Below are 275,680 nucleotides of genomic sequence, written 5' to 3'. Positions count from 1 at the left end.
ACAGGAATGTCCCTGCAATTTATTTTTATCGTATATCTTTTTGTATCCACTAGTATAAAGCATAATTATATAACCAGATTTTTTGGCAATGACTGTTTGTTTCGTAAGTAATTCGAAATCCGTTACTTGTATATTATGTTTCTATAACATTTTGTGTGTTTCACATGCTCAAAAATTAAGGTTATTTTGAATGAACTTAATATTATTAAAATGATTTAATGCAACTTGGAGGAAGTCTCTTGCTAAGGACAGCATAACAATAATTTGAATTAATTTTTTACTAAGAAAATTTAGAGAAAATTTAAGTTTGATATTGCCATGTCCACGAAAAGTCAAAATGTGATTACATTTTATTTTTTGTCAAAGAAAAATGTAATAACTTATTTTTAATTATCCAATTAAAATAATCCTTACAGTTTAAAGCAACTTGTTCATCTGATGTTAAGAATTTTAAACTCAGATTCAAAATGGCCTCTTGATTTACAATATGAGAATCCCTATTCAAACCAATGTTCGAAACCTTTGCACTTAACCACAAACCGTCTCTGCCTATCTGATGACACAATTTAGCGATATCTAATACAAATTTATGTGAAACATTTATTACAATACAATATTTATCTGCTTTTTGCATGACTGACTAAATTTTGTATGCAATTAGAATTCCCTATTTCGTTATATAACCTTTCTTTAGCCAGCTTTTTGTGTGACTGAATCAAAGTTGAAGTCCATAATTATGTTGAGCAAAATAACCTTATTATAACCAGCGTTTTGTATGAATGACTGTTTCGGAAGTAATTCCGTATCTTGTTTAGCAATATTATCTTATAATAACCAGCTTTTTGTGTAGGTGACTGCTAGTTCTGACAGTAATTCGAATTCCATAATTATCGTAATCGTATTTGTAATTGGATGAATAGCTTTTTTTTCCTTTCTAGTAAAGTGTAAAGCTAATAAAGACCATCATTTTGATAGTTTGTACAGCGAACCAAATTTCTTCAAAGCATCGGTCTATGTAAAGTTTATGATGACAGGTGATATTAAGAGTTATCATTTTTCATTCTTATTATAATATTGTTTTCAAACTTGTTTGCCCTGTAATACTATTGATTTTATGTATTGGATTGAAAAATGATAACACAACAATAACAACGATATCGATTTGTTTGAGTTGAGGTTTAGAATCTGCTTGATAATGTAAATACATTTGAAATGAAGTCGTACTAAAACGTTAATCTATTTTTAGATCCAAACACATTTAAAAATTATACTATGTGTTCCTCTCTAACAAAAATAAAAGAACAATTGTAGAAAAAAAGGTTTTATGCTGAGTCAGCCTTGACCTAGTATGACATAATATGTTGTGCTGTAGAAACTCTGGTAGTGAAGACAACAGCCTAGGCAGATATTTACATGTGTATTGATGCTCTAAACGAAATTTTGATTGGTTTGTTACAGTCAATATTTATGCAAAAAGCTAAATTAAGTTAAATTAAGATCATTTGATGAACTTTCTATTAGATTCTCTCTTACATGATCAAATGTATAACCTTGTTTAAAATTCACGCAGCTGCAGTCAATTGTCTAAGAAGTATGTTTGTGCATGGAATGTTTGTTTAATAAAAGGATAAAATGTATGTTTCGTTAAAATGCCTTGTATCGTAAAATGTCCTGTAAAGATCATCTTCTTGCAGTTGACTTCCATAGTCCGTCAGTTTTTCATTACATCAGTGAATTTGAAATGCTTTGCATCCGAACAATGTCTCTACGGATTATTTTCTGTGAGCTGTCGTTCAACGTCAGTCTGTATTCGTGCCCAGTTACGGGATGTTTGGCCCGCAAACACATTTTGGGTGAATATAAGATATTAGTTTTTACTATCCCTTTATTCTTGAAAAAAATCATGATTTTTTTTTTTAAAAATTCGCGTAAATTGGCAAATAAAATGAAACGAAAGCAGTTTAGTTAAGGCAAACTACTAAGCATGTAAGAGTCATTTATATATACTTTCAAAATGTACACAAGTGGCGGCATAGAACCTGAATCGAAGAATCAAAATTGCTAGAAAAGATTTCATAGATCAGAACTTCAAGTTCTTCCATCCGATTTATTAAAACTATAGATTGATAAATTAATCATATAGATTGATTTGGAGATCTCTTAGATATATTTGAGGAGCTGTATTATTCATTTAGTGTGTGCAGAATATCAATTGATGATAGCAATAATAATATAATGATAGCAACAATTAATCAGAAACCCCCTCAATCGATTTGCAGCGCTCTTCAAATCAGATCTCTAATTATTTTAAGAGGTTTTCAATTATTTGAAATTGTGTCGACTCGGCGTTCCATAGAGCGGGAATTGGTCCATACTGTATAATTGTCTAGTTAAGAGTAATGTTCAGTCGGTCACCTGAGAGCCAAACTGAGCTTGTTAGCAGAGCTTAAAGAAAGTGGAAACTGAGCATATTGTTATAGCTGGTGTCCATATATACATTTGTGTCAACTAAATTGTACTAGTGCGAAACTAGGGGAGCCCTCTACATTTTGATGTCAGAAATGGGATTAATTAGTCTATATCAATGAAGTGATACGAGTCTACGCATAACATGGAAAGCCATCAACGTCTTCACCAGAACTAGAAGCCGAACAAGAGAGGAAGCGCGAGAGCAATCCGGCGGACGATAGGAGGTTTGTGACTGTAGTCAATACAGCGACCCAAATCATGATGAACGACAGACGCATCCTCTCGCTCGCGTACCAGTCCTGGCACAAATGACAGTAATGATGATAGACACGGCTTATGATTTGAAGGAGTTCATCGAACTGCGGTTATTTACATAGGCCAAATTAACCGACTAATTTTGGGACTGAAACCGGAAGTAGCTGCGCATGAAGTAAGATTGGGAGATTAAGCAAATAACTAGTATAACAACTGGCGGGTGAGGTTGCATATCCAGAGCATATGAGAGCCCGCCACATAGACGTGGATGATGTTGACAGGCCCGCCCAGATGGTGTTTAAAAGACAGGCAAGGCATTAACCTGCCACAATCTACGGGAAAAGAGAACTGGAACGTCTGGTTAAAAAAGTTTGAGGCGTTTGTTGACTGACATGGTTGGGACTTTGAAAACGCCTAGATAATTCGTTGCCGAAGATTAAGGAGCAGGAAAGTGATATTGTATTTTCGCAAGTAACAGCGGACGTGCTGGGTGCTAACGATGTCTTAGTCGCGGAAATAACAGGCAAGTGCCGCATAATAGAAACAGAATAGCTTTTTGGCGTTTAGTTTAGCAGGCGGTACCAAAATTATGGCGAAACGGCTGAAGACTTCACGCCCGAATATCAGCGTCTGTACGACTATACCCTATGACATAGAGACATGCGTACACTGGACGAGGATCTCTTCAGCGGCCTGCAAGCTGAGGGAGAGAGGTTTGCTGTAGAGTTCAATAAAGAGCCGAGCAACATAGTTGGGGCCGTGTTCCATGTGGTGAACAGGATATAGATGAAGGCAGGAGTGAAGGGTGATAGGGGCGAAATGCAGCCATGTGCACTTTTTACGTTGACGCAGAAGAACCGGAAGTTAATGCGAAGAGCATCTACGAGGAGCATCGGACGCTAAGACATCGCGACCCAAAGCTAGACACCATAGCGGAATGTAAAGAGCAAACCCACAACAACCGATGACCAATGGCAGCTTCTAGAACGATTGTTGCAGTTTCTTGAAAGTTAAGAAGAGGCTTTAATGCAAAATCTGTCACAGAGGAGAAGCACGATGATGAGTGTTTCAACTGTCATGCTATTACGCGAGGTAATGCCTGAACAAAGGTGTGATGAAGCAGGAAAAGAGGGATTTGGACATACACTTGGAAACAAGAAAGCAGGGCTTTAAACAAACAGGGACCATCTCTAGCGGCCAGATGGCGGTCCAATTTAGTGAGTAAGATTTAGTCAAAGGCCATACTTAATTTGAAAATAGCAATTAGTTACGTTTATTGCAGACACGTGCGACGGGAACAATCACATCGCATTTGGTGTACAGACAGACATGTGTCCAACAGCGGCCTGTGTAATGCGGGTGGCGCTCCTATTCGAGAGTGGTGTTAAGGTGTAGGTACGGAGAATTATGGAGAAAGAATTAACGATGGTGGAGATAAAAGACGATACGCTACTTGGTTATGACGTTGTTTTTTTGCGTTGCCGGCGCAACGACCAACCTACTTCTTAGCAATATCCTAATTTTTCTTGATGGGTTTGAGATACCGTGCTTGAAGAGAGATTATTTTCAAAAGGTGAGAAAAGTGGTAAAAAAGTTGCCGAGTAAGTTTATTTGCCGGCACAGTTGGAAGCCTCGTAGTTGATGTTTTTGACATCAGCGGCTCCACGACAATAAAGGTGAGAAACCCGTTCCTTACTTCGACAACCTTAAAACAGGATGCAGAGGTAGTGGTAGCTGAGAGGGTGGAACGCGTGGTAATCCTTCTGACTCCAAAAAGAAATGCAGAACGAGAAAAGTATGCTGATCGGGCCAAAAGAATGCAGACAAGCAGAGCGACCGCTGCGCAGCCGACGATATCCGGGGTATGTTACCAAGGTTCCTGAACATTTGAAGTCTCTTTTAAAGCGGTCGTCGTCATAAGCCAGCGCGAGCAAGATCTTTTGTCGGTACATGTATTTTGGCGAAGTATTTTGCCTCGCTTATGACAGTTTAACATGATTGGTACCTTTAACTAACTGATCTAGAAGAGCACCCAATTAACAAAGGTGGGGCCATGCGAGTAAAACGAGTTCCGAGTGCGAAAGAAAAAGCGGTAGAGGACTAAAACGCAAGAGTACCCTCTTGGGACTCACAAGTGTGCTTGTTCAGAAAAATTCGGGTGCCATACGGCAAAGTGTAGATTACAGCAAGGTTAATTAGCTGGTGAAACCAGACAGTTTCTTTTGCCTAGAATACAAGACTGTCATGACGCAGTGGTTCCACCATATTTAGTAGTTTTATCTTAAATGCGGCTGTTTCCGGATACCAGTTAAGAAGGAGTACATCCCGGAAATACGGACACTATGAAATAGTAGGTATGCCATTCGGGGTTAACAAAACTAGCGGGACATTCCATCGAGCTATTGAGCTGTCGCTGCAAGGCCTCCAGTCGGTCACATGTCTTGTATACATAGATGACATCGTCGTCTTTGGTCAAAGTTTTCAGAAGAATATAACCAGAGCAGCAGAAGTTTAAGACCGCATTGTAGCTGTCGGTGTCAAGTTGAAACATGAGAAAGTGCTAGCTATTGCTGAACGAAGAAATGCTGCTCGGAAACGTGGTCTCTGCCCAGGGTGTCCATCCTGACCTGACAAAAGTGGCCAAAATTGTGGCTTGTCCGCGGCCCTGCAAAGCTAAACAATTTAAAAAATTTGAAGCCACTGGGTCGTATTACCACCGTTTTTTGAAGAATATCGCGAAGATTGCCCATCCAGTGAACTAGCTGACAAAAATCGAAGAGGTCTTAGCTTAACTGAAAAACGGTCGTGACCAAGTGCTTTGGCAAGTCGTGGTTTTAAACAGATCGAGCGCTATTTTCATCTTTTTGTACAGTAGTTTTGCGAATACCTGATAGACCGGAAGTTCCTAATTCGAACAGTATACCAGGCCCTCGTTTGGTTATTCAGGCTGAATGAATCTAACGGTAATGTGGCTCGGTAGTTAGAAAGCTTGGCTTCCTTTAAATTCTAGATTGAGTACAGGCATGGTCGTCTTGCAAGGTCATTGCGACGCCTTGTCCTGACGCTCCGTGCACGTGCGACGCAGTGCTAAATGCCGTCAATGCTGAAACTCCAGCAACATTATCCGCTGAGTCATCCTTTTTGGTCAACTTCCGGTTACGCCAAGGGTAACTGCTACGTACTGGTCGCAACCCAATACGTTGAGGTTTGGCCAGTCTCTCAAACCAAACAGCAGAAGTGTGTGCGGATAAGGTAGTTAACGATATAGTTTAACGATGGGGCTTAGTAACCACATCCACCAGTGGCGTTGAGATTAGGCTGTTTAAAGAGCTATACGAGCGACTTGGAGTGAAGAAGACAAGGACCAGTAGTCCACGGAATCCGCAGTGCAACAGCCAGATTAAATATTTAGCCATACGCTGGTAAAAGTGTTAAAATATTATCTAAACGATTCCATCAAGGACACGATGCTGCATGCTCATAGCGAGGCGATCATCTTGCTTGCTCGTCATGAGTGAATCAATTTTTTACCTAGAAAAGACATACAGCTGTCCATGTATTACCAGTATCAAGAAAAGGCCGTTGAGGGTAAAATTTATTGTCCAGCTAGACAAAAGAGGAAACTTATTTCATCAAGACAAACTGATGGTTGTACCAGGGGAGGTCGACCCCTAAGTGGGCGATATACAACGAAGGAAGCGTTAAATGTTGTGCCCGGACTTTTTTTGCAGTTCATGAAATAGGTTTTCTGGTTAATATTGCTTGAAACATCGAATAGACCTTAATTTTAAGTTAAAATTGTTATAAACATTAGATCTAGTATTCACTTGAGCATTATAGATAGTGACATCATATGTTGAAAGAGATTCAATTCTGTTTAGAGTATGTTGACATTCGGAGGGGTCAAAATATCATAACTGGCTCCAGATTTGCATTTTTCGCAAGTGTTATTCAGATGAACTTTACCCCACCCGGTAATAACGCGCATATAGTGAACCTTTATTAAACTTAAACATGCTTTAAAATATTAAGCGATGCATAAAAGCTTTCGTCGAAATGTTGGTTTTAAAACGGATTTGTGTTTCCCGCAACTGGTGCGACGTTATAATTATCTTTATACATTTGCTTGCATTTATTTATCGTAAGTTTTCTGTTCTCGCACAATGTCAGCCAATTTTATTCCGCACTCAACTTCCGTATTGTAAGGTCAAACTCAGTCATGTATAAGGTGACTCAGCCTTTTGAAGTTTTTATGTATATATTCCAAAACTTAAAGCTATGTTTTAAGCCATTCTTTGCATCAGTAGCGTACTTTTTAAAGTTGGCTGTCATAAAGTTATTAGACCGTTCATTTTTGTGATGGTCACATGACTGCCATTCAATTCGTTGTCACTGTTATCATTTTGATTGTCACCGTCAACGTTAAAGGTGGCATTGCCATCATTTTTCATGTCAGTGGCGTTCCGCCAACCTATGGTTGCCAAGCGAGTATAAAAGGGTCACGATTTTCGTTGGCAGTCACTTCCAGGGTTACATACTGTCTTTACACTATGCTGCAAAAACCTAAAAAGACTAACAATCTTAACGGAGCATTCGCCGAATGGGCAAGGCTCGAGTGCGAGTATAAATAAGCTTACACACCCTTGGAAGTCAGTCTGAGTATAGCATGTATTAAGCGCAGAAGTACGTGATGTTTGATAAAGAAATAAAGCTGAGTTTATACTGATATAATAAGGATAGTTACATTATAAAACGGCTTGACATAATAAATACTGAGAAAGCTTATAAATTGAACTTGAATAAATGATTAATTGATTCGTTTTCTTAGAACGTTCAATGTTGATAAAATTAATGTAAGCTGATTTGTGTTCGATATCTCGCTTAGATTGTTCATACCAGAACAATATCAAAATCGCGTTGTAGTGTATGAAATAACAGCGCGAGTTTCATGATCAACAGACTTAATACATTATATTATATATATTACACGATATTTATGGAACGTGTGCACCAGCAAATGATATAGTTTTAGTGACTTTTAATACATATTAAGATTTAAATGGATATTATTACTGTATAAATAATCCTTTTCAGTTCGAGTATTGTTTTGCCTAACATAATAAAACTGTAAACCTTACAAGCTGTTTTCAATACGGATAATGGTACAGACTACATAATTGTCTAGTTAAGATCAGAGTTGAGTCGGTCGCCTGAAGCCCAAACTTAACTTGTAAACAGAGCATACTCGAAGTGGCAACTGAGCTTATTGTTATAGCTGGTGTTCAAATATGTACTTTTGCCACTGTTCATTGTACTACTGGGAAACTAGGGTAAGCCCCCTACAGTAGTTTTGGATATGGCCATTGTGTTTCCTAGGTGGTGTACGAAGGTTTTGTTCGGACTTGAGCAACTGAGGTTACGCTCGTAGTCTTGAATATGACCACTTTGTTTCCTAGGTGTTGTACGAAGGTCTAGTTCGGACTTGAGCAACTGAGGTTACGCTCGTAGTCTTGAATATGACCACTTTGTTTCCTAGGTGTTGTACGAAGGTCTTGTTCGGACTTGAGCAACTGAGGTTATGCTCGTAGTCTTGAATATGACCACTTTGTTTCCCAGATGAGGTACGAAGGTCTTGTTCGGACTTGAGCAACTGATGTAACGATCGTAGTCTTAAATATGACCACTTTGTTTCCTATGTGTTGTAAGAAGGTCTTGTTCGGACTTGAGCAACTAAGGTTACGCTCTCAGTCTTCGACATGACCATTGTGTTTCCTAGGTGTTGTACGAAGGTCTTGTTCGGACTTGAGCAACTAAGGCTTACGCTCGTAGTCTTCCACATAACCATTGTGTTTCCTAGGTGGTGTACGAAGGTCTTGTTCGGACTTGAGCAACTGAGGTTACGCTCGTAGTCTTGAATATGGCCACTGTGTTTCCTGTGTGTTGTACGAAGGTCTTGTTCGGACTTGAGCAACTAAAATTACGCTCGTAGTTTTCAATATGGCCATTGTGTTTTCTAGGTGGTGTACGAAGGTCTTGTTCGGACTTGAGCAACCGAGGTTACGCTCGTAGTCTTGAATATGACCACTGTGTTTCCTAGGTGGTGTACGAAGGCCTTGTTCGGAATTGAGCAACTAAAATTACGCTCGTAGTCTTGAATATGGCCACTGTGTGTCCTAGGTGTTGTACGAAGGTCTTGTTCGGACTTGAGCAACTAAAATTACGCTCGAAGTCTTCAATATGGTCATTGTGTTTCCTAGGTGGTGTACGAAGGTCTTGTTCGGACTTGAGCAACTGAGGTTACGCTCGTAGTCTTGAATATGACCACTGAGTTTCCTAGGTGGTGTACGAAGGTCTTGTTCGGACTTGTGCAACTGAGGTTACGCTCGTAGTCTTGAATATGACCATTGTGTTTCCTAGGTTTTGAAAAAAGGTTTTGTTCGGACTTGAGCAACTAAAATTACGCTCGTAATCTTCTACATGGCCATTGTGTTTCCTAGGTGGTGTACGAAGTCTTGTTCGGACTTGAGCAACCGAGGTTACGCTCGTAGTCTTGAATATGACCACTGAGTTTCCTAGGTGGTGTACGAAGGTCTTGTTCGGACTTGAGCAACTGAGGTTACGCTGGTAGTCTTGAATATGACCACTTTGTTTCCTAGGTGAGGTACGAAGGTCTTGTTCGGACTTGAGCAACTGAGGTTACGCTCGTAGTCTTGAATATGGCCATTGTGTTTCCTAGGTGTTGTACGAAGGTCTTGTTCGGACTTGAGCAACTGAGGTTACGCTCGTAGTCTTGAATATGACCACTGAGTTTCCTAGGTGGTGTACGAAGGTCTTGTTCGGACTTGAGCAACTGAGGTTACGCTGGTAGTCTTGAATATGACCACTTTGTTTCCTTGGTGAGGTACGAAGGTCTTGTTCGGACTTGAGCAACTGAGGTTACGCTCGTAGTCTTGAATATGGCCATTGTGTTTCCTAGGTGTTGTACGAAGGTCTTGTTCGGACTTGAGCAACTGAGGTTACGCTCGTAGTCTTGAATATGGCCATTGTGTTTCCTAGGTGTTGTACGAAGGTCTTGTTCGGACTTGAGCAACTGAGGTTACGCTGGTAGTCTTGAATATGGCCATTGTGTTTCCTAGGTGTTGTACGAAGGTCTTGTTCGGACTTGAGCAACTGAGGTTACGCTCGTAGTCTTGAATATGACCACTGAGTTTCCTAGGTGGTGTACGAAGGTCTTGTTCGGACTTGAGCAACTGAGGTTACGCTGGTAGTCTTGAATATGACCACTTTGTTTCCTAGGTGAGGTACGAAGGTCTTGTTCGGACTTGAGCAATTGAGGTTACGCTCGTAGTCTTGAATATGGCCATTGTGTTTCCTAGGTGTTGTACGAAGGTCTTGTTCGGACTTGAGCAACTGAGGTTACGCTCGTAGTCTTGAATATGGCCATTGTGTTTCCTAGGTGTTGTACGAAGGTCTTGTTCGGACTTGAGCAACTGAGGTTACGCTGGTAGTCTTGAATATGGCCATTGTGTTTCCTAGGTGTTGTACGAAGGTCTTGTTCGGACTTGAGCAACTGAGGTTACGCTCGTAGTCTTGAATATGGCCATTGTGTTTCCTAGGTGTTGTACGAAGGTCTTGTTCGGACTTGAGCAACTGAGGTTACGCTGGTAGTCTTGAATATGGCCATTGTGTTTCCTAGGTGTTGTACGAAGGTCTTGTTCGGACTTGAGCAACTGAGGTTACGCTCGTAGTCTTGAATATGGCCATTGTGTTTCCTAGGTGTTGTACGAAGGTCTTGTTCGGACTTGAGCAACTGAGGTTACGCTCGTAGTCTTGAATATGGCCATTGTGTTTCCTAGGTGTTGTACGAAGGTCTTGTTCGGACTTGAGCAACTGAGGTTACGCTCGTAGTCTTGAATATGACCACTGAGTTTCCTAGGTGTTGTACGAAGGTCTTGTTCGGACTTGAGCAACTGAGGTTACGCTCGTAGTCTTGAATATGACCACTGAGTTTCCTAGGTGTTGTACGAAGGTCTTGTTCGGACTTGAGCAACTGAGGTTACGCTCGTAGTCTTGAATATGGCCATTGTGTTTCCTAGGTGTTGTACGAAGGTCTTGTTCGGACTTGAGCAACTGAGGTTACGCTCGTAGTCTTGAATATGGCCATTGTGTTTCCTAGGTGTTGTACGAAGGTCTTGTTCGGACTTGAGCAACTGAGGTTACGCTCGTAGTCTTGAATATGGCCATTGTGTTTCCTAGGTGTTGTACGAAGGTCTTGTTCGGACTTGAGCAACTGAGGTTACGCTCGTAGTCTTGAATATGGCCATTGTGTTTCCTAGGTGTTGTACGAAGGTCTTGTTCGGACTTGAGCAACTAAAATTACGCTGGTAGTCTTCTATATGGCCATTGTGTTTCCTAGGTGGTGTACGAAGTTCTTGTTCGGAATTGAGCAACTGAGGTTACGCTCGTAGTCTTGAATATGGCCACTGTGTTTTTATTGACATCATTTTTTTTCTAGTAAGGTACTCAGTTCTGATCAAAGGGAAGTAGCTACAATTAAACCTAGGAATATTCGAGAGAGCATTTATAAAGTCAATAAAACAATAAGCGTTTCTGTGCAAATGAAGATATATGTTATATGTGAGCATTTGTGTTCTTTCCCCTGTGTTATTAACGTTTCTTTTCTGTTTGGTAATGTGTTATGCTAACAACGTACGAGTTTTTTTTTGTTCAGGGCCATATAAGTGACATTAATTTCGATAGAACAATACTGCTGAATCAATGAATCTACTATTTAGAAATAATAATATGGAGCCACCTGTCTTCTATGGCTACCAATTTGGAGGAATCAGTGTGATCGTTTTTTTAATTGTGATATCTGTATTATAGAATACCCCGCTTTTGGGCACACAAGTCAAGTCAATAATATACTTGAACATTTATACATGAGATTAAATCGTGTACAAAAAGTATAATTATTCTTATTCCTTGGTGCAATATGAGATCAAATATGTACACTGCTAATTTTATTATTGTGTTTAAGTCGTTTGTGGATAATTGCGCATAAACACTATTCAGATCATCACCAGATTCATACCAATATATCAAATATGATTCCTTATATGTGTTTATTTTGACAACGAAGAAAAGCATGATATTCACAATCAATTTAAGATATATTATAGTTCAGTAGACAGAAATTACATAAACGATCATGCAGTGCAATGCTTAAATTTGTGCCTTCCAAGTTCAATATGCACACAATATATCATAATTAGAACATCTAAATTTAGCATAGTAATGCAGTTTTATGTTTTAGTGGCATCTCTATAAACAAATATCGTTCGATGTTAAGTAAACTCTTAAAGTGGCTGTAGTGGTAACATCGGCTGGCATTACTCACATTATCGTGCCATGTTTGTGTAAAACAGTCAATTATCTTGTCTCTCAACATTTTAACAAATAAATTACAACCACCAATATCTTGTGAGATTTGTTCAATTGATACGGCATGGATAGTGGGAAAACACTATTTCTTTAGTTTCTTGGCCGATGTATTAATTAATTAATTCTTACTATTAAGCGTTTTAAATGCATTTCGTTTAACTCAGTTCTCCTATTCAATTCATAATTTAGAAAAAAATAATCATTTGATAAGTAGTTCAAGTAAGTATCATCTCAAAAGTCTCATGTTTTGTCGGCACCATTTTCAAATAATGCCCAGATAAAGGACAAGACCCACGGATTTATTTCTGTTCTCAAACTGAGAGTAAACGTGGATTGAGTTACAAAACTGGCCTTCGGTTGTACACAAAAGGCGTTGAATGTAGACATAAAAACCTTTACATGCAAACATTAGACTATTTCATAATTGCGCTTAAAATCGGAATGGAATTCAGTATATTCAGTCACATTTGTTGATTACATGTAATTGAATTGTCTTTATAATAAACAAAACGCAGCAAGTGCTAAATTATACACCAATACTCGAAATGAAACATGACTTAATTTTAAAACGATTTTAGGCATGCGTTTTGATTGTGGTTCAGAGAATCCAGGAGCAAGATATTACTAACTAGTAATGTTGGAATGTTTGAAAACGGATTTAAAAATTCGTTGAACAGGAAATTAACGAACTCGGCAAGGTGTTAAGCGGCTGGGCAAGTTATTTATTGCACTTCAGTTAAAAGCTCTAGTTTGGCATAGTTGTGGCAATTTTTAAGCATTGCCTGTTCATACCATAATGGTTTCATGGTTACAATTGATTATTAGGGAAATACGCTAAATACCCAAATAATATACAGGGGCGTAGCTAGCCCTTTATTCATGTGGATTCATATTTATGCTAGAGGGGTTCGTGGGCATGCCCTCTCGGTTAAATTTTCAAAACAATTGCAATATGTTGTCATATTTTTGTTGATGTTCACACTATCTAATGACGGTTGCAAAATGTCATCATTTTGATACATTTGGCGTCATTCGTCTGCCATTTGTTATAATAAAATAATAAAATATGTCATTGAAGACGCCTTAAAAACAATTATTTTACTTCAAATTATCTGACTGAAATAATGCGTGATTTTTTGCGAATTTACACGTGATTGTGTACCAGTATGTTTTCTCATCTCTCAATTCACTGACAACATTAACATCAGTCTCTAAAACAATTTAAAAAAAATCCGCCAGCTTAAATTGGTTGTAAGCTATTAAAGTACTAATCTATTATAAATAAAAATACATGTAAACTGTGAAATACATGTGCATTTCAGTGGCGGATCCAGATTTCTCAGTTAGGGGGGGGGGGCGTAACTTCTGAAATTGACTTCTGTTGGCCGCTAAGGCCCCCATGTATTTTTCATGGTAAGCTCTTAAACTATTTCATGTGTTTACTATGGAACGCCGGGGCTCAATGCTTCTTGCGAAATGCGTTATGCAAATGCTATATATAGAACAATAGTTTCATTTTCGACCAATCGAATGGCCGGGTACGGAATTACGGAAGCTCGTGCTATGTGAAATCTAAATATAGTAACACCTCCTGAATAACGGATTACCTTCGCATCTTGCATTTCGCATGAATCATTTTAAAAGCATTTAGCATCTCGCATTTTGCACAAAGCTCGCAAGGTAATTCATTTTAGCAATTTCTCCGTACGGTCGATTGAGTTTTTAACGATGCTACCTCTCACAAAGTAAGTCTGGGCGGTGGCAGTCGGTAAATAAGAAAACACACATGTTATTAAATCATTTAGAAATCTTATATTCATTTAAATAATTATAAAAGGTTGTAGATCCAGATCTACGCTATATTTATAAAGTTTAAAATTTAAAAGTCCTGTTTTGTAAAGTTTTAGACGCTCGGCAAATATGTTAAGGGTAGTTTGAAACTCTCCTCATGTCAAGTTTCATTTAATGCATTAATTCAAGCAATCCACATAGATTTGCATAAACTGTCGTGGAGGCTTTTATTTATGTCTTATGATCTAAAGACACCTCTGACTTTTGCACTCGGTAAAATTGATATCTTACTTGGCGATTAATGAGGATGACGATGATGATGTTAGCATTGTACTACAGTAGGACAATGTTTTTGTCCGATTAAGTATTCTACGTTACGTGTCGTCTGATCTGAGCAGGGTCTTAACTTATCAATGTAGACGGCATGTGGTTATTTTGAGTTGTTAACAGTGCAGTGTCAGATCATATGCCGTACATCCAAAGCAGCGTCTGATCTTATTCTAAATTTACTGCCATTCATTTCTAGTTTATTGTTTTAAGTCGCTTTATACTGACTTCTGCGAATATATTCAGAGAAGGTGAAATATTAACTCCTTTCCGGCTGATGATATAATTAATATGGAAACAGCTTGAATCCATATAAGATGACAAGCTACTCGGCGTCTGATATGATTCAAAGCTGTTTGACACTCCCGCCATATTAATCTTTCGAACAGATTTGTTTAGCATAAGACAGTCGCTTATAGTAATAAACTTTAAAATACTTCCAAAGTCATAGAAATGTGAAGACAAATAAAAAAAACTGTTTGCACAGAACATACTAATGCCCTCTGCGTGTGTGCCCCAAGACTAATGAGATGTTCATTTTACAGCTGAAAATGGCGTCGATTGAACCTGATGAAAGTACAATTGGCGACGAGCTAGATATGCCATTCTGCGAGCCTTGCAAAGAATCTAAAAGACATGTTAAAGCTTCCAGGTATTGCAATCTATGTAATGAATACCTTTGCGATGAATGCACTGATAGGCATAAACAACAGAAGGTGACCAAGAGACACGATACTATCGATGTTATTGAAAAGATTAAGTGTGACATAATGTATTGTGAACCATGTAAAGAAAGAAACCCTAAAACGATTGTCCAGAGGTTTTGTCTGGCTTGTGACGAGTACATTTGCGACGATTGTGTTAAAACTCACAAAACATTGAAGATGACAAAATCGCACGAGCCGATTGCGATAGAACTCGTTAAAGAGCAATCGAACATGGCCGACGAAGTATTTATAGAGTGCGAACCTTGTAAACTAGGAAATAAACAGAAACATGCCAGTAATTTTTGCCATGAATGTAACGAATATCTCTGCGCAAAGTGTGTCATTCAGCATAAGGTCACAAAAATGACTATACATCACGCACCAGTACCCATTAAAAATCTTCCAAAAGGGCCATCTTCAAACAAGCACTTTTGTAATCCTTGCTCTGGCGAGAGTCAAGAGGAGGCATCAATGTATTGTGAAATATGCACAGAATATCTATGTGAGCACTGCGTTGATTACCACAAAAGGCAAAAAGCAACAAAAGCCCACATTCTGACTACCGTTTTAAACAGAGATATAGATGTTATTCCGTGCGACGTTTGCAAGATTACAAAAACCTTTTCTCCCTCTCAAAACTTTTGCGTAGACTGCGAGGAGCGTCATTGTAAACCATGCACAGAAGTTCACCTGAGAAGGAAAATCACCAAAAATCACCAGATATCAAAGATCGGAGATTCCAAGCTATCCAATGCAGTGCACTGCACTGTCTGCGTAGATGCCGTCTGTAAGTCCAAAGCGGTTAAATACTGTGAAGACTGTATTGAATATATGTGCGAAACATGCACGGAGATGCACCAGAGAAATAAATTGATGAAAGTACACAATTTGCTCGCCATAGATAAAATAAAAGAAACGAAGTGTTGGACTTGTGAAAAGATAGGGTCTGTGGCTTATTGCATGGAATGTGATAAAATGATTTGCTGGCAGTGCAGGGCGACGCATGTTATTACGAAAAAATACAACGGCCACAAGCTGGTTTCAGTTACCAAAGGCTATTGCGATGAAACGAGATTGTATTGCGAACCATGTGAAGGTAGGGACTTACAACAATTGGCCAGCGCCTTCTGCCTTGACTGCGACAGAGAACTTCTTTGCTCGAAATGTGCAAAGAAACATAAAGCTAGAAAGAAAACACAGAGCCATATTGTGGTTATGGACATTGCTAAATTCGAAATACATAAAGAAAAGAAAGGTGAAACACAAAGGTAATGCTTAATGCACGTCGTTTGCCTTATATGGCTGTTGATTAAATTTTGTATTAGAATACTTTCACATATAGAAAGGTGTATTTGGACATTTGGAAACTCTTTGACTAGTTTGTATAAATTAAATGTCTTTTCAGCGACAAGGACGAACCTGAAAAAAAAAATTATAGTCGACCACAAGCGTTGTGGAAAGAAAAGAAAGACGTAATGCATCTTTTATTGACATACAATTTATGCATTTCCATGAATTGTGTATTATTGTTGTACTGGATATAAAGTAATTTTTTTCAACAGTTTCTGGGAAAAAAAACATCAGTTCACCTACACACTTATATTAAAACTAGTTTTTGCTTCAGTATAACCGGCCGGGAAAGCCTATATCATCGGAGGCAGGATCAGATTTCATCGATTTATCGTGGGGCGAGCCACTGAACTTTCAGGATGGCAGTTATTTCCAAGTGTTAATGAAAGATGTAGATCCAAACAGCAAATGGAAGTTTTATAACAAAGAGTTCACTACCGCAAGTGGTAAAATAGAAGACATTAACTCCAACACGAAGTTTGTATTTAGAGTCAGAGTTGTCCATGAGCATGGAGAAGGACCATACAGTCCGGAAAGCGATGTTATTATAACATTTCCATCCCCCGCGTCTCGAATAGTTTATTTCTCTACCAAAGTTGAGGGCGAAAACCCCACAACTTATGCTTTACCGTTGACTGAACATAGAGCAGCCCGAGATGTAATTGCAAAATCAAGACAGTTTATTCTTGGTAAGAATGTACTGATTATTGCCTTATAACAAATTTTCACTTTGCAGATCGAGTTGCAATTGATATATTCTTCATCGAAACAGAGTATTTAAATCAATATGTAACTTATATATCATTTATTGTGATGCCTGGCGAATTCGTTCAAGATCTATGACATTGCGCAGCCGTTTTGTTTTAAGTTGTTATCCTTTGTCACTTAATGAGGCCATAATTGTACAGCGGGACAGAGATTTGTTAGAAGACGATTGATTCTTTTATATTAATACATTTGACACGGGTATGTGTTGAACAAATTCAAATATTTTTAAATCAATTCTATATTTGAAAATATCTATTTTTAACACGTCCGAGTATTATTGTCAATGCACAATGCTACTCCCAACTCATATAAAAAATATCCATATGGCGCACGTACACTACTGCCATGGATACAAATTTTATCTGGCATTCCCTTTTCCGGCTTTCGGAGTGCCTGATAGCAGGATAAATGATTATAGTGTGAAGCGTGACAACCAGAAATGTCTACGCTAGCTGGTTTATGGCATCATATCAAATTCAAATGCTTTATCAAAAGTAACTTACGACATATTTAAGTTGAGTTATTTTGTTGCTTTTCGTATTTCGTTTATTGAATGTTTTGTTTACTATATATAGGATCACCGCCAATACTTGCGCCAAAGGAGAAAACAATAATACTCATAGGAGAAACAGGAACTGGAAAAAGCACGCTGGTTGACGGTTTAGTGAACTACATACTTGACGTTAAATGGGGTGACGCTTTCCGATACACAATCAAAGACTTGGAAGAAGAAGAAACACAAAGGTGCACTAACCAGGTAATAGCTTTGAGATTTTAAACACAAAGTTTGACCAACCATGTAAAATACATAATTAGCTAGGTATAAATATTTCATTAACAAATATAAGAGAAAATGAGGGACAATTATAAACATTTATCAATGCGGGAAATATCATCTAAAAGAATGTTTAGAATACAAACATACTACATCAGTATTTTCCAAACGTTTTGTTTCATATATATAACAGGCACTTTCGCAAACAGAATGGATAACTCAGTATACCATTTTCCCGGAGAAGGGTGGCAGGGTACCCTACTGCTTGAATATAATTGATACCCCCGGGTTTGGCGACACAAGAGGGCTTCAAAGAAATCAGGAGATAGTGGAACAAATCCGAAAACTTTTTTCTGCAAAGCATTCAAAACAAGTCTGTGTTATCGATGCGATCTGCTTTCTGTTGAGGGCGCCTGATGCTCGCTTAACGGCTATCCAGAGCTATATTTTTCAGTCGATCATGTCGCTTTTCGGAAAAGACATTAAAAGCAACATATGCTCGCTGATAACTTTTGCTGACGGCATCGACCCACCAGTTCTCGCAGCTATGAAAGAATCCAAGCTTCCGTTTGGAATGTATTTTACTTTCAATAACTCTTGCCTGTTTGCACGTAATGTCGGTCACACAAGCTTTGCACCAATGCTTTGGAAAATGGGAATCAAAAGTTTTCAGCAATTCTTTTCACATCTTGAACAAGGTAAATCTAAAAGTCTTCAACTTTCAAAAGATGTCCTTGACGAACGGCTCAGGCTTGATCAAACCGTAACTAATCTACAGCCAAAGATTGAGGCTGGCCTTATGAAATTTAACCAAATGAAAAAAGAAATTGCTTTATCGAAAGAGCAAAGACAACTATAAAAGACAAAGCGAATTTCACGTTTGAAGTTGATGAGACTCGACAAAAGAAAAGAGATCTTCCTGCAGGTCAACATGTAACCAATTGCACACTTTGTCATTTTACTTGCCACGAAAATTGTGACATTTTAGATAACGACAGGAAGAAAGGTTGCAGTGCAATGGACGGTAATGGCTTCTGCACTGTTTGTCCAAACAAATGCAAATGGGACAAGCATGCTAACACACCGTACATATTTAAGTTCGTCACTGAAAAAGTAAAGAAACGTTCTGGTGACATGCTAAAGAAGTATCAAGAAGCTGAAGAAGTTTTGCTCACTCACGAGATAGCTTTCGAGAAAATAGTTAAAGAGTTTGATTACATGATCGATGACATTGAGTATCTTATGACTACAGTAAAGGAGTGTAATGAAAGACTTACCTCAATTGCATTGTGGCCGAACCCTTTGTCAACGAATGAATACATTGACTTGATGATTGAAAACGAAAAGCTTCTAAAGAAGGATGGTTTCATTGAAAGGATCCACACATTGAACGAATTTAGAAAGAAAGAACTAATTATGTCAGATGCCTCGAAGTTTACGAATGAGGCTCAAACAGCCATGCGCATTGGAGAGTTGAGAAGATACGCGAGGGACGGGAACAGAATCAATACCTGGTTTAAACCAATCCTGTTTTAAGGTGAGTATTCAATACATTACATGCAATTGTGTCACAATTTTCACTAAGGCAATTAGTGACACTAGTATAGCTCAAAACTATGCGACGAATAATACACGCCGTTGAGCTAACTGTTTTAAAGGATTTCCCTTCTGCTTTGTGCAATTATTTATTACCCGACTAAAGTATAGCATATATAGTCCTGCGGCTGAACAGGGTGAGCTATGTGTGATGGATGTTTATGCATGATTGCACCAAACCTTGGGGAGCAAGGCACCGTAAAGGATGTGTGAAGGATCTGTAGAGATAGAAATAAAATAATTTATATGGATACGTAACAATAACTATGATGCATTCATTAAACATATTCTATGTGAATATACCTTAATCCATTATCAAAACCAAATGTAACTACTGCCTGCTTGCAAATTAAATTAGCAACGCATACTCGGCAATCAGCGATTTAAGGACGATCATAATGCCTTTTGCAACTAAGAGATTGAAAATTTGTACCGCCCTAAAAGCGTTTTCGATTAATATGGTTTCCACACTTCAATGAGTGCAACAAGGCTACAATTTAATTAGTCGGTTAATATGCAACTAGTGCAAAATTAACATGTATTGATCCTTTACGGGTGTATATGAGCCTTCCCCCTTTTAGATGGTTTCATGTTGAAAAGTAAACAAATACGCCCGTGATAAGTGGTTTTCTATGATGTGTGAAGTCGATTGACAGGCTATTGATGTTGCAAGGCTTGACTCGGAATTACCTTCGTATATAGGAACGGAGTAAATGACACAATCATTCATTGCTCGAGAACATTCATAAGCTCGGTTCATTTGCAAACGATAGTATACATCATAAAATCAGCTTGAGCTTCAAATACATGTCACTGACCATTGAGAAATGTAGTTTAATACGCCATTTACGCTCATTTCAGAATTGTGCTCAGCCAAAGACAACAATATATAGATGGTGATAAGAGCAGCAAAGGAATTCAGAGAGAAAGTTAGTGTTATTAGTATACTTAGGTGAAAGTAAGTAAAGAAACTCTGAGAGTTGGTTATGTTTACTCCTGAATGGTTACATTTAAAACTTAATTATGCATATAATATCATAGTTTTTTTTTTACTTTTCATTTCTATATAGGACTTAAATTTTAAACAGATGATTTAACCATTTTTAAGAATAGTGTACTATCGATTTTCTATCCTATTAATATATCTTTTTTATTTTTGTTCTACGCTTTAACTACATTTATTCAGAATCAAATAACGGTTTATTTCGCAAAGATGGTAGTGGGTTAAATACAAACAAACAAAAATAATAGAATATCAGAAACATGAAAAATTATTATATTATGAGTGTGGGATGTTGACAAATACTGTTAATTTGTTATTGAAGGCATTATGTGTGTCATTGCAGTGTTTGTTGGTTAAAATGGACAAAAAGCCAATGTTGCGTGATTTTTTTACCGTCTTCAAGTCAATCTTTGTACATATTTGAGTAATATATAAAGCAAATAGATAATTAGGCAGTAGAATGCATGCCTTTTTATTTTAGCCGGAATTAGGAATATGTACTTTGCCAACTATTACGGTAGTTGTGAATGTTCTAGGTATAACTTTTGAAAGTCTATTTATTATGTTTTATTATGCATTTGTTTACAGATAATTCAACTATTATGGTGTTTTTGAATTCGCGCAACATCGTTGAACTATCCTAACATCACTTATTGAATTGTTTTATACACGTTCTACATATTAATTCACAGTCAGGTTGTTTTATTTCATTCGTCGTGTGCTAGGTTGAATACAAATAGACAAAAAGAAAAATAATTAATAAATATTATATAATGGGTTAGGGTTGTTAAATATTGATAATTTGTTCTAATGTTGGCTATAATGGTCAAACATCCAATTAATAAGTGCTTTTTATATTGCAATTAATACATTTAAAACGTATGTGCTTTCGATAAATATTTCAATAAAGTATTTACAATTATTGTTTTAGAATGAGTTTTGTGTATCAAAAAATAAATAACCAAGGATTTCAACGACGTTTCCATGTATATCTTTGTTTATATTTGAGGAACGGAATAACAGATATAAAACTAAGCAGCAGCGACCTATTTGAACATTCCTAAGACACATATTATGTTTCATTTTCAATTATATAACTTGTTTTGTGCTCATTTTCATATGGTCATTCATAGATATTCTGGTGAAGATTTGTATGATGTATTTAAGTACAATAATGGCTTATTGACCATGTCTGTTTTATAGTGTCTGGCCTCATCCTCACAAGACTCTTTAGTTTAAAAATTGTTTTGCCTGTTTAGATAATAAACCAAATCTCTTGAACAAAGCAATCTTTCTCACCAGAATGTTACTGCAATTTATTTTTATCGTGTAACATATATCTAGCATATAGCATAATTATATAACCTGATATGTTTTGGTATGAAATGATTGTTTGTTTCGTTAGTTAATTGAAATCAGTAGAGTGTATTATGTTTTAGCTATTGAACCTATTGTTTGTTTAACATACTTGATAATCAAGGTCTTTCTGGGTGTATTTTTATTGTTAAAAATGTTCAATGATATTTCGAAGAATAATATAATCAAATTATAACCAGATATTTGTGCTGCTAGATTCGTTAGTAATTCTATTTTCACTTCATATTGATCTTCTTTGTGTTTTTGAATAATGTACGGTCACTTATTTTTATTCATATATTTTCAAAAATATGAAAGAATATCATTCAAATAGACGGAGTTTGCAGTTAACCACACAAATAATTATTTCCAAGCATCCGATATGTTCAATATATGTAAGTAGTTAATATTTAAAGCAAACGCTGTTATCACATAAATAAGGATCGTTAATTGGTCTCAATCGCCATATAATAGTTTAAAATCGCTTTATAATATAAGAGTGAGGTTGTGCACACAAACTGGTATAACCCCCAGTAAATTAACATTTTACTGACCGTTCCAAGGCGTTATCTAACAATCCTTAATAAACATACCTAGTTTTTTTATGTATAATATGTATGCACTGTGCTGCTTGTGGAGTTTTGTACATATTGTATGTGAGTTTATGTGCTATGTCTTTGGCGTTTACCCAGTGCTATTAAACCGGGTTTATGTTTAAACTGTTTGCTACTGAGCTTGTTTCTGTAGCTTTTCACATAAATATTGTTCAAAATGGCTTGTCATATTTTATACATCTTATTGAAAAATTATGAATAGCAACAACAGAGTCATTTCCTGGAAAGATAAATCTGATGATGAAAAATATGATACATTTACATTGACAAGTAACAATTAGCTTAGAATATAACACATTTAAATATTATATTGTTCATTTCCCCCTTACAATAAAGAAAAGAATCAATGTAGAAAAATATTTGTTGTCAACATCCTTTACCTTATATGACATCATAGTTTATATTACAAACATATGGAGTAGTAGTTAAATAAACATATTATGAAGATTTGTAATGATGCATAAAAAGTTTTTTAGTTAATTTCAGAACATTTGATTAGCTTACTTTTGTCAGAACTTGTGTTGGTCTTAATGTTTTGTTTTTTTTTACAATGAATGTACGTTATTGTCACATACTCAAGCAGTTTATGGCGTTCGTCCAAGAAGTTTGTATGAGCATGGGATGTTTGTTTAATAAAGGAACAATAATATATCGCTGTTGCTTCTTTTATACACGACGTAAAATACATCATTTATAAAGGAATATTTCCTGTCAGTTGACGTCCCTTGTCCGTCGCTTCTGAATAATATCAGTGAAAGTCATTGTCTTGCATCTTGAAAAGGTCAATAAAGATAATTTTATGTCAGATGTCGTCCACCATCCGTCAGTTTTAAATTGCACCAGTGCATTTGAAATACTTTGCATGACTTGCGCAATTAAAGTTATGCTCTTAGTCTCGTATAACGTTACTGTGTCTGCTATTTGTTGTACGAAGGACTTGAGCAACCGAAGAAACACTCACACTTCTGTATATGATCACTGCCTCTTCTAACTGTTCTACAAATGAATTGAACAACTGAAGTTACGCTCGTAGTCTTGTATTTGGTCACTCTGCCCTCTACTAAAGTTATGCTAGCAGTTTTGTTAGAGTTGACTGGGTCTTCTAAATGTTATACAAGTATTAAGTACTTGACTAACTGAAGTTACGCTCATAGTATTGCATGAGGTTAACGTGTTGAACGAAGGACTAATTTGGACTAGAGAAATTGAAGTTGCGCTCATATCTTGTTCAAGGTCATTGTCGTTACGGTTGTGGCGGATCCGTGGACTAGTGGTAATATACTTAACGCTATAAACTTGGGTGTCGCATATTCGATCCCACGCCCCACCACATCAAAGTGCTAACTGTTTTTCGGAAGTGACGTTAAATTGAGGCCCTGAGTGCCATTGTATTACGCTGGCGCACGTGTGTAGCAAGTGTAGCTCTAATCAGGGTTGCATTCTGTCTGTGCATTTAAGTCCACAACCTTGCACGACAAAAACTCTTGCCGGGGCTGACGTTAAATAAAAGTTCATCTCTTTAACTATGTTCAGTAAAGATTTGGTCAGACATGTTCAAGTTAGGCTGCAGCGTAACTTTGATAAAATTTTACATTTCAAGAGCCATCATTCAAGAGTGAATAGTGTAATCCGGCTGCCAGTCGAATTATATGGAGATATTATGCACATAAACTCTTATAACTTGCATCATGTTTTGTGATTTTACAGATACTGAATGCTCAAGTTAGAGAGCGGACAAATCTAGGCAAATTTGACAATTCGATGCTCATACCATTTCTTAGGCCAATTATCTCAGCCTAGAGACCTGATCTTATAACTTGCATCATGTTTTGTGATTTTACAGATACTGAATGCTCAAGTTAGAGAGCGGACAAATCTAGGCAAATTTGAGAATTCGATGCTCATACCACCAGAGTGAACAATGTGATCTGGTGGTATATCAAATCTAGGCGAGAAATCATATCCATACACATTGTAACAAAATATGATATTAAATAATTATACTATATCTAGAGACCGGAAATGAAATTGTGACGGAGAATGCTGACGACGAGGCCGGACAACATGAATCTTATATATCTGTCGTGCTGCGAAGGCGGCATGAAATGATTCTTGCAGTATCAAGGAAACATTAAAGCAAGTATAAAGTTTAAGCAAGCCGTCTTTGTTTACTCCTTTGGAAAAGAAAACAAAACTACAATGTTTTATAGAAAACTGTCTGCCAGTATGAAGTCACGGCGGCGTACTAACTGACAACATGAGTTATGAGTCATTATATTTCATTAATCGAATTCCATGCGGCCATATTATTCATAATATTAGTGCTTTACTAATTGATAATTGTCTAACTTCAAAGAGATGAAGTACCGTTTCTTAGTAATCAATTGCGTTTGAAGCCCATCAGGACAATTATGTGCGCTTCCATTTGTCGAAAGGTCCCCGTCTCTTTTCGTTTTTTAGTCATTTATGTTTCAGATTAAACACCTGACCAAAACGTGCAAAGGCCAATTATCTCAGCCTAGAGACCTGATCGTCAATGACAGCGATCAGTGGCCAGCAACCAATAAAAAGGCCACACCTTGCTTTTAAATATAATTTCCCTGGAATAATGGCTCACGATTTTCCGAACCCTGTTGGTAGAGCAGCCCCCCCCCCCCCCAATATCGTCTGAAATATTTTTCTTTTCTCGCGTGTATATTAGAAAATAGATGTGTTAGTTCATTTCCAATTGTCTCCAAGGACGCGGACGCCATAATACAATTTGCGTCGACGAAACTTGCTACATTAGGAATGTAATCAAACTAAGGTCATTCCGCCTGCCTATAAGTATGCAAATTATAAAGGTCAACTTGATATTTACATGTACTTCACCCAAACCAGAAGCTGAATATACGTGTTTAGATAAGAAGCACTCAATCTACAACATGATCAATTGCACAGCCAAGGTGTAAATAGGTGGACGGCATTTCGCTAAAATGATTTGTAGAGATCCTTAACACATGCGCGAGCACTGAAACAAAACTATATCGTTGTTTCTTCGATCGTTTGCGACATAAGGAACATGATAATTAGTTGATTTCAGGTGGGTTGTAGTCTTATCGTCCGCCATTATTGAATGAAATCAGTGACTTTAGAAATTATTCTTAACATATCTCTCGGCCTAAAGGGTTTGTTATGTGAGTTGTCGTTCTTCGTGCGCCAGTATTGAATTAATTCAGTGACTTTAGAAATGCTTCTTGGCGTGTCTCTAATGGTTATTTTCAGTGAGCCGTCGTTCTTCGTCCGCCACTATTGAATTGCAAAAGTAAGAAGGAGTTTTATAAAGGTCTAATAAATCCAAAGCTATTGCATAAATCATATACGAATGCGCATTAACAATGATAGAATGTATACTAGCGTAAAGCTTATTACATAATCGCGGCACGAAGTATTATAAAATATCTTGGAACCGCACCGATTTTAATCAAGATAAGTGTCTACGTCAGCTAGTGTTGCGACCCACCGTGCTGTTTTAAAACACAGACTTGAATGCGGAAAGCGCTTTGTATTCACTATTGAACATTTCATTTGAAGCCGGAGCACAAGAATGCATACAAGAACCACAAACTAACCCAGTTGACTTTCTAAACTAACTAAAACCTTATGTTTTACCTGCAGCCAATCGTATAAAAGCGGTTAATTCTCTGGTTCGATATGTTTATTGATTGGTCAGTATAAAACCAATTCTGACTGTTGACCAATAAAATTGTTCCCATGCGCAAACAAAATATAATCTACGGATAATTATCCAGTTGTTTTCAATTGGTCTCTGCTCGCTCATCCTCATTTTCTTTTATTGTCAAGAGCTTTAAGATCACATGCATAATATATGAGAACAAAAATTGAGATTTCGGTAGAATTTACATGCTGTAACTTTCTGCCTTTTACATGTCCTAGTTCAGTTAATTTCGACGTATTTACACATATACTATATCAGTATAACAAAGTGATGAATAAAATAACACGTCGAGAAATTAAAAAACTTTGGGTAAAAAAGTGAAATAGAAGCGAACGGGAGTCTAAGATGCTTGGACTATCAGACTGTGTTCGTTAATGCATACGGAGAAGTGAAATACATGCGAACGGGAGCCTTAGATGCTTGGACAATCAGACTGTGGTCGTTAATGCATACAGATAAGTGAAATAGAAGCGAATAGGAGTCTAATGTGCTATCAGACTTAGGAAGTTAATGCATACGGAGAAGTGAAATAGAAGCGAACGTTAGTCTAAGGTACTTGGACTATCAGACTGTGGTCGTTAATGCATATGGAGAAGTGGAATAGAACGTTAGTCTAAGGTACTTGGACTATCAGACTGTGGTCGTTAATGCATATGGAGAAGTGGAATAGAACGTTAGTCTAAGGTACTTGGACTATCAGACTGTGGTCGTTAATGCATATGGAGAAGTGGAATAGAACGTTAGTCTAAGGTACTTGGACTATCAGACTGTGGTCGTTAATGCATATGGAGAAGTGGAATAGAACGTTAGTCTAAGGTACTTGGACTAACAGACTGTGGTCGTTAATGCATATGGAGAAGTGGAATAGAACGTTAGTCTAAGGTACTTGGACTAACAGACTGTGGTCGTTAATGCATATGGAGAAGTGGAATAGAACGTTAGTCTAAGGTGCTTGGACTATCAGACTGTGGTCGTTAATGCATATGGAGAAGTGGAATAGAACGTTAGTCTAAGGTACTTGGACTAACAGACTGTGGTCGTTAATGCATATGGAGAAGTGGAATAGAACGTTAGTCTAAGGTGCTTGGACTAACAGACTGTGTTCGTTAATGCGCACTGAGAAGTGAAATAGAAGCGAATGGGTGTCTAAGGTGCTTGAACTGTCATACTTAGATCCTAAATGCATACCGAGGAGTGAAAAAGAAGCGAATGGGGGCCTAAAGTGCTTGGACTATCAGACTGTGGTCATTTCTGCATATCGAGGAGTGAAATAGAAGCGAACGGGGTATAATGGGCGTAGACAAGCAGACTGAGGGCGATAGTTCATTTTAACTCCGTATATTACGGCAAACCCACCACGTTTTATGGACACAATAGTTGACTTAAACACCTAAGCAAACAACTAAAATACAACGCTAAATAATATATTAACAGACAAACACATGTTGAAAAACACATATCATAACTTTTCTACTTTCGTTATAAATGTTGTAAAGATTTTTTTTTTCGATTTTATTGTCGATATCACCAGTAAAAACATATTTTGGGAACAATGAAAACTATTTAAAACAAGTCAGCAAATCGATTACGTCATTTGCCAACATTTACGGAGACGTCGACTTGGTTTGCGGCCGTTAACGACAGATGGCCCCACTCCGTCAGGAACTCGCTGATGTCGACAAAACTATTGTCTATAAAATGAGCAACAATAATAATAATGATATGACAGTTTTGTTGTTACTGAAGTTAATTCATTGTCTAATTCTACAATGTGTGTATACCACGTGATAAATTGCGTCATAAATGCTACGTCGGAGGGCAATATTTTGCTTCTTATGGAGACTTTAAGCAAAGATAACTTTACTATTTCTTCACCATTTTAAATGAAACATAGCGCAGTCTACGCCGCTTATGGAGCCCCGCCTTCGGCCTTTTACCAGAGTTTGATTGAAAGTTTAGTTTCTTAAAACACTTCGACAAACCTTTTCACAATACGGCCGTCTGACGGAGCACTGTCAAAACACTATTTTGGAAACAGGTTTGTCGAAGTGTTTGATAAAATTAATCACCTTATCAAACTCCGGTAATATAACGAAGGCAGGACCCTTAAAGAAGCATACACTGCCCTTTGTTTCATTTAAAATGGTGTACTAAAAGAAAAGTTATCTTTGTTTTAACTGTTAATTTTAAGCAAAATGTTGCCTTCCGACGTAGCATATATGACGTAATTTATCACGTCGTATACACACACTGTTCTAGTTCCCTGAATTTATCCAATGAAAGACATTTACCTTCAGAATTATTGCTTATAAAGTATCATTGAAATTTGGAGTGTGAATTATAATCGCGATAGGAATAATAAGGTACATTCGGAGCTCGTCGGCCATTTTTCTCGAAAACAACCTCTGTGTCAGATGTATATGGACGGTTTACATACTCAGAAATGTGTACGTTTAGGTCCGCTGGAAGTAGATCGCGTAGTAATTTAATTAAGCAGTTAAACTTAATGACTTAACTCTTGGGAAACTTAATTATGTTTGCAATAATACACTTCACTGGCAATCAATTTAAACTTAGACCAATAAATACAAGCTAAAACACTACATTTAATTAATGATGTAATTCAAAAAAATACGAACTGCTTCTACTGATGTACCGACATATATCCGAGGTTGTTTTCGAGAAAAATGGCCGAGGAGCTCGAAATGAATAAGGTAGTGTAGATAACCGCATGAAATACACTCACTAACATATTTTTCAACCAGCAGCGAATTCCTCTGTACGAGCATGTGTGATAGTAAAAAGTTTTTAACTGGTGATAGGCAAAATTAACATCACATATTTAGTATTCTCCACTGTAAGTTAAGTGTATCTAGTTAACGAATTTTAAAACATGACCGAAACATTATGAAAAGTATGCTTTGATTTGTGGAGTGCCAGTAATTTCATTTCGGCAATGAAAATAATAGCTGCATGAGGAGTATGTGACAATACCAGCCTACTTACTGTTTTCATCAAAGTACGCAAAGATTGCGGGAATGTCTTTTGCGTCGATGACACCGTCATCATTCGTGTCTGCGCGTGTGAAGAGCGTATCGGCTTCCTGAGGACCGCCGATATCGAACTGGTGTACCCAATCCTCTTTGAACTCCTCAGGCGTCACCTCGCCATCAGCTGAGCAAATTGTAAGTTATTTATGATAGGACGTAAGAATTAAAACAAGACGAATTTTGATGCAAGACACCAAAGGCGCGACTGAATAGGTTTAAATGTAAATATATAAAAACATAATTTGAATGAAGGTTAATATAAATCTAAACGTTCTTGTAAGTGATTGAAATAAGCGACAATTAAAGTGGCACTCGTATTTAAAATCAATACATACACATGTAAAACAAACATAACGTTTGAGTGATAAACCTTTAACTAGTCACTAAATATTGCATTTATGGAAAATATTAATTACTGATAACAACTTGTACTTGTAACCGTATATTTCATTGCCAAAAATACACAGATATTAAAAGACTAGTGAGTCCTAAAAAAATACAGAAGGGAAAAAACTCCCTGATATACTCGTACAGATAAACATTCTACTACATAAGGAACACACTGTCGTTGTCGAAGAGAAGGAAGACTTGATCCAGCTCTGCCCTGGTCAGCTGGTAATCGTGGTTCGTGTCAACTTTGTTAAACAGCGCCACCTCCCGCTGACCCTCGTCACACCTGGAAACAGACATACATGCTATAATACTGTATACGCCCACTACTTGCGTAAACACATCTAAAAGACGCCAGTGACCCGTTTTAACAGACATTATAATACAAGTTTGTGTGTGTGTTGGTATCAACTTGTCGATTTCTTTCGTTCGAGATGATTTTTGATTCGTTGCAAGCGGTTATAAGGCCAAACCAAATTGATTCCCAGATTTACATTAGGTTTAACTCTCAAAACCTTCCTCCAATGCATGAAAAACAATCAAGCACGTTATCCGAAGGTTAACTTTTTTGAGTGTCCCGATTAAGCTATATATCCTGTATATGTTATATGCTTGAAATGTCATAAATTTCTAAAGAAGTTCAGTAGAATGGTTAGTGAAATATTTCTAATAAACCTATAAGATAATAGTAGCTTTAAAAGTACTGTTATCCTAGCTTTATTTTTATTTTGGAAAAATAATAATTTGGAATTGGAAAGCCCACAACATACCAGTCAGGTGACGTTACACATATTATCAGTTTGCCTAGGCCTAAATTTAATCATCTGTTGTGAATAAATACTCGAAGAAGACCCCTGTGGCGCATTCAACATATCAATCGAGCGCTGCAAGGATTAATTGTGTTACTGAACGCGTTGGTGCTCTTTTTAAGTCCTCATATCGACCATGCATACGAAAGAATAAAGCATTTTTAAATGTTTAATCTACTCTATCCCTAATTGACACGGACACGTAAAACGTTTACTGCTATTCTGTGTTGGTATCATTTACAGACATCGCGACCAACTTTAGGGACACAATAATGGCAGCCATCTCGGAATCTTCATAGAAACATATATCGAGTTGAATAGCGAGCGCTCCCACATCTTTGCGGGCGCGATTCTCCTACGCAGAGATTACCCTTAGAGGGCAGAGAAGATCTCTGCAATCACATACTAATTATTTTGTTTAACTTTTTTTCTACACGTATTGATTTGAAATTGCATTAAAGGTCCATTAATTCTAAACACAAAATAAATTCGAACGAAGTACAGTGATTTGTTAACCGTCTTGTGAATTGTGTCATGGAAACAATGACTGCACAACAAAGTGAAGTATTAAACCGCTGTGTGGTTTTATTTCTCGCGATAGCTCCAAACGATCGGATCTTTAAACACACCTTGGGTACAAGAAAGTTATCGGATGGTTTGCAAACTGTAGTGGTTTGCCGATCTGGGTTATATTTTTAGACTGTCGGCTGCAAGCCGACAGTCTTTAAAGAGCGGTATTTCAGAAACGCGACTAGTCGCCTGACACGACATATTGAACATGAATATATTAATACACACCGCATGCGTAGCAACAAAACTACTTACGTGAATGTTGGGCGTCAAGTACTTGCTTATGTGTATTTAACGCGTTATTGCCTTTTTTTATGACAAACATTGCGTGTTACTCTTAGTACAGTATAGATGTACTTGCAATTTGGAGAGTTTTATTGAACACAATAATGAAAAATAATTAAAGTATACCATTTACATACGAAGTCATTTTACCCCACAACCAATAGTAAGCTACACCACATGTTTGCTCCCCGTGTGACGTCACACATATCCCGGCATTCAAGACTGACCCGGCAAACACCGGAAAAGAACATATTTTATGAATGAAAGCTATTAAGAAATAAATCATACGCGGTTAAAGAGTTCATGTCATGTAATATTTTGTTAAATAGCTTTTATGTTTCAAATGATTTTTTCAGCAGCAATCGAACTATTGTATTTGTTTGAGTAAGTTATTTGGATTATACCTATCACAGTGTGTCAACGTTATGCCTATTGTTATTTTGGACTATAGGGTGTAGTTTTTAAAGTCAACACAATATGGCGGCGATTATGCAGAAATGAAATTGAATGTTACTTCGAACACGTTCCTCTACAAAATAACCGACCTGTATTTAGTGTTATTGCTTCAACATCAGTCGAAGCAAAAATGGCATCAATGAATGCGTCTAAAAATGTTAAATTTAGATGGAGACAATCCAGAAATGAACTGCCAGGAAGTGATCGATTTCGGACACGAAGGTACATGTACATTAGTCTGAAATAATAGACGTGTTATATGGGATTCTTCCAATCCCTAACGTCTAAACGGGTTTATGCAAAAAGCGGGGGTGTTTGAAAAATATTGAAATTGTATTAAGTGAAGTATTTTATGGTTGAAATGGATAATAAAGGTTTATATTCATATTTTACCATGGAAGTGCAAAGCTATTTTGCAAAAAAAAACAAGCATTAAATGCATTAAAACACATTATTTACCTTTCCATTTAAAGGAAAGTTGACTGACACAGATAGCAATTATGCCAACGGAACAAATTAACCCAATCGTAATAATTCGGCCACCTCTGACAAGCTTCGAGATAATACAATCGTAACAACTCGGCCTTGGCCAAACAATCTGAACACCTCGGCCAGTATCCAACAGGAATTGACTATCTCGAAGCTTACTGAAGATGGCGAGTTGTTTCAATTGATGGCCGAAATGTTCCGATTGTTGTAAAATTGTGAACTGCAGCCTTGCAGGTGCCCTTCATGTATATATTGTTATGTTTTGACAGAATGAAATGAAGAAAAAACCATCAAACTCATAATTGTTTGCTGGATATTACTTTTTGGTTACAGAATTTATATAAAATAACATTATCTGGTAATATGTTTTTGTTTTTATGATATGTTATAGACGCAATATGCTTTAACCCAGAATCCCAATCGGAATAACTACCCACTTTTCGTACAAAACAATTTGTACATGAAGGATTTGCTGTATCAAAAATCGTAAAAAAATCTGTCAACGTACAATTATTTGGATTAGAAGGTACATCTAGTTGATCTTCATCTCTTAGTCTAAATATTTGTTCGTTGACGGACTCTTTTTACGATTAAAAAAATAAATAGATATTGAAATCGTAGTTAGATAAGTATTATATGTTTGAATAGATATTTAAGGTTTATATTCGTATTTTAGTTATTACCATGTAAGTGCAAAGATATTTTTCACAAAACAAGCATTTAATGCATTTAAACACAACCATTTTACCTAGCATAACAACTCGACAATCTCATGTTAACTTCGAGATAGACCAATCACCATTTGTATATATAATCGTAACAACTCGGCAATGGCCAAATGGCTCCGATTGTTGTAAATCTATGCACCGCAGCCTTGCAGGTGCTCTTCGTGTATTACAGTTTATATCATTATGTTTTGACAGTATGAAATGAAGAAAAACACTCATTAAACTCATTATAATTCGTGGGATTTTATGTTTTGTGTACATAACTCAAATTTTAGATAATTATCTGAACCGGAATCCCAATCGGAATTGCTACCCACTTTTGGTACAAAAAAAATTGTATGTGAAGGATATGCCATTTCAAAATTTGTCAAAAGATCAGTCAAGTTACTATTATTTGGACTAGTGCTTCAAGTGTTTGATTTATTGTCTTTATAATGTATAATGCACCTGTCAACTGTAGAGCCAAGCTGGGAGCTGCCAAAATATCAGTTACCTGGTTAGCTCAGTTTGACAGATCTCCATGCAAGTGTTCGCATGGTCGTGGGTTCAAGCACCATACCAGTAGCATCTTTTCTCACAGGTTTACTTTAGAACCCATCATCCAGGGGTTGACAATTATGATTTTTTTGTTAAATATTACAGGCCATGTTCTTTTGTAAACTCTCAGATTAAGAAGTGTCTGGATACAAGGCTAGTATTGTTAACATCATCTGATACAAACAACTTGAACAAAGCTGAAATGGCTGCCTGACCTGTCCTAAAAATCGGATGGCAATACCTCAGACTAGAAGATTATAAGTATAGAGATGGACAAATGAAACCTGAGCCTACCAAAGCTGACAGATTGCACAAGAAAGACATAAATGCAGGTATTTGCTGAGATATTGTAATTATTTTTTGAAACTTCTCATTCATTTAGGAAGTTCAGTTGAAACAGAGTTGGCAAAAAAAATGAACAAAGGTATATACCTTTTGAATTCTAATTCAAATGAGAACTTTACTGGCACAGAATGGTAAAATGCTAGTCTACCAATATAAATGTGCCTGGTTCGAATCAGTAAAGCTGATGAATGTACTGGTTGTGTATGCGGGATGTGAATAGGTCTGCACTTAGCTGATAATGCATATCACTTTAAATGTTTAAGCTGCACTCTCACAGATTGTCTGTTTTACCAACTCTTTTTTTATTTCTTGGTCTTGTAATTAATTATTTTTATGCGAATTTCTGAACACTGGTCATAACAGACAACTGGAAAAAGTGGATCGCTGCTTTCTTATATTAATTCAGTCAAAAAAGACAACTGAAAATATTGGAACGCTGTTTTCTTATTTTGATACGGTCAAAAGATGATGTTCTATGCCAAAAATCTCATCATTAGTAAAGCGTTAGTAATGCTTTTAACCATAAAACCAATAGTAACAAATGTAAATATAAAAAACATGATCTTATCTTTTGTCAGCAGTCTTATATCATCAGTTTTCATACTGCTTTTCATTAGCTTATTCCGAGCCAAAAAGTAAAAGAAGTTGTCAAAACCTTCAATCTGTGACTGAGAGTGCAGCAGTGAAAATGTGAAAATGCATGTAAACCATTTATATAAGATTGCTGACAATAAATTAGTCAGAAAATGTTTATATTGAAGTTCAAAATGTTTTATGCATTTTTCTTAAACCGTTAGTAACGCTTTAAGCCATAAATCCTCAGTTTTCGACCTGAAATATGGAAGTCTGCAATCTAATATTTTGTCAGTAGTCTTATATCACTGGTTTGCTGATATTTACGCAAAAAATAGGTCATTCCATGACAAAAAATACAAACTTTGTAAAAACAGTAAATCTGTGAAAGTGCAGCTTTAAATGACTAAATGTTTTGGCTAAATTCTCACCTAAAATCTTATAGTTTTGTGGCACCTAAATGGTTTGTTTTTAACAACATTACATGTGCATATGTATATATTTGTTCTTAATTTGTAATTAAGATTGGAAGATTCATTCTCTGGAAAGTAGAAAAGGGCATGTTACATACTGTTATCACAGCCATGTCAGAAACCATATTGAGGAGCTGGTCCACCTGTAGGAAGAATTGCGCTATTGGTTGGAGCAGCACTATTCCCAAGCCATACTCCAGCACGTTTGTCATAGGGAGCATTTATGAGCAGTTATGGAGACCACTAACTATGCAGGTATGTCATAATCAAAATCTTGGTTTATATATTTTTTTATAATTTAGCATCTGTTGAGAAGAAATTTATTTCTAGATTGAAGGCATACACTATAGATTGATGCCCAAAAATATATTTCTTATTTTAATGCATTATCATGTCTAACTCATTTGACTTAAATGATCAAAGCAAAATAAAATGCAAATGATTTATCTGCAGATATACAAATGTAAGCTTTTTAACTGGGGAAATTGTTGCCTATTGTCTATTAATTAAAGAACACAGTTATAATTAATAATGTTAAATCTGTATACAAATCTTATGCCTTCTTTGTTTTAACCATCAATGTCAAAGAGTCCAGCATGATAATGCATTCAATTGAAAATAATGCATTAATTTATATGAACCCTTTAAAACAAAGACATTTCCTAAATCCAATAAAAAAATAATTGAATATTGATGCAGAGTTCAGTTAGAATATAATATAACTTTTTTTGCAGTTGTTGCAGTGAAACTTGCACCAGTGTGTTTTCTGTGGAGATAAAGAGATAGTGTCCAGCAATGAAGACCCAACTCGAGATCTGACCTTGCAAGGCCAACATGAAATAACTGTGTGGCAAAATGGGTAAAACCTGCAGTCAGGAATGCACGGAAATCATCAAAAGAACAGTGTTAAATTAATTTTGAATTACTTGACATTTATTTTGTTTGACATATTTTTTCATGGTGCAGTGAAAACATGCTTTTTTCTCATGGTTATTTAAATTAAGAATTGATAGGAGGGAACATCACTATGTAGTTTCATGTTCATAATCAGATCAAAACCCATGTACATGCCCAAATGAGCATTCGAAAATATCAAAATGGTACTTGTTGTATGTAGTGGAAGTTAATTAACACAATAAACAAAAATATTTAATCAATTTTAATTTATTATGTCCGTCTGTCTGACAGTAGACAAAAGCTTTTCTGGGTGATAACTCTACAATTCCTAGACCTATTGTCAAACTTGACATAAAAGTTTGGTTTAACCAGTAGATGACCCCTTTTGATTTTAGGGGTAATATGGTTAATGGTCACAGTGACCTTGAACAGGAAGGTGTCAAAGCATGTCTGACTGATAAGTTGACAATGCCTGCACCTATGGCCCTCAAACTCAACATGGAGGCTAAGCCTGTCTATTAGATAATCCTATTGATTTAAGGGGTCATTGGGTCAAAAGTCAAGGTCACAGTGACCTTGAATGCTTAACGGTTGTACTAATAATGACTGGACAAAGCCCGCACCCATGTCCCTTCAACAACTTGACTTTGGGGTTGGGCCTGACCAGTAGGTGAGCCCCATTGATTTGTCACAGAGACATTGAACGCAAAAGCTTGCCTGTGTGACAACTCGACAAAGTCTGCACCCATGGCCTTCAAACTTGAAATTTAGGTTTGGGGTGACCAGCAGATGACCCCTTTGGATTTGGAGGTCAAGGTCGCAACTCCAATATTGGTCATTAAAACTATGTCATTTACTTATTCCCTGCTGCTAAGAGGATACATGTTTGTCAGCAAATATCAGTCATCATCTGAATATGATTGAAAACTGTACTAACTACCCTCATACTTTGAATAGCATAATCTTAAAACTGCCTCAAAGGCATATTTTGTCAATGAAAAACCAACTGTCATTTCGGTCCATGCATATTTCATTCAACTGTCCAGATGATCTTGACACCATGGCGCTAATTAATGCTGCAGGTTTGAAATTTAAGACATTAGTTTTTTTTCTTCAGCACCATGCAGATTTATTAACACTTTTATAATAAAAACAAACTAGAAAACAAATTTTAAAGATATTAGTTTTTTTCATGGTATGATGCCACAGCACCATGCAGATTTGTTTTCACTTTTATATCAAAGAAAGTAACTCGAGCACAAATTTTGTAGATATGTGGACTCTGTTGATAGAAGTTCTGGGGGCATTTTTAGGCTTGGAAAGAGCATCATTTTAAAGTTATATTTTTATTATGTCCCTTGAATTTTGGGTATATTTTTTATTGTATTTGCATTTTAAAGACATTGGCTTCAACAGACCCTAATGAAATGAAGGAATGTAATTGCTTACTGAAACTGTTATAAGCGACGTCATAAATTGAAGCAAACTAATTTAAAGCGGTTCAAACTTAGGAAACTTGAATTAAAAATCTTGTAGGCGATTGGATACATGATTAAGTAGGGTTAATGTATTTGTGCTTATTATAATCACATTTATCCTTCTTCATCTACCTTAAAGAGTGTTCATCATTTGTATGAAATCATTTGATCACGTTTCATTTGAAAGAACTTTGCGGTAGTGTTTGCTTGCTTCAGTTACATCACCGACAGTCTTGCAGCGCTTTCAGCGCTTTGATTATTATAGGATTTGTACAAAGACTGACACCAAAACGATTCAAAACTATCGCTACTCACCTGGCGGCTAACAGGCAGAAAGCAGCAAACACGAATAGCAACTGTAATAAAAATGACAAGTCTTCTCCACGCTGATGGTATAGTACCAAAATAATTAAATGATCATTTAATAGTTTTAGGCCATGGTTTTTATTCAATATGCAACTTAGTTCAGTACTTTTGGTCATACATCATTTACTATCCGTTATCTTTAACTCGCAATCCGATTAGCTACATCGTTCTTAGATCCAACTCAGACTAATATTGAATGCCATCCAGAGCATAATCCAAGTAAAGATCGTTCAAATAATCAAAATATACAACATATCACTGATAAAAGAAAATGAAAATTATTTCAACAGTGAAACATGATAAAGTAAAATTACTTATTTCTAAAGATATCTACAAAAATATAATCCCCGACCAAATTAGTTTAAAGTGACACTCTTATTCAAAATCAATACATACACATGTATACCAAACATAATTTTTGAGTGTTTTTGGCCTTTAACTACTTACTGAATAATGCAGTTACGGAAAATATTAAATACTGATAACAATTAAGATTGTAGCGATGTATTCAAACGCTGAAAACGCAAAAATATTAAATGATTGGTGAATGCTTAAATATTTACTGTGATCTATTATAGTCTCATAAGGTAGATATATCATGTTTTATGCACCTTTCTTTCAAATTAAACTTGGTATCCTTCATTAAAACCTTTGTTGTCGACATTTATTTATCCTTTTTTTTGTATATCAAAACATTTGAATTAATTGTGTTCAATTTTATTTGTGAGTACGAGTGCATCTTTAAAGATATGTAAATAACAAATTACAAAATAAAATGGAATAAAAATTTCCATATGAACTTACCATAGTCAATGTAAGTGCCGTAATGAAAATGATAAGAACGCCCTGAGTTGCATAAGGGGGACAGTTTGATCTCCTTATCTTGATATCCCAGCGCACATGCAGTTCCTGAGTGATCGTTGCAATTTCAAGCACGGGCACTACATATTAAATCTTGCAGGTGATCTGTATACATGAATATGGTCGTTGATTATATGCAGTTCAAGTTGATATGATGTTTTGCTTTTACTTTATTGCCATCAAGTTAAGTATGGCTCTGATAAGGCTTATGCTGGTATGATTAATTGTGCTTGTTTCAAAAAAGATATTAAGTGCAACTTCAAAGCATGTTCGCATTTAAATATTTAGATGTTTTTCTATACCCGAAGCACACTGGTCCATTAGAAAAAAATGAGCAAACAGAAAATGTACATGGAAATAATCGAAAAGAACATAGTACATGGCATGTATAATATAATACATCAGATTTGATCACAAAATGCATGTTTTACTTAAATGCCAGCATTTTCTCGATCCAAGTAGGATTACACTACGACATGTAAGTTTTGACTCATAGTTTGCTTATTTTGCAGTTTTCCTTGCCATTATGACAACATTACTATTCGATCTGTAAAAAAAACACATTGCTTTTATTGTTCTGTCACAACTTTATGGATAGTGGCGGTGGGGTGGGGTTGAGGTAACTTCCCAATTAATTTATCAGTAAATTGCCATGCCTGCCTTTGTTTAGTATTATAGAGTTTGGACTACACACTGAGCATTTTCGGTGTAAACAGTCATGTGGGTCTGGGTGCGAGTCACCCAGTGAGTTCAGCGGCTAAAGAACCATACTAAGTGCGTGGCATACAAAACACACCAAAAAGCCAAGTTAGCTAAGTTGGCAGAACTTTACTTGTCTTGTCTTCCAATAGTACTTATTCACGGCAGATCATGCTTCACATAGACTTAGCTTTTTTCTTGGCTGTGATTAAACACACACATTGATAATATCCGTACGGAAGGCCTCTAAACGCCAGCTCCACCACTTAGCGATGGTGCAAAGAAAATGAGCTGTCGACACTTCCGTTGTGGAGCTGTGCCCTATGTTAACATGAACAAACGTGAGTATGGTTTATATTTTATTCAATAACTTTATTTAACAGACACTTTTTGAAAATCGGAAAATTTGGTACCGTGTAAGAACACGTAATTTGTTTATCTTAATCAATTAGTCTTATGGTCTTCGAGTATCTTGTCTTTGTTTTAACACACACATAACAGCAACTTATAGATACTCAGTTGAACATTTTTTGGAAAATAAAAACATTCAACATAAAATATTTAGTCCGGTTACTTAAGTTTTTCGGCAATGTATGCCATACCTTGCCACATTTTCAATAATCCTTAACAAGAGACCTTTTTTGAATAATAAGTTATCGTTGTTCTAAGCTCTTTGATCTCTTTTAACACAAAGTGAAACTGTTTAATGTCTGACTCCATATAATGCAAACGAGTATAATTACATTAACTTTCAGATGTATAAAGATCAACACATCCCTAAATTTTGTTTAGACATAAAACAGGAAATTCATAAGCCTGTATGCAATATGTTATATTGAGTATAAGTTAAGTTTTGTTCCCATTAGTATTAATTTGCCAGGCCCTTCAATGTAGTTTTCTTAGCTTGGAGACATTACAATCACTCTTATGTTTAACCCACATGCATCACTTAGGAGATTTGCCAATACAAAATAAAATCTTCATCATAAAAATACTTCATGTCCAAGTCTTGACAATACATTCAACATAAGAGAATTAAATCATAACTATTACAGTCAGAGTTATTGACCTTTCTATGCACATGGAATTGTAAATATTGTGTACATTTTTGTCTTAATATATTAGACATAGTTATAGACTTGTATTTGTTTTATCTAAAGACTTACAATAAATGTACGCTAATTAACTATTTTAAATACCCAGTGATTTGTTAGGCTAACCATCCCAAGGCGGTACTCCAAGCACCTACCTATAACTGTATAAGGCTATTTTTGCTACCAACGTTTGCTTTTTCGTCTCAGGTTTCATGTCTCATTGACAAGTGTGCCTAGTTGAATACTTGGCTTGACCTTATGGTATTTTTTACAATATTGTTTGAATGTTTAATGTTCACACACCAATGGTGATGGTGACACTTATGGTAATAGTTAGTTCATCATTCTGTATTAGGTCTAACATGTCGCCTTGTTGTTTGAACATCTCCTTGGTCGGCCATGATGAACTATTTTCTATAAACTCGTATTTTATCCGAGGTCAATTATGCTGGATAATGGCCGAGGTTTTCCGATTGACTAATGTGCATAAACATAAATAAAATGTATACTTGCCTTAATCTTAATACCGTATGATTTTTAAAGTTATATATTTATAGTTATAAAACGCAGCCTTAAATGCCAAAAGGGCGTTCGTGTTAACTTTCTAAAATAGCTAATACAATAAATTTTAAATATAAATGCAAATAATAAAACTTTTAATTTTTGGAAAATTTGGGGTAAAAATGCAGTATAAGGGGCACAAGATAATTTAAAAATAGTATCTTCTCAACATTTTAAAACGCATGCGTGGCTAGATTTTAGACACGAGGCGGTTAAGTTTCTGCATGGATTTGTCCTAAATGCCATGTGAGCTTGACAAGCGAACGGGAGTCTAAGATGATTGGACTATGAGACTGTTGTCGTTAATGCATACGGAGAAGTGAAATAGAAGCGAACGTTAGTCTAAGATGCTTGGACTTTCAGACTGTGGTCGTTAATGCATACAGATAAGTGAAATAGAACGTTAGGAAAGGTGCTTGATATATCAGACTGTGGTCGTGAATGCATACGGAGAAGTGAAATAAAACGTTAGACAAGGTGCTTGGACTATCAGACTGTGGTCGTTAATGCGTACGGAAAAGTGAAGTAGAAGCGAGCAGCAGTCAAAGGTGTTTGGACTATCAGACTGTGGTCGTTAATGCATACAGAGAAGTGACAAAAAGCGAACGGGAGTCTTAGGTCCTTGGACTATCAGACTGTGGTCGTGAATGCATACGGAGAAGTGAAATAGAACGTTAGTCTAAGATGCTTGGACTATCAGACTGTGGTCGTGAATGCATACGGAGAAGTGAAATAGAACGTTAGGAAAGGTGCTTGGTATATCAGACTGTGGTCGTGAATGCATACGGAGAAGTTAAATAGAAAGTTAGTCTAAGGTGCTTGGACTATCAGACTGTGTTCGTGAATGCAAACGGATGAAATGAAAAGAAGCGAACGGGAGTCTTAGGTCCTTGGACTATCAGACTGTGATCGTGAATGCATACGGAGAAGTGAAATAGAACGTTAGTCTAAGGTGCTTGGACTATCAGACTGTGTTCGTTAATGCAAACGGATGAAATGAAAAGAAGCGAACGGGGGTCTTAGGTGCTTGGACTATCAGACTGTGGTCGTTAGTGCATACGGAGTAGTGAAATAGAAAGTTAGTCTAAGGTGCTTGGACTATCAGACTGTGGTCGTTAGTGCATACGGAGTAGTGAAATAGAAGCGAACGGAAGTCTAAGGTCCTTGGACCAATATAATTTGAACGTTAATGAGTGCGGAGGAGTGAAATAGAAGCGAGCGGGAGTCTTAGGTACTTCGAGTTTCACATTTTTAACGTTAATTCATGTCTAGGAGTGAACTAGATGCGAACGGGTGTCTAAGGTACATGGACAAGCAAACATAGGACATTTATTCATACCGAGAAATGAAAAAGAATACTCCGGGAGTCTAAGGTTCATGGACAAGCAGACTTAATGCGTACCGAAAAGTGAAAAAGAATAATCCGGGGCTGTTAGATTCATGGACAAGAATTCTTAGGACTTTTATGTGTACAGAAAGGTGAAAAAGAATAATCTGGGGGTCTGAGGTGCTTGGACAAGAAGACTTAGGTCGTAATTTTATACCGAGAAGTGAAAAATATAATCCGAGGGTCTAATTTGGTCCCTGGACAAGCAGACTGAGGACGATAGTTCATTTTAACTCCGTATATTACGAGAAAAAAATATATGCGGTACTTTAACATGCCAAACCGCCACGTAAAATGGACATTATAGCATTCCATCGACGTGAACGTAAACACGAAAGCAAACGACAAAATACAGCACTAATGGGGTTAATATAATTATAATTAAACTAATGGCAAAACACATGTATGGGATTCATAAGTTTTACAACTGCTGTAATATGTGTTGTATAGTTTTATTGTCGTTATCAACAATGAAAGCTTGTTTCAGGAACAATTAACACTATTCAAAACACGTTTCAAATCGATTACGTCATTTGCCAACATTTACGGAGACGTCGACGTGGTTTGCGGCCGTTAACGAAAGGTGGCCCCACTCCGTCAGGAACTCGTTGATGTCCACAACACCATCTTCTATGCAATGAGCAACAACATTAAATATGAGTGAAATTAATTCGTTTTCGAATTCTTGATCCCTGAATTCATCAAATTAATCCAAATATCTACTTAATGAGTTTGAATAAAGAACCTTTGAAACTGCGAATGTGAATTGCTATCTCAATTTGAATAATTGGGTAGTATAGGTTACTGTATGAATTACACTAACAAAACTTCTCATGAAGCAACGATTTGAGCATGTTTGAAAGAAATAAATGTTCAACCGGTCAAATGCAAAATTAGCTTCACACACATTAGTATACTCCACTGTAAGTCATATGGTTTAGTTAACTAATTTTAAAGTGGCAGAAAACATGGCCTTTCTACCTTAAGAGACGATAGTAGATCGCAGTAAATCATTTAGCACTCACCAATCATTTAATGCTTTTGCGTTTTCAGCGTTTAATACACGGTAACAATCTTGTCAGTTAGTAATATCATTATAAATGCATTATTTTGTATGTAGTCAAATGTGTATCACTCAAAATGTATTTTTGTTCTACATGTGTATGTGTTGATTTTGAATAAGAGTATCACTTTAAAACATGATCGCGAAATTATGAACATAATGCAATGAATTTTCAGTAAATCCATTTCAGCAATGAAAAGTAATAGCTGCATGAGGAGTATGTGACAATACCAGTCTTCTTACTGTTTTCATCAAAGAACGCAAAGATCGTGGGTATGTCTTTTGTGTCGATGACACCGTCGTCATTCGTGTCTGCACGTATGAAGAGCGTATCGGCTTCCTGGGGACCGCCGATATTAAACTGGTTCACCCAGTCCGCTTTGAACTCAGCAGGCGTCACCTCGCCATCAGCTGAACAAAATGTAGGTTATCTATGATAAGACTCAACAATTAGTACAATCGAGACCAAATAAATATAATGATATGTGTCTCCTGCACGTCTTCATCCAATATTCCCCGTAAAATGTTTTATTTTGTTTTAACACTTTTAGATTTTCCTTTTCAAGTAATTGAAATACAACGATGGCTTCAGAATTTGTTTTTGTTTTTATAATATGCTCCTTAGAAACTAAAGATGACTCTATGTTGTTGTTGTTGAGTTTATAAAGGTCTGCCCGCGCCCTATAATGGCTGCATTATGGCTTGACCCCGTCACATCCCCAAGTGTGACTTAAACAGAATTTTGAAGCCAAAAGGGGAGTTTTACCCCCATCGGTTGATGGGATATTCGTCAAAGGAGTAATTTTTTACCCAAAATGAAGATGACTCTAGGCCTAGTTATGACTTGTCCTTTGCGGTATCACATTCAGTGAACTTTAAACACAAACGACATCACGCCGCTATGTAATTTATCACATTTGTTTACATGTGGAAAGTCATGCCTGACCACAAAGCAAACTATGTAGAATGGATCTCTGCGACACAGTGAAAGAATCCTACTATATAATTATTGAACTTACTGTCGTTGTCGAAGAGAAGAAAGACTTGATCCAGCTCTGCTCTGGTCAGCTGGAAATCGTGGTTTATGTCCACTTTGTTAAACAGCACCACCTCCCGCTGACCCTCGTCACACCTGGAAACAGACATACACGCTATATCAGGCTGGTGACGTCCTCTACATTTCGACAAGCTCTCTGAAAGACGCCAGTGACCCGTTTTAACAGACATAATGAAAACAATAATAATTATTGCCAATTTCAAAACCTACCTTTAGGCATGCTAAAGAGCACGTTATCCTAGATTTAACTTTTCGAGTTACATTCAACAAGCGGTCGGAAATCTCGGCAATGTCAAACTATGAAACAAGGACATATGCGTGCAGGTCCAGGTAACACTAAAAATATAATCATTTTTTTCTAAGCGCGAATGTTAGAATCAGTTATGAGTAAACAGTCGAAGTAGACGCGTTGTGGCATTAGCCCGAGGCGCCAATGTTAGCATCAAGTATGAGTAAACAGTCGAAGTAGACGCGTTGTGGCATTAGCCCGAGGCGCCAATGTTAGCATCAAGTATGAGTAAACAGTCGAAGTAGACGCATTGTGACATTAGCCCGAGGCGCCAATGTTAGCATCAAGTATGAGTAAACAGTCGAAGTAGACGCATTGTGACATTAGCCCGAGGCGCCAATGTTAGCATCAAGTAGACGCATTGTGACATTAGCCCGAGGCGCCAATGTTAGCATCAAATATGAGTAAACAGTCGAAGTAGACGCATTGTGACATTAGCCCGAGGCGCCAATGTTAGCATCAAGTATGAGTAAACAGTCGAAGTAGACGCATTGTGACATTAGCCCGAGGCGCCAATGTTAGCATCAAGTATGAGTAAACAGTCGAAGTAGACGCATTGTGACATTAGCCCGAGGCGCCAATGTTAGCATCAAGTAGACGCATTGTGACATTAGCCCGAGGCGCCAATGTTAGCATCAAGTATGAGTAAACAGTCGAAGTAGACGCGTTTTGGCATTAGCCTGAGGCGCCAATGTTAGCATCAAGTATGAGTAAACAGTCGAAGTAGACGCGTTGTGGCATTAGCCCGAGGCGCCAATGTTAGCATCAAGTATGAGTAAACAGTCGAAGTAGACGCATTGTGACATTAGCCCGAGGCGCCAATGTTAGCATCAAGTATGAGTAAACAGTCGAAGTAGACGCGTTGTGGCATTAGCCCGAGGCGCCAATGTTAGCATCAAATATGAGTAAACAGTCGAAGTAGACGCATTGTGACATTAGCCCGAGGCGCCAATGTTAGCATCAAGTATGAGTAAACAGTCGAAGTAGACGCATTGTGACATTAGCCCGAGGCGCCAATGTTAGCATCAAGTATGAGTAAACAGTCGAAGTAGACGCATTGTGGCATTAGCCCGAGGCGCCAATGTTAGCATCAAATATGAGTAAACAGTCGAAGTAGACGCATTGTGACATTAGCCCGAGGCGCCAATGTTAGCATCAAGTATGAGTTAGAAGTCGAAGTAGACGCATTGTGGCATTAGCCCGAGGCGCCAATGTTAGCATCAAGTATGAGTAAACAGTCGAAGTAGACGCATTGTGGCATTAGCCCGAGGCGCCAATGTTAGCATCAAGTATGAGTAAACAGTCGAAGTAGACGCGTTGTGGCATTAGCCCGAGGCGCCAATGTTAGCATCAAATATGAGTAAACAGTCGAAGTAGACGCATTGTGACATTAGCCCGAGGCGCCAATGTTAGCATCAAGTATGAGTAAACAGTCGAAGTAGACGCATTGTGACATTAGCCCGAGGCGCCAATGTTAGCATCAAGTATGAGTAAACAGTCGAAGTAGACGCATTGTGGCATTAGCCCGAGGCGCCAATGTTAGCATCAAATATGAGTAAACAGTCGAAGTAGACGCATTGTGACATTAGCCCGAGGCGCCAATGTTAGCATCAAGTATGAGTTAGAAGTCGAAGTAGACTCATTGTGGCATTAGCCCGAGGCGCCAATGTTAGCATCAAGTATGAGTAAACAGTCGAAGTAGACGCATTGTGACATTAGCCCGAGGCGCCAATGTTAGCATCAAGTATGAGCTAGAAGTCGCAGTAGACGCATTGCAGCATTATCCAAAGGCGCCAATGTTAGCATCAAGTATGAGCAAGAAGTCGAAGTAAACGCGTTGTGGCATTATCCAAAGGCGCCAATGTTAGCATAAGTAATGAGATAACAGTCGCATTGTGGATGAGTGTTATAGAAGTATTTATTGATTTACTGAACGCGCTTAGGCATTCTTTTTAAGTCACCATTGCGTCCATGTATTAGATAAAATAAAGTATTTTATAAACGTATAACCTGCAATACAACTTTCCCTAATTGGCGTTGGGACCTTTAATATTTACTCATGTTTGTGTACGTGTCAAATTTTAACATCGCGACCAACTTTAGAGACACAATAATGGCAGCCATCTTGGAATCATCAGAGAAAAACGTATATCCGGTTGAATCGCGACCTTTCGTGAACGCCTATACGAACGCCATTCTCCTACGCAAAGATTCCTCATGGTGTGCAGACAAGATCTCTGACACGTACTATAATGTTTTGCCGATATCGGTTGTAAGTTTATTATAGGATAAGTACTAGTATTAAGAAACAAAAGTATGGAAAAGTAAGAAAAGTTCTTACTCCAGAACTATGCCACTACAATCTCTACTTACCAAATTGTGGCTAACAGGCAGGATGCAGCGAATACGAGGAAAAACTGCAATAACAATGTTGTTTTGAATACTAATTAACAAATCTTTCGTTTTAATAGTTTTCGTCCAAGTTTGGTATTCAATATGCAACTTATATCAGTCTTATGGTCATACATGATTAACTTCATGTAATGTATAAGTCTGTTTTTTTTTATAACACGCAATCCGCTTAGCTACATCGTTCTTAGATCAAAGTCAGACTAATATTAAATGCCACCCACAGCAAAAAAGTTTAGGTCGTTCAAATAATCAAGAAATACACAATAATAATGATTAAAGAAAATGTAATTTTTAACAGTGGGCCATGATAATGTGAAACCATTTTTAAAGCTTACTACAAAAACATTTTGAGCACATTTCCGACTAAGTCAATTATATGTTTTGTTAATAATAAAAAAAATCACTACTAAATAAAAACTTACCATTGTCAATGTAAGAGCCGTAATGGGAATGATAAGAATAAGTGTGTAAAAGGTCGGTCGTCTGATCTCCTTATCTTGATATACCAGCGCACATGCTCTTCCTAAGTGCAATTTCAGCAAAATCAACAAAGAGAACTACATACTAAATCTTGCAGGTGATCTCTATATATGGTCGTTGATTCAAGTTGATAACGATATTTCGCTTGAACTGTTTTGCTTTCAAGTTAAGTATGGTTCGGATAAGGTTTATATGTTTAATTGAGCTCGTATGTACTCTTACAATGGGGTAAGTGTAATAATAAGTGCTCATAAACCAGTTTACTCCCCCCCCCAACACACGCACGCACGCACGCACGCACGCACACACGCACACACACACTCAACCCCCATCCAATAGTGAATCTTTTAAAGTGAGATTTTACCGTACATGCCAAGGCGATTATCACAAAATAATTGATATTAAACGACATTTTGATATTTCAAAAAAAATATCCGAGTAGAGCTTTTTTGATCAACTCAAGTAAAAACAGACGGGAGTCGGCATACGCCTGAACATCTTTTCTTAAACGAACGTGTAGGTTGTGTGAGCGTGTGGATAAATAACGACGTCATTCACTTGTATCGCATGCTAGTTATTGAATGTTGCCTGACGACATGTTACGTCACTAACTACACTCCGATACGTAAGTATACAGACGCGCTAAAGCGCTCATGTATAATTTCAATAACTCCGGTTGCGGGTGACATTACAATAGCATTTGTATTCTATTCCAATGAAGAGTGACGAGTGTAAAAAGCACATAAAGTTTAATCTTAAATGTACTGACACTCAGCTTTGGAAAATAGTGTGAAGCTATGTGTCTGTTTAGAGCGAGTGTTTAGAAGTGATCCCTTTGCATTTAAATAGTGTGACGCTATGTGTCTGTTTCGAGTGTGAGTTTAGAATCGAGCCTTTTACCGTTAAATAATGAGCAGCTATATGTGTCGATTCGAGTGTGAGTTTAGAATCGTTCCTTTTACCGTTAAAGAGTGAGCCGCTATGTGTCTGTTTCGAGAGTGTGTTTAGAATCGATCTTTTAACCGTTAAATAGTGTGACGCTATGTGTCTGTTTCGAGTGTAGGTTTAGAATCGTTCCTTTTACCGTTAAAGAATGAGCCGCTATGTGTCTGTTTCGAGTGTGAGTTTAGAATCGATCCTTTTACCGTTAAATAGTGTGACGCTATGTGTCTGTTTCGAGTGTAAGTTTAGAATCGTTCCTTTTACCGTTAAAGAATGAGCCGCTATGTGTCTGTTTCGAGTGTGAGTTTAGAATCGATCCTTTTACCGTTAAATAGTGTGACGCTATGTGTCTGTTTCGAGTGAGAGTTTAGAATCGATCCTTTTACCGTTAAATAATGAGCCGCTATATGTGTCCGTTTCGAGTGTGAGGTTACAATCGTTCCTTTTACCGTTAAAGAGTGAGCCGCTATGTGTCCGTTTCGAGTGTGTGTTTAGAATCGATCTTTTAACCGTTAAAGAGTGAGCCGCTATGTGTCTGTTTCGAGTGTGAGTTTAAATTCGATCATTTTATTGTTAAATAGTGAGCCGCTATGTGTCTGTTTCGAGTGTGAGTTTAGAATCGATCCTTTTACCGTTAAATAGTGAGCCGCTATGTGTCTGTTTCGAGTGTGAGTTTAGAATCGATCATTTTACGTTTAAATAGTGAGCCGCTATGTATCTGTTTCGAGTGAAAGTTTAGAATCGATCATTTTACCGTTAATAGTGAGCCGCTATGTGTCTGTTTCGAGTGTGAGTTTAGAATCGATCATGTAACCGTTTAATAGTGTGACGATATGTGTCTATTTCGAGTGTAAGTTTCGAATAGATCCTTTTACCGTTTAAAAGTGTGACGCTATGTGTCTGTTTCGAGTGTGAGTTAAGAATCGATCTTTTTTCCGTTTAATAATGTAACGCTATGTGTCTGTTTCGAGTGTGAATTTAGAATCGATCCTTTTATCGTTTAATAGTGTGACGCTCTGTGTCTGTTTTGAGAATGAGTAAGAGTTTAGAATGGACCGCTTTACCGTTAGATAGTGAGCCGCTATGTGTCTGTTTCGAGTATGAGTTTATAATCGATCCTTTTGCCTCTAAATAGTGTGACGCTATGTGTCTGTTTCGAGTATGAGTTTATAATCGATCCTTTTGCCTCTAAATAATGTGACGCTATGTGTCTGTTTTGAGTGCGAGTTTAGAATGTCTTTGCCTTTAAGAATGATCATAGTCTAGAACGCTTGTCCCTGTAGTTTACATCGTTCTGTTGTATATTGGGTTCATCCATCTGACTTCATTCTATTTTAAGTAAGATTTGTATGTATGGGACATTCAATCATGATCTGTTTGGAGACTTCAATCCTTGGTCTGTTAGAGTATGTATGTAGTGGACTTCAATGGTTCGTCAGGCTATGCCTCCATGGGACTTCAATTAATTTTTCGTAAGAGTGATTCTGTCTGGGAGTTCATTTTATGGTTAGTTAGAGCTGGACCCAATTACACAGGTTAGAGTATGGCTGAATGGAGCTTTAGTTCATAGCGCGTTAGCATAATTATGTCTGTATGCTTCGTACGTCAACAACAGGAAAACAGGCAGTGTCTATTTAAAATACATCAAGCACTAGCGGACCAAGTGGGGGCATCCACGCCCTTAACCCGTCCAAGTTTACTTTTTATTTCAATATAGAAGTAAAATACAATAAAAGACGCCTAAAATGCACCATTTCGGACTAGAAATTGTTATCATTTTCTTGGGGTAGTACTCCCACACCCCACTGCCAACATTTAGAGAGAGGCGCAAGTCAAAAGGTAAACGCCATAAGTTATGCCCCCTCTAACGTCAAATCCTGGAGTTGGCCCTGTCAAGAGCTTTAACGCATCTATAACAATAGTATATTTGAATGGAAAGTAAAAGGACCCACAGAAGAACCGCCCAAATAATGAAAGCGTTGTTCGGAGAACATTACATGCACGGTCATTATAATCTGAATATCTTTTACTATTTGTTTGAATATAGCATAGCAGCAAGCCAAATATTAAATAAACTAAGAACACTAAACAGTTTAAATATCTGTATTGTATGAACATGACAAAGCAGCCAGAGAAATATCAAAGCAAACTCGCAGGAGAAGAGGCCTATCAGGCTAGCCGGTGATGTCGACCGAGACGTTGGACTCATCGGGTGGGCTCAACTCCAGATTTCCCATCTCCGTAAGAAACTCATCGATATCCACTGAACCATCTCCTACATAAATAGAAGCAGAAAGCAAGCTTTTAATCAATCGGAACTACTCGGCCATTTTACACCGAAGACAACCTCGGTTGAATATGGACGATGTACGGTGTCAGAATCCTATACAAGTAGACGGCCTAGTTATTTTAATAAAGCAGTTAAGCCTACGGACTTGACTGTTAGAAATCTGAATTATTTATACAATAATACACTTCATTGGGAATCAATTTGAACTTAGTTATACCAATTACACGTTAAATTCGTTCCGATTGGCTTCTAAAGTATCCCATGTTAAATTGGTTACAATTGACTGGTGCATTACATTTAGCCAACCGTAAAATAACTATATGTGTACTCCTTCTACAAACTTGAAAAATTGAGCATCCGACCGTATGTCACTGCCGAATACCTACGACTGACAAATTCAAATACACTACATGCATCGATGTGTAAAATTTAACGATATTGATCACACGTGAAATCCGAAATGGATTACACGTATGATCCGACAATTAAGTAAGTTTCCTCACCATTTTCGTCAAAGAATGAAAATATTGTGGGAATGTCTTTCATATCGATATATCCATCGTCATTTGTGTCTGCACGTGTAAACAGTGTCCCAGCCTCATCGGAACTGCCAATCTGGAAAACGTTCACCCAGCCGTCTGTGAATTCGTCTGGCGTTACTTCGTTATCTTCTGATGAAAAAAGTTGGAAAAAATGTTAAAGGCCCATTAGCTGCTGTTTTTTATGTTATCAAATATAAAGCATATCTGATTATTATAAAAACAAACATCGAGGTGAAGTTAAGCAATTAAATAAGTTTTATTAATAAAATGAAAAGGAAAATTATAAAATAAAATACCCAATTGTGTTCACAGTTGCTAAGAGGACAAACAAAGTGGATATGCCAATGAGGCACGAGTAGTCTAGAGTTTTATCCCTTTAAATAGAAGGTTCATGTACATAGAAGGTACTGATAATAAATTTTACATTTTCACTTTAAATACACCTTCGTAAGCTATTTGATGATTGATCTATTTAGACCGTATGAAACCGCATAGAAAAAAAACAAAGCGGACAGAATGGAATTGGGTTGTTTCTTTTACTAAACAAGAGTTTGCAGATGCATTTCCGGGAAAGCTATTTTTTGGTCCAAAACATGAGCGAGTCACTTGAAAATGAGGACAATTTAAATACAATTTTTTATCAAATCCATAAAAGTATCCATGCACGGGATCGAACCGACAATGATTATCTCGATGGATGAGCAAGTTAGCCACTTTATACAGTTTGAGCTATTGATAACAAAATGCTCGAAGAAAATTTGAGGACTTATTTTTAAGGATAAAGGATATCGCGCATATAATTTTTCCTGCGTTTCATTTATCTTGGCAGTACTGTACTCTAATCTGATTTAAAGAGGATTATTACGACAGAGTTACGCAGTGTATACATAGTGTACGTACTGTTCTTGTCGAAGAGAAGGAAGACGTCGTCTAGCTCAACCCTGGTCAACTTGTCGTCGTGGTTTGTGTCCACTTTGTTAAACAACAAAACCTCCGGTTGACCCTGGTCACACCTGGCGATATACAAGGGAATTAAGTCATAGGACAATATTCTGTCCAGTTTGTAAGCAATATTGTGTTTATATATTATATATGATCAAAGGCGTTTTTCATAGAGCGCCAGGGGACTATCGTTCAATATTCGATTCGCAACTATGTATTTCATTATCTGCTTAATCCGATAAAATCTAGAAAAAAATGTATGTCATATATCTATTTCGAGAGCTAGGACTTCGCGCAACTATATATATCACGCCTCCAACATAAATGATGCAACGCCATTGGTCCAGGACTGGTCACGTGGTGACCACATATTTTTCCATATTGGGTCACCAAATTTATATCGTACCAAAATAGCGTCTATTTTCCGATTGCTATGAATATTTTGATGAATAAATGAAACATTTAATCATGTGAACAGGTTGTCGACGTGATATATACGTTATGGGGTTAGTAGGTGACCCGATATTGGATATACGGGGCGAAGGAAACCATATTATCAAGATATGGTTTCCTTTGCCCCGTATATACCATATCGGATCACCTACTAACCCCGTAACTTATAATATCTACTGTCCGATGGCGCATGTCCCACCGAAACAAAGTGGAGGAATTCATTAAGAATTGAATTGCGGGGTTGATGTCATTATCGGGGTATGAACGCAATTGGGTTGGTCAATGTGTGTGGAGTCTGAAGGACTCCACGCGTACTTTGACCAACCCAATTGCGTTCATATCCCCGATAATGACATCAACCCCGCAATTCATTCCTTATATTTACACCAATAGTTCATTATTTCATTCAAGAATTGTTAAAAAATTCTTCATTTCATTTAAGAAAACCTTTAAGTAATCCGTTCTTACCCATTCTGTAAATAGAACGACCCGACTATAACCGGAAACATTTTTTTCAAATGACGTCACAATAACGCGGGAAAAGATCAACCACTTGAAATCACTTTAAAACGTAAAATTGAAACACTTCTGGTACCATTATATTTAAAATATAATAAACTAACACCTTTAAAAATGTTGATCTATATGTTACGGTACCTGCAGACACAATACAACCAATAACAAGATCAATAGCTTTCATGTATATTGTTATGCAATGAATTACGATCCGAACATATCCGAAGATGTTGCGTTCATCGATTGATGAACGCAATTGCCGAAAGGCAGTTCATTCAAGGAATGGAAGTTGAGGTGTAAATATTAGTGTATGAACTAGCTTTGAACGTGGATCATTTAAATATGGCAAAATATACGACTGTTGATAATTATTATGTTTTGACTGTCTACCCATGCGCGCCATTCGGTGTTTCAACGATGATTACCAATGTGCTAATGTTTGCTTATGAACATACAGCGCTTGAGTCGCGATACCCTAACTCTCATCATAAGAAACCCACTGGAGACCCATTCCATTACTATTTATTCTGAAGGACGAACGGACCGGGTCGAAATGCGTTATTCTCTACGACATAAGATATACGTTGGGTAAAATACTTTAATAAACCTGTTAGTTAGGTTCAACTTGTTGCAGTACTTTTAAGACGTTTAGAATAAACATTTTGAGCTTCAAGTGGAATATTTCAGCTACTCACCTTACTGTGACAAACAGATAGAGAGCAGCTAACACGAACACAAACTGCAAACAAAATGACGAAGTGCATTTTAAAAGATATTACAATTCAAGAAATTGTTTCATGGTCATAATGCCTTTACTTTTTGAATGATATTTTGCAAAGTTTGTTTTTAAACAGAAAGTATATACATGTACTTACCATTTTGGCTATTCGTTAACTACTGTCACTGTTATAGTACGAAACAATGATAAGGTCCTTCTAGGTCACATCGGGGTTACATTTTGACCTGACCATCATATCGGATACGGCAAAGAAATATCAAATGTCGGTTAAACCGTCGGGGTTCTTCGGAAATACTCGCAATTCTCATTTCATATCAATCGTAAATACCCGAACAGTCACGGAATCATGTGAATCTTATCGGAGAATAATGCCGACTCGGAACGGTGCGATACTCATGTATGTATAAATATCTTTAGTTATGAAAACCACAATTAAGCAATATTCTGAATTTCTAATCGGAACATAAACAGCTGCATAATGTATTTTTATTACCAAGTTATAAGAAGATGATACATTTAATGGAGTGAGATTTATCATCCCAATTTAGAGCATCTGCTGATGTTATAAACCGATTGTGGTATAAAGAAAAATAATGCTGAAATAAAAGCATGAAATAAAGAACCTCTACTATATTGTACGACCTACTTTGTAGCGTTATGGTTTGTCTGACAATTTGCGCTTGATACAATAGGTGTATATGTACTAGAGTAATCACTATAGCTAGAATTTCGCAACGCTATCTTCAGACTAAGTTGAGGACTGTAAAGGTGAAACGACGTTAAATATTGCTTTACTGTTCCCGAGTAATTATCATTGAACGTACTAGTGTAACGTGCGACGACAAAGACGCAACATATTCCTTCAGAGAAAAGCATGCTCGATCTTGAAGGAGTCCACTGGTCTTTGTATACAGTAAATTCTCAATCCACACGAAGCCCTATAACGGAATGTTATGCTATAAACTATGGAAGGGATTATCCGCCAGTTAATTCATGCTGCTTTATGACATTTCTCATTTTAAATTGCAATTGCATTCGTCTAAATGGCAGGTGCCTTCGTGCAATTGCTTCGTGCCTTTTTGTTATTGACAAAAACATTTGTCTATGTATACAACTTTAAGATGCCTTCACTGTATTGCTTAGTCCTAACGTCTAAACGACAAATGACATGTGTCAAGTTCTTACATTTAAATAACTAAATAACTAAATTGTGTACAAAACTACAACTTAACTATAAATACTAAATAACTAATAGTATTCATATACTGTAATAACCATTGAAAGCTAAATTAATATTCATCAATAACAGTATGCATTTGTCAATAAGCATTAACACGATAGACGAATGCATCTAGACGAACGCAACTTAACGAATGGAATTAGAAGGGAACCAGTAAATATTGGTATCCTGCGTCAGCAACATTAAATGGGAATGGAAACCAAATGCTGGTACCCTTCTTATCCACGGGAAAGCACTCTCGCGACTTTTGTTACGGTGGCAGTCAACAGTTTTCGTGGAGGAGCTAACAAAAATATATCTAGAAGAGGTCATGTAGGATACCAATATTTACTGGATTGATGTATAATTTAGTTAGCTTTTAATGGTCTTATTACATTATATAAATATTATTAGTTATACTATTAGAAGTTTAATTGTACTCTTGTATTTTAATTAGTACACAATAGTCAATTAAAAGTAAAAACTTGACATCTGTCATTTATCGTTTAGACGTAGACACTAAGCAATAACATGAAGGAAACTAAAAGTTGTACACATATACACATGCGGTAGTCCATTACAAACACGAACGAAGCAATTGCATGAAGGCACTTACGATTTAAACGAATGCACTAGCAATTTAGAAAGAGAAATGTCATAATGCAGCATGCATTAACTGGCGGATAATCCCTTCCATAATAAACGCACATCCGCCGCCTACAGCGGACCGTTACACTAGTATTCAAGAGTTTGGAATCGTGAAGGCTTGTCCCTCCAGTTCCTATTATGTTTTTCAAAACCGGCCGTAAAGGTTGTTATGGAAACCTTTTAAACTCGCCTTTAATGCAATGATTTAAAGTTTTCATAAGTTTTAAGAAATTACATTGAAACTTGGGTTTTACCATTTATATCCGCCACGTGTATAACCCAGTCCTAGCCGCTTGAAACTTCCTATGTCGTTTCTGCCTTGCTTTGATTACGGTTGGAAAATGGAGTTTTTGACAAAAAAACGTTTTGTTAGAGTTACTTTATGTAAGCTTAGCAGATAATTTAAAAACACCAACCAAGCACGTTTCCTACGTTCAAAATGTAACATAATAGAGTGTTTAAAAACGTTTTCATAATCTGTTCGAATAGACGTTCAATGAATGTTCTTCCAATTGCCATTGATGTCTCTGTCCGGTTTTAATTGCGGTTCGATAACGGACAGGTAAGGTTTTAAAACGACTATGACACGTTTTGCCTAGCAAATGCCAACGTTCTTGATCGAATCATTGACAGGTTTAATGCAACCAAAACGGTCAGTCGTTTTTCAAAATGTAAATAAATGCTTGAATTGTTTTGATTTCAATTTTTCTATACAAACTCACAATTAACGTTCTCAATCTATAAAACATGGAAACCGTTTTGTTTTGTCTTAATGGCGTTTGGAAATAGGATAAGCAACGTGCCGAAACAATTTCTATTTACAAGAACTATTTTATTATATATTTTTGGGCGAAATCCTTTTCTTTATTTAAACTAATCAGATGATTTTAATACGTCACACAAACGTTCCAGATGCTCAAAGAAAAACATCAAATATAACGCTTTCTAAATAATATTTTATAGTAGTAATGGCGATTATTATTATTACGGTTTTGTAAAGCGAATCAAACGTTTTCGAAATAGTGTTTAGACATAAAAATGTATCACAAACGTTTCCGGCGTTCGCAAAATGCTACACTTTCATAATGTTGACAACGTCTCCTAGCAGCGTGTTCAAGTATCAAACAGACGTTCGTATATATAATGTGTTGAACACTTCGAAACCAGGACGGACATGGAACCATCGACGCCCGCGACATGGGCGCCTTCATTTTTTTTACTTCACTTCACCTTATTTATTTGGTTATAGACGTCCGTTAAATATAGGGAACACTAAATAACATCGAAAACGTTTTATTTAAATGTTTTTAATATACGTTTTTAGTTGAAATTCAATTGCCGTAAATCGCTGTAGACACACTCCACCATTGATCGATTAACCGACGGGCGCTCCTCCTCCTTGGCTGAGTGTAAGAAGATTCTTCAACTGAAAAACGGCATGGCTCAGTCAACTTTTGGGGTCAAAGTTTGAGACATAATATGTTTTTGTTAATATGATTGTTATATTGATATCATATTCAAATAAGAATTAGTACACTTACCAGTGTAAAAAATGCAGAAATTATATTTTCATAAAACTAATATTCACAAATCATTTCACTATTGAGGTCATACGAGGCTGACAAAATCAGTGGGAGATGGCGAAACACTATATATTGGTATGACATAATGGTATATAAAATCTATTTCTGACTGATACTGTCACCTATGGTTCGAGTTCATAAATTAGTACAGGAGAAGCAATGTCGTGGAAAATGGCAAAATAACTGGAATTCGAGTAATTAGAATATAAGCCACATAATGAATTCGAGTATTTAGAATATAGGCCACAGTATGAATTCCAGTAATAAGAATATAGGCCACATTATGAATTCGAGAATTAAGAATATAGGCCACAGTATTAATTCGAGTATTTAGAATATAGGCCACATTATGAATTCAAGTATTTAGAATATAGGCCACAGTATAAATTCGAGTATTTAGAATATAGGCCTCATTATGAATTCGAGTATTTAAAATATAGGCCACATTATGAATTAGAGTATTTAGAATATAGGCCACATTATGAATTAGAGTATTTAGAATATAGGCCACATTATGAATTAGAGTATTTAGAATATAGGCCACATTATGAATTAGAGTATTTAGAATATAGGCCACATTATGAATTCGAATATTTAGAATATAGGCCACATTATGAATTCGAGTATTTAGAATATAGGCCACATTATGCTCCTTGCGTTCAACTGTGTACGTTATAGCAATGTTTTAAATTCATACCTGAATGACCTCTTGAAGGGCGATCTTGTTATCTCCTACAAACAAAGACAAGCATGTGTAAGCAGAGTGTATCCAGTTACTAGAATGCTATATTTAAGTAAACCAAATATGTTTTAGTATACATATGCACCATTGTTTCCCTGATATATTCCTAATGATACTTGTCTAGGTTGTAAGCAGATGTTGTTTCGTTTCCCTACATGAGTGCGTCAAGATCCTTGAATGGACACTACAGGGATGCCCTGTAGCAAAACTATTTAACTATGGACTTGTTATGCACCAGTCAACCAAGGCCCCCAGGTCAGGGGAATAGCGGGGACTTTCCGCCCAACCAAGTATGGCTAAAATTCTCGTCCTGCGGGGACGAACTGTTTAAAATCCCCGCCAAATGCCCCCACACCCTAGTTACTCTATGTAAGGCCCATCCCCCGCTATTTTTGGTGCAAAGACAAAACAACCGCATTCACCCGGCACTGCGGGTCTCCTGGAAGGTAACAACACCTGGACCTGGAGGGGGGGGGCGTGGTTACAACCGACTGGTGCATTATGTGGTACAAACTGCAATGTTGAATGCTTAACATACATAGCGATAATCACACACGTCATGTAATTACCATTGGTGTCGTACTGGGAGAATAATGCGTCCATGTCGTGTGAGTCGATGGCTCCACTTCCGTCCTTGTCTACGTCACCAAACAGCTGATGTGAGTCCGAAAGTAGCGCAAAGTCCGCATGTTGCCAACCCTCGTCGAACTCCGCGTTGCTAACCGCGTGATCATCTTGACAACAATTGTGATACAGTTATCTTTCAAAGATTTAGTAGTTTCAAAAGCAAATCTAAAATTACTATTCAGATAAGTGATGTGTTGATTGTGTACGCCCTTAATGCCTTGAAGGCGATGGGCAACAGCCTTAGTTTGGATAAAGGAATACAACAAACTATTTCATGCGATAGGTATCATAGGGGATTGAAGAGGAATACGTACTGTTTTTGTCGAATGAGTCGAAGAAGCCTCGGAACTCTCCATGCGAAAGAAACTCATCCTGGTTCTTGTCCGCTCTCTCAAACAAAACCGCAAAAGGCGTCTCGCGAATAATCTGAAAATAGTGGCGAATCCTACAGTGGCATGTCTTATAACAATTTAAAGTATGATATCATTTCTTAACCTGCCGATTCACACAGACTCTAGAACAATGACATTTATGACGATGAAATGAAAACGGTAACAGTGCACACACAAGAATATCAAGGGGTAAGTTTCGTTAACTGAAATACAATAAGTATCATATATTTCAAATACTACATATCCAAGGTGCTTTTTTAATTTATTCTCCTTTATCATTTAATACGTTTCAGGAAATGTGCATTGGGGGACCTCACAAAAGACTCTGTACATACATGTCAATTTCATAAAATCTTGGAAATTCAGTATATATTAAAAAATAAAGGTTTGAAATTTTGAATAAATACACACTAACCCATTGTTATTTAGCCTGAAAGTTTTAATAGATTTGGTGCGTCCTTTTTTCTTTTCAAAATGTTGCTAAATTACAAATGGGAGAGTATATTAGAGAATATGTTTCGAGTTATTTTTGCAGGAGTTGAAAATGTTTTGCCGTGTTGAACGGGATCATGTTTGAACAGTTCAGCCAATCTTTAAAACATTTGAATAAAAAACTAATACTCATCACCAAAATTCTTGGTTCTAAAGTATCTGAAACATACCATAAAACTAGTTATAATACCATGTAGTTATATGTATTATTGAAACAATGGGGTAGTATCATACATTATAACAGAAACACTCAACGTAATAACTCACGTCTTCCCATTTCGTCCCAAATTCTTTGGATGAAACAGATCCATCGTCTGAAGAGAAACATGAACGTAACCAGTTTATTCTGTCGTGTTTTCTTTATATAGCGTTTAAAGATATACCTTTTTTACAACTTTTTTTGTCTTGAAAAGATCAAATTTTTGCGCAAATATCTGCAAACCAATGATAAAAGATTGCTGACAATTTTCATATTTCCGTTCGAAAATTAATGTTTTATGGCCAAGACAAAAAAAAAATAGTTTACGATAAATGTTGTACTTGTTCACGAGAAGTGTCGGTGATATGTTCCATTGCATGACCTAGCCGATCCCACAGTGTCTCTATCTATTTAAGGAAAAGCCCGGGCGTCTGTTTGAGCTACCGCTGGAAACTCCTAACTCTGGACATGGACTATTCACTCTTTCCGTCACCTCTTCCACAGTTTCGCGTTGCTGATGCCACCTCAAAATGATACCCCAAACCATACAGTTTGATTTCAACATTAACTCACGGCAGCCCCTCTCGCACTGATCCGTAACGGTCTTCAGCTTTTCAACTGAGTTTAAACGCTGCTGCTTCGGTATATCTTAATGATTTTATCAGGATTTGTATTCAGAAAGACTCCCCGTATAGGTTCCACTGATTGCCGATATTTCGCTCATCTATCACAAATCACCAACACATTTTTTCCGGTTTATGCTTTTTAGTGACACATATTGGATTATCCGAGATGTATGAACTAGAAGTAAAAGTTTAATTTCGAGTGCTCATTGACAGCGAGGGAAGGTGCAACACTACCAACGCTTCCAAGTACCTGGGGTATTCCATATTCAAGAACCACTACTCATATTCAATCAAACTCAATCGGAACACCTCGACCTTCTCCGCACTACGACGAACCTCGGATATATGCCGGTGGAAAAGTAAAGGTGAAGTATTTACCGAAGGAAAATGGCCGAGGTGCTCCGATTGAATAAAACAGATATTTGAAATTAACTAGGAATATAAGTTTCTCCCACCTCAGATAAGTAGATTCATTAATTTAACCATGCTAGAAATTCTTATCTTGCCCACGGGCGAAGATAAAATGCCCGTATGGAACTTCCTTTAATGGTCATCACATTGTTACCTCCCTTGTTGAAGACTGTTGTCTGTAGCGCATCATGGAAACCTTGTCTTGTGGCAATATTTAGAACGCTAGTTAATTATTTCTCGCTTCAAATGCCACCAGAAAACAGTTTTCACGCACCTTTCAAGAAATAATGCTTCACTCTTCTTAGAACTATTTAAAGACCGATCAGACCATTTACATACTCTGAATCACTGCGCGAATATCCATGACAACCACGAATTATCGCATATCCGTACGCAATTATTGTCACTAAGCACAAAAGAGTTCCAGCAAAAAAATACATTTTTTACTTAATTTTGTTTAACTGAGGTTAAACCTCGTTTCCGCAAAACACCCTACGCTCGGGTCGGAATGAACCTATCTTACACTCTCGGCCATGGAAGATACTTATAATCTATCATGTGTTTCCGGTACGGATAGAAAAATCCGACCCAAGGGCACGCGAGTTACCGGTCACGCAGCGTGCCCGAGGGTCGGATTTTTCGATCCGGACCGGAAAAAACATGATTGATATTTTTTCTTGCATACCTAAAATTATGAATCTATAGAAAAAATGACGTAGAAAACGAACTTTCGTACATTTACACCAAAAAGCGCGTGCGACGTTGGCGTCATAGAGCGCAGTAATTTTAAATAACTAAAAATAGCGTTTTTTACGATGAATTATTTTCAATTTTAATTAAAAGTCTTGCAAACATATATATTTGATTGCGCTTTATTGAAATGGCATTCTATATCTTTCATAAACCATACAATAAATGAAACAAGAAGTGGCGCGTTGTTGCGCGTGACTCATCTTACATGGGGTATGTAAGATGGGTTTTTCCAGCACTGGTCATATGACCGGAAACACACGTCCGGTATGCAAGAAATGATAATACAATATAAACTTCAACGGAGGAAATGGGTTAAACTAGTATATGAATAAGTTTAAGACTCAGTCTATGTAAACAAATAAAATGTAAGTACGACACACGGTACTAATCACATAATTATTAAGTAAACAACAAAATGATTACTGAACGCCTTGTGAACCACCTTAACAACAATCAGATGTTACTCACGGTCAAGGTCAAATATCTGAAACATGATGGGATAGTCGTGTTGGTCGATGACCTTGTCGTCGTTAAGGTCGCCGAGATGGAAGTAGGCGTTGGCCAGAGCATTAGTCTGGCTGGTCAGGATCATCCAGAGCTCTACAAACTCGCTGTTTGTCACTGTCCCGTCACCTGTGAGGAGCGATATTATTACTTGTAAATGAAATTGGTGTGTCGAGGTTTTAAAACATTGAATAGCGGCTGTGTTAACTCCGTCCCAATCGATTTCCTGTTGAACGATCACAGTTTTGGAAACATGAAAAGACCGCCAGTATTAAGGGCGTACAAAATACCACGTGACAAAACTGTTGAATTTGAACTGTGAGACAGCGCTGGAACTACAACTTATGCATATATTTGTGACACTCGATATGGTTAACAGCCCTTAAAATGCAACCTTATGCTTGAATTATTAATCGGTAGAACGTTATATACGACGTCATCAGTGGAAATTTGCACGTGCATATGCTGTGTGGGGATTGCAATAGAAACAATGAGAACTGTTCAATGATATTTTGTTCTTTATTTGAACGCAAACATGTCTACCGCAACACATGTTATAATACAATACGAAGATTGTTAGAATCAACAGCAAACCCCCACATCATACCGTTCTTATCGAATCCCTTGAAGACGTCCGACAACTCTGTCTGTGTAATGTGTCCATCTAGGTTTGCATCCGCCTTCAGGTACAAAATGTTGATGAGCCCGTAGATGTCTGGTCGATCACTACTGTTAGACAGACAATGGAATATTTAGATTTTAATATGCGGGGGGGGGATATTAATTAAAGGGTTTGTTTGAAACAGATTTTCATGTTTACGTCCGTCCTCATGTATATGAAGTTGATGTCCGGTCGATCACCGTAGGTTGAGGAGTGTTTTACGGTCTGTCCGCGCCTATTAGCTGCGTTATGGTGTCACACAAATAAATTTGGGGTAATATAGACCAATCAATACCTTTCTAACCATTGAAAGAATTAACAAATACTGGTTGCGATCGGTTTTGCTGAATTAGCAGAGAATACCATGACAGTGGACGATGGCATATCGTTCCTGTATGGCACAGGATTCTATGAAAATTGTTAACGACAAGCATAGGCATCGTTACAGTGCATATTAATAAACAATGACTTTTAATTTGCTCGGAGGGTCAAAACGTAAGATGGAAAAAAAAAGTAAACGATACAATATTAGAATATTGCGGTTATACTTGTATTATAACTTTTCGTGATACAATTATGATTCAAACACATGATTTTTTTTTTACTTTATAAATTTAACCAAAATTTCATATTATGAGTAATAATACCAACTTAGGTCCTGCTGCTGCTTCCGCTGCGCATGCGCAGTAGGCAAGAAGTATCATCCACCTCTGAAGGAGAAACGAATTCATTTTTTAACTGTTTCAATCTATACAATCTTCATTTTTTTTCAAATATCGCAATGAGAAAATTACCAACATACTAAAGTTGTAACATTGTTATATTAATTATTTACTATTTAATGAAAAACTCGATCAACTTATGGTTTGTTTTATTAAAGTATTTAAATACGATGTCTACAGAAATAATGCATTTGAAAATTGTGGAATAAGATAATATATCAATGCAAAATATATATTTACCATTGTCAGTGTCTGGCAGTCAAATTGTTACCAATGTATAAAAGTCCTTATCGTGTCATTTTATTGGGACGGGAAGAATGAAAACCTTATCTACAGAAATGTACCTAGCAGAGGGCATAAGAACAACAGATAAAGTTACTTATGAAATACCATTGTGCACTTTTCTCATGCTAGTTACAACTGTTAGATCTATACGACTTTTTTCTACGTATGAAAACTAGATTCATAAAATGCATGTAAGATTGGTGGTATTCAGATATTAATATGCAAAGGGCCATTTTCTACCATGGGACCAAAGTCCCGTATGTTATAGTCTTAATATGCTATAATTTCAGGGCCTATGGGGAGGTTACAAACTATGTTGTAAAAATAGTATTATTATTTGACACCGTCCATTACCATTTTCAATCACCAATCCATTTTGGAGATAGCCGTCTAACTACTTGTTTCTCGTAGTAAATCGTCTACACACAGTACTGATTAAAATAAACAAAATATGACATTAGTAAATAGCAGTCCACCTTCATTATTGGTTTCGGATTTCACCCGAGACCAAAGTCCGCAAAGCCAGGATCCCGGTTTTTCGAATATCGATTTTGGCTCCCGGGAAATACGACTACCTAGTAAATACTCTCCGATTGTAAACGAATCTCCAATAAAACAGCCAATCAAATTACAGAATATTGATGGACGTAAACAACGGAATATTTGACTTACAAAAATTCACAAATTAAAAGCAATTTAGTCATGTTTTGAAAAAGTCAAATAAATGTAGCATAAGCGATTATTCTCTTTATATTCCAAAGGTAAGTCTAGCATTAACATATCAGCATTATGTTTCATATTAGTTCATTTTATGCAATATACCTGCACAGTCAAAACATGTTGAGACAACTAATCTGTCAATATTTTTCAATATTCTATAAACCATTTATTGCATTTTCTGGTCACCGGAAAGATAAACAATAGTTCTTATGGTTAATTGGGTTTCTAGTTATTGTTGTGAGTGATGATTTTGTTTGCCTGTATCTTTTTATGATGAATTTTTAGTAATGGAATTTTAAAAGGCAAGTCTTGACAAGTTCCCCAACTTGCCCAAGATTGGTTGCTGCAAAATATATTATTTTGTAAGAACATGAATTTTGACTTTCAAATGAAGTCAAACATACCATATCTGTTTGAAGAATTTTAGGCTGTGACACAATCTAAATTAAGAGCATATTTAATATTGGTCAAGACAGTGCCAGTGGTCATCTAATTTCACTCGCTTCATTGTACTAGCGGCGATTTGGACCCTTTTACTTTCTTGTCAGATGAGTCAAAACTATGCATGTAGAAATGTTTGTTTGCTGAATTGCAAACATGCTAGGAATGTTGTCAAAGCATTGTTCAAATAATTTAAAGTTTTTGGCTGAATGAAAACTAATAATCTAAAGAATATCGTCTTCGTCTTATTCACATGAAACTTAATGCACATCTTTCTACCTACCTACCTTGTGTCTTCTAGGGAAATGTTTAGCCCTTTAGGCTTGTTCATCCCTTTAGACTACTTCTGTGCAAATCTCCACTCCGGTCTGATTGTTTATCAATGAAAATATTGATGAATTCACTCCGGTCTGATTGTTTACTGATGAATTTATTGATGATTTTAATACACATCACTTAGATCAAAACGTTTGTGTGCCCATAACTTATCCAGTTGTGATTTAAAACTGTTCACGGTGCTACATGTAACAACATTTTGTGGAAGGCCGTTCCAAGTGGATATAGTATGTACGATGTCCGAAAGAATTTAATCGAATAGACTTGTGAGCTTTAGGCTTTGCAAGCTTCAAACAGTGACCTCTTGTTCCACTATTGTCCGCAAAATTGAAAAATACACCAAATCTGAAATAAAAAACGAAGAGGTTAGGGGGTGAAGGGGCTAATATGCTGTCCGTCATTGATCTGCATAATCTCAAAATGGCCCTAGCTAGGCGCCTGGTTTGGTGCTGTGTCAATTTCAAGAAAATTCTATAAACATAGTGCTTTTTTTTCAGATGCCAGGAACAAAGGGTTTACGTGCTACCTCCCCAGTGCATGTGCATGTTGATGATGACATCCCGGTTCACGTGCATGTCAAACAACCAAAAAAGAAAAAAACTGGCACGGTATGGTCTTTTCTATGTTATTTCATGTCATAACTTTGACTTCGGGCTAACAGCCAGCAATGTATGGAAATAAATAGTGTGTGTGTGTCAGTAACTAATTTAAAACCTGAATGAAATCAAATACTGCAATGTTCATGTCAGTTATTTTTCTGCATAAAAATTTGTAAGGATTGAAAAGCCACCACCTGTATTAAAATATAAATAAGTACTATAGGAAAAATGAGCAATCTAATGGAATTTGAAATGTGTCCAAAAGGCAAATTTTATAAAGAGTATTGAGTCCAAAAGGCAAATTTTATAAAGAGTATTAGTTCATCCTTCTTTATTGAGAATAAAATTAAAAACAAAAATTGTGACTTCCATAGCAAAAGTGTGAGTCAATGGACTTGAACATGCGAGAAAGAAGGAGCTCTGTAAACATTCACACAATCTAACTTTTTAAATTAAAAGTACAACCAATTATCATGTTCAATTTTAAATAAAAATGTTTTTTTGTTCCAGACCGTGTGCAAGAAGTTTACACGCAGCACATTGTCGTCCCGAGCCCGCAGTAAGAGCCCGGGGACAGGCAACTGGGTTCCTCCACCCGCTAAGGCTTCCAAGGGGTCCAAGGTCTCATGGCAGGTAGGTGGGGGGTGGGGCATGGGTGTGTTTTTCTTGAGTTGGAGTTTATTGTTATAGTAACCTTTCGTCACCGTGTGGAACCCTTCCCTTAGGGGAGCTTTATGAATTATATATTTACCATTTACACTGGTCTTTATAGGTGTGCACTGAAATATTTACAGTAATAATAAGAATCACCCTTGTATTGTATTGACAAAGTCATATTTTTTGTGTTCTTAATGTTGACTTCAATTGTAGTGACAATTCATGATTTTTAAGTGCCTCTTTTGAAGACTAATGTGTTAATTATGCATTAAGGGAAGTCTGCAAAGGCTTTTTTTATTACAAAAATTGAATTGATTTTTTTATAAGATAACTATGACACACATTGTTATCTAATAAAAAAAATCATATCATTGTGTCAGTGTGTTATGTGGCTTTTTATATATTTTTTATGCCTAAATTTAATTTGATTTTCTTTCCTAGTCTAAGAATAAGAGAGTAAGTTTTGCAGTTTAGTTTCAAGAATTTTTATATATTTAAAAAGTCTTTTAACCCTCTTCTAGAGCTTAGATAGACTTGCCTTCCTTCCTTCCTTTGAGCTGATGCTTAACCAAGAACTTCTGGAATAGTTAGCTAATTGTGACCTACTTAATGCATGTCAGAGATTTCCAGGCATAAAAATGGGTTTGTGTATGTTTCCAGTAGCTATTTTTACCATGTAATGTGTATATCAAAATGATGTACAGTGATTCATTTTGTAGTGAATCCAGGGTCATATACTCATTGTCATTCTTGGGGACCCTGGAGATCCATAAATATGTGTATGATGGGAATGTTTTTAACTAATATGGGCACAGATGTGCTTGGGACTGTCAGATTTTTGCTCAGGACATATTGTTGTGAAATATGTGAATCCCAGGAATTAACTAAAGCAGATTTGACATTTAATCAGTGGATGTGTTCATAATTATCATATAGATTTTTTGTCATGCAATATATTAACCAATGAAATTGAACTTGATTAATGGAATGTAGGAAAACAAATAAATTTTCCAATGGTATTAAGTGTATTTGTTTTAAAAAAGAGAAGTTTATCATCTCTTAAAACCAACTATGATGCATAAATATAAATATTACAAGTTAACTAGTAGACAATGTCCAAATATGTTGTTTTGTTTTATTGGGTTCAACTCTGAAAAAGATCTATTACCGTTATGGAGTTTAGAATGGATGTTTTGTTTTACATTGCTTTCCTATGGGTTCTACAGTGGGTAAGCCCGCTTTGTGCACGACCGGGCAACAGAAGAAAAACGGCGACAAAAATTCACCGACAACGACTCTATTGTGTACGGTAGAAGGCGTAACAATATGAAACAACAATACATGGTGTATACACTTCTGCATGCTGCATGGTCATCTTTTTGAAATTACAATGTAATGCTACTTTTATATGGCAATATTTTACCCTGGTGGTAAATTTCCCCCATGTTTGGAGTTTGTTCAATTTGCCATGGCAATTATAAATGTGCATATAAATAAAGAATGGTAATGGACCAGCAGCTTTTTTGTGTAAAAAGATATTTTTGTAAAATGCTGTCACCTCAACATTCATTTTTTGTCAATCATTTGATTTTTCTGTTAATACCCACAGTTTCTGTACCACAGTATGCTTTAAGTCTCAACCATTTTGTTTCCATTTTAATTCACTGAATTATTTTGTATTATGAACATATCATATGTTTTATTACTTCTACTTATACAAGTTTTAAATTAAAATATCCATCAACTTCATTCAATTATGGTTCTTTCACATTATATATTTGACTTTAATATGGGAACTGGGTTAGTGTTTGTAATGGTTAGCTACATGTATGCATGGCTTTTAACAAAGTCCTTTAAAAGCACAGATGGTAGTCATGAATAATATATTAGACAAGCTTGGACTCATGCAAGTTAAACAAGCAATTAGTGATCAGTCTGCTTGATATTAAGATGTTTTCCATGAAAGTATCAATAATGTTCAGAACTTCAGATTATTAGTCATTGATAATTAATATTTAGTGAAAAAAGGATTCACTTCCCAAGCACTAAGTAGCACACTACTGAACTGACTGTCTTCGACCAAGAGTTTTTTTGTTTTTTTTTTCAATTGGCGTCCTTTGAGTGTAAGCCTTTTGGGTGGCAAATTAAGGGTCTCTGGTTATTTATTATGCTGTCCCAATATTGTTATTCACTTTCAATGAGTTTATTTTGTGGGTCCTGGATTATAGTAGATATGCAAAGTATGTTCAAATTGGGGATACATTGCTAAGAGATGCATAAGGGATTCAAGATTTCTGCATCAAAGAAAAAATACCTGTGATAAAAAATGATTTTTTTGTAGACCAAACCACATTGTGTTTGGTGTCTGCACTGATATCGGTTTGCTGCAGGGAGCCATTTCATCAAGAGTCCAACGAGTTTTTTTTGTACTTAAGAGAGATTAAAAACAGGACTAAATCTCTCCTAAATACAAAAACCACCCCTAAGATTGTTTATGAAATGGCTCAAAGGATTGCAAGAAATGTCCAACATGTATTTGTCGACTGTCTAATATAAGTGACTTCTGTGTGTAATGTGGATATTGGTGCTTGTAGGTCCCTGAAGTGGCGTCCGTGGCGTGGACGGTATGTCTGTTTTCTGAGTCTGCTGGCGTGTAGCTAGACTCACAAGCTCTCAAAACTATTAACAGTTACCTTATTCAAATTTACCCTGCAGGTTATAAACACATGTAAACAATGACTGTATAGAATATGATTAATGTTTATTGTAATAATTTATTTTGAAGTGATCAATCTGAAAAATGAATTTAATTGTTCAGTTTTGAGAGCTGAATGAAATTATTGTTTGGCTCATGTTACTTTTCTCTTTTGGACAGCGAACCATTGACCTACTACATAATTGTGTTGTTTGAAGCTGGTCCATTTTTCAAAGAAGTAGTTGAGCTATTATCATAGCTTTGATGTCATTGTTGTTGTCATTTGCATCATAGTTGTAGTGCAAATACTGTAAAGTCTGCTCAAGATATTCAAACAAAACTTTTTACACAGGTTGCAATAGACAATACACAACTGCAAAGCGAGGCCCAAAACTCTGGCTTAAATATCTTTCGAGTTATGAGTGCTCTTGTTAAAATGTCCAAGAACTAAGAAGTCCTGTTTTGTGTTGAATTTAAAATGTATTTGATTCGCTGCCTGTAGAAAATGAAAAGTATTTGATTGGTTGGCTGTTGAATTTAGAAAGTATTTGATTGGTCAGCTGTTGAATTTAGAATGTATTTGATTGGTTGGCTGTTGTACTAAGAATGGTTGATTGGTTAGTGGTTTTGTTTCAGTTTGTTATTCCTTGCTGCATTTTGTTGAATAGTTTGCTAGTTGTTATCTTTCACATTCATGCATCCATTTTTAGTTAACCTGAATTTTATTTACTTAAAAGAATTTTAGGTGTTTCAGTGTAAAAAAAATATGGCCTTTCTTAATGGCTATGTCTGATTAGATCTGCATGATTATCATTAAAATAAAATCATTGAAAACATACATGATGAAAGAGTGATTTTTTTTTTTTACATAGACTTAAGATGCAATTTTTTTCTCTCTATATTTTAAACAATACATTTACAATCTACATGTTAAGTTTACTCAGAATTCTGAGAAATAAAAGGAATATTGAAACACTTTCATAATAACAGGATCACTATTATTGCCGATATCTGTTCTAAAACCTTTCATTGTAGGATAACCCTTACAGCTTGTTAGAAAACTACCCATTTTATCATAACATATCATACCATATACCAATAATTAAGAGAAGCTGACCAAGTGCCACTTTCCTGATATAGGGTCCCACACATCGTCTCGAGATACACACGCCACGGGACACGTTACGCATGGAAGACCTGAGTACAGACGAGGAAGATCGCGTCCACAATGAAATGCGCCAGTACGAAAACAAGATAGAAAACCTTATGTCTGAAGTTGGTACCCTTAAAAACGAGGTACTACTTGTTAACAAGTATACAACATTGTTTTTTATGCCAATGTTTTTTTTTTTTAATTTTCCTATAACATGTGTCGAATGTGGTCGGGGAGTTCAGGGAAATTGCTTTTTTATGGCATTTGGTTGGGTGTCGTTTGATTGTATTAATTCATAAAGACTGAAGTAAGTTAGTTACCTTTAGTCAGTTGTTTGAAGTTGGTTGGTGTGTTTAACAGAGGGTTTTCAATGAGTGAGTTTTTTGTTATTGTAGATAATTTGTTATGATAAAGTGTGTCTTTAGAAGGTTTTTTGTCATCGTTTAGCAATATGGCACTGCACACATTGTTTTAGTGTTTTGAAACCTCTACTGTTTTTTAAAGCTTCCTCTTTCACAGATTGCCCGTTTGACAACTTTTTCAAAAAAAATTTGTCTCAGAATCAGCTGATTCTAGCATCAATGCTTTCAAATCAGTCATATAAGAGAAGTCACAATAGAACAGATCTAAAACCTCTAACTGCGAAATTTTAAATTTTCTTAAAGCGTTAGTAACGCTTTAAGCCATAAAACATCAATTTTCAAGCGTAAAAATTATTAACTGTGATCTGATCGTTTATCAGGAGTCTTATATTACCGGATTCCAGACATTACTTCAAAATTTGGCTCATTTCAAGACAAAAAAATAAAAAGTTGACAAATAGTCAATCTGTGAGAGTGCAGCTTTAAGACTTTGAAATGTGGTGCGTCCCATCTACCCCTTTCACTCTATTTTACTAACCTGACTCTTGTCCCATTTGAAAGTCTTTTTCACTTAAGAAAAGCAACAAAGAATGCTTTTCATTTGCATGGCAATTAAATTTATTATTTATGGTTTTCATTTATTTGCTAGTTTTTTTTCTGCCTTGGCTTGTAGATAGATTTAGATTTTTTATTATGGATGCAGGATTGTCTTGGTAACAATTAGTATAGTTTTAGCAGATTATTTATGACACCAAAAATGAATACTGTCTCATTTAGTTCCATTCTAGGTTATGGGTTTAATTTGTTTATGAATTAAAATGGTGATGGATTATTCTAAACACTTTAATTTACTGGTGATGGAGAATTTGAAATTCTTGTTTGTTTTATTTTTTTAACCTAAAGTAATTACATGTATTAAAACATGAAAAAAGACGAAAAAAAAGATGTTTAGATATTCAGTTGCAAGACATAGTTCAATATTTATTAAGAAATATGATACACCTTTGAGGGGAATATAGAATATTTATAATAAAAAATGACCAGTCAGCCCACCAAGGTGTTTTTGGCCCATAGATCTACCTTCAGGGGCTGTCTGAATGGTCCTTATAAATTGTCATTACAGTCATATGGTACGACGTTAGATTTGGTTAAACTGTTCTGAAACTTTGGTAATTAAAATCAAAATTATAACCTCAAAAATTACAAAAAAAATAACTGCATTAGTCCTTATTTATAGCTGGGTTGCATCATCAGACTTTGGGTCTTTGGTTTTTTAACAAAAGTGAAATAGGCCACAATTGATAATTGGCATTTCCCGACAGAATCACAAATATACCAGAATCTGATTCTGTAGCCTTGCCATTGGTCAAACTTTTTTTCCTTTTCGTTACAGAAATAAGGGGTTTGGAAGTATAAAAACCACCTGCCTATACTTACAAATGCGTTAAGGGAATCAAACTACAACATATTTATATCGATTGTGGCGTTAAAAAGAAATTATAATTGTGCTGCACTAAATTGATTTTTGAAAACGAGTCTTCCTGCTACTAATGTCCAAAAAACCTGTAATGCAACCAAACAATTTAGTTTATGAACAAGATATCTAAAGCTGAGACTCAATGCTATATTAATACAAATGTTCTCACAAATGTTACTATGGCAACCAGGTTGAGCTACAGAAGACACTTCGTGACCGGGATCAGACAGAGGAGGAGTTAAACACATCGCGACGGATACTTGAGGAGCAGGAACGGGAAATCTATGATTATCGGGAAGACCTGAAGTACACTGAGCGGGAAAATCGTATCCTCAAATCCTCCATGGGCATTTTCCAGGATGAAGCGGAGGCTGTCAGGTAGACTTTATTACAAGTTTGTGATTAAGATTATTGTGCAATCAACAATCTAACAAACCCAGGTTTTGCCAAGCTCCTTATAGCAGCTTCTTCACTTTGCAGTACCGTAATAATGCCATCAAGTATTTTATGTGTCTATTATGTAAATCACATGAAGTCATTAAAAATGTAATATTTCTAACATTGATAGTTAAAAAAAATATTGCATAAACATGACTGTGTAAAAATAACTTTTTTGCATGTAGTTGTAGAGATCTTCTATGATAATCAAGGGAGCCCACTGTGTTATTGATTGAAAGTTAACATGCATCATTAACAGAGAAACAAAAATCAAGTTCAAATAATTTCCTGTATTGCAAGGTAATTCAGTCATCGAAATTAGACTTTTTGAAGAACAAGCACAAATTCTCATACTTGTTCCTTGCATAAAGAAAATCAACAAGCCCTGCTATATGAATTAGGGACATTGTGTTAATTTAGACCTTTGGTAATTCTGAATCCTGCCAAAGTGATCAGCTTACATCATATTTCTTCAGACTTGAGGCTGACATTTTAAGCAGGGAGAGGGAGAAACTTATGAAGAAACTCATCGAGGTTGAGATGGATGGTCAGTCCGCGGCAAAACAGGCCTCCTCACTCCGAGACCTCATACGCAAGTTTAGACAGGTATGAACTTCCCCCCCCCACATCTACATGGAAATTGCATGCACAAGTCTAGGGGTAATTCTCGGCTTTGACTAGATTTGTTTATGTGTGTAATTTAAAATGTAAATAACAAGATAAACCCAACATTTTTAGCCAAAAGAGTCACAAATGATAACTTTGTTTGGAAGTACCAGTATATTCCAACAACGCATGACAGTTTTTAAAACAATAACAATAAAATTCTATGATGACAAGTTTTAAAATGTGTTTATATCTTACATAAAACCCTCTAATAAACCTAAAAACCATGGTGTAGTAGCTTTAAGTGTCCCCAATTGCAGACCCAGAGAACGAGGGTTCGAATCTTGCTACCAGCAGACTTACTTATTTATTTTTTCTCATCACCTAGGTAATTATGTTTATTGAAATTTATCATAAAAGATTTGAATACATAAATATAACTTATAGGCCTTCAAATATATATCAGTTATCTCCCTTGCCAGGACTCGCGTATCTCCCAGGGGGACAGTGCAAAGCTCTCTAAGCAGAAGGACCTGCTTCTGGAAAAACTGGCCGACTTTGAGGCAACCAATCGCACACTCCGTCGGTTTCTACGGGAACAACACAAACAGGAGGCTGCGGCGGTACGCCTGGGCGAGCAGCGCGATATGCTTATAAAGAAACTGGCTGACACAGACATATCGAATGAGGTATGGTGTTGATTTCTTTATTATTATGAAGTAATTTCTGTTTCACAAGTACTGGTAGGTTTATTAAATTTCACAAGGTTTTAATATTTGTGATTTTTCTTTCTTCTGTAGATTATTTTTTATGAGTTTGAGAGAAAATCACTTTGTGAGGTTTAGAGATTAATATCTGACCTCAAGTTAAATTGGTGAACACATGCTTTTATTTGTTATGAAAATAATAATTGAATTAGCATGTTCTATAGACAATTGCCAAGCTGGTAGTGGAGAGAGGTATATTGCTCATTTTTAAAACTAGCACAATAAGCATTGTTTAATATAATTTATTTTTTTTATGTTCAGAGAATTAAGGTATGTGATATGCACAGTTACATGTACAATAAAATTGTTGAGTAATTTCATTGGCACACAAGTAGAAATTCAACACGACTCACTAATGGTCAAGTAGAGTGATGTTGTGTGTATAGAATGTATTTTTTTAGAAATGTATCAGGTTATTTTTTACTTTCAAAAATCATGTACATGTACTTAATATGAAGAATAAAATGGGATAAGTGGTAAAGGGTGGTGTATTTTGCACAAGCAATTATCATGCGAAACTAGGGCTTGCTAAGCAATGGTATAAGATCTTGTTCACTTGCTATAGACACTTTAACCACCGTGGATACCTGGTTTGGAGGTCACTCTTCTTTTTATACAGCATCATTGCTTTTGTGAAATCAACTCTGTGTTTATGCACATTCATGTGGTCTGGAGGTGTTGCTTAAGCTGTTAACTGTTGAGTGCTCTAAACCAATTCCTATGTAACAGTATTTTAGCGAAGAGCCTTTTATAGTACCCTGTGGATAGCATTTTGTTGCCTCAATAAGGCTATTTTTATTAAGGTTGTTGCACAAAAAATCTGCAACTAAATTAAATTGCATAAATCATTTGGGCTTTCTGGAGGCGGGCTTAAATACTTAAATGCTGTTTTCTTATTGTTTACAATTTTTAAATAAAATCAGGTTTTTGATTAGATAAGGGGGGCTTTAACATCTTATTCTCGAAAATCACAACTCGCCCCAGCTTTTAGTAAATTAATCTGCCTATGCCAGAGCTCTAAGGTAATTGTACTGTTGCTGAGATGTTGGTACACGGGCACACGACACTGTCACTTGTATTGCCTTCACCTCATGTTGCCTTCATTAGTCATAATTCGATCATTCGTAGCATCTCTGGCTGCTGTGGGTAAGTTTTTTCATGGTCGTTGAGGCATGTCACAGCATCTAATCATTGTTTGTGTATTTGTTTTTGTCTAGAAACAAGTAAATATGTCATATTAAAATAACCTTTGAACTTAGCAATAACTTTAACACTGATTAAGGTATTTGAATGAACTTTGGTACACATGTTACCATAGACAGTGTGCATAAGTGATGTTGCCAGAGACAAAACGAATGTGTAGCAAAGCTTCAATAATTGACATGGCATCTAAATCTGATTAAGACTGCTCTGACCTATTTCATTTAGCAAAATAATATTCAATCAAAGTCCATGTACATTTGTTTAACCAGGGTTATCACGTGACTTGTACATCTCTCCAATGTTGGTTTAACGGTTATAAATATCAGGGTGGTTCAGCATCATGTTGTTGAGTTATGCCCCTTGTTCAACTGAAAAACAGATGAGCGTTAACATTCGCTCCACAATGCACTCGTATCATACAACCTGTAGTTTTACCTGCAGTTGTATTTAAATATTACTAAAATCAATGACTAAGTTAATCTTCATTGAAGGCATTGATTGTTGTTCATAATCATTGTTTAAAAGTTGTGATATTTTTTGTCCGAACACTTAGACTGTAGAAACATTCGCACTGGTTGTTGAGATACAGAATTGCATAATTATAATAAATGCACTTTAAATAGTGGATGATATTCATGTGTTGACTTTCCAGTAGAAGTTTTATGCTTAGAAAAATCAGATTGGTCTGTTTTCACTGTACTGGTAATTTTCAATATAGAAATATGAATCCTACTAATTCTGCATTAGGTTACCATTTTATCAACAACTCTTCACTGATACTGTTTAAATCAAGCTGGACCTTTGTTGATTTTAATAAACTTGCCTTATAAACCACAGTTTTAAAAGAGTTTATTAGTAGAACTGGTAAAAAGATATTTTGCCCTATGTCTATGTAACACCATAATGAATAATTGATGTACAGTCAAACCCCATTGGCTCTAACTCCCAGGGACCAGCAAAAATACCTCGAGCCTCATAAAATTTGAGCCAAGCGGACCTTCAGTATGAAGAAATTGGTCCTTTACATCCAGTTCAAGCCAACAAGGAATTCGAGCCAAGCAAATTCTAGCTGACCGGGTTCGACTGTAGTTAAAATAACATCAAGGGTACCAAACCACTGTATTTTAAATTCATCACTTCAAGTTGATAACCTGATGCCATAAAACCCAAGATAACATTGATTAAGACTTTGAAGGTGCTTAATTTTAGTGTCATTTTTTTCCAGCGTCTGAAATCTGAGCTTATCGACCGGGATCGAATGGTGGCGGAACTCCGGGTACAGATCGAGTCAAACAGGGTAACTGTTCTGCCAGATTTTCCAGTCATATTTACATATTTCAAATACTAACATAAAGTAACGCTTAGCATAGAAAGGTCTCTACCACATAGAAGATATGTTGGCAGTGATTAGAAAATCTTTAATACAATTACTAGTCTGTTTGATACAATTTCGGACATGATAAAAAGTGAATAGATAATTTCTGTTTCTGCATGTAATTATTATATCAGAGTGGTAGAGATCATTTACTAGTATTTAAATGATATTCAGCTGGTTTTTGACATTTGAGAAGAACATTTTTTCTATAGAGCTAATGAAGAGCACTTTTTATCAAAAATAAATAGTGAAGATATGTAATGTTTTGAAGAATGTTGTGTCTGTGTCTGATGTTATATTGATGGTGTTTTGTAGCTGTTTAAAAAGTTGAAAAAGCGTTTAACAAAAGTAATGGTTTTACATACTAACCCTCCCTCTGTGGCGCCCCACCCCCTCCCACTGAAAGGATTGCAAACCCCACAACTAAGCCATGTCATGGGAAAGTCAGCAATGTTTTACTTCTATAACATACAAATACAGTAAAACTGCGATCGCTCGAGGTCGCCAGGGACCGAGCCAAAACCTCGAGGGAACCGATGTTTCGAACGACCCGATTTTCAATTTTCCAGTTTGATATGAAATATCTTTCAGTGTATTTTAAGTTTGAAGTCGTCAAACAGATGGTTTACCAAGACACCGATTATGTGTTGCGTTTTGGAAATCGCTAATATGTTCAAAGTTCGTCTTAAACTAAATGTAAAACGCAAAAGAAAAAACAATAAATGAATAAATAGAAATGTTTATTTTAACAAAAAAGCACATTTTCGTAACAAGCAACATTTGTATCACAGTACATATTGTGGCATTAGTCAGATTTAAGTTTCGCAAAATCAAGGATTTTGATTGGCGCATCTTGTAACAAGATGTCGGTTTCGCGAAACTGTTCAATCCGATGTTGAATTGATATGGTAGTGTTTTATTCATATTTTTATTACTCATTTAAATTTCTCACAATTAACTTCTTATCAGTAACTTCTCATAATTATCATCTCAAATGCCCATATCAACTAATATCGGTCATGCGTTAACAATGAAAAACGGTTTTTCACACCTTATCAAATTGCCTTTCAACTGTCATTGCAATTTTTACAACTTGCGAAAATTTTAACACCTAGCAAATGTTTGTTTATTTTGGAACACGCGTTCGGGAAAAAGTGTGAAATTATGTCCTCGAGGGAGCCATAAGGTTTTGTGCACGATTTGTGTACTTGGGACCGAGGATATTGCTCGACTGCTCGACATAATTAGGTTTCGAGGCAGCATGGGTATATTTTATATGAAAATAGAAGGAAAAAAGTTCGGGACCAAGCTCCGACCTCGAGGGTAGCCGGTTCTCGAGCGACCGCTTGTTCGAGGGAACACAGTTTCACTGTATATATATTGGGCGATTCATAACTTTGTTAAAGTTGACAATGTGATTAACAACGTCTTTGTTAACTTTTAAAGGTGAACTATTTCATGATTTGTTCATAATTTTAAATAAAACTAGTACAGCTGAAATATTTGTCTCAAATCTTGTAATGGATGCTGCAAGATAAAATGGATCTATAAACCTAGAGCATGTCAAGATTTGAAAGTTAACAACAATGACGTTAACAATGTTATTAACTCTAACAAAGTTCTGAACAAGTGCCCCAATGTGTGTGATGTTACTTTAAATATATGGAGAAGATTAGTTTTATTCTTTGTGTGTAAAACAAAATATGATTGAACAAGAAATTTATATTAATAAATTAACTTAATTTAATGTACACTGCTGAATTCTTTCAGCAACATTTTGTTTGCTCAAATTTCCTTTGGCATGGCTGTCACTCACAAAATTCACACCATATATTCAAAATTACATGTTAGCAGGGAAAATCTGTTTTGTATTATGTCCAGTGTTTGTTTGTTCAGCAGTTTATGTTCATTTGGAGATGTAAAATTTGTGTGCTTTAGTTTTGTTTCATCCAATATGTGTCAATGGAATTTTATTTACTTTTTTTTTCAATTCACTTACCCTGATTCATTTGAGATACTTTAGAGAGAACATCTTAAATTCCTAAGATAAAAGATGAAATGTCCATATTCTTAAGCTAGATATCCCGGTAAGCTAGATTTTCAAATATTTTTTCCAACATGAAACTTTTATAAGGATGTTAAAACAATTTTTTCAAATATTGTCTAAGCTAAAATAGGAACTTGATAACCATGTAAAGCTGTGTAACCATATAGTCCCCCTTAGTTACTATGGCAACACTAGAGCAGGTGCCCTTTTCTGCCCGTATCTAGGAGGAGAACTTGCAGCTAACGAAGCTACAGAGCTCGATGGAGGCGACACGAGGCCACCTCCAGAAGGAACTGCGAACAAAGGAGGCCGACTGCAACAGAATGGCCGTCCAGATCCGGGTACGTGATTCTCCGCACTGTGACTGGATACCAAATTCCTTCACTTATGCCATAATTTAGAATCCAAAAACTCTCCAAAGATATTCAGGTTATGATTGGTGATTTCCTACACTTTGTCGGGATATTATTCTCTTCTATTATATTATCCTTGATTTTGATGCTTAAAGTTGACATAAATGTTTAGTTCAGGGTATCTGATTACCTGCACCATTCTGGAAAAATATCCTTGAATAATCCTTGATTTGGAATCTAAAATCTCTATATAGATATTCAAATAATGGTTCATGACTTCCCAATGTGTGTCTGGATATCATTTCCTTGAATTATCCTTGATATAGAATCTAAAATCTCCATATAAGTATTCATATTAATGTTCGTGATTTCCCAAAGTGTGTCTGGATATCATTTCCTTGATTAATCCTTTATTAGGAATCTTAATTCTCTGCATCAATATTCAGTATGTGGTGCATGACTTCCAAAAGTGTTTCTGGATATCATTTCCTTTAATTATCCTTGATTCAAAATTATTTTTTTTTAGTTTAGATTAGGTTTTGTGACTGGCCACACTGCATTACCGCTAAAATGCTGAATACCATTTCTTGATATTATTTTGATTGATTAAATAAAACTCCACATAAATGTTCAGATTAGGGTCTGTGATTGGCAATAGGCAGTAGTGCTTAAGTGTTGAATACCATTTCCTTATAACATTTGATCTATAAACAAAAAATGAAATGTATTGGTGCTAAATTGCTGAATACATGCACATTTCCTTTTATCATGTTTGGTTTAGAAACTAAATCTCTTCAAACCATGTAAAACAGATGTAAAAGTATAATTAGTTAACAAAATCCTAAATGATGCTTTTATACGTGCGTACATCTATGACGGACGACAATTCTGTTTGCCAGACCAAAACCCCCATCATATTTTTCATCCAGCCTAGTTACCTGAGTGTAAGATATAGTCCAGACCTAGATACAGTTTGGCCCCGCATTGCTTCACACAGCGCATTACAATGCTAGATGCTTTCAAGCAATGCTTTTGTAAAAGTATTTGCTCTTCTGGGTTTTTTTTCAAAGAAAAAAAGTTGAGGTATTGTCATAACCTTGGTGTCGTTGTCTCAAAACATTTTAAAGTGATACTCATATTTAAAATCAATACATACACATGTATAACAAATATAAAGTTTGAGTGATAAACTTTTAATTACGTACTAAATAATGCATTTACGGAAAATATTAATTTCTGATAACAAAATTCTGTCTTTAGTAATTGCCAAGTTATGTCCCTTGTTCATCTAGTAAAATAACAACAGACCAGCATTGATGTTCCCAGCGTCGCTCTCTTGTTATATGTATATGTACAGAACTATACTGGATGTGTACAGTTGGTTTGGTGTGGTTTTGAATGGGTGTCTCGGTGGTTAACAATTACTGGTAGAGATTTTTGTAGATATTTGATTAGCCATGTATAGCTCTATAGATATTTTTGGAACTATATATTGTTTAGAATGGCATGGGTGAGAAGTGTATGGTTGATTCAGTGATTGGTGCATGTATACATATTTTGTAAATGAATAAAAATAGCTGGTGTGTTAATGACATGAATATATCTAGTGCAGATACACCTTTTATTGTATCACAAAGTATGTTCAGTTAGTATCTCAGTCAAGAAATAATTGTTACCCGAAATCAGTATATTTACTTATAAGAAATGTGTTGTTTTTCCTAGACTTGTCTGCTAGTGTATTTTGAATTTCACATATACTGGCAAATCTACATTAACTTTCATATTGTGCAATCATTTACTTTTGCTGGAAAAATTTATTGCACAAAACCATTCAAATTTGACATATATACATTGTCATGTTCACTATTTGTTTTGCTGATTAATGTGGCTTTGTCTATGGATTTATGTGAACTGGATCATGAATAATCCAAAATTGATACTCTACAAAAGAAAATGATCTAACAGCGCACTGTAGATTGTTTAAATTTTGCAAAGATTTTTTATAATATGCCATTTTCTGAGCATAAACCAGGTTTAAGTTTAAAACCTAGCAAAATATTTATTTACTGAAAGTTGCAAATGATTGAGGATTTGTGTCACATTTTTCTAACCTTGTGAATTTGACCAAAAAAATCACAAAATCCTAACAATCTGCAGTGTTGTAGAAATTATGATTTAGGTTTCATGTGTCATTTTCTATTATTACCCCCCTTTTTTCTCCCCAGACTCTGGAGAGTGATTGCGCCCAGCAGACGATCGAGATCGATCACCTTCGCAACCTGGTTGCCACGGCAAAGGAGCGTGCAGAACGTGACAAAGAGGCACTCAAGAAAGCTACCAGGTTTGTCAATAAGCTGCACCTTACTATTCTTCTTTTCTGACATTTTTGCTTTTATAAGAGTTAGTCATGTTAATATTCAAGAATAAATGCACTATGGGGAATGCTTGCCGATTTATGAAGAAAATTTCTGCTTCTCGATACTAAGTGGATACATTTTTGAATCCTTAATGTGTTAGGACTTTTACATAGCGTGTTCTGTTATTATTGATCACCCAGAGTGTGTTGTGATTAGACCATTTCACTAGCCTGTCTGTTTTGTTTGTAAAAAAAAGGGCACAAATCATTTTGAAATTATAACAAGTCACTTAGATCGAATATTTGAACATATAACTTAGAGAGTTTGCTTATTTAGCTTTTAAGAATAAATATATACAACTTTGTACAAGTGTGTTTCCAAATGATTTCCTTTGCTTACCTAACCTTAATTTTTTTTATTATGCCTTATTGTTCAAAAGGAAGTTATGTATGAACAGAGCTTTTTCTTTTATGAATATACTTGGTTTTGATTGACCTATTTCAGATTTTCATTATGTTGTTGGTACTAATTGCATGGGTTAAATGACATCCTAACTGTTTATCTTTTTCACCTGTACCCTTTCATTTATCGAATGACAACTTGCCTACGCTGCTTTGATGCCGTAACATGAGTTCAACATAAACATACTTCATTGCCATTTACATCTCGTTTTATACTCCTTCAATAAGTAGCAATTTATCAATGCAAATTTTAGTTGGCAATATTTCTGCTCAGTTCTTATTATTTAAAGATGCAAATATATGCTTGACATTGGCAAATTATGAGGTATGAATATACAATACAATTGGCTGATGGTAGACCATGTGATTGAAAGATACACTATGATTGGATGATGGTTAGACATGTGCTATACAAATAGAATTTGATTGGTTGATGAAAGAACATGTGATATATTGATAAGTGATTGGCTGATGTGTGATACTATGATGCAATAGAATTGGCCAATGGTTATTATTTAATACTGATACTATAATCTTACAACATGATTGGTTGATGATTGAACATGTGATATGATATTTGAATATGATTAGCCGATGGTTATGCATGTGATATTATCATGAGATATGATTGGCTGATGGTTGATGATATGACCAATAGAGTACAGAAGCAGAAGGCAGCTATGAGCGAAGACCGTGCAGAGCAGCTAGCAGCTGAACTTCTTGAAAAAGATGCAAAACTGGAGGATGTGAGAACCTCACTAGAAGAAGTCTCCCTCAGACTTGAAAAATCTGTAAAAGAGAGATCACAGTCTGCAGCTGAAAACACTGCCCTGAAAACGTAAGTAGAGGTTACACTACACCTGTGTGTACTGTCATGGTCAGTGATTGTTTCTGCACACAGTGCAATGCAAATATAGCTTAGTGCTTACTGCAATTGTCCTTATATACGTACATGCCCTTATAGATGTAAAAGGGGTCTTTTCCTGGGCATTTCCACAGATTCTAGGACCTTTATAAAGCTTATCCTGATCCAAAACATACCAAATTGAGCTTATTTTACTGTAAGATGATGTAGCAGTCGGCCATTTTGTTGACATCAAATCTGTACCTTAGTGTACTACTCTACGGTTATTGACAATTCTGGACAAAAGTGCAAAAGATCTTAAAATGACATGCTCAGGGGATGTGTATAGGGACAAATACGGTAGTTCTTAAAGGATTCTAGTGGAACAAGAAAAAAAGTGTGCACAATCAAAGCATGAGATGGATGACCATAAGTTATTACAGTAATGTTATTCTATAAGTACTTGTAGATAGTGCTAGTGTGGGATTTATTTTTTAATTGTATTTTTGCTTTTTTGATAGAAGCTTGAATTAGTTTAATAGAATAGTTTTAAGTAGTTCACAAAGGCTTAGTACATTGTATGCTGCAAAATGTTTCACTAATATTATGATTATATTTGTTTTAGGAGTGACAGGTTTGAATTATATTCCTTCTTAGCTTTCTAAATTATTTTTATACAGATTTTTCTCAGAATGTTTGTATTCCTCTTAGGAATGAAGTATAATGTCCTGGATAATGATATATATTCTCCACCCATTATGTATATCATTGTAACATCCATATGTATCATTTATGAGTTGATTTTTTTTATTTTAACATAGGATATTTATCATGGCCATTCTTCTAATGTCATTAGCTATTAACAGTAGCTGTTCTTGCTTTTAAAAGTGCATGTTTTACTTTTAGTGTGGATTTTTTTACTAAATATTAAAGCATGGTTATCATGGAGAACTATTTTAAGTCAGGAATGTATAGGATGATATTGATAACATCTCTTTGTAGATTATCTATATTTGATTGTTACATGGGTTTAAAAATTACTAGCTAAAGGACTCCAATGTTAGCTCCATATAATGATATTTTTTTTTATGAACATTTTTTTTTTTATTAAAGGTATTTTGCCATATTTGCCTATTTACTTTAAACATGACATCCGTCAAGGATTGGATTTGATTTTCAGATGTTAAACATATACCAACAACAACAACATCTAAACCCCTCTAAACACACAGGTACATGGGCACACATTTTACCAACTGATACACCATCACACCATTCATAATTTTACATGAGTACATTTTACATGTTCAAATTTATAACTTACCCTTTGAGTCATTAGAGGAATATCCGTAAATTGATAAATCTGATTTGAGGTCTGAATTGTTATTTGTATAGCAGGACATAATAAAGTCATTTTTTATAATTACCTCCCCTGTTTGCATGTTATACATAACCTCCTATGAAAACTATGCAATTTCTTTATATTATTGCACCCCTTGTTTGCACAGATATTACCTCCCCTGATATTCAAAATCAGTGCAACTATTATCTAATTACTTTCCCTGTTGGCACAAATGTTAAATTACCTCCCCTGAATATGGAAACAATGGAACTTTGTTATCTAATTGCCTTGTTTTACACACTTTTAACTTCTTCCCAGGATATGAAAACGATTTAAATTTGTTATCTAATTTCCACCCTTGCCTCCAATGTTTTGCTCACAAATAATATCCCCTGTGTCCATGTTTTTTACCTCCCCTGAATGTGAAAGACAATTGAAAAACTGTATACTGATTTGTCTTCCCTGTTTGCAGGCGTATGGAGGAGCTGGAGTCCCTTCTGGAACGTGTGGACCATAACTCCAAGGTTCAAATAGAAGAGCTCACTTCCAAACTCCACAGCAGGGCATCTGAAGCCTCCGGCCTTAGTCTAGAGAACGAAAGACTCAAGGTGCGTCATGCAGGGTTATATTGTCTTTATAGGTTAAATGATATATATATATATTGATGTGTACATGATTTTTTACCATTCTAACCTAGTGTAGGTAATTATTGGTGTAGGACGCATAACTTGGCAAGGCTTCCAAGCTGTCTGGCCTTAGTCTTGAGAAAAAAAGGCTGAAAATCAGTCTTGCTGTTTCATAATGGCCTTTAAACTTTTTTTATGCCCCCGATGGTGGGCATATTAAAATCGCACCGTCCGTCCGTCCATCTGTCCGGACTGTCCATCCGTCCGTCCGGCTCAATAACTCGTGTCCGGGCTGTAACTTTCCCTTGTATGGACAGATTTTAAAATAACTTGCCACATGTGTTCCGCATACCAAGACGACATGTCGTGTGCAAGACCTGTGTCCCTACCTCTAAGGTCAAGGTCACACTAAGTGTTTATTCACAATGGAGTGCTGCATATAAGGACATAGAGTGTAGGTTGTCGTGTCCGGGCTGTAACTTTCCCTTGTTTGGACAGATTTTAAAATAACTTGCCACATGTGTTCCACATACCAAGACGACGTGTCGCGTGCAAGACCCGTGTCCCTTCCTCTAAGGTCAAGGTCACACTTAGGTGTTTATTCACAGTGGAGTGCTGTATATAAGGACATAGAGTATAGGTTGTCGTGTCAGGGCTGTAACTTTCCCTTGTATGGACAGATTTTAAAATAACTTGCCACATGTGTTCCACATACAAAGACGACATGTCGCGTGCAATACCTGTGTCCCTATCTCTAAGGTCAAGGTCACACTTAGGTGTTTATTCACAATGGAGTGCTGCATATAAGGACATAGAGTATAGGTTGTCGTGTCCGGGCTGTAACTTTCCCTTGTATGGACAGATTTTAAAATAAATTGCCACATGTGTTCCACAACCCAAGACGACGTGTCGTGTGCAAGACCCGTGTCCCTACCTCTAAGGTCAAGGTCACACGAAGAAGTTGAATTTCTGCTAATTCTGCTAATTCTGTCTGATCATTTTAGAGCAAGAAAATTGTTGAAACAGAAATACAGAAAAATCAGGTATCATAAATGTACCTTGATGTTCACAGCAGACAATAATTTTATTTGAATGCACAAAAAATTATGTCATTGACTAACAAGATTATTTGGTTATGTTTTAGGTTTTTTATTTCACTATTATTTCCGTCATGTTTGCATGATTGCATTTTGTAATAATTCAACACTCAAGACCAGTACTAATACATGTTTCTTTCAGATTGAGATTTTGAGTTTTGTGAGCCATTTCCACAACATAAATAATTGAAAACCTTATACATGCTAAAACATTTGCGATTTTCAAATTATTTAGAAATGGCTCACTTAATAATCTGAAGATTGATTTAATTTTTTAAGGTCCAATTCTGTAAGAACGGTTTTTGCATTTTGGGGCTATATTTTTGGAGGTGTAAAATCTGTGACACATTCATTTCATCAAGAGTCAAGTTAATTTGAATAATTCACAACGTTGTTAATTTGTGACTTGATCAAGTTGCAAAAAAAGGTAGAAATTAAATTCACACAAAATTAAATCAATCCACAGTTATCTTTGCATGATGATATCTGATTATCACATTATTTCTGTATTGTTTATTTACGCATGTACAGTCGGCCATTACGACAATAGAGACAAAGTTTGCTCAGGCTGATGAAGAGCTCATGCAGCTCCGCTCCAACCTCAAGCACTACGAGAACCTCGTGGATGAGTATAAGACTCAGGTGAGTTGACCTTGACCTTCAAAGTGACTTTTAACTGGACCCTTACTCACCCTTGCCCTTAAATGTGACCTCAGCCTAAGCTTTAATACCCAATGTCATACCCAACTGACCTTTCTTTGTATTGTATTTAAATCTGACCCTTCTAAAGTCATCTGGCTTTGACCTTAAACTTGACCTTTAGTCGGCCCCTAACACCAAATGTTTAAGCCTATATACTTTATTATGATCAAGTTAAAGTAACTGTTCAAGGTATATAAGCATATAAAGTGATCGACATGAAATTTTAGGTCATTTACAACATTAATATGAGATTTGTTGTAATGTCCAGTTATTTCATGACACTCTTTACTTTCAATCTGTGGCCTTGACCTTTAGTTTGACCTTTATTTTGAGACTAAACCCTGACATTGATGACTCATCTCAACTTCGGTCCTATGATGGCTGATGTTGACACTTAAATCAACAACCAAGGTTATAACATTAACTAAAATAATAATTTGTTTGTGTAAAAAAAAAGTCAAAAAGATTGGACAGCTTGATTGGACAAATGCAAAAGTAATTTGAACTTGTTTATTCTTGTTATTGTTATTGTTTTTGGTACAAACAGGGATGTGATTTGTCCGCGGATTCGCGGAATTCCGCGGATGTAATGGCCCTAGAGACCCCCGCCCCCCCCCCCCCAAAAAAAAAAATAAATAAAAAAAAATATATATATTTTTTTATTTTTTTTTACCTGAAAAAAATTATTTGGTTGCTTTCAGTTGTTTAAGTTAATATTCATGTTTGTTTCAAATTTAAAGTCAGGAGAGCCCTCATAAGAGCTTCTAAAAAGCCAAGGCCGAAAATGTTTCAGCCATCCAGCTGCCAGGTCAATCACATCCCTGTACAAATAAACTATTATATATAAGATAAAACATAACTTTAAATGTTATACATATTTCTCATTGTTTTAATTTATTAATATAAAATCAATACAATGTACATAGATGTACCTAACGTGTTTTGATTTTCAAAAATAATTATACGCTCAAAAGTATACATGAGCCTGATTTCATATTATTTATGATAAGATTTTTTAAATTGCACTGTTGTAAATAATATTGTTTTCACTTTGTTAGTGTGGTGTTGTATTTGATGTTTCACTATAAGATTATTTAGATAGCCTAGTCTGTTGGCTTTGGGTTTTCTTCATTGCACACATTTTTGCACATTTTCATCTTAAGTTCAGTCATGTAACATTCGTCTATTCAAAAGTAAGTCATTGTAACATTCATGTATTCATACGTAGGTCTTAGTAACATTCAATTTCCCTTAAATATATAGCTTGTCTGCTTATAGGTGCCAAAAAACTATTCTTGCTCTTTTGTAAGTAATTAGTATTTCTTTCTAAATTTTAGTATATTCAAAACTTCAGGTAACGAATAATAAAAACAAAACAAATCACACAAAAAAATAATCTTTGCATGGCTAATGTTGATATAAGCATGACAGAATAGAGTCTAGAAGGTTTTCTTAGTAGTTGGAGATTGCACGTAATTTTCTTCAGATGAACCGTTCCCGCCGCGATGTCGAGGATACTGAGAGCGAACTGCACGAGACGCGTAGAGACAATGAACGACTTAAGCTGGATAGCAATTCTGAGTTAGAAAAGGCAAGCCACTCTGAATTTCAGTCAGTGTTGTAATTAACTCATAGTTGTTTAAATGAGATGGTAATGAGATCTCCCTTTCGAGCAAAATAGCCATTTAATTTTCATTTTTTTTATGAATTGATTGTCTCCCTTTCAATATTAATGGCATATATTTTGAGTTGATTGTCTCCCTTTGAAGCAAAATTGCCATTTAATTAGAATTTTCAGAAGAAGTCATGCTTAGTAGTAGAACAAATTATATTATTGCATAAGACTTTCCAGGAAGTTAATGACCTTTTGAAGATTGTTTTAGTCCCTTCAGTCGTAAATAGTGCATACTTTGTGTGCATGATCACATCATATATTAGATAACTCGTACTCACTCAGTCACATTTAGCCTCGTACAGTATTGTGCTAGAAATCTGGAACAGAGAGACTTTATCTAAAGTCTTTCTTACATCTTCTTGATGTACAAAGTTTCATATAAATGACTGTGTAAATAGTCTTTATTATTCATGTAGAAGCCTTATAATTTCGTAAGGTTCTTTTTTATTCATTTTTAATTTTTTAAATATGATTATTTCAAAAAATAAATGTTTTTAAATTTAAACAATATACACACAGTATTATCAAATATAATCATCCATTGGTCTTTCTTAAAATAAAAAAGGCAACCAAGACAAAATATAAATACAAAAGTTGCCCTAAATTGGCTGGCACTGTATTTGAATATTGTGAATTTTGTGAATTTTCCAAAAAAAAATAAGCACAACACAGCACAATGGTATCTCTGTGGGTTCTGTGTGTTATGTTTGTTTGATAATGGTCATGAACGGTTCAGCGAGCAGCGTCAATTACTGGTTGTTGTTGCACACACAATTGTTAATTATGCACTTGTTTTATACTGCTGCATGAATGTATACTGCTATAGCTTGCTGCGGGAGTTGTACAAAATCTGCCCACACACACCAAGATCCCCATTCTTTTCAACTATTTTATCATTGTGTAAATGAAATACTGGAATGAAATGACAATTTATGCAATACATAATTACAATGAATAACCATGGAAAAAATAAATAAATAATGAATACCATATGGAGGGGAGTTTTGTCCGCCTGCACAAAAACTGGTTTGTGGGGACAGGGTATTCTTAGACGGGGAGTTTTTTTCTGTCTCCCGGTCGTTGCGTGTTTGTAAATGTTGCTGTGAAGCCTTTGAGTGTTGCATTAGCTAGAACTTTCAGCAACAAAGGCACCCACTCTTTCCCATTATACTACAACATTACCCTGAGATGATTGACTGATAAAGTCTTGTTTTAATGATTTTTTAAAGTAAATTCAGTTGACAGTTTAGGTGTGACTTGAACAAATGACACGATTTTTGTGGTTTGCTGTCAGGCACGTTACTGCCTGTTTATGCTATCATAGATTGCATTTTATTTAATTGGATACTTACAAATTTGCTAATTTTAAAAGATAAATCTTCAAAACAATTTGCTTTTGGAGAAACGAGATCTTGCCAATCAATTGTCCCATGGTACAGGATGAAATACAGAGTGTGCAGGGGTAAACGACAATGGATGAGAACAAGAAAATGGAGCTGGCCCTACCCAGATCAGCCTGCCAGTTTCATATGCATGCTTTTTGACTACAACTATAACAGTATGCAGAATGCATTTTTTCCTGATGATTTGTTCTGTTTGCATGTCCTACCATTATTCTGTTCAGGTCTTGTACGCCCGCCTCAAGAAGAAACAGCCCAGCACGTATACTCAGGTATTACTCGCACTTAGGGCAGTCTTGCTTTGCGCATTATCACTGGGTGTAATTTTGATGGGCGTGTACACACATATTAATACAAAGATGTATTGAAGGGACATAATTATGAAGAGGTGCTATTGCTTTGTTTCAATGATGTTGTTGTAATTGGAGCTCGGAATTCTAAACATTCTGGTTTTCCTAGCTAACCCTCGATCATGTACAAGCACTCTGTTCCATTTTAATAGACATGCATTATTTCAGAAATAAAAGACTCATTGATCTGTTGCATGAATTTCAATAGCCTAAGCATAACTTAATTTGTATTGGTATAGGAATACCCAGTTATGTGAATTCTGCATAAAATCTTCAAACAGATGGATTTTTTGTCTCATTTTCAACTTGCAAAGGATTTTTCTTAACAAACTTTTGTTCAGCCAAAGAATAAAACTTTCTTGTTTCCACTAACATCTCAAAAAAAACATAGGGTCGGTAGGTAGGCATAACTTTATTAAATTTTTTTTGAGAATTGGGGTTCTGTACCAAACTGACCTATATTAAGGTATATCACTATTGTAGAAAGTTTAAAATGATATGGTCAAATTTTAACATATTCACTTGTAAATTAACCTTTTTGGGAAATTACAAAAAAAAATCCACACTGGGGTAAAAAAAATGTGTAGGTTTGGAAGGAAAAAATTGGATCGTTAAGGTTAGTGGAAACAAACAAAAAAGTTCTGCGCCTCATTGATTCATATCAATTCAGTGTGTGTAATCTTTATCCATGCAATTATGCATTCTACAATTCATTCTGGTCTATGTATTTATGCTTCAGATACATAGACACATTTTAATTTGATAAAATTTCATTCTTAAATGACTCATTGCTGGATTTTTTATCTGCTTTTATTATATAAAGCTAGTTAGAAGATTTTAATAAATTTCAATTGAGGTTTATATGATCTCTTTTTTGAATTGCTAAAAGATTCATTCATTTCTTAATCCAGCCAGGAACTTTCGACATAAAAACATTATATCACTTCTCTTTGCTTGGGTAGAGTCCAAAGCTCACAAGACAGAAGGTTGAGTGCGATGTACATGTACGCAAGCAACAAGAAGTGATACAATCTCACAGATGAATTGACTTACATAGTATTTCTTTTATTTCATACCTTTAGAATACTTTATAAAATAAAAGTTATTCTCAATGGCATATGTCTTTTTTCTGGTGCATACTACTACAGATGTAGATTTGCACATGGGCATCTGTGTGATACAGAATCAGACAATCAGAGTGTAATACAGATTTATTTTTGTTTTTATCATGCTACGTTTTTGATGGAAATTTCACAGTTATGAAATACAAGCTATATTGATCCAATATTTCCTATAACATTTGATGCATTTAATCATAATCCCTATCATTGTTTTATTGTCGACCTTTATATAAGTGTTTTGTAATACCAATTGTAATAATAAATGTAAATTCCACCCATATATTCTATGTAAGTGAGTGAGTGTGATTGATTGTGTTTATAGCAGGTGGCCAGTACAGGGGGCTCACAGGTACCCTAGATGTTGTGCTGTGTTGTCATGGTTACTGTACATAATAAGTTATTAAAATGGGGATCATAAGGGATAGGGATGCATTAATAAGCACTCTAGAATTGCATGTCAGCATTTATTTCCTCATTTAATTCCAGATGTATTATTTTCAAATAATCTTATCTCAATTTATGTCCTTTTTTTGACACAAAATATTTTGTTGCAGATTCACAATTATCAAAATCGAGCTGATTAATCATTAACATAATTTTGTCTATCCAAAATGCATGATTGTGAAATTAGTCTCAAAAGTATAGGAGAAACATTTTAGTTTCTGAGTTTACACTTATCAGCATCTGTTATAAATCGTCTTGACATTCAATAGTTTGCATCTCGGCACTATTCATGCATTATTTATTTTAACAATCAACTATTAACTGCACTATTCTAAAGTGTGCTCCAACAATGATGAAATATCACTACTTTGTAAATTTAGTCTGCTTCTATCTCATTACAATTCCATTCTCCATCATCCTACTTAGTGCTCACAGTGAATGCTGCAATAGTTTCCAGCCATCTAGATTATCTAACTTGTACCTCCACAAATAAAAAGTACTATGTACTTTTTATACTGATCTTTCAAACCTTCTCCATTGAAGAGTATTCACAATGCAAGTGTTTTTCTACCTCCAAATAAAGACTATTCAAATGTTTTGTATTTTACTCCCAGGTGAAGAGTCAACTCCAGGACAGACTGCAGGAGTTACAGCCCCTGCCTGAGATGCTGAAAAACACAGAGCTCAAACTTCACGAGTCTGAAGAACAGCTCCGATCCTCCGAGAGACGGAGCTCAGAAAATGCCCAGATGGTGGCTGAACTCAACTTAAAGGTGAGAATTAAAAAAAAAGTTGATGAAACATATACAAAGATTATTAATTATTTACATTATATTACAAAAATACTTCAAATTCTAAGTATGACAAGATGATTTTTAGGGCAGATCTCCAGTCTTTATATAACAATTTCATATACATCCTGTGCCAAAAAAGCTTCAATAATATAAAATTGTATGTTGAATTTTCTTCTTCATAGATGAATTACCTGGTAAATGAATTGAAAGCCTACCTTTTATCTTAAATGTGAAGGAACTTAAATGGGTGGAATTATCATGCAATAAATGATAATCAATTATGACTTTTTGTCTCATTGCTGTCCAAAAACTGGTCATAACTGAAATATGTTCAAATATTAACATAATACACAATGTCATACAATGTTTAATGATGGCACTGGGTTACACTGCAAAACCAATGACATGGATAGAAACAGAAATATGATAGAGACACAGATATATAGACTTTAAGGGGCCATAAATGAGCGTACAACAAGACATCATAAGATTTGATACTTATCTAAATACAAAGTGCAATTCAGATGTTGAATTAATGTATTAAGTTGCAAATTTAAATAAAAAATGCAATCTTTTTAGCCAACTTGTTTCAAAATACCGTATAATGCGCAGTAATGTTTTGGGGGCTTTTTGTGAATTCTATGAATTACAGCTGCGTCAGCTGTCATACAACTGTTTAAACCAGTTAGATTAATGTGTTCACTCGATGATAAGGATAAATGAGCCATGCTCCTATCCTATTTCTGTATCATGTCACCCATGTATCATGACAAATTCATCAACATATGATTGATTTGAAAAACCAATTATACAACACACTCGTTGATAACGATCATTGGCACACTGTCCTTCTTTACATAACATCTTACTTACACTTATGACTATTTCTGATGCAGGTGTCCGCATTGACGGAGCAGATGGAGAAAATGCAGGAAAGACTGCGGGGAACGCAAACTGAGAATCACTCCATAGGCGAGCGCTACACCACTCTGGAGAGGTAGGTATCCATAAAATCTTTGTCGGTATTTATCATTTGAACTTAGTACTGCCAGCCCTGACTTGATCTTTGAAAGATACCAGAGCCACTAGGAAGATTTGTCTGTTAATTGAAAGTGGTTAAAAATCTTTATATTGATTAGTATATCTACCTCCAAACGGTGTGAACCTATAGCATTCATTGCTTCAAGATGGAGAAAGCCAAATACTTATCAGTTGAGCTGTTGAATTCTGTCAGGATGGATGTGTTATTGTGACAGGGATTTGACTTAGTATGAAAGCTTATCAGTAAACTTGGATATCAAACTCTAGTGTGTGCATTGGAACCTTAGTGTGTGAATAGTTAACCTTTTAAAGTTAACTAAGACCATTCATTACAGTTGAAATTAAAGTGGATAATGAGCTTGCCCTAACATGCTTATTTCATGACAGTGTCATACTATGACGTCAATGCATAACTGAAATGACACAGAGTGTCGAGCAATGCTGTTTTTGACATGTCAGGCATATTTTTTAGCATATATTAGTTGATATAACGCTTCTCAGAAAAATAGAGAAATATACAAGGATTTTGATTAAATGGTAGTAAATATCTAAATAACTTACCCACTTAGGTAAATCTATTTACAATTGGATGATTTTCTGGCCTGACATGTTCTCATAAACATAAGGAAAGAGGGATTGTAAAGAACATGTTCATACATTTACCATAACATTTATTTATACTAATCTTTGTCTTATAGACGGCTTCAGGAGGCAGAGGATCAGAATCGTGAACTCTTGACAACCGTTGCCAGGCGTGAGGAAGCTCTGCATCAGAACAATGTGAGTGAACTGGGAATGGGTTGATTTAAAAGTGAATGTTGAATCGGGAAGGGGTTGATTTAAATGTGAATGGTGAACCGGGAAGGGGTTGATTTAAATGGGAATGGTGAATCGGGAAGGGGTTGATTTAAATGGGAATGGTGAATCGGAATGGGTTGATTTAAATGTAAATGGTGAATCGGGAAGGGGTTGATTTAAATGTAAATGGTGAATCGGGAAGAGGTTGATATAAAATGTAAATGATGAATCAGGAATAAACATTATACATTTTATCAGAGCTTCTAAAAACTGGAATCTCAATCGGTATGTGAAAGCACATGTGAATAAACTTTTTAAAAACATATGTGAAAAAACCAATCAAATTTAATTTATGAATTTTTACTTTATTATGAAAACATGATAATATATACCTTACAACAAAGAGAAACAAGATATTATTAAACAAGCCAAAGGAAAACAATCTTAAAAGTAATCAATATAGACTGAGTGTAGCACTGCTTATCGTTCCAATGCATCTGCTTTTATCCACTTTTAAAGATTCTGAACATTGTACACCAAATAGTGCTATATTCTCCAGTGTAGCCCCACAAAGGTAAAATCCACTTTAATATATTTGCATCTGTCCCATTACAGCTGCGTCTGGAAGACCGTGAAAGGGAAAACGCGAGTCTAACTCGGCAACTGGAGAATTCCCTTACAGATATCCGAAGGCAACAGGACACTAACCGAGACAAACAGGCTGCAAAGGTACAATCCTATACAAACATAGGATAGCTGTCGTGGGGGGGTGTGTCTCTAATAGTGGATTGTAATCTTGATGATACATGTTTATTATAATGGTAGTGTTTTTCATTAGTTATGTTGTGATATAAGCTTTATATATTGGAATGATGCAAGATCATTTTATGAATAGTAATGAGAACACCTTTAAGTCAAAGACTTTATATGTTTAAGTCATTAATACTGGTTAAAATGTTTGCCATTATTATAGAAAGGGGCTATGAAATGTGATGGTTGCATTACAATGAGCCATGAAAAGACAATACTAAATAGTTGTAACAAGAGTCAATAATCATCTTACTCATATTGTCATTCAGGAGCGGACATTGCAGACGAGGATAGTGGACCTAGAATCCACGCTGAGTCAGACGCGTGCCGAGGTGGCCAGGATTAAACGGGAAAAGGAGGAGGTAGGGTGTCGATGGTGATGAAAGTGGTTTCATTGAGTCTAACTTCATTTACCTACCTTTACTTGAACCATGACAGACAAAAAATATCTTGCAGTCAATATAATGTCTCTCAGAGATATGAGGTCATTGTTTTCTATGAATGCAATCACAAAAGCTGCTCCAATTGTGTCACATGTCGAGAAATTATTACCATTAAGGCCTATTTTAGATTTCATTGAAGATATGTTGTGTTCGTCACATACCTTATGATGTACCAAACTGACAAGGGTATTCAAAAAATAAAATTCATTGTGATCTTAATTTACAATCAAAGCTGAAGTAAAATATTTTGATACAGAAACATGTTAATATTAATTGTGAGTTTCCCCTATGGCTTGCCTTTTAAGTTTTGAATAGGCTACTGTTCCATACATTCTCAACCTCTGTCGTTTTCAAGACCACATATTAAACAATACTAAAGCACTAGGATGGTATTCGTGAAACAAAAAGTAATTTCTTAACATTATTCAAATTCCTAAGATTTTTGTAGTCAAATTGAAAAGTGTTTTTTTTACACAAAAGTATGTATCTTTAATAAAATCAATGAAATGAAATATTTCAGAAATACTACCCCATCATTTGATAAATGAGATACTTAACTTCAGAAAATGACTTAGGATAGGAAATGACTTAAGATGTTTTATGAATACCTGCCAAGTATTCCATTCTGTGGGTTTCTTTTATTGTGTGTTATGGTGTGTCAAACATATTTCTGACATAGCTTCTGTTTTGTATGATCTCTGCCCAAATAGTTTTCATATTAGTTAAACGATAATAAACCATTGTTTTCCAGACTGAGCGCAAGTTCAACTCCCGCCTATACGACCTGAAGGATCGACTTGAACAGTCACACAGCACGAATCGTAGCATGCAGAACTATGTTCAATTCTTGAAGAACTCGTACGCGAACGTATTTGGGGACAGTTCTGTCAACATGATGCCAGCCACTCCAATGCGACAAGGGTTTCCTTGACATCGAACCTGCATCTAGATTTATACTGTAAAGTGATTGACTGAATATTTTGTTATGTCCAGGTGATAGTTGAACATTAGGACAGGAGTATTTCTCTCATCAATTTGATATAATGAGCAAGATTTTAACATCTAATTTACAACTTGTTTATTTGTAGTTTGTTTTGAAAATGGCTTGTTTAAAAAATAATTCAAATTTTTGACATACATTAGGACAAAAACTCTAATTAAATTTGACACATTTTTTTTTCTTTTTTATACAAGAACTAAGGAATTAGAGTTTGGACTTGGGGATATAAGTCAAAGGTGAATTTCCACTTTTCTTTTACTAGGATTTCTTTAATAAGAACTTTTAACAGTAGAAGTATCAATATAATTTATATAAGGATTGAAGTGTTTGTCTTGTTTGGAAGTGTCTAAGACCAACTGTGTGCCTTCTTGCTGTATATTTAGAAATGTAAGATGTCAGAGATTTTACTTGATACATATCAGGGTGAAGATCTACAAGCGTACACATACGCAAGAGGAAGAGGGTTACATTGTACGTGTATCTACAATTGTACAATTCTTTAGTTATCTGATAATGTCTGGATATTATTTTAATTTCTTATAGGGAATTTTATGCTTTTAGTGATATTGATAAACATTTAGTTATTCATAATAACCCTTTGGTAAAGACATTCTTTCACTGAATTGTTTAAAAACAGTCATAATCAGATTATGTTCTGTAAACTTCACTTCTGTCTGACAGTTTCGAATTTCGATATTTCGTGAAGGAAGTGCATGATATTTTCCTGAATCATTGTAAAAAAGGTATTATTTTTCAGTATAAACAGAATTAGAATGTGTAATTAAGTTTTAATATTTTCCTCGGATATTTTTGGTGTAGTTTAATAAGCGTACACTTAAGTTACTAGGGTTTTAACTAAAGAGTAAAAGGAGGGTGCTGCTTCCCGGCCCTTCGTTGGTACGACCCCTCTGCTCTCATGGAGACTGGGATGTGCACCTTTCCAAGTTACTACAACATTATATTAATCACTCTGGCACAATATTGCGCTAGATTTTGGTCTGGTGTTTAAAAGCATATCATGTTATTAAATATTCTAACAAGCTGATTATATCAAGTAATAATATAACTCAAAGCTAGTATACTTAAGTTTGTCACAGCTGAAAACAAGGTACCCTTTTCACCCTCAGCACCCAGTCCCTTTCCTGCAGCACCCATCTGTTTTAAACCCTGGCTAAAACCCTAGCTACTAGCTCCAATAAAAGAATAAATTATATTGAAAACTGTTCGTCCGAAGTTATCAAAGCATTTACTTATATCAGGTTGTGATGCGTATATCCATTTTGCGTTTTTATAATTCTATGTAAGGTTGGAAGTAGAAAACTAGAAAGAACTTATTTTATTTATCTGTGATATATGTTTACATGTTTTTATTTTTACGTACATGTATCTTTTATTTATTTTTTGTCCATTGCCTAATCTGCCATGACAAGTCAATGGCATGTACATGTATATAGGAGCATTTGCTAGATTTTCTCACATTTTTAAATCAACACAATTCCTAGAATTTTGTATTTTTTAGAATTTGTTCACGACTTTGAAACAAAATTTGCTTGATTTTATTAGGCACGGATGTTTGCTTATCAAGTTTTTATAATTTCATATTTAGTAGAACATCAGTTTTAAGTAGAACAATTTTAGATGCTCAGAAAATAATGCCATTGTATTATATGCTGTCAGGTGGTTTATTAGAAAAATAAAACAATTTTCACTATTTCAAACAGTGATAGTATTAATTTGATATTTTTCACTGTTTTGAGCCGTTTATCTTAATCTAACATCAGCACGAACAGAGCTGGGAAACAATATCAAAGCTGCCATTTTGTAATTGTTGTTTCTTGTGCGAACAATTTGGCGCGTTTTCTTATAAAATGCAATCAATGGTCATTTAAAACCGCTGTTAGGCATGTAATCTAAGAAAAATGGTTTGTTTCCGATTAAGATTGCAATACATTTCACTTTATGAACACAATAAGTAAATATTTCACTCATGGCTATGCTACTCATGTAATATAACTTTTGGTGTTCACACAGTGAAATATAACATGATCTGAAACTGTTACAACCAATCACCCTCTATGTATATGTGCTTTTCCAAAAAAACTGCCATTTTTTTTATCTTATTCTTCTTCTGTAAAAAAAAATCTTAATAAGTTTAAAATAATCTTTCAAGGTATGTCTGTGATTGTTAAAGTCACTGAGCCTAAATGATTCTTGGCATTTTCTTTATTTTATTAAGATCTGAATTTGAACACATTTAGAGAGCTTTTTTATACATGTTATGTCAATCATGCTATTTACACTAGTTCTGTTATGTAATGATTACTGATAGATATTCAATTAAAATAGAAAATAAATATGTATTTTTACATGTGGTTGTTTTATTTAACCCGGTAAATAAAAATATGAACAACGAGGCCATCTGATTGAAGCACATATTGCCAAATAAAAGCAAATTTGAATCAATGGGTGGATTGTTCAGAGCAATCGCCCATGTTTAGTAGTTGTATATATACCTATTTGATAGCGAATGTCTTTAATTTGCAAGTTAATATTTCAATTTAACGTGCAATAACCAAACAATAAAGGAAATTCACACTATATTTTTCGTATTCATGTTAATAGGATGGTCCAATGTCAAGAAACTTATTTAAAATAAAATTCAATAACAAGAGTACAGTTTGTGGATTACCAATGCTTGTCTGTTTTTTCTCTATCAGCTAAAAGGCTTAACTACAATTATTTTATTGTGAGTTTTAGGCCTTGCTACACATTTGCATAATTTACTTGAAACATGAATGGTATATAAAGTTTCATGTGTCTTTTGAGAAAATTTGAGAAGTGCCCAAAGACATCTTTGCATGGTTCCCCCAACTGCACCCAGACTATGACAGAATATCTCCAAAACGGACACGTTTTAACCTTGACCTCCAAGAGTAATCTGGCCTTGAAGTGTAACCTTGAACCTAAGAGGTGGGATTCTGTTATTATTAGCAAAGCATCTTCCAATCATAAACTGTTTATTAACATGTTCTTTAAAGGTAGGATAGCATATGCTTTAACATCAGTCAAGTGTGACCTTCACCTCTGGCTGGAGATCTTCTTGAAAGGGACACTTTTGGGTGAACATTCGTGCCAAATTGTTTCAACATTCCCTTGAAAAGAACAACTGTTTGGCAAGCACACAATACACCTCTGAATATTTTTTTTATGCATCTGTCATAATACACAGGTGACATAAAACTTGAACAAGATAGGATCATGGCTTATTTATTCTCATCGAGTGAAAACAGTTTACTAACTGCTGTTAACAGTCACAATAAAAAATGCCTCTTGTGTTTTGTAGAATTCACATAACAACCCAAATGGCCATCTCCTTTTCTCTTTATGATGGTATTGTAAATATACAACCATGCAGCATTTGAACAACAGAACACATTCTGGTATAATACAGATGGGTGGTAGTATTCACTGAGTCTGTTGACTCTTAACATTAATTTGACCATTATTAATTATTTAATCTTAACCAAATTTGGTCACTATGTTAATGGTCTAAATATCTTCGATGAATTAGATTAGCAGCCTAATTTCAGTAACTCTCGAGTCATGGCCCTTTAGTTACTGAAAATTAACCCATCTTTACCAAATATTGTTATAAATCTGATAAGTTTAAGAATGATCTCTTTACATAAGCAAAACATAAGTTTACCTTGAACAGTCGTCCATTACTTTCACTGTCAATCACAGAATTTGATGACATTGTGAAAACACAAAATATCTCAATCAATTTGATATGCATTTTCTTGAACTGTATGTAATTGTCTCCTTTGATGGGCATATACACCTTGTGGTACTCTTGTTTTCATATTTAAATAGGTCAATAATCATGCGCAAGCAATGAAAAGGAAAATCTTAAAAACATCAATGTATTGCAGAAATATTTAATAGCACTGAAGACAATGAAAGTATAACAGTTTAATGGCATTATTGCATCGAAACATCCATGCAACATCTGATATGTCAAATTATCTTTGTTTATGACATTAGTCACTACCAAATAAAGCACACAGTCAAATTAAACATGTATAATTATAATAATAATGAGCAACTGACACAAATTATTCTATATATGTATGTGGTAAACACAGAAAAAACATTTGTTGCAAAAAATCTATGAACCAAATGGAGTAATACAATAATAATAAAAAAAAATCATGTATAATGGTTATAAATCATAAATGTCATGGTCTACGACACAGATTTTAAATTGCAGTTACAGTCACAAAATGCTGAAACTTTCTACACAACATGTATGAAAACATATCAGGTAAGACTGAAAATAAAGAAGTTTCCGATAAACTAAGGGAGAAGTTTCCTACAAAGTTATCAGCTTTCCGAGAAGTTTACTACAAAGATCAGGGAAAAGTTTCCAATACACTTTTGGGCGAGTCCAATGAAAATTTAGGGAAAGGTTTCCTAGTATAAGCTTCATAAAAGAATGTCAAAAATGGTAAAGGCCTTTAAGTAATGTTTAGTTTAAAGCTTTTAAAACTACATATTGAAACACACAGACAAAAAAATGTTTTGTTTTTAATTCAAACTAACAGACTATAAAACTGTAGCGTCACCGCCTATTGCGAAGGAGCGGTCGGGTTACCCAAACCACTTTTTTTTAAAGGCCTTCAATAGTTCACTATAAACTAATAAAGAAGTTCATTATAAACTTTGAAAGGAGTTTCTTTTAAACTCATAGAGAAATTTACAGTTTAGGAAGACTTCTCCAAAGTCAAGCTCGAAACTCAGCTATATATAATTAGTTGATTTGAACAAACAAATTATAATTCACAATTGACATTTTGTTCTGGCAGTAACACAGCCACACTGTTTGCAATCCTGCTGAGCAAAGCTGGCATCTCATCTATACCTAAATCCCGGCCCCAGAGCTCTGTCAGTATCTCCTCAACTTTAGCGTCTCTGATGCCATGTTCTGAAGTACTTGTGTGAAGGACAAGAATGAAGGCTGCGTCTTTATAAGGTGCATTGTCACCATCACAATAACCATGAAACAGCAGCGCTGCCTGTGGTTTTAGACTCTCAATGTGATCTATCACTACGCCGCGCGAGTCTGACAACACTGAAATCAATCTCTTGTCCATGTCCAATTTCATTTTCTCAGCAGAGACAGAATTAAGTGATAATGCGTCTATGTAAGCTGGGTCTGTATGGTTGAAGATTGAGTTCAAATTTGTAACCAACTCTTTGGCTAAACATGTGCCTACTTTGGTTGAGCCCTCTGGAACAGCAAGAATTATCACAGCCGGATATGTTGACAATGGAACATTTATTAGACGTTTTATCGCAGACCCAATCACTTTCCAAAATCTTGTACTTTGTGATGGGTATTTGCGTCTTATTGCCTCAAATTTAGGTTTATACATCTTATAAAAGTCCACAGGTGGCTGAACAACTTCATCTGAAAACACACCTTTATTTCTGTTTTCTACTACCAAATAAACACCAACTATGACACAAAGAACACCCATCCAGAGCAGAAGTTGACCCATTCCACTTCCCTTAGCACTAGCACTGTCATTTTGATCCACTTTATTCCCTTTCATATTCCTTTCAGCCCGTTTCCTAGATTCATTTCGGTTATTTGGCCGAACATATGGCCTACTTTCCTCATCTAGTCTATTAAGATCATCTCTCTTCATATTTGCTCCATCAACATTATCTTCTTCTTCTCCTGTGTTGTCCACAGATGCATCTTCTGTTTCACTCTCTGTTTCTGTTTCTCTGATGCCCGCGTCATCATCCAAATCTGGGTACAAATTGTTTTTCTTAGCCCTTTTCTGTTTTGTTTTCACATTTCTTCCTTGCCTTGGGGACTTTGGTGATGCAGAGGTTTTAGATTTAGGAGGCATTCTGGCTTTGAATTCTGGAAGTGGTGGACGGGTGAATCTTGACCTTACAGTGTTTCTGAGATCGTATGATTTCTGTATGAATGGATCCTCACTTTCAGAATCAGACATAACCTGTAAAATATGGAAAGAAATTAAAAAAGAACCAATAGCAAGAAAAAAGGTTTAAAAGCCTCTTCTGTCAGACTAGAGTTTATGTCAGATAGGTTGAGAAGGGTGCTGCACCCTGCCCTTTATTGGTGGCACCTCTCTGTCCTCGTGGAGACCAGTATGTGCAACCATCTGCCTACGTAGAATTCAATGATAATCAAATATTCTCTTTGTTTTGTTCAACAGCTTATTATATGATTATTAATACATACAAACTTAATATATATGGCAGCTGAAACCTAAAACTTCTTTTAAAAATTTAACACTTTTGTCAATTCATATCTTATGTCTTTAAAACCCAATACAATGTGCCCTTTTCAACCTTAGCAGCCTGTCCCTTTTCTGCAGCACCTTGCCCATTCTTAAACCTGGCTACAGACTGTAGCTAACCCAGTCATCAAAATTAGTCATTTGGGTAGTCAAGCCTGAAATGTTTCAATACTCCTTGGAATCAAATACTTTAAAAGGCCTTGCTATATAAACTCAACTGTTCTGCTTAAAACATGCTAGTATAATATAATATTACCCAGTAGGGCATTTTTCCAGTCTAGGGGTTCCTTTTAAACAGGATTAAATGGCCCAATAATATTTACTTCATTTTCGGTTTTTAAGGAGAATTTAAAAACAATTTGAAAGAACTTGTACTTGGCAAAATTTTGCCCCAGCATGAAAATATATAAATCGCGGAGTACAACTAGAACTAACACTAAGATTAATACCCCCCACCACACCTTGTAAAACGAAGTATCACTGATAGTGATGTATGCTCCTAGAACCTTGAATGTCCTATGATGTCCTATGTCAGTGAGAGAGCATCAATTAAGTGGATGGTCCCGATGTTTCTTTTGTACAGTTAAAGTTAATACGGCAAAATCATATAAAGTAATTGAGGGAAGATAAAACAAGCGGCCCATGAGGGCCTGTGCTGTACTTGCTTGCCTTATTAGGTCATTTTCTGTATCAAGATCATAAGGCATTTGTAAGCAATTGAAGTTAAACCTGAGAATGAATGTATGGGTAATAGGCAATATACTTATGGTTCACTTGGAATGTTTTGATTTTGGGTTAGCTGAAAACATTGCATGCTCGATATGTGAGAACAGAAAATGTAGTAAGCAGATTAGTTGGATGAACTATTTTTATATGTCCCAGTGACAGTAAAGTTCATATCCAAAGCATGTACATACTAGAAACAGCACCCATTCAAAGTAAACCATGTTTGAAAGGGCAAAGGGAGACAAACACTACAATATTACACAACTATCTGTAACAATTGTTTCCCTTAGAGCATACTTTGATAATGATGCAAAATTTCAAGGACCATAATCCACTCACACATGAGCTGATCTGGCTATTTCAATACAAACTGCTGTATATGTTACCAGGTTACATGGTAAATAGATACATGTAGAAGGTAATTGTTTCAATGTAAGATCACTTTAAATTTCACCATGTGAACACCAAAAGATAAATTTCACGAGTGGCTAGTTATTCTTTCAATAAATATTTGCCTTAAACTGATATAAAATGACAATTAATTGTAGTTTTCAGAAAAACATGCCAATTTGTATGTTATGTAATTTCTTAAATGATGTTTTTGAAATTGTGACACAGCCATGTGCATGCTGACATTTGATATGGACATCAGAAGGGCTAAAACTTAAAAAAAGTGAAAAAAAATCCAGTGAGTTTTTCCCACGTTTGTGTGAATGGGGCCAATGCCCTTAGAATTGTGAAAATAGCGAAAAAATGCCTAAAATTGTGAATTTGCGAAAGTATATTTCAAACAAGGAAACAAAGCAAAGGCACTTGAGATACATAATTTGAAGAATTTTAAGAGATAAGGAATGCATTAAAACGTAACTGTATTACTTTACTTGTTAAGAGTTGTGAAAAAAAACCAGAAAAAAATGGGATTGTGAATTTTGAGTCCAATTTTGTTGAAAAAGGTATACTTTTTGGGATTGTGAATGGGGGCCGGCCGTCAATTTCAGCCCCATTTTCAGTAAAAAAGAAAGACTGAAATCAAATTGATATTTTCACTGTTTGAAATAGTGAAATATCAACTTTGTTTCAAAGATAAATCTCTATAAGCAACTTGAAAGCATATATAAGGTAATGAATTAAAATCAAGATGGTGGTCACAATAAATTAACATTAAGACAATGGGCCGAATGTTCACAACATGTAACTTCATTGTTGTCATAATCTTTAAAATATTATCTACTCTGAAATCACTTGCGATCTGCGAATCAAATATTTCACAATTAAATGTTAATCACGTTGTTAATTCTATTTAATTTTGTTTAATTTCAACAGGCTGGAACAGTTTTCCACATTTAGTGTTTTTAATCCTTAAATTGGTCATATAATATCAGACTTTTTACTGATAGATTGAAGTTTGAATTGGACGGTCGAAACCTTTTTCTATTTAAAAGAAAGCCTTATTTTAATTCCTATTTATCTTTTGTGTTTGCAATATGTTGCAAATGGGAAATGCTTTGATTGTTTACGTTTTGAGTAATATTTTGATAGTAATATACATGTCTGTACTTGTGTATTTCATTATGGCCCCATATTTCTGTAGAATAATATACAGCTTCATGTAGTTCAAGTAGTTGTATAGACTGGATGCCCCAGAAATCCAGTGCATAAGCAATTCTGCTTCTTAGGTCTATTATGTTGTTGTTGTTTTTTGAAATTGCTCGTTATACTCATTATCAGGGCTTCTAAAACCCAACAATTTGCCAGTCTGTACTGATTTTGACTTTTCCAGGCCGATTTTAGTAATAGAAATGGCTAAAAAATCGGTCCAAAAAATGTTTATTTTTTTTCAATTTCGGTCAAAAACAGTTAACTCAGTAAAAACAAGGCAGTCCAAAGGACGGCTAAATCCCCCGTTGTTTTTTAGTATATTTTGTTTTTCTCGCAACCTGACTGGTACGTTGAATCTGACAAAAATTGTACACAACCACTGGTCAAGAGTGGGAATATAGGAAAAACAAGTTGTTTGATCGGTAACCTAAATATTCTTGGATATTTGAACATAATATAAAAGGATTTTTTTTTTTAATTTTTCATATTGTGAATAATGTAGGTAAGATCAATGTCAAGGTTATTTTGGCTAAAAATAGGAAGGGAAATGAGTCCTTGATATATAACATCGATGAAATAGCAAGCCTTAAGTATTTTCGATAAAGCGCTACATATATATTGTGGCGACGTCATAACATTGTTTTACTGCTTTTGAAGAGAAAACACATGTTATAAATTTATCATCACATTTGTGTTCGTTGTTTTTTAAATATTAAGCTTGTTGCACATAATGATAATGCTTGGTAGAGTGCGCTAAGTATCAATCTGTGCAACATTTTTAACACTTTCAATTAACATTTATATCTTATCCTCTATTTAGCATTATCATAATATGGACCCAAATTGCAATTGGTTCGAGTTCTTGGATCAATTCAGTTATTGTTGCTAAAAGTACATGAAATGTATAAGGTCAATAAATCCAGTAAAAATTGACATGCCTACACTGCTAAATGTAAAAAGCCCAGACACAATCATGTGTACTATGACCTTTAAATGTCATATGTGAACTTGACCTTTGAGGTATGGACCCGGGTCAAGGTCACTGCACATCGTCTCAATGAGGACAACATTTGTACCAAGTAATTTGGTAATCCATCAATGCATAAGTAAGTAATAGCGCGGACAAGAGCATGTGTACTCTGACCTTTAAATGTCTTGTGTTACCTTGACCTTTGAGGTATGGACCCGGGTCAAGGTAACTGCACATTGTCTCAATGAGGACAACATTTGTACCAGGAAATTTGGTAATCCATCAATGCAAATGTTAGTTATAGCGCAGACAAGAGCATGTGTGATTTTACCTTTTAATGTCTCTTGTGACCTTGACCTTTGAGGTATGGACCCAGGTCAAGGTCACTGCACATCGTCTCAATGAGGACAACATTAGTACCAAGTAATTTGGTAATCCATCAATGCATAAGTAAGTAATAGCGCGAACATGCATGTGTCCTCTGACCTTTAAATGTCTCGTGTGACCTTGACCTTTGAGGTATGGACCCGGGTGAAGGTCACTGCACATCGTCTTAATAAGGACAACATTTGTACCAGACACGAGCATGTGTACTCTGACCTTTAAATGTCTCGTGTGACCTTGACCTTTGAGGTATGAACCCAGGTCAAGGTCACTGCACATCGTCTCAATGAGGACAACATTTGTACCAAGTAATATGGTAATCCATCAATGCATAAGTAAGTTATAGCGCGGACACAAAATGTTCCATCCAGACGGACAGACAGACGGACAAAGTGCATTCCTATAATGCCCTCCCCATTCCATGGCGGGGAATTAACAAAAGAAATTGTAATGCACAAACAGTGTTTGTCATAACACATCCCCAAATATCAGGGGACATCTTTGAGGGCGATAAAGTTTGTGTTGATTGAATTCGCTGTTTTGATAACATCAAAATCGCCTTCCTTTTCTCATGTAAACAATGGTCACACTTTTGCTACGAATAGCCATTATCATATCATTATTATAGTTGTCATTGTTTGTGAAAGCCATAAAATTCCTCATAAATTAGTTATGCCCTTATTCCAACAGTAACATGCTTGATTAACTGCTAAAACTAGCCACTGAGTGGGCCACTTACGTCATTTTAAGAAAATATTATGTAAATTTCGTTGTCGTTGATGAATGTTGATCCACTGTTTTTGTGTGTGTTTGTTTTTTTTGGTGTGTTTTTTTTTAGGGGGTGGGGATTATATTATTTGTTTGTTGTTTTGTTTTCATCTCTTACTTCTGGCATTTACTTATTAGTATTTATATGTATTTAATATATATTTTAGCTTTTTACACTGGCCTTTTGAAATACACCATCTACACACATTCACACTAGTATTATACTAAGTGTCCTTTCACTGTCTTTCTATTTACAACACTATAACACAGGTGCTTGTCACATTGCCTGGATACAGTAATATTTTTTTTTTTTTCTATTTTTTTTTTTTTTGTCAAGATAGTGAATATATGTCATTTTAAAAAATATTCCACAATTTTTTATGAAAAAAAGTTAGTATATATATATAAATAAATATAAGGTGAACATGAGCAAAAATTCATCAATTCCAAACGGACCTAATCAAAAGAACATAGTTCCAAAAATAATGGAGATAATCTAATAATTTTCTGATAAGGTAAGATTCCCATCTACAAGAAAAATATAACTTTTATGCTAGTTAGATTGACCTTTACGGCATATTCAAACAAAATGCACCAACCAGAAACTGAAATTTGCCATTACGAAAGAACCAAAAAACAGCCGAAAAACAACGGATTTTCCCCCCCTAAAACACGTTAAATACAGACTGACATGCAAACTTTGCACATGCATTACAAAGGGAAGCTTGAAATATCATTCCTACTGTTGTGAAATCATTGAGTAAGACGCGTATTTATCCAAATTGAATGTTTCTGTTGCAGTATTTTTGCTTTCACTTTGAATCACCCTCTTGCAATTTTGACCTTGACCGCTCACTCGGCTATGTCTTAAAGCATCACTCTCACAGATTTACCATTTTGACAACTTTTTTATTTTTTGACTTGGAAAGAGCAACTTTTTGCGAAAATCTACGGAAACAATTACATAAGACTGCTGACAAAAAATCAGATTGCAGATCTATATTTATATTTATGTTCAAAAATTGATGTTTTATGCAATTTTCTTAAACCGTTACTAACGGTTTAAGCAATAAAGCATTAATTTTCAAACAGAAATATGAAAATCTACTTTCCGAATTTTTGTCAGCAATCTTATATTGTTGGTTTGCAGATATTTAAGCAAAAATTGGCTATTTCCAAGACAAAAAATAAAAAAGTTAAAATGGTCCATCTGTGAGAGTGCAGCTTTAAATGCAAGAAGCGTTTCACTGGACGGCTACCATCTACTTTCCTGGTTTTAATGACGTAATTGGAAAAGCATTCAAATGTTGTCCAAAGTGAAAGTAGAAATAAAAATATAAAAAAATATTAAATATAAAAAATGATAAAAAAAAATATATTACTGTATTCAGGCAATTTGACGCACTTGTGCACTAAATTAATTACATATTAATTTTACACATTTTTAAAAAAAAATATTCACCCAGGAGTACATTTATTTTAAAATATAGAAGATAATTTCTTAAGTGCAACTGTTATAATTATATTGAAAGGTCATGTTATTACTTTCTAAACAATATGAAAGGACTCAAGGGCCATCTTTTAGAGTCAAAGCTATGTAACGATCACCTTTGATAAAGCGTTGACTCCACACGGTGCAAATTATAGAAATGAATGCAGTTTGCAATAAGCTTGATTCATGGGATATACATATAGTGAAAAATAGCTTCAAAAGATGATGTCCGCAGTAAGGAAAAATCACATTGATAAGCAAAATCTGCAAAAAAAAAAATCGTGGTGGTTGTTAGTGTATATTGTATTTTTCATTTTCGCTTAATGTCAAAATGGTAACTGGGCCGAAAATGACCCTGACGAAATGGTTACTTGGTCGAATTGACCAGGATTCATATTATGTATCGCGAAATTATGTTACTTTTGCTGAATTTGCATCATGTGTTTGTATGTGTTTCAATAAACTTATACAATGTCTTAAAAAAATGTCCGCAATAACTTTTTATCATAAAGTCAATACCTAAAAATCCGACAGGCAAGAAACATCTACGAAATAAATGTTCTACTTTCTTTTTCTGTTTTTTACTTCCGACTCCCACAAAACACAACCGAATTAAACTAGACTATTTGTTTATTTATTTGTTATTATTTTTATAATGAGGGCAGAAATTAGACGGACACATCAAAATATGACTAGTAAACTGAAAAGCGAGATGATTTCTTCTCTAATTCTGAACCGCATACATCTGATTGTTGCAATTTTATTAAAACATTTACAATACGGTTGTGTGTTATTCGGGGTACAGGGTGACACAGGAATCCATTGGATTTCACTCAAAACGTGAAATCCACTCAGAACTCATTTATTTTAATAAATAATTGTTATTTTTTGTATTCATATTGGAAAGTGCCTCAAGAAGGGTTTATATTTCAAATTTTATTCAAATTGGTTAAAAATGAAGAAGTTAGAGCAATTTTTCATTTTTTTCGAAAATAGATCGGAAATCGAGGTGAAATCCAGATTTCGACAAGTGAAATCCACTCATAACTCATTAATTTTAATGAATACTTTTTCTTTTTTTGTATACATATTAGAAAGTGCCCATGTAGGGTTTATATTTCAAATTTTATTGAAATTTGTCAAGAAAATAAGAAGTTAGAGCAATTTTCGAAAACAGATCGGAATTCGAAGTGAAATCCACTTTTTGAGACATGAAATCCATTCATAACTCATTTAAATTTAACAAATATTTCTTTGTGTTGAACAAATAATTGAAAAGGCTTCATAATAGGTTTATATTTCAATTTTTATTCAAATTGATTCAAAAAAATAAGAAAGTTGTAGACATATTTTGTAAAAAGATCGGAAATCGAAGTGAAATCCAGTTTTCGAGAAGTGAAATCCACTTTTGAGACGTGAAATCCAACCATTACTCAATCATTTTTATTAAAAGATAAAATTTATTGTTTGCATATTGAAAAGTGCTTCATGAAGGGTTTATATTTTAAATTTTATTGAAATTTGTCAAAAAATAAAGAAGTTAGAGCAACTTTTCGAAAATTGAACGGAATTCGAAGTGAAATCCACTTTTTGAGACGTGAAATCCATTCATGACTCATTTATTTTTAACAAATATTTCTTTTTGTTGTACAAATAATTGAAAAGGCTTCATAATTGGTTTATATTTCAAATTTTATTTAAATTGATCCAGAAATAAGAAAGTTGCTGATATATTTTGTAAAAAGATCGTCAATCGAAGTGAAATCCACTTTTTGAGACGTGAAATCCACTCATAACTCATTATTTTTAACAAATATTTCTTTTTAATGATCAAATAACTGAAAAGGCTTCATAATAGGTTTATATTTCAAATTGTATTCAAATTGATCCAAAAATATGAAAGTTGTAGACATATTTTGAAAAAAGATCGGAAATTGAAGTGAAATCCAGTTTTTGAGAAGTGAAATCCACTTTTTGAGACGTGAAATTCACTCATTTATTTTTAACAAGTATTTCTTTTTGTTGAACAAATATTTGAAAAAGCTTGATAATCGGTTTATATTTTGAATTTTATTAACATTGGTCAAAAAATAAAGAAAGTTGTAGAATATTTTGAAAAAGAGATCGGATATTGGAAGTGAAATCCACTTTTTGAGAAGTGAAATCCTCTCTTAACTCTTTATTTTTAACAAATAAATATTTTATGAACATATAATGAAATATGCTTCATAATCGGATTATATTTGAAATTTATTGAATTGATCAAAAAATAAGAAAGTTTAATACAGAAATATTTTGAAAATTGATCGGAATCGGAGTGAAATCCACTTTTTGAGAAGTGAAATCCTCTTATAACTCATTTATTTTTAACAAATAAATATTTTTTGAACATGCAATGAAATAGGCTTCATAATCGGATTATATTTGAAAATTTATTGAAATTTATCAAAAAATAAAAAAAGTTTACTACAGAAATATTTTGAAAATTGATCGGAAATCGGAGAGAAATCCACTTTTTGAGAAGTGAATTCCACGCATAAATCTATTAATAAATAACTAAATTATTTTGTAACAAATATTTTTTTTAATTTAACATTTAATTGAATATGCATCATGATCGTTTTATATTTCAAATTTTATTGAAATTTATAAAAAAAATAAGAAATTAGATATACTTTTTTATTCTTGGGCTGTAAATATAATTCCAACAAATTAGAACTAAAACATGTAAATCCTTATTTCTTATTATATATAAATATCAGCAAAAGTTGAATAAATTTATATTTTCAATTTAACGGATTACATAAGATTGAATTATGTCATTTAATGTTTATATAAAATGCCATAACTATTAATTTGTCAATATATTATATGCATTTCACACCCCCAATAAATTGTCCTATAACTAAACAAACGTCGTCACTCGATATGCATGTCTTAAGGTTCTGACTAATAATAAGCCGCGATAGTAATAGCTGATTACGTAAACGTACAAACGATTCTACTATATTAATATCCAATACAGAACAGAACAGAACAGAACAGAAATTGTATTTGACTTAAGCATGAAAAGCTCATCGTCACAACAATATGTATAGAAATAATGCATGGCATGTGACAATTATAACATAAGTTCTATTAATAAATCAATCAAGTTTGATATAAATATTGTGAGAGTCTGTATAACAATAACAAGAAAAATTGCTCTTACTTCTTCATTTTTTGACCAATTTCAATAAAACTTGAAATATTATCCTTTTATGAGGCACTGTCTAATGAGTATACAAAATAGAAAAAAAATATTCATTAAAATTAAAGAGTTATGAGTGGATTTCTCTTCTCGAAAACTGGATTTCAGCTCGATTTCCGATCTAATTTCAAAAAAAATCTCTAACTTTTTCATTTTTTCACCAATTTCAATAAAATTTGAAATATAAACTTTTATGAGGCACTTTCTAAAATCGATACAAAAAAAGAACAAAATATTAAATAAAATAAATGAGTTCTGAGTGGATTTCACTTCTCGAAATCTGGATTTCACCTCGATTTCCGATCAATTTTCGAAAAATTGCTCTAACTTCTTCATTTTTTGACCGATTTCAATAAAATTTGAAATAATAACCCTTTATGAGGCACTTTCTAACAGGTATACAAAAACGCAAAATTATTTATGAAAATTAATGAGTTATGAGTGGATTTCACTTGTCGAAATCTGGATTTCACCTCGATTTCCGATCTATTTTCGAAAAAAATGAAAAATTGCTCTAACTTCTTATCTATCTTTGAATACTGCCGAACCCCTCTTTCGAGTATTACTGGCAGGTGCGCGTCGGACTGTTAGTAAAGTGAAAGAAAGAAATAAAAGATAACATTGTGAGACATGGAATAGAAAAACAAAATCCAGTCATGGTTAAAACATGTTAGTCGTGAGAACATTTTTAAAAAGTAAAATATGATAGTACGTAAAACTAATATTGTAAGCTTGACACTGCCTGTTTGAACCTATCAAGTTCTGTTGCTGGCAGAGTTGCTACATTGACGGGCAGGCTATTCCAAAGAACTATGCTATGGGGGTAAAAGGACCACTTGTGATAATCGGATTGGACTTGGATTTGCTAAAAGCTATGGGGATGAACGTGCCGGCTAAGTCTGACAGGCTTCTGGATATAGGGTGGAAGGTTAATGGCCACGATGTTGTGTAAGATTTTGAAGAACATGATGAGCCGCATGTCATTTCTGCGATATTCGAGTGACCGCCAGCCAAGGCTGTTTTGCATCTCAGTAACACTTGCAAGAGGGGAATAGTTGTATTTAACCCAGCGGATGGCTCTTCGCTGGACCATTTCGATTTTATTTTTATTTGACTGTGTGTAGGGGCTCCAGACTGTTGATGCATATTCAACTTGCGGGCGAACTAGGGTTTTGTAAGCCATAGCTTTCACAGATTCATTTCTTGTGGTAATGTTACGCTTAAGAAAGCCCAAGGTCTTATTGGCTGTTGCTGTTATTCTTGTAATGTGGGAGTTGTATGAAATATCTGATGAAAGGTCTAAGCCGAGATATTTTGCACAGGGGACAGATTGGAGTGTTTGACCATGGAGTATGTAATTGTGCTTAATGACTTTTTTGTTTTTGGTGATGTGGAGTACTTGACATTTAGAGGGGTTGAACTCCATGTCCCAATCTCTCTCCCATTGTTCCATACATGCCAGATCTTCCTGAAGCATTTGAGAGTCAGACAGTGAATTTATTGTAAGATAAACTGCCGTATCATCGGCAAAAAGTCGTATTTGGGATTGTACTGTAAGGGGAAGTGTATTTATATAGATCAGAAAGCAGAGGGACCCAAGGACAGAGCCTTGGGGCACACCTGAAGTGACTGGTACTGCTCTAGATTGATCCCCTCTAGGACAACTGTTTGGTTTCTACCAATAAGAAAAGATCTAGTCCAATTAAGAATCTGGGATGAAACACCATGTTCCTGAAGTGTATATAGAAGTTTAAGATGGTTAACTTTATCGAAAGCTTTCGAAAAGTCTAGCAATATCAGATCTGTCTGTTTCCCTTTTGCCAGATTATTAACAAGAAAGTCTGTCAATTGAAGAAGCTGCGTTTCACAAGAACGCCGTTCTCGGAACCCATGCTGGAGGTCCTAAAGAATTTTGTTTTCTGTAAAGTGAGAAGATAGGGCAGACGCAACTATATGTTCGAGAGTTTTGCATAAGATACAGGTCAAAGAAATTGGGCGGTAATTTGCTGGGTCAGTGATGTCTCCTTTCTTAAAAAGAGGGCAAACAAATGCAGAAGTCCAATCAGATGGGATTTTTCCAGAAGACAAGGACTTTTGGAATAAGACTGACACAACATCAGCAATTTCATGGCTTAGCTCTTTTAAGACAACAGGTTTAAGGAGGTCAGGGCCAGAGGCCTTCCCAGTGTTAAGGTTTTTGAGAAGTTTTAGAACCCCATTTGTGTCAACAACTATGTCCTTCATGGGGGTGTACTTACAAAACTGCAGGGGGTTTAGGCGACGGAGGTTTTGAAGACATCATTTTTATAGAGACAATGGGGAAGCTGGAGAGAAAACAGATTGGAACTGTTTGTTGAGGATGTTAGCCTTGTCAGTGTTGTCTGTTTTCAAAGTGCCAGTTGTACTATCCATAAGTGGGGAAGATACTTGTGAGTCTTGCTTGGAGTTCTTTATTAGATTGTACAACTTTTTAGTAGAGAATTTGCTCTGAACTCCAGGTTCCAATTTTTCACAGTTTGAGATATCCAATATATTTTCAAGGTATCTGTCATATGACTGCTTAATTTGAATCTTTATAGTACATTTCAATTTCTTAAACTGTTTCCATATTTGGTGGTTTGTTTTATTTTGTTTGACTTTTTGATATAGTTTGTCCCGTTTACGCAATAGCTTTCTAATGGATTTATTAATCCAGGGAAGTGATCTTTTAGGTCGTATATGCTTGATAGGGATATAGTTTGCTATCCCTGTAGATATTGCACTTTTGAACCTCTGCCAAAGCTCCTCAACAGATATTTGTTCATGATTATGAAGGATGTCAACTTTAACTGTAGAGAAATATTTCCTGAATTCAGGCCAGTTAGCTTTGCTGTAAACGCTACATACTCTAGGTTTTTGTTTAAGAGAAGTCGGACGTGCACTAATGCTAGCAGAAACAATATCATGATCTGAGATTCCAGATATAATGTTTACTGATTGTACTAAGGTCGGATTGGAGAGTAGTAAGAGATCTAGGATATTTCCTTCTCGTGTGTACTCATTAACCATTTGTGTTAGATTAAAGTCACTTAAAATGTCAAGGAACTTGTCATATACAGCATGGTTGTAACCTGCTTGTAAAATTGGGTTATTTTCTGTGTCCCAAGATAGTTTTGGCAAGTTGAAGTCTCCAAGTATGATCTTCTGACCTTTAAGTTTTTGAGCAAGCAATAAGGATTTTTCCAATTCATAAATACTATCAATATCAAGTTCATGTGGCTTGTAGAAGCTAGATATATAAATTGGTTTGCTACCTGTGATTTCAAGTTTGATCCAGAGGATTTCACAGTTTGTATTCAGATTTGGTTGAACTGATGGAATTAAGTTGTTTTTTACAAGGATAAAGACCCCACCTCCCTTGCCTGATTTTCTATCCCGTCTGAATACTGTATACCCAAGACTTTCAGGAAAAATTTCAGAGGAATAATGGTCAGCAGTAAGCCATGACTCAGTACCGGCCACAATATCTGGGTTTTGGTCTGAAAGAAGGTTATGGAATTCATGTTTCTTCTTAACAATTGACTGGCAATTTACCAATAGAAATTTTAGTTTAGAAGCAAATCTTTTGATGTGTGGTTTTTGAGTTTCTGATTTTTGATTTAGAGGCGTATTTTCATGAGACAGGGCTGAAAAGCTGTTTGTCGAAGAGATTGATAAGATACTGGATGTGATAGAGTGGTTTGAATTATCGCACACTGTGCATGTCCAAGCAAAAGAAGCATCAGTGTGGATTAAGTCCTGGTACCATGAGTGTTCTAGGTTTTGGCACTGGATGTGAAACCATAGTCCACACTTGTCACATTCTACAGCTGGGTCAGAGTCCAGAACCTCTGCACCACAGGTACCACAGGGGAAATCAGGGCCAGGGTTCGATTCAATATCGCTGGCAAGAGAAAGGAGCAGAATTGTGAGGTATAGCAAAGATTTGTCCTTATGTGGTTTAATAGGTTGCATGTAGAATTTAAATCTAGTTTTTAGGCCAACAACTACCATGCCACTTGCAAATGAATTATCTGGGTTATAGCGGTCTTTGACTGAATATATTCTCGGAAGCAATTTGACAGCAGATACATCTTTTACTTGTGTGAGAACTGCGACAACTGCATTTTCATTCATACCAATTCTTCATTTTTTAACCAATTTCAATAAATTTTGAAATATAAACCCTTCATGGGGCACTTTTCAATATGTTTACAATAAAAAGTAATTATTAATTAAAATAAATGAGTTCTGAGTGTATTTCACTTTGAGTGGATCCACTGGATTCCTGTATCACCCCGCACCGTGTTATTGGTTGTTTAAAAGGAGGCGGTCCGGAAATCGTTCGGAAGGCTTCGGACGATGTTTACAATGGAAAATGGACGAGGTGTTCCAAATGGGTCCGGTCCGGCCAACCGTTTAGATTCAACTTTCGTTTTCGATTTTCAGAAAATGAGTTATCAGACACATGCCATATTGTGAAATAGCTAGCTAATAACACGTTTTTTTTCTGTCTGCGTAAAAGCGACCAGGTAATTTTGTTTACTTAATATTCATTTTACTGTAAAACTGTCACTGCTCAGTGGGTTGAGGCAAGTTGAGCGTGTCATGTTCTGTCAAAGGGGAAAGTTTTTATGTATTTCTAGTTCTGAATTTTGTGTCAGGATATTTAAAGTGACTCAAGGTTTGTAAAATGCACTTTTTTAATTACAAAATAAAGTATGGTTAATCATAAGGAATGTTGAAACAAAAATACCAAAAGCTGGAACCCTTCAGCAAATGTTAATTTTTTTGAAAGTCCAGCAGTGCGGTCAGTCAGGCGAGCGTTTACAAAACGCTCGCAAACGTTTTGTTTTGTACCCCTGTTGCAAAGCAGCGCATACACGTTAAGCGGGAAACCAAACAGCAAACATTCGCCGCAAACACCTTTACTGAACGCGCTGCTGATGGCCGTTTGGAGCTGTTTTCTTTTTTTCTTTCCAGACCAGTCTTATAACCAACTGTAAAATAATGATAAAATAAGTGTTATTTCCCATTATCGGGAAAACTAATTTTTGGTCCAAAAACATTAGCGAGTCACTTTAAAGCACCTTTGTCAAACATTTGAGGCCCTTAAAATCATAAAATACCTATGAAACCAAATTATTAACCAAACGTATCATGCATATTTTTAACAATCAAAATACCTTGCTATTAAAGCGAAAAAAAATAACAATTTATGAATATGAAAATGCAGGATTGAAATGATCAGGAATCTGTCTATAAAAAGCAAAGTAACTTTTAGATAATAAGTTATAGAAATTAATGTAAACATTGAGAAATAACCTTTGTTAAAATATCTGTACTAATAAAGAATGAATAATTCAGATCAAAGTCCATGTCACTATTTCAAGACATTTGTTGTTTATAATTACAACAATTATAGTAACATGAATCTTCTTTAACAGACATGTTTTATACAACTGTTGATATACCTTGTGTCAAATATGTCAATTAAATTGATTACTAAAAAATGCAGATACAGTAGAACACCCCTATTTCGAACACCGATAAACTGAATTAATCGGTATTTCGAACTTTTTTTTCGGTCCCGATTTTTTTCCTTCTTTATTCAATGTAAAAAATAATGTTTAAACCGAACTTCACTATTTGGAATAAATCGATTTTTCGAACTAAATATTCGGTCCCAAATACCTTTTTCACGTGTATTTTTCAATCTTTATTTCGAATTCGAAACTGTGTACAAAAAATAGTCGATGTAATTTTCGAATCCGCTAGCAGACGACCCATGCTCCTCGCTTTGTTGAGTTTTCACGCTGACATCGGCGTGACAGACCAATTAACGTTATAATAAGGTGCAATTATCGTGGTTTAAGGAATTAAGGTTAATTGGCCCGTGTATGGAGCAAACAACGGTATCGAATACAAAGAGTGATTAATGTTGAGTGATATTATTTGTATATATATTGTATATAACAGATGTTTTTTTCGGTAAAATCATCATTCGAAATGTCTGTCACAACAACACCGATCGATGCTTTATTCACTCGACCCACTGCCGAGCAATCTGGAGAAGGGCCCGTTAATAAACCCGGGTGGATATCCGGATCGGCAGTTAAGGGGAAAGGAGTAAAGCTATTAGTATTATAATATTATTATCTGTGTAAATAAAATAATAAAAAAATGTTTGGAATGTTATAAAACATCGCTTTACATAGTGTAAAATACAATGGTATAATGCAGCCATTTGAAATTTCACGACACAAATATTTTGTGACGCCGGTAGAGTAGAATTCGGATGCGCCGGATTTCGGAGACTATCGTTGGTGGAACTTCAGATTATTTCTCTCAATGTTTATTTTTGAATAATTGTTATTTCGAAGTATTTAGCTGGGTCCCAACGACTTCGAAATAGCAGTGTTCTACTGTATAATCAGTGACATTTATAAATCTGATCATATAATGAACAAAATCAAAGTCAAATATATTTAAACATAATTATAATACATGAAAATGTAAACTGATGTGGATGTTATACGTTCCATTTTTAAATATGGCCTCTAGCAAATAAAGGGTGACATTTTGTCAAAAAAATAATTGCCTTTATATTTATTTTTTCTAGTTTCAAATTAGGGAAAAACCATCAAAGTTGATAAAAAAATGTTTATTTTTGGAAAACAAAGAAACCGCTTTTGAAAAAAACAACCATTGATGCAGCCAACTAGCACAAAAAACCTAAAAGCACATGGTAAACTTACATTGAAATTGACACAAAGTGAGTTCTTATTGATACCAAATAAATTCATTCTAAGGTTCATAAGATATAAATGAGAATATTTATGCGTTTGACATGTGCCAAAATCACTTTCCGAAAAAATAATTTAATATTTGAAAAAAATAAAAAGAAGAAACTCAATTATGACAAAAATATATATAATTAAATATAATTCTGTTAAATTATTAACAGAAACCAAACAATCATATTCTAGGTATTTGCCAGAGAAACGTCAGATGGCGCATGAAAGCAATATTTGTGAAACCATATTTTGCAGTCGTCGCATTGAACCATATTCATGATATTGTCAAAACTCAAAACACTCCGGAAGGTTACAAATGCAATAATTTATTATACTGATCGATTTAATGTTTTTCTTTCTTCAAAGACTTTTAAATAGTCAATTTACTTGTCAATGGGAATTTGGTAATGCATTCCTTTTGAAGCATTGGACTAGATGAGATCGTTACCTGTTGGTATCAGATATCTGGACATAAATGACGATTTTGTTTGGTATAATTTTTGTTATTCACACAAAACTTTTAAATGATACCAAAATAATATTGGGTCACCAGGCATCCATTAGTCACATATGTGTGGGACTGATACCGACCTATCGACCTACCGAAATATTGTCTAATGACAAATATAAAGTTTCAGGATGCCATCTGGGAGAAGGCGCCCACCTTTCAACTCAGTTGTCAAGGAATCTGAGGCATTCCTGAGCTATTTGAGGAACAAGGAGTGCCCGGATATTTTCAAGCGCAATGAACTGCGAGCCTTGTACGATGGAGAATTTGTCCAGTCTCGTCGATCAGCCTCCAGGGACTATGTGAAGGTTGCATTCAGAGCAATTCTACTGGATTTGAAACACACTAAACGCATTCATGAATTGGGAGACTATTTTTCATTCGCCAAAGACATTCAGGTAGGTATTTTGCAGTTGTTGTATTCAATTATGTCTTTCACAGAAAACCAAACTTCATTCAAATTTCTTTCTTTTTTTTAAAAAAACCCTCATTGTTTTCTTTTATAGCTGTTATGTTTTTGGAAGAAAAAAAGTTGAGGTACTGTGATAGCCTGTGTTTTGTATCCTTATAAAATATGTTTTTATATATTCAGTCTTATGTAAAAAATTTAAAAATATGGACAGGCTTGCTTATGAAAATCTGAATGATAATGTCAGAATTTACTGCTTCCTTATACCAGATGCTGTATGAGAAGCTGTCAGAATCCTCAGAGTTTCAGTCCCAACTTGAAGAATGGAAGAAAATAGCTGAAGAGAAACCTTACTTCTGTGAAACCTGTGGGATTGATTGTGTCTCAGAGAAAAACCTAGAGTCGCATATAAATGGCAATCGACATAGGTTTCACAAACTGCACATTGAAATATACCAGAAAAGGTGAAGTAAAATGTGGCCTTTAATTACTTTCTAATGTAAATATGGAAACTTCTATCTGCTCTTTTGTCAGCAGTCTTATATCACTGTTTTTGAGACATTTACGCAAAATATGGCTCATTCCAAGACAAAAAAAGAGTTCAAAACAATCAATCTGTGGGAGTGCAGCTTTAAAATGATATTTTGTTTTGATAAACAGGGACAGCATGATCGCAATTCCAAAAGGAGTAACCTTGAACAGCGACCCTGCCGTTGTCTACCCTGGTTTGATGGAGAAACAGTGCCGCCCAGGCGCTAACCTGACAATGACTTTAACCATAGCAAATAACAGTGCGGATCATATTATTGTATTTCAACGCTTTGTGGTTCTGTGGGATACTGGCATGTTCAAAGTGTATGAGCTCGGAGCGGATAAAAACAGGAAACCAGTGAAGCAAAATCGACATCTGCAGTTTGGTAATTATGCTATCATTTATATAAGAATGTGTTGTTAAACCAATATTTTAGTTCATGATAGTTTATCATAAACAATCTCACAAATGAAATATTTTTAAGCGAGTACAATATGATATAAATTTTGCCAAAAAAAGCATACCTGTAATCAAACTGTTCATAACAAGAATTGAGGATTAAGCAAAATGCTAATTCTAATCTCTCTTCCAAAAATGAGTTTTTTCGACAAGTTTACTAATTTTCAAATATTTTCCTGTGTAAATTTCAACAAAGAAATCTTAGGTGTTTAAAACAGAATGCCTAAAATCAATAGTTCGAAGAAAGAAAAATTTTCCCTTAGCACATTTATATACAATTATGGTAAAATTTGGAATTGTGGTATACAATAACTAAATTTACTTATAGATATCATTATTAAGAGTTTAGAGAAGGTGCTTTTACGTGATACTTTTTTGCACTGTTTCACACAATTGCAGGTCAGAAGGTGGAGCTGGTGATTGTGTGCAGTGCCCCACTCGACTTTGGTAACCACTTTGTGCCCCTGTCCCTGTACTTCGTGAAGAAAGACAAGCAGACTAATGTCGTAATCAGTGAGGAAGAGGAGGGGGCATCCCAGCAGGATTTTGTCCTTAGATTTCTCTCCTTGCATGTGATAGGTAAGCCAGGGTTTTACCTCGTCTGTATTTCTCCCAGCAAGTTATAGGTAAGTCAGGGTTTTACCTCGTCTGTTTTTCAACCAGCATGTTATAGTAAAGTCAGGGTTTTACCTCGTCTGTATTTCTTCCTGTATGTTATAGGTAAGTCAGGGTTTTACCTCGTCTGTTTCAACCAGCATGTTATAGGTAAGTCAGGGTTTTACCTCGTCTGTATTTCAACCAGCATGTTATAGGTAAGTCAGGGTTTTACCTCGTCTGTATTTCTCCCTGTATGTTATAGGTAAGTCAGGGTTTTACCTGGTCTGTATTTCTCCCTGTATGTTATAGGTAAGTCAGGGTTTTACCTGGTCTGTATTTCTCCCTGTATGTTATAGGTAAGCCAGGGTTTTACCTGGTCTGTATTTCTCCCTGCATGTTATAGGTAAGTCAGGGTTTTACCTGGTCTGTATTTATCCCTGTATGTTATAGGTAATTCAGGGTTTTACCTGGTCTGTATTTATCCCTGTATGTTATAGGTAAGCCAGGGTTTTACCTGGTCTGTATTTATCCCTGTATGTTATAGGTAATTCAGGGTTTTACCTGGTCTGTATTTATCCCTGTATGTTATAGGTAATTCAGGGTTTTACCTAGTCTGTATTTCTCCCTGTATGTTATAGGTAAGTCAGGGTTTTACCTGGTCTGTATTTATCCCTGTATGTTATAGGTAATTCAGGGTTTTACCTGGTCTGTATTTATCCCTGTATGTTATAGGTAAGCCAGGGTTTTACCTCGTCTGTATTTCTCCCTGTATGTTATAGGTAATTCAGGGTTTTACCTAGTCTGTATTTCTCCCTGTATGTTATAGGTAAGTCAGGGTTTTACCTAGTCTGTATTTCTCCCTGTATGTTATAGGTAAGCCAGGGTTTTACCTCGTCTGTATTTATCCCTGTATGATATAGGTAAGTCAGGGTTTTACCTCTTCCGTATTTCTTTTTGAGGTATTGTCTTAGCCTTGGTGTTGCCGTCTTTGTAGTAACTGGCGTCATGATAACATTTAAATGTATTATCCTGATATCTTGACCTGATATCTTGCGCCTTGGCTGACTCATTGTCAACAGTAAATCATACGCAGGTAGTGTATATCTGATGAGTGGCAGTAGAGGGACCTTTAAACGCCCGCGAAAATTGAAAACAAAGTTGATAAAGCTGAAAATGTAGGTTGTATTTTAAACATAGTAATAACAATCTCCTAAAATTGACAGTTTTTGTACATTTTGCACTTAGTTAATGATCGATCTAAGAACATACTTGAAATTTGCACAATCATTTGCAATCAAGTACCGGTATTTATTTATCAAGCACCAAGTGAGCCTTAAAACTTGCCAAGCAGTGTGGTAGTTTGTCATACTATGAATCAATTGACAAGGATATTAATTAAGTTAATTGCTAATTTCCATTTTATTGAATTACTAAAATCTTTTATCACTATTTCTTCCCTACTTGATTACAATGCATGAGCACAATAAAGTTTGTTTGCACCAAAAATTAAATGTTGGCACCACAACAACAGAAAACAGCCTGGTGATCCGAGTTAGCAAATAAAAAGCTGCAAATATGTAATTGCTAAAACCTACAGAATGATGAATAATACTTTTCATAAAATTCCAGATATTTACGTTGTCAACATTCAGCTCAAGCAGGTAGTGCAAGTTCTAGGTGATCAGATTGGATTTTTTTAGAACTTCTAGATTTAACACAACACAAAGTCAATTCTTTGTGGAACTATATACCTGGACTCATTAAAGGGACTAGACACCAGATGGTACCAAAATTGGCAATAACAGTATTTCCTCAAAACAAGACTAGAATTGTCAATACAGCTAGTTTCAGACAATAAGAGAATAGAATAAATATTATTAATTTCTTCCTTCCAAAATAGTAATATTTCTTTGCCTTTGATAATTACTACAAATTAATTGATCACTTGTTGTAAAAGTTTCCTTTTGGCATTTTACCCTTGTGGAGTTGTTTCTTTACATTCAGTTTCACTCACATACTGTGGTTTCACTTTCTTTGTCATTATTGCCTGATGTAAAATTTCTAAAAAAAAAAAAAAAAAATATTTTTTATAAATTCCGGGGGATTTTTATCTCCCACCGGGAGACCGGGGGATGAATCGAAATTCCGGGGGATTTTTCCCCCCGCCGGGGATATGGTATGAGGCCTTTTACACATCACTTTACATGAATTTAATAGCATATTTTTTGGCTGTCTCAGCTGAGTATACCCATTTAAAAATATTGCATAATGGTTTCCCAGTTTATAGTATGTATATTTAGCATGTGAAAGTCAAGTGAATAGCACTGAAACATATACTAACGCTATTTTTAAATTTACTGGTATTTGGGTGGTAGACAAACCCAGTAAATTTTGAATTGAAAAAATACGTAAAAACTGTGAAAGATACGTTGTGTTGTTAACAGGGTATACATCAGTAGGTAAGATTCAATGTATTGTACACAACGTTATACATTTTATGTAAGTTTTTGGCAATTTTCTTTTTTTCTTGCAATTGTATCATCTGGTGTCTAGTCCCTTTAATTTTAATTGTATAATTTTTGAAAAAGAAATATAAGAGATCATAATAACCATTTTCATCCATTTGCAACTCATTGGCTGTACAATATATGGAAGATGTGTTGAAGCATTTTACACTCATTACAATTTTTTTTTGCTCAAACATTTGCAAACAGTGTATTCCATATCAGACCATTGGTTACTTTCCATCTTTGTACTCCTAGGCTGGATAACTTTATGTAAACATAGAGGTTACATTAATCAAATCAATTTTTCTGAAAGGAAAAATAACATTTACTTTTTTTCTTGTGTTGTTTAATGTTCTGTACAAAAATAGACCTTTTGTATTGGGGGGTCAAGAACCACTAGAAATTAGTGTTATTTTGCATGCAAATTTATCCATTTACCATAGAATATCTAGGACATTTATTTCACATGAATTCGCGAAAACTGCTCATTACATTTTCAACAACCCACCATTTCTGTGGTGTTCTAGCCATTAAGTTGCATCTGGGTGTACTGTGTCAGGAAAATCCCTGTTGATGTAATCTTTGTTCATTTAAGCTTCTATATACATGTATAACAATTTTTGTCCAGGTGATCTACATGAAACCTTGAAGCCTGTGGAACCATTCAAGTTTCCCGAGGCCATGCCTGACCGCCCTGTAGAGAAGACCGAGCCTGGCGAGCCACTACCAGAGTAAGCAGAGAGATTTTACCTTCTATTCATGCATACATTATGCAGACATAAATGGTTCATTCATTGCCTGAAAGATGAAATAATCTAAATAAAAAGATGTTAGTTTTACACATGTTTTAGCTAAAATATGTTTTGAAATTTCTTTTTCTTCCAATACTTCTTATTTCCTTTTTATTATAATAGAATGCATGCACTGTATAACAATACCGATAAAGATTATAAACTCATGCAAGTAAACCATACTTCCCTGAATTTTCGATCCAATCCCCTAGTCACCCAGCAGGAAATAAATGTGTGTTTGGATATCATAAAAAATAGATTGCCTTGTGCAATATATTTTCTTATCATATATATAATCCATGTTAAAAAAGAATACGATAGATAAAATGCTTTTAAAAGTAGAACACAAAAAATCACAATAAATCACGATTAAAGGGGAAATATATGAAAATCCCCCTGGCACAGAGACACAGGTTCCTTGAGCAAAATCCCCTTTGAAGCCTTCCAGAATAATAGTAAGTATTAGATACTGACACATTTTGTAGAAACTGCTTAGGGCTAACTCCCCTGGTTTTCTGAAAATATTCCTCTCAGGTCTCAAAAAATATTGCATGTATCATTCTAATATCTATATTCACAAGCAGATGTTGCTGTTTTTTTTGTATTCATTCATTCAGTGTGGGTTTTTTTTACCACTTAGGGGCTGATTATTCTTTTGCTCAGAGAGACCCCGGTCCCATTCCCAGGATGATGAAAAAAACAGTGGCACTACGATTAGACTTTTTATGGTTTATTTCAGGAAGAAGAATGAGTTGACTGGTAAACTGGAGCATTTCCCCATACCGAGGTACCTGCCTGTGCAGGTTCAGTACGGGATGACTGGCACAAATATAACAGGCAATAAGCAGATTGTAAATGCCAAACTTAGGTATGTTAACAAATGTAATGTTGTCAAGATATCAGGATAATGCCAACATTTAAATGGGCAATGTCTAATTTTAGGTTCAAACAGAGTAAAAATTGTGATGTTGTCAGAGATAATTAGCTCTGTAAATATGTACATTTTATTCTTTGTGAAGTGTTGTGTCTCATTAGTTGTTATTTGAAGCTGTTTTGAATTTGAAATGCATTTTGTAATCATGGTCTTATGACAGAATTCCATACTTTCTGCCCTCACAGAGGTCATTTTGACAATTTGTATTCAGTCAAACTCAGTTGGCTCGAACTCAAATTTCTAATTGGCTCGAACTGGATGTAAAGGCCGCTTTCTTTAAACTGAAAGTTAAAATTCCCGCTTGGCTTGAATTTAAGAGGCTCAATGTATTTTTGCCGGTTCCTAGATCGAGCTATCGGGGTTCGACTGAAATTATATTGAGATTTCCTGGGGGCTAGGACGCTAGAAATATTATAAGAGAGAAGGCTTTCCCTTTTGGAAATATCTTTTATATTTCCTATTTGAATTTTAAAAGTGTCAAAGCATTGACAATCATAAAGTAGATCTCCACCAGTACACTTTAGTGAATGTAAAGAAGAGTCACTTATTAAAGCTGAATTTTACTGCGATGGGACAATAACCCACACCGTAGCCTCTTATATGTCAGTAATGAGGGCAGTTACAATGCCAACAAGTGCAGAAACTTTGGCAACAGGAGCAGTAGCAACATCATCAGTAAGCTTTAACTTTTAGCAGTTCTCATCAAATCTTCACCAAAATTGACTATTATGTCAACAGTCATAATATAAATGTCATGTTGTACATTGGTTGATGTGATGGCCACTATGTCTACTATTTCAGAGAAATGCTATCAGGGGAGCTAACTGCAGACACATACCGGACAAGGTTCTCTACCCTACTATGGGTGGAACAAATACAGATGAAGAAAGACATCACACGCTATGACCTCGTACATGTCACCTTGGACAGACATCCCACCACCGGTCGCCTTATATTACAGGTGAATGCTTGATCTTTAAGACATAAGTCACTAGCTGTTTGTTGATGTTTCTCTTCATTAATCAGCTTATTGTATGTTTGTTAAAATAGAAATCACCTTTAAAATAATATTATTTCAAATTTGTTTTCTACCATGTGTTTAGGCCATGTTTGTTTTGAAAGTTTTGGGCTTTTTGAGTACTTACACATTCTGGGCATATGCTTTAGTTTAGCTATCATTTTACATATATTTTTTTATATTGGAATTCTTCTCTTTCTTTCCACCTTCTATTCACGTTTTTCAGGACAAGCTTAGAAAAACCTAAAAAGAAAAAAACATTGGTCTTATGAGCCTGTTTTTGAGATTACAATAAAAAGAGAATGTTTCATGTGACAACTGGTGGTAATATGAGGATAATCATAGAATGAATAAGCTTTAATATGTTGAAAAAAAGCCATAGACAGTCTTGAAAAGTACTTGAATTTTAAGCTGCTGGATGAAAAGTCCTTAAATTTGCATACAACTTTTATTTTGCCTTAAAAACTGCTTGTAAAGTGCTTGTATTTTTGGAAAAGTCTTTAAATTTCCTTGTTCTGCTCCAAAAGAAGTGTCTGTTGTTAAAATGTTTCATCTGTATAAACTCTTTTGATCTTAGTGGATGCTTTGCTAGTTACTAGAATTTTCATTAATTGCTGACGTAATTGATAGTTTAAGAAAAACATGTGTTATTTCTATAGTTCTTATTTCAAATAGTCCTTGAAAATCAAACAAAGGTCCTTGAGATATCCTTGAAAACACCTTGACTTTTTTGCCAGTTTTGCTGTATGAACCCTGATAGAATGAAAGTATCATATTTGTATCATTGTATGGTAAGGTCCATTTCTAATAAAAACAGGCTCAAATCCCTAAATTGAGCGTGACAATCGACTGTTTCTTGCAAGCACTAAATGCACCTAAGGTTTATTCTGCTTTAACTAATGTTTTAGCATTGTGGCTCAACATTGCTCAGTTTGAAGGACTTCAAGTTTATCCATACACAAATGAACCGCAATTTAAAAAAAAAATTGTTATATGAACGCTCATAACTTGCAAAGTTTCTATGGGAAAATCTTGAAATTTACTGCTCCGAAGGCATCAAAAGATGTTAATATATGATGTTTGAACAGTGATTACTTAGATCTGGTCACATTCATTTTACTGCTTCAAAATGTCATTGAGCAACCACAAGGCTGAGTTTTGTTGTGTTGAACGTATTCCAAGATGTTGAAAGGATATACAGTTGAACCTCTGTAGGCTCGAACTCTCAGGGCTGGCAAAAATAAGCATTGGAAAATTCTAGCAAAGCGGAATGCTTACCTTAAGTATATAGACAGCAGTCCTTTAATATATCCAGTTTGAGCCAATTTTGAATGCGAGCCAAGTGATTTCAAGCCAACGGGCTTTGTGGTAAAGAACAACAATTGGAGTGTTAATATTATAAATTTATCACTAGAAACAGGCTATATTGTCTTGAAATAGCCTTTACAAATGTAGTGATATACTTCATTAAAATACAAATAAATCAACAAATGTCTCCGAAAGCCTGGAAGAAAACAATTATCTATCTTCTTTAATGTTTTTTCTCAACAGTTAGTATAGCTTTGCACCTTGCCTGTTATGTACAGCTATTTAAACATCTTGATATGTATGTTTACATTTCATATTCTCTGCATTTTGATTTGTAATCTTGCCTGGGAACAAACTCTTGTGTCATAATGTAATGGTAGATACCCATGTTAATTTTCTCTGCATTTAGTATGCATGTGTACCTAGTTATATTGTCTGTAGGTGCCCGGTTTACTTGAGCGTCGTCCGTCAGTGCTGCGGGGTGATCGCGTGTACATCTACTCCGATGATAACCGCGCTATCCGCTACGAAGGTATCGTGCACCTTGTGGAACTTGAACAGGTGCATCTTGGAGTCTCGCCCAAGTAAGACCGTAGTAAGGGCCCTACAAAAGTATTGTTTTGTTAGTAATAATTTCCTTTAACTCCATTGTGACATAAGCTGAAGGGTAATAGAAACATGCTCCTGTCTGTTTACTGGGTAGATAATTCTGCTACTGTATCCCATGATAGGGTGAGATGTGCTACAATATAATTGATTACATTGTACTTGACTCGAACTAACTTAAATCCATGGTTAAGTTATGAGAGCAGCTTGTCCGTACACACAAGTGCTGCCGCTAGTCGTAGCAGGTACTTTTCAATTCACAATGAAGGGTTTGTGATGTTCATGAGCATACACAATTATTATTGTACTGCTTGCTTTAACTAACATTCTGTGGTTGTATGTGCTCGTGTGCATAGAAGAATATCTTTATTTTACTACTGTTTGCAATTAATTGATAACCATTTCAAGGTTTTTAAGGATTGTTAACTCCACCCTTAACCACCCACATGCCTTCTTAACAATTCATGTTGAGAGAACATCAAAAGACAGAATGTTAAGTATTTAAAGGTCACTTGACCAACCGCTTAACTTGAACTGCTCTGAAACTATAGTCTATGGCATTAGAGTGTGCCAGCCTCACAAAGGGCAAAACTAAAAAGACTAAGGAAACTTAAATTCCATTTGAACTGTTGTGTGGGACTGCTGTAGTTTGGGTGGTATAACAGTGATTTGTAATCAATGCAACATTATTTGTTAAGCTTATTGACAAGCATGTTTTTCAATGCGCGCAGTTGTCACTACTGAAGAGGTGACTTATTCCCCCCTCATTGTGTTGCATTTTTGCATTATTTACAGCTAGTTATGTAGCTAAGTGGTTCTAGAGATCAGGATCCATTCTAAAATCATGATGGAGACCTTTTGACTTCAGACTATTGCACAGTTGTGTGCATAGATTTTTATCACACATTTGCATCAAAGACCGTACAAGGTAGTTCCTTGAAATAAATATAAATGCCTTTTGAAACAAATTCAAAAGGGGTCTAAGCCCCATTTACCCTGGTTTGGGTATGAATCCCTGATACAGACCCACAGCTTTTTTTTCAGAATTGAAAATTATCAGCTGTTAGAACCCCTGTGATCTTTCATCGGGTAGGCTTTATATATGGCTTGGCAAACATGCTCTCCTGGAAAAAAATATTCCCAAAGTGTAAAGGAGCATTTCTGCTTCCTTTGGACAAAAATGAGTGATCACTCGTCTTATTCAAACCTAGCAAAACATAGATACCAATTTCTGCCAATGATGAAGGAATATCATGAAAAATAAAACCTCAAATATTTGGCCAAAACGCTAAAAAATGTACAAAATAGCATTTGCAAAAATATAATCACCTACATTCATTGTCTATTTTACTTCTCAGGCTAAGGAACAGTTGGATGCGTGGTCAGAGGTTCGATATTCGGTTTGACTTCTCTCCCCTGAATCTGTGGGTCATGCATCGGGCAGTGAAATACTCTGCAGGGGTGGCACCTATTTTGTTTCCCACACAGTCCACTATGTCTCCAGGCCAGGAGTCTATAACACTCAAGTAAGAAAGTTTCTTTCATATCAAAAAAAATAATTATTTCCCTTATTAGATTTAGAAATCTCTTCTCATAATTTATCAATTTATCAAGAGAACAAGTATTTCTTTATTTGAATTTTCAAAAATAACTGGAAGCATCCCACTTTTCAGGCCGTGGTTTGACCGGAACTTGAATGATGAACAGCAGACGGCAGTTAAGAATATAGTGCAGGGAACCAGTCGACCGGCACCATATATCATCTTCGGTCCACCGGGTACTGGCAAGACGGTCACAGTCACTGAGGCCATCAGACAGGTACGATGATAAGATTAAATGAGAGAAGATGGGATTTGAGATAATAATATAAACTAGAATTGGATTATACATCTTAAGAAAAGATAATATTATATAAGATGGGAGTTTAGATAATAATATAGGCTAAAATGGGTCTATAAGATAAGATTAGATTATATTAGATAAGATTAGATTAGATGGGAGTTTAGATGATGTAGGCTAAAGGACTTGAACATTCCTTGAGGTATTGACTTTAAACTTATTTTCAGATATATCTCATTGAGGAGAAGTGCAGTGTGCAGGAACTATAACTCTGGGTGCAGTATTTTTTAAGGATTGCCCTTTCTTATTTTTCAGACTTATTTTTTGTCCTGAGCATAACTTGAAAAGTCTTTGGGATATTTGCTTCAAACTTCATTTACAGATACGTATCATGGAGGAGAAGGTCATTGCAAAGGAACTATGACTGGCTGCAATATTTTCTTCAGTTATTTCTCCGTTAATTTTCATACTTATTTTTTGTGCGGAACATAACTAGAAAAGCCTTTGAGATATTGACTTAATAGACTGATAGATCTCTCTAAGGAGAAATGCAGTACATAGAAACCATAACTCTGACTTCAGTATTTTTTTAGTTATTGCCCTTTGTTTATTCATAATTATTTTTTGTCTGGAGCATAACTTGACAGTCTTTGAGGTATTGATTTCAAACTTTATATACATATGGATGCCACATGTGTTGTGCATGAGCTATAACTCTTGCTGTATTATGTTTTTAGTTATTGCGCTTTATAAATGTTCATTGCTATCCTTTGTCGAAAGGGAAAGTTGAAACTTTTCAACATTCGGTGGGGGATATGGTAGTCTTTGACTGCTTTTGTAAACCTTAAAGATATGTAAAGGAAAATAAGCTTGTGTGTCGTCGAAATATATACGCAAATGACCAGCCAGTTCCATAACTCTGACTTTAGCAATTCTTGAGTTATGTCCCTTTATTCACTGCAAAAGAGAGAAGAACATTGGCATCTGCATATGGTTTCCAGGTACATGTACTTTACCGACCTGAATATGTATATTCATAACAGTTAAACTGTTGAAATAAGTGTAAACATGGGCTTTTACACTCATTTATATATAAACAAATTAGTGGTGGTTTAAAAGGAATATTCTTGTGCAGGTATACCATGGACAGGCAGACAGCCAGATTCTGGTGTGTTGTCCAGAGAACACAGCTTCAGATCATGTTTTCAAGAAGTTGATCAGCACTAGTCTGCCAGGACCAGTGAAAAAAGCAGACATCTTTCGTCTGTACGCCGTGTCCAGGGCTTATGCTAGTGTACCAAATGTTATCAGGGTAGGTGAATACAGCTTGATACAGTCATATTTCATGTTGTTTACCATTTCCTCAAAAGCAATAATCTATAAACTTTGAGGGTTTGAAGGACAAATCTAAACAGCATTTATTATGTAAAGTTAAATACATGGACCAGACTGATGTTGTATTGAAGTTTACAAATATAATACTTATTTTAATCTTTATATATGTTTTCAATGTTTGTGTAAAATGAACAATAAAATAAAAAGAAGACACTCTTGCTGGCACAATGTTGCCCTTAAGTGTGGGCTTGTGTTGTGGGGCAACCTGGAGAACCCAGAGAAAACCGGCTTGTCTGATTTGGTGTTAACTTAACAGACTCGCATGGGCCCAGGGGCTGGGGATTCAACCTGGGTGGCATTAGTGAGAACCGAGTGGCCTAACCCAGGGTTCGAATTTAGACTCGCATACTCGCAAAATGCGAGTGACATTTGCAAATTGCGAGTGACTTTTCTTCAAGCTCGCAAAATTCTGCGAGTGGCTTTTCTAGACCACAAAATGTTAAAAGGAAAGTAGAATAAATATGAACTTACCTCCGCTACGTAGTCGAGTGTAAACAGCTTATAAGTGGCATGTTTACACTACCAGTATAAAGAAGACAGTACGGAGTCACGCTCTAGTAAGTTTTCAAAAAAAGAACAAATACGGAAAAGGATGAGTTTTATCTCGAATCTTTCCGGGATGCTCCGAGGCGTGCATAATACAAAGTGAATACAAACGACGTAATCACCTAGCTCAATCATTGGCTAAATTTAGCGCTTTTGCGCACTTTATGTAAACCCCATCAACCTTTGAATATATTTCCGCCCAACTGTCAAAGTGAATAGACTTCGTCGATCGATATATTTCATGGTCCAAAGCATCCACGCTACATTTACTGTTGCTTTTATTTATTTTAAATTTTTAATGTTATTGTTTTTAATACTTATAGACTTAATGAAATCTGTAGCGTGCTTGCCGAATGGGTATATGGGTATTACTCGATGGCGAGGGTAAATGTACAAAGTGAACAATGCCCCCCCCCCCCCCCCCCCACAAAGAATAAGCCATCAACAAGTTCTAGTAGTCGAGTCACTAAAGATTGATACTTTTTAATATTCAATAATATGTCTTTATTTCTACTACAATTAGACAATATTATAAGGGAATAAAGCAAATCATAAAATTGCAAGTTGATTTTTCATTTTGCGAGTTGCCTAAAAAAGCACTCGCAAAATTTTGCGAGTGCTCTTCAAAAATAAATTCGAACCCTGTAACCACTGTGCTAACTGCACAACCTGAAATATTTGTACCTTTACTTGCTTAAGTAATTCCCAAAGACTCAAGAAGTGTTTTGTTTGACCCTGTGATGAAATGCTTAGTTTTTTCTAGTACTATTTAGACTAGAATTGTGCATGTTATTTGCTTGATTTGCAGTTATAATAAATTAAGGCCACAATTAAAAAATGACATATTTGAAAAAATGACATATTTGAAAAATTGGGGTCACTGGTATTTTTAGGAGATGATCAGGTTGATTCAAACAAACTATTTAGTAACTGTTGCATGAGAGTTAAAATTTTACATAATTTCTTGAATCAAGTTAATAGTTTGTGTTAGCGTACAAGACTTGTTGAACGTTTCAGGAGTCCAAACAGTTCAACTATGATCCAGTTGATAAAGATTTCTTCTACCCAACCAAAGCTGAGGTCAAAGGCTACCGAGTTCTGGTGGTCACTCTGATGACAGCTAGCAGGTTGACTGTTATATTAACCTTACTGAGTATATTAATTAAAAGTTCATTAAATAATAAATTGTAAAGAGTAAATATATAAATAGGTTTATTAATTCGGAATTTTATGCCTTCGCGGATTAACAATTGCAGTATTTATAAAATTATCATGGGTCTTCGTAGCAAAAGTGTGAAAATTGTTTACATGAGAAAAGGATGGTGATTTTAATATTTCTTTGTTGTAATAAAGACAACAATGTCAATCAACATAGACACTATCGCCCTCAAGGATATCCCCTGGTATTTGGGGATGTGGTATGACAATCACTGTTTGTGCATTGCAATGTCTATTTTCTTACTGACTTAGCTGCTTTGGACCGAAATCGAAAAAAAAGAACACTTTTCGGACCATTTTTTTTCTAATTTTCTGTTACTGTAAAAGGTAAAGACAAAATTGGTCCATACCGGCAAATTGTCAGTTTTAAGAAGCCCTTTTTCTATATATATTTATATATATAGAAAAAATTATTAAGATAATTTCAAGTCATTGTGTCGTATTTCATTTTGTGCATGTTTTATTCTCTGAGTAAATAAATAAACCTGTGTCAGGTTCTATTAAAAAAATAAATACACAATCTTCAGGGGTTTTATTCACCATTTTAACACAGGCACATGGTATAAGCTTGTTTATAAATATGAATGTATGATTGATGTATGCAATCAGGTTAAATAAAGTTTTTCAAAATAAAGTTATGAATGTTTTCTGCCAAATTAAGCTTACAATAAACATATATATATATATATATATAATAACTTCATTATTGGTTGTACCAATGCTAGATTTACAGGAAAATTTACAGGAAAACACAAAATAATTATTGCAATGACTGAACAAAAACATTTCTTTTCTTCAGGTTAGTGACAGCCTCATTCCCCAAGAACCACTACACGCACATCTTCATAGACGAGGGAGCCCATGCACAAGAGCCCGAGTGTGTGGTACCCATTTCTGGGCTCCTGGATCCAAGCAACAGGGCTGAATGTGGTCAGTTGGTCATCGCGGGCGACCCCAAACAGTTGGGACCAATTCTCAGGTCGCCCATTGCTATCCATGCTGGGCTAGGTAGGTTGGCTTACCAGGTTATAGACATGATTATCAGAACTTTTTATTTGCTGACTGGTTGCTATTTATAGTTATGACATCATGAGTTATAAAACCCAACCCTCACATGAGACAATGCAAAATGGCTGCCCAAACTAGTTTCAATGTGTTGAATTATTTTTGGTAAAACAGGAGTTTCATTTGCATTTTTCAATCCAAAAAGGAAAATACCCCCCTCCACAGAATTGTTAATTTTGGGTTGGATTTTTAAATATTTTACATTTTATATTAAATTCAGTGATAGCTATAGTTTTTGCATTACTTGCCTAGATTACACATCATTCTTTACAGTAATGGTTTATGATTAAAAAGTTGCTGAATATTAAAGATGCACTATTACTCCCAAAAAAGATTTACCACAACTAATACTATTGTTTTAATATAAAAGGAAGAATGAATATCGAAAGCAATGGTTCTTATGAAGGATACCAAATTTAATTTGAAAGAAATTTGAATAATACATGGTGTATATACCTTATGAGACTAAAGTAAATCTTTTAGCATTCACCAATCATTAAATATTTTTGAGTTTTCTGTTATTAAATACAGGGTTACAAACTTGATATCAGTTATAAATATTTTCCATCAATGCATTATTTAGTGAGTAGTTAAAGGTTTATCAGTCAAAATTGATGTTTGTTATACATGTGTATGTATTGATTTTGAATAAGAGTGCCACTTTAAAATAACAATGGGTGCCTGAATCTGGCCTTGTATGTTTTGAATTTCAAAGAGTATCAGTCTTACGACTAGACAGGAACCTTTTAGAATAGAAGAGTCTAAAAAGCTTAGATGAGGCAGATCTATACCCATGCTATGTATGAGTAGCTAAATTGGTGTTGTTTTAATTTGAGAGATGTCATTTGGGGAATGCTAATGTTGTTATAAAATAGCATTATCATGATGGGAAGTTTTAAGTTTTGAATCTCACATTATAGATGTGTCATTCATGGAGCGAATGATGCGAGATATTGGAGAATACAGCCGTGGGGAAGACGGAGTGTACGATAATCGGTACATCACAAAGCTGGTGCGTAACTACCGTTCCCATGATGACATAATCTACGTGCCACGAGCTCTCTTCTACGATGGCGAGCTGACTGCTGCAGGAGATGAGATGATTCTCAATTCAATGTTGAACAAAGATTTCCTGCCAAACAAAAAATTCCCGCTTATCTTTCACTCTGTGTTTGGCACAGATGAGAGAGAGAAAGACAGCCCTTCATGGTTTAACAGGTGAGAGGCATATCTGAACTCATGGTCCAAATTTCATTGCTGTAGCTTTAAAAAGTGATGAAGTAGGTCAAATGTGTAATAAATATAGGTTAAGCATTGTTCTGTACAATACGGAGATATATTTAAACCAGAACACAGCTGGGAAAACCATATTGGACAAATCGTTTTTTCCAGCTATGTAACAGTCTTAATATATCCTGTATTGTGCACGACAGAGTTAAATAACTTTTCTTATTCCAAATATTTTAATGATTTAATGACACCATTTGGACGTTTTGTCAATTGATCATAGTTATTACAGAGGCTTTATGTTACTCTAACTTTAGAGCGTCTGTTGATTCAGATTAAGATTCGGAACCTTTTCACACTTTTCAGGTTTTATCATAGGTTTAACATGGGTTTTGTCATTTGTTCAATGCTGGAAAAAAGAGGATATTTTTGTACATGTATGTGTCCCAATACAGTAATATATTGTACGGTCACATTTTGAAAATGAGAATTTGACATATAAATTGGGTATAAAATAAACAATTTTATCCAACCAGTTCAGGAAATATTTCCTTGACAATTGTTGAAACTGTTAATTATATGACACCGAGTGTCTTGATTCTTTTCATCACATGCTTTTTACTAGGGATGGAAACCGGATAACAAATCGGTATCCCGATATTAGTATCAAGTATTCGAATACTATCCGGATACTTGTATGAAATTGTTTTCATAATAAGTAAATTTCCTATTATATGTCAGCCACCTTCTGTTATTTGACATAATTGTCCACTTAATTTATAATTCGTCATATGGCAATTTCATGTTTTCATTCTTTCTTTCTCAGTCTTAATAATTTATAATGTTATAATCAAAGCTAAACAACTCATTTTACGTCATAAAACTCATGATGTATACCACATAAACACCTCGCGAATTTAATTGTCACTTCGGCCACCTCGGTTGCTTGGTTACTGCCACGTGCTTTCGAGTTTGTTATTTATCAGCAGGTTTCATGTGACGCTTTGATTATTGATAGTTGATTGTAATTTTATTTCATTACATTGTTTGATTTAATGCAATACCTACAATTTCTGCGGTGTTTTATAACGAAGGATATAATTGCAGAAAAGATAAGAAGACAAAAAGACGATCTGATTTTTCTTTATTTACATGCGTGTACTTTTTTATTTATAAATAAACTAAACATGTTTACATATTGTATGAAAAATAAAATACACTACACAAAATAAAACGTGAATAAATACTAAATCATTTATATATTTGATAATTTGATAGTCGTGATACAGGAATAACGATGAATAATTCAAAACACAATTACAAGATGCAAAATGATGGAAATTTGATTGAAAAGTGAAAAGATAAACAAATTTGTTTTTGTGTTTATTGTTCAGATAGCAATAATTTCTTCATGCATATAACAAAAATACGATTGGTCATTAATAGCTTTGATTGCACGAGTCTTATCTTGTGATTGGACGATCAATTCCTACGGATTAATGATCAATCCGTTTAATATCAACTAGTGTCAATTAAGCACATCTGAGATAATAAAAAAAACACTTGTCATTGTAAACAAGGTCATAAAACTTCACATGGTGCTGCACAAGAACACAATATCACGCCTTGTGCAAACACCCAAATAGCAGACGATTTGTGACACATACCCGCTTCGCGACAGACAATGTTGATCACCTGAAATATTTCATCAGAAAAGTTTTAAAACAATTGCTATGTCTCTGCTAAGCTATTTTATTGAAATTTTAATTCTTAACGAATTTTCGAATACCCATTTTGGTATCCGAATACTTGCGTGATATCCGGATACTCGGATATTCGCTTCCATCCCTACTTTTTACAGTAAAGAAAAGAAGACTTACCCAATACATCTGCTCCAAGTATTATCTGACCATTAGAAAAAATCTTGATGGTTATATTCAACTGGAACAAGGTATAGAATTTGAAAAATTAAATATATAACAAAACCAATTTTTTTTACCTGTCTTGCTGGCTTGTGCAAAACTCGATCAATGTAATTGCGGTGTTTTCAGGGATGAGGTCTCCCAGGTGGACAAGTATCTTCAGGAACTGCTTCGAGATCAGAAAGGTGGCATCAAACTGAAGCCCTCTGATATTGGCATTATCTCACCATACAGGAAACAGGTAACCTGCATTATTATTTACACATAACCACAAACTGAAGCCCTCTGATATCAGCATTATTGCACCATACAGGAAACAGGTAACCTGCATCATTATTTACACATAACCACAAACTGAAGCCCTCTGATATCGGCATTATCTCACCATACAGGAAACAGGTATCCTGCATCATTATTTTCACATAACCACAAACTGAAGCCCTCTGATATCAGCATTATTGCACCATACAGGAAACAGGTAACCTGCATCATTATTTACACATAACCACAAACTGAAGCCCTCTGATATCGGCATTATCTCACCATACAGGAAACAGGTATCCTGCATCATTATTTTCACATAACCACAAACTGAAGCCCTCTGATATTGGCATTATATCACCATACAGGAAACAGGTAACCTGCATCATTATTTACACATAACCACAAACTGAAGCCCTCTGATATTGGCATTATATCACCATACAGGAAACAGGTAACCTGCATTATTATTTACACATAACCACAAACTGAAGCCCTCTGATATTGGCATTATATCACCATACAGGAAACAGGTAACCTGCATCATTATTTACACATAACCACAAACTGAAGCCCTCTGATATCGGCATTATCTCACCATACAGAAAACAGGTAACCTGCATCATTATTTACACATAACCACAAACTGAAGCCCTCTGATATCGGCATTATCGCACCATACAGAAAACAGGTAACCTGCATTATTATTTACACATAACCACAAACTGAAGCCCTCTGATATCAGCATCATCTCACCATACAGGAAACAGGTATCCTGCATCATTATTTACACATTACCACAAACTGAAGCCCTCTGATATTGGCATTATATCACCATACAGGAAACAGGTAACCTGCATCATTATTTACACATAACCACAAACTGAAGCCCTCTGATATCGGCATTATCTCACCATACAGGAAACAGGTAACCTGCATCATTATTTACACATAACCACAAACTGAAGCCCTCTGATATCGGCATTATCGCACCATACAGAAAACAGGTAGCCTGCATTATTATTTACACATAACCACAAACTGTAGCCCTCTGATATTGGCATTATCTCACCATACAGGAAACAGGTATCCTGCATTATTATTTACACATAACCACAAACTGAAGCCCTCTGATATCAGCATTATTGCACCATACAGGAAACAGGTAACCTGCATCATTATTTACACATAACCACAAACTGAAGCCCTCTGATATCGGCATTATCTCACCATACAGGAAACAGGTATCCTGCATCATTATTTACACATAACCACAAACTGAAGCCCTCTGATATCAGCATTATTGCACCATACAGGAAACAGGTAACCTGCATCATTATTTACACATAACCACAAACTGAAGCCCTCTGATATCGGCATTATCTCACCATACAGGAAACAGGTATCCTGCATCATTATTTACACATAACCACAAACTGAAGCCCTCTGATATTGGCATTATATCACCATACAGGAAACAGGTAACCTGCATCATTATTTACACATAACCACAAACTGAAGCCCTCTGATATCGGCATTATCTCACCATACAGAAAACAGGTAACCTGCATCATTATTTACACATAACCACAAACTGAAGCCCTCTGATATCGGCATTATCGCACCATACAGAAAACAGGTAGCCTGCATTATTATTTACACATAACCACAAACTGAATCCCTATGATATCAGCATCATCTCACCATACAGGAAACAGGTAACCCTCATCATCATTTACACATTACCACAAACTGAAGCCCTCTGATATTGGCATTATATCACCATACAGAAAACAGGTAACCTGCATCATTATTTACACATAACCACAAACTGAAGCCCTCTGATATCGGCATTATCTCACCATACAGGAAACGGGTAACCCTCATCATCATTTACACATAACCACAAACTGAAGCCCTCTGATATTGGCATTATATCACCATACAGAAAACAGGTAACCTGCATTATTATTTACACATAACCACAAACTGAAGCCCTCAGATATCGGCATCATCTCACCATACAGAAAACAGGTAACCCTCATCATTATTTACACATAACCACAAACTGAAGCCCTCTGATATCGGCATTATCTCACCATACAGAAAACAGGTAACCTGCATTATTATTTACACATAACCACAAACTGAAGCCCTCTGATATCGGCATTATCGCACCATACAGAAAACAGGTAGCCTGCATTATTATTTACACATAACCACAAACTGAATCCCTATGATATCAGCATCATCTCACCATACAGGAAACAGGTAACCCTCATCATCATTTACACATTACCACAAACTGAAGCCCTCTGATATTGGCATTATATCACCATACAGAAAACAGGTAACCTGCATCATTATTTACACATAACCACAAACTGAAGCCCTCTGATATCGGCATTATCTCACCATACAGGAAACGGGTAACCCTCATCATCATTTACACATAACCACAAACTGAAGCCCTCTGATATTGGCATTATTTCCCCATACAGGAAACAGGTAACCAGCATCATTATTTATACATAACGATAAAAAGGAACCCTCTGATATCGGCATTAACTCACCATACAGGAAACAGGTAACCAGCATCATTATTTATACATAACAATAAACAGGAACCCTCCGATATCGGCATTATCTCACCATACAGAAAACAGGTAACACGCTTCATTGTTTTCACATAACCATTGTAAACAACAAAACGTTTGTTCATATTAAGTGGATATCATAGATGTTTGAACACATGAGACATTATCACAAAAAGGGAAATTTCAAGGTCATAATAAATGTTGATGTCTTTGATACAGGTTGCTAAGATACGGGAGATGATCAAGCTCAAAGGACACAGTAGTAACCGTGGCGACATAATGGTGGGGTCAGTGGAGGAGTTTCAAGGTCAGGAGTTCAAGGTCATCATCATCTCCACTGTTCGCAGCTGTAAGGACTCAGCATACACTGACCAGGACCTTGAGTACAGACTGGGATTCCTCCGCAACCCCAAGGTTAGTTTATACTAATTTTTGCTTGATTTTACTAGAGCTGTTTTCCAGCTTATGTAGTTATGCTCGAGTCCATTTCCTGCATAGAAACCAGTACTGGTGTCTATTTTTGAGGGTCGAAGAGAACTTAAACTTGATTGAAACCACAACCTCTTGGCTGAGAGATGGACACCTATAACACTTGACCACTCTTACGCCAAGATTTAAGTGTTCAGCATTATTTAAGTAAAAAGTGTTGTTTTTTTAGCTCCACTGGCCGAAGGCCATGGAGCTTATGTCGTCACAGATTGTCCGTCGTGAGTGCGTGCGTGCGTGCGTGCGTGCGTGCGTGCGTAAACTTTTACTTTAAACGACATCTCCTCTGAAACTGAGAAGCGGATTTTGACAAAACTTCACAGGAATGTTCCTTTGGTGGTCCTTTACCAAAATTGCTCAAATGGTTCCGGTCCATTGCACAATATGGCTGCCAGAGCTAAAAATAGCAAAATCTTTAAACGACATCTCCTCTGAAACGGTTCGGCAGATTTTGATGAAACTTGACAGTAATGTTCCTTGGGTGGTCCTTTATTAAAATTGCTCAAATGGTTCTGGTCCATTGCACAATATGGCCGCCACAGCTAAAAATAGCAAAATCTTTAAACGACATCTCCTCTGAAACGGATAGGCAGATTTTGATGAAACTTGACAGACTTGTTCCTTGGGTGGTCCTTAACCAAAATTGCTCAAATGGTTCCGGTCCGCTGCACAACATGGCTGCCAGGGCAAAAAAATAGAAAAACCTTTAAAGAACATCTTCTCAGAAACCGATGATCAGATTTTGATGAAACTTAACAGAAATGTTCCTTGGATGGTCCTTTATCAAATTTGCTTCAATGGTTTCGGTCCACTGCACAAGATGGCCCCCAGAGGTAAAAATAGAAAAACCTTTAAACGACTTCCCCTCAGAAACCGATGATCGTATTGCAATGAAACTTGACAGAAATGTTACTTGGGTAGTCCTTAACCAAAATAGCCCAAACAGTTCTGGTCTGCTGCACAACATGGGCACCAGAGCTAAGAATAGAAAAAAACGTTAAACTACATCTTCTCAGAAACCGATTATCAGATTTTGATGAAACTTTACATAAATGTTCATCGGGATGCCCTTTAACCAAAATTGCCCAAATGGTTCCGGTCCGCTGCACAACATGGCTGCGAGAGTTAAAAATAGAAAAACCTTTAAGGACTTCTCGTCCGCAGTCTTCACGAAAAACATTTTAACCTACTAGCCAGTTGGACTAGCATAATGGCATATTTTACTAGTCCGAATGACAATCTAGTAGTCCGACTATTTTGCCACATTATAAAACTGTATGCTTGAGGTAAATACCTATTTCAATTGAGCAGCTTGCAGTTTGAGTAAACATTTCTTTATTATGATGCTCATGCAGTGATAGGGAGTGACATCCTTCTGTTGGGAATAGTGCTCCTTGTTTTTCAGAACCTATAGTACTATGTAAAAACAAAAGGCATCTTGCTTGAATAGACTGTAATAATATCAACATGGTTAGAAAAGAAATGCCATGCTTTAATAGCTTTGATTACATTTTACTACTGAATTACCTCCCTTTAATAGAAAAAAAAATAATGTCTTAATTTTTCACGTATAGCATCTTTAAATAATTTTTAAACAATAATAATTTATGAGTAAACATATAAGCATAAAGTTCTCACAAAAAGATCAATTTAAAAACCTTACATTTATACATAGGAAAGTATATATAGACTGAACATTAATTTTCGTTTAAGTGACATTCTGAAAGTTTATGAAACAGCTATTTTTAGTAACTTAAATGGCCGAAAAGTGTAAGTGAAACACCAAGTCGATTCTATCTCGTCAGTTCTTGTTCAGGCTAGATATTTGCTTCATAATCTATTCAGATTAAATGTTTATTAATTGTTTAACTTTTAAGCATTATTTTGGGTCGATATTTATAGTTTAAAGGAAAAGCTAAAAATAGGAAAAACCTTTACACCACTTCTCCTCAGAAACCGATGATCAGATTTTGATGAAACTTGACAGAAATGTTCCTTGGGTGGTCATTAACCAAAATTTGTTAAATGGTTCCAGTCCACTGCACACCATGGCTGCCAGAGCTAAAAAATAAAAAAAAACTTTATACGACTTGTCGTCGAAACCGATGACCTTTTTTCGATAAAACTTGACAGAAATGTTTGTTTGGTGCTCCTTTACTCAAATTGCCTAAATCATTTCGGTCCACTGCACAACATGGCAGCCAGAGCTATTAAAGTAAAAAATTTTTTTAAATAACTTCTCCTCAAAAATTGATGATTGTATTTCTATGAAACTTGACGAAAATGTTCGTTAGGTGGTCTTTGCTTGAACCTTTTGGCCAGTGGAGCACAGGCACTGATGTGCCTCTTGTTGCTAGAAAAGTATTTGAAATCAACTCTTGTATTCTGAATTACCCTCATTGCTTTTACGCAACATTCATATAAAGCAACTTATTTTCATCAGATGCTAATGTTTGCACTGTTGTGTAATGACCGACAGAAAGCTCTTAGATTACTGAAAATTTGATAAAAATCTATATTTTAAATAGAAGGCAAAAAAATCAATATGATATATATATTGTATTTTAGCGGTTCAATGTGGCAGTGACTCGGGCTAGAGCGCTGCTTATTGTTATTGGCAACCCAGTCACATTGGAGCAGGACAAAATCTGGAAAAGGTAGGTGATTTTTAGCTCCTCCGTTTTTTTTAAGATATAGACATGATATGACCATGACATTAACATTGAAGTGGTCAATTATTTTATTACTACCTGTTTAACATACTGTAGGTTGTAGGTTGTCCTATGAGTGCAGTGGTTAGTGCACTCCCTTTTCGCAACCTGGGTTCGATTCCCGGCCTGGGCGCATGTGATTTTGGTTTGTGGTCACCAAGATGGACAAGTGGGTTTCCTCGGGGTACTCCGGTTTCCCCCACAACACAAGACAACATTCTAGCACAACATCGTTCCAACGAGAATGACTTATATTTTGCAGTAGCTTGTTTCACAATCTTTGTAAAATAAATCAACATAAACTTAATATACCGTCATTTAGACCCCAAAAAAATGTGACCAAGATGTATGCTGATTAGATCTTGAGACACGTGATGTTAACGAATGGTTTAAGGGTCAGCAAGGGAAACCGACATGAAATTATGGCACAACCACTCTAAATATCTCGTTACCTGTGTTTCAGGTTTATCGAGTATTGTGATGTAAACGGAGGGTTTAAGGGCCAGCGAGGGAAACTTACATCCAACCATGGCCTACAGGCAGACACAGAGGAGAAGAGAGGTGAAAATCGCACCATTTACATCAGAGGTACAGGATTTGATGACCCATTGGGTATCCGCATTCTTAACTAGGTTTTTTGGTAGTCAGCCAAATAAAAATACCCAAATTATATTCCTTGGATTTAGTTCAGTATTACATGTCACTGAATATGACTCAGCAAATATGCTAGTATAGTTAAACCCAGTGTCGGCTCGGAATCCCAGGGACCAGCGAAATTATCTCAAGCCTCGAGAAATTCAAGCCAAGCAGGAATGCTTACATTCAGTAGAAAAAAATCGGTCCTTTACATCCAGTTTGATCCAACGAGGAACTGAGCCAAGCAAGTTTGAGCCAACCAGGTTTTACTGTATAATGTTGATAATTGTGACAACTGTATATGATTGAAATCAGTTCTTTCATCAAAGGTACTACACATGTATTTTGTTTCCTCCAGATGAACTCAGTGCAATACAGCAGATGGAGGATCCAGAGTGGAACCGCAGGGAATAGACCAGTTGCCATGGAAACAGAATACTGCAATACATATATTGAATAAGTGCCATGAAAGAAAGGACATACAGGGATAGGCTTGGTTGTCAAAGAACTTTAATATTACCATGATAGAAACAGAATATACAGGGATTAAATTGTTGACCTTTGTTACCATAGTTACTTGGCATGCATGGAGTATGGTTGGTTGGAATGGAAATTGTACTGTTACCATGAACACTCTTTATCATTGGCTTTTAAGTTTTGAATTCATATAAGATATCAACGAAGTATGGTCATTATGAACATTACATAGATTATGTCATTTACATTAACAAACATGTTTGGGATTGATAATAATTGTATTGCAGACCTTTCTTGGCCAGTGTGTAGTTCTTCTGAACTATTAATAGTTGGTCTGATTTGGTTTTGACTTTTTGGTGCTATTCCTATGCAATAGACAAACTTTATTGTATTAACTGCCATCACATTTACACATCAGGGCATTTTTCCAATTACATGTAGAACCGAGGTATTTCATATTCAATCTTAGTCTCTCACTGGTAAATATTTCCATTTTGTTCCATGTATTTATTTGTACTGTACAAACATAAGGGTTTTGAATGAACTGAATAGGTAAGTAAAAATTAAATGAGATGAATTGTAGTGTAGGTGTAGTGTACGTGATTGTTTGAGCTTAAGGTAAGCCATCCATCATTATGATTTTTAACTTATTTATATTATTTTTGCATGGATTAATTTTTTTAATAACACCTTAATGATATATTTCTATGGGAGATAATTAATTAAATTTTACTATGATTTTCTTAATTTGTTTCTTAATAGACATAATGTCTTTATAACAAGCTCTGAGTGAAAACTATATTCAAACTTAACGTTTTGTAACTTTAGCCATTGGCAATTATGCTGAAATTGGAAACCTAGTGTGTCATCTTAACAAGCCATTATCAGTTTGCTGAATTTGGAAACCTATGTGTCATTTCATCAAACCATTGGCAATTTATAATGCTAAATTTTTGGATAAATGAAATGATTGTATTGACAAATGGTCACTAAACTGTTGTACATAGGCTACCCTTTCAAAGGACATTAGACACTATCTACATGAATTTGCGCATTTTAAATGCCAATTTTTATTTATATATATATAATGTGTGTGTATATAAATAAATATGCGATATTTACACCTTAACATCAATTCCTTAAATGAACTGCGTTTCAGCAATTGCGTTTATCAATCGATAACGCAACACCTTCAGATATATTCTGATCGCGATTCATCATATAACAATATACATAAAAGCTATTTATTTTGTTATTGTTCATTTTGTGTCAGCAGGTCCCTTAAAATATAAATCAACATTTTAGAAAGTTTTAATTAATTATATTTTAAATGTATTGTTGACAAGTGTTTCAATTTAACGTTTAAAAGTGATTTCAAGAGGTTGATCTTTTCCCACGTTATTGTGACGTCATTTGAAAATGTTACAGTCAGGTTGTTCTATTTACAGAATGAGTAAGACAGGATCACTGAAGTTTTCTTAAATGAAATGAAGTATTCTTGAATGAAATTATGAACAATTGGTGTAAATATAAGGAATTAATTGAATTATCAGTGATATGAACACAATTGGGCTGGTCTACGTGTGTGTGGAGTCCTTTAGACTCCACACACTTTGACAAGCCAAATTGCGTTCATACCCAAATAATGACATCAACCCCGCAATTCATTTCTTAATTAACTCATGCTTATTCTAAGACTTTGTCCTTTATTGTAATTTTTAAATCTGTGAACAAGCTTTAATTTCAAATAATTGAAACACACTTTTTACAGATTACATAAATCTGTAAACGGATATGGTTTAAATGAATTAACCTCATGCATTACATATACTGTTGATGATCTACTGTTGATGATCTACTGTTGATGATCTACTGTTGATGATCTTCTGTTGATGATCTACTATAATAGTTTGAAACCATCTGTACTGATCTTCACTTGTGTAAAAAGTGTCTTATTTTTGAAGTTACTCTCATATTTAAAATCAATACATACACATGTATAACAAATATAAATTTTGAGTGATAAAACCTTTTAACTACTTACTAAATATTGCATTTATGGAAAATAGTGATTACTGATAACAAGATTGTAACTATGTATTTAATAACTGAAAAATCAATTAATTGTGGTAAATCTTATTTGGGAGTAAAAGTGCATCTTTAACTAGTTATTAGGTAGATTCAACTCAGTAGTTATTTAGACGACTATGAGCATTTTTTTATACGCCCATCTTACGATGGCCGTATTATGGGAACACCCATGGCGGGCGGGCGGGCGGGCGTCTCCACAATGTTGTCTGCTCTCTAACTTGAACATTTCTCATCCAATTTCCACCAAACTTCATGAAAGTGTTTGTTGGTGAAATATCTACGTCAAGTTCGATAACAAGCCAAATCGCTGTAGGCACTCCAGAGTTATGGCCCCCTGAATTTGTCAAAATTGGCCATTTTAGCTTTGTCCACTCTCTAACTTGATCATTTCTCATCCAATTTCCACCAAACGTCATGAAAGTGTTTGTTGGTGAAATATCTCGGTCAAGTTCAATAATCAGCCAAATCGCTTTAGGCACTCCAGAGTTATGGCCCCCTGAATTTGTCAAAATTGTCCATTTTAGCTTTGTCCGCTCTCTAACTTGAACATTTCTCATCCTATTTCCACCAAACTTCATGAAAGTGTCTGTTGGTGAAATATCTAGGTCAAGTTCGATAACCAGCCTAATCGCTTTAGGCACTCCAGAGTTATGGCCCCCTGAATTGGCCATTTTAGCTTTGTCTACTCTCAAACTTGAACAGTTTTTATCCGAATTTCTCCAAACTTGCTACTATAAATGTTTGTTGGTATATATTCTTGGCAAAGTTCTATAACCAGCCAGGCTCTTCAGGATTATGGCCCTTGAATTGGTCAAAATTTGCCACAGTAAGTTGTCTTAGAATCCAACAAATTATTGATGGGCGTATTTTGTGAGTGTCACTCTTGTCTTTTATTAGATGTACGCACTTTGCATCAACATGTTTTTCCCGGAAAATATGTCTTGATATAAAACACATATATATGCAAAGTATTTTCTTAACACATAGAGGGTTAAGATGTTGAATTTGATAAAAATGTATTCATATATAGAATAAAGTGAAGATTATATTTTATATGTAAAATGCAACTAGTCATTCCAGATGTAAAGAAGTTACAATAATGGATCTCATGCAGAAAAACCCTAGTTGATTAAACTCGTATACCTAAATAACGTGATTATATAAATTCTTTTTTCATTATTATGAAATCAGATAGGCAAATTTAAATACATGTAGATTGTGTCCGAGGCCGATTATTAATTTTTGTTTTGTTGGATATATACATTTATTGTTGGCATATTATATTTTAATTTACTAAGTTATTGTTTTGTTGCTTTGCATGGGATTGGTTCTTTATCTCTGCAGTTTTATCATTCATCTTTGGTTAATGAATAAATATTTCAAACAGCATTGAGTTGTTTTTATGCCCCATGATGGGCAGCATATAGCAATCGTACCCACCGTCTGTCCCCATGGTTTCCAATCAATAACTTGTGAACAGGCGCATACCTAGGCATACTCCAGTACGCCTGGGCGTACAAATGGATTTATGTTCCATCTAAATAGCAATTGCTTAGAACTCGAAATCAAAAGTTGTAATAGAAGTCTTAGGGGGTGTTAACTGTTTATACATTATAATTAGTATATATCCTTTTCGTTGGTTAAAGTTGGACATCATTTGACTAAATATAAGCGCACATAGCACTTGAAAATGGTTCCTTTATACCTGTATTCTTCAAAAACAAAGTAGGGGACACCCTCACTTCCAACCCATATAACATACTGTGACCTTAGTCAAGAAAGACCTTCATTTGTCGACACCTAACAAGAGTGTCTGATTGTACAGTTCAAAATACCTCAGGTATGTTCCTGATGAATGCTTTATTCCCACTCAGTGTTGTATTGATTTTGAGGTCAGTGTCGAGGTGACCTTGCTGAAAATTTGATCAGTAACTGGAGAAGACTTGGGCCCAGGGACCTCAGACTTGGTAGCAGGTTGGTCATGAATGGCCTATTGATAATAGATGCCAGGATTTCAATATGGTAAACGTGATTAAGGCAATTAACTACATCCTTCACTTAACAGTTTTCCAGTGTTAAAATTTGTGTTTCTCATTCTCTTATTATTAAATTATATTTTTTTCATACCATTTTTTTCCATTCTAGGTTTATATTTAAAAAAGAATCCTGGTATATTATATATCAAACATTATGTAGTGTCACATAACGAACATTACATGGAACCATCTCATTCAAGAGAAACTGACTCGATTTGAAATTTACTCCATCTTGCACAGTGACCTATCATTTCCAGTGTGGACATAACACATGGTTTGTGACATCACATCTGGTTATTGCAAGAAGCAAAATACATCTCGCTTCAGACAGGAAAATCACTGTAGTGTTATTTCCATATCAATATTTGCAAAAATCAAAATCGATGTGCCTTTTCAATGTGTCAATCAATGGGTTCACTTCAATCGTTCGCAATCAGGGTTTATCCCTGAAGTATTCACTTTTACCATTATTGTATCATAATTTATTCAAGAATTATGAGTTCTAACCGCTTTAAAAGATAACTGCAATGAAATGTGTGGATAAAGCAAGGAATGTTTATGAACAAGTGGAATATAAAAACTAATTACCTCTCATTAATGTTTTGAAACACCACAAGAGACCCAAACGTGGTCACTGTAATATGTCAGTGCTGTTGGTCTTACGCCAGCTTAACCATATATGAGAAAGTTACAGCCTGGACAAGACCAACTACTTTTTGTCCCGATATGCAGCATTCCATAGTAAAAAAATGCTAAGTATGACCTTGACCTTAGAGGTAGGGACACTGGTCTTGCACGCGACATGTCATCTTGCTATGTGAAACACATGTGGCAAGTTATTTTAAAATATGTCCATACATGAAAACTAACAGCCCGGACACAACCATAGTATTCAAACACTAGTGTGACCTTGACCTTTGAGGTAGGGACACTGGTCTTGCATGCGACTCGCTTGGTATGTGAAACACATGTGGCAAGTTATTCTAAATCTGTCCATAGTACAAGAAAAAGTTACAACCAGGACGCGACCAACTATACACTAAGTCCTGATATGCAGCATTCCATAGTATTCAAACACTAAGTGTGACCTTGACCTTAGAGGAAGGGACAAGGTTCTTGCACGCAACACGTCGTCTTGGTATGGCAAACACATGTGGCAAGTTATTTTAAAATCTGTCCATTCAAGAGAAGCTTACAGCCCTGACCTGACCACCTATACTCCTGTCCTTATATGCAGCATTCCATAGCATTCAAATACTGTGTGACCTTGACCTTAGAGGTAGGGACACGGGTCTTGCAGGCAACACATCATCTTGGTTACAGCCAGGACAGAAGAAGTTGAGCCAGACACACGGAGAGATGGATGGATGGACGGACGGACAGTTCAATTTGAATATGCCCACCTTTAGGGGCATAAAAAAGAAACACCCTGATATTATAAAATACTTTATTTCACTAACAATGATACATACATACTTTGACACATCAAGTTAATCTAGTAACAATGCCTCATTCAAATATGGTTTCAGTTTTAACTGTTTCTTACTTCATTCTTTAAGTTTACACACATTATTTGTATCTTAAATGATGAAATTATACCTGGCACTATTTGTTTTAATGTGTAAATGATTTCCAATTGCTATGTCAGATTTTAAGCAAGACAATACATTCCTTTGGTAGTAACAGTAAGTTAAAAGTACACTTATTCATTTTATGCATAGACTTATCGTTGGATTTAAATTAAAGAACTACACAGGATCTTCTAGCCTAGCCCTGCAGGTAGCCACTGAAATGGAATGAAACATAACTTAAAGTAAAAAATATATATTTATTGCGAGTAGCTGGGTAAATGTAAGTTTACAGTACAAACATATAAAAACTGCACTCACAGATTTACCATTTTTACAACTTTTTTTATTTTTTGTCTTGGAAAGAGTAAATGTTTGCGTTAATATCATTCTGCAACCCAATGATGTAAGATTGCTGACAAAATATCAGATCGTAGATTTTCATATTTACATTCGAAAATTTAATGTGAGAGTGCAGCTTTAAGCACATACAGTCAAAACTCGCTATGTCAAACTCTGTTATCTCGACGATCCGGTTATGTGGAAAAAAAATTGTTTCTGTTTTACACTCTTTGAATTTCAGTTATATCGAAGTATTTTCCGATGTCGACATAGCGAGTTTTGACTGTTCTTGCAAGTCTGAATCAAGCCCAGTCTAGAAAAATATCTGGCTTTTGATGTAGAGTAACAGTAGATGTATGTTTATATATATTCAGGCTTGTGAGCTACAATCTTATAATATTATGAACATATAACCAGTAGTGTCTACATGTATTGGGGCTTGAAGTTGCATGATGAGTTCGATTAATGTTCACAAAGTTAGTGACAGATTTTCTAACCATATTAAAAGAACATAGTATGGCATTTTAACAGCCAGCATTGTGAGGTAAGTTTTAGAAAATTACTTAAATTTGCATAACAGGAAATATGCAAATTGCATGTGTCGTCTGCATGGAGTGCCACTTAATTCAAGGGTCATAAGGATCAAACATGGTCAATGTAAACATGTTATGTAAAGATTGGAAAAGAAATGCTTAAGTAAGCAAACGGACATGAAAGTATAATGCGATGTGGAAGTGGTGTTTGCCTTCTTTTTGAATACTTGAAGGAACAAACATCATAATACTTACGGCAATTTCATTCTCATAAAGACTCTACACATGAAGAATGAGAGAAGTATAGATGCGAATCCCACACAGAACATCAAAACTCGGTTAAGTTTCGGCATAATCGGCACATTTGTTTGGTCGAGTATAACAAAGCCCAGCCCACCAAGGGTGAACAGGAAACTGGATGCCAGCCCCTCCATTATATACTGGCCATTTACTCTGTATGGCATGAAGGCTACCTGAAACACAGAAATAGCACATTAGTTTCATAGATATGATTCTCCCTGAAGTCTGTTTCCCAAGTAGAATCCAGCATGGGGTTCTTCTTCAGAGGCCAATAGAAGGTTTCCTTGATGGGGCTCGAACCCACAATCTTTTCTTTTTTTTTGGGGGGGGGGGGGGGGACTAACACCATAACCACTTGACCACTATCATCTAAACATTGGTGATAAACCATAATTATTTCATCATTATATTTACAAGATTTCATGTGAACATATTTTGGCAAAATCCTAGTCTGACAATTAGAAGTCATAAAAAACACAAAAATAAGATAATGATTATGCACAAAACAAAAATATACCGACAAAAATGTTAAAAAAGCTACATGTTATTGTCAATGTCTTCATTTACTGCACATCCCAAGTCCTATACTTATTCTTTTTCCTAAATATTCATTATTCTTAAACATGTCAATCAGCAGCGTGCAATGTTTTAAAGTAATATGTTCACACTGACAGAAGCAGGCATAGGACAAATTTTGCTCAAAACCCACAGATATGAAATATATACTATCTATCCAAATTTGAATATGAATCACTGCACATTTGAAAAATTATTAAAAAAATGTTTACAATGGTACATATTTGAGATTGATTCAAGGATTTTTAAGCAACAATAATTTATGCATTTTTACAATCAAGTAGAATAAATAAGTTAACTTACTGGTCTAGAATTTCCTCTTTCATCTGTAGTGGATCCTATACTCGGTGGCTCAACAATCACGTCATAGATGATGCCTAAAAAATGAATAAATACAGACATCTATGCTACTGGTATTTATCAGTTGAAACAAAAAATATAAATGATTCATGTCCAAATAATTGCACGTTTAATGTTTTCGTATGGCAAATTATTTTAAGTGCAACTAATTTTGCCACAAAAGTTTTTTCATCCACCTTACACAGTGCTGCAGACAAACACTTTTGTAAATAAGAGACACTTGCTCCAACACCATGTCCATAACATTGTAAGTTTATACATATCAGGAAAAAAACAGAGTTCAGGTACATGTAAAACTAGGCTGATTATTTCGACTTTTTTTTGTAACTAGACAAAGTCTGCTGTTATTTCAACATCTTGTTTACCAGTTTAGACATAAAAAACTTGAAGTATAACGAGGTCAAATTCTTGAGAGTGCAACACCTCTCCTTCTCACATTACCAAATTCTGAACTCAAAACTCAATCAGACCTACCTAAATCCTTCTAACAAATAATGTAAAACTATTTTGAATGCCAACTTTTGAGTTACTGTGTACAACCCTCTTTAAACCAGAGTACTTCTTCAAAACAAATTTAACCAAAAGTACACAATGAAGGTATTATAACACCCTCATTTTCAAGACTATGATACCATGTTGAAATATGAGTCCCACCTTTGGTTGCAATGGTTTTTGCTGCAAGACAGGCACCATTGGCCTTGTTTGTTGTGAAAATTGCAGATGATTTTCTGATCCAAGATTCCAGTGACACATATTTTAGAATAAAAAGTTACTGCTGATAACAAACATAGTATTACCATGTTTATCATTCCAAAAAATATCATGAATTATGCAACAGCTATACATGTTTCAAGCATGGAAAAGCCATTCCTGAAACCTTAGAGAGCTTATATTTTTAACAATGAATTCTGCACAAAAACACATGCAAACAGAACCTAATCATCTCGTACCCTCTCATTTCAGGTCATCTAGAATCATTCTGTTGGTCATTTTGTACATTATCCTTGAGTCATTGTCTACCATACAGACAGATTAATACTTATTTTGTAAACTGTGCAGGCCTTAAATAATAAGACTGTTATGATAATGGAGTAGATCAAATGTTTTCCATCTTCTGTTTGATACCATTGCTTTGATAGTAAATAAATTGAGTGGATTCAAAACAAGCTAATGTATAATCAGTGTTGCCTGATTTTGTTTGAGAAAAGTGTGAGTAATTTCTGTGCAGGGCAAGTAGATTTTCATAGCTAATTGACCTTAGTCCCAGCAACTTACTGCTGCAAGATTCATTTATGGATTATAATGGGTAACAAATTCTTAAAAACACCCTTATAAATAGTTAAATTAATAATAACAAAATAATTTAAATATAAATATTTTGTTTTTATTAACTGAGGAATTTGTATATAAAATATATATTATAATCGATTAAACAGTCTCTGCGTTTGACCATGTGCATAATCAATAAAAAAAATATACTTGCCAATCGTACGCAATGTAGGTCAAATTTCGAGTTTTAATTAGACTGTTTACATCCGGTAATTTAATTGAAATGTTTTTTTGCAATCAATTCATTTTGGTATACTGGGTGAGTACCTAAATCGGAACACTTTCGGCACTATTTTTGAAATATTTTTAGTAATACTTGCACCACAACTACAAAATTTTCCATCAGCATACTAGGATTCAAGACCAATTGGTTGATATAAATGGCATTTTTTAAGATACTACCAATCTGCATGAAAAGAACTTTATTAGCCATACAATTAAGGACTGCCATTTTCGTCCTCGGAGTACCTAAATATGGAACAGTTTTAATTCGTTATTTATTTTTATGTATTCTTTTAAAATTATTGCTCCATGATTTCATTAAGTAAATTAATAATTAATGTTGTTACCAGCTAGTTTTTTTGTCAGTAAAATTAGATGATTTCAGTAGAATAAGGCTGTACCAGTATGCTGTGATTATGGCAAGCATGAAGTCTTTCCGCCCAAATGTAATATATTGACATTTGAACATGAAAAACTTAAAATGTTAGCAGTATTTGAAACACTTACCGGAGAATCGTGTACTTTGGAATTTGTATCTAAGACAACATCTTTATTGATTAAAATCAGAAATAAACTGATCTCAATCTGGAAAACGCTTTTATTATGGGTGTTCCATATTTAGGTACTGTTCCGATTTAGGTACTCATCCAGTATAAATAATTTATACTTGAATCTGAAGAAATCTTTACTCGCCCAGGCGGAAGAGCGTGATAGAATTTTTTCTCGCCCAACCTCGATATTCTAATTCTCTCAAGTTCACAAATTCTAGCGGGGAGTGGAGTTGTTGAGGGCTGCTGTGAAGGTTTAATTAACACATAGTATAACATGCTTTTAGAGCCGGCACAGGGTAAGAAGTTAGTACAATATTAAGTTGTTCAGACTACAGTTCTCTTTGATCATTCCGACATGCATGATAATCAGAGTAATTCAGATAATTGCAGTTTCAACCTACTGGATTCTACTCATCCAGATTTTCATCTTCATGATGACACCCACATTATAACGTGCATTATTAACAATAATAATCTTATTGAAATAATTGTGTGAGTGAAAGGACTGTGGAGCGAGTTGCCGGCAATGCAAACTTACCTCCAGTAACAAGAAAGTAAGACAGAAGCACAAGCGCAAACATTGTCATTGCAGACGGCTGTCGAACCCATGTCGGTTTTTTCAACTTCAGGTTTGGACACTCCAGAAATTGGAAAGGAACGTTGAACAAAGATTCCATGTTGATGTTCGATGTTGATGTGGCAAAATCCCGGAAGTTGTAATCAAATAATATTTTGACTCGTAAGAAAACAAAATGCGGCTACATTCTACTAAATGTCCAATAGCACGCAAACAAAGTTTCCAACATGGTAACTTCCCTTACTGGTTGAGAAGCAGTTTCCGACAGTTTTTAAACGTTTTTATTGAATTATTTATACGTGTTTAAATATCTACTAAAATTGTTCCCATTTCATATAACTACAGCTCAAGCTGCTATTGTCGATATATTTCTTACATGCGTGACGTCACATGTAGTGTATCTAATAGGGGCGCAAAGAGGGTACTTACATTGTTCTGATTAGCTTGTGATGAGAAGCAGTTTCCGACAATTTGAATGCGGGGCATATTTAAGGTGCCTGTTGTGTGTTTTTATTATCTGTTTATTTAATAAACTAGATATAAGACTGTAATAAGAAAAATGTTATTTAATTTTTCAGCATTTACGAAGAATTTAAACCTTAAAATTTACGACATTCAATTCATACTCGAAATCAGGCAGAGACTGAATATCAATGATTTTTTTTATTCATTTCTGATGGGAACTTGTGTTGTATACATTTAAGTGAATGTAGGTGCGAAACAAGCATGATACCAGTGTTCACAAATATGTACACAATGATCATCGTTTGTATAAGTCAATTAAGGAAAACCTTGTAGCTATTCATAGATATGCAAATTAGGTTCACACGCATGCGCAATACGTGGCGCGTGCCGATCCCCCACGTGCAAGTTTGTGTACAAAATGATAAATAAACATTAAACATTAAATAATGATAAAAGTTACTTACGTATCTCGGTAAGAATTTCAACTTTTGATTGCCTACTTACCACATTGTTGAATTACAGTACCTTCTTTATGAAGATCTAAAGAAAGTACGCGAAAAAGCGATTTGTCGGAAACTGCTTTCCGTCGGAAACTGCTTCTCAACCAGTATCGTTTTTTAACACTCGTTTCTTGGCGTGTCCAACTTTTTTAGCGCCTTAATCGATTTAAGAAAGGGTACTAGTAGTTAGTTCCGAGTTATATGGGGTTCACCGGATAGTAGATAGTGAACCGGATATTACTATCTCTTAACATTAGAAACATATGCCTGCCATTTGATTGCCAACTAAAGCTATTTAATAATACTGTAGTACCCATTTTGTTTTATATGCATGTGAAACATGGGGCTAGGGAGATTTCAATATGATACATACTGGTTATAAAACAATTATTAAATATTAAGAGTAATACTCAGCATGCCACGCTTTATGGAGACCTCGTCGATTTCCTCATTAATATAATTCATATGTTGTACAAGTTGACTGAAAATAGATTTAATTTATACTCTATATTGTAAAAGGTGTGTTTTTAAATGCTTCCATTCATTGTAATAACGTTGATTATAACAATGTGTATTGTTGGTAACAAAATGTTAAATATATTCTTGACCAGTCGGATTCAGATTTTTTTCTGGCTCTAAATATGATTTAACTAATCACATTGAGATATAACTTAAAGCTCAGACATGGTCTAGCAATGTTAATTAATCTGCTTTATGTTAAATCTATAAATTTACAAAAAAAGATCATCAGTTTGAAGATTTCTGTTGTACTTTGCCTGATATATACAATGCATAAGAAAATTCTGTCTGAGAATGATGTTGAAAAACTTACTTAATTATTTCCGTAGATTTATTGTAATTGTTCTGGAAACTTTAAACAACAGGGTAAAAATGGTCCTTTTTCGCACACCTGACTGTTATTGATCGAACAACATACTGGATGACGCCCACCTGTACGCCGCAAGTGAAACTATAATTCGGCCCATATTTTAAAGGGGCATTATAAACATATTTGTATAAAAAAAGGTTATGAAGAGCCTATGTTCTCTTACAATATTGAAGTTTAAGTTATATAACTTGTCAAAAAAGCGCACATAACTGTGAATAAGTTAATGAAGTTGATATTATAAGACTCGAATGATTGTAAAACAAAATTGAATAATACTTTTGAGTTTTGATTAAAGGGTCACATAAGGGAGATTTCTGTGAATATATTTTGAAATAGGACCAATGGTTTCTGAAGAGAGACTTTCAAAGTGACCCATTTTGGCATATAAAGAAAACTAGACCCGCCCCTGGCAACCATGTTTTTATTATGAATCAACATAGAGTGAATGAATTTGACATGGGTTCACCTAAGGAACATAGCTGCGATTTTTTTTCAAAATCGGGCTAGAATATTTACGAAGTCTTTTCAATATAATTATACATGTACATAAAGTAAATACAAGACCAGCCCCTTAATGGCCATTTTTTTCAAATGAACAGAAGATGAAGGAATTTGAAACAGGATCACCAAAAAACCTTTCTGTGAAATAATTTGGAAATTGGGCCAGGGGTTTCAAGTTTTCCCATTTTTCCTTTAGGTTGCCATGGCAACCAGAGTTCAGCATGGAACCACTTTATTGAAGGAAACTAGAGATGGACCACACAAGGAACATTCCTGTGAAGTTTGGTTGAAATTGTCGTAGTGGTTTAGGAGAAGCTGTTGAGGAAAATATCGACGACAGACAAGGGTTGGACGACAACAGACAAACACCCTATCACAAGAGCTCGTGCTCAGGTGAGCTAAAAATCACTGGTCCACCCATTACTCTTTCGACTTCTTTATTATGAATTTATGCTCAACCTATATAGTTTATTTAATAAACATACCTACCTCCTATCTAAACTGTATGATGTGTTATGTATTCAATTATGTGTTCGTTTATATCAGTTGCAAGAACATAATGGACCCTACAGCCTGGTTAAAATATAAGTTTGTGTGTACGAGTATTATAATGCACATTGTGTGCTTTGTATACATATTTTATAAATGTACCTCATATCACATGTATTTTGTGTAGAGAATATAATAAACTGTCAAAAAACTGTCAAAAAACTGTCAGGGTATTTCATTTCTGTTAGAGCTGCCTTATAATGTTATAAATGTCATAATTGTTTATGTAAACGAGTACATCTATTCATGTAGTATATGAATAATTCGTTATCAATTTCAATTATATATCTGATGTTTTCTATATTCAGCTTAGTGTAATTTCAGGGCAAAACGCTACTCAATAGATCCACATAAGTCATGATTGACATTTGAGCGGCAGCGGGGGTGGGTTTTGGAAGGAGTCATCCCTCCTTTTTAGGGTGAGGACAATTTTGGGGTTACTAATACAAAATGACACGGTCTTGTTAATTCTAAAAATACTATTCTAGTAAAAAGACTAGACTGTTATGTTAAACATTTTATTTATATTAAAATATCATTGATTTCATCTTGCCTACATGGTCATCAATAACATACACATGATCATTTATATCATACACATGGTAATCAATATCATACATATGATCTTTATCATCAAACACATGGTAATCAATATCATACACATGATCATTAATATCATACACATGGTAAGCAATGCCATTTACATGATCATTGATATCATAAGCATGATCAGTAATATCATATGCATGATAAGCAATATCATATGCTTGATCATTAATATCATACACATGGTAAGCAATATCATACACATGATCATTAATATCATACATTAATATCATACACATGCTCATTAATATCATACATTAATATTATACACATGATCATTAATAGCATACACATGGTAAGCAATATCATACACATGATCATTGATACCATACACATGGTAAGCAATGCCATTTACATGATCATTGATATCATACACATGATAAGTAATATCATACACATGATCATTAATATCATACACATGGTAAGCAATATCATACACTTGATCATTAAAATCATACATTAATATCATACACATGCTCATTAATATCATACATTAATATCATACACATGATCATTAATAGCATACACATGGTAAGCAATATCATCCACATGATCATTGTTACCATACACATGGTAAGCAATATCATCCACATGATCATTGTTACCATACACATGGTAAGCAATGCCATTTACATGATCATTGATATCATACACATGATAAGTAATATCATACACATGATCATTAAAATCAAACACTTTTAAATGAGTAAATGAGACACTCTAATAAAATTAGGTAGCAAACATAACAATAGCAACGATGATAACACAACTAATATCAATAACGATATTACCAAACACAATAACAACAATAATAATAGTAACAACGACAACAACAGCAACAAAACCAAGAACCTAAGAACTAGCAACAACAACAACAACCACAAAAGCAATAATAGTTACAACAACAACAGCAGCAACATTTCCCAAAATGGTGATCAGCTTCATTTGAATCTTCTCAGCATTTCTGTAGCTTAAAAAGTAAACTTAATAGCCCAGAACATCTGGAACTAACAAATAATTAAAAACAATTATAGGATTACAAAGAAACAAAGCTTGATGATCTTGATTACGTTAAACTCAATACTTTTGATCTTCACAAAAATCAGAAGAAAATAGCTATGGCAGTTCATGGCAAATCAATTTCAAAATAGATATCAGTAATAGAGACAGACAGTAATCTTGTACTTTGTTTTACTTTCTCAAATAAAATAACTGAAACTGAGACTTATATACTTTATGGAGTAGCATATATCAATTTGAAACCTGAATACTCAAACTATGCATCCGACAACCCGTTTTTAAATATACAAGTCAAATAAATGATTTGAGTAAAGACCATAATCAAGTCTGCCTATATCTTTGGTGATGTAAACTCATGGACTTAACAAACCTAGGACACTATTACTGCCGACAAATCGTTCTTGGAGTGACAAAATCTGCCGCAAGTGTACTAAGCATATGAGAGCATAATTTTAAAATTCAATTTGACTGATAAAAGTTTTACACCAAGTTCAACTAGCAAGAAAACAAACAAATTATTACAGAAATTGATTCATCCAGTTCTTGCAACTTAACCTTTACATTCTAAATGGTAGTACTAATGGATTGTTTACATGTAAATGCGTAATTCATCACTTCTTTATTTCATAAAAGTACAAAGTTCTCTCCCCTATAATCAGACCCTCATTTCCCAATGACCTTAGAGCTGGTATTTTTGTCCCAATATGAACACACACAAATTGAATAAATATCATGTATAAAATTATGGGATAATTATAATAAAGGAGGCAGAAAAAATTCTTAGAGAAATTAAATTCAAATAATTGATGTAAAATTATAATATATTTCAACAAACCATCAACCATGTCAGGGCAATATTGATAAAATTGTGTGTGATATAGTTAGCCTTTTCTTTGAAAAATTTAATTTAATTTTGGACATCATTATAATAAAACAGGGACTGTGTGGTTTGGTCATGAATGCCAAAAGACCAGAAAAAGCTTTCAAACTTTAAAATAAGTATAAGGAAACTTGATTAAAAAAGAACATTCTTAAAAGTAAAAATATAAAAAGATGATAATTAAATACAAATAAATGCATAACACAAATAATATAACAAAATTAAGAAATCTGAAAGGCAGTAATCTAAAGGACTTCTGGAAATAAATAAAAAAGAAGGCAGTAAAACGGAATAATATTAATAATAATAATATTATTATTATTTCAGGTTTTCAATGATTTACATTTAATTACATTCAAAATGTTTTGTAAGAACTTCTAATACTCTGCTATAGAATTTTGTTGCGTGATTTAACAAATGCTTGTAATTGCCACATCTACAAAACTTGTATAAATATTTTGCCTTACGCATTTTTAAGCATGGGTTAAAATTCCAACCACGGTATACCATTTTTTAATTAATGTTCAGTTTCCAGGACAACAAATCCAGTCCCTGTATGTTATTTTTCCATGGCACTTAATTAATATAGATATTGCAACATTCTGTTTCCATGGCAACTTGTCTAGTCCCTGATTTCCCACGGTGGATCCTCTATCTGCTGTATGGCACTGGGTCCCTCTGGAGGACAGAAAAAGTCTGGTTTTGTTTGTAAGTCATACACATTCAATCTATCAATATGGTATAAGCATATATGTTTAAAAATGCACTCTTACTCCCAAATAACCAGTACTGCAATTAATACAATTGTTTTAAATTTGCTCAACAGGATGAATAAATATGAAAAACAATGATTCTTATGAAGGAAATCATGTTTTATTTGAATGAATGGTGCAGAAAACATGTTTTTTATGTTATGAGATGATAGTTGATCACTGTAAATCCTTTAGGACCCATAAGTCATTTGATACCTGTGAGTTTTCAGCCATTAAATACACAGTTACAATCCTGTTACAAGTAATTAATATTTTCCTTATATGCATTATTTAGTAATAAGTAAACGGTTTATCACTGAAAACTTATGTTTGTTATACATGTGTTTGTATTAATTTTTATTCAAGTATTACTTTAATAATTTTTGTTAAAAATTGAACTTAATCTAAGGAGTATAATTTGGGCATTTTAGTTTGACTGTTTTATTATCAGTGTGTCCACCACTCAGAATGAAGTCATTGAGACATGTATAGTAGTGTTGATCTGATTGATCTATTATAAATAAACTGACAATTCTGTCCAGTTAAAATATATAGTACTATACATCAGTTAAGGTTACGAAGAAATTTTAAGAGATACCTTGGCCAAGGCGCTATTCAATTTTTAAATTGAAAATTATAAATTTTGTAAAATCTCCATATGGTACCATATTTCATAATGTATAGACGGACAACTACTAAAAATCTATTAATACTCCACTCAAAACCCTAATAGAGTATGCCGTATGCAATTGGTCATCCGTCCTGTACCTCTATTGTAGATGATGCGATTTTCTCCTCTCTTCTCCTCTCTGTCAGCCGGTAGGCCATGGTTGGACGTAAGTTTCCCTCGCTGGCCCTTTAACCCTCCGTTTACATCACAATACTCGATAAACCTGCAACACAGACCAATACTTGATAAACCTGCAACAACACAGACAAAATATTAAGTGTAGTTAAGCACTGATTGGATACTAAATTACCTTGCTTGCCTTTATAAACTTTGTTAACATCACAGAACTCAATAAACCTGGAACACAGATAACAATATATAAGTTAGACTATTATGTAGTTTCCCTTGCTGACCCTTAAACCATCCAATAACAACCCTATTCTCAATGAACCTGCAACACCCACACAAATATATTAAGGAACATTTCTGTGAAATAATTTTGAAATCAGCTAGCGACTTCCTTAGAGGAAGTCTTTCCTTTCGGTTGCCATGGCAACCAGAGTTCTACATTGAAACATATTATTTCATGGAATCTTGAAGAAAACCATCCAAGAAACATTCCTGTGAAATTTGATTTTAAGTAATGCCTAGTGGTTGTTTGGAGGAAAAGTCTCTACCAAACCAGCTCACCTCGAAGCTGTTTGTGCTCAGGTGAACACAACAAGACGCCAAATGGCGACATGTGAAATCCATTGAAAGAGCCTTTGATACAGATATAATGCTCTTCCAGGTCATTGCAACACAGAATTATATGAAGTTGAACAATACATTAACTAGCAACACATCACCGAATCATGGTGAACTTTCATGGAATTATTTTTTTTAAATCCCATAATGCATGGTAAAGATACAACCCTGACAAGATTCAGTCTTGACCAGTAATATCAACAATACTCATCTTGACATTTAACCTCCAAGTCTGACCTTGACATTTGAACTTCAGACTTAGGACTTGCCCCTTTATCTTCATAAACATTTATGTCCAGTTTCGTTGAAATCTTGTAATGTTTGGTTAAGAGGTGGCCCAGACAAGAGTACTGATTTTAACTTCTAAGTGTGGCCTTGATCTTTGAGGTATACAGCTGGGTACCCACAACCTCATCATGGTGAACCTTTATGGCAAGATGTTTAAAAATTATATAATGAATGGTCAAGATACAGCCTAGACAAGGATGAATTCAACATTTGACCCCTATGTGTGACCTCGACCTTTTGAGGTACCGACCTGGGTCTAGTGTGCAACATTCCAATTTATCATGATGAACCTTCATGGCAAATGTTTTTGAAAACCCTATCATGCATGATCAAGAAAGAGCTGGGACAATGTTCAGTCTGGACAAATGGACACACAGACGGATGAATGGACACACATACATGGAACTGAAATCTCTATCTCACTCAAGTGGGATCAACAACAAGAGGCCCAAAAGGGCCTATGCTCTATTGGCATGGCTTTTGTGGTCATATCAATCCAGAGCATGTATGTATGGGTAAAAGGCAACAGACATATGGTTTATGTTTTGTGTTTGGCTTACCTGAAAACGTAGCACGTTCAACATCTGAGCCCAGAAAGTATTGTAAGCAGATTTAGTTCCATGAACTATTTTAATATGTGCCAAGTAAAAGTCATCTGACAAAAAAATGCTTTCAAAACTGTACTCATAGTAAAAATTTCTGCAGTTTTAAAAGTTAAAAAAAGTTGGTCAAAAGGTCAAAGTCAAGGGCATCCTAGGACAACATTGATCAATTTGAACAAACATTCACAATCAATTGTGCTGAGATGGATCCACGAACACACAAAAAGATTTTTAAACCTTTCCAGATTTATGTTTACCAAACCTGTGAACCCTGGGTGTGGCCAGTAATGACACCAGGTGCATAACTTAAATATTCACAACCAATTTTGTTAAGATGAATGCGCAAACTACAGAACTTAAAGCTAATAAATGACCGTTGGGCTTTCAACAAGAACAAGGCAGAGTAATTCACAAAATCAGCTGCAGAAACAAAAAGCAAATTGTCTCTCAAAATCCTAGACTTGCAAATTGTCTCCCTTAACTCTAGACTTGAATTTACATGTACATGTAAACTTGGCTAAAAATAGAATTCGCTCATGCAGACCTGGCTAAAAATAGAGAGCATTTCTTTAAAACTTTCATGGCCCATAATCTAGGCATTCATGGGCGGATCTGGCTGGTTTTCGAAAGGAACCGAGCTCTAATGGATATCTAGATACTGTACAAGTTTCATTGAGATACAATAAAAACTGAAGACTGTATCGTGTTCACAACCAATTGTTTACAACCAATTGTTTACACAATAGCATTTTTTTATACTATCAAGGGCCATAATCTAGGCATGCATGGGCGGATCTGGCTGGTTTTCGAAAGGAACCCAGCTCTAATGGATATCTAAATACTGTACAAGTTTCATCGAGATACAATCAAAACTGAAGACTGTATCGTGTTCACAAGCAATTGTTTACAGACGCACGAACGCACGGACGCACATACTACATACACATTACCATCGCATAAGCTCTTCTGGCCTTTGGCCAGTAGATCTGCACGGATGCACATACTACGTACACATTACCATTGGCCTTTGGCCAGTAGAGCTAAAAACCAATGACATGTACCCCATCCATTTTTTTAATCCACAGGAACATACAACATAAATTTTTGGTTTTCTTTAGCTTATTTTGTTTTTGGCCAATGACATTTACAGGTATAATAATACAACCATTTCATGCATGCATTCTTTACGATGCTGCATCCAACCTCAACTTCAACATAACTCCACAATTGTTATGCCTTAACATAAAATCTTCATCAAGTAATTAACTTTTGATGCATGCAAAACCAACATTATTGATAAGAAGTGTGTTAATACTTCTTATGCCACTAATTTATCTGCTTACTTTATAATCTTTGGACAGTGATGAAAAATGTTTTAAATTCATCAACAGCTGAAACTTAAAAGTCAGGAACACGTTCTCATTTTTAACCTAAAGAAATTCAGCGTTTAGAAGGTGTCATGTCCATACTGTTAATGTCCAAAAAAAACTTGCAGTGTCTTTTTGGAAACCCTTGATAAATAAGAACCATTTATCCCATTCAGCAAGCTTTTAAAGTCCGCCAAATTTGATGATGAAACATAGAAAACAATTGTCACAATTTTCCATCACGTAGACAGTGTAAGGCCTAATGCCTGCAAATGAAGAATCCCTGGTTCGTGAATGATTAAATTGGTTCACTGAATATTTGGCTTCAATCTATCTATATACAACTTTCAGTAGGAATGAGGAATGTTTGATTCTCGTACGAGGTACATTATATTGCAAAGTTAAACACAAAAGAATAAATTTTATTTTATAGTCGTGGAGAATCTTTTCCAGAACATCTGATTTTGAACTTTTGTTTTCTTAAAGCTGCACTCTCACAGATTGAAGGTTCTGACAACTTTTTTTTTGTCTTGGAACGAGCCAAATTGTGCAAAAATGCATAGAAACCATTTATATACAAAAATGTGCTCTTTCCAAGACAAAAAATATAAAAAAGTTGTAAAAAGGGTATATCTGTGAGAGTGCAGCTTTAATATTAAACTGACGCAAATCTATTCTTTATCTACTAAGAACCGTGGAACATAAACCAAATACAAATTTGAATAGTTGTTGCCTTTTGGTTGTAGGACTTTCTCCTCTCTTCTCCTCTCTGTCTGCCTGTAGGCCATGGTTGGACGTTAGTTTGCCTCGCTGGCCCATAAACCCTCCTCTAACATCACAAAACTCGATAAACCTGTAACACAGACAACAAGATATTAGGGGTATAAAGCAATGATTGGATGCTGATTTACCTTGCCTGCCCTTAAACACTCTGTTAACATCACAATAGTCATAAACCTGCAACAACACAGACAAGATATTTAGGGTAGTTAGGCCAAGATTTCATGTCAATTTCCCTTGCTGATCCTTCAACCATCCGTAAAAGCTGCACTCTCACAGATATACCGTTTTAGCATCTTTTTTATTGTTTGTCTTGGAAAGAGCAAATTTTTGCGTAAATATCTGTGAGTGCAAACCAACTATAAAAGATTTCCGATAAAAGATCAGATTGCAGATTTTCATATTTCTGTTTGAAAATTTATGTTTTATGGCTTAAACTAACGGTTTTAAGAAAAATGCATAAAATATCAATTTATGAACTTAAATGTTAAAATCTGTGATCTAGTTATTTGTCAGCAGTCTTATATACTTAGAAACTGGTTTTCATGCACTGTCGCAAAAATTGGCTCGTTCCAAAACAAAAAGTAAAAAAGTAAAAACGTTCAATCCATGGGAGTGCAGCTTTAACATCCCTATTCTCAATGAACCTGCAACACTGACACAAATATATTAAGGAACATTTCTGTGAAAATATGAGTCTAGCAAGCGATTTCCCCTGAGAAATGTTCGGTTGTTATTGCCAGAGTTCTACATGAAAATAGTTCATTTTATTGAATCTAAAAAAAGAACTATCCATGAAACATTCATGTAAAATTTGCTTTTAATTGCTCTAATGGTTAAGGAGAAGTTAATTGAAGGAATAAGTCTACCAAACCAGCTCACACTGAAGCTGTTCGTGCTCAGGTGAACAACACTAGAAGCCAAACGATGACATTTGTCATTTGAAGCCCATTAAAAGAGCCGTTGACACTGCCATAATGCTTTACAATGTAGTTGCAACACAGAATTACATAAAGTTGAACAATACATTGAACATACGATACTACCCCTTATCATGAGTTCACCCATGAACTTTCATGGCAAGATTTTTTTTTAAATCCCATAATGCATGGTAAAGATACAACCCGGACAAGATTCAGTCTTGAACAGTAATATCAACAATAATCATTTCGACATTTAATCTCTAAGTGTGACCTTGACTTTTGAACTACAGACCTAGGAGTTGCCACTTTATCGTCATAAACATTAATGTCCAGTTTCTTCGAAATGTTGTAATGTTTGGTTAAGAGACGGCCCAGACAAGGTACAGGGCAGTCCTACCAAGAGTACTCATTTTAAACTATTAAGTGTGAACTTGACCTTTGAGGTATAGACCTGGCTATTCATCATGGTAAACCTTTATGGCAAGTTTTTTGAGAATCCTATCATGCATGGTCAACATACAGCCCGGACAAGGTTCAGTCAGGACAAACAGATGAAGAGTTGGACGAACGCACATACATGGAACTGCTATTTTGAAATCTATATCTCACGTAGTTGGGGATTGGAATATTCAAGTAGGATAGACAAAAATCAATGACAGTCGTACCCCATTTATTTTTTTAATCCACAGGAAAATACAACATACATGTAGTTTATTTGTTGTTGTTTTTAACTCATATTGTTTTTGCCAAATAATATTTTCAGGTTTAACAATAGAACCATTTCATGCATGCATTCTCTATGATGCTGCATCCAACCTCAACTTCAACATAACTCCACAATTGTGATGCCTTAACATAAAATCTTCATCAAGTAATTAACTTTTGATGCATGCAAAACCAACATTATTGATAAGAAGTGTGTTAATACTTCTTATGCCACTAATTTATCTGCTTACTTTATAATCTTTGGACAGTGATGAAAAATGTTTTAAATTCATCAACAGCTGAAACTTAAAAGTCAGGAACACGTTCTCATTTTTAACCTTAAAAAATTCTGTGCTTAGAAGGTTACATGTCCCTACTGTCATTTCCCTATCAAACTTGGAGTTACTTTTTGGAAGCCTTGTGAGATAAATAAGAACCATTTATCCCATTCAGCAAGCCTGTAAAGTATGCCAAATTTGATGATTAAACATGAAAGTTTGTGCGGTAAGCGAAGTCTTAAGCACGCGGATGAAGAATCAGCGATCAGTATCCACTGCATTGTAGATGTATAGCCACCCTGGTTTGTGAATGGAGAAATTGGTCCACTTAACACGTGGCTTTAATTCATCTATATACAACTTTGGACAGGAATGAAGAATGTTTGATTCTCGTAACGGGTATGTTATGTTGCAAAGTTCAACACAAAAGAATACATTTTATTTTATAATCTTGGAGAATCTTGTTTTTAGAACATTTGATTTTGAACTTCAGTTTTCTTAATATTAAACAGACCGAATCTATTCTTTATCTACTAAGATCTGTGGAACATAAATCAAATAAAGCTTTGAATAGTTGTTGCCTTTTATTCTGCATTTTATCATATTAACGCATCACATGACCAATTCATTATCACTTGACTTTCATCATTTGCACCTGTCATTTTATACAATAGGGTATGATTTTAATTACTGTTTATGCAAGGTCAGTAGCCTGACCAGGTGCTCTAAAATGGTGGCGATGGGAAGCTTTTTCATCAGAACAAATTGTTTGTTTTTTTAGTTTAGAGTTAAGGTAAGCCTTGTTCCATGTTACAGTATCAGAAAACAGACCCCTAAAAAGACCACTGGTGCGTCTATTAGGGCATACGCATTTTATAAAACATGTACGGTATGTAAAAACTACGGTACTAGTCTGAAGAACCTGCCCCTTCCAGAACAAAGCATAATCAGACTTTCTTTCCAAAACAAACGCTGAAATTAATGGTGATGCCTTGGTTGAAAAGAAAATGATTTTTTTTCCATATGACAGTATGTTTTAAAGCCATTAAGTAAATAATTGTATACAACTGACCTCTTCATTGTAAATGTCAGGGTCATTTGAAGGCAAAAATACTCCAACTGTCTATTTTTTTCCATTTACCCGGTATGCTGCCAGTTCCATATCAGTTTTAAAATAAGGCCAACTTCAAGCTTATCAAAAGGCTATCATAAAATATCTTGACCGTTTTTCAATAAATGGATGAGATAAAATCAACCTACTTTTTCCAGATTTTGTCCTGCTCCAATGTGACTGGGTTGCCAATAACAATAAGCAGCGCTCTAGCCCGCGTCACTGCCACATTGAACCGCTAAAAATAAAGTACAAAATTTATTTGTTGGGCCTTTTATTACAAAAAAAGATTTTTCTCAATTTTCTGTATTCTGAGAGCTTTCTGTCGGTCATTACAAAATGGTGAAAACCTAACCTTGGGAAAAAACTTGCTTCAGTAGAATTGTTTTGGCATAATTATTTTCCTATGGTAGTAACTGTACACTTGAACCTTGACAGAAGACTGGTCAAGAGGTATAGGTGTCCACCCCTCAGCCAGGATCAGTCCCTATCAAGCTGAAGTTATCTTGGCCCCTTAAAAATGGACACCAGTACTGGTTTCTACCAAGGAAATGGACTCCAGCAAGACTCCATAAGCTTACAGCTCTCATCAAAATCAAGTTAAAAGAAAATAGTGTAAACTAACCTTAGGGTTTTGGAGAAAACCTAGCCTATTTACAATGTCCTGGTCCATGTACGCTGAGTCCTTACAGCTGCGAACGGTGGAGATGATGATGACCTTGAACTCCTGACCTTGAAACTCCTCCACTGATCCCACCATTATGTCCCCATGGTGAATTCCGTGACCTTTGATCCTGATCATCTTCCGTATTTTATCAACCTGTATCAAAGACGTTGTAATTTGTGGTTATGTGTAAATAATAATGCAGGTTACCTGTTTTCTGTATGTTGAGATAATGCCGATATCAGAGGGCTTCAGTTTGTGGTTATGTGTAAATGATGATGTTGGTGGTTACCTGTTTTCTGTATGTTGAGATAATGCCGATATCAGAGGGCTTCAGTTTGTGGTAATGTGTAAATGATGATGAGGGTTACCTGTTTCCTGTATGGTGAGATAATGCTGATATCAGAGGGCTACAGTTTGTGGTTATGTGTAAATAATAATGCAGGTTACCTGTTTTCTGTATGGTGAGATAATGCCGATATCAGAGGGCTTCAGTTTGTGGTTATGTGTAAATAATAATGCAGGTTACCTGTTTCCTGTATGGTGCAATAATGCTGATATCAGAGACTTTAGTTTGTGGTTATGTGTAAATAATAATGCAGGTTACCTGTTTTCTGTATGGTAATATAATGCCGATATCAGAGGGCTTCAGTTTGTGATTATGTGTAAATAGTAATGCAGGTTACCTGTTTTCTGTATGGTGAGATAATGCCGATATCAGAGGGCTTCAGTTTGTGGTTATGTGTAAATAATGATGCAGGTTACCTGTTTCCTGTATGGTGAGATAATGCCGATATCAGAGGGCTTCAGTTTGTGGTTATGTGTAAATAGTAATGCAGGTTACCTGTTTTCTGTATGGTGAGATGATGCTGATATCAGAGGGCTTCAGTTTGTGGTTATGTGTAAATAATGATGCAGGTTACCTGTTTCCTGTATGGTGAGATAATGCTGATATCAGAGGGCTTCAGTTTGTGGTTATGTGTAAATAATAATGCAGGTTACCTGTTTCCTGTATGGTGAGATAATGCCAATATCAGAGGGCTTCAGTTTGTGGTTATGTGTAAATAGTAATGCAGGTTACCTGTTTTCTGTATGGTGAGATGATGCTGATATCAGAGGGCTTCAGTTTGTGGTTATGTGTAAATGATGATGAGGGTTACCTGTTTTCTGTATGGTGAGATAATGCCGATATCAGAGGGCTTCAGTTTGTGGTTATGTGTAAATAGTAATGCAGGTTACCTGTTTTCTGTATGGTGAGATGATGCTGATATCAGAGGGCTTCAGTTTGTGGTTATGTGTAAATAGTAATGCAGGTTACCTGTTTCCTGTATGGTGAGATAATGCCGATATCAGAGGGCTTCAGTTTGTGGTTATGTGTAAATAATGATGCAGGTTACCTGTTTCCTGTATGGTGAGATAATGCTGATATCAGAGGGCTTCAGTTTGTGGTTATGTGTAAATGATGATGCAGGTTACCTGTTTCCTGTATGGTGAGATGATGCTGATATCAGAGGGCTCCAGTTTGTGGTTATGTGTAAATGATGATGCAGGTTACCTGTTTCCTGTATGGTGAGATAATGCCAATATCAGAGGGCTTCAGTTTGTGGTTATGTGTAAATAATGATGCAGGTTACCTGTTTCCTGTATGGTGAGATAATGCTGATATCAGAGGGCTTCAGTTTGTGGTTATGTGTAAATAATGATGCAGGTTACCTGTTTTCTGTATGGTGAGATGATGCCGATATCTGAGGGCTTCAGTTTGTGGTTATGTGTAAATAGTAATGCAGGTTACCTGTTTTCTGTATGGTGAGATAATGCTGATATCTGAGGGCTTCAGTTTGTGGTTATGTGTAAATAATGATGCAGGTTACCTGTTTCCTGTATGGTGAGATAATGCTGATATCAGAGGGCTTCAGTTTGTGGTTATGTGTAAATGATGATGCAGGTTACCTGTTTCCTGTATGGTGAGATGATGCTGATATCAGAGGGCTTCAGTTTGTGGTTATGTGTAAATAATGATGCAGGTTACCTGTTTCCTGTATGGTGAGATAATGCTGATATCAGAGGGCTTCAGTTTGTGGTTATGTGTAAATAGTAATGCAGGTTACCTGTTTCCTGTATGGTGAGATAATGCCAATATCGGAGGGCTTCAGTTTGATGCCACCCTTCTGGTATTGCAGCAGTTCCTTGAGATATTTGTCCACCTGGGAGACCTCATCCCTGAAAACACCAAACAATAATTTTTTTGCACAACTCTGGTAAGAAGATTGGTTTTTGTTTTATATTTATTTCAGAAAAGATATCTCTTCCCATGTTTCTTAACAATTTAATTGGCAAAAATAATTGTTAGTACAAAATGAGTTCAAACAGGAAATGATGTCATGAACATATAATAATTTGTGATGTCATCTTACAAGATATGACGTCCTAATTTAAAAAAGCAGCAAATTTCATAAAAAAACCCATGTGTTTGTGTTGTGATTCTTACTAAATATCGTCTTATTAGTATACAGATGTACCTTGATTGTTTTAAATTAAAAATAATCTAGACATTCGTCATAATATAAGACACAATTTTATTTAATTGTCCAGGAAATATGTTAGTCAGCTCGCCACAGGCTTGTTTACTAACATATTTCTTTAACTCTTTGAATAAAATTGTGTATTATAGATTTGACCAACTTCATTATTTTTAAAACTACAGCAATGAAATTTGGACCATGAGTTCAGGTATGCGTCTCACCTGTTAAACCATGAAGGGCTGTCTTTCTCTCTCTCATCTGTGCCAAACACGGAGTGAAAGATAAGGGGGAACTTTTTGTTTGGCAGGAAATCTTTGTTCAACATTGAATTGAGAATCATCTCATCTCCTGCAGCAATCAGCTCGCCATCGTAGAAGAGAGCTCGTGGCACGTTGATTATGTCATCATGGGAACGGTAGTTACGCACCAGCTTTGTGATGTATTGGTTGTCGTACGCTCTGTCTTCTCCACGTTTGTATTCCTCAATGTCTCGCATGATTCGCTCCATGAATGACACATCTATAATGTGAGGCTCAAAACCATACACTTCCTATCATGATTATAACATTTAATAACAACAATAGCATTCCCCAAATGACATCTCTCAGATTAATACAACATTAAATAAGATACTCATACATAGCATGGGCAGAGATCTTCCTAATAAAAGCTTAATGTAGACTCTTCTTTGCTCATAAGGCTGGTTGAAACTCAAAACATTCAAGGCCGAATTCAGGCCTACATGGTTAAAATCATAAACATCATAAAGCCTTATTGGAAAGAATGATGTGTCATCTAGGCATGTAATGTAAAAAATAGAGTTATCACTGAATGTGATAAATACCCCAAAATGGGCCATTTCGAATCGTCACATGTGTAAGGTTGGTTTTATAACCATTGATTTCATGACTATAAATATATATAAAAAGTGATTATAAAGTCATGATAATCATGTCTATAACCTGCTAAGCTATCCTACCTAGCCCAGCAAAGATAGCAATGGGCGCCCTGAGAATTGGTCCCAACTGCTTGGGGTCGCCCGCAATGACCAGCTGACTACATCCAGCCCTGTCCCAGGGGTCCAGAAGCCCAGAAATGGGTACCAGACACTCGGGCTCAACTGCGTGGGCTCCCTCATCTATGAAGATGTGTGTGTAGTGGTTCTTGGGGAATGAGGCTGTCACCAACCTGAAGCAAAGAAATGCTTTTTCATGCATTGTAATAAAACTTTATTTCAAGTGTTTCTATAAATTTTGCACTCTTATTAGTTATCATGCATATATATTTATAGAATGGTTTATTTTTATCAAATGCGGTGTAATTGTATAACATCATGAATTGCATTTTGTATTGTGTTATCCGCAAACTTATGTCACTTGGCATCATGGCATTTGAACTTCATGTCAACATCACTTATGTTGTATATGTGAGTTAGGTAAAAGGATCAAACCAGATACAACGTGTAATTTCCGACACCATCTTAAAAAGACAGTAATCATGCATATATTAATTATATACAATGGTTTGTTCTTACAAATTTGTGTGCTTGAATCGCAAATAAAACTCCTAAAGATTGAGTCAGTGAATTGATTCTAAAAGAACCTGCTTATCAACTTTATCAGTGAATGAATCACGCATTAAATGCAAAGTTAATAAAGCAGTCAACCTGCCAGCTGTCATCAGAGTGACCACCAGAACTCGGTAGCCTTTGACCTCAGTTTTGGTTGGGTAGAAGAAATCAACTGGATCATAGTTTAACTGTTTGGACTCCTGAAACGTTCAACAATGTTAGTTTTCTAACTTCTTACCTTCATTTGAGAAATTATGTTAAAATCTTAAATTTAAATAACGTTTAAGCCGCACTTTTACAGATTTACAACTTTTTTATTTTTTGTCTTAGAAAGAGCAAATTTTTGCATAGATATCTGCAAACCAAGATCGCTGACAAAAAATCAGATCTTAGATTTTCATATTTTCGTTCGAAAATTGATGTTTTATGACTTAAACCGTTACTAATGGTTTAAGAAAAATGCAAAAAAAACAATTTTTTAACTTAAATATAAAAATCTGCGATCTAATTTTTTGTCAGCACTCTTATATAACTGGTTCTCATGGATTTTCGCAAAAATTGGCTCGTTTCAAGACAAAAAATAAAAAAATGACAAAACGTTCAATCTGTGAGAGGGCAGCTTTAAAGCCACAATTATTTCCGCCTTACCCGATCTCACAAAAATATCAGTGACCTATAAGTTTAGCCTTTCTGTTGTTCTATTCATTTTTCATTACTGAATTAGGGGTAAAAGGAATTAGAAAGAAACACAAAAAGACAACTATTCCCCCCACACAATGAAATATGGGTTTGGTTGGGCCAAACACATGATTTTTTAATTGTGACCTAAACCTACAAATTATTTCAAATATTTATCAAGCAGATTACAGGCACAATTTCATCCTGGGTTAATATTTCGAAAAATAACTGAGCATTTCTACACAGGGTCAAAAAAATCCATTTTTAGTTTTAAGCAGTTACAAGTACAAACATTTGTAAACTTCAATACATCAGCCTAAATGTGTGCGTTCACAAGTATTTAACTTTACATAATGAATGCTGTCTGGATTTGTCCTTCAAGTCCACAAAGATTACAGTATTAATTGCTATGAGGAAATACGGTAGTAAACAACATTAGATATGTCTGTTCTTTAATTGAGTTGTATTCACCTACCTTGATAACATTTGGTACACTAGCATATGCCCTGGAAACGGCGTACAGACGAAAGATGTCTTGTTTTTTTACTGGTCCCCGCAGACTGGTGCTGATCAACTTCTTGAAAACGAGATCAGCCGCTGTGTTCTCCGGACAACACACCAGAATCCGGCTGTTTGTCTGCCCATGGTATACCTGCACAAAAAATATTCCGATCAAACTGCCTGTTATATGTAAACATGTATATCATACAACCACCTGTGATATGTAAACATGTATATCATACAACCACCTTTGATATGTATACATGTATATCATACAACCACCTTTGATATGCATACATGCATATCATACAACCACCTGTGATATGCATACATGCATATCATACAACCACCTGTGATATGCATACACGCATATCATACAACCACCGGTGATATGCATACACGCATATCATACAACCACCGGTGATATGCATACACGCATATCATACAACCACCGGTGATATGCATACACGCATATCATACAACCACCGGTGATATGCATACACGCATATCATACAACCACCGGTGATATGCATACACGCATATCATACAACCACCGGTGATATGCATACATATCATACAACCACCGGTGATATGCATACACGCATATCATACAACCACCTGTGATATGCATACACGCATATCATACAACCACCTGTGATATGCATACACGCATATCATACAACCACCGGTGATATGCATACACGCATATCATACAACCACCGGTGATATGCATACACGCATATCATACAACCACCGGTGATATGGATACACGCATATCATACAACCACCGGTGATATGCATACACGCATATCATACAACCACCGGTGATATGCATACACGCATATCATACAACCACCTGTGATATGCATACACGCATATCATACAACCACCTGTGATATGCATACAAGCATATCATACAACCACCGGTGATATGCATACACGCATATCATACAACCACCGGTGATATGCATACACGCATATCATACAACCACCGGTGATATGCATACACGCATATCATACAACCACCGGTGATATGCATACACGCATATCATACAACCACCGGTGATATGCATACACGCATATCATACAACCACCGGTGATATGCATACACACATATCATACTTATCTTGTACCAAGTTTCATTTGAATTTTTTGCATGGTTTTCAAGATATGGCCAAAGTCAAAGCTTTTGCACACTGTTGCCAACCATACCAAGGCAATGACATACCTCGACCTTATTCCTTTAAAATACAGACATGCTAAAAGTCAGTGTTTGCGCTGATGATGCAGTTCAGTGACATTCACACAAACAGCAAGAAAGCAATAATGTATTTATTTTGTACACTGAATTTATTGGACATGGAAAATAAAAGAAGATTATGTCTGCTCAATAATAATCAGAGGTTGTTTAACAAAAATTATATAGAATCTCAGAAGATCTCTTGTAATGTTTGTCCTGGTACATCCCATGTTTACACTCATTTCATTGATATAACTGTTATGAGTATTTAAATCAGGGCATCTCTGTTTCAGGTCAGTACAGTAACTAGAACACTGCAAGCAAATGCCAATGTTCTTCCTTCTTTTTTCAGTAAATAAAGGGACATAACTGAATAAGCCAGAATTATAGGCCTGGCTGAAAATGTGCATATTTACTTTGACAACACACACACTAACTATCCTTTGAATATCTTCAAAGTATGAAAAACCTACAACCTAACCAAGGTTATCGCAATATCGCAACAGGTTTTCTTTGAAAAAAAAAAAAAACAACAAAAGACAAGCTAAAATGTATACGCCAATACTCTAATCTTATCTTTTCTTATGATGTATAATTCCATTTTAGCCAATATTATTATTTAAACTCCCATCTTATCTAATCTTATCTTATGATGTATAATTCCATTTTAGCCAATATTATTATTTAAACTCCCATTTTATCTAATCTTATCTTATCTTATGATGTACGAGGGCATAGCCAGAAGTTCGTGGAAAAGCTTGATAAAGTGAAAACATTATGCAGCATATCTTTAAAACTTTCATACAATAATAATCAGGTAATTTGAAATTAGGAATGTGAGTTTCATCGTATAGCATGTTATTATGACAACGTAGTGATCACTATGGAAACAGGTGGTCGCAGTTGCTAAAATAACCCATGACAATATCTTGTTTTGTTGACCACTCACATTGAAACCAATAATACGGCGCGAAAGTTTGCACATTTGACATTACTTCAATAACGTGTGATGACGTGAAGTTTTAAGTCAGTGTATTTGTTTGTTTATTTCAAAGGAAGCATTTTAGACTGAACGGTATAGTTAAATTTTGTTTAAAATGATGCCAGAAGACAGATCGAAAACACGGGCAGTGATACAGTTCTGTGTGAACCTAAGAAAAAACCCATCGCAAACACTTTAACTGAAGAATGAAGCATCCAGTGAAACTCCAGTGAAGCGTATGCTCGTGTACAAGTGGCACAAGCGGTTCAGTGAGGGGCGGGACAGCATTTGTGACGACGTGAGGTCTTGGCGACCGGTTTCACAAACTACGGAGAGTGACGTCAACGCCATGAAAAACATCGTTGACGCTGATCGTCGAGTCACTCTTATGAAATATGCAAGATGTTGGACATGAGTTATGGGTCGGTACGGAGGATAATGAAAGTCAGTTTGAAAATGAGTCAAGTGAGTGCGGGTTGGGTTCCACGGCTGCTGACAGAAGATGAGATGAGCAAAAGAGTACAAGAATCATGCCGATTCTTAGCTTGGTACGAAAAGGAAGGAAACCGTTTTCTTGAGAAGATAGTCACTTGCGATGAAACCGTGCTGTTTTATTATGACCCTGAGACAAAACAGCAAAGCAGTCAATGGAAGACTACCAGTTCCCCGCCTCCGAAGAAGGCACGATCATGCAACTCGATAGGAAAGCATATGTTCATTGTCTTCTTTGATGTGCACGGTGTTATTCTACTTCATGCAGTTCCGCAGGGCCAATCTGTGACGGGTGCTTACTATTCTAAGGTAAAGTGATATATAACAAAATTCATTTTTATCAATATTTAGATCTTGATTAAATCTGTATAAAACAATGTTTAAAAAAGTTTATGATTAATAATATGGGATTGAATAAGTGTTAGTTTTAATTATGGTATTTGATGAAGTACGCAAAACGCACTATGTCAAATGCATTATGTTATAAGCCTCAGTTATGTTCTCCATTTAAGGTTTTGAGGCGTGACTTGTACAGGGCGATGGCATTAAAGAGACCACAGATGTTGCATGAAGGGTGGATTCTTCACCAGGATAATGCACCAGCGCATAGATCGGAGGAGGCCAGCTTGAAGCAGAGATTCTTCCCCCTCCCCTTATTCGCCGGACCTAGCACCATGCGATTTTGCCCTATTTCCAAAACTTAAATGTGAACTGAAAGGTAAACGCTTCAATGACTTTCAGGAACTACAGAGTGAAGCTCAGACACGCCTGTATTCTTACAAGTCAGAGTGGTTCAGTGACATTTACCGACAGTAGGTTGCGAGACATCGACGTTGTATTGCGGCAAACGGCTCTTACTTTGAGAAGTTATGATGTTGACGTCAGATTCTGACGTTTGAACTGCGGGGGCTATGCTGACCTCATGTTAATAAAAAAAGTTGTAGTTTCCTTTATATTGTATGTGTCAGTTTGAAATTTTTATATGTCATTTACAGCTGAAATAGATTTTATAGCGAGCTGACGTTCGTTGAAAAATGTTAAAATGTGTTTATTTAATTTAGCAATTCCACGAACTTCTGGCTATACTCTCGTATAATTCCATTTTTTAAATATATTATTATATAAACTCCCATTTTATCTAATCTTATCTTATCTTATGATGTATAACTGCATTTTAGTCAATATTATTATTTAAACTCCCATTTTATCTAATTTTATCTTATCTATGATGTATAATTCCATTTAAAATATATTATTATATAAACTCCCATTTTATCTAATCTTATCTTATCTTATGATGTATAACTCCATTTTAGCCAATATTATTATTTAAACTCCCGTCTTATCTAATCTTATCTTATGATGTATAATTCCATTTTAAAATATACTATTATCTGAAATCCCATCATATCTAATCTTATCTTATCCTCTGATGTATAACTCCATTTTAGCATAGTATATTTTTATCTAAACTCCCATTTATCTAATATTATCTTATCTTATGATGTATAATTCAATTTTAGCCTGTATTTTCTCTCAACTCCCATCTTATTTCATCTTATCTTATCATCGCACCTGTCTGATGGCCTCAGTGACTGTGACTGTCTTGCCAGTACCCGGTGGACCAAAGATGATATATGGTGCCGGTCGACTGGTTCCCTGCACTATATTCTTAACTGCTGTCTGCTGTTCAACATTCAAGTTCTGGTCAAACCACGACCTGAAAAGTGGGATGTTATTTTTGAAACTTCAAAGATAAAGAAATATTTGTTTTTTGTTAAATTGATAACCTATGATGTCCAAAAGGAAGTACCGGTAAAAGAAATAGTAATAAAATTAATTATTATTTGATAAATCAAATCATTTACATTTACAGTCGAGCTTCGATATGTCGACGTCGGATAAGTCGACTTTCCGGTTATGTCGACCTTTTTTCCGGTCCCGAATTTATTCCTTCTTATTCTATATAAAATAAATCTGTTTGTGTTGATTTTTTTATCTCGACTTTTTCGCTATGTCGACCTCGTTTTTCAGTCCAAGTGGTCGAATTTCACACATTTCCTATGTTCTTTATGTCGAACTGTAGATCGAGACGTAGGTGTGAAAATATTCATGACGGTTTGCGGCATGTCGAAAAAAATACCGTGCGTGTCAATATAACAAACAGTCATAATTGGGGGATACAAAAATGTAATTGGTTAAAGTGCGAATAATTAAAGTTGTTTGTTTATGTATTTAACTAAAGAGACATTTATTGCTCAAGCTCTTTTTGGTATTGTATAAAACATGAACATTTTATTGATTAGATATCAATCCCGAATGGGAACAGAAAGAATAACTTCAAAATGTCAAATGTTAGTTCCACTGCTCTGAATGCTTTTTGAGATTGTGCTATATTGCTGTGTATAAACGAAACACGAATGTGCTATTTTATAGTTAAGTTGTTGTCATGTGTGCTATACCGTTTTCTTACAATGTACAAATGTATGCAATTGTGGTTTTATATGTGTTTGGTTTGATCCATAAACGTAAAAGAAAGAAATTTGACACAAATAATTCTTCTTTTGTTTCACTTTATTTTTCAATAATAAGTTTGCTGTTTTCACAACGAAAATATGTAACAAGACTGTTCAATTGTGGATGTTAACATCAGACAATCCAACTCAAACGCTTTGGGATTGGTGATATTTTTTGTAATTCGGATGAGTCGACTTTTTGTTATCTTGACTTTTTTCACTAGGTCCCGAAAAAGTCGACATAACGAGTTTCGACTGTATCTCAATAACTAATATAGATAATGTAATGAAATTGATTATAATTTGAAACATAAAATCATATACATTTATCTCAATATCTAATATATATATATGTAATGAAATTAATTATAACAGTTGAACACCGTTATTTCGAACACTGTATATCTGAAATTATAGCTGTTTCGAAATTATTTTTCAGTCCAGATTTTGACTCCTTCTTTGTTTAATTAAATTTTTAATCTTTAATCCAAAATCGCAAGTCCGAAATAATCACCATTCCGTAGTAAAAATTACGGTACCGATTTGGTATATCACATCTCTTTATCAATTCTTATTTCAAACTCGATCATGTCATAGGTTTTCACACTATACTTTGAATGCACTCGGGGATCGGCTTGAGGTTACAATGGAGCACAATTAGCGCTTGTTAAAGAACAGCATTGAGCACGCTTATGTTACAAATATCAATGTCAGAAAACGAGCGATTCATTTCGGTGATGTAGAGTGTATATAATTGCTGATTAATACAACCTGAATATCATTTGAAAATGTCTATCTCATCAGATTCAATTGCCGCATTGCTCACTCGACCCGCTCCTGAACAATCCATGCTATGTTCCAAATGCATACATGTGCAGTCATTTTATTTTAAATGTTTTATGTATTTAAAAAAAAGTATAATAACGAATTATTTGTCATTTATTAAACAATAAATCAACAAATATTTTTGTATATGAAAGATCATTCAAACCGAATGTATCATATACTAGTAACGTGTAACCGACATTGTAATTTTCACGACTTAGTATTTCACGTCATCTATAATTGGCATACCATAAATGACTGGGTATAAGACAATAGGGGGTATAAGACGCAGGCAAAAAAATCCTTGAAAAATCCGAGAAAAAAACCTTTTAATCTATGTTTTGGGTTAAGGACGCATAAAAAAAATGTCAAAATCGTCTGCCACGATCGGCTACCATGTTTGTTGACAGTGATGAAAAATTTTTTTTCGTAAAAATGGCGATGGTTATGTTTAAAACCATACAATACTAATACAAAGCAAAATATGTTTTATTGTTTAATCGTTTCATGTTATATAAAAACAACAAATTATTTAAAATTTGTATCTGGATGGCACTGAAAAGTACCTTTTATGACAATTTGTAAGATTTCTTTCTGACAGTATATCGTAAACAATTACCTGTCGAGAATGAAAAGTTTAGTAATGCAAAAACCTTATATTGTACGGGTTTGTTCTAAAATGTCAACACCTTCAGAAAACAATAAAGAATGTGGCAAAGTGTGAAAAGCAAGACCATTATCGCAACAGTTTGTAGTATTGGTATGTTAAACAGCTTTAAAGGCAGTACGAGTTTTTCACACCTTATCGCTGACAAAAAATATTTTGACAGTGCACAGCTTTGCTTCTTTATATGCATGTTTAATTATTATTATATTCAAAACAATATTGAATTATTAATTTTAATAATTTTAAGCGTACAATTATTTTTTTTAAACTATAAAAGTCTTACGATATACCATATCCCGATCTTCAACTGCCGTTTTAACCCGTATATACTAGATCGATATGAGGCGAGTAACATCCCTTTCTAAATAAGTCTGAACAAACGCTCGGCCTGAAATTGACCTCAGAAAAAAAGTTCAAAAGCTGGTTATTAGAAGCAGACATTTTTTTTAAAATCGAAATCTAAGGGAAAAAAGTGCGTTTAATACCCAGTCATTTACCGTACGCAGTCATTTTCTGAAAAATGTTGTCGCGTAATGCCACTGTTCACTTAACTTTCGTGATAGTTCTTTAAGTTCACAACCAACAACAGTTCCCATGTTTAAAGTCTTTATTCTATTATGTTCTTTCTTAAGTATCATATAGTCTATAAGTCTATTCCATGCCCAAAACCTACTCGAACTAACCTTACAACATGCGTTCATATATACTACCTTTTTCGTCTAGCTCTTGACAGGTGTGCATATTTAATTTCTTGTTATATACAAAAAGAACGTATTCTACAGTCATGAACTGTCAAGCTAATTGGACTAATAGCCAGCGGCTATCACGATCTATCAACAGCTAAGTAAATCTACATTTGATAATCATGATGAAATATTTGCTTTTTGTTACAAATAAACTTTGAATTCTAATATTGATTTTTGTTATTACTTTAAAGTGTTTCATACGTAACTTTTATGTTACGTGACACTTTAAAGTGTTTATACGTAACTATGTTTCGTGACAATGTTAATCCAAAATATCCCTATTCCAAAATATTTTTTTGGGTCCCTACGATTTCGGAATAACGGTGTTCAACTGTATTAGAAACATGAAATCATTTACATTTCTCTCGATATAGAAAATGGTTGATGTGAAAAACCCTATGGTATTAAAACTTATGATCATTCTTATTATACTTGGGTGTTACAGGCTCCTTGTCTGGAAACATGGTGGACTGTGTCGGGAACAAAATAGGGGCAACCCCTGCAGAGTTTTTCACCGCCCGATGCATGACCCACAGATTCAGGGGAGAAAATTCAAATCGAATGTCATACTTCTTCTGGTGTATCCATTTATCCCTTAGCCTGGAAAGTAAAGAAAATTATAATTGAAGATAATTTGCATTTTACAAATGCTAATTTAGCACAAATTACGTTTTGGCCAAGTATGCAAGGCTTAAAAGTTCATGATATTGCTTTATTATTTGAAAAAAATGGTAAATAAAAGTTTGGCTTGGTTTTAAATATGCCACATGATCAGTTGTTTATGTCCAAGAAAATTTAGAAATATTCCTTCACACTTAATGAATAAAAAGTTTTCAAGTGGAGCATGTTTGCCAACTCACATACTAGGCCTACCCAGTGAATGTCTCAGCTTAAAGAGGTTTCAACAGCTGAATATTGGTATAAGCTATCAGGGATTCTAACAGCTGATATCAGGGGGTTCTAACAGCTGATAGTAGAGGTTCTAACAGCTGATAACAGGCATTCTAACAGCTTATACCAAGGTTTCTAAGAGCTGTTATCAGGGGGTTCTAACAGCTGATATCAGGGGATCAAACAGCTGATATCAGGGGTGCTAACAGCTGATATCAGAGGTTCTAACATCTGATATCAGGGGTTCTAACAGCTGATATCAGGGGTTCTAACAGCTGATATCAGGGGCTCTATCAGCTGATATCAGGGGTTCTAACAGTTGATATCAGGGGTTCTAACAGCTGATATCAGGGGTTCTAACAGCTGATATCAGGGGGTTCTTACAGCTGATAACAGGGGTTCTAACAGCTGTGTGCATGAAGGCTGAGTAAAAGCTGCCACTATTCCATGCTTGAAAACCTCGAAATGGTCTTTCCATTCGCAAACAATAGTAAATTTAAGATATTCTTATATGCACAAGAGGAGACACAACAACAAAAAGTTTGTAAAAGCAAGCAGTACAATAATTAATGTGTATGCTTATAAACATCACAAACCCTTTCATGCAAATTGCAAATACCTGCTACAACTGGATGCATCCCTAATATGTACGGTCTGAGATAAACAGGCAGACTTTCTCATCACCAAACCATTGTTAACCATTTGAGCCAAGTACAATGTAATTAAAAACAAAAACTATTAATATTTTTGCAGGGCTGTCACTACGATCCAGATTGGAACGTGATTCTATCACCCATGAGAGTAATCACAATCGAGCTTAAGAGTAAGTACAAGCAAAACAATAGTTTTGCAGGACCATTACTACATTCTTACTTGTGTGCGACCCCAAGATGCACCTGTTCCAGCTCCACACGGTGCACAATACCTTGGTAGCGGACTGCACGGTTATCATCGGAGTAGATGTACACGTGATCACCGCGCAGCACAGACGGACGACGCTCCAGTAAACCGGGCACCTACAGACCGCAAGGGTAGCAACGTAACTGTGTACACATGCGTACGTAAATGCAGAGACAAATTATATACTACAAGGGTAGCAAAAATTACATTATTAAACGTAAGTTTGTGCTCAAGCAAAATTACAAACCAAAATGCAGTGAACATGCAAATCAAGACATTAAAATAGCTGTACATAACAGGCAAGGTGCTGAACTATATATTTAATTCCGATTCAATATATATCATGTATATAATATAATGTATATAATAACAATATCGCTATGTATGATATTTATGTTGAATAAAACTAAATATCTTTGTAAAAATATGCGATCACATTTTGTTAATTTACTAAAAACTACCATTGAAACAAGCTTGAGTTCAGTATTCTGATACGTAACTACGGCCACATAGTTAAAATTGCAAAAAGTTCCTAAAAATTACTACTAGTTCATAAGCTTGAATCTTATTAATCAAATTCATAATGTCCATACCTTTTCTATTCAAAATACAAATATGAAGTCCTTCAAACTCTTGAGCCGCAACACTAAAACATTAGTAAAAGCAGAGAAATGTTAGGCTCATTTAGTGCTTGAAAAAACTAGTTTTTGTGCTAGGCCGTTAGACCAAGGTGTTGTGCCATGCTGCTCCTTTGAATGCCGAAAACGCAGTGTGGTTGCTGAAAATTTGGCTTTAAAAACTTATTGTTGTTAAAGTTGAAATGGTATAAGTCATTTTCCAAAAACAAAACAAAAAACATCCCAATAAAAAACACATTTAAAACCAGATTATTTGGGAATGGAGGTGGGTGTTCACACCAAGATAAAGAAGAACTATGCATTACTATCAGATGCCAGGGTATGCAGTTTGTACAAAATGACTTGTCAGATTTTTCAGGGTGCTGTTTTGGGTAAATGTTTAACGGTTACATAATGGTTGTGCACTTTTTAGAAAACAAATACCTTTTCCTCTGTCAGTTCTGGAAAAAACACTAACAAGAGGGCCATGATGGCCCTGTATCGCTCACCTGTAGCTTTGCTAAATAAAGTGAACATTCTGACCTATTATCATAAAGATCCAATGAAAAGTATGGCGCCTAGAGGCCTCTCTTTTATTTGTCCCACTGACCTAGTTTTTTACCCCACATGACCCTATCAGTAGGCAATGCTTCAAACCAAATATTTAAGACCTAGTCCTTGTGGCTTCAGACAAGAAAATTTTAAAGTTTTTTCCTATATAAGCCTATGTAAAACTTGTGACACCCAGGGTGAGGCCTCTTTTCACCACAGGTGCACAAATTGAACAATCTTGGTAGCGGGCCACTAGGTTATGCCACATATAAAATGCCAATGTCTTGTTGGTTTAGACAAGAAGTTTTTTGTTCTATATAAGCCTATGCAAAACTTGTGACTCCCCCCAGGAAAGGGCCTCTTCTCCCCAGGGGCATAAATTGAACAATCTTGGTAGAGGACCACTTGGTTATGATACATACCAAATATTGAATGCGTAGGCCTTGCATTTTCAGACAAGAAGATTTTTAAACACTTTCCTTATATAAGCCTATGTAAAACTTGTGACCCCCTAGGTGGGGCCTCTTATCACTTCAGGGGCATAATTTGAATAATCTCGGTAGAGAACCACAAGGTAATGTGTTCACAAGGTTTTTCTACTAATTGACCTATTGACCTAGTTATTGACGGTAAATGACCCAATATCGAACTTGACCTAGATTTTATAGAGATGATCATTCTGACCAAGTTACATTTAGATTAGGCTTAAGTTGTGACCTCTATTGTGTTCACAAGGTTTTTATACTAATTGACCTAGTGACCTAGTTATTGACCGCAGATGACCCAATATCGAACTTGACCTATATTTTTCTAGAGATGATCATTCTGACCAAGTTGAATTCAGTTAAGCCTAAAATTGTGACCTCTATTGTGTTCACAAGGTTTTTCTACTAATTGACCTAGTGACCTAGTTTTTGACCTGGGTTGACCCAATATGGAACTTGACCTAGCTTATGTTAAGATGATCATTCTGACCAAGTTTCATTAAGATAAGGCTAAAATTGTGACCTCTATTTTGTTCACAAGGTTTTTCTAATAATTGACCTAGTGACCTAGTTATTGACTGCGTATGACCCAATATCGAACATGACCCAGATTTTATAGAGATGATCATTCTGACCAAGTTGCATTAAGATTAGCCTAAAATTGTGACCTCTATTGTGTTCACAAGGTTTTTGTACTAATTGACCTAGTGACCTAGTTATTGACCGCAGATGACCCAATATCGAACTTGACCTAGATTTTATAGAGATGATCATTCTGACCAAGTTGCATTGAGATTAGGCTAAAATTGTGACCTCTATTGTGTTCACAAGGTTTTTGTACTAATTGACCTAGTGACCTAGTTATTGACCGTGAATGACCCAATATCAAACTTGACCTACATTTTATAGCGATGATCATTCTGACCAAGTTGCATTGAGATTAGGCTAAAATTGTGACCTCTATTGTGTTCACAAGGTTTTTCTACTAATTGACCTAGTGACCTAGTTATTGACCGCGGATGACCCAATATCGAACTTGACCTAAATTTTATAGAGATGATCATTCTGACCAAGTTGCATTGAGATTAGGCTAAAATTGTGACCTCTAATGTGTTCACAAGGTATTTCTACTAATTGACCTACTGACCTAGTTTTTGACCCCAGATGACCCAATATCGAACTTGACCTAGATTTCATAGAGATGATCAGTCTGACCAAGTTTCATAAAGATTAGGTCAAAATTGTGACCTCTGTTGTGTTCACAAGGTTTTTCTAATAATTGACCTAGTGACCTAGTTATTGACTGCAGATGACCCAATATCGAACTTGACCTAGATTTTATAGAGATGATTATTCTGACCAACTTGCATTGAGATTAGGCTAAAATTGTGACCTCTATTGTGTTCACAAGGTTTTTGTACTAATTGACCTAGTGACCTAGTTGTTGACCGCGGATGACCCAATATCGAACTTGACCTACATTTTATAGAGATGATCATTCTGACCAAGTTGCATTGAGATTAGGCTAAAATTGTGACCTCTATTGTGTTCACAAGGTTTTTGTACTAATTGACCTAGTGACCTAGTTTTTGACCTGGGTTGACCCAATATGGAACTTGACCTAGCTTATGTTAAGATGATCATTCTGACCAAGTTTCATTAAGATAAGGCTAAAATTGTGACCTCTATTTTGTTCACAAGGTTTTTCTAATAATTGACCTAGTGACCTAGTTATTGACTGCGTATGACCCAATATCGAACTTGACCCAGATTTTATAGAGATGATCATTCTGACCAAGTTGCATTCAGATTAGCCTAAAAATGTGACCTCTATTGTGTTCACAAGGTATTTGTACTAATTGACCTAGTGACCTAGTTATTGACCGCGGATGACCCAATATCGAACTTGACCTAGATTTTATAGAGATGATCATTCTGACCAAGTTGCATTGAGATTAGGCTAAAATTGTGACCTCTATTGTGTTCACAAGGTTTTTGTACTAATTGACCTAGTGACCTAGTTATTGACCGTGAATGACCCAATATCAAACTTGACCTACATTTTACAGCGATGATCATTCTGACCAATTTGCATTGAGATTAGGCTAAAATTGTGACCTCTATTGTGTTCACAAGGTTTTTCTACTAATTGACCTAGTGACCTAGTTATTGACCGCGGATGACCCAATATCGAACTTGACCTAGATTTTATAGAGATGATCATTCTGACCAAGTTGCATTGAGATTAGGCTAAAATTGTGACCTCTAATGTGTTCACAAGGTATTTCTACTAATTGACCTACTGACCTAGTTTTTGACCCCAGATGACCCAATATCGAACTTGACCTAGATTTCATAGAGATGATCAGTCTGACCAAGTTTCATAAAGATTAGGTCAAAATTGTGACCTCTGTTGTGTTCACAAGGTTTTTCTAATAATTGACCTAGTGACCTAGTTATTGACTGCAGATGACCCAATATCGAACTTGACCTAGATTTTATAGAGATGATTATTCTGACCAACTTGCATTGAGATTAGGCTAAAATTGTGACCTCTATTGTGTTCACAAGGTTTTTGTACTAATTGACCTAGTGACCTAGTTGTTGACCGCGGATGACCCAATATCGAACTTGACCTACATTTTATAGAGATGATCATTCTGACCAAGTTGCATTGAGATTAGGCTAAAATTGTGACCTCTATTGTGTTCACAAGGTTTTTGTACTAATTGACCTAGTGACCTAGTTTTTGACCTGGGTTGACCCAATATGGAACTTGACCTAGCTTATGTTAAGATGATCATTCTGACCAAGTTTCATTAAGATAAGGCTAAAATTGTGACCTCTATTTTGTTCACAAGGTTTTTCTAATAATTGACCTAGTGACCTAGTTATTGACTGCGTATGACCCAATATCGAACTTGACCCAGATTTTATAGAGATGATCATTCTGACCAAGTTGCATTCAGATTAGCCTAAAAATGTGACCTCTATTGTGTTCACAAGGTATTTGTACTAATTGACCTAGTGACCTAGTTATTGACCGCGGATGACCCAATATCGAACTTGACCTAGATTTTATAGAGATGATCATTCTGACCAAGTTGCATTGAGATTAGGCTAAAATTGTGACCTCTATTGTGTTCACAAGGTTTTTGTACTAATTGACCTAGTGACCTAGTTATTGACCGTGAATGACCCAATATCAAACTTGACCTACATTTTACAGCGATGATCATTCTGACCAATTTGCATTGAGATTAGGCTAAAATTGTGACCTCTATTGTGTTCACAAGGTTTTTCTACTAATTGACCTAGTGACCTAGTTATTGACCGCGGATGACCCAATATCGAACTTGACCTAGATTTTATAGAGATGATCATTCTGACCAAGTTGCATTGAGATTAGGCTAAAATTGTGACCTCTAATGTGTTCACAAGGTATTTCTACTAATTGACCTACTGACCTAGTTTTTGACCCCAGATGACCCAATATCGAACTTGACCTAGATTTCATAGAGATGATCAGTCTGACCAAGTTTCATAAAGATTAGGTCAAAATTGTGACCTCTGTTGTGTTCACAAGGTTTTTCTAATAATTGACCTAGTGACCTAGTTATTGACTGCGGATGACCCAATATCGAACTTGACCTAGATTTTATAGAGATGATTATTCTGACCAAGTTGCATTGAGATTAGGCTAAAATTGTGACCTCTATTGTGTTCACAAGGTTTTTGTACTAATTGACCTAGTGACCTAATTATTGACCGCGGATGACCCAATATCGAACTTGACCTAGATTTTATAGAGATGACCATTCTGACCAAGTTGCATTGAGATTAGGCTAAAATTGTGACCTCTATTGTGTTCACAAGGTTTTTCTACTAATTGACCTAGTGACCTAGTTTTTGACCCCAGATGACCCAATATCGAACTTGACCTAGATTTTATAGAGATGATCAGTCTGACCAAGTTTCATAAAGATTAGGTCAAAATTGTGACCTCTATTGTGTTCACAAGCAATTGTGAACGGACGGACGGACGGACGGACGGACGGACGGACGGACGGACGGACGACGGACGAAGAGTGATCACAAAAGCTCACCTTGTCACTACGTGACAGGTGAGCTTAAAAACATGAGAGCCACACTCACTTCAGGGATTTGAGCCTCAGGGTTTATCAGAAACAGACACTATCAAACAAGTATGAGACTTACATTTTATAGCATTTTTCAAATGATTGAAGCTTCTCATTCTATGGTAATCCTCACAGGGCTAGTATAGAAAAAGCCCCGTGAGGATTACCATAGAATGAGAATAGTACCCACTGGTCCGACTATCAGACCTATTCCCATGATAATTTTCCCAATCTTCAGAAAAAAATCCCAATTAAATTATTTTTTTATTGAAGTCTCTTTACCTGTACTGGTTAATTAACAACATCCTTATAAACTATGTGATGTAAAGTTTTGGGAATAATTCAGAAATCATTGATTTTCATCACATTCAGAGATCAGTATGAAATATTATCTGTCATGATTTATTGCAATAGATATTTACCCTCCAATGATTGATATTTCAGCCATTTTGGGTCTTTGAAAAGGGAAAGAAACAAATATTCAATAATTTCCTCATTCACAGGAGACCAGACAGCTTGTTCTTTTAACTGTAAAACTTCCCAATTTCGGCATTTCCGAGACGCAAATTTTCCCAAAACGTTTAGGGTCTTTTTCCCAAAATGGGCAGAAACAGCCCTGCCTCATATTCTTTTTTTTTAGTCATTTGAAACATTTAAATTTTATTTTTATCTCAAATATAGGCATTATAAGGCCACTGTTTTTCTGTTTCTGCTTTTCTTTAAGCAATTTTGTCCAGAAAAATGTTGGATTGTAGAGGATGAAAAAAGAGAGTAGTTAACTAGTTTTTATATCAAAAACTATACCTAATAAGTGGTCTGAGACTAATGAATATGCTCATGTGTAAGTAGTCAATAGCCATAAAATTTCAAAACAAACGTATTATGACCTAAACACATGGTGGAAACAAGAGGCCCATGAGGGCCTGTGCTACTGGCATATCTTGTTTGGTCATTTCCTATCCACAGCACGTACATCATATGGGTAACATAGTTAACTAATAATTTCAAGTTTAGGTAAGCTTAAAGCACATGGGGTTTATTGTCAATACAAGGCAATTGGTTAGATGCATGTTAAACATGTGAGGACAGCTATTTTTTTTATGTGTTACATTTGAGACAGTTTCCCCTTAAAAACATCTCCATTAATATCAAATAAATCATTGCAAAACTGTGGCCATTTTGCTATTACTTTACAAACATGACATAACTCATGTAACATTTTACAATAACTTTACTCATAAAATAAGAAAAAAAAGTTCACATAAATAAAAGAGTACAAAATACAAAAGTAGGTCATTTCCAAAACAAGAGCTGTCATTGTAAATGATGAATGCCCCTGAAGTGGTACTCAAATGTGATTCAAAGGTCATTAAGAATGGGAAAAAAAATCTAATGAAATGTGTCGATAAAAAAGGAATTGAGTCAGACACAAAAACCTTCAAGGCATGGAAACAGGTCTTGCACGCGATACATCATTTAATATGTCAAAATCTGGCAAGTCATTATAAAAGCTCTCAATACATGAGAAAGGTACAAAAAAAAAATTCTGGGACAAGACCACCAATACTCAATGTCCTTATATGCAGCATTCCAAAGTTTAAACAAACACTAACTGTGACCTTGACCTTAGAAGTCGGGACACCCTTAGTATATCCAAAACATGTGGCAGGTAATTTTAAAATCAGTCCATACTATATGATGCTCGTAATAGATTATTAAAGGTCTGTCTCTGGTGTCAGATGACAAGATTTTCGATAGGTCCACAGTAAACCTCATGGCATAGCGAGTTTTGACCCCAGAGGCATAATTTGATTTTCACAAGCAATAGTGTTAGACACAGGAACGACGGACAGCGCACCATCCAATAAAATATGTAACTGCTATGAACTATGCAGATTTGATAAAAATACACTCTTAACAACCCACATTTACAATGTCTTAATTTCCATCCAACACAACATGGCTTCCCAACTGTGCATGGGAGGTAAAGTCTTGTTTATATAAGGTGAATTCACTAACCACATAAAAGATAAGGTAATTAATGTAAATTACAATGGTCAATTTAGTCCACAGGAAACCTCATGACATAGTGAGTTTTGACCCCAGAGGCATAATTTGATTTTCACAAGCATTAGTGTTTTCACAAGCAATAGTGTAAGACACAGGAACGACAGACAGCGCACCATCCAATAAAATATATGACTGCTATAAACTATGAGCATTTAATAAAACTAATCTGTGAACAGCCCACATTAACAATGTCTCAGTGTCCATCCAACACAACACGGCTTCCCATCGATGAATGAGAGTTACAGTCTTGTTTATATAAGGTGTATTCACTATAAACCACATAAAAGATAAGGTACGATTACGATGGTCTACATGCAGTTCAATGGAAAAGTCTGATGATTAAATTCATCATTGGGTAAAAATTATTCTTCTAAAAAATAAAGAGATATAAAGAACAATTATTACCATAGCAGTGAATAATTTGAAGAATTAATATATATAACATAATTATTATAATCCCTTGTTACTAAAAATAGAAAAACTAAAAATAAACTATGCACTCTTCAACAGAAAGGGAGACCATGATATATAGCAAGATTTGCTGCCTTTGCTTCAAAAGTGAACTTTACATAACTATCACAATAGTAACAAAATATATTTATAGTGAAATTGTAACCCACAAGGTAGGACCAATTTTGACCCCAGGGGCATAATTTGAACAAACTTGATAGACAACTACTAGACAATGTAACATACCAAATATCTAAGCTCTAGGCCTCATGGTTTTTGCCAAAAAAAGTTTTGTAATTTATTCTAAATGTTGCCATGGCAACCAGAGTTCTGCATGGAATTAATTTCTTTGAACAATTTTGAAAGAGCACCAACCAAGGATCATTCCTGTAAAGTTTCATTAAGAATGTACAAGTGGTTAAGGAGAAGATGACATTTATAAGCAGTTGTTGACTCCGAACGAGGGACGCCGGATGGCAGATGCCAGACATAGACTGATCATAATAGCTCACCTTGAGCACTTTGTGGTCAGGTGAGCTAAAAAGAACATCAACAAACAGTGGCTTATATCTTAGAGGTAAAGCATTTACCTTTAGTATCAGGCGACCAGTGGTGGGATCTTTGTCAAAGGTGACATGTTTGAGGTCATAGCGTTTTATGTCCTCCATCATCTGTATTTCTTCCACCCAAAGTAGGGTATGAAACCTTGTCTGATATGTGTCAGCAGTTAGCTCCCCTGACAGCTTTTGCCTGAAATTATAGACCTAAGGGCCATCATATGAATAAATGTCTTACAAAACATTCTAAACAAATCAGAATGATTATCCTTAAGTGTCATAAATTTTCGAGGGAGGGGAGTTAACATTGCTTCATTTATATTCGCCAGAAATTGTGTGCCCGTCAGCATTGTTACCATCCCCATCATCATAAATTATGTGTCCTTTCACTTCATTTCTTCTCCATCGCTGAAATTTGCAGCTAATCAGTGTGGTAATGGTATAGTTTGTGCATCTGACTCCACTGATTAAGTCTCCTCTTTGCCAAATTGAATTTGAAAATGCATAGTCATATTCCAATACATCAGAAATAACATCAACCACATTATGTTATTGATGTCAAAGTTGCCGCTTCCACGGTTGTACTAGCTACCGCCATAATTAATACTTTCTCTGTTATTGCCTTTCCTATTGTCATTGAACATTATTACTATGCTCCATCTTTTTCTACCACGTCTTCTTTGTCAATCTATGTTTGAGAATTTTGTCTACTTTCCATAATTGTAAATTAATCAATAAATCATCATTAATCAGAGCAACATAATAGTGTTAAATGCCCACAGATATTCTTAATGATTTTGAATGACATTTCATGTCGACATTCAGTGCAGATAAATTTAGTGTTGTAAATTGAAAATATCATATTACGAAATCTCCATGACAAAATTGGTGTCCCCCAGCCTTTAAAAAACCTTTCCAGATTTACATTGATCTCAAAATATGGCTTTAGAGGACCTAAGACCGTCAATGTACGATATAAAAAAACGACAAGCATACGATAAATTAAAGTTTATTGTTATGGAAACGAAATACTTTTTCTGATTACGTTCAGCTTTATACGTGACTGTTCTACATATTCACTACAGTGAAATGGTGGAGATTGACAACTGTTATTTCATTGTTAGCACATTTATATTTTTAGAGTAGAAATGGGAACCAAAATAAAATATCTTTCCAATAGGGCAAGCTTTCTCTACCTTATAATATCCCCCCTCCCCCCACCGGCAAGGAAACCTCACTGGATTTATACGGTTTTGCAAAATTACCTCTTTGAAGGCTGAATGCACTGTCATAAGACTGAAAACTTAATCATCTATGATTAAATCACCTATTGATTATTCAAGCGTATTTTGCATTCAAAAAAGCATCAATTGACAATTTATATTACTTTAACCATTATATATTTTACAAAGAGTGTGTAGGAAGCTATAATAGCTTATATTAAGTCACTCTCGTTGGCACAATGTTGCTCGAGATTGTGGTCTTGTGTCATGGGGAAAACCGGAGTACCCAGAGAAAACCCACTTGTCCGGCTTTGTGACCACTAACCAAACTCACATGCGCCCAGCCGGGAATCAAACCCGGGTCGCCTTGGTGAGAAGTGAGTGCGCTAACCACTGCGCTAACCAAACAACTGACAAATTGACAAATATTGAGGTACAATACTTCAACAAATAATGAAATTGTCATTTTCACCTTGACCAAGCTAATTCTGCTGAAAACATCCCACTGATCACATCAACATACCTGAGTTTAGCATCTGCAATATGCCTGTTGTTTCTTTCTAAAGTGCCCGAAATCCCCTTTAAAACCTGAGCAGGCAGGTACCACGGTATTCGGAAAGGCTCTAGTTTACCCATCAACTCATTTGTCTTCCTGTAATAAATTATAAGAAGTAAACCAATGTTGTTTTTTTAATCATTTTGGGAATCTGGCCGGGGTCTCTCTGAGTAAAAGTATAATCCATAAATTGGTCAGAAACCCCCCCACACTGAATGCAATTTATTAAAAAGACAGCAAAAAAATCTGTGTTTGTGAAAATTCAAGGATATTGCTATTATTGATGTCCTAACAATACATGTCACATTTTTGAAGACCTCCACAGGAGAATTTGTTCAGAAAACCAGAGGCTTTTGACATTTTCCCAAGGGAATTTTTAAATGGCTAAAAATGAGTCAATATATGATACCATGTATTGTGCATTGCCATTTCTCAATGCCTTCCGGGGGGGATTTTGCTCAGGAAACCTGGGCATTTTGAACTCAACTAGGGTCATTTTCAATGTCCTTTTTAATTACTTTGGCGAGGGATTTTTTTGTGTTCTACTTTTAAAGCATTTCATCTTAACTTTAGAAAATTAAAAATTTAACTTTCTATTTTTTTTTAAAAAGCACTGTACTGAATATATAGGTTAGAAAATGTACATAATTAAGCAATCCATTCTTCCGGTTCCCAAAACACACACATAAAAAGTAATGATATTCCGAGGCACCCGAACATTCCATTTGTATGACAAAGATATGGACGGACACAAACTATCATCAGTATGGCTTTATAGCAGAACAAATTAAGTTCAGAAGGTAGTTGTGACCTTGACTTTGAAAGTAAAGACAAATGTCTTCTGCGGGACATATCCTCATACTATGGTCGTTAAATCTAAGAAGTAATTTTAAAATCGGAAAAAGAAAGATATGGAAAAGATAAAACAGGACAGACCCACAGACACATACTATGTTCAGAAAGTTGCTCTGACCTTGACCTTAAATGAAGGGTCACAGGTCTTGTGTGCCACACATTCCCGTATTATGATGGTTACTTCTGCCAGATAATTTAAAAAATCTGAGCATGAATCAGAAAGATATGGAGCAGACAAAAACTATAATCATATATAGCAAGACATACTTAGTTCAGAAAGTTGCGGTGACCTGGACCTCGAAAGTAAGCACATAGGCCTTACGCATGTCACATTCTCATGCTATGAGGGTAAAATGCCAAATCATTTTAAAATCCAACCATAAATGAGAAGGATATGGGCTGGAAAAAAACAGGAGGGACTGATGAAGGGACAATACAAGGCACGTGATTCCTACATTGCCCTCACATCATTTGTGAAGCAGAGATATAATAATCAATATAAATGTATGAAGAAAATGAAATTTTTAAAGACATTGAAGCTAAAAAGGTTGTACCTAATATCTTGATTTTTTTTAGATTGTTTCATTTTTCTGGCAATAGAAGATGAATTAATGTCTGTATTATGTATGCATGAATAGAAGGTAAATATCTCTGCTTACTCTGGTAGTGGCTCGCCAGGTACAGTCTCTTTCACCGGATAATCAGGTATGGATTCAGGAAACTCGAACTTAGCCACTGGCTTCAGTGTCTCATGTAGGTCACCTAAATTTAAATTTGTTAAGTAAAGAAAAGTTAAATTTGTTATGTAAGCATATGATTAAATTAAATCAACAAGTATTTCATTGAAACTGTTGTTTTGATTGGACTGTAGAAGAAACTAGCCAATAGACTAAATGGAATCACTGAGGCAAATTTAAGGATAAGGATAAGAATTATATTGAATGCCCGCCCTGACCTGTGAAAAGTCAACCTTGTGTAAGTAAATGTACATGAAATATAAATTATTAATTATACTCTTAAATTACTATTAAGCTGCCATATAACATTTTATCTTTCAAAAGTTCAACACTGTTTTTTAAAACACACAATCTGAAATGTAAAGCATGACTTCTATTTATAAATATCTTATATGTAAGTCAGCATAAATGAGTGGCCTATTGAAGCACAGTGTGTGTATACCACGTGATAAATTACGTCATAAATGCTACTTTGGAAGACAACATTTTGCTTCAAATGTTGACTTAAAACAAAGATAACTTTTCTTTTCCTTAGCCATTTGAAATGAAACAAAGTATATGCCGCTTCAAGAGCCCTGCCTTCATATTATTACCAAAGTTTGATTAGGTGACTTGTTTCCTCCAACACTTCAACAAACCTGTTTCCAGAATGATGTTTTGACAGCGTTTCATCAGGCAGCAGTTTTGTTAAAGGGCTTGTCAAAGGGTTTTAAGAAACTAAATTCTAAATCAAACTCTAGGAAAAGACGGAATGCGGGGCTATGTTAGCGGGGAAGACTGCACTATGTTTCATTTAAAATGGTGAATAAATATTAAAGTTATCTTTGTTAAGATACTTTATTTGAAGCAAAATGTGTATGTACTGGTTGAATTTGAGTTTTCAACCACTAAAGTGTATATTAAAGCATTTATTTTTAAGTTAAAACACATGAAATTGAATAATGTCAATATACTTTACATACACATTAATATCTGCTTAAAATTTCACTTATTTGTTAGTCAAATTAAAAGTTCTTATTTCAGGATTACCAGTAACAAGGATATCAATTACTCAATTATTCGCGTCCTAATTTAATTATGAAGGTATTTTAAATTTATAATAATATAGCCAAGAATCAGTACAAAACTTTACATGCTATATAGCAACATAGTGTCATTATAATATTGAATCAATTGTGCTAATATCCTAATGACCTATGAATTGGCAAAACCATCAGAAACATGTTTGTGTCACAGACTGAGCAAGATCACATGCTTCACATTACTTTCTTGCAATAATGTGTTGTTTGTTGAGAAATTATTCATGATAAATACATTCTTGATACAACTTTATTGGAAACTCTTTTCTTTGCATTATAAAAGGGCAATAACTTACTTAGTTTCAGTAAGAGTGATGGGTCTTTACTTCACACTGTCATTGTAAACAGATGGAATAAATTTTCATATGAACAGTGACAAATTTATCTCGAACTTTAAGCTTTACACACGCGAGATATCAGCTGAAGATATCAGGATACTGCCAAAATTATAATGTTCAGATGACAAGAGATATCAGGAGAATATATCAGGATACTACCAACATTAGAATGTGCAGATGACAAGAGATATCAGTTGAAGATATTGCCGAACTCAATGTGCACATCATGCAAGATACATTTCAGTCGTAGATATCAGGATATCGCCAACATTTAAATGTGCATTTGGTGTCTATATCAGCTCAATAAAATTAAAAGGATATTGCTAACATTAAAATTTATATATCATCATAGTATCAACAAATCAATGTATACATGACACATGTCAGTTAAAAATATCAGGATATTGCCAACATTTTACTGCGCAATGCCTACATGACTTGATATATCAGATGAATGAGCACATGACATGAGATATCAGGTCAAAATATCAGGATAATAAAAACATTAAAGGAATAGCTTCGCTAAAGCTGCGCTTTTTATGAAGCTTCGTTTTTATTTGGCACGGGAAATGTGCAAATGATGTCATTTTTCAGGATATTGCCAACATTTTAATGAAGATATTGCAAACATTTAAATGTGCACATGGTGCAAGATATCAGGATAATGCTTACATTTAAATGTTAACATGATGCCAGTTACTACAAAGATGGAAACACCTGAAGGCAATGATAATACCTCAACCTCTTTTTTTAATACAGACGAGGTAAAACCCTGGCTTACCTATAATATGCCGGGAGAAATACAGATGAGGTAATAACCTGGCTTACCTATAATATGCCGGGAGAAATACAGATGAGGTAATAACCTGGCTTACCTATAATATGCCGGGAGAAATACAGACGAGGTAAAAACCTGGCTTACCTATAACATGCTGGGAGAAATACAGAGGAGGTAAAAACCTGGCTTACCTATAACATGCTGGGAGAAATACAGACGAGGTAAAAACCTGGCTTACCTATAACATGCTGGGAGAAATACAGACTAGGTAAAAACCTGGCTTACCTATAACATGCTGGGAGAAATACAGACGAGGTAAAAACCTGGCTTACCTATAACATACAGGGATAAATACAGACCAGGTAAAACCCTGACTTACCTATAACATGCTGGGAGAAATACAGACTAGGTAAAAACCTGGCTTACCTATAACATGCTGGGAGAAATACAGACTAGGTAAAAACCTGGCTTACCTATAACATGCTGGGAGAAATACAGACGAGGTAAAAACCTGGCTTACCTATAACATGCTGAGAGAAATACAGATGAGGTAAAACCCTGACTTACCTATAACATGCTGGGAGAAATACAGATGAGGTAAAAACCTGGCTTACCTATAACATGCTGGGAGAAATACAGACGAGGTAAAAACCTGGCTTACCTATAACATGCTGGGAGAAATACAGAGGAGGTAAAAACCTGGCTTACCTATAACATGCTGGGAGAAATACAGATGAGGTAAAAACCTGGCTTACCTATAACATGCTGGGAGAAATACAGAGGAGATAAAAACCTGGCTTACCTATAACATGCTGGGAGAAATACAGAGGAGATAAAAACCTGGCTTACCTATAACATGCTGGGAGAAATACAGACGAGGTAAAACCCTGGCTTACCTATAACATGCAGGGAGAGAAATCTAAGGACAAAATCCTGCTGGGATGCCCCCTCCCCTTCCTCCCTGATCGGGACATTCAATTTTTTATCTTTCTTCATGAAGTACAGGCACAGGGGCACAAAGTGGTGGCCGAAGTCCTGAGGGGCGTTACACACAATCACCAGTTCTACCTTCTCACCTGTGATTGCGTGAAACAGTGCTCAAATATGAATAGTGAAAAAAATTCTTGACTTTACTGGTGTGGATTTGCAGTTGGCATCCCACTAATACCAACATACTTTTTTTATATTCTATAACTATATTTTTTTTCCAATTTCGATATCATGGTGTAAATTAATAATAAAATATGTGTTTTCAGATGCATGACCGGGCTTAGTTAAAAAATCCAAATCATTATAAAGCAACATAGAATTTTAGATATTCAGAAAGTCATGTGATATGCAATTTTCGTAATGACATTGTACGCGCTTAATAAAGATTATACTAAAAGTAACTTTCAGGTTTGTTGCATTGTGTAATTGTGATAAATGCTTATTTTGGGGGTTAAAAATGTAAAAAAGGTTGAGAGAAGTCATTTCGATATACATGCAAAAAAATAAGTTTACATCACTAAAACATAATGGGACTTTAATTAAACAACTCATTCTTATATCAATGAAAGCTTAATTACCAAACTGCAGATGTCGATTCCGCCTGACTGGTTTCCTGTTATTATATGCTCCAAGCTCATACAGTTTGAACATGCCAGTATCCCACAATACCACGAAGCATTTAAATACAATAATATGATCCTTGCTGTTATTTTTTATCGTTAACGTCATCGTCAGGTCATCGCCGGGGCTACACTGTTTCTCCATCAAACCAGGGTCGACAACGGCAGGGTTGCTGTTTATAGATACTCCTCTTGGAATTTGGATCATATTGTCTCTGGTAAAATACAGTTTGAAAATCATTATCAGACAGGAAGGTAAGAGTTGGAAGATTGAAAAATGTTATTTGAAACATAATCTATTTCCACTCGGTTGCTGGTTATCAAATAGATGGATACCCTGTTAAACTATGACATTTCTTGCACATACGTGTATCAGCATAATTGTGTACTTTAGTTTTAATAGCAAAAACTGATGCATTATGTTGTTAATTTAAAATGCGTTTATCATTGGTACCTGCAGATTGCTTTAAAGTGACTCTCTCAAAAAAAAATAATAACAATTTATTTTATTAAAGCTTAGTTCAAAGTGAGTAAAGAAATTCTCTGGGCTTGGAGTAAGAAAACTTGAAGAATGAACATCCATAAAAGTCATTAATTTGAAAAGATCTTCTCTCTGAAATATGTAAGTCTGAGTCCCATTGAAGACAAATTATTTCTCCACCATTGTACAACTATTATTGATCAAAAAAAAAAATTGCAACCAAAACATGACAACTCTACATAAGGGTATTCAAACAGTTCATTATGATTTGTAATGTGGCTGGAACCAGGTTTCTATTTTTAATTTCCAAGATCTTTCTTTACCAGCAACCCTGTAATTAATTTCATATATCAACAATATATCAACACCCAACATTACATACAAAAAGATTCTTTTCGATGTCAATCACTTCAATATGTGAGATATTGATTTCCTTTCAAATGTTCTAATTTGTGACCTTTTGTTTTTGCCAGTTTGTCGTGTTTAAAGGGGCTGGACACCAGATGGTCCAAAAATCGGAAAATACAGTATTTCCTCAAAACAAGCTTAGAATTGTCAATGCGAGCTAGAAGATGGCCGATAATACATCACTTTACATGATTAATATAATGAACGCAACAATCATGTAGTTGTCTGATCTGTGTGTCTACATTTAATATAGCACATTATGGTTTCCCAGTTTAAATCATATGTTTATGAGTACAGATAAAATTACTGAGATTTACGTGGTAGACAACCCTAATAAATTTTGAATTGGAAAAACACCAAATTCTGCGAAAGATGCATGTGTCGTAAGAGATGTTTTACATCAGTAAGTAAGTTTCAATGTGTTGTACACAACAATGTCAATTTTATGTTATTTTATGACAATTTTATTTTTTCTTGCAATTGTATCATCTGGTGTCTAGCCCCTTTAAGAGATGCAACACTAATGCAAATCAAATGAAAGGACATATATTTTGCTCGGTTTTAAATTCATGACATGACACAAAAATTAAAACAAACTACAGATCACATTTTACCTTTGCTGGTATATATCAATGTGCAGTTTGTGAAACCTATGTCGGTTGCCACTTATATGTGACTCTAGGTTTTTCTCTGAGACACAATCAATCCCGCAAGTTTCACAGAAATAAGGGTTCTCTTCAGCTATTTTCTTCCATTCTTCAAGTTGGGACTGAAACTCTGAGGATTCTGACAACTTCTCATACAGCATCTGGGATAAGGAAGCAGAACATTCTGTCATCATAGCTATGATTTTCTTGAACAAGCCTATTCATATTTTTGATAATTCTACAACAAGCAACAAGCCTGAATATATAATTATACACTTTGTCATAAATTAACAAAACTCTATCACAAAACCTCAACTTTTTTCTTTGAAAAACAAACCAGCTATTTAAAATAGAACAAGACATGTAAATATCTTCTGAAGGACTTTTTTCCAAAAAGAAATTCATATGAAGTTTTGTTTTTTTGAAAGCTATACTTGAAAAACCTGTCAATTACCCACCTGAATGTCTCGGGCGAATGAAAAATAGTCGCCCAACTCATGAATGCGTGTAGTTTTTTTCAAATGCAATAGAATGTCTCTGAATGAAACTTTCACATAGTCCTTGGAGGCAGATCGTCGAGACTTGACAAAATCTTCATCGTACAAGGTTCGCAGTTCGTTGCGCTTGAAAATATCCGGGCACTCATTGTTGTGCAAATAGTTTAGGAATGCGTCCGATTCCTTGACGACAGTGGCAAAAGGCAGGCGCTTCCTCCCCATTCTGAAACTATTTAATTTACATTTGCTTTTGACATTATTTCTTAAGGTATCCAACCCTCAAATGCATCCAATGTACAATCATGTGATTCTGGATGCCAGGTGACACCATATCATACATGCCATATCCCTCGGCGGGGGGGGAAATACCCCGGAATTTCGACCCATCCCCTTACCAAATATCCCCTGGAATTCAGAATATTTTCTATTTATTTATTTAAACTAGCTCAGGGTTGAACTTGAAAGTGGAAAACATCCATAATATTATGAGTATAAAATTCGATGAACACACAATCTGTAGCTTTATTTGTACCATCAAAGACCATGTTGAATATAAGTCCACAAATTGTTGTAATTAGAAAAGTACATGTATAAAAACATGTACGACTTTGAGTCATATTTAACTTTTGTGTGACTCTCACAGATTGACAGTTTTGACATTATTAAAACAAATTGTCTCAGAATCAGCTTATTTTGGCATCAATGCCTTCAAATTAGTCATGCAAGATAACTCACAGTAGAACAGTTCTCAATTGTTTGAAAACTGCCAAAGTTTTTTTCTGAAAACTTTAGTAACGCTTTTAGCCATAAAAGATCAATTTTTACATAGATATCCGATCTTTTGTCAGCAGTTTTATATCACTGGTTTCCACACATATACACAAAAAATGGCTTTTTGGAAGAAAAAATAAATTTCAAAGCGGTCAATATGTGAGGGTGCAGCTTTAATTAAGACTAGATGTATCTTGATCAGAGCCAACAAAAAATAGAATGAAAATATCATACATTAACAAACGGGTTGGTGCTTGTAAATGTTTGCGCTTTCTGAGTTTTACCTTCATGTACATTGTGTTAACAATGAAAATTTTTTGATTTTTTATAAGAAATTGTTTAAAATAATCATCTGGTATCAATGGTATTTTTTAAAAAGCCGCAAACAGTTCATTTTTAACTTTAAAAAAAAAAAATCAAATGAATGAGGCTACTTCAGTAAAACAAGTCAGCAGTTACAAAATTCACTTCACTGAGCAAAATAACAAGAAAATGTTTTATAACTTAGCAAAGATATTAGTTGGATTTTTGATGATAATAATATGAAGAAATGAGGGAAGTTTGTTTGACAATCACTAATACCATCGATGATGCAAATTTGTATTTATTTTGGCGGGGCTGTTCATGTTGATAGCAATGTTACAATTCATCATCTTCAATGCCAGTTGACTAGATTGTAGATCTCAGCTTAGAAAAAGGTTCTTCATGCTTATCTTCTACTCCATGCTTATCTTCTAGCGGATCATGGGGGGGGGGGGGGGGGCGGGTGCAACCCTGGCGCCTTCTCCAAATAATTGAATGTTGACGGAGTATTTTTAAGGATTGTTGTTTGGGTTAGGGATTGGAAGAATCCCATATAACACGTCTTTTATTTTATACTAACCTGGCGCCCACTCCCTTGAATTGTCCCAAGTTTACTTTTTACATCAATATAGGAGAATAATGTCATATAATAATAGACTAGAAATTATTACAATTTTCTTAACGGAGTACAGTACCAAACACCCTTTCCAACACTTTCAACTAATTAAATTTCAGTTTTGAGGAAGGGGCGCAAGTCAAAGGGTAACTAAGTTATGCCCCCTCTAATGTTGAATCCTGGACCCGCCCCTGTTATCTTTTCTTTGAATATCATGTTCCTGGATATTAACGTGTGACCTCACACCTCGTTTCATATGTAACATGATACGGGATCAAAAAACATCAGTACTGTATGACGGTGTATCAGATTTTCCCATAAGGATAGAACTTTGTATATAAATTTGCTGAATATTAAATGACAAGGAAATTAATACTTATAGATATGATACTGTACCCTGGTAAAATAAAAGATCATGTTTGGTCTTGAATTCAATTATGTTAAAAAAAATGTGGGGGGGGGGGGGGGCGTGGCATTAGGGTTGGTGCTGTAAATGCTTGTTGTTGTTTGTCCAATTATGGCGTCGTGGTCGCCTATGGTCTCGATATACTTTATCGAATATTTTGGCCAATATCATCTATGTGCTTTATTCTATGTACTTGTACTCTTGTTACTTTTTCTTTTTGGACACATCGAATTTTGGAAAGTTGTGTGTTTTTTTTAAAAAGGACAAAAAAAATTAAAAAAATTATCAAATTAAATATTTAAAGCCTGTTTGTTTCTGACAGATATAAGCTTAATGAATCCATCAGTTCTTCTTTCGCACTTTTCGTTATTTCTTGTTTCACCCGCTAGTAACCCCAACATAATTGCTGCATTGGATATGCAATGTCTGTATTGTATTTGCAAAGTTCTTTCTTCCAGTCCTCTTCTAGCTTCATCATACTTTTTACAGTAGAATAAGAAGTGGTCTACAGTTTCAGGAACTTGGCAGACACTGCAACAGTTGTCTGTTTGGTCTGGTGTCTGTTTTGCCCAGTGATCTTTGAGCCGGGTGTGACCACTTAGGAGTTGGTTTATTTGGCTGAAACTTTTTCTTTACTTTTCACCAACGCAGTTTCTTACTCCGGGTGTGACAAAGATGTCATGTATGGCAGAAGACCTCTTAGAGTTGCGGTATTGTGCTAACCATTTTTCATTAATGGCTTTTCTTTTTATCATTTGCATGACTTCACTGGCATCTTTCTTTTCATCATTGAATTCTGCTTCATCAAATTCTGCTGCCTTCTTAGCCCCTTTTTTTGCCTGCTCGTCAGCCAGCTCATTTCCCTCTATGTTTTTATGGCCAGGTATCCAGTGCACATGGAGTGTATTACCATTGTCCTCTAAACTTGTTACAGATGTTTTAATGTTAAAAACGGTTTCAATTTTATTCTTGGGAATCTCTCTTGAAAATGCTGTTGATATTGCTTCCTGGCAGTCTGTAAATATGTGAATGTTTTTTCTTTGTGGTGTTGTAGCTGTTAGGAAGTCCAGTGAAAGTTCAATACCCGCCATTTCGCCAGAAAAGTTATTGCCAAGTTTTGACACGCCCTTATTTAACAAAACTGGATTTGTCTTGTATCCTTCAAGATAAATGGTAGCACCCGCACCGGTAGGGCCTGGGTTACCCAGTGAAGAGCCGTCCGTAAACACTAGGATGTCTCCTCCAGATGTAGCATCTAATATGTGTGCTATATTTGCTGTCTGGGTTTCCTTATCCACAGTGAATTGTTCGAAGTAAACCTTTTCGCGTGTCCTAGAAAGACCAATGTACTTCACGTTGTACTCAAATTCCTTCTCTATATTTTCTAGCTTGATTTTGTCTTTGAGTTCTGTGTAGCGGCACATTAGAAGCGCAAATGTTGTAGGTTTCCCTCTAAAACTTGACCTATTTGACATCCACATGTTAAAGTCTTCTTTCAGTGGATCTTCATCTCTTTTGGCTACAATTCTGATCAGTTCCTCTGCTTGTCTCAACTTAATGTGAATGTTCATTGGTAGGGTATTTGTTAATAGTTCCAGTGATTCTGTGCTTGAACTTGGTAAACATCCACTAGCTTTTGACATAGCGCTGCATTGGACCGGTTCAAATGCGCGTATGCATTGGTCAGTTTGAGTGACCAGTACAGGTAAGCCAAAGTCCAAAATTGGCAAGACCAAGGCTTTGTAGAGTTTCATATATGTAGTATGTGTGCAACCGCTGTATTTACTTGTGAAACAATCAACCTTTAAGTGCCCTGTAGCCAGCCATTGACTTCTCATGAATGTGGGTGTTGAATGACAAGTTGTTGTCTATGGTTACCCCTAGCAATTTTTTGTTTTGAAGCAGCTCAATGGGAATATTATTGTAAACCAACTTCTTAAAGGGTTCAATGTCAGTTTTGAATAGGATTGCCTTAGTTTTTTCAGGTTCTATGCTCATGTTCCATTTATCACACCATATATTAATCTTATGAAGATCTTCATTTGTTTTTTCAATGGCATTTTCAATTGACTTGTCACTGTTCCATATGCTGGCATCATTTGCAAATTCTGTATGATGTCCAGTCACTCCGTCCATGCTGTCCCTTGTGTAGAGGTTGCAGAGAGTTGGGCTCAGAACAGACCCCTGTGGAATGCCTTCTTTGGAAATGATTAAAGGAGACTTGTGGTCATTTACCTTTAGGTAGTATTTTCTATCTGTTATGAACTCCTTCAAGTATATCCAAAGTCTTCCATGAATGTTGCTGTTGAATGCCTTTTGGAGTAGACCAGCCCTCCAAACTCTTTCAAAGCATGATTCATAGTCCATGATGACCAATGCTGATTTTTCACCCCTATTGTTGCTTTCCTGTATGCTTTGTACAATATGTAGTAGGGATTGCGTGCAAGACTTATTTTTCCTATAAGCGTTCTGATATTTTGACACTGCATGTTCTGTTTCAAGTTTACATGTGAGTCTCTTTTTTATAATTTTTTCAAGTAATTTTCCAATGATTCTAATGTTATAGGTCTGTATGATTTAACTGTATTGTAGTTTTCTTTTCCAGGCTTTGGTAGCATAATTTTTGGGTCTGTTTTAAAAACGTCTGGCAGTTTACCTCTCTCCCAGCAACTTTGGAACAAGATAAGCAGACTTTTGCTTAGCATTTCGCCACAATTTTTCAACATTACCCCAAAAATTCTCTCACCTGGACATGATGCACTGTTCTTGTCAAATTCTTTTAATACCGAATCTACTTCATCCAGTGTTATGTCTGAATTTTCCATTGTGTGTGGATCTCTCACCAGAGACGTTCTTTCATCATTTTCAATGGTTTCTACTTGATTTTCAATTTGGTAATAATGCGTCTGGCATTTTTCTTTCACTTCGAGTGTTTCTTTACCATATTTTTGTTTCATTTCCTGAAAAATCTCCACATCAGATACTGCTTAGGATAAGTCTTCTTTAACAATAGGCTGGACTGCACACTTGGATTCATCACTTCTATGTTTGTTTATTATTTTCCAAAACTTCTCTGGTTTCCTAGGATCCAGCTCATGTGTCAGTTGGTCCAGGTATGCAGTTTTTGCCTTTTCTATAGCTTCCTGGAATGCCTGTCTTGAAATACTAACTGCACGTTCATTAGCCGGATCTGACCTTACCTGGAATTTTCTTTTTGCCTGTTTGAACTTTTTGTTGAGCTCATTTAATTCAGGTGACCAATAACCTTTGCTATGTGGACAAATCTTCTTCTTAGGTATCACATTTTTTGCACAGCTGAGAAGAGTCTCTACTAGAGACGCATACATTACATCCGCACTTGAGTTTGTTTGTTGTTGTTCAATCCATGACTGTAATCTCACTGAAGTTTCTTTTTCCCAGGTCAACCAATTGGCATTCTTAAAATCCCATCTTTCTTCAGCTTTCCAGGTCTCATTTTCACACAGTGGAAAGGTTATGAGTTTATGATCTGTGTTTAAGTAAGCTTCTTCTTGTACTTTCCAGTTACTGATGTAGAATGGCGAAGTTTGATATAAAGACACTTCTCGGGGTTCTTGTTTGTTTATCGTGGTTATTAAAACCTATAAACATAACATTTATTACACAAAACTAAAGACATAATATATTTGAATAGAACACAAGATCGATGTTAAAAATACATAATACAGGTTACAATACAAAGACCACGGCCGTGTAATAGAACATAATAGAAATACAAATGTGTTTAATAATTATTTGGATATTATCTACTAATCTTTATCTGTGTAATAAAACAAAATAGCTTACCAGGATATGATACGATATACTTTAAAAAGAATAAACAGTTTTGCGATAAACTGAGTAATAAAGTGCGTCTAATACCCAGTCATTTACGGTACTGTAATAAAATGCCTTCAAACTTTACAGTTTGAAGTTCAGATAAGGAGTGGTTAGAGGAAAGGAGAAAGTTAGCGTGGTGCCGTGAAGATATAAATATCGTCCAATGAGATTTTGAATTAAATATATAAAACCCTTTTAAAACATCACCCCATACAGAACATTGTACATACATGAAGATTACATGGACTGAACGAATGACAATTACATGGACAGCACAAGTGACAAAACAAAACGGACTGCTGGGGTGGAGTTGACCTGTCTACAACGATGTTTTGTGTCAGGGAGCACGTTACTATAGATAAGTCAATCACTTTGTCATTTCTAGTGGGTGTCTGATTGTTTAAGACCATTAATTGAGTTCCTTGTAGGTATGTATGAAGTGTTATGCCCAGTTTATTATCTTTTTTGCCGTACCAAAATTTGTGTGAAGCATTAAAATCTCCAAGTATTATTAACGGCGTTCCAAACCTTTGTGCTTGATTGATTATCTCTGTAAACTTTTTAAGCATCAGTTCGTTTGATGGGGGTATGTATACAGAGCATATGAGGAAGTTAAATTTTTCATGGAAGACCTCACACCAAACCGCCTCTACATCACATGTTCTTAGATCTTTTCTTTCAAATATTTTTATACTCTTGTCAATCATCAGTGCAACTCCACCTCCTTGTATGATTCTTTCACTAGCTACCCAGTGCCATCTTTTCTTTATTGTATCTTTGATATCAACTTCAGGATGCCATATTTCTGACATTGCAAATATTTTTATGTTTTGTGATTTTACTACATTTTCAATAAAACTGAAAGATGTGTTTATTGATCTTATGTTAGCTTGAGCAATCTTCATTGTACTTTGTAGTATTTATTATCTAAATTAAATGCTACTGTCGTTGTTGCAGTTGATGTTTCAAGCTGATAAATGCTTGACACCCTATGTACCCTGATGAGTGATCTCCTTTGCAATTTACAAAATGCCGCCTTTGAAGTTCAGCATCAGCCAATCATCAAGCCTGACAACGTCAACGGCAAACTGTCATTGAAGTAAAATAAATATGAGCTGCGTCGCGCGATTTTGAGCCTTCGGACATCTATTTGGTATTGCAATATTTTAATGTTTAATGATATTTCGGAAGAAATTCTGAAAATTTCATGATGATATCACTACAATTGCGTAAGATACGTGTTTTCAAGTGAGACCATGTATTGCACATTTTGAATACTAAAGTTGACGTAATTAGTTCTGGCTTCCATAACTTTAATGTTGATATTTATTTTTTTGATGTTTACAACGCATTAAACACATCCAAAAAGGTAATATATAACGTGTTCGCTGAAGTTCTTTAGCTAACGTAATTCACATGACGTCGTTACAAAAGCCCATTATTCGAATGACGTGCAAAATTAACGTATCAATACAGTGAACTCGACAGTTCCGGGTCAGTAAAGAAATAAACGAAGCGTGTCTGTTGGAAAGGAAACAATAGAAAATTAAAACTACATAAATTGATGAACAAATACTTAATCTAGACTGTGATGCTATGAAACACTTGTGTTTCTTTGTTGAAATTATTCATCAATGTCTGCAACTGGAAGCTGTAAATATGACAGTTTCGGGTCGGACTCGTCACTTCCGGGTCACGTTAAAAATACACATTTCTGAAGGCAGGGGTAATCTCAAACAATTTTTATAATCAGCTGTGAGTAGGATTATTGGTCACAGTAATTAGCAACACTACAGTTGTTAAAGGAACGGGTCATTTATTTAACATTTTCTTTGAAATTTAAAATTATAACACATTTATTATTAAACTACTGAAAAACAACAAAATATAACTGAATAAACGAACACATTATTCTCTTTACATTTCTCAGTAACTTTTCAAAGATAAATAAAAATAACTTGATGAACAACATCTTTAAATGTATAACTTCATAAGACAAGATAAACAGAATGGTATATCAATATAGTAACATTATGTACATTTCTGTTTCTGTTTTTTCTTTCTGAAAAAGTATTCTACTTTAATACAACCATCATTCCAGAACCCTCTTTCAGTGCATTAAGTAGGTTTTTTAACTGAGATGAAACCATCTTTATGTTTTGTTTTGCATATATAAAATAAGAAGCTGGAAGAACCACTCCCCCTCCTTCTTCATTTGGTGCAGGCCATGGTGGGAAGCTACAGTACTGTTAAGACCAAACTTGACAGTTAGTGAACTTCTTGTTCACTATCAGTTCACCATCAGTGCACTTCTCAGTGCACTAGGGTAAGACAAGGGGAAGACCAGGGAAAGACTAAATGTAGACAAGGGGCTGACCAGATAAGGCTTCTTCAGTCTGTCATAAAAGCTATATTTACAGTGAAACTTAGAATGATGTGTGTAGTTTAAACAGATGTTTTAATGTTAATAGAATAATTATAATCCATTTGGACCTTTCATGTAATTAATATAGATTTATTAAATTAAATAACTGATGTTGTTTTATAAAAAAGAAATTGTCAAAACAAATATATTTAAATGTTTTTTTGTTTGTTTTCTTTATAAATATGCATTGCATTATTTTGATATTAATTGATAGGTATAATGATATAACTTTGGTTCTGGGTTAAAGGGTTTCTAAAATTAATTAAAATGAATTCATGAGCCTTTATTTAAACGTTTTCACAAGGTGATAATTACAAATTGTTCGTTATTTGAAATAGTTAATCATCAAAGTTCATGCCTTATAGTTCCAAGCTCAAACTGAAATTGTTGTGCCGTTGTTGATTCATTCAAAGGTTATATAAACCAAGATTTTCTTCCATCTATTCTAAAACTTTCAATTTTATGTTTATTTTTGTTTAACAAATGTATTATGATTTAAGGTTCATCAATAAATGCAGTATACTAAAATGTTTTGTCACAAGTTAAACAATGAACTACTAGAGAAAATGATCTTATCAGTAAAATTAAATCAATAAAGTAAGGCCAATCTGAGTGGACCAGAAAAATCAATACTGGTTTATCTAATAAACTACAGACTACATTAGTTTATCAATAGTGCACAAATTGTTCACTAATAGTGCACTCCTAGTGAACAAGAGTGTAAAGTTTGGTCTTAACAGTACTGTAGGAACTGGTTCTCCTGTTGCTTCAGCAAATATTTCACCACCTGCATCCAAAACAGAGCGAAAAAGTCCTGCCAAAGACCTTGGAACATGTCCGATCGGCAAATCAGCAATATCACTTAATTTAATAAACCTTTTGGTATCGGTTACCATTTCATGAACATTCTGTGGAAACTGGTCTAATGATGGTATCCAAACCAAACAAGCATTCAAGTCTTTAATGTTTGTATACTCTCTATCAACTATTAAACGTGTTGGTTGTTTTGTAAAGGGTGGCCTAATCTTGTATGCATGGTAAACCTTAATAACTGATTTCTGTAATGACAGAAAAATCTGGTCCACTATAATCGCTTTCAGTAAATGTAATCTCCGAAACCCCGGCCTGTGGATCGTACTCTGGTGGATCTTTTAGTGACTGAAAATAAATACACAATGCAACATGAATGGAAAATTAAACAATGCCCACAATTTTACATACAGAGTGTTAATTAATTTATCCAAAATATGAATAAATTTAGGTAAAATTGCATCGGAGTCATTCTAGAGTAACGACTTTATGAGCTACATGTATATAGTAATTCTTAATTGAAAACTAGTTTTTTGGAGACAATTATTAGCACATTTTTTTTTATTTTAACAGTTTGAAGGAGCTTTTTACCCCGTCTTCAGTGTGCAGTCAGGGCATTGGAAAGATTCATCTTCGGCAACAGAATCGGCAATACAGTCAGAGTGCAACCAACCATCACAAATGTCGCACTGTATCCATATACTTTCTCTATCTATCTCCAACTCCTCTTGCCATGTCATTAAACAACCTTTGCAAAATTCTAAGTCCTTAGCTATGCCTCGTTTGTCGTTTGTACATGTTTCACTTTTCGCGTATCGTGATGACGACTTCCGGTTTCAAATGACAAATTAAAGTGAAATTAGCGAACTGATTGGGAAATATGACTATATATTCAAATGATAAAAATCCTGTATTGTTTTTGAATTATAAACATTTTGTTCTCGATATGACCAAGAACTGTCGATGACCCGGAACTGTCGAGTTCACTGTATAAAATAAAGCTTATAAGTAAATTATTTTCTTATCACAGAATCTTTAAGGAACAAAATTAAGATAAAAATAATGAATCAGTTTTGCCTTTTTAATACATTTGGCCGTTGTAAACACATACTATTAATGCAGTCAAAATATGTCGGGACGAAATCCATGGTTGCTATGGAAACTTGGGTAAACCAATGCCGGCAATGGTCATAAATCATCGAGAAAATGATGCACAAATGAAAAAAACTTTAAAAGACAGAAGTCTGGAAGAAATTTATTTACATAGAAAAAATCATTATTTTTGGTATTTTTTGTTAATGATTATTTCATTTGTAATAATTATGTCCGAAGGCCTAAAATCGCGCGACGCGGCTCATATAACAGTACAGTAATTATCCCGTACTGTAAGTATACCAAATACAGACAAAATTACCTGGTCACTAGCTTAGCTGACTACTTGTACATGTCACAATGGCATGAATTTATCAGTGTTTATGTTTGTTTTCTGAAAATCGAAAACGAAAGTTGAACTTCTGAAATAACTAAACGGTATGAATAAAGACCGGAAGAGTAGGAGAGGCACTGGAAGGCACGAAAGGCAAGGAATCACCGAAAAGCAACAATAAATCATGCTTTTTTAACTTGCTTTTTGGTGTTTTCGCCATTTTACTTAATGCAAATTATTAAATGTTCTTATCTAAAACAGATAGTTCGTTTCAGTAAGTGTAGCGTCTACTATAAACCAATAACATACTTGAGCACAGTAGCCTTACACATTTTTGAACAGCTATTTTGTTGATATATCTCTCCCCTTAAATTTATAAAAGTAAAAGTATATTCTTACAGTGAACAAGGAAAATATGTATAGTGCGCAAACACAATAGAAAACATGTAATGTACATGACATCAACAAAGTATTGCTACTGATACACATACATAACTGAACATATTTCAAGACTTACACTTGACTCCAGTAAAGTCAAGAAAAAAAATAGAAAACAGCAGGCTAGTAATTTTTCGAGAATAGTTCATTATTTACTTGTTATAACTTGTCTATATTTCATCAACAATATTTGTACTTAATTTGTTTTGTTTTTCATTCAAAGGGCATAATGAAGGCGCCTGCACGTGATTTTATCTGGTTGTATGAACATGGATAATAGTTTTACTCGATCAAGCTTCATAGGCAGCAACATATCCATATTCATGTAACAAAGTGCTCTCATCTTACGTATTCTTACATGTTCTATGCCTTCCTTTTTGTTTAATCAAAGAAATCATACGCTTTTCGATGTTTTCTGTGATTTTTGCCTTGCTCTTCGGTGGTTCAATGAAGAACACCGAAAAGCAAGGCAGGGCAAAAAGCACGGCGGACACCGAAAGACAAGGCAAAAAGCACGGAAAACACAGAAAGGCAAGGCAAAATGCACGGAGAACACCGAACGGCAAGGGAAAAAGCACGGAGAACATCGAAAGGCAAGGAAAAAAGAACAGAGAACGCCGAAAAAGCAAGACAAAAAGCACGGTGAACACCGAAAGGCAAGGCAAAAAGCACGGAGAACACCAAAAGGCAAGGCAAAAAGCACGTAGAACACCGAAAAGCAAGGCAAAATGCACGGAGAAAACCTTTTTGTAACATCATTTGCTTTTGGTGTGTTTTTGCGTTGTTTTTCGGTATAAATGTGATAGATGGAAAACACCTAAAACGCCGCTTATCCTGTTAGCGCAGTAGTTCGTGCACTTGCTTCTCACCTAGGCCGGGTTCGATTCCTGGCCTTGGCGCATGTGAGTTGGTAAGTGGTCACCAAACCGTACAAGGTGGTTTTTTTCGAGTTCCCCAGTGACTCCACTACAATTAAATAACCACACACCCGCGCAAAATCTTGCCAACGACAGTGACTTAGTATAAGTTACCATAATACCACAATCGTTGTAAAACATATAATGTTTAAACTTTAGCAAAGCATTTAATGATTCGATTTGGTCTCATTAATAGTTTTATAAATAATAAAACGTCTGGAGCCCTTCACGAGTTTTGGTAGACATTAAATTGTGTCTAGCCTCATTTACACATGTACCCATGTATCCATTCGCCGACTATTGGCCGAGCATCAGCTTAGATAAATAAAAATTGTAACAAAACACACGGATGAAGAACATAGCTCCCTGTGTATTAGACGATCAAACTAGTTTATAATGATGTTTCGTCATATTTCATCGGTGAGATCTAGTATCAAAAGCTTTGTTGTAAAGAAAAGTAAGTTTTATTGTCTTATGGCACTTTGTTCTTTCCTGGACGGTTTTGAAATTGGAACCTCACGATAAATATCATTAATTTGGTTTGACCTTAAATTAAGGTTCTTTATATTTCAACTTTCGTCTCATAAGTTAAATTATAGGTTTCACCTTGTGTTTATTGATGTGACTATCCCTAAGGTAATTGTTTCTAAATTCAAATAATTAATAACTCTGGCACGTCTAGAAGTAAGTTTATTTCTGTAAGAACTGCCTTATAATGCTGTAAAATTCAATATCCATAGTTGTTTATGTAAATTAGCCCCTAGTACATTTAGTCAGAAACGACAAAATGACAACGCAATCGACTTCTGCCACTCCAGGGAAATTACCTGTGTGTGGTGTTTGCTTAAACATGTGGACGTAACCTCCCTTTTTGTGCGATGCTTTCTAGTGGGGATGGTGGTACGCGGACCTAAAATAAAAGGACAAGACACCACAATCATGGTCCCAAAATTGGAAAATACAGTTTTACCTCAAAACAAGTCTAGAATTGTCAATGCAAGCTAGTGTAACGTGCGAGACCATCAAACAAACACCAGATAGCCGAGCTTTCTGGCGTAATGAAACAAACACCAACAGATCCCTTCAGGGAAAAAAGCATGCTCGACCCAGAGAGGGTCCACTGGTCTTTATATACATTTACATCTCTTTTGTCACATAGTCCGGGCTTTGCTAATTTGCATATGACCGTACTCCGCTACAGCGGACCGTTACATTACTTTCCCCTCGGAGAAACTCGTCCGGAGTTTTACAATCACCAGATAGTCGCGCTTTCTGTCGTAATGAAATAAACACCAACATATCCCTTCAGGGAAAAGCATGCTCGAACGTGAAGCGGTCCACTGGTCTTTATATACACTAACATCTCTATTGTCACATAGCCCGGGCTTTGCTAATTTGCATATGAAGGTACTTCCGTTTTATACGGACTATTCTTATGAACGCGCATCCGCTACAGCGGACCGTTACACTAGTATGAGACCGATAATACTGCAACATCATTTTACATGATCAAAGAATAAACACAATAATCATGTCGCTGTCCCGGTTGAGTTTCCCCGTTTAAAATAGCTCATAAGGGTTACCAGTTTGGAAAAGTGCGGGATAGATATTTTGCATGCCATGTAATCGTTTCACAGACTAAACTGTTAAAGACCGTTTTAGCAACTCGCTAGCATTTTAAGCAGAGTTAACCGTTCTCAAAATGTTCCATCGAACAATTTAATCACCGATGTTTATCTGTCGGGCTCTGTGTCTACGTTGTATCACAGCAGTAGTCCGATTACTTGCAAAGACCGTTCTTTCTAGAAGCCATGAAGTGTATTTATTTGGCATGTGGAAGTCACGTTATAAGTACATATAAATATGGCGACGCTATATTTAAACTTACTGGATTTTACGTGGAAGACAACCCGAGTGAATTTCAAATTCGAAAAATTCACAAAAATATGCGAAAGATGCTTAAATACTCATAAGCAATGTGATACAACAGTAATTAAGGTTCAATGCGTTGTACACAACGATATTAATTTTTGACAATTTTCTTTTTTTTCCTTGCAAGTCCCTTTTATTTATTTTTTTATTTTTTATTTTATGTTCTTCGACCAAATATCCTTATGGGGTAAAAAAACCCATAAATCACAGGACTGCTATCCTGCTGAGCGGACTTAGGGGGTCGCTCTTGATACCACAGGGGTTTATCCTTTTTTATTTGCCGACTGGTTTTTTAAAATAATATAACTAAAAAATAAACACATATATATATATTTATAATAATAAACAAATATACAGAATATAATTTATACATAAGGGTGCCATTACCCAGCAGAAAATTAAACAAAGTTGAATATCTGAAACTGACGGTACGTTAACACGCTCGTATTTGGCTTCGGGTTTGTGCTTACTTGCCAACGAGAATAAACTAACCTCTATTATTGGTATTTGTGTTTACATGAACATATTTGCCTCCAGACAGAAAAATATGCCAGCTATAGTAAACTTACCTCTGTTGATATTTGTGTTTACAGATGCACATATTTGCCCCCTAACAAATTTACCCACAGCGGTAAAATTTGTCCCAGTGACGAATTTCGTCATGTTAACGTAGTATAAGATCAGTAGACTCACAAATCTGCTATCACACTAAGCAAGGCTGAGTGAAAGGCCTGATATTGAGGCCCTTGGTTCTAGAACGGCTCCCCCATTGTCCGGTATTATATAGGCTTGTTTGCATAGGCACTGATAGGCTTTAGGAAGTCAGATATTGAACTGAACTGGTATGCCTGTTATCAAATGACAATTTGTTCGTTACTATAATCGTTCTGAAACAACCGATCGTGGTTCATTAATTTCAGTGTTAAATTATAAATTCGTAATAGATAATATACGAGAGGATTTACGTCTGTTTAATTCGTGACGTCGTGCGTTAGTACTATAATGATCTACATTTATATGTGAAAACATGGATCTTTAATTTCAGTGTTAATTAAAACGTGTATTGACGTTAGAGTTTTTTTCCGTACCGTGGCATGGTACTATCAACTGTGAAAAAGACCGCGGTTCTTGCATTTCAGTGTTAACACTTTAATGGCGGTGGAATTACGTGTTTTGGGTCTTATCGCCGCACTTTAGTACTATAAAATGTGAAACGACCGTTTGCTCTTTAATTCCAGTGTAACAAAGTTTACTGGCGTCGGAACTACGTTTGTTTTTGGTTGTATCATCGCAGCTCAATATAGTAAGTGGAAAATAGCTTGGTTCTTCGATTTAGTAAAACGTGTATTGGCATCGGAGTTACGTCTTAATTTATGAAATCGACCATAGTAATTATATATTACTGTTGAAATATTTATTGACGTTAAAGTTACGTGACACGCCTGTTTTGGTCGTACGGTCACACGGTACTATAACCTGTGAAAAAGATTGCATTCCTTAAATTTTAGTCTCAAAACTTTAATCGTGTTAAAGTTAAATCTGTTATTGGTTATACCTTACAGTTGTTAAATTTGTGAAAAGGACCGATGGCTCTTTAATTTCTATCGACGTTCCATTCGTCTGCTTTTGGTTGCATCACCAAACGTTAACGCCAGGAAAAAATAATATCTGGCGACAACAACCTTGGAATATAACGTTCGGTAAGTCATTTTTTGCCAACGATTCTGCTTTGATAACATCTATTTTTCTTTATCATTATCTTGGTAGAATAATCACGTATTTGTTTTGCAATCGACAATGTTGAGTAACGGATGATTATACATAATACTTTATACATGTAAAGACTATAATTCAGAGATACATATTTAATACATGATGAATATACAAAATAATGTATACATGTAAAAACTATAATTCAGAGATACATATGTAATACATGATAATTGTACCTAATACTATTTACATACTACATATACGGACGTAGAGACAGGAACACTTAAAGACAGACACACAGACGAGGATGAGCCATTGAAAAAAAAAACCAGATAGGCAGTCAAAGTGACGGGCATAAGTATTTTTTTTGTTGGTTCACAAACAATATTATAAATATTATCAAGCTTGTTATCGAAGAAAAGGTTCAAGAATGGCTGTGTTCTAACAGGTTCATAAGCTACAACTGGATCTCTTGCAGAATCTCCTCCGTTGAAAGCACTTGATATAAAGCTTTTTCATCTTCAAGACGACGATTAAAGGGGCTCTAACATGTTTTTTTGACCATTTATTTGCGGTAATACAACACTGATAGCTTAATTAGTGTACTCTTTGATACCGAAATTGCAGTCACAAATACAATTAAAGTATTAAAAAAAACAAGCTTTTAAAGTGGGGTTCTGAAAAGAAAAAAAAGCAGCTGAACAAAAGTGCGAACTTGCAAAATCATGGCAACATTAACTCACTGATATCTAGGTTCAGTGGTCATACTTATTCATTGCTATCTAAAATACAATAATTTCAAATTTCCGTAAACACGGAGCGCGTATATGACTGACGAAGAAGTGATATTATTAACATTCAGTTGTGTTTATATTGAAGTATTTAATGCTAGTACAGCCAAGTCAAACATAGAAAACTGGCAACAAAACTGCTCGCCCACAAGAACTCATACATAAACTGAGGGATAATTTAACCTTTATGCCTTTTGTTGAAAAGCGTAACTGACGCTAATCGTGGAATTTAAAGACAATATTTTTAGCATATTTGAACATTGTTCAAGGATTCAAGCTGTCAATCAAAACTAAAGGCTTTAGACTTTAGATTGATCCTACTTGTCTCAGAGAGGACTTTGACATCTCAAAATGTCCCGTTTTATGTCGTCCACAGTGTTTCCTATGTGTAACGTTCTCAATAAACAGAAATCTACAAGCACAAGTTCTCCGAAACAATCGTTTTATTCTCTTATGACGCCGTCAATGTTCTGAAGTGTGTGACAAGATCGAACATATAGTACAAAGCAAGGCGCTCCTAGCCCGGAAATAGGGCGAAAGCAGACCAGAAAAAATAGTATTAAATGCTATATGGGTTGTTAAGTCCTTTGGCTTAGACTTCTCGAGTCTACTTTATGGATTGTTTGTTATAATAAAACGTGTTCTGATAAGGCGTTAAAGCTGCACTCTCACAGATTGAACGTTTTGACATTATTATTTTTTTTTTGTCTTGGAACGAGCCATTTTTTGCGAAAATCCATGGAAACCAGTTATATAAGACTGCTGATAAAATATTAGATCGCAGATTTTTATATTTGAGTTCAAAAATTGATGTTTTATGCACTTTTCTTAAACCGTTAGTAACGGTTTAAGCCATAAGACATTACTTATCGAACGGAAATATGAAAATATACGATCTGATTTTTTGTTAGCAATCTTATATTATTGGTTTGCAGATATTTACGCAAACATTTGCCCTTTCCATGACAAAAAAAAGTTGTAACAATGGTATACCTGTGAGAGTGCAGCTTTAAAGGAAAGTTTGTTTTTACCATTAACCCGACTGACCCTATTTTTCCTCCAGATCCTACACTTTTTGTTGTCGTAGTGTGGATTTTTTTTCGTAATTTCCAAAAATGTTTATTTAAAAGTCAATTATTATGTTGAAATTTGTCTTATTTATATTTAAAAGTTTCTACAATTGCGAAATACCCTGGTATAGGTTGGTTTGGTACAGAACCTCGGTTCTAAAAAAAAAACGAAAAAAAAGAAAAGAAAATACATACTATTTTTTTGGCCTAAACATGTATTTTTTCCATATGTTGTATTCACAAGGATTCAATGTCGAGTTTGAATGAAAGAACATATAAAAAGCGACTTAAGATCTTTCCTGAATACCGACTTCTGACAAAAGAGCTTAGCAGCCTCACAGGTCGATTGTGACCTTAGACAACTTAGGCAATGTATGGGGTATAATAAAGGAGGCGTACGTATGCAAGGGTTGAATGGTCGAGACATTTGATGTAGGGGTATTGTATGTAGAGCCATTTAATAGCAACATTATAGCGAGCCATAATACACAGGGACATCATGGGGAAAACGATGAGAGCATAGTGATGGAACATTGCATGTATAGGGTCATTATGTATACATGGACAATGTGGCGAGGTTTTGATTGTTAGGGCGTTGTATGAATTTATGCATCAGTCAATTTATACCCCCACCCCAGCGAGGGAGATGGAAAATGTGTTTTTACCTTCCAGGTCGCATCGCAGTGCCGAGTGAATGTGATGGTTTTGTTTTCGCGGTTTCAATATGTACATTATAATAGGCCTTACCTAGGATGTCCCCGGGGCGTGGGGGGGGGGGCGTTTTCGCGGGGATTGTACCGCAGTTTGTCCCCGCAGGACGGGTTTTTTACCTGGTATTGGGTCGACCGAAAGTCAAAGTCCCCGCTATTCCCTGGACATGTTGGGGCGTGGTTACAATTGACTGGTGCATTATGGTGGTGGTGTTAGTACGGTATGTTGTGGCAGAGAGGTAGGACATTATATGGCACGATGTTGTAACAAGCTGACCTTTTTGTTGGTATTCTATACGGGGGGGGGTATATGTTGTGACAGTACGATGGAGCATCATATTCAGGTTCACCATATGCTATACAAAATGGCGCGGACATTATCCAGGGTCATTGTATGATGTGACATTAGATTCGGAAATCATACGCAATGGCATTGAAAGGGACATTACATGCTAGGCCAAACTATTGGGGCTTTAAAAGTATGGTCAGAGTGTTGAGAAATGCTTGTGCATAGTGATTAAACACTTACAATGACTCTATATTCAAAATCAATACATACACATATATTAAACAAACTTAAATTTTAAGTGATATAAACTTACAACTTATTCCTAAATAATGCATTTATGGAAAATATTAATTACTGATTACAAGATTGTAGCCATATATTTAATAGCTGAATACGCAAAAATATTAAATGACGTGTGAGTGTTAATCGATTTACTGCGATCTACTATCGTCTCATTAGGCTGAAATACCATCATGACCATGTTTTCTGCAAACTCTATATCCTTCATAAAACCATTGTTTTTGACATTGATTCATCCTTTTATTTAAACAATTGTATTAATTGTGGTAATTTAAATCTTATTTAAGAGTAAGAGTGTTATCATTACTATATTGTACAAAGAATGATATATTAGATATACTGTAAGGTAGAACATGCTGGGGCTGTATAGGGGCCGCAAAGATGGTGCACGGTGTTGTTCTCCATTTACCCGGCCCATTGTTCGCCAGTAATGCTAAATATCCCGAAATGCCGATAAGCTCCCGCAGCAAAATAGCGCTATATCTATAGAATTAATTTATCAAACGTTAAAATGAATGAGTAATTGTATATCATGATCAAGCACGATTTACGGCAAAAAGTCGCCTGGGAAATTCTCACATTAATTTGATATCTTTTCTAGCAGGTGATAAATCATCATTCCGATTGTGGATCGATGCGCGGAAAACGGACTTTCAGACGTTTCAGTAAAATGACAAATCGAAACAATATAGAAAAAGGTCGCATTAAACAGACGACGGAAATACTTCTGGTGAATTTCCAAAAAGTAATGTTGAAATTGTTTTAAAGGTATAAAAAACAAAGTTTCAAATACTATAAGAATTAGAATACAACCTACATTATAAGCCAATGAAATTGCAGATAGGCAATCACTAAGTACTATACTTAGTCATTACGAAGTTCACCTTTCGCGGGGGTTTCAAGGTCCGCCTACTGCTATTCATCCGAAACTCCCTGTGTCAGATTTTGCGTTGTCAAAATATCAGCCAATGAGATTGTATGCTAAGTGAGTTAGATGACATGAAGTACGCTACGCTTACTCCGCCCATTCTTATTCATTAAGAATTTACTTCATGTCATCTAACTATAACATAGTCTGTACTTACAAAAATAAATGGTCTAATGCGATGCAGTCAGTTCCAATTAGTAACAATAAGTTTTTAGTGGCCTACATGTTTTTTTTATAAACTACACACTAACTGGGCCAGTCACTTCTTTAATCTACCGCAAAACCTGTTAAAGGCCTAGTTTAATCCGTCTATAAGTGCCCCCCCCCCCAAAAAAAAAGTGTATAATAAACAAGCTCTGTGTATTGATCTTAAACTAATTGCCTAATTGTCTTATCAGATCTCTTATCTCAGTATCCTGCTGTGCAGATTTTAAGGTTTTATTATAGAAATGACCTTAAATGGCCCTGAGCCAATAAACGAATACACAGGATACTGGCCCCTACTGTGACACCAGTGCAAGAAGCAGGAGATACACAGCAGTGGATTATCGTGCCAAACATTCCTTAAACTAATCGATAACAGCTAACTACTTATTTACTGAAATAAATGATTTGGAACATTTCAGAAATACTGCCTTCTCATCGGACAAAATATAATGCTGACCACTAAATATGAATTTGCTGCGTCATAATGAATGCACATATCGCCACAACGTTACATGTGATAGCATGAAAGTCAGCAATCCGCACGATAATGTGGCAGGTAGCAAATAAAGGTGTTATCTTTCAATGAGAAATTAAAGAACAGGAAGACAGGGCGATCGAAGCCACTCTCGCGTTTAATCTACCCAAAAGGAGACATCGAGCCGGCTTCTTCCTATTTCAAACAATAAATATCTATTTAAAAAGATAAACGTCAAATTTGGAGTGATATTCTGCGGTATGTTATAAATAGTTAAAAAAATAAATTGTAATAATAAATCATATCTAATACGGTTGATTGTCTTTATTCGTGATAAAGGCAAAGCTTTATCAATTGTATGTTAATAATTGATAGTGCTGTATCTTTAAAGTGGCACTCTTATTCAAAATCAATACATACACATGTAAAACAAACATGAATTTTGAGTGATAAGCCTTTAACTACTTACTAAATCATGCATTTAAATAAAATATTAATTACTGATAACATGACTGTAACCGTGTATTTAAAAGCTGAAAACGCAAAAATATTAAATGATTGGTGAGTGTTAAAAGATTTACTGTGATTTACTTTCGTCTCATCAGGTAAAAAAAACATGTTTTCTTCACCTTTTCTTAAATTAAACTCGCTATCCTTCATTAGAATCATTGTTTTCGACATTTATTCATCCTTATGGTATATTAAAATAATTATATTAATTGTTGTAAATCTTTCCTGGGAGTGAGAGGGCATCTTTTAAAATTATACTAAAAATAGGCGCAAACGTGTTATGAATCCATGTATGAAATGAAAGCAATATGATGACTGAAGTTGTGTGCCCAAATTTTGTTGTCCGGATATCGTAGTTTGGTTTGTGGTGAACATGTCGGACAATGGGATTTACTATGGGTACTCCCCCCCCCCCCCCCCCCCCGCAAAAAAACCCTAACAAAAACACTATAAAAAAACAAAAACACAAAAAAAACACAAGACCACAAGCTCGCGTAATATCGTGATAACGAGAGTGATAAAAAAATCACAATTGTTGTTAAAATAAATAAGGTTAAACCAGTAGCGCCACTCTCCCGGTGTGAATACTTTTGCAATAGGTCTTAGGTTGGGGAATCATGGACTGGCAATACTGATACAATGCATGTGTCCGTTCATTTTGTTTTCACAGAAATGTGTTTATTACTTGACATTGCCAAGGACCATGATAACTCAAATACGACTATCGTAAAGAGTATGAAACTTTAAGTATTTATCATTATCTTAAGTCACGCTTATATCCAACTACTAATTTAAACAAACATTTAAGGGTGAGAGTGGTCTAGTGGTATAGGTACCTGCCACTCACCCAAGAGGTTGTGGGTTCGATCCCCACCAGGGGTACTTTCTCATAGCCTGTCAAAGGACACAGTACTGGTTTCTGCCCAGGAAACGGACTCGATAGTGATTCTATAAGCTATCAGCTTTCGTCACAATCGAGCTAAAAATAAATTAGTATAAACCAACTACTAATTTGAATTGTTGTAGCTGCTGTTGATAAGGTTGTTTCTTTAACTTGACGTCAGTTTTGACGTCGGTTCACAAAATGATCATTCTGTTTGTTTTCAAAATTAACAATGTGATAAACGAGATCGTCGTTAACTTAACGCGATTTATTGGTTTATGATCCACAGGTACAGCTGAAATAATTGCTTCGAATTTAATGAGAAATACTTCAGATCACAAGGGAATATATGATAAGTCCCTAGTTGTAAAACTTTCAAGGTTAACAACGAAGTCGTTAACAACGTTGTTAACTTAAACAAAGTTCCAAATAATCGTTCAATTGTCTATCTTAATACTGTTAATACCGTCGTATAAATTAATTGTTTGCATTTCTTTTCAAAGCTTTATATTTTGAAACCATAGTTCTAACATGACAGTAATTGGTGTCCTGGGTAACAATTGTGCAGCTTTCCCCGTTAATCGAACGGAAGATTGGAATGTCATGTTCTCATGACACCGTAAGATGCAGGCGGAAGTGGCTCTCTGTGATATGGATGGGCTCCAGGAAATGAAATAAATTGATTTAAAGGATACTGTAAAGAGAATAAACCTTTCACATGTTTGCAAAATTACGAAGAGAGTGCTGGTAACTATGTGCTGGTATTTGGAGAGTATTAAGTTTTAATTATATTAGTTAATATCAAATAAACTGTTCCAGTATCGTGCAGGCATACGTGAAGGTGGAAAACAAGATTACATGCCATTTCCGTAAGCTTAACTGTTCCTATCGATACTTGTTTTGCGTAATCGTCGTCGCCGTCGTCTTTGTTTTTTGTGTGTTTTGTTGTTGTTGTTGCTGTTGTTATTTTGATTATGCTTAAACTAAGGTTACGGATTCATCGTTGTTGTTGTTGTAGTTGATGATGTTGTTTTTGTTGATATTGTTGTTGTTGTTGTTGTTGTTGCTCTGATTAACTTTAACTTATGTTGCGGACTCAATGCTGTTGTTGTTGCTGCTGCTGCTGCTGCTGATGATGATAATGTTGTTGATGTTGTCGTTGTTGTTGTTTAAAAGATGCTGTTACTTACACCAGGTCATGCTGACCTAAACTAAAACTGGTGACCTTCACGTTGTATTATTCATTTCATGTCTCGAAACATGTCCGCTGCTTTTTATATCTAAGATTAATGAAATTAAATTTGGCGAAAAAATGATTGGCTTTAATTTCCACTCAACAAAGTCGGCGATATCTCGTCTAAAATTGACCTAATCTTTTGCAGGCCATATTTGACAAGGCATTTTATATATACAGCCTTCTCAAAAGAAAAGAAAATATTTGAAATAGCATAATACATTTTAATGTGCAACAGCGTTCAATGGCAATTATAGAAATAGGTCCACGTTTTTAACATAATAGCTTTAAAAACTCGTTTAAATCAGAATGTTTTACTTTGGGGTATGACATTGCAGATATCATCAACCATGTCTTTAAACCGGAACATACCTGCCAGACGCTCACCTCCAGCATTGCTGGTGTCTCCGATGAGTTGAAATAAGCGCCTGACAAGGATGTAGAAGTGATAAGGTGAAACAAATCCCATTGGCATTTGTTTGCATATTTTTTAGTTTTGTTGATATTGGATATCAATCAATCAATCAATCAATCAATCAATCAATCAATCAATCAATCAATCAATCAATCAATCAATATCAATCAATCAATCAATCAATCAATCAATCAATCAATCAATCAATCAATCAATTAATCAATCAATCAATATCAATCAATCAATCAATCAATCAATCAATCAATCAATCAATCAATCAATCAATCAATCAGTCAACCACAATCAACCACAATCAATCAAACATTCAATCAATCAATCAATCAATCAATCAATAAATGAATAAATCATCAATCAATCATCAATCAATCAATCGAACAATCAATTAAGCAATCAATCGATAAATCACCCGATCAATCAATCAGTCAATGAACCAATCAATCAAACAATCAATAAACCAATCAATTGACCAACTTACCAATCATTAAAGCAATTAATATACTAATGAGTCCACCAATCATTCAATGAAGCAATTGATTAATCGGTCAATCAATCGAACAATTATTTTTTTAATTTTGCACATAAATGCGAATCTGAATGTTTTCGTCAAAATACAAATATAGCTATCGGGAATCCATGGACACGTATGAGAACGTATCAAAGTAAAACATTGCCAATGTTGTTATTTTTAGTGTCATCGGCTTACATCAGGTATTGTGAAGGCAATTATTGGAAATTTAATTGCGGTCTTGGGAGAAAATCCTCTCTTTTACAGAGATAGTATCTCCTGCAATCGATCGTGAACGAATAATTATCCAGACTCATTTAGTATAATTTGTATATACAATAGTATTAATACGGTGGCGATTTAAAGAATTATCGAATGGGAAGGGGGGAGGGAGGGGGCGCTGATGTCAAATCCCCTCAGGGGAGGGTGGCGCGCTGCTGTCAAATCCCCTCAGGGAAGGGGGGATGCTGCTGTCAAATCTCCTCAAAACCTTGATTTCACTGAGGTATTGAATTTACACGTATGAAATAGTTGATGCATTTTAACCATTCATTCAGACATACTTAGGCGAAAAAACTGTATACATGTTACCGTTTGGATTATTATGGTATGGGTATCAGTTTAAAGTGACACTCTTACTCAAAATCAATACATACACATGAATAAAAGACATCAAGTTTGACTGATAAACCTTTAAGTACTTACTAAATTATGCATTTATTGAGAATATTAATTACTGATAACAAGATTGTAACCGTGTATTTAATAGCAGAAAGCGCACAAATATTAAATGATTGGTGAATGCTAAAAGATTGGCTATAATTTATTATAGTCTCCTAAAATAGAAATAGAATGTTTTATGAGTTGATGGAAAGAACCATTGTTTTCGACATTTATTCATCTTTTTTGGAATATTAAAACAATATCATTAATTTTGGTAAATCTTATTTTATCTTTAAGGTTAAAGTTAGGTTTACTAATATTGATACGTATTTTACCAATAAAAAAATGTATTAAAACAAATCGAAAAATGTTGCGTGTTCGATTTTAATATATCTTGACACTTACAGTTTAAACTACAATTACATTATGTTTTGAGCCGTAAGAATCCAAATTTAACTGTCATAGGAATAAAAAATGCATGACAAATGGGTGAGTTTTGTGTCAAATTAACGTTTGAAGTATTCTAGTTATTTAATGTTTTTTTTTATAAAGTCAAGATTGACCTTTATGCTCTACCATTTGAATGAAAATTGTGAGCTCATATGCTTGACCTGAAACGTCTACATAATAAAGTTTCAATTTCTTTGCAAGAACATTCAAACATTCATTGAATTGAAGTCTTTAGAACGGACCGTTTTTTCTTGTCCTTGACCGGTACGAACTAATTGTCCGACATTGTAACAACTTAAGGTGAAAAAGTATACAAATTATTCAACATGAAAAGGTAAATGAATTAAACAAAGTTTGCCCGATCGTCCAAATATTGATGTGCAATATTATTGTCTGCAATGAAAAATAATCCATCAGAGCTCCAAAAGAATTAGATACTCGTCCTATGTGTTTGCACAGGACCCATTCAATTACATTTCGTATTCAAAAGTAAACAGCAGAGGTGTTTAAGTCTAGCTGAACAGCCTTCCTTTCTTTATCTATGATCATTTTCACTTGTGGCTTGTTATCCGGGTGTTATAGCTAAAAGCAGCTATTCTATAGCCCATTTTTGGACCATGGTTTAAAGGCCCCATGGTTCTTGCCACGGGTGTTGAACTACGCCTATCGGAGAAGTTGTTTCATAATAAACGTAGAGTAAAATTTTGAAAGTCGAATGAGGCTTTTCATAGTTACAGTCTGTATTTTTAACAAGAATACTGAACAGTAAAACCGCGTTGACTCGAACTGATAGAGACCGGCGAAAATACCTTGAGCCTCTGAAAAATCGAGCCAAGGGGAAATGCTTATCTTCAATAAAAAGAAATCGGTCCTTAACGTCCAGTTCAAACCAACGAGGAATTCGAGACAAGCGAGTTCGAGCAAACGGGGTTCGATTGAATATAGTTTTGTTGTGTTTCTTTCCTGCAGAAAAGTTAAAGATAGAATAATCATTAATCAAACCAACATCATGTGGTCAGTTTATAAAACGCTAAAATATTGGCGACACTATGGGTATCTCCTTGGACTTTTTCATCTAAAAAAAGAAAGGGAGGCACAGAGCAGGAAAGTCTGCAGCACTAAACTATCATGCTGCACTTTGGTTGTATTACAGGGTGTAGGTTTTAAGTTGGAAATTACTAATAAACAACATAATATTCAGATTTTTTAAATTCAACTTTTGATTATTCTGTTGAAAATGTTTGCAGGGGGAGTTGGTTGGGGTACTCCACCATGATCCTTCTTATAATTCAAGTCTGAAACGGTGCATTTTGAGCGTATTTTATTGCTTTTTCTATTCGATATCCGCATTAAAAGTTAACTTAACCGATATTGGGGTGGTTTGCTCCGGATGCCCTTCCCCCTAATTCCGCTAGTGGTTTAATGAAAATTGGATGCTTTGGTGCAGGTTTTTGTAGATTGTATTGCTGGTTGGGAAAGTTGAATTTCTAAAAGGTGTTTCTCTTAATATTTATGGTTCGGCGACAACAACACATAATGAAGCGCCTTAAACAAATCATATTTCCGTCACAAAAGACCGCCTTAAAGGTTTTAAGGGCCTAGTTTAAGCCTTCTATAAGTGACCCACTCTCCCCCCCCCCCACACCTAAAACCGTGCATAGTACACAACTTATGTGTATTAATCTTAATTTATTGTTTTGTGCTGTCTATCAGATCTTTGATCTGAGTATCCTGCTGTGCAGTTCAAGTTTTATTATAATAGAAATAGTCAACCCTTAATGGCCCTGAGCCAGTAAACAAATACACAGGAAATTGGCCCCTACTGTGACACCAGTGCATTTAACAGGGGATATATAGCACGGGATCATCATGCCAAACATTCCTTAAACTAGGCGAAAGTATGAACGAAGCATTTAAAGGTGACATCAATACGGGGAAAACCAAGTCTCTTACATCCAGAATAGAACACATTCTAAGTCTCCGTTTTCGTCAAAAACGTGTTTTTGAGATTTGTATTGACGGTCTTTGCGATTAGTTGGTGATTTCTGCCGTTTCATTTATTTCAATCCGTCAGATTACTCGAACTTATGTTATTTAAGGAGTTGGGCGCTATGTGTTTTAGCCAATTTTATAAACAAAACCAAACAAGAGCTTTATCTAAAAAGTAAAAAAAAAACGATATACAATATTTAAATGCTATTGATAATATCAATTGAAATGATTGCTTTTGAACATAACTCATCTTTAATTTATGTCAAATGAAAGCAAGCACCAAATAAAGGCGTTTTCAGTTAAAACATGTTGAATGTGACCTAGTGCCGACCCAGTGTTTTGCCACGAAACGTTGATAAAATGCTTTAAAGATGGGAGTTAAGACAAATTAGTTGATACACGAATAAGTAAACACATAGTTCAACAACCATCAGTGATATATGATCATTCCCTTCGCTAACTATCATAGACTGGATAAATTAAATCGTTTTGTACATGTATCTGGAGCTACCGGTTAGTACGCATTCTTGAGCTAAGTTGAGTTGAGTTGAGTTGAATTATGCTGTTGATATGTTGGTTTTGAAGGTATCGGTATTAATTGTGATTTATTATTTTGAAAAAGGAATCTTTGGCATCCATCCATTATTTGATATTTACATATTTTAGAACTAAATCTCAATTGAATTTCCAAAATTAAATGGCAATTTATGTTGTTGTTTTTTTCGAACTATGATAGATACGATACAGACATTATACACAGTTTAAAAAGCAAACAAACCAACAATGCTTCCATTATTGGTGTATCTTCAATTTTATGTTATTAATGTTTTTATTTAACTGTTAAGTACTTAATATCTTCATACGATATGGCAAAGAAAAATATTATAAGTCGTCAAATTTATATATCATTAAGTGTTAAATTGCATGCTATAAATTACATGCATAATACTATTTTAAGTTATCCGTATTTCCATAATAAATGCATTCTGATATACATTACTTTTCTCCAACTCCTCATTATTGAATCATCTATGAAAGCGAAATGTAGGGCAACTATCGATAAATTCAAAATGATTGATTTAAGAATCATTATTCCATAAATACATTTTTCATACAATTGACATTCAAATTTTCATAATGCTTTGTTTGTATAACTTTTAAAACCGATTGAATGCAAATAGTTAATTACTTAAACTGTTCAAAAAATTGAATAACTGGTTTTCGTGTCTGAGAACAGAATATCATTTCAAGAATAAAATAAATGCACGCATTTTTTTATTTCAATAGAAGGCGTAACCTCTTTCGTCGTGCTAAAATGTAAAAATGTTCATTTTATTATTTTTTGCCAACGTCTATTTTCCGAACGACCCATCATAATGAGTTTGATTTAACATTGGACATAAACGTGATATATTATGTGAGTATCATTTTTTTATTTGATCATAGCACATGTAAAAGATAGTATGACATTTATTTCAAATCAAGGGCCATTTTATATACGACTTGTGAATAACAATAATATTAATAATATAATATATTTATAATAATAATAATAATAATAATAATAATAATAATAATAATAATAATAATAATAATAATAATAAGATACGAATAAAGCATTATTTTGCCGAAAAGCGTTAGTTACGCAATTTAAAATTGACAAATATGCCATGGCGACTTACCATCAATGATTTACTTCGATCAGTAACCGGATATACTGAACGGACAGGACATCAAACGGAAAAAGTGCGAACAGGACGGATAAAAAGACGGAAACAGGACGGACAACAAGGCGGAAAAAGTATGGAATTGACGGACAGCAAAACGGGTAACGTACGGACGTGACCGATATCAGGACGGAACATTTACGGACAAGACGGAGAGCAAGACGAAATAAGTGCGAAGAGGGTAACAAGTCGGAAAATGTGCGGATGAGACCAATAGAAGGACGGACAACAGGGCGGAAAATGTACGGACGAGACCGATAGCAGGACGGACAACAGGACGGAAAATGTACGGACGAGACCGATAGCTGGACGGACAACAGGACGGAAAATGTACGGACAAATTGGATAACAGGACAGACAACAAGTCGGAAATGTACGGACAAAATGGATAACAGGACAGACAACAAGTCGGAAAATGTACGGACGAAATGGATAACAGGACGGGCAAGTCGGAAATTGTACGGACGAGACAGTAACAGGACAGACAAGTCGAAAATTGTATGGACAAAATGGATAACAGGACAGACAAGTCGAAAATTGTACGGACAAAATGGATAACAGGACGGACATGTCGGAAAATGTACGGACGTAACATATATCAGGACAGACAACAGGACGGAAAATGTACGGAAACGGATAACAGGACAGACAACGGGACGGAAAATGTACGGACAAGACGGATAACAGGACAGACAACAGGACAAAAAATGTACGGACAAGACGGATAACAGGACGGACAAGGCGGAAAATGTACGGACAAAACGGGTAACAGGATAGACAAAAGGGCGGAAAATGTACGACAGGATGGACAAGTCGTAATATTTACGGACAAAACGGATAACAGGACGGACAACAGGACGGAAAATGTACGGACAAAACGGAGATAAGGATGGACAACAAGAGGGGAAAAGTACGGACGGGACGGAGATAAGGACGGAATAAATACGGAGAGGACGGACAAAAAGTCCGAAAAAACGGACAGAACGGATAGCAGGACGGACAACAAATCAGAAAATCTACGGACAGGACAGACAACAGGACGGAAAAAGTACGGACAAGGCGGATAAAAGGACGGACAGCAGGATGGACAACAAGACGGACATTTATCTAGCATTTATTTTTTGAAATATATAAAATGATACATACAATTCATTTAGCTTAAAAAGAACATATCTCAGGAATAATTATCAATTTTATATTATTTTAAGTGAGTTTATTACAATTATGTTAATAGAATGTTTATATATCTATTCAACCTTTTTAAGTATAGGAAGAGCGAGCAGACTTAAGTATATAAGTTAGTCTGTTTTAGCTCATCAATGTATTGATGGTTCTAATGAGGTGTATAGTTTACAAATTATGGCTATGCAAGTAGGGTATTCGGGTCTTAGATAAATCTCTAAAACATGGCAAGAAGTTGTAACATATATTTTCATAAGCCGACAATGTCAATAAAGGATTACCCAGGCATTCGAAGATAACATATTTCTAACGGAAATCCGCATGGTGTGTTTGACGAAGGTTTGGGGGAAAAGCCCCGTTGATCCGTAGATTTGTCGCGGCCTAGATTGACGTATAGCCATGTGTTGCTTGACCTGAAAATGAAAGTTTTGGTTTACTTACCCTAAGAATAACAAATGTGTATCTAATGCCTTGGCTTGATTAATGTTGGCCAAATTGTTTAAAAGATATTGATTGGTCGACTTTGACCAATCAAATCGCTTTAAGGAATCCAACCCACGAATGAGTCCAAATAACTATAATATTCAATTTGAAGCCTGTGACCCCATGTTATTCTTGTACCATTTGAAACGCCATGTTACTCATTTCTAATATGTAAAATGAATTAGGAACAAAACTTTATCAGAAAATGAAGTTTATTTTATTTTTTTATTTTTTGGCTTTTGTTTTTTATTTGAACTGAAAGCGGACTCAAAGTCAGCAGGGGTATTCTCTCAAATGAAGGCACTAGCAGACCCAGGGGGCGCACCCGGCACCTCCCCCACTCCCTGACCCCCCACCCCACTCCTTGCCCCCCCCCCCCCCAAAAAAAAAAGAGAGAGAAAGAAATCGCCCAAGTTTACTTTATCTTTCAATATAGGAGAAAGTGCACCATTTTGGACTAGAAATTGTTACGAGACCCCCCCCCACCCCTCCCCTCCCCTGACAACAAATAAATTTCGGTTCTGAGGGTGGGGCGCATGTTAAAAGGTTACGCCCCTCTACCGTCAAATCCTGGAACCGCCCCTGGAAGGTATTATAGGAATATATTGTGGTAACTAATAAAATCAAAGCAATGTTGAGGCTACAATGAAGTAAAGAAATTTATACTGTTTACATATTTTCATTTTATGATTGGGTGTAATGTATATAGTGACTTAAGGAGAGAGTATATTTGAGTTTTCTTTCATTATTTGTGTATTTATGGATAACTGATTTGTATATATGATGATAAGCTGTACAATTTATGTAATGTTATCTTTAAATAACAAAATTAATATTAAATAAATGATATGATTCCAGCGATACTGAACATTTGTATCATTGTTAGAATAATGTCTTTTTAACAAAATGCGAAATTAAGTTAGTAGTAATATAAATTCCGAACGCCGTGAAATGACTTAATAGGTTTTTTTTCTAGACCAAAGAAGTCAATCATTTCGACAAACCTGTTTCCAAAATAATGTTTTGACAGCGCTTCACCAGGCTGCGGTTTTGTGAAAAGGGTTTTCGACGTGTTTTATGAAAATCAATCAATCAAACTCTGGTAAAAGACAGAAGGCGGGGTTATGTAAGCGGCATAGAATGTGACATGTTTCATTTGAAATGATAAATAAATAGTACAATTATCTTTGTTTAAGGTATTCATTTGAAGTAAAATATTGCCTTCCGACGTAGCATTTATGACGTCATTTATCACGTGGTATACACACACTGGCTATATCAACTTCAGTCTGAAGTTCACAGTATTGAAGTGTCAACTCTGTTTTTTTTTTCACCAGTTAAGTCTACATATCCTCTTAAAAGGTGAACAAGTGGGCAACATGTCTGGTTATAATATAAAACATGTCGACAAAACCATATAATGACATGATCAGTATACACTTCCATGGCTGAAATTGTCACGTTGATATATTTAAATATATGAGGCCACAGAACAGTATACATACTGCCTCTCTCCTCAATAATGTCAAGTTTTTTTTCCGCCATACATCTTAATGGAAGGGGGAAATACTTTCATTAACTCAGGCCGCGGTACGTCCTTGTTTGAAGAACAAACATCTGAAGGATATTTACGGGCACCGTTAATGACTATTATGATCATCGTGCAAGATTTATAATTCAATTTCCATAGCCTGATTTATAATAAAGAAATAAGATATGTACGGAAAATATTGTTTAATATGCTGTAAATTAAATTTTTAATCTGATACTGTATACGCCTACGTTATCATAAGGCAATGCTTCTGATCTGATTTCAACTCGGTAAGCTTCTGACAAACCTTGTTTGGAATATTATTTTGCAGAGATTTGTTCAACCAGCGTGGATGCTTCACATAGAGCTTAACAATATGTTGGATCGAGTTTATTGTTTAAATAAATAAACGGTATGGAAGTTTGAAGTGAAAAAATACATACTACAATAGTTTTGAGGGGAGAACGGAACCTGTTTTCTGGTTCCTTAATAGCTGGACGAACACAAAGTCATTTGTACAGAAAGATACTTAAGTAAAAATGACGGACTTGAAGACGGACGGCCTGGCAACATGCTGATAAACAGGATAACAGACATACGGACTGATCACCAGGAGTAAAGTATATATCACGGTCAAAATGAATGTAGCAGAAAGACCAGCAAAGACCTTTGACCTTTTACTTCCAGTTCTACCCACTGGTACTACTTTTATGCTCATCTTTGACGGTGGTATACCACAGACCCTACCCTCCTCAGGGGTAATGACTCTCTCGCTTAGACTGAAATACATACGCGTATACGAACAGACTGCCAAGCCCACAGGGTCTTAAAAAGAACAAGATTATCGACAAATAAACGAATTGTTAAAAATTATGTTTTTATTAGCCACATTTTCAAATGTTCATTTGGTACCATATAATGATAAGCCTAGACATGTTCACATATGCAATGACAGAGTTGAGGTGCTGTTGCAGGCAAATAAACACACTACTGTACTGAACACACATGTGATATGTTTGTAGGTTATGAGAGATGAGCACTCCGAGGTCAAACCGCTCCATCCAAGGACGCCGGAGTCGCCCGCCGCCCTCGCGCGAGGTCGAGTATAAGTTTATACAGGTGGGTGGAGCTTAGGTTTAAAACACAGTCTGAAATTATTTGATATTGTTGTAAACATAAGCATGATGGTTTAAATCCTTTCTCGATTTGTATAGTGAATTAGAAACTAAAGTAATACGTGGTAACCAAAATGTATGTTCCTGTAAGTGAACTGATATTATATTTTAAACCATAGGTCCCCGAGCAAAGTTGTAACAAATACATCAATTCAATACAGTTTACAATGAAATAAAAAAAATACATATCGAATATTGACCCAGCTCAGGACTTATGGAAATATTGACCCTGCTGAGTATATATAAATGAATAAGTGAATGTCGGCCCTACACAGAACATTCGTCAATATCGGCCCTACACAGAACGTTTGTCAATATCGGTCCTACGCAGAACGTTAGTCAATATCGGCCCTTCCAGAACGTTAGTCAATATCGGCCCTACACAGAACGTTAGTCAATATCGACCCTACGCAGAACGTTTGTCAATATCGGCCCTACGCAGAACGTTAGTCAATATCGGCCCTACGCAGAACGTTAGTCAATAGTCAATATCGGTCCTACGCAGAACGTTAGTCAATATCGGCCCTACGCAGAACGTTAGTCAATATCGGCCCTACACAGAACGTTAGTCAATATCGGCCCTACGCAGAACGTTTGTCAATATCGGCCCTACGCAGAACGTTAGTCAATATCGGCCCTACGCAGAACGTTAGTCAATAGTCAATATCGGTCCTACGCAGAACGTTAGTCAACATCGGCCCTACGCAGAACGTTAGTCAATATCGGCCCTACACAGAACGTTAGTCAATATCGGCCCTACGCAGAACGTTTGTCAATATCGGCCCTACGCAGAACAGAACGTTAGTCAATATCGGTCCTACGCAGAACGTTAGTCAATATCGGTCCTACGCAGAACGTTAGTCAATATAGTCCCTGATCTTTGTCGAATTTACCAACTACGTTATTCTTTTTGCATGGTCGTCTTTTTCAGGAGACGGTCAATGATGTATGCTTGACGATAAAGACATATGCGCAGAAATACTTCTCGAAAAAGGGGCTGGATCATGACGCATGCGCACAGTGTTACAAGGAAATAGTAAAAACATGGAACCAGGAGCCGGGACACTTCACAAACTGGAAGGAATTCATGGAGAAAGTCGGCGAAAACAACATAGACAAGACACTCAAACATAAAAATGTGTACAAGGATTTAATCCATCTGTGTGAGCGGTCAAAGGAGTTTGAAACCATGATTCCGCATGTAAGGGAGAGAATTGTGAATTGTGTGAAGGACCATGTGTACAAATACTGCCATAGTTTTTCTGAAGAAACAGGAGGCGTCGAAGCAAGCATTGTGACGGAGTATGAACAACAGATTAGGAACTATAAAAGAGATATTGAGAAAATGATTAATGCAATAAATAGTGATATTCTTAGATATAGTGATGTTAAGTCATCGTTCGAAAGGTTTATAGCCGAGGGTGCAAATATCGGCAAACTCATGGAAAGCATTTGTGTTCAAATTGTAGAAATCGCTCATGAGGTTAAAAGGTGGATAAGTGACGATTCTGCCTATCCGGATAAGCTCCAGCAAGATATTTTGTTCAATACTGGATATAAAGATACATTACAGGAAGATGTCTTTAAACTTCAAAAAAGAAAACACTCGTTAGAACGTAGTTTAGAACGAAGATCGAAAGTGCGGAAAAAGACAGAAAAGGAGTACAATATTCACAGAAAAGAGAAGAAGAAACGAAAAGACAGCATTCAAACGCTGCAGTTGAAAATTGAGCGTTTAGAATTTCAAATTTCACAAAAGACCGAGCACGTGGAAGGGACAAAAACAGCCTTGTCAACTAAAAGGACATTAACTCCGCGTCAGGAGGAAGATATGCACGCGAAACTTGCCAAAAACCTGCGGGAAATTGACCGATTAAGTGAGTGGATGAGCGTTGCTAAGCGGCAAAGAACGAGACTCGAACGAGAGTTGAAAGATATTTCGGACAGAACATACGAGTTGAAAGTAGAGCTCGTTACAAGCAGGTAGGGAAAGAAAATCGGTCCCAAATCATTATTTATCACCAAAAAAAACCGGAAAAGCCATTTATATTAATTATTTTTAATAATGTCCAACTTTTTCTTTCTTTTTTTTGTAAAATAACCTTCAGTCATATAAGCTTTAAAAAAAAACAGATAAAAAATACATATGAATACCAAAGCCATTTCTTATTTTCGGGGCTAAATTTAGTCAAATGACAATTATCGAATTTGTGATTATGTAATCGATTATAGGCGACCGCTGCTGTTAATGATTATCGGCAGTGTTTGATCGTCGTTTGACTCCTTCTTACAGGCACGAGGCAGACGAAATGAAGAACAGTCTTGAGGGGATGGAGATCGAGCTGAGATCCATGCACGAGCGTCTCGACAACCTGGACCGGAAGACGACCGTAATGAAGCACATTCGGGTCCTAAAGATGTCACCGGAAACTCTCCGAAAGCTTTACAGGCGCCGCCGGGAGTTTTACCAGGAAGGTAAGTAACCGAACTCTAACACCTGTTGTTTAATGACGTAATTTAACTAAATCCTCGTGAAAACCATATCAAGAATGTATAAGTATCGGCGGTTAAGATTTCAAAGGACGTTTAAATTTATTCGGATCTTAATTATATAGATTATAATTGATTGCTTGAATGTGTTTTCAGTTTAAATCATACCGAAAAAAATATATTTCCAGGCCAGTTAACGGACGCGTGTCGGTACGTTGCTCAGGAGATTGACAATGACTGGAAGCGGCTGTACGCGTGTCTTCCGTTCCAGCCGTCACGTGACAGAGAAAAACTGTCGCATGATATTGAACTTATAGACATTTACAGGTAAAACAAATACATATTCATGGACTGGTTTACCCCTGCAATATTTTAATTACTGGCAAGAAGGTAGTTTATGTGCCGGTGACATATTGCAAAACCTCCGGCGAACTACTTGTTTTATGCCTTATTTGTGTGCCAACGGCTCACGTCGGTTGACCGGTTGAGGAAGAAACGCTATCATTCAGCCGGTGTAACCGGCATGTGCCTAGTCACGTGGCAGGTCTAAGCTAGCGTACGCTAACTTTGTATGAATGAATTTGACTAGTATGAACTGTAGGTAGTGGCCAATTCATACCATTCCTACAAATTGATATACAATTTATATTCATTACAGTGGGTTCAAGTCATGAACATTAATCAGAACTGCACTTACTTTTTGATATGAAATTCACATGAATTAATGAGAAATGAAGCGATCGCAACTAGTCTGTTTAACAAACCTTATTATTGTATCCACAGCGCTCGGCGAGATAGAACAATGGAGGAACAAGCTCTTAAGTGCCTGGAAAAATGGCGGACGTTTAGCCGGACGAGCGCCGACGTCGCCCAGCTTATTAGGGGCCTCCGGAAGTTGAACAAGGAGGACTTGGCTGACAAAGTAGAGATGAGATTTTCCACAGAAAGTGTCTATGGCTGAACTTGATTAGTGGTGTCTGGCCATGAACTGAAATCAGTATTAAGTTAAATTTGAAACCGTTTGCCGGTGACCTATTGGCGTATTGCCATGGACTGTTATGTATAACGATTAAAATATTTAAACACAAATGATACTGTGTGGTCAAGTTATGTTTTAGTTAAACACGGCACAAAAATGATACTGTGTATAGTCATGTACTGTTTTAGTTATACATGACGCCGACCATTGGTGTAAAACTGATACCGTATAGTCATGTACTGTTTTAGTTATACATGACGCCGACCATCGGTGCAAAACTGATACCGTATAGGTTACACACCACCATTGTTATTCCCTATATAATTCAATGTAAAATTATAATTTAAGACAACATTTAAAGGCATTTCGAGCGAATGCAGGCTATGATAACCATATATATTCTTAAAGTACAAGCTTTAAACTACCTTTTAAGCCAATAAAAAAGGGGGGGGGGTCAAGTTATTCCTAAGAAAAATCGCTCCACTTGAAAAACAAACTCTAAAAATTGCACCGTCCGCCATGACAGTTCTTCCAAAAAGACCTTTCAACTATAGGGCAGCGGTTTATGCTTTAATCTCAACTCTAAATGATAAATCAAGCAAGAATATATACTTAAGGTATAAAAGTTTCAGGAATAATGATATTTTTGATTTACAGTGTATTGAGCATGTGAAAACATGTCTATCAATCATAAGAACATTTTTTTATTGAGAATTTTCCACACAACGGAAGTACATATGACGTAATGGTGACGTCATTCCTATAGTCATGTGGGATACTATTTTCCGGTCCCGGTTCCCTCCGGTCTCTGTTTTCCAAATTTTATAGTAGCTATTGGGCGTGATCGAGAAGGTGTTAATGACCGCGGGGGGTAACAGGATTTCTAAAGATTACAGTTGATTTCTGTTTTAGTTATACATGACGCCGACCATTGGTGCAAAAATCATACCGTTTAGGCATGTTCTGTTGCGTATGACGTTGCGAATTGGAACAACAAATGTTACCGTATTGGCACAAACTTTCATAAAAGTATTTGCATTACGTTGAAATTGGTGTAAACAATTTATTGATATAAAAAAAAGGTTGCTGCTGAAACTGGTACGGTACCGTCTGTCGAAGCCGAACAAGTCAGGAAACTTCACTGCACACACTCTTAATGCATACTTGTTTGTGATATGGCCGTAGATTACAGCTTATTAAATACGGGCGGCACCTCGCGTCACCCCCCCCCCCCCCCCTCAAATAAACGCGAGCAACATGAGTAATTAACGCGAAAATGCTATTGATGGAGACTAGCGGTGCAAATTGTATTAAACTTGGTAATCTTTTGGGCTAGTTTGCACATGCAAGCAATTCGATTGGTCAACAGTCATTATTGGACAAATATGGACCAATCAATAAGCAGTTCGACTAACTTGTTAGCAAACCAAAGGTTTGATAATGATAATTCTAACCTCTGATTCCATCGCTGCAAAATCGAGTTAAAAAACTATCAATAAATCATGTCCCTGATGTCATCATCGACCAATCAAAATGCTCGTTACATTAAGCATAATTAAACGACGATAGGCTGTTTTCCGCTATTTTTTTTAATTAATTTTGTAAAGGTTAAGCAATGCAGTTTGACGTTGACACAATTATTTGTTAAAACTCAGCTAATATTTAATATCTCAAATATCCAATCAATGTCCATTGCTGCATAGCACCATCACTCTGGTGAATGAGATGGCAATTGACTGCTGGTGACTCACAGAATGCTATATTTTGTATCTGGGACCAACTCCCAGGTAATATCAATCTACTAAGAGCTGCATTCTCAAAGATTTACCGATTTGACAACTTTAAAAAAAATTGTCTTGGAATGAGCCATTTTTTGCGTAACTATCTGATTACCAGTAATACAGGATTGCTGTCAAAAGACCAGATCGCAATTTTTCATATTAACGTTCGAAAATTAATGTTGTATGGCTAAAGGCGTTTTACTAACGCTTTAAGAAAAATGCATAAAACATCAATTTTGAACATAAATATGAAAACCTGCGATCTTATTTTTATCAGCAGTCTTATATCGCTAAATTCCATGCATTTTCCTCCAAAATGGGCTCGTTCCAAGACAAGAACTAAAAAGAAAGTTGTCAAAACATTCAATCTGTAAGAATGCAGTATAAAGGCATAATCGGTATTCAGTGGTGCTGGCATGATATCTTGAATAGATAAATAAATATATAAACGTTTGTCTACTGAAATAATTTAGTTAAGATAATGTTGCTTTCGGTGATGTTCTTCATGATAATACAACAAATAAATCAATATTTACTTAATGAATTCAGAGTGTTTTCAATTCATCCAAGGGACTTAATCAACAGAGGCTGGTTCTTTCTAAAATGAATTATTTGATCATTGTTTTGACGTTATTCTGATTAAAATCATATCCTGACATACACCCTCGCACGAGGATCTGAAGTTCAACCGAAGAAGGCCATTTTCTGGTGACCTTCACATGAGCCAATTAAAGACATTCTTAATTAAATTTGGCCGATATTACGCTGAGATTCTAAAATTGTTTCGACTCCGATAAAGAATTGTAGCGCATGACTGAAAATATATTTTAGCCTGCAAAGTTCGGTAGTTCGAATCCTGCTTCCTGCTCCGTTGAACTTCTTTCCATATTTTTTTGAAGTTATCTTAATATTTATAGAATCTAATTTATTATTACTTTGACAGTACTAAAGATGCGATATATTTCATATTTGCGCTCTTTTTAATCAGGAGTTCATTTATGGGACAACCTGCAGGTTTTTTTTAATATGTATGACTCGAATGGCAATCATTTAAAAGTTTGATGAAACGGTTAGAAGTCCCAAATAGTATAAGTACGAAAGCAAACATTAGTTCATAATATTTGTGTAATGTAACCTGACGTCCGACATGGCCCAACGCCAAAGTCCCGATTATGTAAGTCGCCGTGTTGTAAAAAAAAACCAAAAGGCATATAATATCGGGGCATGTCACGGTCATTGTGTATATGGATTCCATCTTTGGCATCAAATACTTTTGTGAACCGTGTACTGAAGTTGTTACCGCCATGGGACCAACATAGTAGGCCACTTGCACTCTGGTATCTTGCCCGAATAGGAAGGTTCGCTTGCCTTGCCCTGGCATTAACAACACATTGATCTCGACACTCCAGAATCTCGGAAATGACAACCTCTTTGTTGCTGTTTTGTACTAGAGAATTCGCAAATAAGATTAGGTTGTGAACTAATTGACCAGTGGAGAAAGAATGGTCATCTAAACATTTGCTATCAACATCTAGACATGTCAATGTCAAGTTCGGATGCTAAATCTGAGCTTTCCCATACAGATTTTGGCCAACCAGCAGGTCAAATTATTCCTCCGCCTACGTCGTGCCAGTACAAGTCTCTTGCATCCTATCAAGATACAAAATCATGGTCGTTTTATGGCTCGAAACATACTTGGCTTGTAGTCGTTTAGTGAAAGAAAGTCCTAGTATCAATACAGACTGGGGCATATTGAATATTGTTAATTGACCCCCAACGCCATCAATGGGGAGAAAATTCCACACGTGTACTAAACATTTAAGTGACTAAACAACGTTAGAAAAATAGTTACGTTTCTTATAAGAAAAATAAAATTAGTTGAACGTAACCACTGTGTCTATAGCTAGTTAACTTTATAAAGACTCCAATAAACGTTAAGGAGAAGGGGATGTCCGTGTTGAAGGCCTCTGTGGGTGAATAGGGTCCCATAGTACATATTGAGAGACAGGACGATTTGGCTACAGCCTACATGAGACATACTATATACTGGACCTGGACCCATCATGATTTAATGGATTTAGAAAGAGGAACCCGGAAGTGGCCACAGAAATTGTCTGTTGTTCGGGCGAATAGTACATCTGAAGATGTATTCAATAACTATTTCAACGAGTTAGACAAGGTGTTCAAGGACCACAACCATCACGAAAACCCTGAGTATACATTTGGAACATTGGCGAGACGGGATTGCAAATGGAGTTCCTCAGCATGCAGGAGGAAAAGGCAATTTCTGTGACATCCAAGACGGTAACAATACTAGGATGTGGAAGTGCTGCAGGCATGCATGTTCCCCCATACTATATTTTATTTACTAAATCCTGGGATGCAGCTGAACCGATACAATGTTACTGCACTATCGGTGACAGGCCCACAACAAGGGGGTTACGGTACAGAACCTGTTTTCCTTAATAAGGAAGGCTGAAATCTATCCCATGAAACGGACACAGATACCAGGACCAACAACAGCAGGAATATATCAAGAAAATTCACCTGCAGAATCTGAAAGTTTCTTGGATCAAAGGAAAATCACATCCGTTCATAAAGCTTCAGGTAAAACAGAAAATTGCCTCCAATCATCCAAGAAAACCTGTCATCCTCTAGCACACAATTACTGTTGTATGAGGCCCCACAGCTGGTTACTGATACCCCAGCACCATAAAACGTCAACTTCAAGTGATAGTGATGATTCTGAGGAGACGCCCGATGAGGACCTTTGCTGCGTACGCAAAAAGTTAAGCCCCATCAAGAGTGCCTATTACCTGGACATTGTAAAGTGGGGCCTAAGTCACAGATGTGGTCAAAGGACACATTTAAGGAACTGCTCCACGAAACAAACACCGCTACAACTTAATTAGTTACCAAACTTTTTATTAGTTTCAGTACTCAAAACTCGCACACACACTCAAAATAAGATAAAATATATATTTCAAACGGTTAAAACGAAGATGTTAAAGTGAATTTTATTAGTGCAGTAAAATTCTGTTTAATTTTGTGACAAACGCATAGTTTATTTTCACGCTTACCTTGTTATTCTTTTTTCCGACCTTATCCTGCGCTCAAATGACCCTCGTTAAAAGTTGATCAGGATTATAAACTTTGTCAATCTTATGGCGACGTACTTAATTGAATTTATTAATTGTATATATTCTTGTTATGCAAACGAAAATGACGCATTACTTTAAAAGTGAACTTGTTAATGAAGTTGTGTGGACTGATTTTTTGTGTATTTTCTTTTTGTTTATGCTATAAATAAACATTTGTCTACTGCATTCTATATATAACTTTTCAATAAAGTACAATGTAATTGTATCTACATTTGTTTTTAAACTTCTTTAATGATAATGGTACCGATGATACTGGTTGGTGAGGTGGTTGTTTAGATATATAATCGATCTCTGTTTAAAAAAGTGGTAGAAATTTCCAACCTGGATTAAGTGGCCACCTGTCTTATGCAGCCACTTTGACCTTTTCCCCAAGGTGGAAATACAGGTTTGAATGTAATGTGTTCATTTATAATCAGTGCAGTTCTAACTGAATCAAGGACACTATGCGGACTTCAACAAAAAAAGTTTAATTATTAATTTAACAAAAATAAACAATAGCTACAACATAAAATTTCTCAGAGTTTAAAACAAAACTACATTTTTGTAAACTGTCTTCAGTTTCTAATCTGACCATCTCATTAACATAAACAATACTTCGATTAACGTCATGTTAAATGTTTTAATACAATAAGTAGTGAATGGCAAACAGGTATAGGGGTTAGATAAATCAATATTGCGCAAAAAACTAAGTTGGTAAGGTACACTTTTTTGATATCAAGCGATTTGTAATAACATTTTTTAAATATATTGTTCAGTTTTCAGTGTAACACGACGCCGTTTTTTCGCAGAAATTGATATTAAAGACACATTAGAAATAAAATGCGTAAAACAAGAAAAGGAAAAATATATGTCCGTGAACAATTTCACAAGACGCACTTGAGTTGGAAATTTCATAGTGGTAAATGAAGAATTTGTGAAAATATCAGCTAAAGCAGCTGGCACGCAAAAAATGTAGACGTCTCAATATTGACGTCAGTGGTATATCTTTAGGACTCGTAGTTTCAAATCTGTTTCCAATATTGAAATTGTAAAAACATTCCCTAATCGTGCATATGGTGTTTCATGTGTACTATACCAATTTTCAGACATTAACTCGAAAACTCTCTCAGAGGTCGCGTTCCACCTTAAATTACGACGAAATATGATGTTACAGATCAAAATTAAAAGGGTTTTACTATATATGGATTCCCTAAGAAATTATGGAATATTTACTGTGAACGAATATATCATCGATTAATATTTAAAATTTGAATCAAACCTAAATCTAAATACGTCATAAATCAAATAGAAATAATAAACTAAAATACTCTATTAGTTAAAGCTTTTTTCAAACCTGAATTGACAGAAAAAAAGTTAAACAAACACATATTGAATGGCGAATTAAACGTCGAACATTGTTATTACCCTTAAAACATCATTAAGAAATGTTAAAGAAGAAGTTCAGATAAAGTGTTCTTACAAAATGGCGGATTTACAATTTAAATCCTGAAAAAAACGTGAAGACTCCTCCATAAACAAAACCACTTAAACTCGCAATCACATCAATTGTGTCTCCAGCCTTTAGAGAGAGAAGAACAATTCCCGAGGCTGTCTTGTTTACGTCAGCGTCACTTTTTAAGGGCAGCAATATGACATTACTGTCGTTCTTCATTATTAAACAATTATCGAGTACCGTCGACGTGTCCATGCTCGCCAAAATGTTGGTTGAGAAGACATAGAGGCCGTCTACCGGGGCGCTGAACACGCCTGTCTCCGGGTTGTAGTCCTCACCCACGTTTGTGACCATGTTGTTGAAAAGAATCCTTTTGTTAGCGAATGTGCTTGTAAAACCTGTCGTCAAGGTGGCGAAGAAAGCGACACTCGTGTTGGATTCGCTGCCTTTAAGATAAACAAACTGAATGTATAACGGCTGAAATGTTAACTGAAACTAATAGAAGAACTTTAATTTAAAAAAAAATACTTGCGAATATAAATATGACATCCTTACTATGAACTGGCTACACACTAATATAAGAACATTATTACTGGTCATTAAATTCCATGTCGGCGATACTCCTCCCCCCCCCCCCCCCGAAAGACTAAGTAATTTTATATAACGCATTTAATAATCACTAATATCTAGTGCGTAGGAACACATTACTAGATATAATGATAAGTATACCAGAAGCGTTCCTAAAAAAAGGTTTATCTAATAATTTTATATTTTAAAACCAATCTGTATATTTTTTGTTGTATGTACATCGAATGGATATTATTAATATCAATTTTATTATAAAGAATGGAGATACAAGACTACAAAATACTTGTACGTAAACGACATATTAATTTGTACCTACCTAACTTTAATTGGGTGATGTTTGACGCGATCTGCTGAGTGAGGTTTGCTATCTGATTCAGAAAGCTGGTCTCCAAATCCGTCACGTTTGAACCAAGCTCCTGGGTAAGGTTTGTTATCAGATTCTTGAAACCCGTGTCCAATTCCGTCACGTTTGAACCAAGCTCCTGGGTAAGGTTTGTTATCTGATTCTGAAAACTGGTCTCAAACTCCGTCACGTTTGAACCAAGCTCCTGGGTATGGTTTGTTATTTGATTCTGGAAACTCGTCTCCAACTCCGTCACGTTTGAACCAATCTCCTGGGTAAGGTTTGTTATTTGATTCTGGAAACTCGTCTCCAACTCCGTCACGTTTGAACCAAGCTCCTGGGTAAGATTTGTTATCTGATTCTGAAAACTGGTCTCAAACTCCGTCACGTTTGAACCAAGCTCCTGGGTAAGGTTTGTTATTTGATTCTGGAAACTCGTCTCCAACTCCGTCACGTTTGAACCAAGCTCCTGGGTAAGGTTTGTTATCTGATTCTGAAAACTGGTCTCAAACTCCGTCACGTTTGAACCAAGCTCCTGGGTAAGGTTTGTTATCTGATTCTGGAAACTCGTCTCCAACTCCGTCACGTTTGAACCAATCCCCTGGGTAGGTTTGCTATTTGATTCTGGAAACTCGTCTCCAACTCCGTCACGTTTGAACCAAGCTCCTGGGTAAGGTTTGCTATTTGATTCTGGAAACTCGTCTCCAACTCCGTCACGTTTGAACCAAGCTCCTGGGTAAGGTTTGCTATCTGATTCTGAAAACTCGTCTCCAATTCCACCACGTTTGAACCAATCTCCTGGGTAAGGTTTGCAATCTGATTCTGGAAACTCGTCTCCAATTCCGTCACGTTTGAACCAATCCCCTGGGTAAGGTTTGTTATCTGATTCTTGAAACCCGTCTCCAATCCCGTCACGTTTGAACCAAGCTCCTGGGTAAGGTTTGCAATCTGATTCTGAAAACTGGTCTCAAACTCCGTCACGTTTGAACCAAGCTCCTGGGTAAGGTTTGCTATCTGATTCTGGAAACTCGTCTTCAATTCCGTCACGTTTAAACCAATCTCCTGGGTAAGATTTGCTATCTGATTCTTGAAACTCATCTTCAACTCCGTCACGTTTGAACCAATCTCCTGGATAAGATTTGCTTTCTGATTCTTGAAACTCGTCTCAAATTTCGTTATGTTTGAACCGAGCTCATGGGTTAAGTTTGCTATTTGATTCTGGAAACTGGTCTCCAACTCCGTCACGTTTGAACCAAGCTCCTGGGTAAGGTTTGCAATCTGATTCTGGAAGCTCGTCTCCAACTCCGTCACGTTTGAACCAATCTCCTGGGTTAGAGTTTCTATCTGATTCTTGAAACTCGTCTCAAACTCCGTTACGTTTGAACCAAGCTGCTTGGTAAGGTTTGCTATTTGATTCTGGAAACTCGTCTCCAACTCCGTCACGTTTGAACCAAGCTCCTGGGTAAGGTTTTCAATCTGATTCTGGAAGCTCGTCTCCAACTCCGTCACGTTTGAACCAATCTCCTGGGTTAGAGTTTCTATCTGATTCTTGAAACTCGTCTCAAACTCCGTTACGTTTGAACCAAGCTGCTTGGTAAGGTTTGCTATTTGATTCTGGAAACTCGTCTCCAACTCCGTCACGTTTGAACCAAGCTCCTGGGTTAGGTTTGCAATCTGATTCTGGAAACTCGTCTCCAACTCCGTCACGTTTGAACCAAGCTCCTGGGTTAGGTTTGCAATCTGATTCTTGAAACTCGTCTCCAACTCCGTCACGTTTGAACCAATCTCCTGGGTAAGATTTGTTATTTGATTCTGGAAACTCGTCTTCAACTTCGTCACGTTTGAACCAAGCTCCTGGGTAAGGTTTGCAATCTGATTCTGGAAGCTCGTCTCAAACTCCGTCACGTTTGAACCAAGCTCCTGGGTAAGGTTTGTTATTTGATTCTGGAAACTCGTCTCCAACTCCGTCACGTTTGAACCAAGCTCCTGGGTAAGGTTTGTTATTTGATTCTGGAAACTCGTCTCCAACTCCGTCACGTTTGAACCAATCTCCTGGGTAAGATTTGTTATTTGATTCTGGAAACTCGTCTCCAACTCCGTCACGTTTGAACCAAGCTCCTGGGTAAGGTTTGCAATCTGATTCTGGAAGCTCGTCTCAAACTCCGTCACGTTTGAACCAAGCTCCTGGGTAAGGTTTGCTATTTGATTCTGGAAACTCGTCTCCAACTCCGTCACGTTTGAACCAAGCTCCTGGGTAAGGTTTGCAATCTGATTCTGGAAGCTCGTCTCCAACTCCGTCACGTTTGAACCAATCTCCTGGGTTAGAGTTTCTATCTGATTCTTGAAACTCGTCTCAATCTCCGTTACGTTTGAACCAAGCTGCTTGGTAAGGTTTGCTATCTGATTCTGGAAACTGGTCTCCAACTCCGTCACGTTTGAACCAATCTCCTGGGTAAGGTTTGCAATCTGATTCTTGAAGCTCATCTCCAATTCATTTATTTTTGAACCTAGCTCCTTGGTTACGTTTGCAGCCAAATTTCGAAATTCATTATTCTCATTCTGCAGAGAAAGTAGTTGCTCCTCCATTTTCTTTTTACTTGCCTTAAGGTCTCTAACTTCACCTTTTACGCCGTTCAATTCTTTCACCAGCTTGTGTTCAAGTTCCCTCACTACAGTTTGCGTCTCTTTCAGTCTCACAGCCATTGCTCGAATGTCGTTTGGAAAACAACTTTGTTCCGCTGCCATAGCAGAAGCTATAACAAAGCAGGTAAAAAGTAAAATGTGCATGGTTAAATTAACTTATCCGAAAGAAAATTCAGTGTTGAGCTGACGAAAATCTAAATCCAAATGGCTGTGTGTAGGGAATGCAAAAGTAAGCAGTTGAAATAAAACAATTCAAGGAGTGAAAGCGTAACTGTTATCTCTGCTTCTTTATTTAATGTCACTTAGAACCTTTTGGTGTCATCCTGCAGTATTTTACTGACACTTGATCCTCCTTTTGCTCTGTTTTGAGCACTGCACATGCATACCATCTGGTTAGTGTCAAACTAAATTATAATCACATATATATTTTTAAAACCACACAGCAAACAAGAAATATGGGAATCAACTTTCTCTGTTTTGTCAAGTGAATAACAGATGTTTGAAGTTTCGTTTTAAGTAAAATGCCTACACACTCATTGACCTTGGTTAGTGTTTTTTTTCGAAAATCGTTCAGACGGTTGCGATATAAGGAAAATAACGACCAAACGTAGAAATCAGACCTGCATAATAAGGATAAAAGCCTCTCTTTTTAAAGGAATGTAATTTCACACCATAATACCACTCTTTAAACACTTTGGTCAAACAGTTTATATATTCTGCCTATTAATATATTTTTGTTTGCATTTCAGTGTCATACTATGCTTAAGAATTGTATCATTGTGACCATTTAAACCCCTGTGTGTAGTATACGTTACCTATTTATATCACAATAAAAAAGTACAGTAAATGTCCTTTTTATTGTGTTTTGTTTTAGAAATGTATGTTAAAACTCCTGATGATTTACCCTTTTGGGTGAAATCTACCCCATTAAACGTTTTGGTTATAAAATATTCGGAACTCCTCGGCCATTTTTATCGAAAACAACCTCGGACGGTTTATATACTTAGAAATTAGTAATACTCATTAAATATACCAATCGTTTTCCGGGAGGGACGTTAAATAGGGGTCCCGTGTGGCAGTGCTATACACTGGTGCACATTTAAGAACCAGGGTAGCTATAACCAGGGTTACATTCTGTCTGTGCACTTTGATCAAAAAGCCTAAAATGACTAACAATCTTAACAGAACACTCGCCGAATGGGCAAGGCCCGAGTACGAGTAAAAATAAGCTAACACACCACACTGTCCTGTAAGTAACTCCGCGTTGTCAATTTATCTAAGGTAACTCGTTTATTAAAACACTTAACATTAATCAATCCTATAAATTATTAATTTTAGAAAGTACTTCGATGAGTTTGGTTAAATTTGTCAGCATGTAATGCACATATCCTTATTTTTTTTTTAAATTGTAAATGCTTAACGGCTTCATTTCTTTGGTATATAATCTTGGAGGTATTCGAAAATTGAAGCGCGACGAAAAAAAACGACGAAAACCCGCCACGCGAAAACTCATCTCTCGGAAACGTGAAAAGCGCCAAATTGTGTCCGAAAACGCGACAAAATTGTACGTACAAACGCAAAAAGTAATTCATATTAGGTAGGCAAACAGACAAACAAACGTATTTCTTGCCGTGAACATGTTCAGAACAGTTTCTTAACAAAACATGATATGTATCAAAATATTTAATACTTCCATGGTCATGGCAATGATACATGACATTGTATGGTATAGAATGAGGAAAATAATAAGGAAAATAAACTAAAAACAATGACTTAAAAAACTTAAGTTCTAAACAATATAATATTAAATTAGGTAGGCTAATGATAACTATGACTAACATTTTATAAATGTTAATTATGAAATAATTCATAGACAGAAATAACTTTAATTTTTATAAATTTACTTTCGAGTTTTGATTACATATTTGTTTTTCATCAGTTTAATAAACTTATACATAACATACTTGGGTTTCTGATATAATATGATTTAATTAATAATGTAGGGATATTATCATGCACAGAACATATTGCACAGAACATTTTATTAGATTTACAGAGCGGTATCAGTGTGTGTATACCACGTGATAATGTACGTCATAAATGCTTGTTGGACTTAAGACTTAAAACAAAGATTACTTTTCTTTTTCTTCACTATTATAAATGAAAAAAGGTAGTCTATGTCGCTAAAAGAGCCCAACCTGCGTTTTATTTCAGGAGTTTGATAAGGTGATTAGTTTCCTCTAACACTTCGACACAGAGTGTGGTCTTGTGTTGTGGTTGAATCCGGAGTGCCCAGAGGAAACCCACTTGTCCGGCTTGGTGGCAACAACCAAAAACAACTAATTATTTATGTGTATCAGTGTTAATGCCCATGTCTTCGCCAAACAGGGTGCCAGATGGCTTTAAAATTATTCCTGTAGAACTCGCCGCCGAAGTTTAATTTGGCCATTTGTGAATGTGCAAAGCGGCCTGCGCATGCGCGTAGGCTAGAAAAGACACACGTGACAATATAAGACAAGTTATAAGTGAGTCTTTGTTTTACTTTAAACTTTCTTTGTTGTTACTTTTTGACATGAAAAGTTAAAAAGAATTAGTGCGCCGGTGTTACCAAATGGGACGTATTATGCGGTTTAAAATAGTGCGAATTAAAAGACCACTTTATCTAATGACGTTCGTAAGATTGCAACGATAATATGAAATAAAAACAAACCGAAGATTCTTAATAAATGTTGGCGAGGAACCGAGGGGAATAGATATTTATAGACAATTACTCAGAAAAACGGAAATGTTTAGATTTTCTGACAGTTTTGAACAGCAATAATTCATTTAAATGCTAGATCGTTGTTATGAATAACCCCTTTGATAGATCGGAAGAATAAAATAAATACTTTTAGGCTAAATATCACTAATATTTGTACAGGTCATATGACACCAAAGCAGGAGTTCATTCACATCAAACGATTGTAATTTATCCTAGTACATGTACATATAGGTTTATCAGTTACTGTTCGGAAACTAGGTAATTGTATTACAAATCATCAATTAACATTAATTATTCTTAGGTAATAAGATGAACTTATCGTTTACAGTTTAGGGCAACTCAAAATATTTTTTGGATTCGATTTTCTATTGCCTGTGAACAGAATTGTAAAAAAGAAAAGTCACGCTTGTCGCGCCTACAGCCTTTCAGCGCGTTCATTATATTTATAAAATGATCTCTATACTATCAATGTGCACTTTAACAAATCCATTCATTTTATGGCATAGAACTAAATGATTGAAAACAAGTCCTATATTTCCTATATCATTTTCGTACGCAAGTTATAACTTTAATAATTGACATATCATTTATTACCACTGCGGCTATTAACTGTATTACAAAATCTGCATACGCAGGCGATATAGCAGATTTCCTTCCTTTGTTTGAAATACAGTGCAGGGGCGGTTCAATGATTTGAGTTAGTGAATGAAATACAGTGCAGGGGCGGTTCAATGATTTGAGTAAGAGAATGGAATACAGTGCAGGGGCGGTTCAATGACTTGAGTTAGATAATGAAATACAGTGCAGGGGCGGTTCAATGATTTGAGTAAGAGAATGAAATACAGTGCAGGGGCGGTTCAATGATTTGAGTAAGAGAATGAAATACAGTGCAGGGGCGGTTCAATGATCTGAGTAAGATAATGAAATACAGTGCAGGGGCGGTTCAATGATTTGAGTAAGAGAATGAAATACAGTGCAGGGGCGGTTCAATGATTTGAGTTAGATAATGAAATACAGTGCAGGGGCGGTTCAATGATTTGAGTAAGAGAATGAAATACAGTGCAGGGGCGGTTCAATGATTTGAGTAAGAGAATGAAATACAGTGCAGGGGCGGTTCAATGATTTGAGTTAGATAATGAAATACAGTGAAGGGACGGTTCAATGATTTGAGTAAGAGAATGAAATACAGTGCAGGGGCGGTTCAATGATTTGAGTAAGAGAATGAAATACAGTGCAGGGGCGGTTCAATGATTTGAGTTAGAGAATGAAATACAGTGCAGGGGCGGTTCAATGATTTGAGTAAGAGAATGAAATACAGTGCAGGGGCGGTTCAATGATTTGAGTTAGTCAGGGCAGTTTAATAATTTGAGTAAGAGAATGAAATTCATTGCAGGGCAGTTTAATGATTTGAGTAAGAGAATGAAATTCATTGTTGGGCAGTTTAATGATTTGAATAAGAGAATGAAATTCATTGCAGGGCAGTTTAATGATTTGAGAAAGAGAATGAAATTCATTGCAGGGCAGTTTAATGATTTGAGTAAGAGAATGTTATTTATTGCAGGGCAGTTTAATGATTTGAGTAAGAGAATGTTATTCATTGCAGGGCAGTTCAATGATTTGAGTAAGAGAATGTTATTCATTGCAGGGCAGTTCAATGATTTGAGTAAGAGAATGTTATTCATTGCAGGGCAGTTCAATGATTTGAGTAAGAAAATTTTATTCATTGCAGATCAGTTCAATGATTTGAGTAAGAGAATGTTATTCATTGCAGGGCAGTTTAATGATTTGAGTAAGAGAATGTTATTCATTGCAGGGCAGTTCAATGATTTGAGTAAGAGAATGTTATTCATTGCAGGGCAGTTCAATGATTTGAGTAAGAGAATGTTATTCATTGCAGGGCAGTTCAATGATTTGAGTAAGAGAATGTTATTCATTGCAGGGCAGTTTAATGATTTGAGTAAGAGAATGTTATTCATTGCAGGGCAGTTTAATGATTTGAGTAAGAGAATGTTATTCATTGCAGGGCAGTTCAATGATTTGAGTAAGAGAATGTTATTCATTGCAGTTCAATGATTTGAGTTACTTTTGCAAATGGTGCATTCATGAGTACAGGTATATTGACATGAATAGTTTGCATGGGCGAATTATGCACTAGTTGTAACCCACTCGTTTTCATATTTGATTACATTAAATCAGATTACACGGGCCTTAAAGCTGACATCTCATTATCAGCCCAATGATAACATAAGTGATAAGTAATCCATATGAAATGTAACAAAAGATTTCAAAGCAAAACTCGAGAACGTTTATTCTTTTTTATTTGAAAAAATGATAATGAAGCAAAGCATTATCATTTTTTCAAATAAAAAAGAATAAACGTTCTCACCATTTTAATAACAAGTTAATACGCTTATTACCTCACTCTTGTCTCAAGATTAACCAATACTTAAAAATATATGCCTCATCGAAAACAGCATCAACTGGAAAACAATGAAAAATATATAAACTAACATATAAACTAATAAGGAAACATTGTGCACAGTCATGCCCGTTGAACAAGACAGGCTAATCCCATTGAATCGATCCTTAAAGATGCACTCTTACTCCCAAATAAGATGCACTCTTACTCCCATGTAGACTGATAAGTTCAGTAAAACAATAATCAATACAAAACAAATATGATTCACATACTTTATTAACAATTACATGTAACAATAAATTGATGAATCCCTACAGAAATAATCTAGCAAACTTCAGAACCAGTCTATGTTTTGTCTTTCCGCCTGAACCGGTCAAGCACATGCCCAGTCTCTCGAGCGGATGTCACTTCCCTTTCACGGTCCACGGTCTGACGCTGATTCAAGGATTCCCGAATCTGATCCCGTTGTGCTTCCTCCACAACCCCTTTTTTCCGCTGTATAAGCTTCTGACCCTTAGAGCGACCCTTTTTCTTATATCGGGGCTCATATTCCATCTTTTGGGGCTTTAAGTGCTGGATAAATAGAGAAAGGATTAGTCACATGTCATTTTCAAAAAGGAACTACACATATTTTCATTGAAAAAATATAAATTGTAGCTCCAGTATGAATTTCCTGTATATGTTATTTTTATAGTTAAAGATCTACTTTAAAAGCAGCTAGACTTTGACAGTCTTTTCAATTTTCTCTGTGATTAAGTTAAGATGAGATTTATGATGTCAGCATTAAAACATGTCTTATTTCTTGTTAGATTAATTTCTTGTTAGTTTTATTAAGCCTTCCGTAGGAATAATGACGACTTGAAATTGAAACTACATGTTAAGTGTTTAACAGCAAGTAGTTAGCAGTGGCTGGAAAATGGTTATTTGCTTGATAATTTTCAGTGTCTACAAGAAGATCTAATCTATTTCTGGATAGATTTATTTATCCGAGATGTATTTTCCTTGTTTTTTTTCCAGCCATTTACCATTTCCCACGTAATATAATATGCTTCATTACTAAACATAAAAGACGATATATCAACACTGTTGAATAAACCTTGTTATTTAAACCGTGAGTTAATAAAACGGGTTGATATTTAACAAATATTTGTGCGATGATGTTATGAAAGGAAATGTAATGTTCTGTCAGTACTGAGCTATCAAATATAACATTTTTTTCATATAAAAGTCATTTTTACATGTTGAATAACTATTTCGGGCATAGGGCCTAAAAAAAAAAATTGTTTGGTTAGGGTTACATCCTTTTCAAAAATAGGTAGGATAGGTAGGCTTTTCATTTTTTTTTATTTTTTTTTTTTATTAGGCTTTATATAAGAATGTCATTTTCATCATTGGAGAATGGTGTTAAAGTTATCTTCTATATAAGCAATTAAGGTTTTAAACTACATATTGAAAAGCAAAAAAAAAAAGAAAAAATTTTTTTTTTTTTTTTTTTTTTTTTTAGTTTTTCATTTTTTTATTCAAACTGACTATAAAAACGTTACGTCGGCGCCTATTCCGTAGGTAGGGTCGGGTAACCCGAACCAAATGTATTTTTTTTTAGGCCTAGCCCTTCATTAGTTTTTAATGAAACACAGTTATTATTCACATTATTGTCTCAGCCATTTTGTACATTATAAAGAAAATGAGTTGGATGTGACGGCTTTGATGTTTAAGTGACTTTATTATTGAATTACTTACATACCTACAGATGATAACTCAAACAATTTGTGAAATAGTTTTTATACGTATCCAATATCCTAAGTTTCACCCTAAACTCAGAAAAAAAATCTTTCTTTATAGGACAATGACAAAACAATATGTAACTGTACCTTCAGTTGATTGTGTTGTTCAATGGCGTCTTCAAGTCCTTTCTTGTCGACCTGAACAATGACGTTTGAATCCAGATGGATCATATCAGCAGGAATCTGGGAAAGCGATAAAACATGTGGAAACAAGGAGTTTCAATAGGATTGGAGCAGTTGTTATTGTCATGAAATGATTATAATCAATACTAATGGAATAAACCATTTAAAAGTAATCAGGTGAAATTCAATTCATTTTGCAAAACAAATTACAATTGATCAAAATGAATTGACCACATTTAAAAATTATGCTATAATCAATGTTTACTTTCAGATTACTCTTCAGTCTTCACAGACTGTCAACAGTATAAAATAAGATTTAAGCAATGAATTTAAACTTAAACTTGAGCTATCACAGGAGTGACGAATACCCCCAAATTCTACCTGGCAAAGGAATGGCAAATTATTCCTTTGAAAACACTGCATTTCTAATGATCGTAACAAAGGGTAATAACTCAATAAGAGTTATGGTTCTTGCACTTTGCACAGACACAAAAACATTTACAGAACATCTACGCTCACAGTTTTATAGTGGCAGTCAAAGACAACTTTCATGGATTTAAGGTCTGCTCGTTCATATGTTATCATGACTCCCCACACCAGTAACACACCTTTTCTAGAAGCATCTTGACCTCTGCCTCCTTGCGTTGTTTCTTCGTCTGGTATGGGTTGCTCTCTAGGGCATCAAAGTTCGCCTCACCAGCTCCTACACACCACAGACATTATGAATTAAGTACAAATATGTGGTACAATATGTTGTACAGAAAATCTTCAATTTCTCTTTAAAAGCAAACAAATTGGTTGAGAAATGATCAAATGATTTAAGCAAGCCCCAACCCGCCTTAAGCTTTTGTGGGAAGAGATCAATATTTTCTTAAGAATCTCAGTCCTATAAAATCTCACTCATGGGATACCAAAAAGTTAGTAAAGATTACACTTTTTTCCAAATTAGAAAACTCTGACCAGTTCCCCAGAATGGTTGACAAGAACACTTGATCATACCTGGTATAATGAGACTAGAGAAGCCGGTACTGTGTCCCACGCCCAGTACGTCCTCGTACGGACAGAACTGGACACCGGTCACTGACGAGGTCAGGTGGTGCACCAGGTAGGGCTTCTGTACTGTCTGTCGAATACAGTCCTCGTATACCTGGAAGATGAAACATGTAAGTATAATGTGTTCAAATTCAATAAAAATATAATAATTTAATAGGTACAGCTTGTGAACTTGTCAACTAAAGTCTTCTCATAGCTGAGAAAGAGATGGAAGTTGATGGCAACACAACAATTTCAGTATTAACAAAATGAAATAAAAACAACTTTTCACTGAAAATAAACTAATCTTCTCTCATTTGGTTTTGAAAACATTTTAGTCAGCGTCCAGGTGTACTAGCATATCCACTGAGGAATAAGGCATGTTTACATGTAGTATTGCTAGTATAAGCTATTATAATGGAATGTGTTCAAATTGGAATGTGTTTAAATTTAATAGTAAAAAAAGGTGAAGATATATTTCAACCTTCAAATCATGTTCTGAATCAAGACTTTTCAAGCTAATGTCCTCAGACAGACTCATCTGAATGCAACAGAATAAACTATTTCATGAAATTATAAATTCCAAACCCTATTGATTTGCAAATGGTCACGAAAAATTAAACCTTCGCGACATTAAAACAATCACCCAACCCACCTCGACCACATTTCCCATGCCGGCAGTCAATAGACCTGTTTGGCTGAATGCCAGTTGCCCCGCCCCCATCCGCACTTTGTATGATTGCAGCTGTTTGTATGTACGCAGGTCCCAGATACGCATCGTACGATCTATCCCTGATGTTGCAAGATAACTGGAAAAGCGAAAATATTCTGTTGATGTTTATATCAAATGGCAAAGTTAAATGTACTTTGCAAGAAATAAACAAATATCTGCTGACCAAGGAAATGAAAATGTTTCTATAAATATAAGAAAATTACAAGAATCAAGAAAATAAGTTTGCTATCATTTGTCATTTTTTATTAAAGGTTAGTTTTATAGACAATGCCTGAACCTATATACAAATAGCGACACCCTACTGAGCAATCGCTGGCAAAGGTAGCTTTTGTATTCTCTTTAAGGTCAATTATTATCATGATACTAAGAAAAGTCTAAACAACATATACACTTACATCAACTACAAACTGTCCATGGAAACTTTGTCAAATTTTCAATGAAAAATTATCATTACCATGGTTTACCCTCAGACTCTTTAGCTGGGGCATCTGTGACCCTCATACATGAGTGATAAGGTTTCTTTAGGAACAATACTGGGTCCTAGTATATGGTTTGAACTCTATGACAGTTTATTTTTTGGGCTCCATGAAATGTAAGTTCAAAGTGGAAGTCCCTTGGTTGAAAATTGAAACAACAATAAAACCACAATTTAAACTACAATCGAAAAATGTTGCCTCGATATTCCAGTGACCAGCCAAAATGATTCAAGCCTCGCGAATAGGAAATGGATACAAAGAGTCAAACAAAATCAGTTCTTAACAGTTCAAGTCAACAAGGAAATGGAGCCATGCCATATCGAGTCAACAGGTTTTGACTGTATCCAGAAATATATAATCTTTGCAACGAGTTTGTTACAAAATCTGGGTAATATTGGTATCATCTAAAGGTCTTTAGATAAAGCACTCACTGTCCATCCTTGTTAATTGCAATGGAGCGGACACCGGAGCTGTGACACAACATCTTCACAGCAGCTTCCTTCATCTTCGGACACCACATTGTCACTGTGCCTGAAAACATTCATGTAAGCAGTAGTAAACAAACTAAACATTTTCAAGTCAATTTTCAATATGGTTCACTCCTAGTCATACGATTCAAGTTTCAAAATTTATCATACAAAAGGCTTGTAGCCAAAACAAACACAAGAACATACATATATGATACAATCATGATAGATGCATAATATATAAACATTGCTACATTAACGCATGATAAAAAGCATTTGTACTAGACATTTTATTATTAAATTTATCTATAGTAGGGTATTCTCGATAGTATTTTGCAATATAAACATTCCTCAAAACATTGCATAAAGGACATATCAACAAAAATAGAATTCTTCTTCAATATAACATTCACAGAATGGGCAAGTGCGTTCTTTTCTGTGTATCCCATAATGTCTACCAGTTTCAATACATTGAGATTTAAACAGAAAACAGGGGTGCTACAGAGAAACACCAAAACTTGGCAGTCGATTGTTGATGATAATAATAAACAAAATTGATCATGGCAACATCAGTAACAGAATATATACCTCCTGAGTGTCCCAGTGCTACAACAGCGTTGCTAGGATTCTGACACATAACATCCAGTCGACCCATCTGTGTTCCGTACCCGGCAACCTTCTCTCCGATAGACACGTCAATGTAGGAGAGGTAGCCTTTAGCATTCTGTAACACAGTTGTGAAAGGCATTTTCTTTATCATATTTCCTTCATTGCTTTGATACCTATTAAAGCATTGCTCATGACAATAACTATCAATTGTTAAGGGCATTGAGCAGCAGAACTATTTATATTATTAAATATTATACCATTCTTTGTTTGGGATTATGCATTATTTTTCATATCTAAACTGTTACCATTAAGCAGAGCTCTTACTGTTCAATAAGAAGCGGATAAATTATGGCAATATTCCATACGCATGGTACTTATTTCACAGTAAGTAACATTATGGTATAAACAGGTTTTTTTTGCACTGAAGAGATAATTAATTTGTACTGCCTCAACGATGTCTTCAAACAGTCAGTTTCAAATAATCAGGGTTTTTCATTCATCATTCCTGCAGTAATGAGCCAGTCTAAATAATAGGCCAAACCACTTATGGTGGAAAAAATATTTGTTTTGATGTGTGTAGCCAGTTGACAAGACTATACATGTCACACTTGATTTGAAAATCACTTAGTGGTTTTTAATTGCCAGAGCAAAAACCATGATCATTCAATGCTTCCAAACCTTGAAATGCTAAGTTCATTTGTGAGCAGTATTAAAATGTGAGTATAATTTCATTAACTGGGGTAATAAATGTTGTAATAATTACATATTTCATACAGTAAATGCTTGAAAAGACCCTCCTCTTCAGGCCACCTATTTCAGTAACAATCTTTAATGTATTCCCTGAATTTATATTTCCATGGTCACCGAATTACCCAAACATATATACAAGATATTACTCAGGGGAGATAACTCACTGCAGTGGCAAGGAGGAAGTGGTAGGGCAGGAATTCCATGCGCAGGACAGAGTCAAGACGTTTAAGGCAGTGAAGCTCGATACCCTGGTTGTCGTAAATGTACGTCCACTGCTTCTGGGCCACCGCATACATGGTCTCCTGGTGCAACCACCTGTGAAGAAGGAAGTATTCCTATAATTCATTCGCTAGTGCCTTAATTTAAAAGGTATTTTTAATTTTAAATGTTCACAGACATGACAGTAGATTTCTTAATTTTGTTAGGTCCTTCTTTTTCAACTTTTGCTAATATCGCATCATCAAATATCCGTGTCACCTGGTAAGTCTTTGGTTTGATTCAAGTTGGCCAAAAAAATTATTGATTGGTCAATACTTATCTAAAATTTAATATTAACAGTATTAAAGATGCACTCTTACTCCCAAAATACCACAATTAATACAGTGAGTTGTTGTAATATACCAAAAAAGAACCAAAACAGATGTATAAATGTAGAAAGCATGGAGTGAATGCGAAAAGGTTCTAAGTGACATTAAATAAAGAAGCAGATAGAACCTTTTCGCTTTCACCCCTCGAATGGTTCTTATGAAGAATACACGGTTGAATTTTAAAGAAATGTACAGAAAACACAGTATTTCTACCTTATGAGACGATAGCAGATCAGAGTAAATCTTTTAGCACTCAAAAATCATCTAATATTTTTGCGTTTTCAGCTATTACACATTTACAATCAGAATCTTGTTATCAGTAATCACTATTTTCCATAAATGCATTATTTAGTTGCTAAAGGTTTATCACTCAAGATTTATGTGTGGTATTCATGTGTATGAATTGATTTTAAATAAGAGTCTCACTTTAAGAAATCATTTGAATAAACAAACTAGGCTATGGACAAAATATCCTACGTTTATACAATTGGCTGCTGAAGAAAAAAGTTCAAATGGAAAAAAATACACTAGGTTAAGAAATTTAACTTTGTGAAAATCAAATACCAAGGAATTTAAGACAATCTACAAAAAAAACATGCAATACACAAAGATGGTTTTTAATATACGAGAGTATGCAGAAGAACTTGTAGGTGAGATTTTGTTTAAGCATACTTGATATCGTTGACTGTTTCCATGACATTGACCTCGCAGAGCAGCTTCTTTGTCATCCAATCAATTGCAGCCACATGACCTTTGTGACCACCAATCAAAAGGAAGCGTCCATTTCTTGTGTAATTCAGGCGATATGGACCAAAGTCAGGCAGTTTGAGCTCGAAAAACTGCAATATGAAGAAAGCTTTGTTTTAAGAATGGTGTAGGTGTAATGTTAAGAAACACAGGTAATGTAATAAACCATTTGTAAACATGGATAAATTAAAGACTTAGAATTCACATGGAAGGAAACAATATAATATGCCACAAAAAGGCCATCAAGTACCTAAAATTATTATGACTTATTCTATGGATTTTAATAAATGGAAAAACAAAAATCACTATATATGTTCCAACTTATTACCTTTTCTGCACTGGAGATGTCTACTGCTTTAGCCAGGTCGTGTTGTGATATGGAGGTTGTATCTTCCCCATCCTCAGCTTGCAGGCAACTGTTAACCAGTCAAGACAAATCAAACAAAACTGCATGTCATTCAATTACTAAACAATAAACAAACAAAAAACACACTAAGTCTTGTCATTTAGCATAAAGTAATTAAATTTATGACAAATCTTCACAAATCTGATGTTTCACCTTTCATAAGCATCCATAATTTTCTAGTAAAGGGCACCATGACCTTGACTTTGACATCAACATCAACTGGCCATGACCAATGTGCATACCAAGTTTGAAGATTCTACACTAAGTCAATTAAAAGCTATTGATCAGAAAGATAGTGCCAATATTTTTTTAGTTAAGGTCACCATGACCTTAACCTTTTGACCCTAAATCAATAGGGATCATTCTCTTAAGTCTGACCATAAAAAGTGTGCATACCCAGTTTGAGCAACTAGGGATGCAAAACAAATATTTGAATTTTCGGAAAGACCCTCCATTGGCACATAACGCCATTTGACGCCATTTGACGCCATTTGACGCCATTTGACCAGGAATCCATCTATTAATATTACATTGTTCAAATATGAAGGCAGTGGAATTGAAATTATTTGATTTTGTGTTTGTTTTTTCTTTCTGAAAATGGGGAAACTAATTCAGGCGCAATTTTTGGAGGGGGTGGCTGGAACCCCCCTTCAACAGGTCAATTTGTTTAAAATTTCCACTGCCAAATTGCACATTTTAGAGCACTCTTAAGAGTAGAAAAGCAGGGTCTTTAGTGGCTAGTCATATCAAATTATGAATTTAAGTATAAACTCAATTTGTTAGTGATACTGACCCAGGTATCTATTTGCACATACCCTGATTCCTCCTGCAGCAGTAGTTCTGTGCGTGCCGACTCCTTCGCTGCTGACTGGACTTTCTTCTCACGTCTGGCCAGGTCCTTGGAGCCACGCACCGTCCGTGTGTGAGTCTGAATTAAGTTAACATGTGAGCCGCATCGCGCAATTTTGGGCCTTCGGACATATATTTGCTATTATTATGTTTTAAGGTATTTAAATTAAATGATATTTCAGGAAGAAATTCTGAAAATTTCATCACGATATCATTTAAATTGCGTAAGATACCTGTTTATAAGTGAGACCATGTATTGCGCAATTTGAATACTAAATTTGACGTCATTCACATGACGTCGTTACGAAAGCACATTATTCAAATGGCGTGCAAAATTAACGTATCAATATTACTACTTGCTTATAATTGAAATGATTTTTTTAACACAGAATCTTTTAGGAACATACATTAAGATAAAAATGCTAAATCATTTTTGTATTTTTAATACATTATGCCGTTTTAAACACAAATTATTAATGCAGTCAAAATATGTCGGGACGAAATCCATGGTTGCTTTGGAAACATGAGTAAGCCAATGGTCATAAATCGTCGAGAAAATGATGCACCAATGACAAATCTTTAAAAGAAAGAAGTTTGGAAGAAATTGATAAACATAGAAAAAATCACAATATATGGCACTTTTTATTCATGATTATTTCATTTATAATAATTATGCCCGAAGGCCCAAAATCGCACGATGCGGCTCATATTGAAGTTAAAATCAACTTTATAGTAATACACACAAGAAATACTCAAAAGTATTTCAAAATAACTTTGTTTGTTTGCTTATAAGGCACAATATTTTGTAACAATGAAAAAGTGCCATTTTTTCCATATAACAGGAGCCATATTTGCAGTCCATTTCCAAAACACATACATGTAAATGAAGATTGCATTGTGTTAGTTAGATCTAAGTATTTATGTTTCTGTGAAACTTAAGTTCAATACTCTTAACTATAATGCTAGGTAAATGGAGTTGATCGTGCATATTATTCAGATAAATTTCTGCTGCATCTCCTGTTAAAGAAATTTATACATTTAATTTCTATCCTGTTGCTTTCAATGTTTATATTCTTATTTACATTATTGTAAAACATCGTTCAGCAATAAAATCTACACTATATTACGTGTATCTGAAAGTGCATTTTTCACCTAAGAGGTTAAGTGTAAATTTATAAGTGTGAAAGCAAAAAAGGTATTATCTGCGTCTTTATGTCATTTAAAACTGTTTTGCTTTCATCGCTACTAATGAAGAAATAACCTACACTGTTAATGTTGTCTCCACGCTTGTACTTCTGTATGGTCTCCAGAGGAACTGGCTTCTCCCCGGGAAACGGATCCTCCTTCTGGAACATGGAGGGATAAAAAGCATGATTTATTTCTTTACTGCCAAAGTGGCACCTCATTCATATTTCCAAAATATATGCGTTTTTCACATTTCTTTCATGATTCATGCCAAACACCTGCTGATAAATGCTCTTTAAAGTCGTTGAGCTGTGATATTCCTTAAAACATATAATAACTCTAGGTACATGTAACATTTAAACAATCATAAATTTACTAGGGGTAACATTAATTCAAAGTTATTTTCATGAGAATACATGCGACCCAATTATTGGACTGAAAGTTTAATAATTATGAAAATACATGTTGTCTTCTCATTACAAAAATACTCAAACTAAGTTGTCAAACATCAATGACAAGGCATATGGCAAGAAGAAAGGGCATCCCCACGTTTTTGCAACGGCAAAAAGGGCAGCATGCCATTAGTGCAGTGCTCTTTAAATGCCTAGCAAAAACACTACCCTCATGTGTATGCGCAATTTGTCTCATGTAAGACAGAGGATTACAGGACTGCAATCTTTGGTGACAATTCCGATAATAAAAAGGGCACTACCAGGAATGAAGGCTATAACAGAGCAAATAGGTCAAATGGCACTACCTACACATGTATATAAAAGGCATCAGGAAATGGGCTAGCTGGAGCACTGTCATAATCAACACAGGATCACAAACAATCTTACCGTTCTCATGTTCTCCCTGTTAATCAACTTGTTAAGTTTGTGCTGTTGCTTCTTTTCCCACACCCTGTGTCTGTCTGTCCGCGCAATGTCCACTTTATACACTTTCTGAGGCAAGCTCGCCTCCCCTGGATTTGCATAACTCATCATTTTGAAGGCTGATCTATTTTTAGATTTCTGTAAGATGATAAAAAAATATTAATGGAAGCATATTTTATATGAACAGGGACAAGCAAAATTAGGTCTTAAAGTAACATTGCAGGGCATACATAGATGCTTGTTTGTGTTGTTATTTTACATTAGAAAACAACAATTTGAATTAAATGTAATTTTGTTAAGAACACACACACATTGCAATGATTGCATTAAATGAGACCATAATTGAGTGATAACATTTTAATTGAACAACAAATACATCACAATACATGGAATATCACTTTGCTCTTTTTTTGCCTTTTTTCTAGATATAAAGAATAAAAGATTGTTACCTTTTTCTTTGTATCCTGGGTTTCATCTGACTGTATGTCATAGTAACGCTTAACTTTTTTCTTAAACTTGGATTTATCTGCAACCTGAAAATTAATACAAAATGTTATCATATATATTAATACGTAACTGTTCGCCAAATGTTCCCATAATACCAACTATATTAAAAAAATCACACATTCCAGTCCACTCCTGTCTGAAGCCACCCCGCAACATTTTTTTTTATTTGATAAGAAAATCAACTTTAGTGGTAATGGTACAAATTCAGGTAAATGAAACAAAACATGAAACATGTCAAGCATTCTTTTCAGGATATTTAGACGATCCTGTGATGCTATGGACCAGATTGGCAGAAAATAAAACCAGGCTGAATTACATTATAGGCCAGATTGAAAGACCACATTGCGGAGATTTAAAAACCAGGGCCTATATTCAAAATAATTCTTATCTTCAGACATGCCTCATTGATTACTTCAGTCTATTGGTCAACTATTTTTACCGTCCAATCAAAGCACTTGGATTCTGATTTTAAATTTTACCGTCCAATCAAAGCACTTGGATTCTGATCTTAAATTTAATTAAATCTTAGTTTCCAATACAATATTTACATTTAAATTCAATTACTTTTTTTCTTGTTATTTAAAGATATAAAAGCGATGGTAGAATAATTATATGTGTAGACTGTTTGAAAATTGTTTTCCACAGAAGGAAAATTGGTTTTCCATGGGGAATAAAAATATCCTTTAATGATGACAGGAATATGCCCAAGAAGAGCAAATTGAAGGAATACGCCCAACAAGAAAGATAAACAAGCCTGAACATCAGTGCTTTGCATCAATTTTAATAACAAGTTAAGTACACAAGTTAAGGGAGGAAAAGTGTGCCCAGTGTGGGGCTCGAACTCATGAGTGCCAGAAAACTAGCACAGTGTTCTAACCTACTGAGCTAACTGGGCAGCTGGTTCTAACCCACACACACACTACACTCCTGAATTAACTGTTTACCACTGCCACCATTAAAGCACACCTGGGAGAAAAAGTGTGAGCGTTGTGGGGCTCGAACCAACGACCGCCGGAAAACTAGCCTGGTGCTCTTACAACTGAGCTTACTGCGTGGCTGGTTCTAACCAGATGTAAATATAAACAGCTGCTTCAGAGTCTTTGATGATTTTGTTTTGACGACTCTACTCTCCCATATCCCACTTGTTGCTTTCCTATCCAAGAATGACAGATCCCAGTGCTTTAGTATATTGAGTGGCAAGATAATGTGCACCTGCTAGATAGTTCCAATATGGCGATGCTTTGTTGACAGAAACCGATCTGAATAAATGTTTTATGAAACGCTAGAGTATTAAGTGAAAGGTGTTGGCTTAAAATAATTTATGTGTTTGAATTTATGGATAACAATGCAGTGTTAAATATTGTGGTTACAGTCAAAGAATATATTTTACATTGGTATCAATCAGTCGACTTGTGGGGTTAAGAGAACAAAATGAATATCCAAATGTTAAAAGTGTTCCCTAAACGCTAATTATTGTGGCTAGTTTGTTGGCAGATTTTTTGACGATTTATGATATGGCAAATCCTTCACGTACAAATTGTTTAGTACCAAAAGTGGGTAGTTATTCCGATCGGGATTCCGGGTTAAAGCATATTGCGTCTATAAAATATAAAAAACAATAAATATTACCAGAACGTGTTATTTTATATTACTTCCGTACAAAATTAATAAATATCCAATGAATTATTATGAGTTTGATGGGTTTTCTTAATTTCATTCTGACAAAGCATAACCATATATACATGAAGGGCACCTGCAAGATTGCAGTTCACAGTTTTACAACAATCGGAACACTTTGGCCATGGCCGAGTTGTTATGATTATATTTATGAGGTCTATCTCGAAGCTTGACGGAGGAGGCCCAGTTATAACGATTGGGTCAAGTTGTTCCGCTTGGCACAATTGTTGTCTGTGTCATTCAAGTTTCGTTTTATTGAAAAGGTAAATCATGTTTTTTAATGCATTTAATGCTTGTTTTGTGCAAAATAGCTTTGCAGTTACATGGTAAAATATGAATATAAACCTGTAAATCATGTTTTTTAATGCATTTAATGCTTGTTTTGTGCAAAATAGCTTTGCAGTTACATGGTAAAATATGAATATAAACCTTAATTATCCATTTCAAACATAAAATACTTCACTCAATACAATTTCAATATTCTTCAAACCCAACCGGTTTTTGCACAAACCCGTATAGATGTTAGGGATTGGAAGAATTCTGTATAACTTGTCTATTATTTTAGACTATTCACAAAGTCTGGCCATATGTTAACTTTAATATAGGCAAATTGACCTGGGCAAAATAAATGGTCTGCCATTTTGGGCTATATAGTTTGCAAATATATGCCATATATGACCTACCGGTCATGGACACTTAATATAAATTACTGAAAAAAAGACTGCTATTTAAGATTTTACAATAACGATTGACTGCAATATCACTGTATTTTTTCAATAAATCATATGTAAATTATGTTAATAAACATTAATTACGGCATTAAGTTCACAGGAAAGTAAATAAAAAGTCGTTTCGAATGTACACGAGTGAGAAGTATGAACACACATGTCGCGAAAACATGTTACAATCACAGAAAATTCTGCCAGTGAAAGAATATAGTTTTTAATTTTAGACTTGTATTTGTTTTTACCCTTTGTTCTGACGAAGAATTCTTTGAATCTGTTTCCTTGTTCTCCATTTCATGCAAAAATCCAATGAAACTTAGTTTCACGTTGTTTTTATTTACTATTTTGGTAAGTCCCGTTACCGTTTAAATAATACCTTATAATCGAAGGCTACATTGCACCATTAACGGGCGATACTATTTCCCTGTCCCGGTCTCATCCGGTCCCGGTCTCCTACGGTCTCTGTTTTCCAAATTTTATAGTAGCTATCGGGCGTGATCGAGAAGGTGTTAATGACCGTGGTGTGTAACAGGATTACAAAAGATTACAGTTGATTAAAACATGAGATAGTTGATGATAATTATGGCACCATTTATTTCATATTGTATATCAATAAAACAAATAATAAATTGAGGCAAAGATAAAAACATAAAATATGCACATGTACTAAAATTAATGTCATGAATAATAAACACATTGTGTGTGTTTTTTTCATATTAAATTCAGTTATGTTATACGTATACTATTGATAATAGTAATACAAAAAGAAACAATGCATGACTACATGTAAATCAAATTTGTAAGTTAACTCAGTACTTCAGGAATTCTATTATTTTTCTTTTGTTTAACTATTGATTTTGTTGCAGCAGATGCACGGCCACGACCAGTTGTCTTATGTATTTCTATCAACTGATCGTTTTTTTATGCCGACGCATTTCATGTGGAATATTTTCGTGCATTTTCTATTTTCGCAAATAACAAAACTATCGACGAATTCTGGCATTTCACATGAACAGAATGTTTTAATTTGAAAGTCTTTGAGATCGCGACTTTTCATTTTTTTTATGAAACGGATTTTTTAATTTTCTAGACAGCTGACTAGATGTTCCCTTATTTCACTTACAACGAAATTGATATTTGTATTTACATAGCCATTTTTAAAAAGCCAGTTTTGAAACAAAATTCCACAGCATTAGCAATTGCAAAGACACCACTGGCATGTACATTTGGTTGTTGTAGAACTCGTGGAACTTTATAAGCTGAGATTTCTTACTTTTTATAAATTAGGAGCATCGTAGGCCACCGATCATGACGACTTTAAGTAAAGATTCTTGTTATATTTCATTTGTAAAATAGCCTTCCGAATATTTCAGAAGTATATTTATTATTATTTTATTTTGTCAAGGAACTTTTCATAACAGGTTTATGACAATACACAATAATGTCATACCATGAAGGGTGTAAATGCGTTATACAACGCGTGTCAGAGATTAGCGAATGTCCCTCGTTAAGGACATGATAAACGGATAAGCCAGTTTTATTACACACGCACGGCTACTGTTCGGTTCAAACCCTAAAAATATTGTTGTTTCTTATAAAGGCAATTTTATAGAATAAATGATTGTTATGCAAAGGCTCTAATAAAGTTTAGAAATTATACGATGATAATTCATATGTAACCAAATTCAAAAATAAATAAAATAATCAGCATCAGATTTCTTAAACAGCTAGAGATTTATTGCAAACTTCAAGTTGACAAATAAAATATATTCGGCTAAATTGTGTAATAATGACGATGGTATTCAAATGTATTCAATGTTAGCGAATAGCACAAAATTATAAACGAAAATGGAGACATAATATGTTGATTACTTAAGAATGGCGCAACTTTAAATAAACACTCTTCATCTTGTAGCTTTAATGTCTTAGCACACACATACTTACTATAATAGGATGTTATAACATTGCAAATATTAGCTCCAGAAAATGTGTTTGTGTACTTTTTCCCCCTTCATATGATTAACTTGTTTATGTGCTATGAACATTGTATAATGTTTTACACAATAAACATATCGTATCGTATCGATATGAGTCGGATATGCAAACATGGAATTTTTCAATTGTAACCATTAATGCTTAAAAAATATCATGTCGGGGGGGGGGGGGGGGTAAACAAAAGAAAAAGAACAATAAACAACTTTGACATAGCATAATTTAAAAGGTGCAATTCTAAATTACTTCATCTTCTGGCCGTCCTTAATCTTCAGCAAGATTTTGAAAGCGATTTAGATCCATTTTTATTTTATTTCTACCTTTAATGTGGCACAACATATAGTTTACACTTGATTGATCTATGATTCTTTTTTTAAATATAATGCATTATGATATTTAACTCATTTGACCTAAACGACAAAAAAATAAAATATTTGTGTACAGTAAAAATGTGTTTGCATCTAGGCAAGTGTAAACCAATACTGCACACCTTTAAAATGAAAACTCAACTTCAATCACACTACTGCACCGGTAGGGTCTACTGTACAATTAATTATTGATCCATAAATGAATGTTTTATTGTTAATACCTCCGACCTTTCATTCGAAGCAGCTGAGCTTCATAGTTCATTAAAATTACAGAACAGAACAGAACAGAAGTTTATTTCGACTTATGCAACACAGCATCTCGTCAAACAAATATATACAATTAAACAAAATATTCATGCGTGTGATCATCGTTACAAGGTAGCCAATATCAATAACAATTCAAGATAGCTCAAGAAATATGGAGAATGTTCACGTATAACAATATTGATAATAATAGATATAAGAAGCTGTTTATCTAGTTATTTAGATACATTATGGAAATGCAGATGATTAGTGGTCACGACAGTGATTGTATGGTTACGACTTAAACAATATCATTGATTAATAGGTTTCTTCTATTATTTGCCTGTACCAAAAATTTACATAAATTTACAATAGTTGTTTTGTTATTACTACTAACTTGTTGAGTAAATTTAAACATGCTGGGTTTTACATAAAAATACTTTTTAATAAAAAAATTACGTAGGTCATCGAAACAGTTACATTTTATAACAAAATGAAATTCATCCTCAATTTCCTGTGTATGGCATAATAAATATAATCTTTCATTTCTTGGCAGTCTGTTTTGTCCGTACCTGCCAGTTTCAATACGTAACCTGTGAGCTGATACACGTAATTGAGTGAGGTATTTTCTAATACCACAGTCAACGTTCTGTTGTAGAAACAGTTCTAGATCTTCTAGGAATAATGCAAACAAAACCGGCGAATTATTTTGTCCTTGGCGTAAACCAATAGAAATATCAAAGAAATCGGAGACTGAATTGCAATGTTTGACACACGATTTTACCACAGAATACATTGCTCTAAATATATTAAGTAGTTTCCCATCCAACCCCATTTTAAAGAGTTTGTACCACACAGCATTCCTATAAACAGAGTCAAATGCCTTTTTTAGGTCAACAAATGCGCATGGTAATCGTAACTTATTAAAAATGGCATTTTCGATAACATTATGTAAAACAAATATTGCATCTTCTGTGCTAGATCCCTTTCGAAAACCAAACTGGGCATCCGACAGCAAGTTATTTTCATCGAACCAATTTTCGACTCTTTTAGTGAGCACACGTGTAAATATTTTTCCTAGATTACTAACTAAGGTAATGCCTCTATAATTGTTTGGGTCATTAACGTCACCCTTCTTATGTATCGGTACGACGAAACCGTATGACCAAGACAAAGGGAAATAACCTCCGTCGAGAATGATGTTAAACAAGTCCGTTAAATGGCCGACTAAAATATCTATAGTATCGATACAAAACTCATTTAGTAAATTATCAATCGGACATGAGGATTTATTACGTTTAATACCTTTTACAGCAAGACGAATTTCCTCAGGAGTTATGGCAGCGTTAAGTGCCTCAAATGTGGGGTCATCGATATTAAAATCAGTATCGTTGATAAAATTATCTATTTCGTCTATTTGTGTAGAACGTATATCATTGAACAGACCGGCAAAGTATTCCTTAAATGTTTCGGTGTCAATATTGTCTGAAAAACTGGGTTTCTTAGATTTAAAGTGGTTCCAGAATTCTTTTGGTTTTTTACTTCGCAACTCGTACAATTCTTTAGCTTTACGCGTTCTATACGCTCTCTTTTTCTTTTTTAACAAGCGTTTTAAATGCACACTTTTTATCACACAAAACTGATCTATTTAATTCAGATTTATATACGTTAAAATTATTTAGTGCCTCTAAATACGCCTTTTTGACCGTAAAACATTCGTGGTCAAACCAGGCATTTGAGGATTTATTTATGTAGCTATTACTATTGCTTTGCAATAAATACGTTTTCTTAAAATACGGGTCTGCACTTTTAAGCACGACAGACGAAAATTCTTCGACCAATTTATCAATGTCGCATGGCCGTGAAGAGTGCAAATCGTTGAATATAGTATTCATAGTATTTAAATTCGCTATCAAATCTCTTCTAAATAGGGGTTTATTGTTTTCACACCACTTATAATACTTTACTTATGTTTAAAAATTCTTCATCCGTACTGCTACCCCTTTTACGTTTAGACACTTTGTTCCTGCTAGATTTTCCCATAGCTCACTAAACACAGCTCCCACAAACACGTATTCCCCAAATAGTTCACCTTTTTTCACTGGATAATTGCGAAAATCCATAAAACTACGCTAAAAGTCCAGAGCAAAATTTAGACGTGGCCATCTTATCAGCATTGACTGCCAATGTCATGATCGATATACCCGCCATTCTTAACTCTGCAACTTCTGCTGCATACTTGCCATAATCCCCAGCAGGGAGAAAATCCCTGGGATTTTCGCTCCATTCCTCCACCCACCATTGCGGGAGGTGAATATTCCCAAATAAGATTACCAACATTAATAAAGTTGTTTTAATTTATCAAAAAGGATGAATAAATGTCGAAAACAATGGTTTTTATCAAGGATACCGAGTTTAATTTGAAGGAAATGAGCATAAAACACGATGTTTCTACCTCATGAGACTATAGTAGACCGCAGTAAATCTTTTAGCATTCAACAATCATTTAATATTTTTGCGCTTTCTGCTATTAAATACACGGTTACAATCTTGTTATCAGTAATGAGTATTTTCCATAAATGCATTATTTAGTAAGTAGTTAAAGGTATATAAGTCAAATTTGATATTTGTGTATGCATTGATTTTGAATAAGAGTGTCACTTTAAAGATGTTCTTAATTGAGAAAAATGAAGATCATATTGCTTTGTACAACGCAGTGTTTTCAGCTGAAAAAATGCCAGTAAAATGCTTTAAAACGTCGAACAAGAAATGCCTAAGCAAAAGAGCCGACAATGTGAATTTGGTCAAATTTTAAAAATTCAACTGTCATAAGCCCAGACGCTTGTCTCCCCCATTGTGTGGTCGTTGCTGATAAATAATCAATGATGGACATACATTTTTTTCTTTTGGACTGGAAACGAACCAACAGTGACAATGAGGTTTGGCCTATTCACCCGTATTTAACAGTGAACACCTACTGCAAGAGATCAGTGATCTCAAAATAAATAGGGGTCATTTACTGATTATGACCAACTAGCATACCAAGTATAAGGTTCCTGGGCCCAAGCGTTCTTAAGTTATTGAGAGGAAACCGTTCTTTCACTTCAAGGTCACCGCGACCTTGACCTTGATCTCCTAAACTCAAAGCCAATAGGGGTCATCTACTAGTCATGACCAATGATATACCAATAATGAAGTTTATGGAACCAAACATTTTTATAGTTATTCAGAGGAAACCTACTCAAGGTTACCGCAACTTGACATTTGACCTTTTAATCTCCGAATCAATAAGGGTCATCTTCTGGTCATGACCAACCGGCATACCAAGTATAAAGTTCCTGGGTAAACGCGTTCTTTAGTTATTAAGCGGAAGCCGTTTTAGCATAAACATTTCGTGTTTCATATGAAGGTCACTGCGACCTTGCCCTTTGACCTACTGATCTCAAAATCAATAGGGATTATCTACTAGTCATGACAAACTCCCATAACAAGAATGAAGTGGCCAAGTTTTCTTTAGTTATTCAGTTGGTAAACCAGAATTAAGTACACAAACTGTCAACTTATGTCTAAACAGTACTTACTGTATTAACTATTCAAACAACTATAAGGCTCCCCCCATTTTTTACTATTTTTCGTAAACGTATACATGGGATACGAAAACCGAAACTATGTCATTTATTAAACAACATCGTGTATACGAAACATGACTCATTATCTTTGAATTTACTACTAACGTACTGCGAATGTATATATTTATATACATGCAGAGATATACTGATTCATTGGTTCACTGTACAAGTTTTACGGATGAAGGAACGTCGGCTTTTATATAGTTATGTATGTAGTGGTAACCATTGCTTTAAAAGAAAATTCTGTTCACTGGTTTATAGTATTTGCAAACCAATCCAATAAAAACAAGAGCTGTCACAGGAACATGACAACTGCCCACGAAAGACCTCGTTGGACAGATAAGCCATTTGGGTGGTTTTCAAAATAATGAGGCAAAAGTGTGACATAGGGGTTGAAAATTCAAACCCAGTTTTCATGATTGTCACCTATTTTACATGAAAGTAAATACTTCAAATTACACAGAAACAACTTTGGGAAAGTATCAGGAAATACAAATAAAAAAAATTTTGACCTTAAATCCAAATATTGCGAACATTTCTTACAATATGGTTGATTTATAAAAGTGTCTTATGACAAGAACCTTGCATAAATCATATGATTTTTCTGAATTATATAATCAGTAATTGGTGCCTGTGTGTAGTCATGTGCATAATAACTCAGTTGTTTAAGAAAAAATAAAAAAATCAACACATTTTGTCTAAATTTGAAACCAAAAATAAATTGTTACCTCACAAAGTTTTTGCTGTAATTAAAACAAGAATCAAATAAGGGAAAAATCTAGATTAACCTCACCTTATGCATCTTTATAGACCACATACCAAATTTCAAGAATGTATTGTAACTTACAATTGTCAAATTTTTCATTTCAAAATTGAACCATTTTTCGGTGCACAGGGGACACATATTGAAAGCCAATATAATATGCATTATTATTCACTTTCACGTTAATAAAATAATGATTTGTGATCAACTTAAGACATTTCTGTGTATATGATAGAGTGTTTTCCTCAAAATTTCTTCAGTATCACATTTTTCACAATTTCCTCAAAATTCGACAGCATGTAATGATGCAAATGGAAAATAGTAGCTAAGAGAACAACTTGCAGCAAACAATCACATATATAACATTTATTACTTCATATTGAGTCTAAAAATAAGAAAATATCATCAATGGTAATATGAAGTACTAGAATACATACATGTTTAATACTTAGTTAAATAATGGAAAGGGTGCACCGGGCACAAATCATAATGCAAGTAATATTTTTTAATTATGTAATTATTTTTGTAATTTAACTTTACCTGGTAAACATTTTTACAATAATTTCAGTAAAGCTTGAAACAATATTGTAAATGTTTGAAAGATTATATTAGAGCCTACAAAACTAAATTTCTAAACAATGGAATAAAATATGTCACAGAGTGGAATAAAGATTTAGGTCTCAATGCACCTGTTACCATTAAACACTTATGTGAACATGTCTAAATTTAATTCACATGTCTAAATTTAAAAGATGCCTCTTTGCCTTTGGCATCCTACTCAATAGAATAGTATCTATTTTATTAGGCATTATTCAAGAATTAAATTCAAGAAAATTCTAAACTTTTGGTTTCCACAAGGATTTAAATTCACCTGGCTTTGACATGGTTTTACTTTGGTCCATTTTTAGGCGCTCAAATTGTCAAAGACTTTTCTTGCAACTCCACATATTCTTAGCATTGCTTGTTTATACTAGCTGCCTTTTTATTTTTTTCCTGATTTAGTTAGTTTGCCTACTTTTCTTATGACTATGACTATGACTGACAGACATCACCAATTGTGTAATTTTCTACAACATTACTTATTTTAAGACCTTCACTTTGGTGTGGCATTCTTTACCAGACAGTTAATTGTGGAGGCCCATGCCATGGAATCCCTCCGAAGGGGTTGTTTTGCATGTTGTGCTTTTTCTGAACTGATGCTGCTTCAACTGTGTGTATTCATACCATATCATTTTAACCTTTCTCCTTTTATTCTGTCTGTCATTTTCTGGACT

The 275,680-nt window shown here is 35.3% G+C and overlaps 13 protein-coding genes and 1 pseudogene across 25 annotated transcripts; 4 read left to right on the top strand and 10 right to left on the bottom strand.

Annotated features, from left to right (window-relative positions):
* Positions 1 to 16,056: 16,056 nt before the first annotated feature.
* LOC128223299 (uncharacterized) lies at positions 16,057 to 19,422 on the top strand (annotated as a pseudogene).
* Positions 19,423 to 27,682: 8,260 nt separating this feature from the next.
* On the bottom strand, positions 27,683 to 38,499 carry LOC128222718 (uncharacterized). Its single transcript, XM_052931812.1, has 5 exons — positions 38,424 to 38,499; positions 37,569 to 37,609; positions 29,787 to 29,899; positions 29,180 to 29,347; positions 27,683 to 27,864 (listed from the first exon to the last, which is right to left on the bottom strand). Exons 1-5 carry the CDS (start codon positions 38,424 to 38,426, stop codon positions 27,764 to 27,766), a joined length of 426 nt encoding a protein of 141 aa, XP_052787772.1. The 5' UTR covers positions 38,427 to 38,499; the 3' UTR covers positions 27,683 to 27,763.
* A 4,157-nt stretch (positions 38,500 to 42,656) lies between these two features.
* On the bottom strand, positions 42,657 to 44,430 carry LOC128223298 (uncharacterized). The gene is made up of 3 exons (XM_052932582.1): positions 44,304 to 44,430; positions 43,528 to 43,695; positions 42,657 to 42,851 (listed from the first exon to the last, which is right to left on the bottom strand). The coding sequence occupies exons 1-3, from the start codon at positions 44,428 to 44,430 to the stop codon at positions 42,751 to 42,753; spliced, it is 396 nt and encodes a 131-aa protein (XP_052788542.1). The 3' UTR covers positions 42,657 to 42,750.
* A 6,121-nt stretch (positions 44,431 to 50,551) lies between these two features.
* On the bottom strand, positions 50,552 to 54,147 carry LOC128222719 (insoluble matrix shell protein 5-like). Its single transcript, XM_052931813.1, has 5 exons — positions 54,083 to 54,147; positions 53,903 to 53,946; positions 52,197 to 52,309; positions 51,258 to 51,425; positions 50,552 to 50,739 (listed from the first exon to the last, which is right to left on the bottom strand). The coding sequence occupies exons 1-5, from the start codon at positions 54,083 to 54,085 to the stop codon at positions 50,639 to 50,641; spliced, it is 429 nt and encodes a 142-aa protein (XP_052787773.1). The 5' UTR covers positions 54,086 to 54,147; the 3' UTR covers positions 50,552 to 50,638.
* A 2,957-nt stretch (positions 54,148 to 57,104) lies between these two features.
* LOC128224756 (uncharacterized) lies at positions 57,105 to 63,848 on the bottom strand. Its single transcript, XM_052934773.1, has 9 exons — positions 63,766 to 63,848; positions 63,455 to 63,513; positions 62,750 to 62,871; positions 62,107 to 62,271; positions 59,917 to 59,963; positions 59,080 to 59,191; positions 58,708 to 58,872; positions 58,094 to 58,128; positions 57,105 to 57,239 (listed from the first exon to the last, which is right to left on the bottom strand). Exons 1-9 carry the CDS (start codon positions 63,766 to 63,768, stop codon positions 57,189 to 57,191), a joined length of 759 nt encoding a protein of 252 aa, XP_052790733.1. The 5' UTR covers positions 63,769 to 63,848; the 3' UTR covers positions 57,105 to 57,188.
* A 607-nt stretch (positions 63,849 to 64,455) lies between these two features.
* On the top strand, positions 64,456 to 98,710 carry LOC128224113 (outer dense fiber protein 2-like). Of its 9 annotated transcripts, XM_052933789.1 has the most exons (22): positions 64,456 to 64,571; positions 65,805 to 65,915; positions 66,417 to 66,539; positions 67,005 to 67,019; positions 70,399 to 70,554; positions 72,441 to 72,628; positions 73,165 to 73,294; positions 73,777 to 73,983; positions 76,490 to 76,561; positions 78,911 to 79,027; positions 81,265 to 81,380; positions 82,516 to 82,695; positions 84,516 to 84,651; positions 86,298 to 86,408; positions 87,955 to 88,059; positions 89,768 to 89,815; positions 92,073 to 92,231; positions 93,149 to 93,249; positions 93,992 to 94,073; positions 94,707 to 94,820; positions 95,171 to 95,263; positions 96,096 to 98,710. In XM_052933789.1, the coding sequence occupies exons 2-22, from the start codon at positions 65,805 to 65,807 to the stop codon at positions 96,273 to 96,275; spliced, it is 2,544 nt and encodes an 847-aa protein (XP_052789749.1). In that variant the 5' UTR covers positions 64,456 to 64,571; the 3' UTR covers positions 96,276 to 98,710. The 9 variants fall into 9 exon arrangements, with proteins under 9 accessions (XP_052789749.1, XP_052789758.1, XP_052789753.1 ...); XM_052933793.1 differs by lacking the exon at positions 78,911 to 79,027 and having other exon boundaries at positions 64,481 to 64,571; XM_052933795.1 differs by lacking the exon at positions 70,399 to 70,554 and having other exon boundaries at positions 64,482 to 64,571.
* Positions 98,711 to 100,268: 1,558 nt separating this feature from the next.
* On the bottom strand, positions 100,269 to 109,272 carry LOC128224931 (torsin-1A-interacting protein 2-like). The gene is made up of 2 exons (XM_052935034.1): positions 109,141 to 109,272; positions 100,269 to 102,376 (listed from the first exon to the last, which is right to left on the bottom strand). The coding sequence occupies exon 2, from the start codon at positions 102,371 to 102,373 to the stop codon at positions 101,177 to 101,179; it is 1,197 nt and encodes a 398-aa protein (XP_052790994.1). The 5' UTR covers positions 102,374 to 102,376; positions 109,141 to 109,272; the 3' UTR covers positions 100,269 to 101,176.
* A 3,121-nt stretch (positions 109,273 to 112,393) lies between these two features.
* Positions 112,394 to 115,919, bottom strand: LOC128223297 (uncharacterized). Its single transcript, XM_052932581.1, has 2 exons — positions 115,165 to 115,919; positions 112,394 to 112,455 (listed from the first exon to the last, which is right to left on the bottom strand). Exons 1-2 carry the CDS (start codon positions 115,901 to 115,903, stop codon positions 112,394 to 112,396), a joined length of 801 nt encoding a protein of 266 aa, XP_052788541.1. The 5' UTR covers positions 115,904 to 115,919.
* Positions 115,920 to 116,297: 378 nt separating this feature from the next.
* Positions 116,298 to 148,213, top strand: LOC128224106 (putative helicase MOV-10). Of its 3 annotated transcripts, none has more exons than XM_052933782.1 (20): positions 116,298 to 116,421; positions 119,319 to 119,592; positions 119,874 to 120,067; positions 120,264 to 120,520; positions 120,994 to 121,173; positions 124,327 to 124,429; positions 125,229 to 125,357; positions 126,225 to 126,384; positions 128,191 to 128,333; positions 129,714 to 129,881; positions 130,029 to 130,173; positions 131,330 to 131,506; positions 133,153 to 133,262; positions 134,153 to 134,361; positions 135,339 to 135,636; positions 137,697 to 137,808; positions 140,645 to 140,839; positions 143,480 to 143,568; positions 144,086 to 144,210; positions 144,617 to 148,213. In XM_052933782.1, exons 2-20 carry the CDS (start codon positions 119,326 to 119,328, stop codon positions 144,670 to 144,672), a joined length of 3,117 nt encoding a protein of 1,038 aa, XP_052789742.1. In that variant the 5' UTR covers positions 116,298 to 116,421; positions 119,319 to 119,325; the 3' UTR covers positions 144,673 to 148,213. The 3 variants fall into 3 exon arrangements, with proteins under 3 accessions (XP_052789742.1, XP_052789743.1, XP_052789741.1); XM_052933783.1 differs by having other exon boundaries at positions 116,314 to 116,421; positions 119,325 to 119,592; XM_052933781.1 differs by lacking the exon at positions 116,298 to 116,421 and adding an exon at positions 116,496 to 116,573 and having other exon boundaries at positions 119,325 to 119,592.
* Positions 148,214 to 150,295: 2,082 nt separating this feature from the next.
* On the bottom strand, positions 150,296 to 155,373 carry LOC128223036 (oligosaccharyltransferase complex subunit ostc-like). Its single transcript, XM_052932277.1, has 4 exons — positions 155,182 to 155,373; positions 152,485 to 152,558; positions 151,561 to 151,778; positions 150,296 to 150,648 (listed from the first exon to the last, which is right to left on the bottom strand). The coding sequence occupies exons 1-4, from the start codon at positions 155,318 to 155,320 to the stop codon at positions 150,630 to 150,632; spliced, it is 450 nt and encodes a 149-aa protein (XP_052788237.1). The 5' UTR covers positions 155,321 to 155,373; the 3' UTR covers positions 150,296 to 150,629.
* Positions 155,374 to 158,645: 3,272 nt separating this feature from the next.
* On the bottom strand, positions 158,646 to 212,854 carry LOC128224498 (putative helicase mov-10-B.1). Of its 2 annotated transcripts, none has more exons than XM_052934348.1 (21): positions 212,730 to 212,854; positions 202,088 to 202,355; positions 201,597 to 201,790; positions 200,052 to 200,308; positions 199,380 to 199,559; positions 196,211 to 196,313; positions 194,664 to 194,792; positions 192,951 to 193,110; positions 184,021 to 184,163; positions 182,689 to 182,856; positions 179,078 to 179,222; positions 174,763 to 174,939; positions 173,706 to 173,809; positions 173,019 to 173,227; positions 172,261 to 172,558; positions 171,626 to 171,737; positions 169,479 to 169,673; positions 169,003 to 169,091; positions 165,790 to 165,909; positions 162,151 to 162,275; positions 158,646 to 161,308 (listed from the first exon to the last, which is right to left on the bottom strand). In XM_052934348.1, the coding sequence occupies exons 2-21, from the start codon at positions 202,346 to 202,348 to the stop codon at positions 161,253 to 161,255; spliced, it is 3,225 nt and encodes a 1,074-aa protein (XP_052790308.1). In that variant the 5' UTR covers positions 202,349 to 202,355; positions 212,730 to 212,854; the 3' UTR covers positions 158,646 to 161,252. The 2 variants fall into 2 exon arrangements, with proteins under 2 accessions (XP_052790308.1, XP_052790307.1); XM_052934347.1 differs by having other exon boundaries at positions 202,088 to 202,349; positions 212,730 to 212,823.
* Positions 212,855 to 216,865: 4,011 nt separating this feature from the next.
* Positions 216,866 to 238,861, top strand: LOC128224491 (DNA repair protein RAD50-like). 2 transcript variants are annotated; one of them, XM_052934338.1, is made up of 7 exons: positions 216,866 to 217,331; positions 217,591 to 217,728; positions 235,130 to 235,226; positions 236,214 to 237,265; positions 237,576 to 237,757; positions 237,961 to 238,099; positions 238,556 to 238,861. In XM_052934338.1, the coding sequence occupies exons 3-7, from the start codon at positions 235,140 to 235,142 to the stop codon at positions 238,731 to 238,733; spliced, it is 1,638 nt and encodes a 545-aa protein (XP_052790298.1). In that variant the 5' UTR covers positions 216,866 to 217,331; positions 217,591 to 217,728; positions 235,130 to 235,139; the 3' UTR covers positions 238,734 to 238,861. The 2 variants fall into 2 exon arrangements, with proteins under 2 accessions (XP_052790298.1, XP_052790299.1); XM_052934339.1 differs by lacking the exons at positions 216,866 to 217,331; positions 217,591 to 217,728 and adding an exon at positions 229,597 to 229,697.
* A 7,777-nt stretch (positions 238,862 to 246,638) lies between these two features.
* Positions 246,639 to 248,759, bottom strand: LOC128223296 (putative leucine-rich repeat-containing protein DDB_G0290503). The gene has a single exon (XM_052932579.1). The coding sequence runs from the start codon at positions 248,757 to 248,759 to the stop codon at positions 246,639 to 246,641; it is 2,121 nt and encodes a 706-aa protein (XP_052788539.1).
* Positions 248,760 to 254,137: 5,378 nt separating this feature from the next.
* Positions 254,138 to 267,764, bottom strand: LOC128224147 (WD repeat-containing protein 46-like). Its single transcript, XM_052933856.1, has 15 exons — positions 267,657 to 267,764; positions 264,952 to 265,035; positions 264,467 to 264,640; positions 263,708 to 263,788; positions 262,409 to 262,521; positions 261,516 to 261,603; positions 261,113 to 261,279; positions 260,018 to 260,168; positions 259,083 to 259,218; positions 258,459 to 258,558; positions 257,474 to 257,627; positions 256,786 to 256,933; positions 256,395 to 256,489; positions 255,751 to 255,846; positions 254,138 to 254,452 (listed from the first exon to the last, which is right to left on the bottom strand). Exons 1-15 carry the CDS (start codon positions 267,702 to 267,704, stop codon positions 254,225 to 254,227), a joined length of 1,863 nt encoding a protein of 620 aa, XP_052789816.1. The 5' UTR covers positions 267,705 to 267,764; the 3' UTR covers positions 254,138 to 254,224.
* Between the last annotated feature and the right edge of the window lie 7,916 nt (positions 267,765 to 275,680).

The sequence above is a fragment of the Mya arenaria genome, chromosome 17, assembly GCF_026914265.1.
Source record: "Mya arenaria isolate MELC-2E11 chromosome 17, ASM2691426v1".
Taxonomy (NCBI): Eukaryota; Metazoa; Mollusca; class Bivalvia; order Myida; family Myidae; genus Mya; species Mya arenaria.
The sequence above is the reverse complement of the archived record's forward strand: the minus strand, read 5'-3'. Positions and strand labels throughout refer to the sequence as shown.

What these genes read in the sequence shown, in the direction of transcription:
- LOC128222718 (XM_052931812.1), bottom strand. An exon ending in TTCTGCCTGTTAGCCGCCAG is followed by an intron (nt 29,900 to 37,568) that starts GTGAGTAGCGAT and finishes GTCTGTTTCCAG; the next exon opens with GTGTGACGAGGGTCAGCGGG. An exon ending in TGCGTACTTTGATGAAAACA is followed by an intron (nt 27,865 to 29,179) that starts GTAAGTAGGCTG and finishes CTCATTTTATAG; the next exon opens with ACAATAGTTTTGTCGACATC.
- LOC128223298 (XM_052932582.1), bottom strand. Translation starts at nt 44,430, where the DNA reads ATGTCTGTTTCCAGGTGTGACGAGGGTCAGCGGGAGGTGGTGCTGTTT. An exon ending in TCTTCTCTTCGACAACGACA is followed by an intron (nt 43,696 to 44,303) that starts GTAAGTTCAATA and finishes CATTTTGTTCAG; the next exon opens with CTGATGGCGAGGTGACGCCT. An exon ending in TGCGTTCTTTGATGAAAACA is followed by an intron (nt 42,852 to 43,527) that starts GTAAGAAGACTG and finishes CTCATTGCATAG; the next exon opens with AAGATGGTGTTGTGGACATC.
- LOC128222719 (XM_052931813.1), bottom strand. An exon ending in TATCTGTTTGTCACAGTAAG is followed by an intron (nt 52,310 to 53,902) that starts GTGAGTAGCTGA and finishes GTATATCGCCAG; the next exon opens with GTGTGACCAGGGTCAACCGG. An exon ending in CCTTCTCTTCGACAAGAACA is followed by an intron (nt 51,426 to 52,196) that starts GTACGTACACTA and finishes TTTTTTCATCAG; the next exon opens with AAGATAACGAAGTAACGCCA.
- LOC128224756 (XM_052934773.1), bottom strand. An exon ending in TCAGATATTTGACCTTGACC is followed by an intron (nt 59,964 to 62,106) that starts GTGAGTAACATC and finishes GTTTCTCTTCAG; the next exon opens with ACGATGGATCTGTTTCATCC. An exon ending in TTGGGACGAAATGGGAAGAC is followed by an intron (nt 59,192 to 59,916) that starts GTGAGTTATTAC and finishes CACTATTTTCAG; the next exon opens with ATTATTCGCGAGACGCCTTT.
- LOC128224113 (XM_052933789.1), top strand. Translation starts at nt 65,805, where the DNA reads ATGCCAGGAACAAAGGGTTTACGTGCTACCTCCCCAGTGCATGTGCAT. An exon ending in GAATGGCCGTCCAGATCCGG is followed by an intron (nt 79,028 to 81,264) that starts GTACGTGATTCT and finishes TTTTCTCCCCAG; the next exon opens with ACTCTGGAGAGTGATTGCGC. An exon ending in TGGCTGAACTCAACTTAAAG is followed by an intron (nt 92,232 to 93,148) that starts GTGAGAATTAAA and finishes TTTCTGATGCAG; the next exon opens with GTGTCCGCATTGACGGAGCA.
- LOC128224931 (XM_052935034.1), bottom strand. Translation starts at nt 102,373, where the DNA reads ATGTCTGATTCTGAAAGTGAGGATCCATTCATACAGAAATCATACGAT.
- LOC128223297 (XM_052932581.1), bottom strand. Translation starts at nt 115,903, where the DNA reads ATGGTAGTTGTTGGCCTAAAAACTAGATTTAAATTCTACATGCAACCT. An exon ending in GATCAAACTTGAAATCACAG is followed by an intron (nt 112,456 to 115,164) that starts GTAGCAAACCAA and finishes CTTTACTAACAG; the next exon opens with TCCGACGCGCACCTGCCAGT.
- LOC128224106 (XM_052933782.1), top strand. Translation starts at nt 119,326, where the DNA reads ATGCCATCTGGGAGAAGGCGCCCACCTTTCAACTCAGTTGTCAAGGAA. An exon ending in CCTGGCGAGCCACTACCAGA is followed by an intron (nt 124,430 to 125,228) that starts GTAAGCAGAGAG and finishes GGTTTATTTCAG; the next exon opens with GAAGAAGAATGAGTTGACTG. An exon ending in CATCTTGGAGTCTCGCCCAA is followed by an intron (nt 128,334 to 129,713) that starts GTAAGACCGTAG and finishes TTTACTTCTCAG; the next exon opens with GCTAAGGAACAGTTGGATGC.
- LOC128223036 (XM_052932277.1), bottom strand. Translation starts at nt 155,320, where the DNA reads ATGGAATCTTTGTTCAACGTTCCTTTCCAATTTCTGGAGTGTCCAAAC. An exon ending in TTACTTTCTTGTTACTGGAG is followed by an intron (nt 152,559 to 155,181) that starts GTAAGTTTGCAT and finishes TTCATTTTTTAG; the next exon opens with GCATCATCTATGACGTGATT. An exon ending in AAAGAGGAAATTCTAGACCA is followed by an intron (nt 151,779 to 152,484) that starts GTAAGTTAACTT and finishes TCTGTGTTTCAG; the next exon opens with GTAGCCTTCATGCCATACAG.
- LOC128224498 (XM_052934348.1), bottom strand. Translation starts at nt 202,348, where the DNA reads ATGGGGAGGAAGCGCCTGCCTTTTGCCACTGTCGTCAAGGAATCGGAC. An exon ending in CTGGTCGCCTGATACTAAAG is followed by an intron (nt 184,164 to 192,950) that starts GTAAATGCTTTA and finishes TGCGGTCTGTAG; the next exon opens with GTGCCCGGTTTACTGGAGCG. An exon ending in TCTCACCATACAGGAAACAG is followed by an intron (nt 169,674 to 171,625) that starts GTAACCTGCATT and finishes TCTTTGATACAG; the next exon opens with GTTGATAAAATACGGAAGAT.
- LOC128224491 (XM_052934338.1), top strand. Translation starts at nt 235,140, where the DNA reads ATGAGCACTCCGAGGTCAAACCGCTCCATCCAAGGACGCCGGAGTCGC. An exon ending in TCGAGTATAAGTTTATACAG is followed by an intron (nt 235,227 to 236,213) that starts GTGGGTGGAGCT and finishes CGTCTTTTTCAG; the next exon opens with GAGACGGTCAATGATGTATG. An exon ending in GAACTTATAGACATTTACAG is followed by an intron (nt 238,100 to 238,555) that starts GTAAAACAAATA and finishes TTGTATCCACAG; the next exon opens with CGCTCGGCGAGATAGAACAA.
- LOC128223296 (XM_052932579.1), bottom strand. Translation starts at nt 248,759, where the DNA reads ATGGCTGTGAGACTGAAAGAGACGCAAACTGTAGTGAGGGAACTTGAA.
- LOC128224147 (XM_052933856.1), bottom strand. Translation starts at nt 267,704, where the DNA reads ATGGAGAACAAGGAAACAGATTCAAAGAATTCTTCGTCAGAACAAAGG. An exon ending in GTGGAGACAACATTAACAGT is followed by an intron (nt 262,522 to 263,707) that starts GTAGGTTATTTC and finishes AACTTAATTCAG; the next exon opens with ACTCACACACGGACGGTGCG. An exon ending in CTGCTGCAGGAGGAATCAGG is followed by an intron (nt 261,604 to 262,408) that starts GTATGTGCAAAT and finishes ACTGGTTAACAG; the next exon opens with TTGCCTGCAAGCTGAGGATG.